The following is a 288,358-nucleotide window of genomic DNA, read 5'->3' on the forward strand; positions in this document are numbered from 1 at the left end:
CCCAAGCCAACTCTCTCCACACATCAGCTCCTATAATGAGGCAACCTCTCAAGTCAGGCAGCAGCCTGTTGGCACTTCCACCTGGTATTTTTAATCATCTGAAAGATGAATGACATGTGATAGGGTGGTGAAGAAGGCATTAAGTATATTGGCTTTCATAAATCAGAGTATAGAATACTGGAGTTGGGATGCTATGTTGAATTGTATAAGGCATTAGTGAGGCCAAATTTGGAATATTGTGTTGCCAAATTACAGGAAGGATATAAACAGTAGAGAGAGAGAGTGCAGAGGAGGTTTACAAGAATGTTGCTGGGGTTTCAGGGTTTGAATTACAGGGAAAGGTTGAGCAGGCTGGGACTTTATTGCCTGGAGAGTAGAAGGTTGAGGGGTGATTTGATAGAGATATTCAAAATTATAAGGGGGTCAGAAAGAGTCAATGTGGACAGGCTTTTTCCACTGAGAGTGGGGGAGATTCAAACAAGAGGGCATGGATTGAGAGTAAAAGGGCAAAAATTTAAGGGAAACATAAGGGGGAATTTCTTCATGCAGAGGGCATTGGGGGTATGGAATGAACTTCTGGCAGTGGTGGTAGAAATTAGATCGATTTTAATATTCAAGGAAGGTTGGATAGGTATATGAATGGAAGAGGTGTGGAGGGTTATGGGCCAAATGCAGGTCAGTGGGACTAGGTGGGAGAATATGTTCAGCATGGACTAGTAGGGCCAAACTGGCCTGTTTCTGTGCTGTAAATGGTTATATGGTTATAGGTGCCTGCCATCCTGTGCATTCTCGGGAAACTCCTCGTTAATGGCTGTGACGGTGGGCTGAAAATCTATTAACCTTCTATATGTTTGGGATCAGCTATCTCAACGTAAATTTTTGGTGGACACAGGATTGCAGGTTAGTGTTTTTCCACCAACCGGTTTCAATACATATTCTCCTACCCCTAATCTCCAACTCACAGCAGTAAATAGTTCCAACATACCCACATAAGGCACCAAAAAAATGAATGTTCAGTTTGAGGAGAACATTTACACATGGCCTTTTATTATAGCGGCAGTGTCACAACTGCTATTCGGGGCCAATCTTCTTTGAGCTCATTTGTTCATGATGGATTTCAAAGGGCGTTGGCTGGAGGATAATATCACTTTTCAAACTATTCGCCTGGCAGAATCGTGCGCTATGCCTTCAAGCCCTGCGTAAGACTGTTGATAAGTCTTTCAGACTTGTAGAAGAGTTTCTCGAAAATACAACTCTGCAGTTTTCAACCCCCACCGCGAAACATGGAGTGACTCACCATATTTCTACCAAGGGTCGTTCCAGTCATCACTTGCCTTCGGAGAAAGTGCAATTAGCTAAACAAGAAGTCCACTAAATGGAAGAGCTGGGAATAATTTGCAGGTCTGACAGCCCATGGGCATCTTCATTACATTTAGTCAAAAATGTACAGGAGGGTGGAGACCTTGTGGTGATTATAGATGCCTCATCAACGCCACTATACCGGATTGCGACCCTATTCTCCATACTGAAGACTTTTCAATGAATCTGCATGGGGTAAAAATCTTTTCAAATGTGGACTTGGTGCGTAGATATCACCAGGTGCTAGTGGAACCAGGCAACAACCCAAAAATGGCAATAATTATCCATTTTGGATTGTTTGAATTTTTATGGATGACTTTTGGGTTAAAAAATGCAGCTCAGACCTTTCAGCAAGTTGTGGACGCAGTAGGGTGTAGCATGGCCAACATCTTCATTTATTTAGACGACATATTGGTCGCCAGCAAAACTAAAGAAGAACACATGGAACATCTGCGTACACTCTAGACGTCTGCGAGAATTTGGACCGACCATCAATCCAGATAAATATGTTTTTGAACAACAGTCTATAGAGAGAGTCTGGGGCCTACAATCACTAACAAGCTGCCTTCCAAGATCAACGCCAATTCTGAATATTCCAGACCAACCACTATCAAAGATCTGCAAGAGTTCTTGGGCATGGTTAATTTTTATGGTTGATTCCTTCCAGCAGCAGCTCATGCTATGAAGACTTTTTTCAATCTGCTGTCTGGTAATGCGAAATCTATTCAGTGGACAGATTAAAGTTGAAATACTTTCATAAAGACAAAGGAACTATTAGCTCAAGCAACCATGCTCAGTTATCCAGTCCTAAAAGCAGTCACCGTCCTTTCATCAGACGCGTCTGATGTGGCCATAGGCAGCACTCTGCAACTGTTTGTTGATGAACAATGGAAGCCATTGGCATTCTTTAGCCTCCACCTCCGTGAGGCTGAGAAAAAAAAGCACCTTTGAAAAAGAGCTCCTAGCCATATATTTCTCCATCTGTCACTTCCGCTACTTCACCATTTTCACAGACCATAACCCTTAACCTTTGCGTTTTCGAAGGAGTTGAAGCCCTGGTCAGCGGCAGTTGTTATTCATTTTGGAATTCTCTTCCAGAATAATGCACATTTTTGGAAAAGACAATGTTGTGGCTGATGCAGTTTCTTGTTCAGTTGCACTCGAGGTATCAGCTATGGACCACGGTATTAACTACACGGATCTCGCCGCTGCCCAAGCACAAAACAGTGAGATGTATTGCACCTCAATAACCAACCTACAATGGAAGGATATGAAATCGATGCTGAGGACAAGCTGCTCTTTTGTGTTGTGTCAACAGAACATCCACGGCCAATGGTTCCAGCTTCGTGGAGACGTTGCAGTTTTGATTCTGTCCATGGTCTTTCTCATCCATTCATATGTCACGCAAATGGCCAGATCTTGAGTAGCTTGTCAGAGAGTCAAAATCCATCGGCATACGAAAGCACCACTACAATCTTTCCCACCGGTAACTTGCCGCTTCGACCATGTCCATGTGGACATTGTGGGACCAATTCCAGTTTCTTGAGGCTTCTTCTATCTCTTCACAATGATCAATAGGTTTATGAGATGACCTGAGGCAGTCCCCATGGTGGATGCTTCTACTGACTCGTGCAAGAGCATTCCTTAATTTCTGGGTGATTCGCTTCAGCCTACCAATGCACATCATTTCTGACAGAGGACCTCAATTTATATCTTCGTTACGGATGGCTTTATCTCAGCTGCTCGGCTCTAGGGTTCATCATACATGCGCCTATCACCCGCAGTCCAACGGGATGGTTGAACGATTCCATCGTCACCTTAAATCAGCCTTAATGGCCCGTTTGGATGGTCCCAACTGGGCAGATGAATTACCATGGGTGTTGCTCGACATTAGAACAACTCCAAAAAAGGATCTTCATACTTCGTCTGTGGAGCTTGGCACCTTTGGTGGACCCAGGGGAATTTGTTTCACATGGAACCAGTAAGATGAAGTTCCCAAAAAGCTGCTGAGCAGACTAAAGGATACTGTAGGCAAATTATCCCCTGTAGCACCATCACCACATGGCAAACGTTTCTTTTGTACCATACGAATTGAAGGACTGTGTATACGTGTTCGTATGTAGAGGAACACATGGATAGCCCTCGCAGGTACAATATGAGGGATCTTAGAGGGTGATAAGATGAACGAGGTCAGCCTGCATCTTGGACATTGCCAGGCAGCCTCTATCATTCACAATTGACAGGCTCAAATCTGCCCACGTTGACAAAACTGCCCTTATTCATCAGCCAGTTGTACGATGCAGGTGTTGACCTCCCCAAAAACTACAAGGTGATAGTGCCAGTTCTTGGGGGGGTAGTGGTGCAATAGATGGGTTACAACTCCCAGAAGTCTAGCAAACCGGCACGGGACATCATGATGTAGTGCACGTGGTTCATTGTTTTAAAAGAATACATGCATGACTCGTGTAAATTAATTCTGATTTACCTGCAACTATTATTTTGCATTTACCTGCCACCACTGCATTTTCAGTGGCTACACAAGTCTATAAAACTCTGGTTAGGCCACACTTATAATATTGTGTTCAGTTTCAGGAAGAACATGAAAGCACTAGAGCGGGTTCAGAGATTTACCAGGAAGTTCTTGGTTGGTTCTCGATCCTCCAACATATTCCGTATGGAATTTAAACTGGAGATGAGGGAGGGTGTGCTGGATTGGAGAACTTGTCTTGTAAGGTAAGGTTGATAGAGCTAAGACTTTTATTGTTGAAGCAGAGAAGGGTGAGAGGTGACTACAATGTGACTACAATATAATGAGGCATATGAGGTGGACATCCAGCACCTTTTTCCTGGGTCAAGACTAGCAAATACCAGAAGGTGAGGGGAGGAAAGTTTGGAAGATGTCAGGGGTAGGTTTCTGATGAGAGATTAGTGGGCTCCTGGAATGCATTTCTAGGGAGGGTGGTTCTGATACAATAGGGACATTTAAAAGACTCATAAACAACCACATAGATACAAGAAACATAGAGGGTTATAGGTATGAGGTAGGGAAGGTTTAGTTTGCTGAGTATGTTTATATAAGTTGGCACAAAATTATGAACTGAAGGACCTGTACTGTGCTGTAAAGTTCTATATTCCATGTTCTAATTTGTGAGTATTGGTGACAGCACCAGTTCCACAATTGTCCTCAACATCAGACCAGTACAAGGCTGTGTATTCATGAACTTGGGGGATTAAAATCCTAAAGCCTTTCAGAAAAACAACTTCCAAGGAGACAGAAATTGTCAATATTCTATGTGTCATTTGTAAACCTTTCCTGTCTGCTCTGGCCCACAGTAACAAAATAATACCTGAATATTCCACACCAGGGTCAGTTCATTGCCAGCCACTAGTACTTGTCCTAGTTAGCTGAGGCATCAAAATGATTCAATCCCTTGATTTGAACATTTATACCTTCTTCAGATAATGACTCAAATTTGTTATAATAAAGAAGAAAATCTAAGTTCTGGTATTGACTTTACTCACAAGTCTAATGTGAAAGAGCACCTTCAAAGATAATCTTGGGGAACCAAGAACAGCAAGGTTGTCCATAATTATATCATCAAAAATACCCCTATTTTCCATGATGAGGTTTTTCACCCAGAATTTGAATTTACAAAGTATTGACGATGTCCTCAAAATGTACCTAATTAGATCATGTTTGAAAGATGCATGATATCACAGGAACAATCTAAGAAATAGCATAGGCATAGAGGAGTTAGATCTGCTGCCAGAATCCCGAAGAGATCTGAGGCCAAGATCCAAAGATTAAGATTGCTGCAATTTTTATGTGTTATGGCAGAAGCAGGTTATAGATTTTTTTTGTGGTAACCTGAGTTGACTGAATGTTTTTGTTTTGTATTTAGTCTGTAGAATGTACAGTATCTTTCAATTGACATCTGCAGATAGAAAGGTTTTGAAATTTGTTGGGATTAATGAAACAACTTTCACTTCTTACTTCCTCTTGAAATAACATTTGTTTAACTGTGTTTAAATTGTATGTTTTGATATTTATGGAAACTACTTCTGATCTGTTTTAATAATTATGTAAAATAATGATTTAATTGCCTTTTTTATTGAAGAAAAGTTAAATAAATCAAATCACTTCCATGAGCATCAATGCAGGTGATTAGTTACGAATTTTAAAAATGGTCTCAGCACCAGACATATTTCCCCTCCACTTTTAAAACAATGGATGAAATAAAGAATGGTGCAAGAAAAACGACAAATTAATCCTAAAAGCAGATTGGATGACTGCTTCACCTGACACATACGCTCTGTGTATGAGGCTAAACTAGAACTTCCTGTAGCTAATCATTTCAACTGCCCCAACCGTTCCTACAGTAACATGTATGTCCCCAGCCTCCTCCATTTTCAAGGTGAGACCGATGTAAACTTGAGGAAAAACACAATATTCCTCCTGGACAACCTTAACCCTAGGAGCATAAACATTGATTTTTCTAATTTTAGGAAACCCCCCCACTCCTGTTTGATTCCATTGTATTTTTTTTGCTCTCAAATTAATGCCACTGTTTGTTCATTTATGAAAGGAATTGTCTTAACACAGATAAAGTTTGAAAATAAAATTAAAATGGAGACTATGCTTATGAAATAAATTTAAAGACATTTTCTGTTATCAGAACTATGTTTTCCTTTTATGTTTGAGAATATTTGTTTGCTGTACAGAAATTGTAACAATGTTATTATCAGAGTTGGAAATATTATAATAGAATTATGACTTTCATTCAGATGCTACCTAACTCTTTGTTTGTTAAAAGCCTTTAATTGTGCTGTTCTGTAATCAGCAATAATATGTCTGCTGATACTTTATGCACGGGACTTCTGGTTGACTCTGGTTCGACCCCAATCTTAGCAGATTTTCCTGAGTCAAGGCTCTTTCCAGGGTGAAATGATATTTATCTGCCTTTGTGGGATCCCTCCAAAGAAAGTGAGGAAATTCTAGCAAAACTATAGGGTAACAAAATGGAAGAACAGGAGTTTACGATAAGGTTGCTTCCATCTGACTCAAGGCCTTTTCTCTACAAACCAAATCCTATGACTGACTATCCTAGGCATGACCTGGCAAGGAGCAGTAAATGAGTGTAAGGAGGGGAATCATCGGGTACCCTGACCTGAGTCTTATCCATTCCAATACAGAAGGGGGAAGGAAAGGTTAAACATTAACAGATCAGATCCTTTAGAAGAGCTGATGGGAAAACATAGCAACAGTGAACTTAATTTTGTCAATTTCTTTTCTAATTTTCTACAACCTTCTGCATCTCACAACTATTTCACTCAATTCTAGGCAGGATCATAAACAAAAATCTTAGTATCATGCCCAAACCCCAGATTTAGTTCAAAGCTGAAGCCTTGAAGTAATAGAGCTCACATTAAAAGACACAAACATCAATTTGACAAATAATCTGCTTATATCATTGTACAATATAGAATTTTTTTAAATTTTGATAATCTGCTCAAATTCTTATTTTAGACATCAACAGTTTCAGTTGATGTGGCAGATGTAATATTTTATGTAATCTGCTGGATGCCTGCACTAATGAAGGATTCCAGAATACAGAATTGCTTATTGCAATTACTACAGTTGCAAAAAATAACATGATCTACCTAATAAAATGTAATATAAAGTATATTGATGCCAAAGTTATGTATGATGGAATTTAAAATGATGTAGTGCCCAATTTTAAGACTTCTATAGAATCTTTGAGCTCCACAACATGGAAACAGTTCCTTCAGCTCAACTCATCCACACAGACCAAGTTGACAATTAGAGCTATTCAGATTTGCCTACACTTGGCCAATATTCTTCTAATCCTTTCCTATTTGCATACCTCTCCAAATGCACAGTTAGCATGGTCATTACAGTACCAGCGACCCAGGTTCAAATCCAGTGCTGTCTGTAAGGAGTTTGTACATTCTCTGTGTCCCCGTGTGGGTTTCCCTGGATGCTCCAGTTTCCTCCTACCTTCCAAAGTATATGGGGTAATTGGTTAATTTGCGTGTAATTGCGTGGCATGGGTTTACATGGCCGGAATTGGCTTCTACTGTGCAGTAAATTGAAATATTGTAATTGTACCCATATCTACTACTTACTCTGGTAATTTGTTCCATATGCACACCACTATCTGTGTGAAAAAGTTTCTCCTCTTCTCCCATTCACCTTAAACCTACGCACCCTGCAATGATAGAGTGCTAGTGATACTGCCCTTTGCACTTATTACAGACTTTTCCATAGGCAGGGTGTTGCTTTGGTGCATTTTGAGTGCCACATCATTTGCAATTGTATGTCTCTCCATTTTTTTGTTGTTTTCTATATCTCATTTTTTGTTTATGTGTGTGGCTACAGCTATGCCTTCATTTTCACTGGCTTTTACACTCTCACTGAACTTTTTCACGTACTGCAGAGCTATTTTACTAGTGTGACATATCTTCACATCTCCAGCTAAGGTAAACTCTGTTCCTTACAGCAACATCTCTCTCACTTTCTCATCAATAATGCCAAACACAATTTGATTACAGATCATGCAGTGATCCAAAATTACACATTCTTGCTTTTAATTTCAGGTGCATGTTTACATTTGTGCTGAACTTTAAATTGAAATGAATACTGTATTAGTGTGTGTTGCTGTTAGATTAAACATCTCAAGGAAAGGGTATGTACCAGGCAATGGAGACCCATGCCCTCCTGGAATCTTTTTCAACAGCAATCATTATGATGATCCTAAAAAAAGACAAAGATCCGCTTACACCATTTTCTTATAGGCCCACCTCACTGCTAAACACAGACTATAGGAAACTTGTCAAAGCCCTGGCAAATAGATTGGTGAAGCAATTTGCTGAAACTAATTGTTGGGCGCTGCCAGTTGCCGCAATAATCACAGAGACAAAGACTGAGGAGAACCATTTAACCACTTACAGCACAGAACAGGCCAGTTCGGCCCTACTAGTCCATGCCGTAACAAATTCCCACCCACCTAGTCCCACTGACCAGCACCCGGTCCATACCCCTCCAGTCCTCTCCTCTCCATGTAACTATCCAGTCTATCCTTAAATGTAACCAATGATCCCGCCTCAACTACATCTGCCGGAAGCTCATTCCACATCCCCACCACCCTTTGCGTAAAGAAATTTCTCCTCATGTTCCCTTTATAATTTTCCTCCTTCAATCTTAAACCATGCCCTCTAGTTTGAATCTCCACCTTTCTTACTTGAAAAAGCCTATCCACATTTACTCTGTCTGTCCCTTTTAAAATCTTAAACACCTCTATCAAGTACCCCCTCAATCTTCTATGCTCCAGAGAAAAAAGCCCTAGTCTGCACAACCTTTCCCTGTAACTCAAACCTTGAAATCCTGTCAACATTCTCGTGAACCTTCTCTGCACTCTCTCTATTTTGTTTATATCTTTCCTATAATTTGGTGACCAAAACTGTACACAGTACTCCAAATTTAGCCTCACCAATGCCTTGTACAATTTCATCATAACCTCCCTACTCTTGAATTCAATACTCCGATTTATGAAGGCCAACATTCCAAATGCCTTCTTCACCACACCATCTACTTGAGTATCAGCCTTGAGGGTACTATTTACCATCACTCCTAAATCCATTTGTTGCTCTGCACATCTCAATAGCCTACCATTTAATGCATATGACATAATGCATAATGCATATGAACGATGGGCTTTATTACACAAGAGACTGCTGGCCCAGGTCAAGGCTAGGGAAAATGAGGAGAGAAAGAGGGGACTCGACCTTTATGGCCTGGGTCACATGGGAGGAGTCCAGGGAGGAGTCTAGGAGAGGATGTCATCAGGAGGGCGGGCCAGCCTGTACATACAAGTACACGATCCTTTATCTGGACATCTAAAATCCAGAAAGCTCCAAAATCTGGCAAGTGGGGACTGGCGGTTGGGGGAGGCAGCCGAGAGAGACTGCTGGGCGGCCGAGGGTCTGGTGGTCAGGGGAGACTGGCGGGTGGTCAGGGGAGGCAGCTGGGGGACCGGCGGTTGGGGGAGGTGGCCGGGTGACCGGCAGTCGGGGAAGGTGGCTGGGCGGCCGAAGGACTGGCGGCCGGGGGAGACTACTGGGTGGCCGAGGGACTGGTGGTTGGGGGTGGTGGCCAAGAGTCTGGAGGTCGGGGGAGGTGGCTGGGCGACTGGAAGGGGGTGGGGATGGATACGGTAGCACAATTCGGGTGGGCTTTCCGAAATCCGGTAAAATCCGAAGTTCAGAACACACTGTTCCCCAAGGGTTCCGGATAAAGCATCATGTACCTGTAAAACCTTATCATTACATTCACCTCCTCTTTTTAAAGAGAATCCACTGGGAACAATCAGAGAGAAAAAAACGGACGGAAAGGCGGACGCTCCCTCCGACTAGAAGTTTAGTCGCACGGGCGACTTCCTCCTTCTGCTGGACCGCCAAGGGGATGGCGTGTCCGTGCGTTGCTCCTCCGGAGAGAAGGCCATCACGGGAGAGTCCAAGGCAGGAACTGTCTAGGTCAGGGTGCTGGCGGTATTCTTCTGGGGGGATGGGAGGTCCGCTGCCTTGCGGGGGGTAGGTTCCTGGACATTCAGTAGTGAGGCAGGCGGCTCGGACTCCAGGGTTGTGCTCCTGTGCAGTACGATCAGATCTGCAGTTTGGTTAGTGGCTGGCAGGGCCATTTCAGGGTCTCCAGCCCTCGCCAGGTCTCGGATCAGAACAGTATCCTAATGGCCATCAGGGTACCTCACAAATGCATATTGGGGGTTGGCTTGAATGAGGTGCAATGCTTCCACCAGTGGGTCTGCCTTATGGCCCCTGATGTGCTTCTGTAGCAGGACCGGCCCTGGGGTTGCTAACCAGGGAGGAATGGATGAACCGTTCGCCAATCTCCTAGGGAAAGCAAAGAGGTGTTTATGTGGGGTGGTGTTAGTAGCTGTGCATAGCAATGGCTGGATGGCATGGAGGGCCTCGGGAAAAGCATCCTGCCAGTGGACACTGGTGACACTGGCATGTTCTTAGACATGAGGTCCAGGAGCACCGCCTTCCAGATGGTGGCATTCTCCTTTCCTACCTGGCCATTACCCCTAGGGTTATAGCTGGTGGTCCTGCTGGTGGCTATGCCTCTGGCTAGGAAGTACTGTCACAGCTCCTCACTCATGAACGAGGACCCCCGGTCGCTATGAATATAGTCAGGGTACCCAAACAAGGTGAAGATGCTGCGCAGCGCCTTAATAACCATCGTCTAGGTCATATCCGGGCAGGGATTAGCAAAGGGGAATCTGAAGAATTCATCCACCACCGTCAGGAAGTAGATATTCCTATTGGAGGTTGGGAGGGGGCCCTTGAAATCGACACTGAGTCATTCGAAGGGGTGTATGGCCTTAATGAGGTGTGCCTTTTCTGGCTGGTAGAACTGTGGCTTACATTCGGTGCAGATCTGGCAGCATCTGGTCGTGGACTGGACATCCTCAACGGAGTATGGGAGGTTCCAAATCTTAATGAAATGGTACAGCCTCATGACTCCGGGGTGGCACAGATTGTCGTGCAGGGCCTGGAGACAGTCGAGATGTGTGGTGGCGCACGTCCCTCGGGATAAGGCATTTGGGGGATTGTTGAGTTTGCTCGGCTGATACAAGATATTGTAATTAAAAGTGGATAACTCGATCCTCCACCTAAGAATCTTGTCAATTTTGATTTTACCCTGCTATTTTGTATTGAACATGAAGGCCACTGCCCTCTGGTCAGTCAGCAGGGTATACCTTTTACCGGCCAGGTAATGCCACCAGTGCTGCACCACCTCAACGATTGATTGTCCGTCCTTCTCAACTGAGGAGTGCCATACTTCAGGACCATGCAGGGTGCAGGAGAAAAACACTACCGGCCTGCCTATCTGGTTAAGTGTGGCGACCAGTGTGAAGTCGGAGGCATCGCTCTCCACCTGGAAGGGGATGGATTCATCCACGGCATGCATCGTGGCCTTTGCGATGTCTCCTTGGATCTGGTGAAACACAGCCTGGACTTCCGCCGATAATGATAATGTTGTGGACTTAATCAGGGGGTGGGCTTTATCGGCATAATTGGGCACCCATTGTGCGTAGTAGAAAAACTGCCCCAGGCACCTCTTCAGTGCCTTTAGGGTGTTTGGGACTGAGAGCTTCATGAGTGGTCGCATGCGGTCAGGGTCCGGGCAATGACACCATGTGCCACGATGCATCCGAGAAGGGCCAGGCGATCTGTATTAAACACGCACTTGTCCTTATTGTACGTCAAGTTGAGGGACTTCACCATACGTAAGAACTTGGCGAGGTTAGCGTCGTGGTCCTGCTGGTCGTATGATCAGTCAAATAAGATGCTTCAGATACAATCTTTTCTGCAGGACAAGTTAGGTCCACTATGGCCCTCCCAGCATGCAATGACATAGAGGCCCTGATTCAAAGAGGCAACACACAGAAGTTCAATTCAGCAATGTATTTCTTGTTCCAAGCGGGAGGACCTAAACCAGGCCTTCATAAATCAAGGCAGTGGAATATCGATTGATGAGCGGTGCTGGTTTGACCTGTGTTGGACCAGTATGTCTACAATCATTAATACAGGCTGATACAATATAACTTCCTGCACCAGCTATACCTGACAGATCTAAACCAGAGTTATCAGACCAATGCTTTAGATGTGGCATTGAGACAGGAACCTTTGTGCATGCAACCTGGATATGTACCAAGGTGAGACCCTTTTTGGTGGAACTAGGCCCAACCCTGGAAAAGTTCATAGGTAAAGAATTGCCATAGGACCCAGAGTTATTTCTGTTGGGAAACATAATGGACATAAGACTCATGATGAACCTGTCCAAATTTCAAATCCAATTCGTAATGATTGCATTGGCAGTGCCCAGGAAGTGCACAGGGGTTTTCTGGAAGTCTGAATCCTGCTTGAGAATTGCGCACTGAAACACAGAACAAAGCTGTGTTCCCCTGGAGAAAATTACTTACAACTTAATAAAAAAGAATAATACTTTTATGAACAATTGGCAGCCATACCTAAATTCCATAGGAGCACAATTATAGTGTAGACCATCATGTCTCACTGCCCTAGCTTCCCCATCTGTCTCTCAATTGGTGGGGGGAGCAGGGGGGACCATCCCATCCCAACCAGGATAAGTCAAGGGAAGAAAACAGCCTGAGTCCTGCCCGCTGTGACATGACAAACCCATAATCCCTTGATATATGTTTTATACCTGAATTTGTGTGTAATTGTGGTTGGTTGAGTATTAAATTTTAAATGTGGGAGGTATGGTGGGGGGGGGTGGGGAGGGAAGGAGATGGAAAAAGATTTAATGCTACAGGAAATTTTGTATATAATTGACAATTGTAAATTGCAATTGATATGAATATTGTTAATATTAACATTGACAATTGATAACTGAGTTTAAGTTTGGAAAATCATAAATAAAATATTTAAAAAAAAGTAAGGGGATGTAGTGATAGAGAGATAGTGAAACTCCTGCCCACTAAAGGGAGTCAAAGACTAGTTTGTTGCAGCTCAGTTGGATTCAGATAGATGCTTCCACACGATCATGAGTTCTATAACTAATATAATTGTTTTAAAAAAACCCAGGTTTCTGTATTACAATAAAATAAACATCACACCCTCTAACTTTAGATTCTCCTGCACTGGGGGAAAAACTGTGATTATTCACCTTCTCTGTAACCCTCACGATTATATATAGCTCTATAAGGCCACACTATCTGCCCTCCTCAGCTTCCTTTGCTCCAGGTAAAAATAGTCCTGGTCTATCTAGTCTCCTTATAACTCAAGCCCTTCAGACCTGGTAACATCCACAAGAATATTTTCTGCACCCTTTCCAGCTTAACGAGATCCAGAACTGTACACAATACTCTAAACTTGGTCTTACCAATGTTGTGCTAACTGTAACAGGACGTTGTAACAATTCCACCTGCACTGCACAATGAGGGCTATGCTCCAACCAACACACATTTTTTGGTCCCCAAATTGCTCTATACTTTGCAATTTAATTTTAAACAAATGTATAATCAAAGAATTGTACAAATATAGCAACCATGACTGATTCTAGAATAGCCAACTAATTCTACTTGCAATCACGTCTTCTAATTTTGCTTTCTCTTGATAGTGGCACACATAAATCCTTGGGACATAGTAATTAAAATTCTTACTTTTATCCAGTAGGCTCAGAAAGTTAATAAGCCCTGCAGTTTGCATTCTGAATCATCTAGGTCCATCTGGATACCTCATGGATTACAGAATTCAGAAAAACCCAGCGATCTGAGATTTTAAAAAAATGATTAAAAAAGATGTAATTTGACTTTGAATTGCACTTTGACTCACCACATGTTTAGAGTTTAAATTGGTTACACAGATAAATTCTAGATCAGTCATTCCATAAGTAGATGGTGGAAAGATCCAGGGATGTGGTGAGGAAAAAGGGGACAGTCAGGGGGCAGTGAGGTAAAAGGGGGTGGTCAAAATGCTTGTTTGTATCTTGGTGACATTGTCTGTACAGGAGACGCACCACAGATCAGACAGTAGATGCTGTGGGGACTGGCGATCATCATATTTTCACATCTAGGTTTGAAAGCATTGCAAGTTATCTTCAGCCAAGGATGGTGACTGGCTGGGATGGGACCACTCAGGATGGCAACCAACCACCAGAGTCTGTGATTGCCTGGTATGGTGACTGCCCTCCCAGGATTGGACTGCTGGGGATAGGGACTGACTACATTATATCAATACCCGCACTGTTCAATGCTGTATTTATGTCTAACTGTAACTTCTAATGTTAAGTAGTTCTTAACTATTTGTTTTTTTTAGTTTCACGTTCATACTTGTGTTATTGTGTCATGTACCTTCCTAGTAATTGCATTGTTATTATATTTCCTTGTTTTCCTGCCGCATTTTGTTGTGATTGGCATGATTTAAGTTATATTTTTTTGTTGCAGAATAAAATATGGCCACAGCACAGTAAACAAAAAAAGGATTGTAGGTAATATCATGTGAAAACTATGAACTCAATGTCGTTACAAGTGAGATGTAATTTTACCCTTTCATATTGCAAAATAAATTGGTTTACTGTAAGTTCTATTTGTGAAATACATACACTTGTTTATAGTGTTAGATTAGTTTTACATTTGCAGTTGACCTAATACCAAGAGGAAGGACATACTAGCTATAGAGGGTGTGGAGCGCAGATTTACAAGGTTAGTTCCAGGGATGGCGGGGTTGACGTATGCTGAAAGGCTAGAGAAACTGGACTTGTATCCGATGGAGTTTAGAAGGATGAGGGGGGACATGATTGAGGTATACAAAATTATCAGGGGGATAGACAGGGTGAAGTCGGATTACTTGTTCCCAATGATGGGGGAGACGAGGACTAGAGGGCATAGTTTAAGAATAGAGGGTAGGCCCTTTAGGACGGAGATGAGAAAACATTTTTTTACCCAGAGAAGTGTGAATCTGTGGAATGCTCTGCCACAGAGGGTGGTAGAGGCAGATTCGCTGATTATTTTCAAAAGAGAGTTAGATAAGACTCTAGTGGGCAAAGGAGATAAGGCTGGAAAGGGGTACTGATGGTAGTGATCAGCCATGATCTGTAAAATGGCGGTGCTGGCTCGACAGGCCGAAGGGCCTACTCCAGCTCCTATTGTCTATTGTCTATGTGTGTGGGGCCGGGGGTGGGGGGGGTAGGCACACTAGGGATGAGGCCTGAGAGCCAATGGGACAGCAGCCCAAAAAGGTTTGGGAACCACTGCTCTAGATTATTTGAGTCATAATCCAATATTCATCAGTGTCTGCAGACTACAGATGATGAAGCAATATCATTTTCTACCAGAAATACTGAGATTTCAGATGGCATTACCATGAAGGTCCATAATCTAAGATATTTAAAATGCTACCGATGTATTGAATGTAAGTCTCTATGGATTATGTACACAGGATGTCATGATCGATAGATTAGGTTTCAGAACTGTTGGCTGAATCTGTGCATTGCAAACAATAAAATTTGATTGGACTTTTGTTTGATAATCAGATTTACTTCTGCTGTGACAACCCTATTTAGCCAAATTCAGCAAAGGTCACTGCCCACTTTTTGGGAAGATCAGACAACAAGTTACATTATAGTCAGTTTTTTTCCCCCCCAAGGATGCAAGATTCACATGAGTAGAAACAATATTGGAGAAACTCAGTAGTTCAAACAGTGTACCTTATGCAGTAAAGATAAAGATACATAATCAATGTTTCGGGCTTGAGGCCCTTCATCAAGGTACAATGTAGGCACATGCCCAAAGAAAATGGTGGGGGGGAGGGCAGGGGAGGAACACGGGAGGAGCACAACCCCACAGGCAGGAAATAATGTACATAGATAAGGGAGGGAGGGAACATCACAAACAGGGGAGTGGCTCTATGAATGGCCTCCACCCTCCTGTGGCTTTAGGGCCCACATGGAGTGGGGAGGCCCAGGGGCTGTCAGAGCAGCATGTAATGCCCAGCTTCTCCATTTTACAGGACTCCTTTGCAAGGCTGAGCTTTCCTGGTGGGAGGCAGCACTCTCTGTAATGAAGGGGCAGACCTGTAGTAAGAATATGGTGTCTTACCCCAAGCTTGGCCTTGGATAAAATAAACAATGGCATCATAATGGTGGGAAATTCAGATAAGATATGCACAAACTCATTGTCAGCCGGAATCACCGAATATAGGTGGTAGGTGGTGGGTTCATTCCCCTTTAGTTCGAGGGTCTGGAATGTTGTGGTGTGCACTAATCTGTGGCCTTTAATGACCACTAGCAGGGAGTTGGCTCGAAGAAAATCAGCGCCCAGGAGTGGCTGTCAAACTCCTGCTAGGGTGAAGGTCCATCTAAAATGGTTGTTCCCAAAGCAGTGTGGGATGGTGCAAGTGCCATAAGCAAGTACATCCAAATTGTTGGCAGCCTTTAGTTACTGGGCTGTTTTGCCATTATGGATGTCAGTTTTGGTCAGGGGCGGCATGCTTATCTGCACCCTTGTCCACTAAAAAATGGCGGCTGGATTGGAAGTCTTGAACATGGAGGCTGTTAAGATGGCCAGCCTTCGCAGCCATTAATGACAGCCAGCTTTGGCACTTTCCAGGAACGTGCAGGGGGAGAAACATCAATGGGCCTCTACCTCCCACTGCTGATGATAATGACTGAATCGCTCACTAGGGGGTGTCTGTTGTTCTTGTGGCTGGTTGGTCTGCTGGTCAGCGGTTGAATCATTGCTGCTGTAGCCTGCCCACATGCTCCAGTGCTGGGGCGGCGTCATGTTTGATGGGTGTGGACGGTCTCATGGAGTGCAAAAGTGGTTTCCCTCTCGGTCATCAGGGAGTCTGCCTTCTCTGCTACCTTTTGTGGATTGCTGAAGTCATCTTCCTGGACCATCTTCTGGATGTTTTATGGCAGTCTTTCCAAGAACAGTTCCTTTAAGAGCAAACAGGGGGCATAGCCATCATGTAGGGAAAGCATAACACTCATTAGGTCAGATGGAGCCCTATCCCCTAACCCGTCAACATGCAGCAGATGGGCTGCATGCTTGCACTCAGGCAGCCTGAAAGTGCTGGTCAACAGCTTTCAGAAGGCTTTGTACTTGCCCTTCTGTGGTGGATTTTTCAAGAAATCTGTAATCTTGGTAGTTGTGGCTTGTTTGAGGATGCCCACCATGTGGTAGTAACAGGTGTAATTGGAGATGATTTTCCTCAGGGTGAACTGTGCCTCGATTTGTTGAAATTGTACTTTGGGCTGCGCTGCCCAGAGGTTCATCAGCTTCAAAGACACAAAGTCAATGGGTCTGTCTCCATTGCTGGGTCCAGAATGCTATCTGGACCATTGGGGTCATCACTGTAGCTAGCTGGTACCAGATATAACTCTACAGAGACAATAGCACAGGAGAAATTATAGCTGCGCGTTTGTTCTTCATTTTGTGAGGCTCCGTGGGGGAGCTGCGAAGGGCTGCCACACGACTACTAATTTGGAGAGTGCCAAGATGGACAATTAGGTGTTGCTCCTCCAATTTACAGGTGGTTTGTGTGGCAGCTAGGCTGCACAGTAGCTTGTGAGATGACTAAAGTATCTTATAGATAATTATCTATTTTGAATGACCCAAGAAATGTGAAAGAGTACAATTATTTTGAATCCCCCTGCAGAGGTATGTGACATTAAATTATACAGGTTTGATCTATGTGATCAGTGTGGTTAGAGAAAAGATAGCAGATTCTGGAATCTAGAGTAAAAAAAACAAACTGCTGGTGGAACTCAATCAAATCAGGCAGCAGCCATGGAAGGAATGGAGAGTGAAACCTTTCAGTTGAGAAAGGCAAGCAGTATTAAGGAGAGGGGAAGGAGTCAGTGGATCATAGTTGAAGGGTGAAGGATGACAGACAAATGAACTCAGGTGGGGTGGAGTTGGGGAACAATGATAGGAGGAAGAAGACAACAGAAGATAAAAGGGGGAATGGCAGAAGGGGTGGTGTGTGATGTGGTTATTCTTGTAGCTGTGGAGTAGGGCAGCTTGTTTAAAATCCAGCCTTGACTCTTCCTGCTTTAAAAAAATTATTAAATATGGATGAAGTGATACATTCCTATCAACAATATGTTCTGCTATTTTACATGCATATAGCAGTGAGAATCAATTTTAAAGTGAATAGCAGGTGGGCCTAAACTTCAGATCGTACCTATGGTGGATTGGAATCAATATCATTTCACTGGTGTCAGCATTGGTAATATACAGTAAGAAGCATATAGGTCTGATATCTTGTAAAGTCATTTTATATCCTTACATTCAGCAAATTATTCACTTTTACCCCAGTTGAATGCTTTTTGCAATGTGACCAAATGTCTGTGAAATGCACGTCCTTCTGAGTTTTCCATATGCTCACTTGATTTCCATTCACTTGTCTGATTTCAAGTTGTGATTAAACAAAATTTATTCTGACTAAACATTTGTAAGACGTAATTACTGCTCACGAAAAGTCAAAACAGCCTAGCTCTTAGATTCACATATTAAACTTAACAGTGCATGACTTTAATATCCTGTTTAATTTTCAACAGAATTTCAACCCCTACATCTTGTGCATTGTAAATTTCCAATTTTGAATAATGTTGTCTCCATCTTTCCCTCGTTATCTCTCCTATGAATACAGATAAGCTTGGACTTTGTGGAAAAGTACTAAATTCAGGCAAGGCAAGGTATGACATTATTAAATAGGAGTTAATTGGGAGCAGCTGTTATTGAGTAAGTCCTCAACTAATGTGTGGGGGTTGTTTAAGGATCAGTTGATCAGAGTCCATGCCAGCAATGTTTGCAGAGAAGAGAAAGAACTTTCTGCTGAGGCTGAGTTTAAGGGAGATAGATATGCAGGGCAAGATTTTTTTAATGCAGAGAATGGCAGGAGGCTTTCAGTTAGACATATGAATATGTAAGCAGCAGAGATTTTGTTTAATTTGCAAGTATGTTCACTGCAGACCTGGTGGGCTGAAGGACCTGTTCCTGTATTCTACAACTCTATGTTCCATGGACACTAGTTTTATCTATGCTTTTAGCAGTCAAATATTTAATATTGTATTCTACATTTTGGGGTAATGATGTTCAGTTTGTACCAGTTATCTCCCTGTGATATTGACTCAGCTGTTTGTTTTCTTTTTTTCTCTAGAGGTAGAGGATATATCCCAAGGATGCTGGATAGTTGGAGTCTTGATATTTTCCCTTTGGTAAACTCGTTAATTCTGTTTGTAGCCCCTGCTTGATGTCCAAGATACTTTGCCTTCTTCCAAATTAAGCATTCTTAATATTTCATATGTAAAAATACAACATAATTAGAAGCAATTGTAATACCCACAGCCAACTGTGGCATGAAAGTTTTGCCCACGAGGGCACTAGTTTTGCTGTTGCAAGATGTTTTGGTTTTTTTTTGCATGTTTGAGATAATCCCCCTGTTTCAGATTGCAATATTTCATTGAAATACAGATGACCCAGGCATTTGTTTTTTGATGTTGTTGAATGGTGACTACATTGCAATAGAAAAGACATTACCTTCCTTCCATTCAGTAGGTAAGTATTGAATTCCACGTCTGTAGAGGCGGCAAGTAGTGTTTGAAGTGGAAATGGATGGATTCTTTGGATTGTTGAATGATCTTTCCTGTTTGGACTTGATTCTCCACATTTGCTGGTGGAGAGACTCCAACAACTCACTGCTTTCTCAAGTGCTTTACTTGGGCCAGGGATACCCATGGCAGGCTTCAGATGTTACTTTTTCAGAAAGTGCTCTGAATTAGTCCTTGAAAAATGTTCTCTGTCCTCTGAGCAATTGCTGCCTAACATTTTCAAACAGGGTGTCTATTTCAGAAATTCGTTGTAATCTGTCCGCTGGAACTGATTTGGTGTGATCCTGCCAATGCTGGATTGTAAAAGGATGCTAACACCAAATATCTAAGGAGGATTTGTAATTCATGCCAAAGGGGAACAATCTTATTGATGGAGTTATGGTACAGCTCAATATGGCAATTGGGACATCACAGCCAATTTCCAGTTTGGTCCAATTTCTGTTCTGTGTTCATCAGGGTTCTGGTGATTGAAGGCTTCACCCAAGTTGACTGGCATGAGCATAGCTTGAAGTCTGTTTATGTTTCTTGGATATGTTAAGCCTTGTTCTGAAGGTTGAACCAGTGGCATATACTTTTATAAACCTCTTCTCAACCATTCAAATTATTCTTCTTGTGCCACACTTTCTGAACAGGTTAAAATTGTGATAATTCAATCCTGTAATTCCAGAACAGTTCTATAACCTAGGAAATTTTAACAGTTTCAGTTTTTTTTTTACACAGATATCCATTTTGATGAGTTTGAAATTTAACTTTGAGTCACTGTATTGTCCTTTGAACTCCTTTAATGTTTTAACAATTGCAGCATGTCTGTCACTTTGATATACTGCTGTGTCACTGAGACTTTGTGAATGCAACATAGAAATAAAATAGTCAACCTGTTTATTCGATTACTCACAAAATAAACTAAACATTTGAACTTTACATCTAGTTAGCTTGTGAGTAAATATTCTATTTTATGATTTGTTTACATAGGTTTCAGAATTAATGAAAAATTGCATGAAATAATATACTTTGTGGCCTTATCATAATAGTCTGAAGTTTCTTGTCAATATACAAATTATTAGAACCATATTCTCTCTGGTTTAACTATTCCTGCCAATGAAGACAAAATGTTATTTCCGGATATTTTAAATGACTTTTTTTGTCTCCCACTGGCAGTTCGGATATTCTGAAGATGCAAAATGAAGAACAATTACAGTTTGCGGTATTCATTTTATCTGAGAGAATCTTTAAGAAAAAAGCAGAGATAATCTCATCATTTTAGTTTCATCACAAGGCAAAAACATTACCATAAACTGTAAAAATATTAAATATCTTGGATTACCATTCAAAAATTAATAAAAATAAATCAGCATAGCTATGTTTTTTAATCCTGATTTTTTTGGTACATATTCTGCTCGTATTATTTCTTGTATAAAATGCTAAACATGCCCAGTACCTGGCTATTTAAACTGTTATATTTACTCACATCTACAAGTAGAGAATGAAGGTCACAGTGAGCTACTTCCTACTGAGCCATAATCTCATAATGCCTGTAATCTTTGTATGAAACAGTGATAAAGATGGAAGCTGGGAAGAGACGGAGATGCAAGTAGCTGGAAATCTGGATCTTCAGCTGTAATGAATTTATAAGGTGCTAATTTATCAAGGCCCAATTGCAAAAATCCTTTGTTAGTAAGAAAAATTGTGGGTGATTTGGAATAGCCTTTTTGTGTGGTCAGCAAGGGATCATTTTGTGAGGGCAGCAGCAGAGCTGATAAATTTAACAGCACTGAGGTCACAGATCCTGACTGGAAATAAGATGACCCAGTGTCATTTATTGTTGCCTGCTCCTGAATAATAGGATAGATTTCTCCCAGGACCATCTTGCATATTTTCACTTGCAAAAGGCATTTTAAATCCCAATAAATACAAATAAAGGCCAAATTACTTTCTAAATATGGTTGCTAGACTGCAGATAAATTGAGTTCTAATAAGCTAAGTTTCTTTTGTTTCTCTATAATGATCATATTTCCACTAAGCCCAGTTGCACTGCAATATAATTATTTGTAGTCGACAATGGAAATACAGTGACTGGTAAAAGGAATTATAAACTCTAATTAAAGCCAAATGGAAAAACAAACTAAAAGCAAGGCTATTCAAAATGTGACTATTGATTTTTTTTTTAATCTTCCTCTGTGTTGGCTGTTTCCAGGGGAAACGAAAAGCAGTTCCTTTGGATTTTTACACACATATATAACCAAGTGATCTGAAGGTTTTGTCAATACATAAAGTATCAATTATGCAGCTTCTTGTGAAAAAGTACCGTATTTTCTTGTGCAATAAAGTTTTTTGACCAATTTTTCGGGTTAAATTTGGGTGTCGACTTTTACATATGTCATTCCTTTTGAGGGACTAAAATTCGCACAAAAATCTAAAAGTACTGTATATACTTGTGTAATAATTGATTTTTGGGGACCAATTTTTCAGGTCCAATGGGGGGTAGGTGGGTGGTGGGGGAGGCAATACTACTTGACTGTGGTAAGTATTTGGGTTGCTCAAGATGTCAGGACCTCAGATAGCTGGGATTGGGTGGTAAGTCCAGGTGCTCGAATGGGAGGGTGTGGCCAGGGATAGAGGAGATTCTGGGGTGTTGGGAGTTCTTGTGTTTGGGCAGTTGGGGTGAGGGTCAGGGCATTGGGAGCTCTGGTGGGCAGGTAGTTGGTCAGGGTGAGGATCCACAATCTGGGCATTAGGAGCTCGAGTGGTGATTGGTCAGGGTGTTGGGAGATCAGATGGGTGGGCGGTCAGGGCCAAAAATAGGGGAGTCCACTCATATGGAAAATGTGGGTTTTTTGAAAAGGGGTCAACTATTATATAAGTATATATGGTACATTAATTTGATTGATATTTGAGAATATTCTGACACCTATTAACAGCAACTGAAAAATGCATACTTCCTGGGATTAATTCAATCATCATTGATTCCAATTGTAGTAATATTAAGCTATCTCATCTTCAGTTAGCTTTGAAATGAGAAGGAGACAGGAAGGTTAACTGTAATGATAGCCTGAAATATACATTTTGTGTGGAGGTAACAATTGTTAATTTCTTGTGCAAGTATATCTTAAACCTCAAAGTATTAATTAAAGTAATTATACTAAGCAATTATTATACTTGTATTCCAAAAGGATACACAGGCATTGGGGGTGGTGCAAAGGGTGTTCACCAAGTTGATTGCTGAGATGAGGAGGTTAGGCGCTGAGGAGAGATTGAATTGTCTTTGATGATACTCACTGGAATTCAGAAGAATGAGAGAAATTCTTGTAGAAACATAAACATCATGAATGTAATAAATATGATGGAGGAAGGAAAGTTGTTTCTACAGGTTGATGAGACATAACTTCAGGATTTGGGGGGTGGTGGGTGTAGATGAAGAGGATTGCTTTTTACAGAAAGAAGTGAAACTATAGAATTATATGAGCAAGGAAGCAGTAGAGGCTGCCTCAGTAATATATTAAATGGACCCAAATGGATGTCTAGCAGAGTTTTACAAAACATTTTCCAAACAACTTACCCCACATCAAAGCTTGGTATGGAATAACACTTTTTGAGAAGGAAAATTGCCATTTTAGTGAGGCAGCTATTTCTGTGACTTTTTTTAAAAAAAAAAAGCAAGGATCCAGCAGAATGTGCCTCCTACAGACCAATCTCTTAATGTAGACATTAAGATATTATCAAAAGTTTTAACATATCGGTTAAAGAATATTTTACCAGGAATAATTAATTTGGACCAGACATTTTTCATTTAAAAAGTAATTCCTGCTATAATGCTCTTAGATTATTGAACATTATATATTCACCCTTTACTCCTAATTCTGAATGCATTTTATCTTTAGATGCTGAAAAGGAATGGGAATACTTATTCACCACCTTAGTAGCTATTGATTTGTGAGCAAATCAAGATTTTATGTGTTTGTTTAGAGGACCTATTGAACCTAGGCTATCCCTGTATGCAAATGACCTACTTTTTATTTCTACCCCCCCCCCAAAATATTTATATCTAACATTGTTGTTACTTGTGTGTTTTAGCATGTTCATGGATTATAAACTTAACCTACTACCATTGAAGGGCCCACTGGTTTTCTATTTTAATTATCCATTCAAAATAGTGAATGAACAATTTAAATATTTAGGTATTATGATAACCAAGAACATTTTATATATATAATCTTCTCAAAGAAAACCCATTTAGTTTTTTGTATAGTAGGGGAATTGAGGGTTAAGGGGAAAAGGCAGGAGTTGCGTCCATAGCCAGATCATGCATGATCTTATTGAATGATGGAGCAGGTTTTATGGGCCAGATGGCTTTATCCAGATCCTATTTCTTGCATTATTCTATGAAATAGAATGATATTTTACTTGAACAAGAGAAATTGTGATTTTTAATTTTATTAAAACAATATATCTATTATACAAAATGAGGTTTAATAATCAGCAGTTTAAAGATTTAAAAAGTCAAGTAATTCCTCATTTGTAAAGTTAGATTAGTTGCTTTAATTCAGACTCCAATATTACATTAATGTCATATGATTTTAAAAATCTTGTTTCAATTAATTCTGTACCAGGCTTATTTCTGAATTAATTGATTTTTAAAAAAAATTCTTACAACAGTCCAGATCTGATATTTAGCATGCCATATTATAAATGTAAAAGTGAATGTCAGTGTATATAATTGCAGCATCTTTTAGGACTGTTTTCTTGGTTCTCCTATTTCATTTATTCAGTACAACACTGCTTTTCAGTAACTTGTTTAAACACATTGAGTTCATAGAACCATACAACCAAAGAACATTACATCACAGAAACAGGCCCTTTGGCCCTTCTAAACTGTGCTGAACTATTTTTCAACCTAGACCCACTATCCTGTACCCCATCCATAGCCCACCATACCCCTCCCATTCTTGTACCCATGCAAATGATTCTTTAATGTTAAAAATGAGCCTGCATTCACCACTAGAGCTGGCAGCATGGTCCACACTCCTACCACTCTTTGTGTGAAGAAGCTTCCCCCTCATGTTCCCCCTAACCATTTTCCCCTTTCATCCTTTACACATGTCCTCTGCTTTGTATCTCACCTAAAGGACCTGTCTGTAATCCTCATAATTTTAAATACCTCTTTCAGATCTCCTCATTCTTCTACACTCTAGGGAATAAAGTCCTAACCTGTTGAACTTTTCCTTTAACTCTATTCCTGAAATCTGGGCACCATTCTAGTAAATCTTCTCTTCACTCTTGCTATCTTATTGATATCTTTCCTGCAGTTAGGTGACCAAAACTACACACAATACTCCAAATTTGGCCTCACCAATGTCTTGTACAACTTTACCACAACATCCCAACTCCTATACTCAGTATTTAGATTTATGAAGGTGTAATGGGGTTTCTACGGGTTATAGCTTGAGGTAGAAAGAAGACTCGCACACCAAGGGAGTGTAATCAACACTGACTTTATTGGGCTGCAGCTCTGCCTTTCATAGGCAGTCAACCATGTCACCACCGGGTCATGGGTTGAGTGAGGCTAGCTGCTGATTGGTTGTCCTGGATGTGCGGGCCTGGATTGGACCCCCTGCGATCCGCTGGCTGTGTTTGGCCGATTCGACCACTATCTCTGCAGCCTGTGGATATGGGCTTCTCATCCCGCACGCTGTCTGCCTGGTTGTCGTGTTTGATGACTGTTTGCTCCATGGGCCGCTATAAAGGCCAGTATGCCAAAAGCTCTCTTTACATCCCTATCTACATGAGGTGCCACTTTCTGGGAAATATTTATCTGTTATTCCAAGATCCCTCTAATCTACTGCACTACTCACTGCCCTACTATTTACCATGTTTGTCCTTCCAATATGCAACTCCTCACACTTTTCAGCATTAAATTCTCTGACATTTTTCAGCCCAATTTTTTTCCAGCTGGTCCAGATCCCTCTGCAAGCTTTGAAAACCTCCCACTGTCCACAACACCTCCTTTTGTTGTGTCATTTGCAAACTTGCTGATCCAATTTACCATATTATCATCCAGATCTTTGTAGATGACAAACAACAATGGTCCCAGCACCGATCCCTGAGGCAGATCACTAGTCATAGGCCTCCAGCCTGAGAAGGAATCATCCACTAACACTCTCTGGCTTCTCCCATGTAGCCAATGTTGAATCCAGTTTAATACCTCCCCTTGAACACAGAGCATCTGAACCTTCCTGACTAATTTCCCATGTTGGGCCTTACTAAAGTCCATGCAGACAACATCCACAGCCTTTCCTTGATCAACTTTCCTGAGTAACCATTAAGATTGGTTAAACACTACCATCCATACACAAATCCATGTTAACTTCTCTGATCAGTCTTTGGCTAACCAAATACTTGTAGAACACCTTCCAATAATTTATTACAACTGAAGTCAGGCTAACTGGCTGAAGATTTCCAGAGTTCCTTTTAAACAATTGAACATCATGAGCTACCTGCCAATCCTCTGGCACCGCACTGGTAGCTAAGGACATTTTAAATATTTCTGCCAGAGCCCCTGCAGTTTCTACACTAGCCTCCTGCAAAGACCAAGTAAATATTTTGTCAGACCCTAGGGATTCATCCACCTTTATTTGCTTTAAGACAGCAAACACCTACTCCTCTTAAATCTGTATCAGTTCCATGACCTCACTGCTTGTTTTCCTAAATTGACTCCAGTTTCCAGGGTAAATACTGTTGCAAAAAAAAAATTAAGATCTTCCCCCATCTCTTTTGAGTCCATACATAGTTGACCACTCTGATCTTCAAGGGGGTCATTTCTTCCCTTACTTTCCTTTTTCTCTTAATATACCTGTAGAAACCCTTGGGATTTTCCTTCACATTGTCTGCCAAAGCAATGTTATCTTGGTCTTTCTGATTTTGCTTTTTTATTGCATTTTTTATACTCCATTTTGCCTATACCTGTATAGTCTGACAGAGAGCACTCAAGACCAGAGAGAGTGCAACACACTTTTATTCAATAAGAATGGCACACATCGTCTATGGACTGAACTGGGGTTTTGGTGGGGGTCCAAGGTTTATATTGAGATATGCAGGGGGTGGAGTCAGGGAAGAGCCAGTCCTTAGATCATTGCACCAGTAGTGAATTCCCAGTTCACTACATTCACCCCTTCCTTTTGAATGAAGGCTTTGTCATGGAATTATTCAGTTGATGTGGTATGTCCTGGCCAAAACACAATCACTGCCAAGACTCTAGAGATATAATCATTCCCCTCGCTGGAGTCGTTTCCCCTGTTTGGATCCTCGTGCAGGCAAGGTGGCCGCCCTCCTTGTTTTTCCACCAATGTGCATGGCATGGAATTTGAACACCAGCAAGATGGCGGAGCTCCCTCCTTGTCAGATGAAAATGGTGTCAGTTTTGAAGCATGGCAGGATGGCTGCCAAGTTTTTCTGCAAGGACAGTGGAAGGAAAGAAGTGCAAAATTTGAAGACTGAAGAAATCTATGCCACATATCCATTCAGTTCAAGATTTGTGGAATCTTGATATTCTTTAATAATCTTATAAACAGGATAAACTTGATATTCCTAATGAAGTGTTTTCAGCCTGAAATATCAATTTTTCACAGATGCTGCTTGATCAGTTGAGTTCACCCAAAACTTTATTTTTTATATTTATTTCTTTATTTCTAGCAATTAAAAATAAAACTTCTTTGATGTCTTCTTTATATTTAATATTTTTAAAATCACAACAAATTAATTAATAAATGTTAACATGCCCTTTTGCAATGTCCCTTGCAAAATTTGCCACATTCCATGCAAGTACATCCATGAATTATGCTCGTATTGTATGACTGGATGCAGACAAGTATAAACTATTGCAGAAAATTGCAAAGGCCTGAAATCAGTAGAAGGCAAGTATAAAACCCAAAGCCAAATAGGATTTGCTCTACAATCTTTTTCGAATAAATGGTGTCAGAAAAATGTAAATCCAAGCAACAGAAGTGGCTCTGTTTTAAAAACCTTTATTTAAAGGAAACAGTAGGATTGCAGAACTGGGAAAAAAATTCAGCAAATTTGGGTATTAAATGGCAAGGGTATACCAGAATCATAACCAATAATAACTCCAGTCATTTAAACCCCTGTGTTTCTAGGCTTATCTGACAATATAACAGCTGGGAGGAGAAGAACAGCATGCTAATTATTCTCTGGTAAAGTTCTTGTTATACTCTTTATCCACCCTTTTCACACTGGCTAACCAGTAAATTGGTCATTCAGTGAACTGGTTAAGGAAGCCATTTTTGTTGTTCACACTGAACCACTGTTAACAGGTTTTCTGCATCCTTTCGCATCCATCACAAAGCATCTCTGGGGCTAAGGCAGTCTATCTTCCACCTGTGATGTCTGAGTGATGCATCGAGTGATGGTGGACCTGGCCTAAATCCTGATCAATGCATTATGATCTTGTATTTAAACAAAATTAATCAAGCCTAATTGTAACATAATTAAGCATTTTGTATAGCCCCTATTGTTGTGCCTACATATATAAACCTTTATGAATTTATAAAGGACTGTGGGAAAGTGGTAGTGGCAATAACACACAATTTATTAAGACTGTGGTGGGGGGGGGGGGGGGAAGTGATGGTAGACCTCCCAGAATTCCGTGCAGCAGAGAAAGGGCTGTATGCACGGAGCACTCATTGAGGGGTTTCTCTGCTGCGTGGAATTCTGGGAGGGTAAGTCTGCCATCGCTCTCTTTCTCTCCTGCTGCCCCCTTCCCACGATCCTTTAGACATTTATAAAGGTTTATATAGGTTGGCAAAATTTATATCTTTTTAATCTTTTGTTTCCTTCATGTTCCTGCATGCGCAAAAACACCATCAATGTATCACTACTTTTCCCCTCGATGGTCCATGCCCCTTTCATGCCAGGCTAATCGGCATGCAGGCATCACATGACCCCAGGGATGATACAACCTACCTAGGCAGTACATCCCCAGCATGATTTGATGCCGGCATGCCAATTGAGGAGCTTTCACACTGGACCCTCAATTACTAGGACAGGGTGCCAGTGTGAAAGGGGCTAGCAGTAACTACAAAGCAAACAAGGATCCCCAACCATCCTATTTACATGTAAACAAAACTGAAGGGGCTACTTTTTCTGCTTTGAAAATCACATGCTTGCAGCACAATATAACATTTGATGCATCATTTCTGCACTGTCAGTGAATTGCCTTCATCCTCCATCTCACTTAATTACTTTCAGTCAGACATCTGCCGAAAAGATGTCTACAGTTTCTTTCTACAGCTGAATCCTTCATATATTTGATTAACTCTTTCATTATCTCTACTTGTGATTATGGGGATATGGACATTGAAACTATTTAAAATAACATAATTTAGTACTGTAATGTAATCTGATGCTGAATTAATAATGGCCATGGAAGCTTTGGATCTTATCTCAGTGTCACTTTGAACTGAGAATGAGTTAGTATTCTATCTATTTCCACATACACAATGAATTACTGATCTGCAGCATCATTAATCAAGAAATAGTTTGTCACTGAATTATACAGATATTTTTCACTGACAATTATTCCTGAAGTAAATTATACTTTGTTTTAGTAATTTCATTATTAGGGAGCCAGCAATATTATGTTTATGAACTGAAAATGGTTTTATTTGAAACAAACCACAATCCTTTATATTGTTTTGTCCAATCCTTGAAGTTTGCCCGTCTCTGTGCCAATTTGAGAGCAGGGAGACAACCAGGGATTTCGACTATAAAACAAATAAAACTACAGATGCTGGAATCTGAATTTTAAAAAAATTGCTGGAAGAACTCAGCCAGTCAATCAAAAGTGAAACCAGTCAATATTTCAGGTCAGGGACCCTTCCTCAAAACTGATCTAAAGAGAGGTCATTGACCTGAAACATTGACTGTTTTTTCCACTCTCTAGATGATGATTGACTGGTTGAGTTCTTCCAGTTCTTTGTTGGGGGTGGGGGATGAGGACAAATTTGAGGTTGGAAAGTTTATTTTTCAAATATTGCCAAATTATGAGTGGGTTTGTCAATTTCCCATCTGTAGCCAGTAGATTAGGAGATTGGTTGACTGTTGAGTAGTATGTCTTTAGAAATGAGCTACGGTTGGGGGAAGAAAAGGTGAGAAGGATTAAAGGCCTCAAAGGGAAAATTAAACATTGAGAAATATGTGGTGATGAGATTAGATAAACTGTGGAGGAGAGTGGAAGAATCATGGGGGATGAGATGAGTATTAAGTTGCATTCAGAAGCACATGAAGAAGAATGGAAGAGCCAGTAAGAAAAATATAAAAGTATGACAGATTCGAATGGTGGGAGAAGATCAGGGTAGTCAGTGAGGCAATTTGAGAAGAGCTGGGAGAAATTAGATTGATCAGTGGCTCTGCGGACTTGGTGATGAGGAAGATGCTAAATTTGTCACAACATTCACAGATTGAAGGACAAGAAATAGAACAGATCAATACATGGGAAAGGCTGGAATTTGGTTAATTGGAGCACGTGCAATAAATTTTAATTTCATAGTTCATTGAGCCAAAGTTTCCATATGGTAGTACTAAATCTATATTAGATATTTACATCCTCTTTTGTGTTACAATTTATATAATCTTGAGCTACAAAGAAATTACAACATAAAAATATTAGTCATCCCCAGTAGAACCATAGAACATTACAGCACAGAAAACAGGCCATTTGGCCATTCTAGTTTGTGCTGAAATATCATTCCACTAGTCCTATTGACCTCCACCCATTTCATGACCCTCCAGATCTTTCCCATCCATTTATCTATCCAATTATTCTTACAACTTAAGAGTGAGCCCATCACTCTGAGTGAAGTTCCCCCTAAACCTTTCCCCTTTCACCTAAAGCCATGTCCTCTTGTATTTATCTCTCCTAATCTAAGTGAAAAGAACCTACTCACATTTACTGTCTATACCCCTCATAATTTTGTATGCTTCTATCAAATCTCCCATCATTCTTCTACGCTCTAAGGAATAAAGCCCTAATCTGTTTAATTTTTCCATGTAAATTAACTCTTGAAGACCTGGCAACATCCTAATAAATCTTCTTTGCACTCTTTCAATCTTACTGATATCCCTCCTGTTGTTAAGTGATCAGAACTACACCTAATACTCCAAATTTGGCCTCACCAATGTCTTTTACAACCTCACCATAACATCCCAACTCCTATACTCAATACTTTGTTTTAAGAAGGCCAGATGCCAAAAGTGTTCAGCCTAGTTGGTCCAGATCCCTCTGCAAGCTTTGAAAGCCTTCCTTGCTGTCCACACATCTCGATCTTTACGTCATCAGCAAATTGCTGATCCAATTTATTACATTATCATCCAGATACAGACAACAAACAACAATGGTCCCAACACCAATCTCTGAAGCACACCACTAATCATAGGCCTCCAGTTTGAAAAGCAATCATTCACTACCACTCTCTATCTTCTCCCATTCAGCCAGTTTTGAATCTACTTTGCAACTTCTCCATGGATACCTAGTGTTTGAACCTTCTGAACTAACCTCTCATGTGGGACCTTGTCAAAGGCCTTACTAAAATCCATGCAGACAACATCCACATCCTTTCCTTCATCTATTTTCTTGGTAACTTCCTCAAAAAACTCTAAAATTCATTAAACATGACCTTAATCAGTCCTTGGCTGTCCAAATACTTCGAAATCTGATCTCTCAGAACACCCTCCAATAATTTACCTACTACTGACATCAGACTCACTGGCCTGTCATTTTCTGATTTATTTTTGGAGCCTTTTTTAAACAATAGAACAACATGAGCTACCCTCCAATCCTCTGGCACATCAACCGTGGCTATGGACATTTTAAATATTTCTGCCAGAGCCCCTGCAATTTCTACACTAGTCTCCCTCAAGGTCCGAGGGAGTATCATGTCAGGCCCGGGGGATTTAACTACTTTTATTTCACTGTAAGGCAGCAAGCACCTCCTCTTCTCTAATCTCTATATGTTACATGATGCTACTGCTTGTTTCCTTTCCTTCCTTATATATTATGCCAATTACCTGAGTAAATATTGATGCAAAAATACTGTTTAAGATCTCCCCCATCTTGTTAGGCTCCACACATAGACAACCGCTCTGATCATCTCGGCGACCAATTTTGTCGCTTACTATCCTTTCACTCTTAACGTACTTGAAGAAACCCTTCGGGTTTACCTTCACATTATCTGCTAAAGTAACATCATGCCTTCTTTTTGTCTTCCTGATTTCCTTCTTAAGTATTTTCTTACATTTTCTATACTCTCTAATACCTTATTTGCTCCTTGCTGCCTATACCTGCTAAGCATCTCTCTTCTTAATCAGATCACCAATATCCTTTGAAAACCATGGTTCCCTATGCCTGTTAACTTTGCTTTTAATCCTGACAGGAAAATACAAACTCTGTACCCTCAAAATTTCACTTTTGAAGGCCTTCCACTTACTGAACACATCTTTGCCAGAAAACAACTTATTCCAATCCACTCTTCCTAGATCCTTTCTCATTTCCACAAAATTGGCCTTTCTCCAATTTAGAATCTCAACTTGAGGACCAGACCTATCCTTATCCACAATCAACTTAAAGCTAATGATATTATGGTAACAAGACCCAAAATGCTACCTGACCTGTCTAGTTCCCCAACAGGAGATCTTTCTCATTGGTACCTCTATATATGTTGATTAAAAAAAATTTCCTCTACACATTCGACAAACTCCAAGCCATCCAGACCTTTTATAGTATGGGAGTCCCAGTCAATATGTGGAAAGTTTAAAATCTCCTATTATCACAACTATCTGTTTCTTTCAGGATTCTGCTATCTCTCTACAGATTTGCACATCCAATTCTCTCCATTAGGCAGTCTATAATATAACACAAATAGTACATATACACTCCCCCCCCCATTATCTTCACCCACTAACCTGAGATCTTTACAAACATTGACAAAGTCTCTGATTCAATCACTAATTCTACTGTTTTATTTTTCCAATTAACTTTTGCAGTTGGCTTTTTCAAAAATCTTGAACAGTTCAAACTTGATATATGCACCTCATTATACTTTGATTTCCAATATATTTCATGAATAACATCATTCTCCAAAATGGAAATTATCTGTGGGTCACAAAATCAAATTAATAATTGATTTTCTGGGCAGAGTTGCTGCAAATTGATTATAAGATAGGTAACTGTGAACACATGAGAATTGGTTTGTAAGAGATCCCTATCCCTGTGAGTTCATGACTGTAGATTTGTCACAACTGAGAATTGATCTGTGTAAACCACAGTCTATGTTAATGGAGTGGTACCCCAGAAAGAGTTCATTTCTGTGCAACTGTGTCCTAGAAAGAAGCAATGCCTGTGCGACTGTGTCCCACAGAGCGTCAACGCCTTTGCGACTGTGTCCCACAGAGCGTCAACGCCTTTGCGACTGTGTCCCACAGAGCGTCAACGCCTTTGCGACTGTGTCCCACAGAGCGTCAACGCCTTTGCGACTGTGTCCCACAGAGCGTCAACGCCTTTGCGACTGTGTCCCACAGAGCGTCAACGCCTTTGCGACTGTGTCCCACAGAGCGTCAACGCCTTTGCGACTGTGTCCCACAGAGCGTCAACGCCTTTGCGACTGTGTCCCACAGAGCGTCAACGCCTTTGCGACTGTGTCCCACAGAGCGTCAACGCCTTTGCGACTGTGTCCCACAGAGCGTCAACGCCTTTGCGACTGTGTCCCACAGAGCGTCAACGCCTTTGCAACTTCTTCCATCACATGTTCAGAACAGTGTTCAATCTTGGAGGCACTGAACTCCTCTGTTATGAAATGGTTCGAGCTTTTGGTGATGGAACATATCACAGCACATCATCCAGAGACACTGCACCCATTTCAATTTGCCTACAGATGGAACCATTCTACTGATGATGCTATAGCCTTGTCCTTCCATTCCATTCTGTCCCACCTTGAGAATGACACCTCATACGCTGTTCATCAACTTCAGCTAGATGTTTAGTATGGTCATTCCCCATAGGCTGGTGAACTGTCCTCACTGGATTCTGGACTTCATAATGGAAAGACCTCCGTCTATCCGGGTTGGTAGCGTAACATTGAGCACCATCACGCTGACAACTGGAGCACTGTGCTTGGCCTGCTACTGTTCATTCTACTGACCCATGACTACAATACCAAATCCAGCTCCAACAGAGTCATCAAGTTTGCAGATGACACAACAGTAGTTGACCTCATCAGTTAAATGCAAATTAAACAGAGAGCAATATTTGAAAATCCTGTGGTCACATTGCACAATCTCAGAATGAAATATTCTCATTATAAAAAAAAAAGTTGTGTATCTCTACAAGACAGTTAATATTGAATAATGTTTATTGAATCAATACACATGACTAACAATCCAATGTGATATTTATTATTAGGAGTCATTCAGGCTGTGTAGCAGAATAATTTGGTTTATAAAATCTTAAGTTAATGGCAAGATGAATATAAATGACAACTAAACCAGGATAAGTGAACATTTGTAGCCTCTTCTAAAGAAACATGGAACAACATTAACAACTCTTTTAATTTGCATAGCATCAGGAACATACTCAACAAAAAAGAAGCTTCAGATTTAGCATTTCATTGGGTCGTGAAACGTGTGATTGAAACCACCTGCATAATATGTTCAATAAATATTGATGGTTCCCTCAGTTATTTATGAGAAAGAAAGGAATGAAAAATGAAGTGACAGATTACACAAGAAAGACTGCCTGTCCACTCTGCAGGTGAAAGGCTCTATTCACCCAGTCTAATAACCTGTAAAGCACATTAAGTAACATTTTTCATATTCCTGGTCAAGAACAATGTCAGAAATATGCAGACATGATAGAGAAAGAGAGGTGAAACAAAGATTTAAAAATGACAAATATCATGGCTTGTGTGTTCCTTGGCACAATGCACTAAAAACAGTGATATTGAACAATACTGTGGCCCCTTCTGGATGTCTTGGCACCCATCAGTAAATCCAATTGAAAGGATTTTCATTTGCACCAGAAACATTCTTCGGATTTCAGACTTTTCCAAGTGATGCACCAACACCAGAAATTCATCTCCAGTATGATTTTCAATGTAGTGGTCTGAGAAAATATTGCTGCTATTTATTCACAGAATATACATCTTTTGCTTGCTTTTCCTTCCTTGAAAATATTTATCCGAAGGGCCAACACACAAACTACTTTCTCTATCCTCAAACGCGTTCACACAAAGCTACATTTACTCTCACCTTTCTAATCTCATCCCAAGCAGCTGCTCCTGGATCTTTGCCATAAAAAAACACTGTTCAGTTTTTGGAGGTTACAAAATCAAGGAGTGAAGATTTTGTGCCTGATTCTGTGTATTGTAGAAATATTAGACAATGTCCTTTTAAAACCTGGTTCTGTTGCAACAGTTGGACTGTCTTCTGGCAGCCACAAGATCTAGAGATAGCACTGAGATGAAATTAACACAAAGTGACTACACAAAACTATATCCGACTGTTGTTCTGGGAACAACAGCTGTTTATGTATAGGCAGCATTGAGGAGATATACAATGGTGCTTTAACATCATGGGGCCTATCTTTTTAAGTTGTATATGTTCAGCATAATAATACGGAAATGTGGAGTTTTTGAGCATATAAGGGATTCAGCAGGTTCAGAATTTAGTTTTATAACCTGAGTGGACTTGACTTTCAAACCAAGAAAATCAATTGTATTGTTTATTGTTGCATGCTAAAAGCTTTGTTTTGCATGCTATCAAATCAGCTCATACAACTGGTACTACAATAGTAACAAATAAATATAGTGTAGCGATTAGAGTTAGAGTGTCAAATAGTGCAGGGTAGAGAGAAAAGTAGTTATAAATGGTGCAAGTACACCTTGAAGGTTCTGTCTCTGATTGACCACAAAAGGACTACCATCAACTCGGGCCTCACCCACATATCCTCCATTACACACATTAGCCCAGGCTCCTCTGCACAACATTTCCCTTGTCCTCGCCTACCACCCCACCAGCCTCTACATCCAACATATCATCCTCTGTAATTTCTACCACCTACAGCATGACCCCAACCACTGAAACCTCTTTGCCTCTCCTCCCCTCTTCACCTTCCACAGGAACTGGTCCCTCCATGATTTTTTTGTGTACTCATCCATTCCGACTAATCGCCCCTTGGTACCTACCCTCATGACTGCAGGAAATACTATACTTTTACCCACACTTCCTCCTTTACCACCATTAGGGGCCCCAAACAGCCTTTCCAAATGAAGCAACACTTCACTTGTGTATCTGCAGGTGTCATCTACTGCATCCGATGCTCTTGTGGCCTCATCAACATCGGAGAGTCTGGATGCAGATTGGGAGATTGCTTTGTTTAGCAACTTCACTCTTATAATGATAGAGTGCTACCACCAGGAGGAGTTGGAGACAGAGTATGTAGCATCTGGGAAATGTTGCATCTTGGGAATGCTGTTGCATTCACATGAGGTCTGGTCTGTGTGTGTTCTGTCCTTAGTGCTGTTTGCTTTGTTAATAAATCTATTTGTTTTAAAAAGAACCCAAGTTTCTTTATTGTAATAAAAGAAACATCACATAGTACCAAGAGTAGAAGAAACAGCCAAGTTCGGCTGAGCACAGGATTGAAAGGTAAAGAGGAAACACACAGTGTGCATAATGAGAACAGTTGATATCAGCAGTGAAAATATGGAGAGTTTAAAACTTCCTAAGGCTGGATGATATTTAAACAAAGCTTGATGCTGTTTAAACAAAGCTTTATGCTGTACCTGCAAGCCATTGGAATCAACAGCAAACTGGATACATGGAAGATTGCACTGCTACTTACCATGGTGGGACCTCAAGCTCTAGAGGGTTTCAACGCATTTATTTTTGTCGAGGCAGAAGACCAGGGCAAATTTGACAAAGTTATTGAGATGTTTGATGAACACTGTTCACCAAGGAAAAATGAAACTTTTGAGAGGTATGTGTTTTGCTCGCACATGCAGATGCAGGGAAAGAGCTTTGATACTTTTTTAACAGACTTAAAATTAAAAGCAAGAACACGCAAGATTACTGTAAGATTCAATGATCTGTGATAAAATTGTATTTGGAATTAATGATAAAAAAGTGAGAGGGTTGCTGCAAGAGACAGAGCTTACCTTAGCTGGAGCTGTGAAGATATGCCACACCGATGAATTAGCTCTGCAGCATGCAAAGAAATTCAGTGATAGTGTAAAAGTCAGTAAAAATGAAGGCATAGTTGTAGTCATAGTATCTGGATACACACACAAACAAAATATGAGACATAGGAAACAAAAAGAAATGGAGAAACATTCAATTGTAAACGATGCGGCACAAAATATGCGCCAAACCAACGCCCAGCTTATAGAAATGTATATAACAAGTGCAAAGGGAAGAATCACTATACAAGCCATGTTTTTCCAAAGGGAAACTAAATATAAGTAAAAGTGTACACACTATAGAAGATACTATACACACTATAGAAGAAACTGCTCTCTGATATATTTCTTGTGGGCATGGTGGTGCAGGAAGTGAATAGTGTTGAGCAGGATAAATCAACTGTGTCATTGCATACAAATGGAACAAATATTCCTTTCAAGTTAAACACAGGGGCAAAGGTCATCAGGTCAATGATGATAAAGCCGTACATCCATGCAAATCCTGCACTGCTCAAAGCATACAATGGAGAGAGCATTGACATGAAAGGTACATGTAAACTCAAGATGAAAGTTAAAGATAAAGAGCATCACTTCAGGTTCACAGTAGTCACAGATAGACATTATTTACTGGTTGGTAACAAAGCATGTGAAAACTTAAACCTTGTCAAGAGGGTGTATCACATTAACAGTAACGATGTACAGAACAGCATAGAGGAAATACTGGATCAATTTCCCGACATCTTCAAGGGATTCAGAGTTTTACTATTCATGTATAAGAAGCAAATTAAAGAGGATGCACAGCCAGTAGTGCATGCTCTGAGGCGGGTTCCAGCACCATGAAAAGACAAGCTCAAGCAGGAACTTGACCGAGTGATGACACTGGGGTCATAAAGAAAGAGGAGGAGCCCACAGAAAGGGTGAACTCAATGGTGTGTGTCAAAAACAAGAACGGTGACATGAGTGTGTGCATGAACCCAAAAGACTTGAACGCCAATATAAACAAGCAATATTATCAGATTCCAACCAGGGATGAAATTACAAGTGAGATGCCTGGTGCAAAGCTTTTCACTAAATTATATGCATCCCAGGGCTTCTGCATGATAATAGCATAAAATACTGCACATTTAATACATTGTTTGGCCAAAGGTCCTGTCTGAGGATGCCTTTTGGAATTTCCTCAGCTCTGGAAATGTTCCACAGGACAATGGAGCACATAATAGAAAGCATGGATGTACATGTACATGGATGAAATGATCCTATGGGTATCCACACAGGAATAACACAAAATGCTCCAAGTGCTACCACGCATCCAGAAGTTAAATAGAGAAAAATGGTGTGAAGGAAATCACCTTTTAGAGTGATAAACTGTCAGAGGCAGGTGTAGAGCCAGATAATAGCAAGGTGAAAGCAATTTTAGAGATGCCCAGACCTACTGACAAAAAAGGCATATTAAGAGTGCTGGGAATGATCAATGTCATTGGTAAATTCATACCAAACCTGTCTTCCAAAACAATGTACCAAAGGAAGTTGTTACAGGACAAATGTGAATTCAAGTGGATAGACAACCATGAGGAAGAATGGGGACAATTGAAGATTATTCTAACTACAGAAACAGTACTTTTGACATTTTTTGACGCATCCAGAAAGACAAAAATATCCATGGACATTTCAAAAGATGGAATAGGTGCCGTACTACTTCAGGCAATAGGAGAAGATTGGAGGCCAGTAGCATATGCATCAAGGATGATGACAATATCTTAATGTCGATATGGACAAATCGAGAAAGAGTGTCAAGGTCTGGTTTTTGGACTTGAGAAATTCCACAGTTATGTGTATGGTCTACCAACATTTATGACAGAGACAGACCACAAGCCATTAATAGCAATAATAAAAAAAAAATCTCAGTGAAATGTTGCCGAGAATCAAAAGACTGATGATGAAGCTACAACATTATGACTTTGAATTGGTGTATGCACCAGGAAAACTTATTGTGTTAGCTGATGCGTTATCCAGGGCAACAAAGCAGCGTGAAACACACAATGAGAGTTCCACAGAGACAGATGTGAATCTCCACGTGAATCTGATCACTGAATCTCTTTCCATATCTGACATGAAATCCAAGCAGATCACAGCTGAAACAAAATAGGACACAGTTCTACAGAAGGTCAACGAGAATCTGAATGAAGAATGGCCGAAAGGTGAAAGTCAGCCATACGAAAATATCAGAGCAGCTCTGAGTGTTGTCAATGGGTTTCTACTCAAACAAAGCAGAATTGTCATACCTCAATCACTGAGACAAAAGATGCTGAAAAGAGTGCATGAGGGGTATCTTGGAATTGAAAAATGCAAGATTAGGGCCAGAAATGCTGTTTATTGGCCAGGGCTAAATGCTGTCATTGACAGGATGGTTTCCAGCTGTGAGACCTCTTTGAAACATCATGCAAAGCATACAAAGGAACCCATGATAGTAACTGATGAACCAACAGAACCATGGCAGAAAATTGGGTCTGATCTGTTCCACATGGATGGAAAGAATTACTTGCTGGTTATTAATTATCTATCGAACTATCCGGAGATTGCGCTGCTTCCTAGCACGTCTGCTGCTTGTGTGATCCAATATATGAAATCGATCTTTGCTAGACACAGAATTCCTCATATTGTGTACAGTGACAATGGACCATGCTACAGTTGTAGAGAATTCCAGAACTTTGCAGAAGTGTATGATATCCAATTTGTGACTTCAAGTCCTCTGCATCCACAGTCAAATGGCAAAGCAGAGAAAGGAGTTCACATAGTTAAACAGTTGCTCAAGAAAGCATTATACAGTGGCTCAGATCTGTACCAGCTCTATTGAGTTACAGATCTTCGCCACTTGAACATGGCATGTCACCCGCTGAGTTTCTGATGGGATGGAGACTATGCATTATGCTTCCCTAGTTTGCAGGACTTGCTGAATTTCTCCAGCACTTTTGTGCATTAATTTTATTTTGTAATGAGCAGCCATTACTTACTTCCATGAAATTGCATGGACTTTTAACTTTCAGCCCTTTCTTCATTTCAATTACCTATGCTGCCAAGATATAGGATTACCAGTTGTACTGGTGCAAAGAATGATCTGATGGAGGAACTTGGTGGGGATAGGGAGAGGGGGGGGGGGTGAAAGAGGCAACAATATTGGTTGAGTTACCTATTCTTTTTTTAAAAAGTTGACCTCAAAACGTATGATGACCCACTAAACTTGATATAGTTTTCTCTGCTGCCTTAAACCTTCCAGATTTACAGACAAAACTGAATTGAAACCTTTTTGCAATTGGCCTATATGGTCACCTCATGTTATTAGTGCACAGAAAGAAATCCCAATCAGAAAATTATTTCTTAAAGAATTGGTTGAGAAAAGTGAAGATTAGTGTTAATGACAGCAATCCTGGGATGCTGTCGTTACCTCTGTGAACAACCTTAAAGCAGCGGTCTTCCAGTTGGATAAGAACAGTACAATTTCCCTTATTCCTAGCAATTACAACTTTTTTTTTCTTTAATTAACAGTTCTACAGATAGTGCTCATGCCATGATTATTTTTAAACAGGTATTTGAATCTTGTGCCAAATCCTTCTGTTTTTATTGTACACCCTTCATATTTCCTGAAGCCTGAGGTATAATTTGTTTTATTTTTGCTCCCAGATTGTTGATTGAAAGAACTAAGGTTTTTACTTCTGTGACAGAGTATATGGAAATGTTTTTGGGAGATAAATTGGGAAAGGTTTGTTAGAATAGGTCACATGCAAACACTTTAAAACAGATCTTACTGAAATACTGGAGACATAGTGGCTTCTCATACCTTTTTATAAGAGCTTTGAACAGTGCTCAAGAGACATCACTAATGGATTCTTGTTTACCAAAAGGAACAAATGAAAGAGCTAGTGGTGCCACTATTGTCTGCAGGAGAACTTGTTGTTGTAAGAGGGTCATGTGGCTTTGCAAGCAGAGAGAGTCAAACAGGCTTTCTCTCAGAGTGTGTGCGAGAGAGAGACACACACACACACACACACACACACACACACAGAGATTACTTGACAATGTTTCAGCCAGCAAGAGCAGCTGGAAATTGAACAGGACAAGCTGGCAAGAAGCCCCAGTTTGGAAGATTGCCTAGTCACAGCCTTTGTGGTTCATGCAAGAGGATAGGACTGGCTGTCTAATGTTTCACTTGGAATAAGAGAAACAGAAAGGAACTGTGGTGATATGAAAGAAAGAGGTTATCATCTGGAGAACCCTGATGGGTCAAGTTTTGTCAGCAAGACACTGATGGAAGTTCATCAGTTGTGGATGTCCTGGAACGATAAATCTCTCTCTGAAAACCAACAAGAACCTTCTGGGCGGTAACTATTTACCTTTCGACCCTGGTGAACTTTATAATGTTAAATTCTGTACACATTATAAGAATTGTCTGCAACCAGTGAACTTGGAGGTATTAGAAGTGAGATTGGACTGTGAACCAAAGAACTTTTCTGAACTTACACACACATTACATATACGTGTGCTTAGAATTAGAAGGGGGTTAAATTAGGTTAAGTAAGTTAGTGATAAGTTAAAGTTTTATTCTATTTTCATGTTTCTTTGGCTTGGCTTCGCGGAGGAAGATTTATGGAGGGGGTAAATGTCCACGTCAGCTGCAGGCTCGTTTGTGGCTGACAAGTCCGATGAGGGACAGGCAGACATGGTTGCAGCGGTTGCAGGGGAAAATTGGTTGGTTGGGGTTGGGTGTTTGGTTTTTCCTCCTTTGTCTTTTGTCAGTGAGGTGGGCTCTGCAGTCTTCTTCAAAGGAGGTTGCTGCCCGCCGAACTGTGAGGCGCCAAGATGTACGGTTAGAGGCGATATCAGCCCACTGGCGGTGGTCAATGTGGCAGGCACCAAGAGATTTCTTTAGGCAGTCCTTGTACCTCTTCTTTGGTGAACCTCTGTCACGGTGGCCAGTGGAGAGCTCGCCATATAACACAATCTTGGGAAGGCGATGGTCCTCCATTCTGGAGACGTGACCCACCCAGCGCAGCTGGATCTTCAGCAGCGTGGACTCGATGCTGTCGGCCTCTGCCATCTCAAGTACTTCGATGTTAGGGATGAAGGCGCTCCAATGAATGTTGAGGATGGAGCAGAGACAACGCTGGTGGAAGTGTTCTAGGAGCCGTAGGTGATGCCGGTAGAGGACCCATGATTCGGAGCCGAACAGGAGTGTAGGTGTGACAATGGCTCTGTATACACTTATCTTTGTGAGGTTTTTCAGTTGGTTGTTTTTCCAGACTCTTTTGTGTAGTCTTCAAAAGGCGCTATTTGCCTTGGCGAGTCTGTTGTCTATCTCGTTGTCGATCCTTGCATCTGATGAAATGGTGCAGCCGAGATAGGTAAACTGGTTGACCGTTTTGAGTTTTGTGTGCCCTATGGAGATGTGGGGGGGGGGGGGGGGCTGGTAGTCATGGTGGGGAGCTGGCTGATGGAGGACCTCCGTTTTCTTCAGGCTGACTTCCAGGCTAAACATTTTGGCAGTTTCCACAAAACAGGATGTCAAGCGCTGAAGAGCAGGAAAGGGCTTTGGCAAATACTAGAGCGCATCGGATGCCCCCAAAGTTCCTCAACATGGTTATCCAACTGCACGAAAACCAACAAGGTCGGGTCAGATACAGCAATGAGCTCTCTGAACCCTTCTCCCTTAACAATGGCGTGAAGCAAGGCTGCGTTCTCGCACCAACCCTCTTTTCAATCTTCTTCAGCATGATGCTGAACCAAGCCATGAAAGACCTCAACAATGAAGACGCTGTTTACATCTGGTACCGCACGGATGGCAGTCTCTTCAATCTGAGGCGCCTGCAAGCTCACACCAAGACACAAGAGAAACTTGTCCGTGAACTACTCTTTGCAGACGATGCCGCTTTAGTTTTCATGTTTAAAGATAATTAAAAGCAACTTTTGTTTAAGTAACCATTTGTCTTTGTGAATATCTATTGCTGCTGGGTTTTGGGGTCCTCTGGGCTCATAACACTTTATTGTTGTAGACCAGTCACTTGGCACAGCTGCAATTGCATTGCAGTCACTGTACTCACGATAGGGGTCTGCCCATGCGCGAGCTCCGGATTGGCAGGTGGAAGTTCAACAGAGTGAAGGTGTGGTATGTCCAACATGTATAGAGCTCCCACTTACCTGTCAATAGTAGTAAACAGTTATTGTTATAACCTCTTCACTTGTGTTGTGCGGTTACTACCACATTGACAAATGTGGTTTCAGAAGTGGGATGGTGAGCATCCCAAGCTTGAGGCTTCCCGATCAACTTGCAAGTGAGGAATCAGCACCATATTACAGCAGTCACCATGGCGGATGAATTCAGATGACCTGACCCACTCATCTTTGAGGGTAACGTTTCCAAGAACTGGCATATCATTGAACAAAAGTATTGCAGTGACTGCTACACAGAATGAAACACATCACTTCCACATTGGAGGTTTCAACAAACTGTTTATTCAAATTTGGTGGGTCTGGAAGCCATAGAGAGGGAGAAATCATTTGTTTATGCAAGTGAAGTGCGTGAAGGGGAGCTGATTCTCAGTCTGGCAGAATCAAGAAAGGACCCTGAGTGCTTGAAAAAGAAATTTAGAGAAATGTGCAATCCACAGATGAATATTACAATGGAAAGGCACACATTTAATACAAGAGATCGAAAACCTGGTGAATCAATCAATTCATATGTCAGCGATTTAAAGATAAGAGCAAAGACCTATAACTTTGAAATAGTCTGCGAGGAACTAATCAGAGACAGGTTGTTCTGTGGCATTTATGACAGCATGAGGAAGGTGCTTCTGTGCAACAGTAACTTAATGCTAGCGAAGGCCATATCTACTTGTCTGATTTATGAAATGACTGAGGAGAACAGCAATAATTTAGCCACTCCACAGCAGCCTACCATGAGCATGATGCAGTCCAGGTGGGATCTGCAAAGAAACAATGGCTGGAGACCAAAAGGAAGAGCCAGCCAGATCAAACTACATCATTGTTCATTTCAAAGGGAAACAACCGTGGAGAAGATCATGATTTATCTTTTGCCCGCTCTAATATTTTTTCTCTTGTTGTGTGTCTTAGTCATTTTATTATTATGGAATGTGGTTTTTGGTTTGAATAAGGCTTTGGTGCTGATGTTCTATGTGCTCTTTCAATTTCTATTTTATCTTGTAGTTCTTCTGCTTCCAAGACTTGTGAGATCCTTCTTTTATGAACCCCTTTAAATCTGATCCTTCTATGCCTTCTTGTGCGGCTACTATTTTTATATTGTTTCATTTGTTATAATTCTCTAAGACATCAATTTTTTGAATTAACTGATCTTATATCTCTTTAATTTCTTTGTCTCTATCTTTCAGCTTTTGTTTAGTTCATTTATTTCTAATTCTACAGCTTTTTGACTTTCTTCCACTTCATCTGTTCTTTTTCCTATATCTGCTATGGCCAGCTCTTGTTTTTGCATTCTATCTTCTGCTTTTTCCATTTTTATTGTGTTAAATTCTGTTGTTAAAATGTCCTTTAATATCTTCATTTGCTCATTAAATTATTCTCTATCTATTAACTGTTTATCTTTTTTACTTTCCTCTTTTCTGTGTCTTTATCTTCTTCTTTTTCTTCTCTCCCTATCTCCTTCTCTTGTCTTCTGTTCACCTCTTCTTGCCGCGATGTCATCTGCCCGCTTCTTTCTGTCAGTTCAATTTTGTCCCATTGCTGGGCTCCCCTAGTCGTGCATGTGCGGTTGTGCATTTTTTCGTGGCTCAGTGAGTCATTTTTGTAGTTCGTTCCAAGGAGGGCCGTTGTCCAGCTGGGCTTCCAACGGCTTCGGGGATCGAGCGTTCTTTTTTAAGGTAAGGCCTACCTCTTTTTTTTGCTGTTTTCCTGTTTTCTTCTCTATATGTCTCTCTGGTCTTTTTTTTTTGGTGCTATCTCTTTATTTTTCAAGCCTTCTATGTTTTTTTTCTGTCCAGCTTTGTTTCTTCTTTTTTTCTTTTCTCTGTGGAGGGCTATTCTTCTCTGGCCACTACTCCATCGGCGTGACATCACACAGCCCTGAAGAGACCACATCATCCGGTGCACACAGTGGAAGAGGTTGATGCACAAATGGCTGGCTCAACTATATTCTCAGTCCTAGGAGTCCAAGAAATCCTTTTGGCAGATCGTGTTTGACAACAAATCATCATTACTGACCACATTCAGCACTTGTTTTGGTTTGGTATAGATTTCTGTGGATGCCATTTGGAATTAATTCGGCCAGTGAAGTGTTCCAAAAATTCATGGAACAGATTTTTACCAGGTACCCCTGTGCCTATTCCAAGTTTAATGACTACATCTATGGTAAGCCAATGACAATAGATTGAAGAACCCTATACACATAGCACCAGCGAGGTTACAGAGGATGATGCTCAGGCTTCAGAAGTACAATATCACTCTGGTATACAAGTGTGGAAAGGAGATGCACCTAGCTGACATGTTGCCTCATGCCTCCAGAGACAACAGGTTGAGGAGGAGGACAATTTTAATGTAATGACAGTTACTCACATATCCTCATCTCGCCTGAAAGACCTAAGGAGACACATGGCAGAGGACATTACTTTCAAGACCCTTGGCACTTTCATCAAGGCTGGTTGGCTGAATAAGCAGCGTAGTCTGCCACAAGCAGTGTACCCCTACTTCCTGTTCCATGATGAGCAGCTCATTGAGGAAGGGATCGTAATGAAAGGCCAGAGAGCTGCGATTCCCAACTCATTGCAGAAGACTTATGTCAACATCTAGGTGTAGAGGCAACAAAATGGAAGGCGAGGGACATAGATTTTTTTGGCCTGGGATGACTGAGAACATCGACCAAGAGGTTCAATCTTGCTCAGTGTGCAACTGCACTAAGCAGAAGGAACTATTACAGCTTCCTCTGGTTCCAGACTCATCTTGGTCAACTCTGGCAACTGACATTTTCGAGTGGCAATGTCAGCAATACCTAATGTTGGTTGATTCATATTTGGGGTGGTTCACAAGAGACCTATTACATGATACTGTTTTCAAATGGATGCAAACTCCACAGGGCTCTGACTGGACTGGTGTGGTAGAAGAAAGCTGACAGGAACCAAGGTCATACCTGGTCTGATCGGAATGGAAAGTGTACATGAGAAACCAACAACACATCCTTCCTGTAATGGAGCTGGTCCCAGTTCAACGCGGACTTGATGAGTCTGTGTACCAGAACGTGGGACTTGAGTCTAAAGACAGTGGTACTCCCTCAGTAGCCACACCTGAGATAACAGACAGTACACAATCTGAGGTTGAGGTACCACAGGCCTCTACCTCCACAGAGGGCTATTACAGGATATGCTCCGGGCACATCTGTAAACCGAACCCCAGTACAAAGACTGTTCCACATTGGTTGTGTTCTTTGTGTAATGTTAACTTGTGAACTGTGTTACATTGGGGGTTACTAAAGAAAGGGGATGTAGACCAGTCACACGGCACCCGCTGCAATCGTGTTCCAGCCTCCGAACTCGTGGCAGCGGTCTGCATATGTGCGAGCACAGGATTGGCTGGCGGGAGTTCAATGGAGTCCAGGCATGGTATGGCCATACTTACCTGTAAATAGTAGTAAAAAGTTATTCTTTTAACCTCTCCTCTCAAGTCGTGTCGTTACTACCACATCGACAAACAATTGTGAAGAAATTGGATCAGTAAAAATCCAGTTGCATTTATTTTTTAGGCATTAATAGCAGAGGAACCACAATTTTAACATGTGCTGCAACGTGTTCACAACATTTTGGCAAAATCCCAATACGCGTGGTTCATCATAACACTGATGTAATTTCCAGGTTGTCTTTTGTCTATGTACAGTACTGACATTATCAATGTAGATAGAAGAATTTATTTGCTTTAAGATCAAAAGTTCAGATTTTTAATATAGTTTAACAAAGCATATTATACTGAGAATAGTGAATAGTTAAAAGGGACATTTCTAGTATACAAAATTTATATTTAATAAATCAGAACTTTTATGTTTTATATTACTAAAATGTTAATTACCTGCAGCATGGTGTATGAGCATGGTTTCCACTTATTCCTAGTTCAGTCACAGCAACAAGCAATCCTTTGGCTCTTTTCCTTGCCCAGCTCACCCAATGGTGACAAACAGCCCTACCTTCATTCGCACACTCCATAGCACTCAACTTCCTCATCAGGATCACGACATTCAATTGTCGCAGTAGTATGCTCCTCTTGGGTGAGTGTTGCACTTTATTTTTGCCTCATTATCAAGGCCTTTGATCTTCTCTTTTCATTTGTAACACTTGGCTTCTATCTCCCAATGGTGGCACAAAGACCTTGTCTTTTCAAATGTAGAATTGTCAGTATATCTCTGTTAGATACATATTTACCTTCTGAGCTCCATTCTAGAGTCTTGATCACAATTCAGGCTAATACTCCAGTTTAAGAATGACAATTGTGTGATTGGTTATGGTAATGTTCTGATGTTAAACCAAAACTTCAGCTATTGTCTCAAGTGGATGCAAAAGTCCCGTGGCATTTTTTTGAAACAGAATACGGAAATTATTTCTGATGAGTGGCCAATATTAATTCCTCAAAAAACAGAATACTATCTCACACTACTGTTAGTGAGAGTATGCTGTGTGTTAAATTTGCTGTGGCATTTCCAGCATTACAGGAATGACTATGCTTCAGAAAAACCCCTTTGTCTCTAATGTGTGCCAGGTTAACTTTGGGTGTGAAAAGCTTTTCCACATGAAAATCTTTCTCTAATTTTAATCTTCTAATTGATTTCTCTCTCAGAAGGACAATAGTAATTCTATAAATAGATTATAGTTCATATTTGTTGATTTGTATCCTGCATAGAGTGCAATCAGCTAGAAAGAGTACAATACTGGATCCACTGTTAGGGAATGAGACAGCAGGTGAAAGAAGTATGTGTAGGGGAACATTTTGGGTCCAGTGATCATAATACCATTAGTTTCATGTTAATTATGGACAAGTTTAGGTCTGGGCCTTGGGTTGAGATTCTAAATTGGAGAAAGGCCAATTTTGAGGAAATGAGGAAGGATCTAGAATGTGTGGATTGGGACAAATTGTTTCTGGGGAAGGATGTGTGAAGTCAGTGGAGGACTGTCAAAGGTTAAATTTTGAGAGTACGGAGTTTGTATATTCTTGTTAGGATCAAAGGCAAGGTTAGAAGTCATAAGGAACCTTGGTTTTTGAGGGATAGTGGGGATCTGGTTTGCAAGAAGAGAGAGGTGTATAACAGGTATATGCTACATGGAGCAAATGAGTTATTTGAGGAGTATAAAAATGCAAGAAAAGCCTGAAGAAAGAAATCAGGGGGCGAAAAGCAGATCAGAGTGGTCAGCTTTATATGGAGCCAAAAAAGATGGAAGAGGTCTTAAATGTTTATTTTCATCAGTATTTACTCAGGAAAAGGACACAGAGGTATGGGAAGTAAGGAAAATGAACAGTGAGGTGCTAGAACCTATACAGATTAAAAAGGAGGTAGTGGTTGCTGTCTTAAAGCAAATAAGGGTGGATAAATCCCCAGGGCTTGACACAATATTCCCTCAGACCTTATGGGAGGCTAGTGTAGAAATTGTAAGGGCTCTGACATAAATATTTAAAATGTCCTTACCAGGGGTGTAGTGCCAGAGGATTGGACGGTAGCTCACATTCTATTGTTTAAAAAAGGCTCCAAAAGTAATCCTTAAAATTATAAGCTGGTGTACCTGATGTCAGTAGTAGGTAAACTATTGGAAGGTGTTCTCAGAGATTGCATATACAATTATTTGGATAGCCATGGACTGATTAGGGATAGTCAACATGGCTTTGTACATGGTAGGTCGTGTTTAACCAATCTTGTAGAGTTTTTAAAGGAGGTTACCAGGAAAGATGAAGGAAATTGTGAATATTGTCTACATGGAATTTAGTAAGACCTTCGACACTACATGGGAGGTTAGTCATGAAGGTTCAGATGCTAGGTATTCATGGTGAAGTAGTAAACTGGATTTGACAATGGCTGGACGGGAGAAGCCAGAGAGTAGTGGTGGTTGACTGCTTCTCAGACTGGAGGCCTGTGACATGTGGTGTGCCTCAGGGATCAGGGCTGTGACCATCTATTTCAAAGATCTGGTTGATAAAGTGGTAAATTGGATCAGCAGGTTTGCAGAAGACACTAAATTTGGAGGTGTTGTGGACAGTGAAGGATGTTTTCAAAGTTGGAGAGGGATCTGGACCAGCTGGAAAAAATGGGCTGAAAAATGACAGATGGAATTTAATGCAGACAAGTTTAAGGTTTTGCATTTTGGAAGGACAAATCAATAAAGGATGTACCTGTTGAATTGTAGGGCATTGAGGAGTGCAGCAGAACAGAGGGACTTGGGAATTACCTGAAAGTGGCATCGCAGGTGGATAGTGTCATAAAGAGAGATTTTAGCATATTGGCCTTCATAAATCAAGGTATTGAGTATTGGAGCTGGAATGTTATGGTAAAGTTGTACAAGACTTTGGTCAGGCTAAATCTGAAGTATTGTGTGCAGTTTTGGTTACCTAACCACAGAAAAGATATCAATAAGATAGAAAGAGTGTAGAGAAAATGTACTAGGATGTTGCCTGGACTTTAGGAACTGAGTTACAGGGAAATCTTAAACGGGTGAGGCCTTTATTCCCTGGGGTGTAGAAGAAAGAGGGGAGATTAGATAGAAGTATTTAGAATTATGAGGGGAATAGACAGAGTAAATGTAGATAGGCTTTTTCCACTGAGGTAGGTGAAATGGGTTAACCGAGACACATGGGTTAAAAGTGAAAGGGAAACGTTTAGGGGGAACATGAGTGGGAACTTCTTCACCCAGAGAACGGTGAGAGTATGGAACAAGCTGCCAGATGAAGTTATGAACATGGGCTCAATTCTAACATTTAAGAGGAATTTGGACAGGTACATGGATAGGAGAGGTATGGAGGGTGATGGATTGCGAGCAAGTCAGTGGGACTAAGAAAAAAAAATGGTTCGGCATTAGAAAGGGAAAAGTGGCCTGTTATTTTTGCTGTGATGTTCTATAGGTATCTATATTTTTTTAAGAGTCACTGTTGACTGTCTACTTTCTATTTTATTCTATCCAGCTGTATAACCATATAACCACTTACAGCACAGAACAGGCCAGTTCGGCCCTACTAGTCCATGCCGTAACAAATCCCCACCCTCCTAGTCCCACTGACCAGCACCCATATATTTGTGACATCCTGAGGGATAAGCATTCCATAAAGGTAAATGCCTCAAGGCTCTTCATGAGGTCTTGTGTAGCGAAGTATTCTATACTGAGCTACTATAGATGTCAGTGTACACGCTGTGGAGTCTAATGCAAGACTGACACCTCCAGGTGTCAATTTCCCTCATTTTCCACAGCACGTCCACCATTTTGGGAACTGGTTCCCTTGCTGGTAAGTAGGTCGCCACATGACCCCCCACCCCCACTTTCCCAGAAACAGAAATCCTGCTGCGGACCCCCAAAGTCTGTATATTATTTTTTGGGCAGCCTTCCTCTCCACTGAGGGGCCTGAACCACAACTAATTTATCCAGATCTAAATGGCCAGGTTTGAGGTGGTCAAATGCAAAAGCTTCCTCTTTACCTCTGATGTCTAAAATGTACATCGAACTGAAGCGGGATCCTATGCGTGTCAAATGTCTGGATAGTACTGCAGTTTGCAGCTTTCAGTGATGGCCCAGGTTTTCTGTTACGTGTGTCATGCCCCTAAGGGGGAAGCACGCTGATCTCAGCCCCTGTATCCACCAAGAAATACTGGCCAGAATGTTTATCCTAGACATAGAATTTCAGCACATGCCATGACTCTTCGAGGGACACTGAAATCCTCTTCGGCCAGCAGCATGTGGATATCTTGGCAACTGCTCCAAGAAAGCCTGCTCAAACGTGAAGAAGGGCCTTGTGTCTGAAAATTAGTTATAAAAGTTTGTTTTCCTATTATCTTTTGCCATCTTAACTACAAGAAGAAATTTTAATGGAAAGAATGTAACTTGAAAAGGGGATGCAAACCAGATTAAATTGTGGGAGGAGATCGAAGAGATTCATAGAGAAAATTGTAAGATAATTGATGCCTTCTGTGATAGTACAGATCTATCACCAATGTACATAGTGTATATAGTTACTGTATCTAGACTGTGCTTACAGCGATTGGCTGAGAGCTAAGCCACACCTATTGTTTGGGCCTTAAAGGGTTGTGTCCCTAGCCAGGTCGGATCATTCCGGACTGGTCGGCCACCTGTGAAGAGCTCCGGTCTTTTGCTAATAAAAGCCTTGGTTTGGATCAACAAGTCTTTGGTTCTTTCGACGAGCTCTACACCTTCAAAGAAATAAAAGGATTTGTTAGAATCGACCAAGAGAATTTGTCCCCTCTCATGAGAAGTTCAGTTGACTATAAAGCACATATCTTGAAATGAGAAGTAATCTGACTCCTACTTCTGGAGACTGGAAAGGCTGTGTTTGTTTACTGTTGAGCAGAGGAGGCTGAGATGGGACCTGAATGAATATACAGAATGATGATAGACATAGATTGGATACATGATAGAAAACAGTTCTACAGTGCATAAATATCAGAAAACCAAAAGACATAATTTAATGAAAAAGTCAGGAGGTTCAGAGAGAATCTGTCCAAGGGGGTGGTGGAGGCAGGTACTCTCAACCCTTGAAGGTATTTGAAAGAGCACTTGAATTGACAAGGAATAGACACTAAAAGCCAAGTGCTCGTAAATGGGACTAGTTGGAGATGAGTACTTGAAGGTGTGCTGAAGAGCCTGTTTCTGTTTTGTATTATTTGGTCTCCATGTCTCTTAGTTATGAAAATGTGAGTAAATAGGTTGAGAAGTAAGCCACTGCTCCTCATACCTGTTCTGCTACTCAATATGATCAAGATCGATCTGCCCCAGGCTGAATATATTCCTCTATTCCAGTTCTCCATAGACCTCAATACCCTGAAATTTCATAACATGTATCTACTTCCTCTTTAAATGCTCCCATTGATCAAGCATATACATTCCTCTGGTATGGAGTATTCCAAAGATTCAGCATTCTCTGCAAGTAGTCTGCATGCTTCTGTAGTGTTACTTCCACCACTGTTGTGATTGAAGTTGGGTGGGATGGGATCATTTGTTTACCACAAATGTAAAAAGACCATCTGCATAAATACTGCAGCTACAACCACAGGTTAGATAATGAATGTTGTTTAATGAATGACAAATCTCATTGATTCCCAAAATTTTCCCACAAAGTGCTTGGGGTGTGTGATGAAATTCACCAGTCACCTGCATGAATACAGATTAGCAACATTCAGACCTCCTCATCAATCAGCCTGCTTGATTGGTGCCCCCATCCATTATTCACATTCTCTACTACAATTGTAATATTATTGTGGTGTGCAGCAACTAGTACCACTGTGACCACTGGAATCGCAGTGGACACGACAAAATAACCACACAAGCATTTCTAGAGTGAATCAAACGAATTTACTCTTCGCCCACATAACATTTTAAAAGCTAGAATCGTATGCTTGAAATGCACTGATGTCATCACGCACTGACGTCACATGGCGGTTTGATGCTTCCTGGAATTTGTAGTGCCACCATAGCACTGCTACACAGCACCCCCCCCCACCCCACAAGAACTGGCAGAAAGGTTTGTCTGTCCTTTAGATTGTCTTCCTTTGCAGTGGGGAATACTTGTTCACATGAGCTGGTTTATGCCTGTCAATAGTGAAAGATTGTGGCTTCCCTCCAATGTCCAAAATACAGGTTGACCGAGTTTGAGTATCCTATAATGTACTTCATAGGGTGCCCCTAAAGGTTGACTAAGTGTTCTACTTCAGACACAATTTTTGAGGTCTTCAGGTACAACAGTGTGCTCCATATGACGATGGTGGTAAAGGGGTAAAGTTTCCTATAGTCTCTCTTAGCCTGCTCAGTAGTTCCTTAGAATCATCGCTGAAGTTGGAATGGTAGGAGACAAACTCCCCTGGAACCACCAATGACACACAGTACACGAGATCCGCAGATGAAGCTTGCAAGTCCTCCTTTGGAGTTGTTCTAATGCCCAGTTATACCCAGGCAGCTCATCAGCCCAGTCCAGGTGCTCTAACCGAGCCAGCAAGGCAGACTTGAGATGTTGATGAAATCTTTCTACCATTCCATTGGCCTGGGGATGATAGGCATTCGTATGAAGAATTGTACCAAGCAAGCGAGACAAGGCCGTCAACATCAAGGTAGTAAATTGTGGTCCTCTATCCAAAGTAACATATATTGGTAAACCAAAACAAGACATACTGAGGAACTCCTGAGCACAAGTGTCTATAGTAGCATCTACCATAGGCAAGGCCTTGGGCCACCATGTTAACCTGTCTATTACTGTAAAAAGATAACAGTATCCTCTTGAAACAGGAAGCCGTCCAATGATGTCCATGTGGACTTGTGCAAAACACTAAGTAATAGCCAGGAAGGACTGCAGTGGTGCCTTAGTATGTCGCTGAACTTTTGCTTTTTGGCAGGCAATGCAGGACTTCACTATTTGTGTCATGTCTTTTTTAAGATCATGTCACACGAACCTGTCCAAAACCATATGAACAGTCGATTTAATCAATGGATGTGAGAGACTATGCACAGAGTTAAATACTCGATGTTTCTATGATGCCAGAACTATTGGGCTTCGGTGTCCCGTTGATATATCACAGAGGAGTAGTTTGCCATTAACTCCAAAATGGACATCTTTCAATTGCAGGTTCGTGATTGCATTCTGATAAGCATTTGTCTCATGGTCATGTTCTTGGGCTGCGGCCAAAGCTGTATAGTCAATACCTTGATCTACAGACAAAACCTTGAGTGGAGAAGAGTGGGAAAGTGCATCAGCTACTATATTTTCTTTTCCGGAAATATGTAGTATTTTTGAGAAGATTCTGAAATGAATGATAATTGCCATTGTTGTCGAGCTGAACAGGGCCCTGCGACCTTTGAAAATGCAAATGTTAAGGGCTTGTGGTCAGTATACATAGTAAAATATCTGTGCTCCAAAAAATAAATGGCCAAAAGCTCCTTATCAAAAGCACTGTATTTCTTCTCTGCTTCTTGAAGATGGCGGCTGAAGAATGGTAATGGTTTCCATTGCCTGTTGACATATTGATGAAGTGCACCGCCTTCAGCCATACTGCAAGCATCTGTAGAAAGGGTGGTGGCTGCAATTAAAACTGGGCAGCTGAGCACAGTGGCATGAGCCAGCAAATCTTTCATCTTCAAGAAGCCATTGTTTCTCTCTTCAGTCCAATGGATGGTTCTGGCATTTAGGGCCAGTAAATTGAAAAGAAGTTTCATGATATGAACTGCCCCCGGAGGAAACCGACAGTAAAAAATTTACCATACCCAAGAGTTTCTGCTGGCTTTTAACCATAGCCGGTCTTGAGTACTTGGTAATGGCCTCAACTTTGGATGGCAGCAGAGTCATGCCCTCTTGAGTAATTCTATGCCCCAAGAATCAATAATTTCTTGTCCAAAAACCTACTTATCCAGATTGATGGTTAGTCCAAAGTTTGAAAACAAACAAAAAGTGTACAAAGATGTTCCAAATGTTCTTCCTTAGTCCCACTGGCCACTAAAATTTCATCTAGGTAAATGAAGACATTGTTCATACCATGTCCTAAGACATCCATCACCCTTTGGAATGATTGAGTGGCATTCTTTATCTGAATGGCATTCATAAAAATTCCAATAACCCAAACAGGGTAATTATTGCTGTTTTTGGAAAGTCTTCTGGTTCTACTGGTACTTGGTGATAGCCACACACCGCCTATTTTGGAGAAGATCTTCGCTCCATGCAAATTAGCTAAGAAATCCTGAATATGAGGTATCAGATAACGATCCAGGATGGTGACGTCATTAAGCTGCCTGCAATCTCCACAAGGTCGCAAACCTCCATTGTGTTTCTGGGCCATATGTAATGGGGATGCCCGAGGGCTGCTGGACCTAAGAATTATGCCTAGTTGCTCCATCTTGGAAAGCTCTTCCTTAACTAAGCGTAGCTTCTCTGGAAGCACGGCACTCTTTAGCATGGATAGGAAGGCCCTTATTACATATGTGATGAGTAACACCGTGCTTTGCAGTGGAGGCAGAAAATTGTACAGTAGCAGCAATCTCAGGGAAATTTTCCAACAGCTTGGAGAATTTGTCTACTGGTTTACCTAAAGTTTGAAGGCACAGAGCAGGGGTATTGGCATCTGCCAGAGAAATAGTCTGTAAAGTAGTTCCATCTATCAGCCGACACCATTTTAAGTTGACGAGGAATGAATGAGCCTGAAGAAAATCTGCACCAAGCAAAGGTTGGGATACTGCTGCTATAATAAATGGCCAAGTGTAGAGATAATTCTCGAACTTGACATTCATCTTCCTGGTGCCAAAGGTTGGAATGTTGGAACTGTTAATTGCTCATAGTTGCAAGTCCGGGGTATGATGGCATGTGTCAAAACCGATGAGTGGAAATACACTAACTTCTGAACCCGTGCCCACCAGAAATTTTCACTGGGCCAACTGGTCCCAAACATACAGTAGCATGCAGGTTTCTTGTCAACCACCACAGCCCTTACTGGGGGTTGGCCTGGGTATTTCCCACAAATGGCAGGGTGGAAGGCACTTGTGGGTATTTATTCCCTAACACCTGGGGTAATAACACCAAGACGAGGCATCCACAGGCTGCTTGCTTGTCTGGGCATTGCCTGCCTATAGGGAGTGTGACATGGGGTCAATATTGGAGGGGTTGGTTGTGCAGATTTGTCTTTCCTTGCTGTGCTTTTTAGCCAGCCATAGAATGTCTGTCTCTGCCATTACAACCCTTGGGTCTTTAAATGAACACTTGGATAACAAGAGCCTAATATAATTTGGCATTCGCTCCAAAAAGAGCTGCTTGAATAATATATTGGGCCTTTCGCCAGCTGCTAGGAACAGCATTTCATCCATTAGTTCTGAAGGGGCGCGGTCACCCAACCCATCAAAATGTAGTAGTTTGGCTGTCCTTTCCCTATGGGATATACCATATACATGTAATAAAATTGCTTTTAAAGCATCATATTTGCTGGTATGAGGTGGATCAATAGGAAATTGCTGACCATCTTAGCGATGGCCTGGTCCAGGGCACTGACAAGATGGTAATAACGAGTGGTGTCGAATTTGACTTTGCTTAGGTGAAATTGTGCTTCAGCCTGTTGGAACCACAGTTCAGGCTCAGCTGTCCAGAAAGGTTGTAGCTTCACAGCAATGGCTACAGAGTCTATGTTTGTCCAAAAATTTGTTTTTGGATTCATCGCAGTGGACAATGATGAAATAACCATACAAGCCATTTCTAGAGTGAATCAAACGGATTTACTCTTCATCATCCGTGCAACCTTTTAAAAGCCAGAATTGCACGCTTGACATGTGCTGACGTCATGACGCACTGGTATCACATTGCCGGTTCAATGCATCCTGAAAGTTGTAATGCTGCCATAGTGCTGCTACACCACCATATCTGTAATCTCTGCCACATAGAAGACAAGGATAGCAGAAACATGGCATGCACATCTGAAAGATCTCCTACAAGACAAGCACCATTTTTCATTTGAGATTTCACAGGTTTGTTTCATTGTTGCTGAATTTAAAAAAAAATCTAGAATTTCCTATTGAATCTCACCATGGACAAACCTTCTGCCTGTTATTATGACTTTTGTACTCTGACAATAATTTTGAACTTTGAACGTCAACTTCCTCAGAGATCTATAAGGTTAGTGCAACATGATTTCAACACCATCAACCAGGGTTTGAATCCGACACTGCCTGTAAGGAGTTTGTACATTCTCCCTGTGGCTGTGTGGGTTTCCTCCGGGTGCTCTGGTTTCCTCCAACTCTTGAACATATTGGGTATTGGGGTATTTGCACAGCATGGGGTTGTGGGCCAGAAGGGCCTGTTACTGTATGTCTAAATTCAAATTCAAATTGACAATAAAAATCTTTGCCAGTGATGTCAATATTGCATCGTAGGATGGAAAAGAAATGCGAATTATACCATTCCATGCATTTCAGGAAGCATTCCTTGAAAAATGAGAACCTGTTTGGGCTCGCTCAATTGCAATTTTCAAAACAGATATTGATGGATAGGAAAGGATATTAAAGAATCTGGAATCAAGATAAGAAAATTGGACCAAGAATACAAACCTGCCATTGTTTATGTGAGTGAAGGAACATGCAAATGTACAAAGCAGGAACAGTAGCTGGCTACTTGGTCCTCTATCCTCTTGCTCATTTCCAAATGATGATTAATTTGATTGGGTGCTCAACTGCACATTCTTGCCATCCCTGGTTAACATTCCACCCCATTTTATCAGGAAGTCTGATATGAATAAAATGTAAGTGATTCATTAGGTTTTGAGTCAAAAGGTCAGTGTTGATCCTTTGAGGGTATAACTGCATCATGCTGAACTGGTTCTACACTTCCACCATCTGGAATCAATTGGAATTGCTTGTTTGAATGCCAGCAAAAATGTGAAATATAATATTCATTAAATGATTGTGATTTCTTTCTAATTGATATCAACTTTCAAATCTTTGAAAAAGTTTAACCTATTTCATTGAATTCCTGGAAAATTATGGTAACTATCTGTCCTAGACAACAAAGCTATTACTACAATAAGATTGTGTTTTCTTTAAATTTCGGAGAAAGGGTGAATTTTAAGCTCCATATGATACATTGTCCTAGCTCAGAAAATTAGAAATTATAAACAGTTTCTGTGCCCAATTTGTGATCATACAACTTCATCTTCCAACTGCACCAAACAGATGTCTTCAATTTTGACACTAAAAATGTGTGAGACTGGACCAATGAAATTGTAGCTATGTTATGAGAACTAAGTTGACAGCTGTCAACACAAAACCCCAAGTATCTATTAGCATCAATCATTTGACCATTATTTTTGAAGCAACAGCAAATCTGTAACCCTATTGGCTAATCTCAATATTTCAGATATCGTCTTGTTTGGTGTTATTAGGATCTTGTTGACTGTAAATGCCTTTCACTGATGTGTTGAGGATTGGGAATTACCAACCTGTTTCTGATCTGCACTACACAAAAGTGCCGGAGAAACCCTGCAGGTCAAGTAGCATACATGGAAGGCAGGTTCAGGCCTGAAACATCAACTGATTTTGCTACCCATGCATGCTGCTGACCTGATGAGTTTCTCCAGTACTTGCTGGTATTTTCATGATTTTCTCAGAGAACTACCTTGACCATCTAACGTCTTTGTATGTGACAACCTACAAACGTTGATTTAAACTGAAAACACTATCAATTTCTTTTTGCTTTTAATCCTTTCAACTTTTGTCACAATAATCTCTTGGTTAAATGAAGTTGACTTTCTTCTTCCCCATGCTTTTTGAAGATTTAGCTGCTAGGCTTATGGAGTCAGAAATATTCTTCTAAGATCAACTTTCAAAATTTTGTCTTCTAATGAATTCAAGGCTTTTGCACATGTCCACTTGAAATTAGATCAAGACAACCAACAATGATCACTTCAAATGGAGCACTTTGAGCTGGAAATGAAAAATACTTTAACTTTGGTTGCCTCAGTAATAAGAGATACCAGGTAGTGTAGATCATTATTGGTACTCATGGTCCTCCACTTGGGGTAAAATGACAAATATTCCCATCTCTGATTACCCTCTAATAGTTGGAAAAGCATATTTATAAATATCAGATTAAGGGCACAGAATGTTAATTGCTGAAGATGCATGCTTTTCAAAGGATTAACAGCTAGGGACCAAGTGAATATAACTACAATTGAACCATCTGCTATCTTTAGAAAGGAAGAGGAAAGAAATAATAGAATGTACAAAGCTGGTTATTGTTGATAATTTTATTGAAGATTTGTAGGTCCAAAAAGTTAAGACATGTTTGATGCTCACCTCTCTTCTCATACAGCTGCACATATATATTATTTTATATGTTCAAAGGAAAAATCTCTGGTATATTAATAAATTTAATAAAATAGCAAATTGTGTTCTGGGAGTTTTAAATCTTGGGAAAGGAGAACAGGGATGGGGGCCAGGAATGAAAGGGGGAAGAGTGACAATACTCGTCAGGGAAAATATCACAGCTGTGCTCAGGCAGGACAGACCAGAGGGATCGTCTATTGAGGCTATATGGGTGGAGCTGAGGAACGGGAAAGGTATGACCACCTTCATGGGGTTGCATTGAGAATTAGAGGAGCAAATCTGCAGAGAGATAATAGACAGCTGCAGGAAACATAAGGTTGTGATAGTAGGGCATTTTAATTTTCTACATATGTACTGGAACTCCAAAACTGTAAAAGGGTTAGTTTGCTTGAAATTTGTCAAATGTGTTCAGGAAAGTTTCCTAAATCAATATAGAGGTACCAACTAGAGAGAATGCAATACTGGATCTTAGGTAACGAGACAGGACAGGTGATAGAAATATGTGTAGGGGAACATTTTGGGTGCAGTGATCATAATACTATTAGTTTCAAGTTAATTGTGGAGAAGGATAGGAGTGGGCCTTGGGTTGGAGAAAGGCTCATTTCAAAGAAATGAGAAAAGATATAGAATACGAGGATTGGGATAAGTTGTTTTCGGGGAAGAATGTGTGAGGTAAGTGGAGGACCTTCAAAGGTGTAATTCTGAGAGTACAGAATTTGTATGTTCTTGTTAGGATCAAAGGCAAGATTAGAAGGCATAGGGAACCTTGGTTTTCGAGGGATATTGGGTATCTGGTTTGGAAGGAGAGATATATAGCAACTATAGGCCACATGGAGCAAATAGGAATAGGAATTTGAAGAGTATATAAATGCATGAGAAACCTCAACAAAGAAATCGGGAAGGCAAAAAAAAGCCATAAGGTTGCTTTGGCAGAAAATGTGAAGTAAAATCCTAAGGGTTTCTACAGGTATATTAAAAGCAAAAGGATAGCAAGGGACAAAATTGGTCCCCTTGAAGATCAGAGGCGGAGATTTTAAATGTTTTTCTTTTCATCAGTATTTACTCAGGAAACAGGCACAAAGTCATGGAAAGTAAGGAAAACAAGCCATGAGATTATGGAATCTATACAGATTAAAGAGGAGTGCTTGCTATCTTGAAGCAAATAAGGGTGCATAAATCCCCATGGCCTGAAAAGATACTCCCTCGGACCTTGATGGAGGCTGGTGTAAAAATTACAGGGGCTCTGGCAGAAATATTTAAAATGTCCTTAGCCATGGGTGTAATGCCTGTTCTTTAAAAAAAGGCCCCAAAAGTAACACTAGAGATTATAGGCCAGAGAGCCTGATGCCATTAGTGATAAATTATTGCAAGGTTATAGCGTTGCATTTACATAGGGTGGATCACCTACACATCCACCCCAAGTAACACGGGGGTTAAAGGGAAAGGGCAAGGGTGTTTGAGTCACGGGTTTTGGTTTTGAGTAAAGGAGTTCGCACTGAGACATTGCTCGACTCGGCTTGTTGCTTTCACACTTCTCGCTCAACACAGCCAACCTCCATTGCTTGTTGTGGCACACTGTCATATTGGTGAACCTGATGGTTAAAAAAAAAATATGAACAATGCAGTTTCCCTGAAGCTACCAGTATTCTGGACCACTCAGTCACTAAGTATGGTTTCAGCAGTCAAAGGCCCAGTTCCAGGTCCAGACATTTTTGCAGATGAAACCAAGTATTACTACGTTGTGGCGGTGCTCAACTAAGAAATAACAGACCAAATAGTTGATTTTCTACAGCAGCCTCCAGAAAGTAACAAGTATGAAGCACTCAAGGCCCTGTTGTTAGAGATATTCGGCCTATCATGCCATGAACAGATCGCATATTTACTCCATATGGACGGTATGGGTGACCAGGCGCCCTCAGCATTGATGAGTGATATGCTGGCGCTGGCAGGCGGCCATTGCCCATGCTTGCTTTTTGAACATATATTTCTAGAGCAGATGCCCGAAGATATCCACCTTCTTTTATCAAATAAGGACCTCACAGATCCATAAAGGGCAACCACATATACAGACGTTCTTTGGCACACAAAACAATATGGCATAGCCACTGCTGAAGTTAGTACTGTATTGCATACAAGGACATGACTTCAATGCACCCCAGTGACAAGACTGGCAGTGCCAATGACCAGTGTTAGCAACAATTCCGGTTGGTGTTTCTACCACCGAAGGTGGGGATCCGTGGCCTGCAGATGCTGACCACCATGCTCGTTTCTGAGAAACGAGCCAGTTATGGTGGCTGGCCACCAGGATAGCCTCTTGTATGTCTGGGACAGACACTTTGGTCACAGTGGGGCATGGTTTGGATTTTTTATTCATCTATTTAGATGATATCCTGGTAGCTAGCCTCTCCCACTAGGAATGCCTGGCACACCTGAGAATTCTCTGCCACCATATCGATGATTTTGGACCCACAATCAACCTGGAAAAGTGTTAATTTGGGTGGTGAACTATCAATTTTTGAGGACATCCTATCAACTGCCACGGTGCCATACCATTACTATGTAAGGTGGAAGCCATCTGACAATTCGCTTGGCCTGACATAGTTAAAGGACTGCAGGTATTTGTTGGTATGATTATTTTCTACCACCGATTTATTCCATCTGTGGCCTGGATCATGCAACCTCTTTTTTCCCTGATGTCCACCAAATCCAAAGAGGTTGAGTGGTCAGCTGAGAAGAGGAAGGCTTTCAATGAAACCAAAAATGCCGTGGCCAAAGCTAAGCTCCTCATCCACCTATGAGAAGATGTCCTTATGGCCCCTACAGTTGATACCTCTGAAGTGGCTGCATTCTGGAGCAGTTGGTTGATGGCCAATGGAGGCCATAACCTTTTTCAGCCCGTACCTGTGACCACCGGAGATGAAATATAGTGTGTTTGACAGGGATTTGCTGTCACTGTACCTGGAAATCTGGCATTTTTAGTATTTTCTTGAGGGTAGGGAGTTTACAATCTTCATAGATCACAAACCCCTAACCTTCACATTTGTTAAAATGTCAGACCCATGGTCTGCTAGCCAGAAACGTCACCTGTCATACAATTCTGAATCCTATCAAGCACATCTCACAGAAAAGCAACGTGGCTGCCGACGCACTTTCACAAACTGCAACCCAGAGAGTGTGCGCCTTGTCACTGGGAGAGAACTTTAGCAAAGGCATGACAGGACAAGGAGATACCTATGTACAACACTGCGGACACTGGACTCCACTTAGAGGATGTGTCCATCGGACCAAGGGGTGTTAAAGTCCTGTGTGACATTACAATGGGACAACCCTCTCCCATTGTTCCTGAATCCAGGAGATGCAAATTATTTGACACTTTGAACGGGTTAACCCACCCTTCAATCTGAGCAACTGTCAAAGTACATTCCAGTCACTTTGTGTGACACAGACTCCAGAAACAGTAGAGGCACTGGGCCAGAACATGCACACACTGCCTAACATCCAAGATACAATGGCATGTAAAGGCCCCACTACAGCCTTTTCAGCCAAGATATAGGAGGTTTGAGCATGTGCATGCAGACATCATTGGCCCACTGCCAGTGACCAGAGGATCAAGGTATCTGTTTACGAAAGTGAACAGATTTACCAGGTGGTCTGAGGCAGTTCCCATAGCAGACATGATGGCAGACAACTGTGCCAGAATGCTCATTGCAACCTGGGTTGCATGATTCAGACTCCCTGCCCACATTACTTCGGACAGAGGAGTTCAATTCACATCAACCATATGTTGATAGGAACTCAGCTCCACTTTGATGACATACCACCCACAGTCAAACAGCCTGGTGGAACAGGCACCTAAAATCAGCCCTGATGGCATGCCTCTGAAGACCAGACTGGGTGGATGAACTCCCCTGGGTCCTTCTGGGCATCTGCTCAGTACCCAAAGAGGATTTGGTGGCACATTTAGTGGTCTATGGCACTATGCTTATGGTACTGGGAGAATTAATTTCAGCATCACGCAAGCAAGAGGATGCATCAACGGAGATCCTTGCAAAAGTTATGGAGAGGCTAGGGAATTTAGCCCCAATATCCACATCGCACTATGGAATAGTGTGATCGTATGTACCTGATGACGTGCAACAGGGTGGTTTAACGTTTGTCTGTAGAGGACCACACAGAAAACCCCTACAATGGCTATTTGAAGGGCCTTATAAAATAATTTGGCACAATGGGGTGACCTGTGTCTTACACATTGGGGGCGGGAAGAAACTTTCATGGTGAACCGGCTCAAGCCAGCACACCTTGATATTAACAGTCAATTATGATTCCGACCCCTCGCAGACAAGGCAGACCTTGTAAAAAGGGCAATCAAGTGACCACTACCACCACTGATGCCAGTTCTGTGGGGGGTGGGGGGAGGTGCTGTAGGTTGCACCTACATAGTGTGGCTCATCTACGCAGCAACTGAACTGGAGCCAGCACTCATGGACTGGAAAGCAACTGATGGCATCTAGCAGGATTTTATATGCAGGCAAGCCTCACACAGGTAGCCCGCGTTACTTCCGCCCCAAGGGACACGGGAGTTGAAGAGAATGTGTGTGGGTGTTTGAATCATGGGTTTTTGTTTTGAGTAAAAGAGTTAGCACTGAGATGTCGCTGGACTCGGCTAATTTCTTTCACACTTCTCGCTCAATACAGCCAACCTCCATTGCTCATGGTGGCACACCAGCATAGGTGTTTTAAGAGATTGGATATACAATTATTTGGATAGCCATGGTCTAATTAGAGATAGTCAACATGCCTTTGTGCATGCTAGGTTGTGTTTAACCAATCTTATAAAGTTTTTCAAAGAGGCTACCAGGGAAGTTGCTGAAGGAAAAGCCGTGGATTTTGTCTGCATGGACTTTTATAAAACCTTTGACAAGCTCCAACTTGGGAGGTTCATCAGGAAGGTTCAGATGCTAGGTATTCATGGTGAAATAGTGAACAGGATTAAACAATGGCTGGAAGGGAGAAACCAGAGAGTAGTGATGGATGATTGATTCTCAGACTGGAGGCCTGTGACAAGTGGTGTGCTTCAGGGATTGGAGCTGGGACCATTATCATCTATATCAATGACCTGGATGATAATATGGTGAACTGGATCAGCATTTTGCAGATGACACTCAGATTGGAGGTGTTGTGGACAGCAAAGAAGGATTTCAATGCTTGCAGATGGATCTGGACCAGCTGTAAAAATGGGCTGAAAAATGTCAGATGGAATTTAATATACATAAGTGCGAGGTGTTACATTTTGGAAGGACAAACTAAGAAAGGATGTACACCGTGAATGGTAGGGCACTGAGGAATGCAGCAGATCAGAGGGACCTGGGAATACAGATACATAAATCCCTGAAAGTGACATCACAGGTGGATGGTGTGGTAAAGAAAACTTTTGGCACATTGGCCTTCATATTCAAGGTATTGAGTATTGGAGCTGGGATGTTATGGTAAAGTTGTATAAAACATTGGTGAGGCCAAATTTGGAGTATTGTGTGCAGTCTTGGTAACCTAACTACAGGAAAGATATCAATAAGATATAAAGAGTGCAGAGAGGGTGGCACAGTTGGCATGTGCAGCATGATTGGCATGGTGGTTAGCACAACGTCTTTACAATGCCAATGATCGGGACTGGGGTTTGTGACAGAGTATTTAGAGGTGGCTTGGGAGGAATTGCTAGAGCATCTTAAACATACATATTTCAAATCACAGAATTTCTTCAGGACTTTTACAGGGTGCTTTTTGCAGAAAGAGCAACCAAGTTGCAGGATACAGCTGGCCTGGGAGAGCATTTGATCTTTGCAGGCAGACTCATAACAGTTTTGCTCTTAGAGAGGGAGGGAGTGAAACAGAGAAGAGAGACACAGAAATCAGTCCAGAAGGACAAAGATGGCAAACATTTGGAAGGCTGTCTGGACAAAGGAGAATACTGTCTGTCTGAAAGGGGACCTGAAAGAAAGAGGATCATCTGGAGAATCCTGAAGGGGGCAAGTTTCGTCAGCAAGACTGATTGAGAAGGAATCAGTTCCGGATGTCCTGGAAAAGGAATCTCTCTCTGAAAATCCTCCTTAGTGGTAACCATTTGCCTGTTAAGCACCAAAGACTGGTGAACTTTGTTAATGCTAACTTCTGTGCACAGTACAAGAATTGCGTGCAACCAGTGAGATTGGACTGTGATCCAAGGAACTTTTCTTAAATATACATTACACACACCTATGTTTAGTATTAGAGGAGGGATTAAATAGGTTAGGTAGGTTAAGTAAGTAGGTTAAGTAATAAGTTAAAGTTTAATTCTGTTTTCATGTTCAAATATAATTAAAAACTACTTTTGTTTAAGTAACCTTGTGTTGTGGTGCATATCTATTGCTGCTGGATTTTGGGGTCCTCTAGACTCCGTAACAGGTTTGAATCCCGCGCTGTAAGGAGTTTGTATGTTCTCCCTGTGTCTGCATGGGGTTTCCCAGGGGGCTCTGGTTTCCTCCCACCATTCAAAAACGTAAAGGGGGTGCAGGTTAATTGGTTATAAAATGGGCAGTAAGGATTCATGGGCTGAAATGGTCTGTTACAGTGCTATATGTCAAAATTAAAAGAAAATAAATTTAAATTTAAATTTACTAGGAGGTTGCCCTGACTTCAAGAACTGAGTGACAGGGAAAGCTTAAACAGATTAGGACTTTATTCCCTGGAGCGTAGAAGAATGAGGGGGAATATGATAGAGATATTTAAAATTATGAGGGGGATAGACAGAATAAATTTAGATAGGCTTTTTCCACTGAGGGTAGGTGAGATACAAACCAGAGGACATGGGTTAAGAGTGAAAGGAAAAAGGTTTAGAGAGAACGTGAGGGAGAACGTCTTCACACAAAGACCTTGACCTTGACTACTGATTATGAACGTTGCCCAATTACCCTGTGACTGCATGGGTTTCCTCTGGAATTTTCAATTTCCTACCACAGCGGCACGGTTGGTGTAGCAGTTAGTGCAAAACCTTTACAGTTCCAGTGATTGGGATTGTACCAGGGTTCAAATCCTGCGCTCTCTGTAAGGAGTTTGTATGTTCTCCCCAATTATGTGTGTGTTTTTTATGGGGTCTCTGGTTTCCTCCCACCATTCAAAATGTACTGGGGGTGTAGGTTAATGGAGGTGTCACTGACAAAAGGCAAAGGAGGAAAAACCCAACACCCAACCCCAACCAACCAATTTTCCCTTGCAACCGCTGCAATCGTGTCTGCCTGTCCCGCATCGGACTGGTCAGCCACAAACGAGCCTGCAGCTGACGTGGACTTTTTACCCCCTCCATAAATCTTCGTCCGCGAAGCCAAGCCAAAGAATATTTAATGGGGTATGAATTTGGTGGCACAGACTCATGGGCCAAAATGGCGAGCTCTCCACTGGCCACCGTGACAGAGGTGCACCAAAGAAAAGGTACAAGGACTGCCTAAAGAAATCTCTTGGTGCCTGCCACATTGACCACCGCCAGTGGGCTGATAACGCCTCAAACCGTGCATCTTGGCGCCTCACAGTTTGGCGGGCAGCAACCTCCTTTGAAGAAGACCGCAGAGCCCACCTCACTGACAAAAGGCAAAGGAGGAAAAACCCAACACCCAACCCCAACCAACCAATTTTCCCCTGCAGCCGCTGCAACCGTGTCTGCCTGTCCCGCATCGGACTTGTCAGCCACAAACGAGCCTGCAGCTGACGTGGACTTTTACCCCCTCCATAAATCTTCGTCCGCGAAGCCAAGCCAAAGATGTCTAAATTAAATTTAAAAAAAGCAAAGAATTGAGTCAGTAGCCTAATTGACCTCTGTGAATTGTTCCTAATAAGTTGATGAGTGGTAAAATCTGGGGAAGGGGATTGATGAGAAAGTGGGGAGAACAGAAATAGGGTCAATGTTGGATTAGTGTAAAATGGGTGACTGGTGCTCATTGCGAACTCAATAGGCCAAAGGGTCTGCTTTGTGCTGCATCACTCCATGGCCCTAATAACAGTAACATTTAAGTTGATTGAGTAGAGCCAATGAACTTGAATCTTTATTTTCCATTAAGTGCATTTTTGAAGATTTAGCTGTTTGGCCTCACTGAAAAACAATAAAGAATTACTCATGTTTGAAATGTTTAAAACTTGTATTTTAAAGATTATTCACAATGCTTCAGCTTCAAGACTTAAAAGGAATAAGCAGCCTACCACAATTCATTGAAACTAAAATGGAATATTACAAACTGTACAAAACTTTGTTAGACTGCAATTGAACTCTGTTCACAGATGATGTAGTATCCTTGACGGTCCTGACCCACCTACAGAATGATGCCTCATACATAAGGCTGTTTTTCATTAACTTCAGCTTGGTGTTCAACAGATCATACCTCAGGCTGGTGGATAAACTGTCCTTGCTGAGGCTCAACACCCTTCTCTGCCACTGGATTCTCGACTTGATTAAAAGTCTTTTCTGGTTGGCAGCAAAACCTTAAGCCCTATTATGATGAACACTGGTACACCTCAGGTCTTGCTCAGCCTGCTACTGTCATGCTGTTGACTTACATTTATGCTGCCAGTTTCAGTTGCAATTGAATCAACAAATTTGTGGATAATAAAACAGTTGTTGTCCACATCAATAACAATGATGAGTCGCTGTGGTGTGCTGTTAGACAGAAGCAAACACACAAAACCAAAGAGGCTGTACAACAGGCTTTAATCGACAAAGACATCCACAGAGCAGGGCCGGCTGTACTGCTGTAAACTGGGAGTGAGTCTTCCGAGGGCCGGCTCAGGCTTATATCCCGGAGGGTGATTGACATCCAGCCGGGTAGGGCTTGATCCATTCAGGTCGGCTGATTGACAGCTGGCCAGGTGTTGTCCTGTCCCCCATACTCTCCTGGAGGTATAGAGGTTTCCCCCTGAAGAAGGCTGGTGGTATACCACCACATTCACCTTCTTTAAAATTTTCCCGGGGTGGGGGGTGCAGTAACAAAAGAAAAATCACACACAATATACAGTATTTACAGGTTGAGATGATCCGGCGGCCGTTGGAGTCTCTGCGACCGTCGCAGGACTGGCTCCTGGTCACTGGTTGGAGGGGGTGTGGGGGGGGGGCTGGCGGCGGGGGTTGGAGTGACTGGCATGGTGCAGCATGGGGGGTGGCTGGAGGGGCCGAAGTGAAGGTGTGTGTGTCGTATCAGATGAGTGGCAGGGGCAGTTTCATCCCCCATGGCTGAAGTGGGCCTCTGGTGCCCCAAAGCTGCCCGGGGTCGGGAATGTGTGCCAGGTCGGCGTCATCCTGGGTTGGAGGATGCTGTGCTATGGTAGATGCTCCTGCTGGTGCCAGGTCCCTGGTTGAGAAGGTGTCCTCCCTGCCACTGCCGAACTAATGTAGCTATGGTTCACGTGTAGGAGGAAAACCTGCTCGACCAGGTGGTTCGGCCTTGTGTGCCCATACGTGTTTATGCAGGAGCACCGGTCCTGGGGATGCGAGCCATGCTGGGAGGGACATTCCAGTTGCCAATTTCCTAGGGAATGAAAACAGGTGTTCATGAGGGATCTCATTGGTAGCCATGCATAGGAGTGACCTAATGGCATGAAGTGCCTCGGGCAGGGCATCCTGCCAGTATTCTACAGACCACCCTTTTGACTTGAAGGCCAGGAGATTTGCCTCCCAGATCACCCCGTTTTCGCGTTCCACTTGCCCATTGCCTCTCGGGTTGTAACTAGTTGTGCGACTAGTCGCGATGCCCCTTGCAGTCAGGTACTGACACAGTTCCTCACTCATAAAACTAGACCCCAGATTGCTGTGAATAAATGTGGGATAGCCAAACATGGCCCTGATGATGGTGGCTGTGGAGGTGTCCGGGCAAAGGATAGTGAAGGGGAAGCAGGAGTACTCATCCACTACTGTGAGGAAGTAGACGTTTCGGTTCATGGAAGGCAGGGGCCCCTTGAAATCCATGCCGAGGCGCTCGAAGGGCCAAGTGGCCTTTATGACATGAGCCTGGGGTGGGTGAAAGAAACGAAGTTAACACTCAGCACAGACCCGGCATACCACAGTCATACGTGATGGTGTACGGGAGGTTCCAGGACTTGATAAAATGGTACAACTGGGTGACGCCCGGGTGGCAGATGGATTCGTGCAGTGCCTGCAGTTTGTTGTCGTGGAGAGATGCGCAGGTCCGGGAGAGGGCATCAGGGAAGTTGTTAAACTTCCCCGGACGATACTGGATGTCGTAGCTGTAGGTTGCCAGCTCGACTCTCCAGCGCAAGATTTTGTCATTCTTGATCTTGCTCTTGTGAGCGGTGTTGAACATGAACACCACGGCCCGCTGGTCGGTGAGGAGGGTGAATCTCTTGCCAACCAAGTAGTGGCACCAGTGGTGGACCGCTTCCACCATCGCCTGGGCCTCCTTTTCAATAGCAGAATGCCCTAGCTTGGAGCCATGGAGGGTTCTGGAGAAGAAGGCGATGGGGCGCCCCCCTTGCTTGAGAGAGTAGCGGCGAGGGCTACATCGGAGGCATCGCTCTCCACCTGGAAAGGGGAGTCCTCATCCACAGCCTGCATTGTGGCATCTGCGATGTCTGGAGGAATTTCTCCAGGTTGGCATTGTGGTCCTGCTGGTCGTGGCTGCAGGTGGTGATGCTATCCAGGTATGGGAACGTCGCCTTCAGCTTGTGCCTGTCTACCCATCCGATCCATCTCCCGTTGGAAGACGGAAACCCTGTTCGTGACCCCAAAGGAAACTCAGCAGAACTGGTACAGATGCCCATCCGCCTCAAAGGGTTTGTCCCGTGGGTGGATGGGGATTTGGTGATAGGCTGATTTCAGGACAATCATGGAGAAAACCCAATAGCGGGCTATCTCATTGACCATGTCAGCTATCCTCGGCAGGGGGTAGGCGTCTAGTTGGGTGTACTGGTTTATGGTATGGCTGTAATCCATGACCATCCTAGGTTTACTTTTCCCTTTGACCACCAGGACTTGGGCTTTCAAAATTGCTGGGCTCTATGACACCTTCTGCCAGAAGCCACCGCACCTTTGCCTTGATAAAATCTCTGTCTGCATGCAATAGCACCTACTTCTGGCACAAATTGGCTTGCAGTCTGGTGTGAGGTGTGAGAAGAGTGCGGGGGTGGGTGGGGGGGTGATGCGCAGTGTGGAGAGACTGCAGGTTGGCCAGGACTGGTAAGTTGGTGTTCTGTGTAGTGTGAGTGGAGGTTGGGGCCCCCCGAAGGCAAAGGTGACGCTCTGCACGTGGCGCTGGAAATCTAGGCCCAGGAGGACTGGGGCACAGAGTTTGGGCATGACCAGGAGCTTGAACCCCGTGTATGTCTCTCCCCCCAGTTATATCGGCTGAGCAGCGCCCGAGGGTACCAACAGTCCGGTCCTTGGTGGCGAGAGAGATAGAGAAAGTGGTGGGGTGGATTTTCAGCTTAAGGGAGTGGGCCACGCTTGGGTGAATGAAACTTTCAGTGCTGCCACTGTCGAACAGGCACTTTATTACATGCCCGTTGATTTGCACGTCCATCGTGTAGTGCCCGAGGTTATGGGGAATGTTCCTGGTCGGAGTGGTGGCTGCTAGGACCGTCTCGGAGTCCAAGTCATCGTTCTCTGGCTGTGGAGGGGAGTTGTGGTCATGGGTGTCCTCTGCAGGCATCGTGCGAGGTGAGTATCAACCGGTAGTGCCCTCTGTAGTCGTGGAGTGTGGTGGACGGCTATTAATGGCATCTGGAGGCGTGGGGAGCATCGATAGGGCAGCCTGCTCATCCCCCATGTTGACCACGTCATCGTCGGAGGGCCCCGGTGTCTGCCTCTGCCCAGCCCAAGATGGCGGCGCCACGTGGGAGGCTGAGGCATGGCTGGCCTCCTTCCCCAGCTGTGTTCATTGCACCGGGGAAGTGATGTCATCGCAGTCGGTGGAAGTGATTTCACTCCGTAGGCCGGAAGTGATGTCATGCTGTAAGCCAGAGGTGACATCACTATAGTCTTCGGCTGGCAGCGCTGGCGAGGGCATGAGCTGGTCCAGATGCATTGGACACATGCGGCGATCGTTGCCTGCGGGGCCGGAAGTTGTGCCGCTGGGGTCAGGGATGCCAGAAGTGGTAGCGGGGGCAATGGTGTTGCCTGGCACGCGCATGTGGTGGGGTCCGCGGGGGAGGTGGGGAGGTGGTAGAGGGCCGCTGAGCTGCCGGCTGGCTTTGAGAGGCACACTTTAACAAAGTGGCCTTTCTTGCCGCATCGGGGGCAGTATAGCAATATTAGACAGGCAATTTGTAGTGAGCTACGGTCTACAGTCTGACCCAAACCAGGACCCACAGTACTTGCAGGGGCGCTGGGCTCCCGCTGCAGCAATGTTTTCTTCCTCAGCTTGGCCTACGGCCACAGCAGAGTATGAGGCAACCACTAGGAGGCCTGGGGGAGCCTGGAGTCTAAGACTTCTGTGTGCAGGGCTGCAGTTTCCAGGGTTTGGACTACTTCCATTGTCTTGGCCAGGGGGTAGATATTTTCTTCCATCAGCTTCTGCCGGATGGCTCTCGAGCGTAGACCTCGGATGAAGGCATCCCAGATCAGTCTATCAACCTCCTCTTCATTTACCCCGAGTTCAGCCAGACACGGTCGGGCCAACTCACGCAGGTGTCCCAGGTAATAATCAGCCATCTCCCCGGGTTGCTGGGCTCAGGTATTTAGGAGGTACCTTGCGAAGAACTCATTCGTGGTGAGGGTTTGTACAAGGTCTTGAGAGTGTCCATTGCCTCTTCGTATTTGGAGCAGGTTTGGTTGCCTGGAAGGCACAAGGATCCAGCTTGGATGGAGTAAAATGACCTTCATTTGATCAGAGTCCAGAATGTCGTCTGTGTGCGCCTCGATGATTGCTTCAACCATGTGCCTCCAGATCTTGAAGCATGTTTGGGCTTCCGGGTTGTGTGGGTCAATTTTGAGGCACCCACGACTCAGGAGTTTTTCCATAGCAGCCTTGGAAAAATGGTTTTGTCAATTAAGTTGAGGTGCACTGTTAAACAGAAGCAAACACACAAAACCGAAGAGACCATACAACAGACTTTAATCGACAAAGACATCCACAGAGCAGGGCCGGCTGTATTGCTGTAAACTGGGAGTGAGTCTTCCAAGGGCCGTCTCAGGCTTATATCCCGGAGGGTGATTGACACCTGACTGGGTGGGGCTTGATCCATTCAGGTTGGCTGATTGACAGCCGGCCAGGTGTTGTCCTGTCCCCCATACTGTCCTGCAGGTACAGAGGTTGCCTCCTGCAGTAGGTTGGTGGCGTACCACAGTTGCATTACAGAGAAGAGGTAAAATGGTGAGAGAACAACAACCTGAATCTCAATGTGGTCAAGAAAAGATGATTGTGGGCTTCAGGAGGATGAAAGCCGATGAATTTCCATTACACATCAATGGTTCCATTATGGAGAGCACAAATTTCCTTGGTGTGCACATAAGGGATGACATATCCTGGACTCATGACACCTCATAACAGCAACGCTCACACTTGCTCAGGAGGCTGAGGAAAACAAGGCTACCAGTCCTTATCTTGACAACTTTTAAAGGAGCACAATGAGTGTTCTGTCTGGTTGCATCATTATGTAGCAAAAGTCTGTACAGAAGGTCATTTAAACAATCAAGACAGCATTTACTGGGAGCATCATCTAAATAAGTCTCAAGGAATTATAGAAGACCCTTTCCATCTAGTGAATAGTATCTTTAAACCACTATAATCTGGAAGAAGGTATAGAAGCATCAAAATCAGGACTGCTAGGCTGGGGAAAGCTTCTTCCCGCAGGCTGTGAGAATGATAAATGTTATCATGTAACAGTAATCATCCCAAATATTTTTAGATTTACTTTGATTACTCATGTAATCATTATGTACTGTGTATTGTGTGCTTTTGTATGTGCACCATGGTGAAGAAGAATGATTTATATCTCACATATTTTAATGCTTTTGACTTGTATCTCAATGCTAATGCTTTTAACAAAAAATGGCTGACAAACTTTTAGTGTGACATAAAATGGCTGAAAAACAGTTAGACAGCTGCAAAAAATGACTTTGCAAGCCTGCTTTGAGAATAGACACCAATTGTGCGATCTTGACAATGAAAAGCAAGATAAGTCAGTGTGGTGCTTGTGGTGCATCAAGCAGACACAAAACATTGGAAAGACTGTACTATAGGCTTTAATCCACTTAAACTCAGTACACCAGATGTAGTATCTCAATGGTTCCACGTGTGTGACTGGCCCAGGAGGGGCTGGCACAAGTTTATATACAGGTCGGTGATTGACAACTGGCCAGGTGGAGTCAGCCTCCCAGCTTGTCTACCTGCAGGTACAGAGGTCGTCCCCTGCAGTAGGCTGGTGGTCACACGGCCCAGTTCTGTGGTTATATCACCACAGTTAGCATAACATCATACTATTTTGTCTTATGAAAGGTAAACACCAAAAACCAGGTACCAGGGCTGGGAAAACATTTTTTCATATATAGAATTATGTAATATTGAGGGTCATTCTGCCCCTTTCTCATTTGAAATTGTATAAATATAGAAACAACCATCTATATCTTTGAAGTGAGAGCTGAGATTTCAACATGTCTGACTGAGACATCTACTGACTAGTCATCTTCACTTCCCGTATACAAATTGAACATTTATAAGAAAACCTGCATACTTTGAAGAAATATTTTTGCTGTGTATTCTTTTGCAGTCTGATTTCATTTCAGAGGTGCAGGCTGACTTCCACATTGGCGGAGTCAGCAAGGATCTTGCAGAAATGACCGACATGGATGGAATAAATGGCAATAGTGATACTGGGATGTTGGATGGAGTTGACAGTACACCTCTGGGACCCTTGAGCCCGGACTTCATCACCCACACCCAGAAACACTGTGATCCCTCTTCCAAGGTTGATCTGATTCCATGCCAAGATCCACAAAAGAACCAAGAGAAATAAAGCATACAGGTCAGTGGAGAAATAAGGTTTAAGGTTACGTGACTGCAGTGATTAGGTTATATTGTTGCCTGAGGTTAAATTTAATTTTAATATTTGGCCATAGAGGCTCGGTAAAAAGGCAGGAGATAAGATATGGGATGGCAAATCCCTGTACCCTGGTTCAGAAAATGTGTAATACTAAATGTGTAAAGATTTTTGATTGCTGTCGGTAGCGTTAACAAGGAGGTTGGGTATTGAGACCTGGCCAAAAGGGGGAACATTGTCATTACAAGATGTTGAAAAAGCTGAAAAATCCTGATGGGACAGAAATGTATGGGGATAGCATTATGTACACGAGAAGGTGCACTAAAAGACTGGGAGATTTTGCAGGCAGAATGTGAATGGTATAATAATCAAAAGAAAAAGAAAATGAGAGATGAAACATAGCTAAGCAGCAAATGTTTAATAAACAGATAATGAAAGAAAAAATCCTCGGGTCCGTAATCAGGCATGTCAACACTATTTTTGCAAAACGATGAGATTGAGGAGTTAGATGGTTCATTTTGGGCTTTCCCACCCCGTCTCTGCCCCAGGTCCAAGTGGCTGTCTTGCCTCAAGCCTTGCAGTAGCCACAGAACCAGTCCAGATTCATCCAATAACTGAGCATATTACATACATTAGACTCCCACCAAAAACCTGAATACGATGTATCAATAGCTGAAGCGGTAAATAAAACACAGAAACAAAGAAACTAAAGAAGACGAAATGAAGCAAAAACAATACCCTATCCATCTGGTTCCAAATCCCCCCGGACACCAGCAAAATCAAGAACATACATTACCAGTATCTACCCCATGGAAACTGCAAGAAATATTGTTAATTGCTCATCATGCTCCTGTTTAGAAGATTGAGAGGGGATCTCATAGAGACATATAAAATTTTGGCAGGACTGGACAGAGTGGATGCAGATGGGATGTTTCCAATGATGGGAAAATCCAGAACCTGGGGCCATGGTTTGAGGATAATAGGACCAAGATGAGGAGGAATTTCTTTACCCAGAGGGTGGTGAATCTGTGGAATTCATTGCCACAGAGGGCAGTGGAGGCAGGTTCATTAAATATATTTAAGAGGGAATTAGATATATTTCTTCAGTATAAGGGTATTAAAGGTTACGGAGAGAAGGCGGGGACGGGGTACTGAACTTTAAGATCACCCATGATCTCGTTGAATGGCGGAGCAGGCTCGAAGGGTCGAATGACCTACTGCTCCTATCTTCTATGTTTCTATGTTTCTATGATAGAAATAGAGACCTAATAGGTTTTGTTAACTACATGAGATCAACTCAAAACATGTACGGAGCCCAATCCCAGGATTTATTCTCTTTATGCCATGTCATATTAAATCCAGAAGAAAATGTAAAGTGGAAGGTGGCTATATGGGCTCCAGCTAATCCTATAGTCTTTTGAGGAGCTTACACAGTACAGGCTGCAACCAGCTGAACAGATAAAAACAATGCTCAAAGCACTACCAGACAGTTTAAAATGACCAATAGATATGAGCAAGGTCCTCGAGTGTAAGCCACTCCCCAATGAGTCAGCACAAGAATTTTGGGAACGATTTACAGTAGCATATCAGACATATGCTAGAGACCAGATATTCAATAATGGTCAGCCCTCACCCCAGTTCAATGCAATTCTTATGCAAAGTCCACCTGGCAATACAGCCTATTGATTAAAACTAATTTAAATTGGGCAGACAAAACAAAAGATCAAGCTAGAAGAGCTATGATGGCTTTCTGGTCTGGCAATAAAGATGAAACCGAGACCACAAAAATCCCGAGTGAAATATAAGTTTCCTTCAAGAATGCAAAGGAATGATGATAAGGTAGACAATTGGCAATACCCACATGAATGAATACAGGTTCCAGCTCAGCGTGCTTACCTACCTCAGAAAAGAAATCAGGGACCACCCAGTCCAGATAATATCCAGCCACCATCTCACCGTAATGTTTGCTTTAAATGTGGTAGAGAAGGACATTGGCATGTTGATTGCCCCTCTAACAGACAAGATGATCACTATCAGGCACTTTTTTCTCTAAATAATCCTTTCTGTTCCTGACTGGAAAAAGAAAGAGATCTTTACTGTTTATCCTCTCATCTCATAAGGAAGTAGTGATGAACCAATAGTTATAGTGAAGGTGCAGGGTGTCTGTCTTCCATTTTGATTGATACAGGGGCAACTCTATCTACCCTTGATCAGGAATTCGTGGAGGAATATGGATTCCCTATTTCCAATCGCACTTAATCAATAGGCTGTATTGCCAGGTGGACTTTGCATAAGAATTGCATTGAACTGGGGTGAGGGCTGACCATTATTGAATATCTGGTCTCTAGCATGTGTCTTGAAGGAAATCCAGATCATTATTTAACTATGGAGCCACTACAGGTGACTTACGATTGTATTACATGTGTCTAACATTTACCATTACAAAATGTCTAGGATGCAATTTAGCTGGGTGAGATATTCTCACAGGATTAGGGATTCAAATTACGTGCAGTGAAAGAGGCTTGTACATTAAAATGCCAACAATGCAAGCAAGACAATTAACTATTATGAGCCCCCTCCTGTAGCACGACCAAGAGCATTCAACACCAGAGAGTGTACAACACACTTTTATTTAGTAAGAATGGCACACGTGGTCTATGGACTGAACTGGGGTTTTGGAGGGGGTCCAGGGTTTATATCTGGATATGCTGGGGCAGAGTCAGGGGAGGAACCAGTCCTTAAAGCATTGCACCAGTAGTGAATTCTCAGTTCACTACATTCACTCCTTCCTTTTGAATGAAGCCTACGGGTGAAAACAGAGAACATCGGATAGTCAAAAAATATTTACAATATTTACAAGTTCAACCTGTCAGGAGGTCTGGAAATGCAGGCAGAGCGCCACAGTGTCGGCTGGCCCTGGGCTTCCTGACCCTCCTGTGGTTCCGGGGCCTCAGGGCACGGATAATCTGGCTCTGGTTGAGGGGTGGCTGGAGCCACTTCCTGCAACAGCGCACCTGAGCCCCTTGGCGTTTCTCCAGAAACCCTGAGTAGGTCAGAGTCCTGGCCCCTTTGAGATGGTGGATTCTCAGTTCTGGCAGGTGCCAGGTCCCTGATCTAGACAGTGACCTCCCTGCCATCCGGGTATGGCATGTAGGCATAAATTGGGTTGGCATGGAGTAGATGCACCTTCTCGACCAAGGGGTTGGATTTGCTCTTCCTCATGTAGCAACGGGTTTTTCAACGTCGCTGCTTTCACCGAATGGCCTTGCAGGAAAGCCATGGCATGCAATCCTGGCACCGAGAGGCCGTGGGTTTGGATTTTGGGCTAGGCTCAGTCGGCCCTTCAGGAGTCATGCACACGTTGGACCTCTCAGCATTCCTCCTTGCCCTGCAGAGTTTCACCAGTGCGGAGTAGATGGATTCGTTAGCTGGACATCGAGCTCTTGAGTGCTGTTGCTGACCACAGAAACATCCCTTAGCACCCGAGGCCACTGCCGTCAGAGCCAATGCAGCGTGTGGTGTTGCTCCTGGACCTGGGTCCTCATGAAGGGTGCTGCCACCTTCCAAATTGTCAGCCCCCATTTGGACCATCTACAGAGACTTGGCTAGTAGTACATTGTCAGGCAGCGCCACGCTGGCTTTCTCCAGTAACCACAGCCGAATCTATTTGGACCACACCCACCAACAAGAGAGTCCCGGATCTGCTCATCCTCCCGTTCACGGGCCGTGCCATCCTCATACCTGCAGTTCCTTGCGAGTGCTCGTAACATGAGGACATAGTCCTCAATGGACTCACCAGGCCGCTACTTCCGTTGTGAGAGCTGATGCCTCACTAGGATGACATTTTGGGGCCTCATGTAGTGGACCTTCAGCTTCTCAACAGCCGCTACGCAAGTTGTACAGTCTCTAATGATCGGAAATCCTTTAGGTCTGACGCAAGAAAGGAGGACCGACCTCTTGAGCTCATCCATTGAGTAGACCTCTTGCATGGCCGATAGGTACAATTGGAAGCACTCCAGCCAGTACGTAAACTCTTCAGGGGCTTCCGGGGAAAGAGGGTTGATGAGGAGCATCGTGGGCTTCAACAGCGCTTCCATCCCGTTCTTTATTGAATAAAATTGTTGTGCGACAGAGAGCACTCAAGACCAGAGAGAGTACAGCACTCTTTTATTCAATAAGAATGGCACACGTGGTCTGTGGACTGAACTAGGGTTTTGGTGGGGGTCCAGGGTTTATATTGGGATATGCAGGGGGCAGAGTCAGGGGAGGAGCCAGTACTTAGACCATTACACCAGTAGTGAATTCCCAGTTCACTACATCCCGCCAGTGGTGGTCAATTGATTTGCCTCCTAACCCAATATTTTCTGCACTCCCTAACCCATATGTTACAGTTTGTTATGATCCCACTGGAACTAATCATGAACTTCAACAACTCTATCAATCAAAGTTCTTCTAGTTGGGGAAGTTAATGGACCACCAGGAATGGCAATTATAGCAAAAATGTCTTCAAAAATATGGTGGCAGATGGGTTTGGTACTTCCTCACGTGACTCTTATGGTTAATCAGGATCATAGAGCGAAGGAACTTGGAGTGCTAATGCAGACTATGGTTAATCTTGCAGATCTAAATACCACAAGAAGACAAGAATTCTCACAGGGAGCATTGATGTACTGGTCAACATCTCAAGAAGTCTACGGCAGCCGACAACATCATCGTCTATCAAGAACAGATGTTTTGGGGGAGGTATGGTCTGCATCACCTTATGAGGTATTTCAATCTGAAATATATTCCCCCATTTGTTATGGGCCCAGAGGACCCCAAAATTCAGCAGCAATAGAAATTCACCAAGACAAATGGCTACTTAAACAGAAGTTATTTTTAATTTTCTTTAAACGTAAAAACAGAATCAAACTTTAAATTACTACTATTAACTTAACCCCCTTCTAATTCTAGGCGCACATGTATGTAATGTGTATATGTTCAGAAAAGTTCTTTGATTCACAGTCCAATCATACTTCTCACTCCTCCAAGTTCACCGGTATCAGGCAATTCTTATACTCTGCACAGAATTTAACATTTATGAATTTTCACCAAGCTTTGGAGTTTTAAGGTAATTGTTTACTGCTGAGGATGGTCCTTGTTGGTTTCAGAGAGAGATTCGTTGTTTGTTAGACACACACACAAACTAATTTACTTCCATCATTCACTTCAGTGCCTTTCCAAAGAAACTTGCCCCATCAGGGTTTTCCAAATGATAACTGCTTCTTCCAGGTCACCACAGAGTTCCTCTTGTTTCCCTTATTTCTGGAGAAACACTCTAGCCAGCCATTTCCTTTTGTAAGGACCACAAGGGTTTTCACCAGGATGAACTCAGAACTCACAACCCATCTTCAAAATGGGGTTTCAACAGCTTGCCAGCTTGACATGTTCCAGTCTCAAAAGCCACTGCAAAACTGAATTCTCTCTCCAAAGAATCACACGTTTTTCTCTCTCTCTCTGCTTGCAAAATTACATGACCTTCTTCTAGGGCTCCAGACCCAGTCTCTGAAAGATCTTATCAGCCTCTGAGCATGGACTGTTTCACTTGTGCTTGCTTTTGAAGTTCCTTAGCAAAGTATTTCCAAAATAGTTTTTATTGTCTTTGCAAAGGCTCTTGGTGCCTCAATGTCTCACTTTCAGCAAAGCTGTTGCATTTTAAATGAGATCTGTTTTGTGAAGTGTTTGTGTTTTAAGAACCCCCCACAATCTCTCTCTTTAAAAAATATATAACATAAAGTATAATATATCCCATCACAAATTGCTTACAATGCAACCACATTTTAACTTTAGCAAAACAAGATTTAAAGGACAACCCAATTGATAAAGCTACAATGTGGTTTGTTAACGGAATAGCTTTTGTTGATGAGACAGGACATTTCCATTCAGGTTATGCTATTGTTCAAGACACAACTGATATCATAGAGGCCTCAGCTTTCCACCATCCTCTCTCAGCACAGCAATCTGAATTGTTTGCCCTAACACGAGCCTGCATTAAGGGAACAGGGATGACACTTAACATTTATACATACTCTCGGTACACTTTTAGTGTAGTATATGGTTTTGGAGCCCTTTGTCAACATTGGGTTTTTTAACATCTTCAGGGACACTTATTAAGAATGCAACTTTTCTGGCTAACTTGCTAACATCCCTTTTCCTACCCACACACCTTGTTGTTATTATTAAATGTGATGCCCACACCAAAGCCCAGGACTCTATTTCCCTTGGGAATGCTCATGCAGATTCAACTGCAAAAGCTGCTGCTATAAACGATCCCTTCATCGTTTATCCAGAAAGCTACATGATGCTAAATAGAATGGTCTTGCCTGATATGGAAAATGTATTAAAGCTTCAGGAGGATGCCCCTGATAAATTTAAAAGACTATGGAAACAGCAGGGATGCCTAAAGGACCAGGAAATGTTCCCCCGCTGGACAAATTTGTGTACCATATGTATTTTTACCTATATTACTTAATTATAATCATACTATAAAGGAAGGAATGATGAAAGTGGCATTACAGACATGGTGGCACCATAATTTAATTGCTGCAGCAAAAAAAGAGGGCATCTGAATGTATCATCTGTCAGAAAAATAATCCTGGTAAGTCTGTTGCATGTATGCTAGGAAGGACTCAATGACCTTCTGGCCTATTTGAAATGTATACGGATTTCATTGAATTGCCTAGAGTACAAGGCTATAAGTATTGCCTGGTGATACTGGACAGAGTTGATCAGTTGATGGACAGAGGCTATACCCACTCACAATGCCACAGCTGAAACAGCAGTTAGAATTATTTTGTGAGAAATAATACCAAGGTTAGGATTGTCTACCATTATTAGCTCTGATAATAGCCAACATTTTCTTTTTCTTTTCTTTGGCTTGGCTTCGCGGACGAAGATTTATGGAGGGGGTAAATGTCCACGTCAGCTGCAGGCTCGTTTGTGGCTGACAAGTCCGATGCGGGACAGGCAGACACGGTTGCAGCGGTTGCAGGGGAAAATTGGTTGGTTGGGGTTGGGTCAACATTTTACTGCTAAGATAAATGAAGTGTTATGTAAACATTTCAGAATTAAACAGCAGTTTCACTGCTCCCACCATCCACAAGCAGCAGGAATGGTGGAAAGAGCAAATGGTACATTAAAAAATAAACTTGCTAAATTAGTAGAGGAGATCAGATTAAATTGTCTAAAAATCCTGGCTTTAGCTCTTTTCAAAATGAGAAATACTCCTCATAATGGCTTAACACCAACTGAAGTTTTATTTGGAAAGCCAATACGTACTCCTTGGACAGCTGCCAAGGATGTAGAAGCTTCTTTGGATCTGCATGCTTTGAGTGAAAGAATGATTAATTATGTCCAGCAAATAACTGAAATTTTTGAGACTTTACATCGACAGGTGCGAAATAATCAGAGGAAAGATGATCAGCAAGGAGACTATATTCTGATCTGGAACTGGGAATGGAAGAATTTGGCACCCAAGTGGAGAGTTTCGTTCCAGGTTCTACTTACCACGCCGACAGCAGTGCAAGTTGAAAGACAACCATGTTGGATTCACCACACTCATTGCAAATGAATTGTCCTTAAAACTGGAAAGTATGCCATACCAAATGACAATAGCCCCAATCAGACTTTTGCATGGCAAACATGGACATTTATTTCACATAAAACAATTTTATAAGTTAATCATAAATGATAAAGAGGAGGATGATTTGTATCTCACTTATATTTTAATGCTTTTGACTTATATCTCAATGCTAATGCTTTTGCTTTTAATACAAGATGGCTGACAAACTTTTAATGTTACATAAAATGACTGAAAAACAGTTAAACAGATGAAGAAAATGACCTTGCAAGCCTGCTTTGAGAATAGGCACCGATTGTGCAGACTCTGTAAGGACAGATAGGATAAGTTAGCATAAGTTAGCATAACATCATGCTATTTTGTCTTATGAAAGATAAACACTAAAAAGCCAGGTCCCAGGGCTGTGAAACCATTTTTCATATATAGAATCTTGTAATATTAAGAGTGAGGGTCATTCTGTGCCTTACTCATTTGAAATTGTATAAATATAGAAGCAACCATCTGTATCTTTGAAGTGAGAGCTGAGACTTCAAGGAGATGTCTGATTGAGACATCTACTGACTAGTCATCCACATTTCCTGTATACGAATTGAACATTTATAAAAAAACCTGCATGATTTGAAGAGATATTTTTGCTGTGTATTCTTTTGCAGTCTGATTTCATTTTAGAGGTCTGGGCTGACTTCCACAATGGTCTGTTTTATCTGGTTTTATTTGATAATAAACTAAAGTCCATTTCTGGTTACCTGTTGCAGGAAGGATACAGATAATTTGAAAAGGGAACAGAAGAAATTTACAGGGATTCGAGGTTTTAACTGGATTCATGGCTATAAACGATGGGGAAAGGTTAGATAAACTTAGAATTTTTTCTCTGGAGCATCAAAGGCTGAAGAGAGACCAGAGAGAAGTTTATAAAATTTTGAGAGGCTTTGATAGCTTAGACAACCAGAATAGTTTTCCCAGGGTAAAAATGTCACATACTGGAGGATGTGCACTTAAAGTGAAGAAAGTAAATTTTAAAGAAGATATGTGGGACAAATGTTTTACACAAAGTAGTAGTTGCCAAAACAAGGTTCCTAGAACAGTGGTGGGATCAGATATGATAACATTTAAGAGGCTTCCAGATAGACACATGAATTTGCAGGGAATAGAGAGATGTGCATTATTTGCAAGCAGCATCATGTTCAGGAGAGATACATAGGGTAAAGGCACTGTTTATGTGCTTTACTGCTCTTTCAACTGAAAAACACCTTCTTCCTAATGCAGTTTATGCTGAGAGAAAGTACTGATAATATCCAAAAGTGGCAAAACTCATAAACATTGCCAAATGTTTTAATTTCATCCTTTTGTGAGAGTATACATTATTTTTATATTGTCCCTGTACATTTGTCAATTGATACATCAAACAATAACATTAAAGGCTAATAACATGAGTGTGAGCCTCTGCTCTTTTCACACAGTAAACCTTACAGTGTACTCCATACATGAACCTTCATCACCTTCAGTGCTGCAATGCTATAAATGTACTTTAACACAAGCGCCTCCTCCCTGTGTATTATCATGTAATTACATTATGCTGACATTTATTCACATATGTCCAAAGTCTTGTCTCATTAGGCAATTTCTTGTTGTATTGGCCTCAATAAAGGTAATATGCCATTCTAAATATAAGGGTCACAAACAGATTTATAAAATGCATGCAGGTCAAGTTCCCTGCAATAAAGAGCTTAGTTATTTTGACATTTATCAAAATATTCACATGTTGAAAGCTAGATTCCAATGCACCATGTTTTGAAAATGAGTTATTTTGGCAAGATTACTTGTTTAAGTAAATCACAATAAATTCTTGAAATATCTGAATGGGTGCCAAGTGAAAGTTTTGATTTCTGAACTACTAGTTGGTGGAGCTCACCCTGTCCTGAGCAGTTGGTAACTTTTTTAATTGAATGAACATCTGTATTTTTTAAAAACTTGTATGATTTATTTAAGAAGAAAGTGGGTGAAATTAAAAGTTTAATGGACTGTTGCTCTAGTTTTGTAAATGAGATGAAGGGCATTGGATTACTTGCTTTTCAAAAGCCAATGTTAAAATTCTATATAATACAAGTAGAGTTAACTATGGATCGAATATCACGCCAGGTGTTCCAAAGCAGTTCTTAAAGTTATACTGTCTATAAACTATGCAAGTACTTTAATAAGAAAGAAATAAACCCAGGCAGTCAATTGGACCATTTATAATAAGTTACATCTCTGTTGCTGCTAGTGGATTACCTTCTATATTTTGAGCACCACATTTGCCCGCACAATGGGGTTGTCTCTTTGTTGCACATTCATTTTATGTTCTACTTTCTCCTATTGTCCCAACTCATTGCCAAGAGGCCATTGAACTGCTATTTTCTATGGCTATTCCCAGACTCACCAGAACCTTCACCAGCACGATGGGTGTGACCAGTGAATCCCAATGTATGAGTAGATCTCCTCGCTACCTTTCCAAATACACAATCCCTCAATCTCAATGATTTGATTCAATTTGCTCTTATGATTGCCATGCATATACATTTTCCTCAACTACAATAGGCAATTGGATTAATCTGCATCTACCAGGACTCTAACAGTTTACTCACACCAAAATTGTATGTTAAACTTGCAGTGTGAGGGTACAACAATGTATTATGGTCTAATGGGTGATGCAAGCCAGATATACATACATAATACACCTTTGAGGCTTTGGGTGTCCACTACATTTGTAGCTTCATTAGGAGCAGAAGACAGAATATCATTCAACAAGAATAACCTGGGTGAAGATACAGGCTGCAGAATTGCAGTTTTACCTGTGGCTGTTTTAGCCTTCAGCAGCAGGCAATAACTCTTTTTCATCAGTACAATTTGGAAAACCTCCTACAACTCTTGTAGAGATTCATTGATGATAAATTGTTCATGTGCACCACCTAGTGTTTTTATATGAAAAGCTGATGGTTTATGCTCAGTTCTGGCTATCATTGTTGATCTGATAGCATTAATTCTTAACTTGTAAATGACAAATTTGCTAAACAATACACCTAACAATACATTGCACTCATTATTTGATAATTAAGTTTGTGATTTAAGAAATGGGACTCATTACAAGCATCACATGTTACCAACATTATTTTTGGCTACACCATTTCTAGAGAAGTTGCCAGTTCTGCCTATTGAAGCCAAGAAAGTAGAATGAAATCAATGGAAAATGTAGTTGATTCTTCTAACAGATGATTTAATTTACCAGATTTCTATAGGGATATGAGATGATGGAATGATAAAAACTTTGTTTCTGTTTAACAGCAATTGTGAACAAAAAATAAAGAAGGTTAAGGGCAGCAGATGAATGGGGACACCACTTTGCAAGTTGCTTTCCATCATGACTTCAAATTTATTAAGTAAAAACACAATGCTGGAGAAACTCAGCAGGTTAGTGTCCTTCATATAGCAAAGATATAGATAAATAACCAATGTTTTGGGCTTGATCTTCACTGGATCTTTAAATCGAAGAGCTCCCATCCCAAAAACATCATGGGAGTGCTTTCACCAAAGGATTGCAGCAGATGAAGAAAGTACCTCATCACTACCTTCCCAGGGACTATTCAGAACAATCAATGAATGATTCCTATTAGATTAAAGAATAACATAAAAATACGATGGTGTAGTTGATGAAATATAAAACTGCTGACATGCAATCAAATCTGTATTGGGGATTATACTTTCTTACCTGCTAACAACAATCTATATGCCATTGCTGTAAGGAGGGACATTGAAGTTCATTGCAGATCACAATTAAGATTTGGAGTTTATAGAATAGCATTACTACACAAAATTAAGGAAATAATTTGATAATTCAGGCTCCTGTATTTAACTGACCTTTCTAATCCATATATGTTACACAAACTGAATGATGCCTTATCAATTCCTATTCTCCTTTGAGGTGAAGTGTCTGATAATTGTGGCATGAAACCTTAACCCCTCTGTATGTTGATAAAGGCTGTAAAAAATGAGGGGATAATTGGTGAAAATTGGATTCTGAGCTGAGGAATCCAATCAGTGGCCTTTTTTACATAAGAAATGTATCTTGCCATTCTAGTACCATCTGTTGTGAGAGGAGTTGGAATGGGATGGAAGAAACAAGATTCAAGATTCTTTTAAATTTTATTTTAAAATTTAGACATACAGCACGGCAACCGGCCATTTTGGCCCATGAGCCCTTGCTGCTCAATTACACTCAATTAACTTACAACCCCTAGTATGTTTTGAATGGTGGGAGCAAACTGGAGCCCCCGGAAAAAAACCCATGCAGACACAGGGAGAATGTATAAACCCTGTGCAGACAGTGTGGAATTCGAACCCCAGTCCCGATTGCTGGCACCGTAACAGCATTGTGCTAACTGCTACACTAACTGTACAGCACTTTTATTGTCATGTAATAAAACAGAAAATGTAATGTTATGCAAAAATTCCTTTAGTCCACTATAAGACAGACAAAGATTTGCTATCAACAAAAATTTCTTGGCATTGTAACTTTTGGAAGATATTGGAAATGTGAGTTTTCGAATGTCCAAATATCAAATTCAGATTGTGAAGGTTGCCTTGGCGGTATCCAGGAAGTGTATAATGGTTAGTGGAAGTCTGACTCCCAATTAAATACCACACGATGGAATTGCATTCCCTTGGAGAAATTCACTTACAATCTAAAGGGCGAACATGACAGATTCATTAAAGTGTGGCAGCCGTATCTGAAATACATGGGCATGTAGATTGACTAGCTCCCTCTCCCTGTGAAATATGGATATAATAAAAACCTTTCATAATAGGGTAAAGATCGGAGTTAAGGAAATGGAACATTGCACAGGCGATGTGCATGTTTTCTTTTTAGCCCATTTTATAGTTTGTTTTCTTTTAGTTTTGTTTTGTTTTTTAGTTTTTTTTATTTCTTACTTGGGTTATTTAGTTAATTAGGTTGTTTCTTTTTTTTAGGTCTTCAGTGGGGGCTCTGAACCCCATTTGTATATGTATAATCGATATGGCTATGTGTTTGGGGGCAAGAGGTGGATTGTTGACATTACCTTATGAGTCTGTAAAAAATAAAAATATTTTTTAAATGCTTGGTGTCCCTTAAACAGAGAAAGAAGCAAAAGAGTTCTCCCAGAGTCATTGAGTGTCCATGGATTGACCTCCAGCACTCCCGCAACCACACAGCCTTCAGTCCAAACCTTCAGCAACCCAAATACCAGATCAGGAAGCCCTTAATGTTTCAACATCCTCTTGCATCTCTGTTCTGATACCTGGTTCTCGCTTCAGCCAATCTCCAGCAATATGCACTGATGCATGTCCCTTGCTGCAGTTGCCTGCAGCTCACAAGGGTTCCTTACCTTGAGTCCGCACCAGAGCCACCATTACAGCAGGTCCAGCAGCACCACCATTATTCTAACAGTTGCATTTGCTGGGATTGTGGATTCAGAGAAGCACTCCCTCTAAAAAAAAAATTCTGCCACATTCAATCTGCAGCAGACTCTGCAGTCATAAAAATCATAGATTTATCAAAACATACAGCATGGACAGAGGCCTTATGGGCCACTGAGTCTATACTGAACATTTGTTCTACTCTGGTCTTGTTTTATTCCTTCCACATTTCTATTAACCTTTCCCAAATTCTACTATTCACCTAGCTTCTTGGACAAATTTGGGAGGAAACCAGAGAAATTGAAAGAAAGCTACATGATGACAGGTAGAACACGCAAACTCCCCACAGACAGTACTGGAGATTGGGAACTGTGAGCTCCAGAATTCTATTTGGATTCTACTAGGAATCCTATTAGATTCCTCTACCAAAGTATCTTCTGACAGTAACATATTCAAGCAACCTAATTCCAAAAAAACATGCTCCTGACAAATTTTGCTATGAGATAAATAAAAATCAGATGCAATGCATTCTAATGGTTACACCTTTTTCCACAGAAAAAGTAGCTATCAATGGAGTGGAATGTAGATGTTGAGATTCGAGCACATGCTATAAACATTACAGAAGGGCATGTCTGATCAGGAAGAAGCTGGTCACAAATATCTTAGAAAATGTGAGTCCTTGTCTGTTTGTAATGCTGCAGGAAAAAAATAGGTTTGTGTCTGTCATTATTGTGTCATGAAATGCCTTAACTATTGACAATCTTATTTCACCTCTCTTGGACTTGGCCACAGATAGATGAATTTGTCCAGCCACAGTTCTGCTGGAATTCTCCCTCACTGAGCTACAATCCTGATTGGCTAACAATTGATTTCCAAATCAGTTCATTGCAAAGGTGTAAACTCCAGTAAGAACAGACTCTTTGTCACTTGGAGCAATGAGAAAGCAAAAAAACACGGTGGGGTTCAGGCTGTTGGTAGGAATTGGATTTGGAGATGAAAAATCTAAAAGGTAACAGGGTGGGGAATTATGGAAGATCAAGAGTTGATCAAGATGGAGGAAAGGAAATACAGAGCAACTAAAGAATTTCACTTTCTGCCTTGGAGTGGGAAATAAAAATAAACAAATTTTGAGTGTAAAATATCTGCTTTATTTGATTGAGTGCCAACATCTGCTCTCCAAAGGCAATTCCCTGCAGCTTTGGCCATGGTGAACATTTTAATTTGGGGATCAATGGGAAAAAATTTTTCATGCAGTGTGGTTAGAATGTAGAAAACATTGCCTAACTGAATGACGGAAGCAGGTACTCAAACAACATTTAAGAAAAATTTAGATGAAATATTTGGCACATGAATTGCCAATGAATAGGAAGCTGGCAAATGGAAGTTTTATAGATATGTACTTGATGGTCAGCATATTCGCATCAAAGGGCCTGTTTCCATGCTGTGTGACTCTATATCTAAAATACTTCCTTGAAAATTTGCCACAAAGTGCATTAAAATGGATGCTCTCAGAGGGCTCTTGGACATTATAAATATTTTCCTTGGGGGGAAAAAGGCATTCAACTTGAAAAACTATATTTCAAAGTGAGGTATGCTTATCTTTTTTGATTCTAAATGGGACTAAAAAGTTGATATCTAATTCTTCTTTGCCACCTATTATTTCCAAATAAGTTGGCTCCACCAGAAAATATTTGTTGAAGTAATTTGGCACAAAATCAAATATTGGATTATAGGGTGGCTATTCCAAAGGTGGACATGATCATAGGTTACCATTCACATACATAGAGTGTGTTTGGATTTGTTATGTGTGTATCTATATATATATATTAGCAGAAATGAGTAAAATGGGATCCACACAACTCTTCAATAGAGTAAAGGAAATTAAATTTGCCACAAACCTCAAGTGACAGGTGCTCAAAAGCTTGGCCAAAAAAAATGGAGCTTCTCGGAATAGAAAAATACAGTAAGGCAGAGGCATTCAGAGAGGGCATTCCAGAGCTTTGAGTAGATGAAGCAGCAGACTTGAAAATGTGCTAGACTCCAGAATTGTAGATTTCAGAATATTGTAGAGATAAAGGAATTTACAGACATAAGGTACAGCAAGTATGAAAGATTTGAACATAACATGTGATGCCCATTTGGAATCAAGTTTGCAACTGCTAAACACAAATTTTTAACAACAATATAAAATTGCATAACACTAATAAATCTTGAAAATATCAAAGCCACATCCTCCTTTGGATTAATACAAATTGTTAGTGAGAAGTCAGAGGATTTTGAATGATTTCTTTGCCTCGGTATTCACTAGGGAAAAAAAAATATTGAGCCAGTTGAGGTAAAGAAAAATAGTGGGGAGGTAATGAAGCATATAAGGATAACCGAGGAGGTAGTGATGGCTGTGTTGAAAAAGATAAAGTTGGATAAATCTCTGGGACCGGACAAAATATTCCCAAAGACACTCAGGGAGGTTAGTGGACAGATAGTGGGGCCATTAACAGAGATATTTAGGATGTCACTGGCCACGGGGGTAGTGCCAAAGGATTGGAGGGTGGCACATGTGGTTCCGCTGTTTAAGAAAGGGTCTAAATGTAAACCTGGGATTTATAGGCCCGTGAGTCTGATGTCTGTGGTGGGCAAGTTGATGGAAAATGTTCTGAGAGATGGTATTTACAATTATTTGGAGGTACAGGGATTGCTAGTGAGTAATCAGCATGATTTTGTCAGGGGTAGATCATGCTTGACAAACCTGATTGAGTTTTTCGAGGGGGTTACAAAAAAGGTTGATGAAGGGAAAGCTGTGGATGTTGTCTATTTAGACTTTAGTAAAGCTTTTGACAAAGTTCCCCACAGGAGGTTAGGAAAAAAGGTGGAGGAATTAGGTATAAATGAGGAGGTAGTGAAATGGATTCAGCAATGGTTGGATGGGAGATGTCAGAGAGTAGTGGTAGAAAATTGTTTGTCCAATTGGAGGGCAGTGACTAGTGGAGTTCCTCAGGGATCGGTCCTGGGTCCACTATTGTTTGTATATATGTTAACGATCTGGAAGTAGGAGTGGAGAATTGGATAAGCAAGTTTGCGGATGATACAAAGATTGGTGGTGTTGTGGACAGTGAGGAAGATTACCATAGATTAAAAGGTGATTTAGGAAGGCTGGAGGTGTGGGCTGAGAAATGGCTGATGGAATTTATACAGATAAGCGTGAGGTGTTACATTTTGGAAAGGCAAATCTAAATAGGTCATATGCATTAAATGGTAGGCTATTGAGATGTGTAGAGCAACAAAGGGATTTAGGAGTGATGGTAAATAGTACCCTCAAGGCTGATACTCAGGTAGATAATGTGGTGAAGAAGGCATTTGGAATGTTGGCCTTCATAAATCGGAGTATTGAATTCAAGAGTAGGGAGGTTATGATGAAATTGTACAAGGCATTGGTGAGGCCAAATTTGGAGTACTGTGTACAGTTTTGGTCACCAAATTATAGGAAAGATATAAACAAAATAGAGAGAGTGCAGAGAAGGTTCACAAGAATGTTGACAGGATTTCAAGGTTTGAGTTACAGGGAAAGGTTGTGCAGACTGGGGCTTTTTTCTCTGGAGTGTAGAAGATTGAGAGGGGACTTGATAGAGGTGTTTAAGATTTTAAAAGGGACAGACAGAGTAAACGTGGATAGGCTTTTTCAATTAAGAGTGGGGAAGATTCAAACTAGAGGGCATGGTTTAAGATTGAAGGGGGAAAATTATAAGGGGAACATGAGGGGAAATTTCGTTACTCAAAGGGTGGTGGGGATGTGGAATGAGCTTCCGACAGATGTGGTCGAGGCGGGATCATTGGTTACATTTAAGGAAAGACTAGATAGTTACATGGATAGGAGAGGACTGGAGGCCTATGGACCGGGCGCTGGTCAGTGGGACTAGGAGGGTGGGGATTTGTTATGGCATGGACTAGTAGGGCCGAACTGGCCTGTTCTGTGCTGTAAGTGGTTATATGGTTAAAGTAGTGAGAACATCATCTGGGTGGCATGGTTAGTGCAGTGGCTAGTACAAAGCTATTACAGTGCTGGTGACCAGGGATGAATCTGGAACTGTCTGAAAGGAGTTTGTATGTTTTCCAATGCTGTGCATGGGTTTCTTCTTGATATTCCAGTTTCCTTCCACATTCCAAACATGATGGGTAACTATGCTAATTGGTTATATGGGTGTATTTGGGCCATGTTGGCCGGAAGGGCCTGTCACCATGCTATTATTTCTATATTAAATCATTTTATTATTTCTTTTTTTCTCATCTTGCCATTTAACCTCAGAAACAAATTATTTTCCTACTGTTAAGAGGAGGTACTGATGTTTAATCAACCAATTGAAGAATGATGATGGGAGTTTAGCAAGTATTCAACATTCAGGAATATCCTGCCAAAGATCCTAGTTAGGAACTAGTAAAATCTCACCAACTTTGTGAGCTGGCTGAGGCTCATCACAGTAGCGAGATAGAGTATGTGGATCCTGGATGATTGCTAATGCTCTCCGACAGTGGTGGGGAGAGTTTTGCCTGTGATGTACTGGGCTATGAACACTACCTTTTTCTGGGCTTTCCACTCAGGTATTCGTACTCGCATACTAGGCTGTTATGCAGGCATTCAGCACATTTTCTGCTTCACATCTGTAGAAGTTTGTAAAGGTTTGTAATGACATACTGAACCTGCATAAACTCTTGAGGAAGATGAGCTTTCTTCATAATGACCTTCATGTGTTGGGTTCAGGAAAGATCCTCTGACACAGTGACTCCAAGAAACTTAAATTTGCTCACTCTTTCCACCTTTGACTCCCCCAATGATCACTCTGGTTTTCCCTTCCTAAAGTCTACGTTCAGCTCCTTGGTTTTGGTGACATTGAGTGAGAGGTTTTTGTTGAAGTAATGTAAGGGATGAAAAGAGATACTGCCCAAATTATTCAATTTTCTCAACTTCATATATCAACTCCTGGCTAAAAATGTTTCTAGAAATGATTGAGCTATTCATGAATTGTAGTCTAAGATGTATTTTGTGTTGCTCCATCAAGGTTATGTGTTGCAGATATTATATTATATTTCTGTACAGAAATAATGTTTGGTGATGGAAATCATAACTAGTGCATTTCTTTTCTTTTCTTTCTTTCTTTGGCTTGGCTTCATGGACGAAGATTTATGGAGGGGTATGTCCACGTCTGCTGCAGGCTCATTGGTGACTGACAAGTCCGATGCGGGACAGGCAGGCACGGTTGCAGCGGTTTCAAGGGAAAATTGGTTGGTTGGGGTTGGGTGTTGAGTTTTTCCTCCTTTGTTTTTTGTCAGTGAAGTGGGCTCTGCGGTCTTCTTCAAAGGAGGTTGCTGCCCGCCAAACTGTGAGGCGCCAAGATGCACGGTTGGAGGTGATATCAGCCCACTGGCAGTGGTCAATGTGGCAGGCACCAAGAGATTTCTTTAAGCAGTCCTTGTACCTCTTCTTTGGTGTACCTCGGTCTCGGTGGCCAGTGGAGAGCTCGCCATATAACACGATCTTGGGAAGGCGATGGTCTTCCATTCTGGAGACGTGACCCACCCAGCGCAGTTGGGTCTTCAGCAGCGTGGATTCGATGCTTGCAGACTCTGCCAGCTCGAGTACTTCAAATGTTGGTGATGAAGTCATTCCAATGAATGTTGAAGATGGAGCAGAGACAGCGCTGATGGAAGCGTTCTAGGAGCCGTAGGTGATGCCGGTAGAGGACCCATGATTCGGAGCCAAACAGGAGCGTGGGTATGACAACGGCTCTGTACACGCTGATCTTTGTGTGTTTCTTCAGGTGATTGTTTTTCCAGCCTCTTTTGTGTAGTCTTCCAAAGGCGCTATTTGCCTTGGCGAGTCAGTTGTCTATCTCTTTGTCGATCCTTGCATCAGATGAAATGGTGCAGCCGAGGTAGGTAAACTGGTTGACTGCTTTGAGTTCTGTGTGCGTCTCGGATGCCCCCCCAAGTTCTTCAACATGGTTATCCAACTGCACGAAAACCAGCAAGGTTGGGTCAGATACAGCAATGAGCTCTCTGAACCCTTCTCCATTGACAACGGCGTGAAGCAAGGCTGCGTCCTCGCACCAACCCTCTTTACTATCTTCTTCAGCATGATGCTGAAACAAGCCACGAAAGACCTCAACAATGAAGACACTGTTTACATCCGGTACCGCACGGATGGCAGTCTCTTCAATCTGAGGCGCCTGCAAGCTCACACCAAGACACAGGAGCAACTTGTCCGTGAACTACTCTTTGCAGACGATGTGCTTTAGTTGCCCATTCAGAGCCAGCTCTCCAGCACTTGGCGTCCTGTTTTGCGGAAACTGCCAAAATGTTTGGCCTGGAAGTCAGCCTGAAGAAAACTGAGGTCCTCCATCAGCCAGCTCCCCACCATGACTACTAGCCCCCTCATATCTCCATCGGGCACACAGAACTCAAAACTAGTGCATAAAAGCTAATTAAACATAGTAATAAGCAAGTGGAACCAATTTATGAATGTGGGAATGAAGACAGGAGAAGTCAGATTTCCTCACCTTGCCAACAGAGACTTTGCCATGTGGTCAGGAGCTCCGGGTACATGCCATTATATCCATTGGCTGATATTCTTTTACTCTAAGAAATGACTATCACAGCAAATTGGACCCATTGTAATCAGACAAATTGCGCCAGGATGGTGAAGAGGGCTTGATAACAAGCTTGTGGTTTAGAATATCTATACTAGGTTTTCAGTTGGCTTTCACTCTTTAAAACTTGGGTGATCAGTTCCCACTAGTTAAGTTCATAGAGATGTCTAGCAGAGAGGCTGATGCACAGTGAAAGAAAATAGCTGGACCCAATAATTTCAGAGGTACTTAATCATTATGTCTTTAGTGTTAATTCACAATGTTCCATGCTGTGATTGTTTTGCAGCTCCAATGAAAAAGTACTTTAACAGCAATATCTCTGAGCATAACTGTAACAGGTACTAAATCTCTATTGACAGGAGATGTTTTCCCATTGAAATTAAAAACAGCAATATTGATACTTTTCAATGCATTTTGAAATAGAATGTTGAAACTCAGGAACATGTATTTCATATATAAGTAAATGATCAGGATTGATACTGTGATGAAAAATGGATGCATTCAGTATATGGAATGAACAGGTAATAAACAAGAATAAAAAAACCACACTGGTCACTACTTTTTTGGTTAAAACTGAGAGTGCCACATTTTTTTGAAGATTTGAAAACAATGAAATGTGGAGGAATTTCACACATGAATATAAACTGATAATGGCTCTGGATTTGTCTGCAGAGGTATACTGCTCTCCATCATGTTTGGGACACAGACACTTTTTCCTTGATTTGCCCCTTTGCTCCACAGTTTTAAATTTGTAATCAAGTATAATTAAAGTGCACATTCCAGATTTTATTCAAGGTTATTTGTATATATTTTGCTTTGACCATGTAGAAATTAAATATCTTTTTTTACAGAGTCACTCATTTCAGCGCACCATAATGTTTGGGACATTTGGCTTCAAATGTACATTTGTGAGTCCTCAAGTATGTTTAATTGCTTCATTGGTGCAGGTATATGAAAGCTAAACTGCTTCTAACCTTTTGATCACATTTGAAGTCTATAGTTGCCACTTTTCAACATGAGGACCAGTGTTATGCCAATGAAGGTTAAAGAAGCCATTATGAGGCAGAAAAACATGAATAAAATAATAAGAGACTTCACACCAACTTGAGGACTACTAAAATCAACAGTTTGAAACATCATTAAGAAGAAAGAGAGTACTGCTGAGCTTAGTAATTGCAAAGTGACTGGTATTCCAAGGAAGACCTCCTCTGCTGATAACAGCAGAATTCTCATCATAAGGAAGAAAAATCCCCAAACCTTTGTTTGACAGATTAGAAACACTCTTCAGGAGGCAGGTATGGATATGTCTACTGTCTGCAGAAGACTTCATGAATGGAAAGACTGAGGCTACACTGCAAGATGCAAACCATGACAAAGTTGGTATGTTTGGATCTTGGGCAGTTCCTTGCCAGCACTCTAATACAGGTCTATCTTGGTTACATCTGTCCAAAAGACTTTCCAGAATTTTGCAGGTTTTTTTAGGGTGGCACGGTTAGCATAGTGGTTAGCGCAACACCTTTACAGCCCCAGCAATCGGGGCCGGTGTTCGAATCCCGCGCTGACTGTAAGGAGTTTGTATGTGTGTTCCCATGTCTACGTGGGTTTCCTCTGGTGGCTCCAATTTCCTTCCACTGTTTGAAACATACCAGGAAGCTAATTGGGTGTATATTGGGCGCCTTGGACCTGTGGGCTGAAATGGCTTGTAACAGTGCTTTTTGTCTAAATTTAAAAAATTTAAAAACCTCTTGGCAAACTGTAATCTGGCCATTCTTTCTGTGTCTAGCTTGTGGTTTGCATCTTGCAATGCCGCCTCTGTACAGCACAACTCAGATTACCCGAAATGTTCGAGACCTGGCCTATTTCGGATAAATGTTTTTGTTTGGATAACTGATCATTTTTTTAAAATAGCCCAGTAGCAACAACAAATCACTTGTAACAGTGTTTAAATAACATTAAACATCAAAGTTAGGGTTTTTAAGCATTAAAATGTAAGCATTTTTTGGTGAGCATTAATTCTCACCAGAAAAATGCAGGCCACTGCCGATTATGGACACCTCCCCACTGAAGTCCTTCTTTTGCTGGGAGCCCAAGAGTCCTGCTCCTGCTGTGGAGCTTAAGATCCACTGCTGCCACCACTGGGAGCCTGAGGTCTGCTGCAGCCGCCACAGTGAGGGCAAGGTCTGCTGCTACCGCCGCCAGGTTCCTGAAGTCCCCAGTCAGTTTGGCTCCAAAAAATTTTGGATAAATGAGGAATTCTGATTTGTTTCGGATATCCTCATTTATCCATAATTTTAAAAAAAAATTAGGTTAACTGAAGATTTCAGAAAATACAATTTTGGAAATTCGGAGGTGTACTGTATTTCTTTTCATGAAGTCTTTTGCAGACAGTAGTCATTGATATATCCGCAACTGTCTCCTGAAGAGTGTTTCTGATTGTTTGGTCATATGTTTGGGGATTTTTCTTCATTATGATGAGAATTCTTCTGTCATCAGCAATGACGGTCTTCTTTAGAATACCAGTCCCTTTGTGATTACTAAGCTCAGCAGTATGCTCTTCCTTCTTAATGATGTTCCAAACTGTTGATTTAGGTAACTGTTGATTTTGGGCAATATTTCTTATTGTTTTATTCTTGTTTTTCTGCCTTAGAAAAACAAGGCAGGTGTAAGAGAGCTAGGCTTACTTTGACAAATCAAGGTAAAAAAAAAACATTCTAATAGCTTCTTTGACTTTCAATGGCACAACTCTGGTCCTCATGTTGAAAAATGGAACTACAGATTTCAAAGGAGATCGAAAGCTTCAAAGTAACCCTAGCTCTCTTACACCTGCACCAATGAAGCAATTTAACATACCTGGGTACTCACAAACACCTGCGAAGCCAAATGTCCCAAACATTATAGTGCCCTGAACTGAGGGGGCTATGTATAAAAAGTGCTATAAAGATCAAAACAAATTGTATATAAATAACCTTGAATAAAATCTGGTATGTGCATTTGGACAAATCAAGGTAAAAAAAACATTATTGAGGGCATTTTATGTAAAAAAGATTCCTGGAAGGATTTCTTGCCCATAAGTTTAAATGAAAAAATAGAAATATGTCCTTTCCTCTGCATCTTTCACAGTATTTAACCCCATTTCCTCATTACTCTCTGAATATCTGTTACTTTCTGTTCCATTCTCTATCTAGATTATCTAAATGATCTATACCTTTATTTTACATAATCTAGGGTTTTTTTTTACTGTCCCCTTTTCAAACTATAAAAAGTAAGATCTGTATCTAAGTACAGGGAGTGACTTTGCATTGAATATGAAAACATTCACAACAATGCAGCCCCTAGCACAGCAGGGTATGAAAACTTCAAATTTCTAAGTTTAACTGCAATCCTTCAGGCGTCAAAAGGTATTGCCAATTTTACACATTAAGGACAAAAAGAACAAAACCTTCTCCCGACATCACAACTGTTGTTACTCTGTTAAGATGCCATGCTACTGTCTTAATCTTGAGAGGAAGACAATGCACATAATCTATAAATATTAGTTTTGCTATTGGAGTCAAGTGGCAATTTTCTTCCTTTTAAAGGGTATGCTTTAAAGTTAATATGCTTTACATTTTTTTTTTTTAAACAATGTCATATCCACACGTCTTGATCTTGAACAAGTAGGCTTGGACGGTGACTGATTATGGAAAGAAAGATTCTCGATAGTCTTCATGACTTGGTGTTGAGTCCAATTGAGATTCACACAGATGTAAACTTATCGATTCAAATAACCATTACATGAGATAACATATTAACTGATTTGTGTAACATACCAACATTTAGCTGGAAACATACAGTTCTGTCAACATGTCAGGCAATATTAGTGAGTACAGCAATAGTTTTAATGCTTCAGGCTGAGTCACTTCATCAGGATGGTGTGTTTGACCTGAGATATTAATTCTATTTTTCTCTCCATTAGTTTTGTTTTTACCTCAAATTTCTATGATATGCACATTTTTATATATTAGCAATGATTTAGTTTGTATGATGATCTAGATAAATATATGAAAAGATTTTCTAATATTTAATAGGGAAAGAGCACAGTAACTGCTCCTTTCGATAGAATGTAGTTTATAGGTGGAGTTTTTTTTATTGAAATTGATTTCCTAAATACTTTTATCACAATTGAGTTAACTTAAGTGTGTCAGAAACACTGGAAGACCTAAATTTAAAACATTAAACTGTATCACCTTCTTGGATATAGTGCATAAAATCTATATTATTTATATAATGCCTTTGAACCTAAAACAGTGTATAAATGGACCTTGTTTCTTAATTATTAAAACCTTTGCTTTAAAATTAGCTCAATATATAGAAAACTTGAGAGTAAATTATTTACACTTGTTCACAAAGAATATTTCTAAAGAATATCTCAATGTGGCTCTGTGCTTTTAAAGCTTGAATTTGTATCCTCATTTTGGTGAAAGGCGTTAAAAAACCAACATGCACAGATGAGGATACTGAATTTTTTGCTTTCATGAGTCTTCTTTGCAAATAATGTTGCTGTTCATGCAAAAAAGATACTAAGTATGCACTCATAAAAACATCTTCAGATAACAGGGCACTGGCAAAACAAAAGATATCCAAGATGCAAGCCTTTGAGGGTATTGAATTTCCAGCTTTTCAAAGAGGAGTCTATTTTCTGTTCCTGCTTTGGCTCTGGTCCAATTAAATTATACAAGCTGGAATTAGTCCAACAATTCCCAACAACAAGCCTAGAACCTAAGATCACAGCTGTGGTGTAAAGTATATCTTAAATTTGGCAGCTTTGCAAAGCTTTTCAAAATCAGATGTGTGAAAATAATTATTTAACATTCTCATTTTCAAAGAAAATTATTTATTAATGATGAACTAATACAAGGGAGAACATTATTTTGAAGGAATGATTTAACTACTCTGTGGAATTATCATATTTTTAGACTCCTCAATGGTTCTAAAAAGCTTATCCAGTAAATAGCTGGACAATATACTCCAAGGAGGTCACAGGTTCAATTCCTGGTGTATGCTAAATTGTCTGATGTCAGTCAGTCAGCTAAATGTTATAATTTTGCTTTGTGCCCTTGGGTTATAGAGGAGAAAAGCAGCCACTGACATGATATGTCTACACTGCAATCTGATTAGAAGCATGCATATAACAATATCAAAAAACGGACAGATTGACTGTTTTAAAATGGCCATTAACCTTCCGTCACTTACCATTATGACCTCCAAAGGATAGTCACCACTTCAGTTTACTGAAGAGTAAAATGGACAGAAAAGATTTTTAATAGTTTGTTGGGGTCTGCCTCAAAGGTGTATATTCTGGAATATTTTTCATTAAATTTTGGCACATATGTATATATGAAAATATTCCATCTGTAGCTCCTTTACACAATTAGTAAAACAGATTAAAGTGTTAATACTATAATTAGAATAAAATACTGTCTTTTCTTACATTTTTAACCAAAGTTTTCTAAAGAAAGACAAAACTAACAGTCAACGGTAATCAGTAGAGACTACCTACCTTCAAGAATTAATTTTTATAATTTCCCTTTTCGGAACATTTTCAAATGGATAATAAATGGCCAATGACCTTGAATGAGAAAGTTAAGTTAAATAGAATTTAATATTACTACCTTAAAAAAACCCAATTCTTCATAACCTAGATTACTTGAGTAAGAACACAACAGGTGAAATGGCAGGTATTAGACAAAGTGGTGTATGATCTTTGTCCAGCTCTTTCATGTGTATCTACTCACTCCATTCAATTCTGTGTGCTTTTTTGAAATGGTCATGGGGTCTACTTGAAGACAAGCCAGAATTTTTCCAGAGGTGCAAACTGGCTGAGTCAAGAGAAGAGCAAAAAAATGGGTTCAGCCAGTATGGAGAAAGCATCAGATTTTCCAGCGCTGCCGTGGAAATCCTGCTATAGGTGGTGAATAGAGGGAGTTTTTATTTTTCCAAGGAAAGAGAAGATTCTTCTGATTATATAGCTCTAGAAGAGGTCTCATTACAATCCCATCATTGTGAGATTAACCTTCACAATATTATAACAAAACTGAAAAATAGTTTATAATTTTACCAGAGATATCAAGATTTTTTTTTTTCTTTTGCGTTTCGGTAGCATGTTTTTGAAATTCTTTTTCAGTAGCAGTTATCTTTTTCTCTAAGTCTTCAATCTCTTTAATTCAAGATATTCTTTTTAATCTTTTCCAACACCTCTAATCTAATGCACACAGATCCTCTTGGCTTTCTTCAATCTCCTGCCAGTATTGCTTCTCATTCCAATCCAACTCCTCCTTAACAGATTCACATACTCATATATCTCAGCTATTCTATCATGATGGAGACATCCTGTCAATACTTCAAAACTGCTACTAAAGCCCAATCTCGTGTAAAAACAGGTGCTCACATATGATATGCTCAACCTTCTCTGTGTGTGTGTAGCTTATGTGCTGCCTTGTTTGAAAAGCAGAATGGTAACCATCACTCGCAAGGACAGAAGTATCTTCATAACAGTTGGCAACACTGGATGAGACTGAGTAAATTAGTGAAATATATAACAATTCAATCACACAACTGGATATCTGCATATAATATACTATACACTGCTCAAATTTTGAACTGAAGTCACAAACCATGTCTGTACAGTGCAATTCTTGTCACCATGTGATGTAACCTTCCAGTAATTTCATTGTTTGATCACTGATTGATCAAATGCTATCATAAAAGATTAGCGAAGGATAAAAGATGCCTTTTCCACTCAAAGTGCTGTGTCTGTTCATACAATAAGCCTTGCTGATTATCTGCTGGCAGGCACTCTTAACTCAATCGAAGTAGCCACAATTTTTACTCACTTGAAAATAATGACTTGCACATTGGGTGCACACTGTTGCACAGAAGGTTGTAAGGGTACCTCTTGGCTCCAGTGATTGAAGTTCAACCTTCATCTTCATTGCTGTTTGTGTGAAGTTTGCACATTCTCCCTCTCATTGTAGGTAACAAGTTGTGCAGATTTCCAGTTTCAACTCACATTCCAATGATCTATTGATTGGTGAGTTAAATGGTGGCTGGAAATTAGGGCCAAGAGAGTCAGGGTAGAGTCAATGGATATGTGAGAGAAAATAGGTTGACATGAAATAAATGAGGGAAAAAGATTGATGTAATTACTGTGAGAATGGGTATAGATTCAACTGGCTCTAATGGCCTCTGTGTTGTGATAAAAGATGAAAACTTGAATAGCAATGTTCACATTATTCCATACATTTACAGTCAAAGAAATAGCATTGTAATACAGGGAACACAGAAGGCAAGGTCCTATAAAAGTAAAGTAATAAATAATCAATAATCCATTTTTACTTGTGTTGATTGAATGATTAATAATGGCCATAACTGGTGGGATAAGATCCTAGATAAATATCATATTATACTTTCATATTTGGGGATGCTGGTTGGGGAATAGATGTTACATTGACACTAGGGTAGATTTCTTTTGCTTTCTTTTGAAATACCATCCATATTACTTCAATTTTACACTCTCAGGACTTCATAGTCTGCATTTGTTGCTTGGCTTTTGCAGGAAACCAGTGATGAGAATGCTATTCAATGAGATGAATTCCCTAAGACGAGAATTATGATCATCAGCTCAGTTAGAAAAACAGAAAGGTTGTGCATTATTAAAATGTTGTTGCTACAGAAACTTGGGTGTCATTGAAAGCAAACATGCTTTTGTAGAAAATAGTTAGGAAGGAAAATTAAGTGCTAGTTGAAGGATGTGAATACAGACACAAACCTTTTTATTGCTGTTTTCCAGCAAGTTGTACTTCAATTAAAAAGAGAAACCATAATTGGAGTTTTGTAAGCAGCTTTGTTCTTGTAACTGATGAAAATATATACTTGTCATGGAGGTAATGCCGTGAAGGTTTACTAATTTGATTCGTGTCATGGTGGGACTGTTCTATCAAAAGAAATTAAATCAACGATGCTTGTATAGACTCAGGTTAGAAGAATAAGAGGGATCTAAATGAAACTTATGAAGCATTATTCTTATAAAATAAATTCTGTTCTTTGGGTGGGGTGGGTAGAACAAAAGGTCACAGTTTCAAGTTACAGGACACAAGGGATTTGGAATGAAATGAGGAGAAACCTGTTCAGAGGATGATAAATCAGTAGATATTGTGATGACTGTAAAGGCTAAGACATCAAATTTATTTATTTAAGAAAGAAGTAGATTTAAAGAACATCAATGTGCATAGGGACAGCATGGGAATATAGCTCAGTGTAGAGAAAGAAGGTCAGCCACAACTGACTCCTGCATCTGCCTTCCAATATTTCTCATCTTTTATGCTCATAAATGATAGCATGCTCCAGAAAGAATTAATCCTGATGGTGAATTTTCACTAAAGTCACCCATTTGTGGATATTTGCAGAGTATATTTAAATTTAATTGCTTATTTCAGGTTTAATGATGCTAACAAAACATTCTAAAAGCTTTAGGATGTATTAAAAATGACCACAGTACAATAACATATTATGACACTTAACCTTATTTTCAAGTCACGAACAATTATTTACACTCATAAAAATCATGGGGAGTGGACTGATAACCATGATAAAAATACTAATTTCCTGTGATTAATTCACTTTATCTGTCATACTCAAAATAAATCAGGAAATATTTCAAATTGTGGCTGATTGTGCTCTTCCATTATTTTATGAAAGTAGGTTTTCACAAGTTGGACCAAAACATTCAAAAATACCTCTTCATTAGGGATAAATGATTCCCAAAATGTCCATTGTACCAAGAGGCTGATTGAACTCCTTGTATTTGAGCGCTCTTCAGCCAACTGAATTTGAATTTTATATTCCAATATCTACATTTCAAATGAATTTGTCTGTTATGAAGTTGTCATGTTGAATTGCACCCTTTCTCTTGTGGGGACTCTGCAATGTGATGAAGCGAAAAGACATAATTACAAAGATTTATGTTGTTTATAAAGATGATCAATAAAAATATAGTCAGAATATGACAGTTTAGATCAGACAATCTTAACATTAGCTCTATGGCCACCCTGGGGGCCACAGCATATTTAAGGGGGGCACAGGCTGAAATGATAACATATTAATATTTTTCTTGTAGTCAATAGGACAAAAGTATGGAAGAAACCAACTAAACTTGACTGCTTCACAGGGAAGGGGGCCCATAATATTTGAACAGAGGTTTAATGGGCTAAACCCAAAAAAAGTTTGGCAAAATAGTTGGTTTAGATTGTGAGGTTAAGTAATTTCTACATTCCTTTAAAATTATTCTTGACCTCAAATCCTGCTTCATCTGAAATTTGTATTTGGTCTCAACTGCCAGTGAGCACCATGGAAGGTCACACTTTAAAATAATTACATTAAAAATGGAATTGAATTATGATGAATGTATAGTCCAATTATCCTCCATTTATACACACTGTTTTCATGTAGAATTATATTTATTCTACGCTGTGTATCAATTCTGACTGAGTAATAATGCTCATAACAAACCTTGCACAATTTGTGTAAAGCAGAAATCCAAAATTCCAGACTGCTCGGGGGATTGGGTAGGTCCTGATTTTCGAATTATCCAGATTTGTGGACGGTCTTTTAAAATTCAAATTTAAGGAGGAATAAAGAAAAGTTGAACAGGTAAATTTTGATAGTTTATTCATTAACAAATATAGCATGCTTTATTAATACATTAAAACAACAATTTTTAAAGAAAAATAAAGTGGTCACCTACTGTTGCTGTGCAACTGTGGTGCTTACACATGTACGCACACAAATGCCTGCTAAATTTTAAAAGTTTGAAAGTTTCAGAAAAGTCCTGATTCTTGGGTTTTCCAGATTTCTGGCATCTGGATTTTTGGACTTCTACTGTATCTCAGTCAGTCTGATGTTTATTAGGCAAAAATCTGAGCGCATGCCATAATTAATGTTAGTCATTGTTTTATTCAAAGTAAAGAACTGTCACATTGTTGTATCATTTCTAGATCTGTCTCTTTTTTTGGATTTGATTTAATTCAGAACATGGCTTCATTTTAAATGAGCAGTATTTTGGAGTTCTTTCCTACCATTCCACATTTTCCAGCTAATATTCTTCCTGCGCTACTGATATTCTTTTGTCTAGTAGCATTGTTCCTTTGCTGAAGAAAGGAAATAAGGACAATTAATGATATTGTAGGCCAGTACTCACATCAGTGGGAGGGAAACTGTTGGAAAGGATACTAAGGGATAGAATTTACGCGCATTTGGAAAGTCACCATGGCTTTATGAGGTGCAGGACATGTCCAACCAATAGAATTTTTTCAGGAAGTGTTTGATGAGGGCAAATCAGAGGATGTTGTGAAAATGGACTTATATAAGGCATTTGACAAATTCCCTCATGGAATGTAAGGTATCCAACATTGAATTGATAGTTAGAATTCTGAGTTAGGACGCACATAGAAGACAGAGGTGGAAGAGTGCTATTCTGGCTAGAGGCCCATGACCATTGATGCACCATAGGATTGGTGTTGGCACACCTGTTCTTTATGATATACATAAATGATTTGGATGAAAGGTTGGAGAGTACATTTGCATGATTGGTGGAGTTTTGGACACTATCAAAGAATATAACAGGATGTGGATCAATTACAAATATGCACAGAAATGGCAGATGCAGTTTTATCAAGACTAATGAGAGTTATTGTATTTTGAGAGGGGAATGCATATATTAAATGGCAGGACTTAAAAACTTTGATGGGCAGAGGGATCTGGGGTTCGAGATCCACAGCTCTTTGAAAGTGGACAGCATGTAAAAGAAAGCTTACTGTATGCTTGCCTTATTTGGTTAGAGCATTGAGTATAAAATTAAGGAAGTCCTGTTGTAGCCTTATAAAATGTTGGTTTGGCCGCATTTGGAATGCTGTGTATAATTTTCATTGTCCCATTACAGAAAGTTTTTTGCCTTGTTTAGAGGATATGATTTGTGGATTAGAGGTTGGACCAAATTGGGTTGTTTTCTTTAAAGCATAAAGGAGGCTCAGGGGGGAGACCTGGTAGCTAATAGAATCATGAGCAGCAGTGTAACTCACTAGAGGACATAGATTTAAGGTAAGACAGAGATGCAGAGCATTATTTCTTACAGATTTGATAGGTGCCTGGAATAGGCTGTCAGGAGCAGTGGTGAAAGCAGATACAATAGTAAAGTTTAAGAGGCTTTCTGATACAAGTGAATATGAGTGAATATAGGGATAGCTGTTGAGTAGAAACAACAGAGTTTTTGATTGATTTGTTCAGCTCAGACGTGTGCCGAAGGACCTGTATTTTCCCATGTTCTATTTTCAAATCTTTATTATCTCCAGGCCTGATTTTTTTCCAAGGTTTTAACCCCTCCCCCTATCTATACCATCTATTTAATTCTACAAATTGCAATTCCATGGACATGACTAATATATCATTGCCTAAGTTCCATTTCCTTTCTCCTCATTTATCTATGAATTTTAAGATCCTTATCCTGGTCCTCAAATGTCATAATATTAATTTGATGACAGCCTTTATCCTAAAGCACAATCCCTTGCTCTTTTAACAATGGTATATTGTATTCCTTACTTTCTGCCTTTTTTGTACTTTCAAACCTTGCGCCTCTTGATAATAATCTATATTCTATTTCTTCAACCTCAATGTTTCAAAAACTGAATGGACTTTTAAATTTTTTTCTATCCCCAGTTTCTGTTTTTGTTTCATTTCAGGTCTGTGAAGAATTTTAAAGTGGGTAATGAAGATGCAAATTGTCTCAAAATGAACTAATTTTATTGATGCTAACTTACAAGATAATTAAAAAAAATAATCAATCTATTAATTTTGTATTAAGCTATAAAACTGAATAGTGCTGCTGGATCTCTGGAAAGATTGCCATTTTCATTTGGTCCACCTGAGGACAGTGTCGCTGTACATTCTTGCTTCTGTACAAACTAACAGTGTTTTTGAGGCAGTTCAAATAAACTTTATACCTGCTGCACTATAAAATACTGGCAAATAATGGAAGTTAACAGACCAAAACAGTTCAAAATATCCCATATCCTAAAAAAATTCTCCACATATATGGAATGTCAAGGGCTGAGAGTTGCAAAATAATAGACAACTATCAATCAACGAATTACAATATAGGGGCAGTGTGATAGTGTCATCTAATTTTACTCTTTGTCCTTTCCCTATTTTTAAGGTATTTGCTCCATGATGTGGGTTTATTTATAAATGATTGATGAGGGAATCTAATTAAAATCCTCACGCAGCAACAGGCAGGATTGTGCTGCTCATCAGTCAGTGTTTCAACAGAGAAAAGAAGTAAGCTGCAGTGCTTGGATCAGTTTGTTCTTGATATCTGAATTAGTCCAGTGCAATATGGACGTCAGGGAGCAGATGGAGTTCACTGCACTCTGCAGGCAGAACAAAGTACAAATGTCTTGATTATCACCCTAGTTATCATCATTATGCTTGGGTTCGGTGTCCTATGTAGTATAACCCCATCCATATGAATAGGATCATCAATCTTAATTGAAAAGGTAGTCTTAAAGAGCTAATTGTAGTGACCAGTTCACATGTGCCTTGATCTAAGACCTTCCTAGCCCTTGTAACCTATTCAGCTTGTACTACCAAATAAATGTTTGTTTCACTGCTGCACAGAATCTTCAGTATATCAGGAATTGAAATTGACTTAAATATGGTTCAATTAAAGCCTCAAACTTACTTGAAAACAGAATAAATTACTGTTAATTAATTCATAAGGAAAATAAATATAAATGTATAGGCTGGGTCTATTTTCCCAGATGCAAAGGAGGCTGCGAGCATGAGGGTATATAAAATTATGAGGGGTGAATGGTCAGTCTTTTTCACTAAGATAGGGGGTGTCTAAAAGTAGAGGACGTAGGTTAAAGATGAGAGTGGAAAGATTCAGAAAGGGCCTGAGGGGCAACTTTTTCTCCAAGAAGGTGATGTATAGTTTCCAGAAGCTATAATGTCTGGTACAATTATGACATCAAAAAGACAGGGATATGGATAGGAAATGTTTAGAGGGATTTGGGTCTAATGCAGTCAAATGGGACAAGGTCAAATAAGCAACATGGTTAGCATAATCCTATACTAGAACTGCTGCCTCGCAGCTCCAGTGATCAGATTCAGTCCTGGCTCCAGGTGTTGCCTTCATGGAGTTTGCTCATTCTCTCCTTGAATGTGAATGAGGGAAGCAAAGATATAAGATGAGTGCAAATAGGTGCTTGTTGGTTTGCTCAGTCACATAGGGTTGAAGGACTTTCATTTGTGTTTTATGAATCTACAATCAAATAATCTAGATTCTAGATGAACATGTTATGACAATGAAGGTCAGTTACCCTACCCCCCATTCAAATCTGCATTTGGAGAAATTTACAGAAAACAATTAATGTTGCAACTTTCATGTGTTGGGGAAATGAGAGTTCTTTAGTACTCTGCTATCACAGAGAGAACTTACAAACTATACTAGTGCATAATATTAGGATTGAACGATCATGCTAAAACCATAGAATATTACAGCATGGGAAACAGGCCCTTTGGCTCTTCTAGTCTGTGCTGAACTATTTTTCTGCCTAGTCCCACTGACCTGCACCCAGTCCATAGCCTTCCATACCTCTATCATCCTGTCCATATTCTTAAATGTTAAATATTAAAATTGAGCTTACATTCACCACTTCAGCTGGCAAGTCGTTCCACACTGTCACCACTCTGTGTGTAAAGAAGTTCCCCCAATATTCTCCCTAAAATTTTCCCCTTTCATCCTTAACCCATGTCCCCTGGTTTGTATCTCACCTACCCTCAGTGGAAAAAACTTACCTACATTTACTCTGTCTACACCCCTCATAATTTTAACTACCTCTGTCAAATCTCCCTTCATTCTTCTACACTCCAGGGAATAAAGTCCTAACCTGTTTAACCTTTCCCTGTAAGTCAAATTATTTTTGTTCATTTTTCTTTATTTCATGTTACAAATTAACAGTAATTTGTTTTCTACTAATTTATCAGTTTTACATTAAAAATAAATGTAATTTGTCAATTTCTATTTGCTTGAAGCATTTCTGATTATAAATGACAATTAAAAGCAGTGAAACAGGCATTTGTGGCACAAAATATCTTAGGATTCAAGGATATTATTGCTTTAGCTACAGCTGGCACCAGATACGAAGTGTATCCTTCTGTCCAATCCATTACATTATATAACATCATGAATTTATCCATGGGTCTGTATCAGGTGGGTCTGGTCTGACTGGACTGTTGCAATGCAATGCATATGTATAGGAGTATAGATAGTTCTCAGTGTGAGTTCGCTCAGTATTTTTCATTAATTGGTAAAATTTACTTGGGTTTTTAATGTAAATTTTTTTCTTCTTCAATTTGAAACAAAATTAAATCCTTTGGAAATGTTTTTGCTGATCTGATTATTAGAGGCATTAAAAAAATGAACAAGAGTACTTTGACCATACTTCACAGGCAGCCACAGTGGAGAAGCTTTGTATTTGAATGGACTTTGGGGTGCTCTTGGAGTGCTAAAATATTAACTGCAATTGTGAATGAGCACAATCCAACTCATTATAGGAGAAGTTTGAAATGTTTTTTATCCTAAAATTGTATGATCTTAGAAAACACAAAACTTATTTCTCCATTATATATCATTTATTACTTCTCAAATATGATAGAAAATATTTCTTTCTTTAGTCTCAGGTGACATTTTCAAGTTTTAAAGTTTTTTCATCCTTGTTTTTCCAAAGTGGTGGAAAGTGAAGTATGCAAAGAATATAGCAGTATTACACCTAACATATAAACTGAAGAGAAAATGTGAAGACCAATCAGAAAAAGCTAACCTGACCAAAATGACTGACACCATACATAATATGTACAGTATATAATATGTAGAGTATATAATTTTGCAACAGCTGAAATTGGAAAATTGGTTTGTCCTATATAGAATGAATCAAAAGACAGAAGAACAAGGACCTATGATAAATCATATATTCTGATTCTTGTCACATAGAAAAGTTAAATGCCAGCAAATAGATTTTTAAAATAAAACATGGAGCTTCAAAAACTGGAAACTTGTGTTTTCATGCAATATCTGCAAAACAATGTGCAAGGTATTAAAAGAATATAGCAATTGCACAATTACGGTGATGAGACATAGGAAAATCTTTTACATTTGGGCAACTGGGACACCAGAGATGTTCCCCTCAGGTCATGGATCCTTTGCAGCTAATGGCAGTCCAAAAGCAAACTAATCAGACATGCCAAGGCCTCTCACTTGGATGACCTCATATAAACCAGTCTTCCTAGCATCCAGTCTGAACATGTTCACTCCAGAATAACACATGTCTGAACATAAGCATTTCTCCAACAGAAAAGCTACTTGAAACAAGAATAATAATATGAATCTGTACATTTTAAATCAGAAAAGCTAGTGTAATGATGTAGTAGCTTTTATAGATTTAAATTACAAAAATGCACTTTTGATTTTCATACTCATCGTTCTTTATAAAAGCTTTATCTGGAAAAATAATTAACAAGGGTGCAGAGTAGTCTGGCTATCTAATAAATAACCTGTTCAATTCCTTTTAATTAACTTTGAATCTGTTGTAAATATTGGCTGCCCCATCCACAACTGCATGTATCATGCCTGTACGAAAGTTGATTATTACCTCCTTAATGTCAGGAGCATATTGATTACATTTCTTTATATATTTATTCTATTTTGCAGCTTGATAAATGAACATTATTTTATTTTCCCATCATTTTAAAGGCGAGATCATCTAAAACAACAAATATGTTTACTTGCTTCTGCCCTCAAACAGTAATGCAGCAATGAACTCAATAAACTTTCAATGACACCCTAATTCTGTAATAATCGTATTGACCATGAAATTCACTCTTGTCTGCAGTCTGGCAGCACAAACTTTGACTATCAAAAAAAGATTATTCAAGACTTCAGATCTGGAAAGCAACTTAATTTTCCAGACACCAATGATCCCTGTCCTAAATATGCTTTTGAAATCTGGATTGCCTTCAGCAGGTAGATTAAGGCTTGGGAAGCTATCATTAAAGCTTCACTGATATTTTGCAAATCCACTAAAATGATGAGCAGTAACAATTCTCAGCATCGAGGCTGTAGTTTACACTCAGACAGCAGACAATGTGGTTCATGACTCCCACATCAGGCTCACAAAACCGAGACTCAGTCCTAAACTCTGCATTGGAAAAGGTAAAGAGGAAAAGATAGGAAGATGTTCTTAAACTCTTCTTAAACATATGGTATATTGCCACAACTACTGAGAATCCCTGGCTCATGAGTGCTCAAAATAATGACACTCAGTACCTCCAGCATTTGCACATAAGCCTAGTGTAAATGGTGGTGGGAAAAGTGCATCAACTGTCAAATTAGTCTTCTGTCCATTTTGTTAGGTACTTTCAACCCCATCTGTAGTCTCACCTCAGAATCTGAACAACTAGAATAGAAGCAAGTCACTTTTGATGCTGAGAAACTACTTAGGAAGAGAATTTATGATGTAGTTAGCTATTTTCTAGCAATACTCCATGGAATCCCATTCGTTACACCAACAGCTCTGTACAAATTTAAACCATTTGTAGAACAAGGCCAGCAGTGTTTTATTAAAAACATCGATGATCCCACAGAGGTCTGTGTCTAAGATGGTCAGGTGCCCATGCTTAGCAGCCCTGACAGTGGGAGTTGTGGGTTCTAGGAGAGTAGCAGATTGGCGCAAGACTCCCAGAGCAGGAGATCACCACCCTGCCAAGAAGGTAAAATATGGAAGAAGACCCTATAGGGTAGGAAGATCAGTGTAGAGCTCAGCTGTCAATGAACTTGATCCAGGCTGGAGACCAGCTCATAAGAATCAGGCATCGGGGCCAGGATTCATGAGGGTGCCAATGGCAAACAGGGCAACTGAAGGGCCTCTAGTATTAACAATTTCAGTTTGGAACCAGGGGCCAAGGAAGGTGACTTGGATTCCTGGAGCTTTGGTTCACCTCTGGAACAGACAGGAGGCCATGCGAGTATGGAGGTCATAGGAGCGCAGGAGGTAGTGGCATTGGAAGAAGTGGTTGGATCCACAGACACTATTTCTAAGTGTCTTCTCTTTATCTTTTTGGTAGAGGTGTCAGACTAGTGGGGTCCCTTGTGTGCTTTTACGGGCAACAAAAATAAAGACATTGTGCATTAGATATATGACAATAAACCTTATTATTGTCACCAGTCAACTTTTTTTTTCAATATTAGGTAACAAACAGTCGAAGGGCCCAGGCCTGATACAGCAGTTTCCCCTTTACTTCCAATGGATGCTGAATGTCCTACTGAATTTCTCCTGCACCTTTGTGTCATTACATGTAACCACAACTCTGCATGAAAAAACTTGCCACCTTTAAATTTCCCCTTCTCACCTGAAATATTTGTCCTCTGTGGCATGATCAATGACCACTCGCAGACATGAAGCAAGAATCAAAGGCTTTATTGATCAGAAAACCCAGACATGCCTCTACATGCTGCTGGCTCACGTCCAAGGCAGGTATGAGGGAGGAAACTAGGGCTCTCAGCCTTTATTAGGGGATCTTATGGGGAGGGGCTACAGGTATAGAAGTTGGGCCAGCCAGCCTAGCCCAGTCAAAACATGCCCTGACATACCTGCAGTACCGTGTTCCACCACATTCACCCCTTTTTTTGGAATGAAGTCTGGCAGGGTGATGCGGAGCAATGTCCATCTGCACGTGTCTTGTAGTCCATACAGTTCAATGGTTCAGCTACTCTAGTGGTTTTATTTGGTGCCGAGATCTCTAAAATTCTGCTGGCTGTATTGTTGGTTCTAGCGGAATGGTGGCTTGTTCGCTCAGCTGGGTGTTTGAGGGCTGAACAGTCTCTTTGTCTACCGGGTCTGTAGGGGGTGGGAATTTGTTTGTAACAGTGTGGGGAGGGGGGCTGTGTTGGAGGTGCGATCACTACTTCGTCAGTCAGGTTGATCCCTGGGGATGACTGGTCGCTGCCCGTGGGTATCGGGAGCATCTTCTGTGTCGGGACCCCTGCTCATGACATTATATTGTTCCATCTGTCCAGGTACCTTACCAGTGCATACTGGGGCTTTGCATGCAGAAGGTTGTAGTGAACTGGGATTCACTAGAAGTGAGATGTAGTAACGACTAGTCCTGCCTCCCGGCTCCTCCCCGGGGGCTTGTATATAACCCTGGTTTCCCGCCTAAACCCAGAACCCCTCTGAAGCTTGTTCATGAACCTTACCTGTGTTGTAAGCTAATAAAAGTGTTAGTTCTCCCTCCAGTCGAGTGTGAGCTTTTATCTACACAATTTTATTAGCTTACAAACAAAGATGGAGGCATTGCTCAAGCCCAGTATGCTGTTAATAGACCCCCAATCCCCTGACGGTGAGGAGTTCACATATTAGCTCAACTGCTTCCAGGCCTACCTGAACGTGACCAGGGATGTCTTCCAGACAGACGAGCTCTGGAGGTCTGTGCTCATCTCAAGGGTAGGGACAAAGGGGTATGCAGTCAGCTGAGACCCAACATACGAGGCCGCCATTGAGGCGCTGAAGGTCCATTACATGAAGGCCCTGAACGAGGTTGAAGCGAGGCACCGACTCACCCTACACCACCAAAGACCCGGAGAGTTGATTGATGACTTTCTGCTGGATCTGTGGATGCTGGCTAAGAAGTGCAGGTATGAGGCCACTTTGGGCCACATCCAGGAAGATGAACAGATCCGGGACACTCAAGTCACAGGGGTCTGCTCAAGGTATGTGAGGCAGTGACTGCTTGAATTGGGAAGAAAGGACCTCACTAGTCATGTCAAGCTGGCCAAATCATTGGAACAGGCCAGTCTTGAGAACGACGACCTTGAGGCCAGAGGACTCGCGCTCTCAGGAGAGAACCTCTAAGGACCGGTGGCCCCTACTCTAATGGCTGTCACTTTCTGAGTCCAGGAGTGCTTTTTCTGTGGCAAGGGACAGCACCCCCATTTTTGCTGCCCGGCCAAGTACTCAGCGTGCTCCAGCTGTGGGTAGAAGAGGCATTGGGTGAGGGTGAAGGGAGGTCTGGGGAAGTCCATTGTCTGTGCTACTCCTGGATCCGATTCCAACCCCAAGCATTCTGTGCTGGACTCACCTGAGATCACCTGCTGTGTAGCCCGTCGCCTACAGAAATGGCATGAAAAGACTTGGTGGTCATCTTGCAATGGCCCATTTTTTAATTTAGTCATCAAGGAGGAAGGAGGATGCCCATCTTGCCTCACCACGAGGTTTGCACCAGCTTACCTGCACAGGTCGACTCATGTCAGAGGGGGCCACTCGAGGGAAGAACACAGTGTCTTCGGCAACCTGGCATCACTGGTCCTCAACCAGAATAGACTTCACCAGCTCAGCGACCTTATTCCTGGTTCTCCTCTTGTGTCAATGTTACACATGAGGGGGCTTGCAAGTTCTGCAGGACAGTCATGCATCATTTGGTTCTATGGTAAATATGCAAAATTTCTGGAGAAACTTCTACAGCTTCCATAACAGGCAAAGAAATTTAACCAATGATTGGGGCCTGAGCCCTTCAAAGTATGAGCAAAAGCAAGCAGGAGCCATTAGAACCTGGGGTTCTCTGGTTATGTTTTATGCTTCTGCTGAGATGTGTTCTGGCTTATTTTTAATTATTGCCCTTAATTTTAATTGTCTACTTGTGAAAATAATGTTGACGGTGAAGTTAAATGGACATTTGACCAAGTGCCTGATTGACACAGGCTCCACGGAAAGTTTCATAGACTCATGGACCTTGCAAAAATATAACTTAAAAATGTACCCTTCTAATTACATAATCTTCTTAGCGTCCCAGTCCCTTTCAGTGCATGCACAGAAACATTGTACAATTCATCTGTCATTTGAATTTTGTAAATTTCACATGCACATTTTAGATGAATAGTATGCTTAAGTAATGTTGGGTCTGGACTTCCTGTGTCACCTTAAAAGCGTGAACTTGGAGTTTTCTGTTCCCCTTCCCCCAGTAACGGTTTGGAACGGAGAGCCCTAAAAGCCAGGACCTACTTGCAGCATCTCCATCCCGAACATTGACCCCCTTCCCCTATTCTCAAACCTGTCTGCTGACTGTAAGCCCATTGCCATCAAGAGCTGGAGGTGCAGCGCAGCAGACAGTGAGTTTATAAAGACGGAGACCCAGCGCCTGCTGGAGGAGGGGATCATCAAACCTACCACCAGCCCATGGAGAGCACAAGTGGTGGTAGGAAAAGGGGAAAACAAGTCCAGGTTAGTGATTGATTATTGCCAAACAATTAACAGATACACACTCCTGGACGCATACCACCTCCCTTGTATTTTGGATGAGGTGAAAGATATCGCGCAGCAAAGGAGGACAAAGGGATTAATCAAGAGAGCAAAAATAAATTACGAAAGTAAGCTTGCAGCAAATATAAAAACCAACTGCAAAGGCTTTTATACATATGTCAAGAGGAAAAGATTGGTGAAATCCAGAGTAGGTCCTTTGCAGTCGGAATCAGGGGAATATATAATGGGGAATAAGGAAATGGCAGACCAATTAAATTCTTACTTTAGTTCTGTTTTTACAAGAGAGGATACAAATAACCTCCCAAGGATGTTGGGAAACATAGAGACTAATGCAAGGGAGGAACTGAAAGAAATCAGTATCTCTAAGGACATGGTCTTGGGGAAATTGATGGGATTGAAGGCAGATAAATCTCAAAGGCCTGATAATCTACATCCTCGGGTACTCAAGGAAGTGGCCATTCAGATAGCAGATGCTTTAAGAATTATTTTCCAGAACTCGATAGACTCAGGATCAGTACCCATGGATTGGAGGGTAGCTAATGTTACCCCACTATTTAAAAAGGAGGATAGAGAAAAAGCAGGGAATTATCGGCCGGTGAGCCTTACATCAGTAGTGGGCAAAATGATGGAATCCATTATTAAGGATGTAATAGCGGAGCATATGACTAGCAGAGAAGGGATCGGACGGAGTCAACATGGATTTACAAAAGGTAAATCGTGCTTGACAAATCTTTTGGAATTCTTTGAGATGGTGACAGGTAAAATAGATGGGAGAGAGCCAGTGGATGTGGTGTACCTGGACTTCCAAAAGGGCTTCGATAAGGTCCCGCATAAATGACTGGCTTCCAAAATCAAGCCTCATGGGATTGGGGGCAAAGTATTGATGCGGATTGAGAACTGGCTGGCAGGTAGAAGACAGAGAGTTGGGATAAATGGCTCGTTTTCTGAGTGGCAGGCGGTGACCAGTGGGGTACCACAGGGATCTGTACTGGGATCCCAGCTGTTCACAATTTACATTAATGATCTGGATGAGGGGATTGGATGTAATATCTCCAAATTTGCAGATGACACTAAGCTAGGAGGGGTTGTGTGCACGGAAGAGGGGATCAGGAAGCTCCAGTGTGATTTGGATAAATTGAGGGACTGGGCAGATACATGGCAAATGCACTACAGTGTGGATAAATGTGAGGTTATCCACTTTGGTAATACAAATCGGAGGGCAGATTACTATTTGAATGGCAATAGATTAAGAGATGGGGAAGTGCAGAGAGACCTAGGGGTACTTGTACATCAGTCTCTGAAGGCGAGCATGCAGGTACAGCAGGCGGTTAAAAAGGCAAATGGTATGTTGGCCTTCATATCAAGAGGGTTTGAGTATATGAACAAGGATACTGCAGCTGTACAGGGCCTTGGTGAGACCACACCTGGAGTATTGTGTGCAGTTTTGGTCACCTTATCTAAGGAAGGATGTTCTTGCAATGGAGGGAGTGCAGAGGCGATTCACCAGGCTGATACCTGGAATGGCAGGAATGACTTATGAGGAAAGATTGCGCAAATTGGGATTGTACTCCCTGGAGTTTAGAAGATTGAGAGGGGATCTCATAGAGACATATAAAATTCTGGCAGGACTGGACAGAATGGATGCAGATGGGATGTTTCCAATGATGGGAAAATCCAGAACCTGGGGCCATGGTTTGAGGATAATAGGCAAACCATTTAGGACCTAGATGAGGAGGAATTTCTTTACCCAGAGGGTGGTGAATCTGTGGAATTCATTGCCACAGAGGGCAGTAGAGGCAGGTTCATTAAATATATTTAAGAGGGAATTAGATATATTTCTTCAGTATAAGGGTATTAAAGGTTTCGGAGAGAAGGCGGGGACGGGGTACTGAACTTTAAGATCAGCCATGATCTTGTTGAATGGCGGAGCAGGCTCGAAGGGTCGAATGACCTACTCCTGCTCCTATCTTCTATGTTTCTATGTGTCAGGTCTATTCGACCATTGACCTGAAAGCTGCCTATCACCAGCTTCCAATTTGTTCTGAGGTCCGCCCATACACAGCAAATGAGGCTAATGGTCGACTCTATCAGTTCCGGATGGTCCTTTTCGGTATTACCAATGGGGTCTCTATTTTCCAGCGGCAGATGGACAGGATGGTGGATGAGTACGGGTTGAAAGCTACCTTCCCCTACCTCGACAATGTCACCATCTGTGGCCACACTGTGGCAGACCATGATGCCAATCTCCAGAGCTTTCTCCATGTGGCGAGAGCCCGGAATCTCACCTACAATTCAAAGAAGCACTACATGGCTGGTAGAAGATTTACACTCCTCAGGGACCAGCGCTGTCGCATTCATGTTCAGCAACACCAAGAGGGGAAAAATCAGGAATGACAAAATTGCTAGGTGGAGGATCGAACTCTCTACCTAGTTTTAACATCGCCTATCAGCCAGGGGCCCTTAACAACCCTCCAAATGCCTTGTCCAGGGGATGCTGTACTTCTGCACACACAGGTGAACTGCGAACCATGGACAATGAGCTCTGCCATCCAGGGGTCACCCGCATGGCTCATTTTGTCAAGTCCCGCAATTTGCCTTACTCAATAGAACACATCAGGGAAATGATTAGGTCATGCCAGGTCTGCGTTGAGTGCAAGTTGCACTTTTTTCACCCCACGAAAATGCACATGATTAAATCATTCTGGCCCTTCAAACAGCTCAGCGTCGATTTTAAGGGACATCTCCCCTCCATGAATGGAAACATCTACTTTCTCTCGGTCATCAATGAGTATTCATGCTTCCCATTTGCCATCCCATGCCCAGACATGTCTGCCTCATCAATTTTGAAGGTCCTAGACTCTATTTTCACCCTGTTCGGGTATCCCGGCTATATTCATAGCGACTGGGCCTCAACCTTCATGAGCAACAAGCTGCATCAGTACCTACTGGTGCAGAGTATCACATCCAGAAGGACTACCAGTTACAACCCCCGGGGAATGGGCAGGTCGAAAAAGAGAACGCCACGATCTGGAAGACTGTCAAACTTGCCCTGAAGCAAAAAGGCCTTCCAGACACGTGCTGGCAGGATGTCCTCCCCATTGTGCTCCACTCAATTCAGTCTCCACTCTGCACTCCAACTAGTGCTACTCCTCATGAGTCCATGTTTACATCTGACAGAAGGTTGGCATCAGGGACTACACTCCCAGCCGAGCTCACTAGTCCTGGTCCGGTCCTTCTCAAGAAGTACGTGAAGAGAAGCAAGATCGACCCCCTGGTGGAAAAGGTTAAATTGCTCCATATGATTCCCACGTATGCCTACGTGGAGTACCCGGAAGGCAAGGAGGACACCATCTCCATCAGGGACTTGGCACCCATCAGAACAGTGAGTCTGTTGACTCAGGTGCCCCACAAGCTACTGAGCTTTTTTTCCCCACCCCAGGGGATCCCGTTCTGGAGGTGAGTGAACACTATCATCAACCTGGACCCCCATCCCACTACCCTTCCATCATAGGTGGACCAGGAGACTCAAGGAGCCCAAAGCCCTCAGTGCTCGGCACTCCACCAGGATCTCCAGACCTCTTGACCACCTGAATGTTTCAATAGTATTGTAAATATTTCTCTTCTGTGTCTATTACCGGCTTCAGTTCCTTGTTCTCTTCTTTCACAGACGCTTAATTCTGAAGGAAGGGGTAAATGCATTGAACTGGAATTCACCAAAAGTGTGTGTACTAATGACTGGTCCTACCTCTTGACTCCTCCCCTGGGGGCCCGTATATAACCCTGGTTTCCTGCCTAAACCCAGAACCCCTCTGAAGCCTGTTAATGAAACCTACCTGTGTTGTAAGCTAATAAAAGCGTCAGTTCTCCCTCTAGTTGAGTGTGAGCTTTTATCTATGATACAGAGATGCACTTCTTCGACCAGTGGGTCTGCCTTGTGTGTTCTAACCTGCTTCTGAGAAGCACTGACACTGGGGTCGTCAATCAGACCAGCAGCGTGATTCCCAACACTGACGTGCTAGGGAAGAACCATTTTTCATGGGATGTTACATTAGATGTTGTACAAAGTAGGGTCCTCGTGGCATGCAGCGCTTCTGGAAGGAACTCGCCACTGGGATACGGGCATCCCTTTCGACCTGTGGGCCAAAAGGACTGCTCTCCACCTGCCCATTCCCATGGGGGTTGTAGTGGTGGTTCTGCTCGTAGCTATGCCCCTGGAAAGGAAGTATTGCTGCAACTCCTCACTCATGAAGGCAGAATCCCATTTGCTATGAGGTCGGGTCAGATACAGCAATGAGCTCTCTGAACCCTTCTCCATTAACAATGGCGTGAAGCAAGGCTGTGTTCTCGCACCAACCCTCTTTTCAATCTTCTTCAGCATGATGCTGAACCAAGCCATGAAAGACCCCAACAATGAAGACGCTGTTTACATCCGTCACCGCACGGATAGCAGTCTCTTCAATCTGAGGTGCCTGCAAGCTCACACCAAGACACAAGAGAAACTTGTCCGTGAACTACTCTTTGCAGACGATGCCGCTTTAGTTGCCCATTCAGAGCCAGCTCTTCAGCGCTTGACGTCCTACTTTGCGGAAACTGCCAAAGTGTTTGGCCTGGAAGCCAGCCTGAAGAAAACTGAGGTCCTCCATCAGCCAGCTCCCCACCATGACTACCAGCCCCCCCCCCACATCTCCATCGGGCACACAAAACTCAAAACGGTCAACCAGTTTACCTATCTCGGCTGCACCATTTCATCAGATGCAAGGATCGACAATGAGATAGACAACAGACTCGCCAAGGCAAATAGCGCCTTTGGAAGACTGCACAAAAGAGTCTGGAAAAACAACCAACTGAAAAACCTCACAAAGATAAGCGTATACAGAGCCGTTGTCATACCCACACTCCTGTTCGGCTCCGAATCATGGGTCCTCTACCGGCATCACCTACGGCTCCTAGAACGCTTCCACCAGCGTTGTCTCCGCACCATCCTCAACATCCATTGGAGCGCTTTCATCCCTAACGTCGAAGTACTCGAGATGGCAGAGGTCGACAGCATCGAGTCCACGCTGCTGAAGATCCAGCTGCGCTGGGTGGGTCACGTCTCCAGAATGGAGGACCATCGCCTTCCCAAGATCGTGTTATATGGCGAGCTCTCCACTGGCCACCGTGACAGAGGTGCACCAAAGAAAAGGTACAAGGACTGCCTAAAGAAATCTCTTGGTGCCTGCCACATTGACCACCGCCAGTGGGCTGATATCGCCTCAAACCGTGCATCTTGGCGCCTCACAGTTTGGCGGGCAGCAACCTCCTTTGAAGAAGACCGCAGAGCCCATCTCACTGACAAAAGGCAAAGGAGGAAAAACCCAACACCCAACCCCAACCAACCATTTTTCCCCTGCAGCCGCTGCAACCGTGTCTGCCTGTCCCGCATCGGACTTGTCAGCCACAAACGAGCCTGCAGCTGACGTGGACTTTTACCCCCTCCATAAATCTTCGTCCGCGAAACCAAGCCAAAGAAGAATTGGGGTACCTGAACAGAGTGAATACTGTGCAGAGTACTTTAATGACCGTGGATGTGGTCGTGTCAGGGCAGAGGATAGCGAACAAGAAACGTGAATACTCATCCACAATGCTCAGGAAGTAGATGTTCCGATTCGTTGATGGGAGCGGCCCCTTGAAGTCTATGCTGAGATGTTCGAAGGGATGAGTTAGGCTCTCTCTGGTCTGTAAAATTGTGGTTGCATTCTGCACAGACTGCACAATTGCGAGTCAGCTCCCTGACTTCCTCCACAGAGTAGGGGAGATTATAGGCCCTCACAAAATGATAAAACTTTGTGACCCCCAGGGTGACAGAGGCTATCATGGAGGGCATGGAGGCAATCAACGCACCCTGGCGCAGGTTCCCCTAAACAAGGCATTGGGTGGCTCATTGAGCTTTCACGGCCGGTACAAGATCTCATAGTTGTAGGAGGACAGCTCAATTCTCCACCTCATGATCTTGTCATTTTTGATTTTACCCCACTGTTTATTGTTAAACATAAAAGCGATGGTCTATCAGCAGGGTGAATAGTCTGCCGGCCCAGTAGTGCCTCCAATGGTGCAAGGCCTCCACTATAGTTTGCGCCTCCTTCTCAATGGTGGAGTGCCTGCATTTGGGCCTTGGAGAGTGCAGGAAAAAATGCCACTGGCCTGTCTGCTTGGTTCAGCGTGGTGGCCAGAACAAAGTCAGAGGCATCACTTTCCACTTGGAATGGGATGGATTCATCAATGGCATGCATCCCTGTCTTGGCAATCTCATCCTTGATGTCCCCAAAAGCCTTATGGGCCTCTGCCGATGGTGGAAAGATAGTGGTTTTCACTAGCAGTTGGGCCTTGTCTGCATATTTGGGGATTCATTGGGCATAGTACGAGAAGGACCCCAAGCACCTTTTTAAAGCCTTGGGGTTCTATGGCAGAGGTAATTCCAGAAGGAGCCACATGTGCTCACGGTCAGGGGTGATGATGCCATTCTCCACCATGTACCCCAGGATTGCCAGCCACTTGGTTCTAAACACACACTTTTTCTTATTATATGTGAGATTGAGGGCCTTTGTGGTGGTTCTTGTTGTGTTCCTTCTGTTCATGGCCACAGATGGTGACATTGTCATCCACCATGTGATCCATTCCCCTTTGGAACACCAACATCCCATTCATGAGGTTAAATGGGACCCGTAGGAAATGGTAGAGTTGGCCATTGACCTAAAACGCAGTGTACGGCTGGTCTTTTGGGTGAATCAGGATTTGGTGATACACCAATTTTAAGTCTATGGTAGAGAAGACCCTATACTTGGCGATCTCGTTCACCAAATTAGCTATGCGGGGCTATGTAGGCATCCAGTAAGGTGAACTGGTTGATGGTCTGACTGCAGTCTATCACCATCCAGTACTTCTCCCCACTCTTCACTACCACTACTTGTGCCCTCCAGGGACTGTTACTCAGTTCTATTATGCCCTCCCACAGCAGCCACTCCACCTGCATCTTAATGAATTCCCTGTCCTCGGGGCTGTATCACCTGCTCTTAGTGGCCACAGGTTTGTGGTCTGGAGTGCGTTTTTGGAACAGCAGAGGTGAAGGGACCCGGAGGTTGGCCAGTCTGCAGGTTGGGAGCCCATCCCAGCATTCGGGTGAGTGATTGGGCCTCTTTGGGGGAAGGGGAGGGGCCTCCCTGAATTGGTTATTACTGAGTGAGGGGGGATGGAGCCCATCAAATTGCATTAGCACACCCTTAAGCTGGCACTGGAAATCCAGCCCATTATGATGGGTGTGCAGAGGTGGGGCATCACCAGTAGTCTGAAGTTCTTATATTTGGTGTACCCACAGTTAGGGTCATGGTTCATCTCCCACAGATTTCTGCAGAGATTGGGAAGCTAGTGCCACTTTGCACTTGGCTTGGGACACGGTCAGGGAATAACATTCGGCAGTCCCTGGGTGTATGAAACTCTCGGTGCTTCCCGTGTTGAACAGGCAGCCAGTGGTGTGACCATTTACCTCAATGTCCACCATCAATTGTCCCAGATGGTGTGATCTACTCTGGTCCAGTATGATGAAAGCCTGGAAGTTCGGTTCTTAGCAACCAGAAATGATGATGGAAGTGGGTCGGCCAAAGAAGGCGATGTGAGTTGTGGTTCGCATGCAACTCTGCTAGAGAGGGGCTTATATCAACATACCCTGGCATAGTGTCCTTCTCTCTAGCAGTTCGAGCAGGTTGTGCTACGGGCTGGGTAGTACTTTCATGGGTGTTGGCTTTGGCTACAGTAGTTGCACCTCGTGTGCTCGCCAGTGGCAGTGACATTCAGGGGCCCCAAATCCCAAGATGGCGCCACCTGTTCTTGCCACCTGGTGGCTGTGTGACCTGCTGCGTAGGCCTCCACGTTCTTTTGAACAGTCTCCATTGCTTTGGCCATCTGCACCACTTCCTGTAGGGACCGATTGCTTTTCCCAGGAGTTGTTCTCGTATTTGATTGGAGCGGGATCCAGCGACTAACCCGTTATGGATAAGCTCCTCCTGGTTGTTCGCGTGCATACATCATGTTCCTTGGGGCTCCGTCTTGCTGCCAGAGTAGAGCCTCTTTGTATCCAGTGGCATCACAAATTGATTGGTACGCTTGGTGACTCACAGCTGTGAAGAGCAGGTTGTACCGATCATCATTGGCTGTGATTTCATGACGTCTCAGATAGGCCTTCAAACAGTGTAGACACATATCAAACTTTACGGAGGCCTCTGGATCCTTTGGATCAATCTCCAGCTTCTCCAGTCGGATTGGCTTGTTTCTGGGACTTTAAAATTTCTGATCAATGAATTGTGGCACAATCAATGACCATTCAGAGACATGCAAGAGTCAAAGGCTTTATTGATCAGAAAGCCCAGACATGCCTCTACGTGCTGCTGGCTTACGTCCAAGGCAGGTGTGAGGGAGGAGACTAGGGCTCTCGGCCTTTATTAGGGGATCTTATGGGGAGGGTCTACAGGTACAGAAGGCGGGCCACCCTGTCCAGCCCAGTGAGGACATGCCTGCAGTACCGTGTCCCACCACATCCTCTAGATTTCTTTTAAAGCTTGAATGCATGTGTTGTTCTGTTAATGCCTCTACTTGAGAGTTGTGAAATTTTGATGCTGCATTGCAGGATTAGCTGATAAAGAAATTCCATACGTGATGAATGATGGTAGTTTTAACAAGCAGGAAGACAATATTAGAAGTTGTAAATAAAATTACACATGCTGGAAATCTGAAATGAAATCTCTGAGTGGGAGATACAGACATATGAGACATATTGTGGAAAAAAAAACAAAATGCTGGAGAAGTGTCCTTTAGGTGAAGATACTTAACTGACATTTCGGGCTTGAGTCCTTCATCAAAGTATGAGAAATGCCAGTTGGTGTCGTGTCCGAATAAAAGAGTGGTGGGGGGGGGGGAGGGGGCAGTGGCAAAAGCAGAGATAATGATGAAGAAAGGAAGGAAGGGACAGCAACAATGAGGGAGAAGAACTGGAAAGACAGGAAAAGGGAGAGGGGGAAAAACAAGCAGGTTTAATGGTAAACAGTAAAGTCAATGTTAATACCATCTGGCTGGAGAGTGCCCAGATGGAGAATAAGGTTGTTGCTCCTCCAATCTGTGGTTGGTTAGGGTGGGATAGTGCACAAGGCCATGGACAGACGTGTGTGCGGGAGTGTGACTTGGAATTGAAGTGGTTGGCCACTGGGAGGTTGCTATTGGAGTGGAGGTGCTGATCGAAGCGATTTTCTAGTCGGTGACCGGTCCTTCTGATGTGGAGGAACCATTAATGGTGAGATGAAGGCAGATGGAATCAAATAGGGGAGAACATGTTGGCGGACTGTCTGGGTAGTAGGTTGGTGGAAAATGGGTGCTGGGGCTAATGTGTAGGAATGGGAAGAGGAGTTGAAATAACATTTTTTCCCAACCTTGTATAGTGGCAGGGGTTTTGAATTAACTTTTCTTTTTCTTGTAATTTGTATTTCAATATAATTGTATTGTTTAATTTTTCTATTATTGCAAAAATATCTTTAAAAAATTACATGCAAAAGGGAGCTCGAGATGCCCATTGTGAACAAAGAATAGGTGCTCTGCAAATGAATGTCTGGCCTGTGCTTAGTCATGCAAATATAGAAACAGGTAAACTGGGAACTCCAAATAGAGCAGATGAGGTTGCATGTAAATCTTTGCTTCACCTGAAAGGACTGCTTAGGACCCTGGATGATAGTGTGGTGGTGTAAGGGTGGTGCAAGAAAAAAAATTCCACCTCCTTTGTTGCAGATCAGGGTTAGGGAAGGGTGGGAGGATGAGGAAGGATGAGTAGATCAGGGAATCACTCAGTGAGTGGTCCCTCCAGACCATGGAAAGGGGTGGAGAGGGGAAAATATGACCTGTGGTGCGATCCTGTTGTAGTTGATGCAAATGATAAACAACCACCCTACTAGCCTCTGTATCCACCCCAATGCCTTTTGTTGCTCCTAGTGGTGTGCATTAAACTTCCACTTCTCATATGCACACTAACCTGCCAGTTCTTGGCCTTTTCCACTGCCAGGGTAAGGTCCAATGCAAATTTAAGAAATAACACCTAATATTTTGCCTGTATAGTTTACAGCTAATTTCATGAGCCTTAATCTCTTGCATCACCCTCTGATCCACCTGTAATTTTCCTGTCTTTACTCTTGATGCACCAATTGAATAAAGACTGAAGTAATCAAAACTAAAGGCTTTTATTTGCAAGAGATGGACAACATCCCTGTGTTGGATGCTCACACTGACCCAGACTTAAACTGGAAGCAGGCATGACAGCCTTTATGGGAAAGAAAGGGAAGGAGTCACTAGCCGGCCAGTGTCAACCAGGAAAGGTTATGTAATTTACATAAAATTAATATGTACAATAGTGGTTTCACCACAACTTCCTTTCCCAATTCCACCCTCATAAAATGCTTTATCACCTTTTATCATTCCCCCACCCAATGATTTCCATCCACCTTGACCTGGTCCATCCACCACGTTCCAACATTACACCTCCCTCTCACCTTCCTGATTTATCAAAAGTTCCCATTTATCATCTTTCTCGCTGTCCCCCGCCCTTTTTTTTCTCTTTGTCTACTTTCCCCCTAATTCACGTTCCTGTCTTCCCACTCCTACTGGATCCCGTCGTCTTACCCTTCTCACGCTCTTCTCGACTTGGCGATCTTCCTTCTCCCCTGCCAGTGCTGATACGCGCTCTCGACCCGTGACGTCGACAAATTCTTCCCCACGCCCGCAGACGCTGTTCGTCCCGCTGAGTTCCTCCAGCAGTTCATTTAACTGTGGATAAAAATAAAACTGTCAGCTGTTCTTGAACATTGACCTCTTCTCTGATTCCCACTGTGGTTCCGTCCCATTGCAACGTGAGGTCTTGAGCAATTTTGCTTTTTTTTATTTCCAACTGCAACGTTGGACAAAGTGAGCCTCCAAGTCCCAGGGTACATTGCGCAGGGCATGCGCACCCATCCCCCCTTTCCCCCTCCCTCCCGGGCTGCCTTCGTGGAAAGCCCAGGCACAGTGCTCGCGCCGCAGCATCTCGCGACCAGTCAGTTAGTGGTGGCGCGGCTGCGGAGCGCGCTGCACAACTATGCCCCACACTGACCGGCTGAAGGATTAATTTGTGAGGTGTTTTTTTTTTAAAAAAACGAATTCTATTATACGGTTATTCCAAAAAAAAAATTAAAAATGACTAAAACTGCGGAAGGGTCGCGGGAAGACCTGTCTAAAATTGCGGACGAGGATCTGATGAAGTGGAGTAAGGAGGAGCTGGTGAGGAGACTTCGGAGATCGGATGCCGAGAAGATGACGGTCATGATCGATCACAGCAACCTGATCAAAGAAGTGAATCGGCGGTTGCAGGTGCACTTGACCGAGATCCGGGGGCTCAAAGACGTCAACCAGAAGCTGCAGGAGGACAACCAGGAGCTCAGGGACCTGTGCTGCTTCTTGGACGATGACAGGCAGAAAGGCAAGAAGGTGTCGCGGGAGTGGCAGCGGCTGGGCAGGTACACTGCGGGGGTGATGCGCAAAGAAGTTGCCTTGTACTTGCAGAAAATGAAGGAGCTGGAGGCCAAGCAGGACGAGGTGGTGAGGGAGAACTTGGAGCTGAAGGAGATGTGCCTCATGCTGGACGAGGAGAGGTGTGTGGGCAGCCGCTGCTCCATAGACAGTCAGTCCAGCCTGCTGCACCTGAGCGCCACAAGTGGTTCCAGGGACGTGGGCGACGGGAGCAGCACCTCCAGCTCGGGCAGCACCGACAGCCCCGAGCACCACAGCCAGCTGGCGGGAGGCAGCCCCGAGCATCTCCACAGGCACCGGGCGCCCGGCGGAAGTAGCCCGGAGCACCTGCAGAAGCACCGAGGAAGCAGCCCCGAGCACCAGAAACACAGCCTGAACACCGGCAGCCCTGAGCTCCTGCCCAAGCACCTGAGCGGCAGTGCCGAGCACCTCCCTAAGCACATGATCAGCTCGAGTCCTGAGCACCCAAAGCACATGATGATTGGCACCTCGACTCCGGAGCATTTGCAGCAGCAGCACCGGGGTGGCAGCCCTGAGCGCCCTAAGCCGCACCATGGAGGCAATTCCGAGCACTTTAAACACCTGGGCAACAGCAGCAGGGAAGGGACTCTGCGAAGAACGTCGACAGGAGCCACAGCAGACGAGTTTACGCCTCATCACAGAAGTGTATACAATGGGATGAATGGTGGGTTGGTAGACCTACTGAAACCACAGGTGTTTTTGCAGAGACTGCAAGCTCATAGCCACAAAATCTGATACACTTGGGGGTTTAGCGCATTGATTTCAGTGGATTAAAAGAATGAGTTGTTAGGCCACATGCGCCAGTAACGCATGTGTTTAATAACGGTGGAAGCTTTCTCATGCATGTTCATTTGCTTGAGATCAAACCTGTCTTTTGTAGTATTCCCATAAATTGTTCATTTAAAAATGAGCAGATAGCACCACAATGATTGATAAAATCAATGCGTTCCCATTTTTCTATTAAACATCCCAATTCCTATTAAAACCAAAATACAAACTAGTTTCAGGCAGAATCAATATGCGTAAGAGTAGCACTTTTGGTTGGTGATAAATCATGAGATTTTTTTTCAATTTCAGACGCATTTTTGTTTTGATGCACACTTAATAAATGACAGCCATTTATTTTTCCAACTAAATAAGTAATTTCAATTGCATGGCAAATCGATGCCCTTCATATGTGTAAATATGTGCACAGTACATTAGACTGACAATGCATGCATTGTGTGAATCTATTCATGTACCAATTTTGCTGCTAAAACTGGATTTAATTTTTTTCCATATCAACATTAAATAACTGCATTTTTAGTAAAGATAGCTAAGTGTGGTCCTAACTGGGTTTTTGGATCTTTGGTGCTGTGTGCATAATTTTAAAAATACAGTGTTTTTCCAAAAGTAAAAGTCATTTATTAGATTACTTGCAGTTAGTTAAAATGCAGATTATTTAGGAAAAGCTGAATGTATTCCTTGTTCTGATTTGTGTTTTTTTTTTTGGCATAAAATTACCGTATATAAAACAAACCAATATCACTATTGTCGTAAATAGCTGATTTAATTTTGCAGTCTTGTTCAAATGTACAAATTGTAATATAAAATCCTTTTTAGGTGTAAGTACATTTCATAGACTTTCACTCAAACTGGCTTTTGTAGTTAACTGGAATTAAAAGGGGGAAAATTGCATAAAGTTCCAGAGGCATCTAACTTCTCCAGTCAGGTAAATGAAATGTAATAAATGTTTTTGTATGACAGTAGGCTCCAAAACAAACTCTTTCAGGGTCAATGTTGTACTGTTTGTTTGAAAAGGTAATACCAGGCTTTATTGCTATGTCTTCCAATTTGTTAATTTGTGGAACATAATTCTTATAATCTGTAATTTTCCTGAATGTTTAATTTTGTTAGTTATTGATGTGATTTGAAGAAAGTCATGAAGGGGAACTGCGACATTTAAAACCAGGGTGCAACAGAAATATCATTATAAAGCAGAGAAAATTGGGGTCAAATATGTTGTGGCTATTTACTGTTAGGTCTACTGAAAATATTGATCCAATCTTGGCTTCAATTGAAATTCAGGTTGCTTGTACAAGTTGAGGCATAGGTTATTAATTTGGTTCCAAACTCTAAAACTTGATGCCTAAAGCTGAACCTTTATTGCTTTTGAATTTCACCACAGGTTTGAGGTACAGTGATCTTGTCCATTTCTAAATGGTTGAGATGTACCCTTCCACTCCATCACAGTTAAATTCTGCTTTGATTGACTGCAGGGTTTGAGATGACTGACCCATAGATATTGGGAACTTCACAAGAACAGCAAATGTCCATAACAATACAATCAAATCATGGCTATGTATTGTTAACTCATGTCCAATTATAGTTTATTGGTGGCCTGAAAGTCCTTTACATTGGTGGTGATGATGTTGTTTTCAGATGGATGAAATAATATGCCAAAAATGCATAAACTAAGTTTTGTCTAATGTTTCATGGATATTTGTTATGAATATTTTGGTTTCTTTTAAGAGATACTATTTAAAAACCAACCCAATTCCTGATAGTCAAACAAAACTTCCAAAGAAAATGCCTATTTTGATTGATTCCAGAGTATAAGAATGCCCCGTATAAAATTAAGATGAGGTAGAAATTGGATGACTGTATGATGTCAGAATTAAGGCATATTGTTGTGAACATTATTGTTGAATTCCTCAACTGTAATATATTGGTGACTAATTTTGATGCTAACTTGGTGTGATATAGTAAAACATTGTAAATTTCTATATAGCCTTATTTAACATGGAACCATTATAATACCTGCTTAAGTTATGGAAGTGGAATGTCCAGAATAAATCAAATTATAGCTAATAACTAAAATATTGTGATATAATATGCAATCCAAAATAGTATCTGCTTTGTTGTAGCTACATCTGTTTTTCCCAAAACGTAGGTGAATAACTTGAGAGTGACTCAGCTGATTTGGGGATGGGAATTTAGGGGCATAATTGACTATTGTAAATGCCACGTGATAACTGGTATGAACGACAGTACTTCTACTGACAAGACACAAATGAAAGAGGAATTGTAACATGGGCCAAGATTTGGAAACTCCAAGTCAATTAGATAAAGAGCCAACTGTCACCACGATAGACTTCAGGTTTGAAAAGTTCAAAATGGAGTATTTAGTGCCAGAGGTTTTTTTTCTTTCTAGATCCACTCTTTGCTATTAGCTTATATTTTTATCTTTTCTGGTGGTATATTCCAAATAATTTTAAAACACTCCAGAAAATTATAACTTGCCATTGTTTCTGTGAAAATATTTGCATTTATTTAAAGCAGTTGATATTTTTTGACACGTTCTGAAGTGTTTTACACTCAGGAAGGTAAATTTTCCACATTTTACTCTCTGTTATAATGTTAGAAACATGAAAGATAACTTGAGCAGGTGTTAATCAGATAGTTTGTTTTTGTGATTTTAGATAAGGAATAAATGTTGGCTAGAATGACTGGGGGTTTGCCTCTTCAGGTAGAGACCAAAGTTTAATATTTTATTTGAAGGACAGCAACTGAAAGGAGAAGCAGTGTGTGTTTAAAAATGTAAAAATTCTATTTATAATTAGATAAAAGTTTAGAAATGTATTTTAAATCACCTTAAGACTATAATTAATATCAAGGTGAGAGCTCCAATATGCCTGCTTATGCTACATGCCCTTAAAATTCATTGTGGGAATAAAGTTTGTAATTCTGTTGGGAGAGAATAAATATCGTTGTTGTTTAAAAAGAAAATCACAAATGTGGATTAATTTCATGGTATTAAATCAAATCAAATAGAATTTTGCATCTAAATTTGAAAATTTCAACTGGTATGAGAATCACAAATATGTTTTTTTTAAAATCACCAGAAATGTTGCGGGGGTAAAGCACAGAATTTTGTGGTTTTTTTTAAAAAATATATTTTTCACAGTATGAACCATATGAACCATATTAACCAAAATACACACAAACATTTCCCTCATGAATATACACAGTGTCATTTTCTTCCCTTTTCCCTCCTCCCTTCCCTCCCTCTTTCCCACCTCCCTCCTTACCCACTAAACGTTCAACATACACAATACAATAAACCCATTAAACAATGTCATCACACAATGAAAATAATGAAGAAAATTGTGTCATCTACTTTTACACACTGGGTCATTTTGTCATTTTAGGGGGTGGAGGTCCACAGTAGGCCCTCTCTGTTGTGGTCCATGTACGGTTCCCAAATTTGTTTGAATACTGTGACATTATTTTTTAAATTATATGTTATTTTTTCCAATGGAATACATTTATTAATTTCTATGTACCATTGCTCTACTCTCAGGCTCTCTTCTGATTTCCAGGTTGACATTATACATTTTTTTGCTACAGCTAAGGCTATCATAATAAATCTTTTTTGTGCTTCATCCAAATTGAGGCCTAGTTCTTTACTTCTTATATTACTAAGAAGAAAGATCTCTGGATTTTTTGGTATGTTGCTTTTTGTGAATTTATTTAATACCTGATTTAGATCTTCCCAAAACTTTTCCATTTTCTCACATGCCCAAATTGCATGTACTGTTGTTCACGTTTCCTCTTTACAGCGAAAACATGTATCTGATACTGTTGGGTCCCATTTATTTAACTTTTGGGGCGTGGTATATAACCTGTGTAACCAATTATGTTGTATCATGCGTAACCTCATGTTTATTGTGTTTCTCATAGTTCCGGAGCATAGCTTTTCCCATTTTTCGTTTTTTATCTTTATGTTTAGATCTTGTTCCCACTTTTGTTTGGGTTTACAGCTTATTTCATCATTCTCTTTCTCTTGCAGCTTGACATACATGTTTGTTATAAATCTTTTAATTATCATTGTGTGTGTAATCACATATTCAAAGCTGCTTCCTTCTGGTAACCTCAGCCTGCTTCCCAATTTGTCCTTCAAGTAGGTTTTCAGTTGGTGGTATGCAAACATTGTACCATGAGTTATACCATATTTGTACTTCATTCGTTCAAAAGATAATAAGTTATTTCCCAAAAAAACGATTTTCTATTCTTTTGATCCCTTTTCTCTCCTATTCTCGAAAGGAAAGGTTATCTATTGTGAAAGGGATTAGTTGATTTTGCGTCAATAACAATTTTGGTAGTTGGTAATTTGTTTTTTTTCCTTTCTATGTGAATCTTCTTCCAAATGTTGAGCAGTTGGTGCAGTACTGGTAAACTTCTATGTTGCACCAGCTTTTCATCCCACTTATAAAATATATGTTCTGGTACCTTCTCCCCTATTTTATCTAGCTCTAACCTGGTCCAATCTGGTTTTTCCCTTGTTTGATAAAAATCTGATAGATATCTTAATTGTGCTGCTCTATAATAATTCTTAAAGTTTGGTAGCTGCAAACCCCCTTGTTTGTACCATTCTGTTAATTTATCAAGCGCTATCCTCATTTTCCCCCTTTCCATAAGAATTTCCTTATTATTTTCTTTAGCTCATTGAAAAATTTTTCTGTTAAGGGAATTGGTAACGATTGAAATAGGTATTGTATCCTTGGGAAGATATTCATTTTAATACAATTTACCCTTCCTATCAGTATTAGTGGTAAATCTTTCCAATATTGTAAGTCATGTAATTTCTTCATTAATGGCTGATAATTTAATTTGTATAGATGGCCTAGATTATTATCTAGTCTAATACCTAGGTATCGGATTGCTTGTGTTTGCCATTTAAATGGTGATTCTTTCTTAAACTTTGTGAAATCCGCATTATTCATTGGCATTGCTTCACTTTTATTTGCGTTGATCTTGTACCCCGATACTTCTCCTTATTCCTTCAATTTCTTATGTAATTCTTTTATTGATAATTCTGGTTCTGTTAAGTATACTATGGTGTCATCTGCAAATAGACTGATTTTATATTCCTTCTCTTTTATTTTTCTCCCTTTTATTTTATTTTCTGTTCTTATCAGTTTTGCCAAGGGTTCTATAGCTAAAGCAAACAGTGAGCGAGATAGTGGACATCCCTGCCTAGTTGACCTGCTTAATTTAAATTGGTTCGATAAATATCCATTTACTGTCACCTTCGCCAATGTTCCCTTATATAATGCTTTAATCCAATTAATATATTTTTCTGGTAGGTTGAACCTCTGTAATACTTTGAATAAATAATTCCATTCTACTCTGTCAAAGGCTTTCTTTGTGTCTAAAGCAACCGCCACTGTTGGCGTTTTATTTCCTTGTATTGCATGAATTAAGTTAATGAACTTACAGATATTGTCTGTTCATCTTTTCTTAATAAATCCAGTTGATACACAGTCAGCCAATCTGTTTGCTAATAGTTTTGCTATTATAATCTGAGTTAAGTAGAGATATTGGTCTATACGATGCTGGTGTTAGTGGATCTTTCCCCGTCTTTGGTATTTCTGTAATTATTTCTGTTTTACTTGAATATGGCATGTTTTGTGTTTCTTCAATCTGGTTCATTACTTCCAGGAGAGGAGGAATTAATAAGTCTTTAAATGTTTTATAGAATTCTATTGGGAGTCTGTCATCTCCCGGCATTTTATTGTTCGGTAGCTTTTTTATTATATTCTGTATTTCCTCTATTTCAATTGGTTTTATCAATTTGTTTTTCTCCTCTTCTTGCAATTTTGGTAGTTCAATTTTAGCTAGAAACTCATCTATTTTGTCTTCTTTCCCTTCATTCTCAGTTCGGTATAATTGCTCGTAGAATTCCTTGAAGTTTTCATTGATCTCTGTTGGGTTGTATGTAATTCGTTTGTCCTTTTTCCTTGATGCCAATGCCGTTCTTTGAGCTTGTTCTGTTTTAAGCTGCCAAGCAAGTATTTTGTGCGTTTTTTTTCTCCTAGCTCATAATACTTCTGCTTTGTCTTCATTATGTTCTTCTCCACCTTATATGTTTGTAGTGTTTCGTATTTTATTTTTTTGTCCGCCAATTCTCTTTTTGTTGTATCTTCTCTTGTTGCTAGTTCTTTTTCTGTACTTACTATTTCCCTTTCCAGCTGTTCTATTTCCTGATTGTAGTCCTTCTTCATCTTAGTTACATAACTTATTATTTGCCCTCTGATGAAAGCTTACATTGCATCCCATAATATAAATTTATCTTTCAATGATTCCGTATTTATTTCAAAGTATATTTAATGAATCAATTAATTCTCTAAAATCCTGTCTTTTAAGTAGCATGGAGTTTAACCTCCATCTATATGTTCTTAGTGGGATGTCCTCCAGCTCTATTGCTAATAATGGGTGAGTGATCCGATAACAATCTAGCTTTATATTCTGTTTTCCTAACTCTCTCTTGGATATGGGCTGACAATAGGAACAGGTCAATCCTTGAGTATGTTTTATGTCTACTCGAATAATATGAGTATTCCTTCTCCTCCATATATCCAAAAGTTGCATTTCCTGCATTGATTTAACCATAAATTTGGCTACTTTGTTCTTTCTGCTAGTCTTTTGTCCAGTTTTATCCATCTTTGAATCCAAATTAAGGTTAAAGTCCCCTCCTATCAATATATTCCCCTGCGTATCTACAATCTTCAAAAAGATATATTGCATAAACTTTTGATCTTCTTCATTAGGTGGATATATATTGACCAAATTCCCGAGTTCTGCATATATCTGACACTTTATCATTACATATCTCCCTGCTAGATCTATTTTTTCCTCCTCTATTTTGATTGGTACATTTTTATTGATTAATATAGCTACACCTCTTGCTTTTGAGTTATATGATGCTGCCATTATGTGCTCTACCATGTCTCTCCTTAACTTATTGTGTTCCACTTCAGATAGATGCGTTTCCTGCACGAATACTCTATCTATTTTTTCTTTTTTCAGTAAATTTAATAGCCTCTTCCTTTTGATTTGGTTATGTATTCCATTAATATTTATAGTCATATAGTTCAAAATGGCCATTTCATACTTTGTTTACATCTCATTTCTGCTTTATCACCACCATCTTTCCCCTTTTCCCCCATTTCCATTTCTCAGTTTTCTTTTTTTGAATGCACTGTATGACAACACTTCTAAAACATAAAATATTTCAACCGTTCCAACATCTAAAATTCCCTTAACCCCAAGTGTTCCCCCCCCTCTCTGAGTCGCCCCTTGTCCCTTGCTGGGCAACCACAACTCCCCTCTCCATTCAGACTGCGAACCCGTTCACAAGTGTCAACTGATTTCGCAGTGACTGTTATTCTCTCCCACCCAACCCCCTCCAGAAAAGATTTTTAACTTCCCATTACAACAAAGCTCCCCCTCATTTCTTCTCTTTTTCTTTTTCTGTTTTATTTATTTATTATCAATTAATTAATTTATTTTTAACCCCTCTTTTTTCCCCCTTCTCCCTTACTTCCCTCCTTTAGTTCTTACTTGTACATTATTTTTACTTATATATAGTTTGTCGTCGTTCTTTGTTCTTGTTACATCTCTTCATCTCTCTTTCTGTCTTGCAGGCATTCTGCAAATTTTCGTGCTTTCTTTGGATCTGAGAACAGTCTGTTTTGCTGCCCCAGGATAACTATTTTAAGCACCGCTGGATATCTTAACATAAGTTTATAGCCTTCCTTCCATAGGATCGATTTTGCTGCGTTAAACTCCTTCCTCTCCTTTAGGAGCTCAAGACTTAAGTTTGGGTCAAAAAAAATTTTTTTGACCTTTGTATTCCAGTGTTTTTTTGTCTTCTCTCATTTTATTCATTGCCTTCTCCAATATATTTTCTCTTATCGTATATCTCAGGAATTTTACTAAAACGGATCTTGGTTTTTGTTGTGTCTGTGGTTTCGGGGCTAATGTTCTATGTACTCTTTCTATTTCCATTCCTTCCTGCATTTCTGGCATTCCCAGAACCTTTGGGATCCATTCTTTTATAAATTCTTTCATATCTTTGCCTTCGTCATCTTCCTTAAGGCCTGTTATCTTTATATTGTTTCGCCTACTATCGTTTTCCATTATATCCATCTTCTGAGCTAACAGCTCCTGTGTTTCTTTAACTTTTTATCACTTTCTTCCAATATTCTTTTTAAGTTGTTCACTTCCATATCTACCAACGTTACAAGTTCTTCCACATGTTCTAATCTTTTCCCTACATCTGTTATGACCAACTCTATTCTACTCACTTTTTCTTCAGTACTTTTCATTTTTCTTTTCATTTCACTAAATTCTTGTGTCAGCCATTCTCTTAATGGTTTCATATGTTGTTGAATTTTTAAAAAAAATCTATGTACTGTCCATTCATTTTTACCTCTTATTCCTCTGTGTTCTCCTTCTTCTTCTGTGTCTGCTCTTGGGTTTGTGTCTTCTACTTGTCTTCCTTGTATCTGTCTCTTCTGACTTTCTTGTTGAGCTGCTTGTCTCAGTTTGTTGGGTATTTTTTTTTCCATGGGGTCTTGATGTTGGTCCTCTTCTTCTGGGTTGGTTATCTGTTGTGTTTCTAGTTTCCTTTTTTCATTCTCACCCCTCCCTTTCCTGTGGTTTTCTTTATCTTCCAGCTGGGAGCCCTGCTGTCGGGTCTCTCTCAACTGTTCGTGCTGTGAAGTTTCACTCCACAGCTGGTCCCCCCTCCCGTCGGTGTCGTCTTTGTTGTGCGCATCGCGCATGCGCGATTCCTTGTGCATGCGCAGTTGCGCTCCCCTGTTTGGCTCCATGAGCCATTTTTGCAGTTCTGCAGTTAGTGGGTCGTGACCCTGTGGGGTCTCCACTAACTTTGGGGAGTGGGCTCCTCTTTCCACAGCGGGTCCCTGCTTTTTCTTGCAGGTAAGGCCTTCACCTTTCTCTTCCGGCGTCTTTCTTTCTTTTCTTCCCGTTGTTTTTGGCTTTTCTTTCTTAGGTGCCATTTTCTCCACACCTTTATTTTTTATTTGTTGTGATTTGTGTGTCTGGGGCTTTGTTTTTTCTTCACATTTTTCCTTCTTTTCTGGAGAGGGCAGGTATTCTCCTACCGGCCGCTTCTCCATCACATGACTCCTCCCAATCCCATGGTTGAAGTAAAAACACACAATGCCGGAGAGACTCAACAGGTCAACAGTGCCCTTTATGTAGCAAAGGCTGAGATACATAACTAGTGCTTCCGGTTTGAGCCCTTCATCAAAGTATGAGAAAATGCTGGTGAGCGTCAGAATGAAAGAATCAGAGGGGGAAAGGGGAGTGGGGGGAGTGGCAGGGCAGGAGATGAAAGATGAAGAAGGGAGGGAGGGGACATCTACACTGAGGGTGAGGTGGAAAGGTAGGAAATAGGGAGGGAGAAGAAAAGTCAAACAGGTTTAATGGAAAGCAGTGATGTCAATGTTCATGCCATCTGACTGGAGGGTGCCCAGATGAAAAATAAGGTGTTGTTCTTCCAATCTGCAGGTGGTCAGTGTGGGACAGTACATAAGGTCATGGACAGATGTGAGCGCGGGAGTGTGACCTAGAATTGAAGTGGCCACTGGGAGGTCGCTATGGTTGCAGGTGGAGAGGAGATGCTGAGCGATGTGATCTCCCAGTCTGCGACTAGTCTCTCTGATGTAGAGAATGCCACAAAGGGTGCAATAAATAAGTCCTCTGGATGTACAGGTGAAGTGTTGCTTCACATGGAAGGGCTGTTTGGGGCCCCAGACCGTGGTGAAGGAGGAGGTGTGAACGCAAGTGTTGCACCTCCTGCGAGCACGGGAAATGCCAGAGATGTGATCGGTGGAGAGGGATGAGTGCATAAGGGAATCGTGGAGAGAACTGTCCCTGCAGAAGGCCAAGAGAGGAGAAACAGGAAAGATGTGTCTAGTGGTAGGATCCTGAAGTGAGTGCTGGAAATTTCAGCAGATGATGTATTGGATATGGAGGCTGGTGGATGGTAGGTGAGGATTAGGGGCATTCTATTTGGTTGTGTCTGAGGGCAGAGGGGGCCAGGGCAGATGAACAGGAAATGGAGGAGATGCTGGGTAGGGCTGAGTTGATAGTGGTGGAGGGGAAGCCATGTTTGTGGAAGAAGGCAGGCATTTCAGAAGCTCTGGACCAGTTATCTAAAACTGATTTTCACATCAACAATAAATTTAATTTTGCTGCTTTTTATTTTTCAAAATTGGCCAATCAACATGTGAACATTCAAGTACCAGATGCGTTGGGTACTTAGTATAAAGAGGATTAATTACATATTTGACCACCTGATGGATATAACCTTTTACAAGATTTTTGAAGCAATACAGGGCAAAAAATATGTATCCAGAAGTGCTTGTTTCACCTGCTGCATTGTTTAGGTTATTGTGACCAGTTTTTTTTTAAACCACAGACCATAGATAAACTTTATATCATTAATTTTTAAAATATTTTCCTTGAGGATCTTGTGTTAACTTGTGAGTAGTCTTAATTTCCAAAATGAGGTCAATATTTTCTTCATTTAAGTGAAATTTTCAGTTCATTTTTGCTTGATGAAAGGTGATAATGATTGAGCAATTTTTTTTTGCAAGACAATTGTGTGAACCCAGAAGAACTGCAGATAAAGTAAATCATAAGTGTAAGAGGAGCTACTAATAGAAATTCCAGCACATTATTAATTTGTTCCATTTCAGAAATATTTATTGATGATTTTTGTCTGTATTTTTGATCAGTGGTTGTCTAAATATCTCATTGTTCGTTAAAACAGAATCTCCAAAAATATATTTGTCCAGTGTGATATACAAGTAAATATCTGATAATCAGCTTGGTGGTGTGATGACTAGAGTTATTCTGATTGTCCAATTCTCTGTATTATCCTGAACTCAGTATTTTACTTTATTCTTTGCTTTTTCAAGACTTGTGTATTTCAAGCCTTTGGTGTACTGTATGGCACAATGGTCTTGTCCATGCTTTTAAAAGAGAAAAATATTGTTAAGGAGTAATTTTTTGTTAATTGCCCTAGTTTTCTGTCCTCCAAGAAAGCACATTGATTATTGGGATATTTTTGTTACCAATAACAGCACACTGCATGTATGAGCCTGGCAATGATTATTGACAAATGGTGCCATCTTCAATAAGTCTGCTTATGATTTAACATGAAGGCTATGCATCACACATGAAGAATCATTACACAGTAATAGGAAGTTTGAACTTTTGGTTAATTTTATTGCTTTATGTTACTGAGGGGTGCTGAATTGAATTGTGGTGCTACCTTTGACTGGAAATAAGATAATTTGACAAATAATGTGGATTACACCTTGTATCTTAGTCTTTATGCTTAATGCCACAGTTGACAGTGAATTAAACATTAAATATCAAAGGTGTGTCAGAAGATGTATTTCTATCTTTTTAAAACTGAACTTTTATAATAGTTATTAGTTGCATTCCAAAACTGCAGAGGTGTGCTTCTTCAAATGCTTTACTTTTGTGGTTACCTTGTTTTTGAGCAACTGAACTGGATTTTTTGGTGAAGTACACTGTATTTTAGTTTTACCTTTCTCCTGCCACATTAGTTTTGGAAGATGGTGCCTTCTGGTTGTGGCATGATTTTTGGAGGCACTAATTTTCCTTCAGTAGTTTAACCAAGTTAGTTTTTTTCATCATGTCCGAATCTTTGTCAGTTAACAGTGGACACATTAGTCAAATGAATTCTAATTTCATCTGACATCCACACAGATGTACTTAAACCAGTTGCCACTGGATTGTGCTTGTGGTCATAGATCCTCATTGATTTTTCCTTCTGAGCTTAATTTCTATCACCCTTCAGATGGTCTCATTAAAATCACCTGAATGGTTTAACTTTGCATTAATTTAGCAGATGAATAGAGGAGCTACTTATTTTTTGTTTTAGTACTGTGCTGGAAACTCTTAAAAGATTGTGATCATAATCAAAAGAAGTTTTTTTTTCTCTCTGGAAATCTATACAAATCCTGGTGAAAGTGTCTATCTTTGAACTTTACATAAAATAGTACCATTCATGAGGTAGGAATACAATGTAATTTAAAAGGAAAGAAAGCCTGAAGCTGGCATTTAGAAATCATAGGGGGAGAAACTGGAGGGTGAAATGGTTTGGATTTGCATAATCTAAGGGAGAAGAGCATGGAGCATGTATATTACAAATCTAAAATAGGAAAATGATTTGGAGTCGTATTTTCTATGGTAGTCGTACTGATAAATGCAATGTCACCAAAGTGGCAAAAGTTTAATGTGTGATATGAAACATTTGATAGTTTTATAGGGTTATTTTGTAGTTTTGATCAAGAAGGGAGATGAGGATAATCCAGGGAGCTATTGGCTGTAGAACCTCATCATTGTTAAGGAAGCCTCTGTATATGTCAGTGTGTAAGAGTGGTGTAAAAGATGCTCCACCCCCCCAGAATTTCCACTTAAAATGTAGGTTTTGAACTACTCTTGCTGTATGAGACTACCCCAAATCTGACACTTACTGCTGAGAGCTTATTGCCCCAATACTCCTTCATCAACCATCCCACTGTCACAATATTTTAAAAGCAAATTATCCAGTAAAAATTTAAATTTTATTAGCACCTTTTAAAATAAACCACTGTGGGGCATGGCAAGATGGCGTAGAGTCTAGACGTGTAATCTCGACCTCTCTGGCTAGACTTTTAAGTACCCGCTTTTTAACCCTTTGTTTTCAAGTTTAAACATTTTAAATTTTAGCTTAAAGTATTGAGGAACTATTATGGCCATTAATGGTAAAAAGATTAAACCTCAAGTGCAGAAGAAGTTACATTTTCAAAGTGCCGAAGATTTGGGGCCTAAACGACTTGTTACAGCTTCAGGTTTAATTTCTTCAGTGTCTAAACCACAAAGACTGCCTGTGGGAGCTGAAAAAAAAATGTCTACTACTCACCAAGTGAAGAATGGCGCTGGAATTACCCATTCTCTGGAAGAAGGTGCGTGTTCCCAAGAAGTGGATCCCAATCTGGAAGCCTTTCGATTTTAACGAAGGGAGCACGCAGGAAGACAACTCCATTGTTTGAAATGCATCAGGAAGCATTGCAACCTGAAGATATCGATTTTGCGAAAAAAAAACAACGAGCTACGGAGGGAGAACAGTGGCGACCCCCTGAGGAAGTCGGGGTGCCGTCACTGGGAGTCCAGACCCGCAGTAAAACTTTTAAAATGCCTTTTGTTAAGTTGCAGCAGGAGCTGCAGTTACCTGGTTCTGCCACTATGTCAGAGAAAGCAGGGCTGAGCTTTTCTGAGTTACAATGTAAGCAACTAAATGCAGTCATTCAGCCTTTAATGAATGAGATGGCTCAAATGATAAGTTCAGAATTGAATACAGTTAAAGCACGTGTGGATGCATCTTATGAAGAATTTAAAAAATTTCAGTCTGCTTTTTTGGACTGTAAACAGCAAGTGGTTTCTAATACCGAAAAAGTGTTGAAGGTTGAAAAATCAGTCGCGAGAAGGAGTTAGAGAGGAAAATAGACTACTTGGAAAATCAAAGTAGAAGGAATAATGTGAAAATCGTTGGTTTGCCAGAAGGTATAGAAGGACAATATCCTCTTCGTTTTTTTAAAGACTGGATTCCACAAGTATTACGGCAAGAATTTTTCTCTGGAGGCTTGGTACTGGAAAGAGCTCATAGAGCTTTAAGAAGAACACCTTTACCTGGTCAGCCACCGAGACCGATAATAATTTGATGTTTGAATTATCTGGACAGAGAAGCAATACTTCGACTACCAGTACAAAATGTGAGACAATGACAAACTCTGTTATTGATTCAGAATAGCAGAGTTTTTTAAATCCAAATTTGAGTCAAGAGGTCATTCAACGTCGACATCGATTTAATCCAGTTAAATAAGCTTTGTGGCGTAAAGATTATAAGTCTACTTTTCGCTACCCGGCAGTGTTGAAGGTGTTTTATGGAGACCATCAATTTCGGTTTTTTGAGAATGATCGTGTAGCAATGATTTTTGCTGATTCATTGCCAGACATAAGAGGACAAAGACGTAGTTCACCACTGTCTCCTAAAGAAAAATCTGCTTGTTCTGGAAACGGAAGAAATGGCAGAAATGGGAAAAACGGGAATGGAAAGAGTCCAACTTTTTCTGAAATGGGATCTCCGAGATTGGAATCTCTTAGATGAATAGAAGAATTTTCTTATTCTTATTCTACTTTTTTTTTGTTATTATGATATTTTGATGTTATTCATTGTTTTTCTGGGGAAGAAGAGATTTGCTCTAAGTTCTTTACTCGTCATCAGCCACTGGTGGGTGACCCACACCCAATTTTTGTTTAGGGATTACTACCTTTTGGTAGTTTGTTATTTGGGGGGGGGGATTTTTTAAATTTTTTAAAAAATTTTCATTTTAGTTAGCTTTTAATTTCTGATTTTTTTTTCTTCTACTGGAGGGCCTATATACGTGGATTTGAGTTTTCATATAAAGATATTATTGGTATTTAGTAATAATAGTAGATATGTCAAAGTTGAGGTTTGCTACTTTTAATGTTCGAGGTTTAAACAGTCTGATCAAGCATAAGTGAGTCTTGACGTATATTAAGAAAATGAAAATTGATGAATTGATGTTGCTTTTTTACAAGAAAAACATTTGAATCTGAAGGAAAGTATGAAATTAAAGAGGGACTGGGTTGGGCATGCATATTCTTCTTCATTTAATTCTAGGTCTAAAGGCGTAGCAATTTTGATACATAAAAATTTATCTTTTGAATTACAATCAATGGAGGAAAAGGCAGGATGTATTCTTAAATTGAATTGTAAGATTTTTAGTGAATTTTGGAATTTACTTAATATTTATGTTCTAAATGTAGATGATGAAATATTTATTTCAGATGCATTTTTATATTTGGGTCAGGCTAATGATAATATTTTAGTTGGTGGTGATTTTAATTGTGTTTTGGAACCTTTATTAGATAAATCTGCAAAGAAAGTTAAGAAATCTAAGATGGCAGTTCAGGTTCAAGCATTGATGAAAGATCTTCATTTAGTAGATATTTGGAGATGTCTTAATTCGACAGAGAAAGATTTCTCCTTTTATTAATTTAGACATGAATCGTTTTCAAGTATTGACTTTTTTTTAGTATCGGAACATTTACAAGGGAAGATCCAACAAGCGGAATATAAAAGTAGGGTGATTTCAGATCATTCTTTGTTATATTTTACATATTCAACTTCTGATAAAATTCAAGTGGCCTATTGTTGGAGATTTGTTAAAAAATACAGAATTTATTGATTTTTTGAAAAAAAACAAATTAATTTTTTTTGGAAAGAAAATTCTAATTCTGTTCAAAGTAAGTTTGTATTATGGGATGCTATGAAAGCTTATTTGAGAGGACAAATAATTAGTTATATTTCTAAAATAAAAAATAATCGATTAAATCAGAGTCTTGAATTAGAGAAACAGATCGATGAGTTAGAAAAGGAATTTCAGAAAGGTGCTACAGAAGATCAGAAAATAGAATTATCTAGGCTGAAATTGAAATATAATACCTTGCAATCTTATCAATTTGAATGTGTGATTAATAGGACTAAACAACGGTATTACGAATGGGGAGAGAAGTCACACAAAGTATTGGCGTGGCAATTAAAGAAAGAACAGATATCGAGGACTATTAATGCTGTTAGACGGAATTCTCTTATTACTTATAAACCTCGTGAGATTAATGATGAATTTTGTTCATTTTATAAAAAGTTATATACATCTGGAGAAAAACAAGAAATTGGATCGATTGATTTTTTACTATCACAGTTGAATTTATCAATATTAGAGGATGTAGATATACAGGAGTTAGAGGAACCATTTACTGATTCGGAAATTAAAATGGTTATGATGGAAATGCCGAACGGTGAATTGCCTGGTGATGATGGATTTTCGGTTAAATTTTATAAAATTTTTTATGATGATTTCTCTACAGTGTTGGGGTGTATTACGTCAAGTTGGAGAACATTATGAATTACCTGAGTCTTGTTCTAGAGCTTTAATTACAGTAATCCCAAAGAAAGATAGAGATCCTTTGAAAGTATCTTCATATAGATCATTGTTAAATGTAGATAATAAAATAATAGCTAAAATATTAGCGATTAGATTGGCTAACTTTTTACCTAAGTTGATTCATATGGATCAAACAGGTTTTATAAAGAATAGATATGCTTCAGATAATATTCTGCGCATGATTAGTTTGATTAATAGATTTTGACAATCTTCAGATCACCCGATGGTGATATCTTTAGATGCAGAAAAAGCATTTGATAGAGTTGAGTAGAATTTTTTGTTTAAAGATCTGGAGAAATTTAAGTTTGGTCCTTTTTTTATTGGTTAGATTAAGGCTTTATGTAGTAAACTGGTAGCTAGAGTATTGACAACTGGCTTGATTTCGGAACCTTTTAAATTGACTCGATCAACTCGTCAAGGTTGTCCTTTATCACCAGCTTTGTTTGCGTTAGTGATTGAACCTTTAGCGCAGCTGATAAGACAAAATACACAGATACAAGGTATGAAAGTTTTAGATGAGGAGTATAAAATTAATGTATTTGCTGATGATGTATCGGTGTATTTAATAAACCCAGCTCAGTCACTTTTGCACTTGAAGGAGTGTTTAATACAATATGGATGTCTTTCTGGATATAAAGTTAATTGGGAAAAAAGTGAAATATTACCAGTAAATGAAGGATATTATTCAGTTTATAAGAATATTATTAATTTGAAATGGACTGATCGAATTAAATATTTGGGTATAATTCTGAATGTTGATTATCATTCTTTATATAATTGAATTATATTCTGTTAATAAAAAAAATTAAAACTGATTTGATTAAATGGAAAGATTTACCTATTAATTTATTGGGTAGGATAAATACAATTAAGATTAATATTTTTCCGCGTATGCAATATTTATTTCAATCTATTCCGTATTTACTTGATAATTTTTTTTTCGAGATTTGAATAAAATGGTTAGGGAATTTTTATGGAGAGGTAAATTTTCAAGAGTAGCTTTAAATAAATTAACTTGAAAATATGAGTTAGGGGATTACGTTTACCACATTTTCAAAATTATTATGAAGCAGCCCAACTTAAATTTATTAGTTCATTGATGGATTTGGAACGGCCTCCTAGTTGGGCCAAAATTGAGATGGCAAATATTTCTGAATTTGAAATACATCCATTTTTGTTTAGATGGAATATAAATTTGTTACAACAATATAATTTGCCTATACTAAAACATTTAATGAAGCTATAGATTAAGAAAAATAAAATGATAGGCTCTAGGGGTGAATTATCGGCTTTGACTCCATTGTATAATAATCAACTTATTTCTTTTTAAATACATAATTGAAGATTATTGCATTGGAGATTTAAAGGTGTGAAAAATTTGGGACATTGTTTTAAAGAGGGTAAATTTTTATCTTTTAATCAGATGAGAGACAGTTTTGGTATTGAATTCTTTGTTTCTCTATTACCAAATTTGATCTTTGGTAAAACGTACATTTGGTAGAGATATAATTTTACCTGAAATGACTAAATTTGAGATTTTTCTTATGAAGGTACCAGAGAAGGGTTATATTTCATCTATGTATCAAATATTACAGGATGGTATGGATAAAAAGGATTGGGATAGGTCTAAAAGTAAATGGGAAGCGGATAATGGTTTTATTTTTTCTGAGGATGATTGGTTAGATATTTGTTATGATAGTGTAACTAGATTGATAAATTCACGTTATGCAATGATTAACTATAATTTTTTTACATCAATTATACTTAACACCTGAAAAATTATAAAAGTATGGTTTTCATGAATCAGATTTGTGTTTTAGATGTGGTAATTCTGTTGGAACTTTTTTCATGCTGTTTGGTCATGTATACATATACAATCTTTTTGGAAGAAAATTCAATTGTTTTTAGAATACCTGTATAAGATTAAAATGCTTCTCGATCCGACAGTGTTTTGTTGGGTAGTTTGCAACCTTTGAAAGGTTTGGGATTTGATAAGTTTCAACTTGCTTTTGTATGTTTAGCTTTATCTGTAGCAAAAAAATATATTGCTAGTACGTGGAAAGATACAAATATGATTGATATTAATAGATGGCATAATGAGATGAAATATTGTTTAACATAACATAACAATTACAGCACGGAAACAGGCCATTAGGCCCTTCTAGTCCGCACCGAACCAAACACCCCTTTCTAGTCCCACCTCCCTGCACAATGCCCATAACCCTCCATCTTCTTCTCATCCATATACCCGTCCAACCTTTTCTTAAATAATACAATTGACTCCGCCGCCACTATTTCTCCCGGAAGATCATTCCACACGGCTACCACTCTCTGAGTAAAGAAGTTCCCCCTCATGTTACCTCTAAACCTCTGCCCCTTAATTCTTAACTCATGTCCTCTTGTTTTAATCTTTCCTCCTCTTAACGGAAATAGTCTATCTACATCCACTCTGTCTATCCCTTTCATAATCTTAAATACTTCTATCAAATCCCCTCTCAACCTTCTATGCTCCAAAGAATAAAGACCTAATCTGTCCAATCTCTCCCTATACTCTAGATGCTTAAACCCAGGTAACATTCTGATAAACCTTCTCTGCACTCTCTCCACTCTGTTTATATCCTTCCTATAATTAGGCGACCAGAACTGCACACAGAACTCCAAATTAGGCCGCACCAACGTCTTATACAATCTCAACATCACCTCCCAACTCCTATATTCCATGCAATGATTGATAAAGGCCAGCATACTAAAAGCCTTCTTCACCACCCTATTCACGTGAGTTTCTACCTTCAGGGAACGATGTACCGTTACTCCTAAATCTTTCTGCTCTTCTGTATTCCTCAATGCTCTCCCATTTACCACGTATGTCCTATTCTCATTCTTCTTACCAAAATGAAGCACCTCACACTTATCAGCATTAACTTCCATCTGCCATTTTTCAGCCCACTTTTCTAAGCAGCCCAAATCCCTCTGCAATCCTTGAAAACCTTCTTCATTATCCACTATTCCACCTATCTTAGTATCGTCTGCATATTTACTAATCCAATTCACCACCCCATCATCTAGATCATTAATGTATATAACGAACAACAATGGGCCCAATACAGATCCTTGAGGCACACCACTGGTCACCGGCCTCCAACCTGACAGACAATTATCCACTACCTCTCTCTGGCCTCTCCCTTTCAGCCAATGTTCAATCCATTTGACTATCTTAAAATTTATACCTAAAGACTGCACCTTCCTAACTAACCTTCCATGTGGTACCTTATCGAAGGCCTTACTGAAGTCCATATAGACAACATCCACTGCGCTACCCTCATCCACATTCCTAGTCACCTCTTCAAAAAATTCAATCAGATTGGTCAAACATGACCTTCCTCCCACAAATCCATGTTGAGTGCTCCTGATCAGACCCTGTCTATCCAGATGTTTATAAGTACTATCTCTAAGAATTTTCTCCATTAATTTACCTACCACAGACGTCAAACTTACAGGCCGATAGTTGCCAGGCTTCCTCCTTGAACCCTTTTTAAATAACGGAACCACATGCGCAATGCGCCAATCCTCCGGCACTATCCCCATATCTAATGACATTTGGAAAATAATGGAAAAAATTACATATGTTTTGTGTGATAATTATAGTTTTTTTATTAGTAAGTGGTTGTTATATTCAGAATATTTACATTTCAATTTAAATTTATTAAATCTTAATATGTATGCCTAATTTTTTTTAAATATTTTTTCTTTTTTTCTTTCTTTATGGCTCTCCTTAGGAGAGTTGGGTAAAGGGGGGGGGGGGTTTCTTTTTTTTTCTCTCTATATATATAAAAAAATAACATTTATGTTTAGGGTTAATTGTTGTATATGTTATATACTATTTGTTTTTTGAACGAATAAATAAAGTTTAAAAAAAAAACACTGTCATGTTCTTTAACAGGTAGTTTTGAAACCTCTACAGAGCCGATAGCAGTCGGTCTGGGTGGATAGACTCTGTAGTGAGTGTTGAGTCCGCTGTTTCTCAGCTATTGCAAATGATGACTGATATATGCTTTGTTTTCTGTACTAATATTTTAAAGTATATTAGACAAGTTTATAATACATTTTTATTGTTTTAATGTAACATTACTATTAATCCAGCTTTCTAAACATATATTTTAGTCAAGAAATATTTAGTGTTAGGACCGTAGGAGTTTGGCAAGTTCTCCAACACCATGGGGGACATTCTAAACTTCAGGATATTGAGATTCAAATTTTATACATGGCATATAAGATTATCCCTCATTTTGGGGTGACATTTTTAAGGTTCAAATACTGTCTTGTACACTGACGTATTCAAGAGGTTTGAGCAATAATGAGAATCAGGACAAACTTGGAAGCTGGCGGTAGACCTGATTGAAGTTTCTAAAATTATGAGAAGCATTGATAAGGTAGATGGTTAGACTATTTTTCCCCACATATGAAAAGTCAGACATTTAAAAACAGTTTAAAGGAGATGTGGCTGACAAGTTTTTCCATAGAGAGTGGTAGCTGCCTGGAACAGGTTACCAGGAGTCAGGGTTGAAGTGGATATGATAGCAACATTTAAGAGCCTTCTAGATAGACGTACAAATATAAAGGTGTTGTGAATGTCTGTCAAGCTGCCTGTCTCCCCCCCTCTGGCGAGCCTTGTTGTTCTAACATTGGCTGTGCATTATCTCTACTGTTAAGGACGCTCCCCTTTGATATAACTGTACATGCACCTATTGTCTTTCATTATTGTACCATGAGTTTCTGCTAATAAAAGCCATGATTATTTTTTGACCTCTTTGTCTATTTCAACATCTGGCACTTCAATTTTATTAGCAGAAATGGATGTAGCCCTCAAGCCAGAGCGGCTGATCATTGACCAGTCTGCCCTGAGGGCCAGAGAAATTTTCAACCACTGGATTGCTTGTTTTGATTACTATATGGCTCAAAACAACGTGGTCGATGAGACGATACAGTGGGGCCACCTGAACTCTCTGCTAGGTGAGGTCCCTTTCGCCGTAACGCAAGGAGTTACCACTCTGGCTATATCCCGGAAATGTCTGACTGCTTACTATGCAGCGCCACGGAATGTGGTGCTTGCTTGACACCAGTTGTTGACTCGATGCCAAAAACACAGGGAAAGTGATGCTGCCCATGCACTGGCTCTCGACTCACTGGCAAATGAATGTGATGTCAGGGCAGTCAATGTGCAACAACACTGCAATGCCTTGAAGCTGGATGCTTTAGTCAACGGGATTGACTCCAGTTACATCCGACAGAGGCTGCTGGAGACGGAGCCCTTAACCTACGACCGGGCAGTCACTCTAGCCAAAACACTGAGAAGTGCCATGCATTCCAGTGAAATGCTAGAAACCGAAAAGGAGTGCTGGAACCCCGAGGGAAAGAAAAAGGCGAACTCCTGAAAAATGCTACTTCTGTGATAATAGCTGGCACTCCAGACAGAAGTGCCAGGCTCGATTTGCTACCTGCAGCTATTGTGGGAAACTCGGCCACTTTGCTAAATCGTTTAAGGTGAGAAATACTCTCACTGATAAGAAGAGATACACCAAGAAAATGCATCCTGGAGCTGCAGGAATGGAAGACAATTGTGAAAAGGGGGAATCTTCAGACGAGCAGGCTGAATCGACTTCAAGTGACAGCGAGGTGAGATCCCCTGTGATAGCTCAATTGACTCCAAAGCTTGGGGGATGTTACAGACTGGAACGGTCGACTCTGAAGGGGGAGGTAAATGGTGAGACTCTTGATTGTCTAATAGACTCAGGAAGTGCTGACAGCTACATCCACGAGAGAGTTGACAGAGCCTCAAATTTGCGGAGATATCCAGTGAACCGAAAGATATCGATGGCTTGTAGTGAATTTACAAAAACTGTATGGGACAAGTGTAAAGTTACTTTAAATTTGCAGGGACATTGCCTGGCTGATGTGTGGCTCTTTATTATGCCGGGGCTCTGTGCCCCTGTGGTACTGGGGTTAGATATTCAATCTCAGATGAACAGTGTAGTGTTAAATTTTGGTGGGCTGCCTGACACTTACCATCCCCTGTGCTAGTTACTGTGGTCTGTCCACATTAAAGATCAAAGCTCCCTCCCTTTTCAGAGATTTATACCCCGAGTGTCAGCCGATTGCCACAAAGACCCATTCTTACAGCAAAGAGGATTGTGAGTTTATCAAAGCTGAGACCCAGAGATTTCTTAATTGAACCCAGTAAGGGTCCATGGCGAGCCTAGGTGGTAGTTGTGAAAAATCACACTAAGAAACGACTGGCTATTGACTACAGCCAGACAATCAACAATTACACCACCCTGGATGCCTACCCCCTCCCACGCATCAATGAAATGGATAATCAGATAGCGCAATTCAAAATGTACTCCATTATCAACCTCAAAACAACTTACCACCAAATCCCCATTTTAAAAAAAAGGAATGACCCTATACCACCTTTGAGGCTGATGGAGGGGGGGGGGGGGCGGGTTATACCAGTTTAAAAGGGTACATTTTGGAGTCACTAATGGTGTGTCAGTGTTTCAGAGGGAAATGGATAAGATTGTTAGGACGAATGAGTTACAGGGTACGTTTCCCTATCTGAATAATGTCACTATCTGTGGGAAAACACAGGCTGAGCACAACAACAACTTAAAAACTTTTTTAGGAACAGCTAAATTTTTTTTTAACAACCTTACATTTAACGAGGGCAAATGTGTGTTCAATGCAGCAGAGCTACCCATACTGGGTTACATTGTCCGCAAGGGCGCAATCCGCCCCGACCTGGAAAGAATGGCCCCCCCTTAAGTTATCACCCCCAAACTCAGCAAAAGCCCTTAAAAGGTGTATGGGATTCTTTTCCTACTACTGCAAATGGGTTTGGGACTATGCCATGAAGGCACGCCCTCTGTTTGACACTAAATCTTTTCCTCTCCAATGGCGTTGAAGGCTTTCGAGAGAATTAAAGCTAATATTGCCAAAGCTGCACTCTCGTCCATTGACGAGGATGTCCCATTCCAAGTGGAAACTGATGCCTCAGATTCTGCCTTGGCAGGAACCCTTAATCAAAAGGGCAGACCTGTGGCATTCTTCTCCCGCACGTTACGCAGACCTGAACTTAAACATCCTGCCATAGAAAAAGAAGCCCAGGCTATTATTGAAGCTATTCGCTACTGGAGATATTTTCTAGCCGGCAGAAAATTTACTCTTGTCACTGATCAGAAATCTGTAGCCCTCATGTTCAGTACTAAACACAAAAGTAAAATCAAGAACGCTGGCGAATGGAACTCTCAACTTATAATTATGAGATCCAGTACAGACCGGGCAGGTTAAATAATCCCTCTGATGCATTGTCACGATCTGCTGCTGGTGCTCAGCTGGAGGGGCTAAAAGAGATCCATAGCAGACTGTGCCACCCAGGAGTCACGAGATTCTTCCAATTCATAAGGGCTAACAACCTTCCTTACTCTCTGGAAGAAGTCAGGAAACTGACTAAAAGCTGTCCTGTTTGCACAGAATGCAAAACGCAATACTTCAAAGCTCCAGAGGCCACTCTCATCAAGGCAACCCGACCTTTTGTGAGGATTAGCTTAGATTTTAAAGGGCCGTTACCTTCCAACAACAAAAATGTATATTTCCTTACTGTAATTGACAAATATTCCAGGTTTCCCTTTGCGATACCCTACCCTGATGTCTCGTCAGTGTCTGTCATTAAATTACTTGACAGAATTTTCAGCATTTTTGGTTTTCCCAATTACATTCATACCAATAGAGGGGTTCATGAGCACTGAACTGTGGCGAGCCCTGCTACGAAAAGGAATTGCCACCAGCCATACCACGAGCTACAACCCGCAGGGCAATGGGGAGGTTGAAAGGGCTAATGCTACAGTCTGGAAGACCGTTAATCTTGCTTTAACAACACATGGTTACCCTGTAACCTGGTGGCAGGAGGTGCTGCCTGTGGCACTACATTCTATTCGCTCTTTATTGTGTACTGTAACAAATCAAACACCTCATGAATGTATGTTTGCCTTTCCTAGAAAATCAGGAACTGTGATGGACTGGCCAGCCTGTTTACCTGAGCCTGGAACCATGCTGCTGAAGAGCCATGCTTGGGCGCGTAAAACACCCCCTAGTCCAACCAGTTCAGCTACTGCATACTAACCCCAACTACGCTCATGTTAGATTCCCAGACGGGAGTACTGACACTGTACCCCTAAGAGATCTCACCTTGCCTGGTTCACCCCTTCCTCGCACCCCTACTCAGAGTGAGCCTGAGAGGTTGGACTCACACCCCCCAGCCTGTGACCCCTAGTCAGCTTTCAGTTGGCCATGCTGGGGCTCCACTGCCTCACGCTGGCGATTCTGGAGCAGGTCCAGAAGTCATTCCTTCCCACACTACTGACCCAGGACCTGTATCAGTTCCCAAGTTTGCAAAGGAGCCACCTGTTTTGAGACGAAGCACCAGAATTCGTAAACAACCTGATAGGCTGACATATTCATAAAACATCTCATTATATTTCAATTGCTTGCTAGATACTGGCGTATTTTGGCTGTTAGAGTATCTCAAGGCCAAACATGTTATCCATGTATCGCTTGCTTCAGTCTTTCCTAGCAGCTGTCCTTTTGATTTTAACCCTTCTTCTGCCGGGGGGAGACTGTGGTGAATGTCTGCCAACCTGCCTGTCTCCCCCCCTCTGGCGAGCCTTGTTGTTCTAACATTGGCTGTGCATTATCTCTACTGTTAAGGACACTCCCCTTTGATATAACTGTATATGCATCTATTGTCTTTCATTATTATACCATGAGTTTCTGCTAATAAAAGCCATAATTATTGTTTGACCACGTTGTCTTTGTCTACTTCATCAACTGGAACTTCAAAAAAGAATGGAGGGATATAAATTGTATGCAGGCAGCAGAGTTTGAGTTTAATTTGGGCATCATTTGGTGCAGACTCATGGGCTGACAGGCCTATTCTTGTATTGTAGTGTTCTATGTTTTGTGTCTATATTTTTGCCAATGTGGAACATTTGGGGGGAATCTCTTCAGGTTTTGTAACAAAAAAGTCTTGAATGAATCTGGGATTTTTGGAATATTCATCACTTGTATTAAAGCAAGTATTTCTATAAATTTTATGTTAATGTAAAAATTAGAACTGAGAAACTTGAAAGGGTTTGAGGGGAAGAGAAAAATGTACCTCAAAGAAAATAAAGTGCTTTACTGTTGCATCAAAGTAGGTGATGATAATGCTATAACACAAACATGATGTTTAAAATAATTGCATCCTAAACTTAAAAATCATGTCAGATAACACTCCAAACTGCATAAGATGTAAAGCATTTTTCAGCCTATAAATTAGCAAATAATTTTATTGAATACATATATAACTCAAATTCATCAGAATTAACCACTTTTGATTGAGAAACAAATTATAAAACCATGTAAAATAAAAGCTGTACGAAGGCTGAGTTGAAGTACATTGCAGTAATATGAAAACTGATTGTGGCAATCTTTTAAATTCTACAAGCTAGACCAAAATAACATCATAAATTTTCCAATTTGTAAATTTTGATGAAATAATTTGTTAAGCATTCAGTCTCTGTTCGATATCAACCACTTTGGAGACCCCTACATTTAAAAGAACAGATTTAACAAAACCCTACAGGCTTTGAAGTGTCTGTGAACTGACTGCAGGTTGAAGACGGCATGTTTCTAAATTGAATACATTCTTGAAGAGAGAGGAAACCCAGGTGCAGAGGCCATGTGACCAGCAGATTCAAGACTGAATACACAATTTTTAAGGAGATAGCACAGGAGCAAACAGCTCTTGGAATAAACAGTGTTGGATTAGCCTCATGTGGTTATAGGCAATCTGATTTTCTTGTGTGTCAGGTGACTGAGAATACCACTATGTAATCGAAAAATGAAAGTCTCTTTGTTCGGCTGACTCGTGGAAACGGTTCTGAAAGCAGAAGAAATACTGTGCTTGGATAGTGACAAGTGTGAGGGTCACATAAGTTTGGCTGACCCATAAAAAGGGTTTTGGAAGCTTTGTGAGCATCACTTGCTTTGTGTTCCCTATTCCAAAGAGCGGAGTTTTGGTTGTCACTAGTCTAAAAAGGATATTTTGCTGGAAGCGTCTCAACAAGGATTTCATGAATTAACATCTGTCACCCCTGGTCTCTCTCACTCACTTCATGAACTGCTAATCCCATCTAAGGTCTGCTTTTCGCATCAATTTCAAGCCTACATGTCAACCTGAATTTCTGAAACTTAACTGCCTTTCGAGAATGGTGGCTTGAGGTATTACACACACATACACACCACACACACATGCTCATAGTTGGGGGTTAAGTTAGATAAGTATAAATACATTCGATAAGGTGTTATTGTTGTTAATTAATAATTAAAATATTATTATAAATATAACACCATCTGAGCTAATTTCTATTACTGCTGTCTGGTATATAACAGTTTATAAATGAAATGCAGTGATTCTGAATCAGACTGGCAAATAAAAAGGGCAAAGTTATTTGTGACACAAGTTCACGACAATAAATTCTGATTCAATAAAGTAATGTGGTGACAATGACTGAAACGTGGCTTAAATGCTGTATGTCTAAATTTAAAAAAAAAAGGGGGGACAGGACTGGGTACTTAATATTCCTGAATGCCAAAAGTAAATCACAAAATTCTATAAGACACCATGGTTGAAGTAAAAACACAAAATGCTGGAGAAGCTCAGGAGGTCAAACAGAGTCTTTTATATAGCAAAGGCAAAGATACATAACTGACATTTCAGGCTTGAGCCCTTCATCAAAGTATGAGAATATACCAGCAAGTGTCCAAATAAAAAGGAGGGGGAAGGTGGGGTGGCAAAAGCAGTAGATGATAGGTGGAGAAAGGAGGGAGGGGACAGCACCAATGGGGTGGGGGGGGGGGGCTACTGGGAAGTTACTGAAGTTGCAAACAGAGCAGAAGTGCTGAGCTACTCTACCTCCCAGTCTGCGACCGGTCTCCCAGTGGCCAACCATTTCATTGATTTTATTGCTTTCCATTAAACCTGCTTGCCTTTTCTTTCCCCTCCCCCTTTCCCTGTCTTTCCAGTTATTTCACCCAGCCAGCCCTGCCATTCCCCCCTCATTGTTGCTGTCCCCTCCCTCCTTCACTATCATCTCCTGCTTTTGCCATCACCTCCCCTCCTTACCCTCTCCTTCCTGAATGGAATGTATTCAGAAAATAGGAAAGACAGATCAGATTGCTTTTCTGATTAATCAAGATATAATGGAGTTAAAAGGAGTGCATGTTCTTGAGAGGCTAGACATAAAAGCCATTATGCGACTGGCACCATCTGTAAGCTACAAACTAGTGAAAAGGAGTATGAGCCGTCTGGAGGGAAATTGGTGCAGGAAATAGGAAAGAAATACTCAGGTCCATTACCTGAGCATTGATAAGAATGGTTGATAATGATGGTTACATTTTTGATTTACAATTTTAGAGTGAAATGTATATGATATGATTTAATTTATGTTACTAATCAGAAGACTATGTATAAAGCTTTTTCTATTAAATTCAATAAAAATATTTTTAAAATAATGTTATGACATAGAAGATTAATTTTTGAAATATGTTCCTTGATCGGTCTGCTTTTCACCCCTGCGAGGAAGGAGTTTTTGCTGTGTTTGAGGAATGAGGGGGACCAAGCAAATTAAGATTGAGGGAGAATAGGACAGTAATAGGTAACATAATATAAATGGAACTCTAATATCTTCTGCAAGCATGTTAATTTAATGGATGATGAGAGTGGGATCAAATTAGGCCCAGGAAAATCATGATGTACATGCAGAGGGCATAGCTGGAACAGTGAGAGTTTACATAGTTTTTAATCATTGAAGAGAAGGCTACCAGAATTTCAATAGAAGTGATGGTAGTGAAGATAATAAATTGGAAGGGAGTAGGGTGGTGTCAAAAATCAATAAGGAAAATAATAAAAATATGCTGTTCCAAAAGAAAACAAGTTACCTGGGCTGAGTGAGGTGCATCCTGGATTATTGTGCAGAGAGGGAGTGAAAATCATGGAAAGACATAACCTTGCAATTCTCCCTTAATACAGGAGAGATGCCAGACATGTTTCTAAATCTAAGTTTTGTTCCCAAAGGGACACAAAGGCCAGGCAGAACCCCAACAAAGTAGCTGTCTTAATCATATTGATGTAGAAGTGCTTTTTAATAAAAAAAATAAGTTGACTGCTTTGCAAATACTGATTGTTGGTAATTATACTTTCTAGATGAACTAGCAAAACAACTATTGGACATGTTAGACAATAACAGGCGAGCCTTTGTTACATGCATATCTGATTTTTTTCTATCACTCAATTTCAACAAAAATCATATGAGGTGTTGAGTGGATGGCCAGTTAATTTTAATCTGGCTTGCATTTCTTTCCAAGTTAATAGAGCTAGTTACATTTAAGTTCAAATTTACTTCTTATCTGGTCGTACAACCAGTCAAAACAGTGTTCTCCAGACCACATGCAGAATAGTGCAAACACATGTACAGACCTAACACACATACAGACAAATGATGCATATAAACAATACATATATTAAAATAAATATAATGTTAATAGTTGAGTAAGAGGGTTTGTATGAACAGTTATCAGTTGTTCGGCAGTCTCACTGCGTGAAGGAAGAAGTTGCTTCTTAGCCTGGTAGTTCTGGCTCTCATACTCATATCACTTTCCTGATGAGAGTAGCTAAAAGATGCTGTGCACAGGGTAGCTAGGGTACTCATTGATTTTGCATGCCCTCTTTGGACAAGATGTAAAGGTTAAAACTTTGGTTTTTTAACTCTTAGTTATTTTTTTCTGTCTCTTGGAGACTATTGTTTGTAGTGTTACCATAGTGACTATGATATAATATGTCAAAATATCTGCCCTGATTAATGGCTTGCTCCTTATTCGACAACTTGTGAAGGAAGCGTGAGCACGTGATATTTTTCTTTGAATTTTTCTGTGTATCTTTTTAAACTTTGAGTAACTTTATATACATTTTATATCTCTATCATTATACAGTAAATGCTTTGTTATTCATCATTATAAAAGTTTTAATGTAAAGCTATGCAAAATGTTTATCTACTTTATCAATGAATAAAAGCTGCATAAAGTAACAGCCACAGAGTTTGATTTATTGAATTAAAGAGATAAAAATTCAGAATATCGTACCCCATGCTTTTGGAACATGATACTTTGAAATTAGGATATATTAGAATAAGGAAAGTGTCATCTATATTTTGATACAAAAAAAAATAATTCTGAACTTTGTTCAGAAGAAAGGCTTGTAAAAATTGTCTAAAAGAATTATCAACTTAATTTAAAGAAAGTGGCATCTATACTGTAATAACAGAATATTTCAGAAGACCATGAGAACCTGTCTGTGAATTGCACAGTTTGAAATTGAGCCAAAAGCTGGCCAGACACCTGTGACCTTGAAAAGATAAGCCAAAACTTTGGCAGCAGAATTGGCAGGAAGCCCAGAAGATTTTATTATAAATAATCAGATAACTAAGCATGTGTGCAGGCCTGCTGCAATCTCTTAAAGGGTCCAAAATACAAAATTTGTTTGCAATTCCAAGGAACCAGGAGAAGCCAGGTTGTAGTGTGAAGAACCCAAGGTAAATAAGAAGTAGTCTCATCAGGCAAAAGACCTTGAGCATACAGCTCCTCTCAAAGAACTGTTTGATCATGAGTTGAGCCAGCAAGATGGACCGAAAATGCTTGGCAGGAGGTTGGAGCCAGTAGCCAAAGACAAAATAGCTTCAATGAGCAAGCAAGAAGAGGAATCTGTCAAGAAACTGCAGGCCTAATTAGCTGGGACTGGAACAGATGAATGTATGTGGCAAAGTTCCACTGGTGCTGTACCAAGAGAAATACAGAAGATAGAGACTCAATCAGCGGTATCATAAAGTTGAGATATGATTCCTGATGATAGCATTTCCAAGGTTATGAGTGCAGGAATGTCTTCAAAGGCATCTAGAGCAAGTACAGCTTCACATGCTTCAAGCATATCAGCTATGCATGCTAAGGCGCAAACACACTTGGCTACTGTCTGCACAAGAACAATGCTGGGAGAAAAGATATGCTTTAGAGTATAAGGAGGTTCAAATGAAGTATCAGCAACTGAGGCAAGAAGCCAATATCAAGAAACACCAAGAAGAACAAAATAGATTATTGAATAGAGCAAAGAAAAGACTAGAGTTTGAGAAACAACGTGCTATGAATATGACCCAAAGTGAAAGCATTAGCTCAGGCTTCTGCAAGATTTGCCACTCAAAGTGACATACCCAAAGGGCTAGCACCTCATCTTCCAGCAGATCAATGGGTAAAACAGCCACAAAAAGTAAATATACTCAAGCAAGGAGCCACAGGTGTCACTGCGAGTGCTCAAATGACAATGACCAATCCTATGGAAAGAACTAGCAACATCTAATCTCCCCAGAGCGCACAATATAAGGATCTTCCTGAAAGTAGGGTATTTCAAAAAAGTTCAACCATGTGAGTTGATCATACTCAACCATTGATGTCTCTTCATGTTTCTGGAGAACCAGCTACAAGTCAAGGATCACCACCATTGCCATCACTTACAACCCAAGGATTCTCATCAATACTATCACTTACAACTCAACGTCCTGCACATATAGCACTAGTTTAAGATCCGTTTTCTCCATTCACCTGAAGACAACCAGTCACAAGCCATGGGGGACAAGACAATATAATATCACTCATAGCAAAACAAAATGAATTCTCTGTTATATTGACACAGCAACAAGGTTCATATGGTTACCAAAAAAGGAAATTCCAATTTTTCATGGCGATCCATTACATTATCTGACATTCATGAACTCTTTTGAACATCACATTGAAAGTAATACTAAAAATGCTAAAGATCTTCTTTATTACTTGGAACAGTATACTGGAGGACAGGTGAAGGAGTTAGTCGAAAGTTGCCAATATATGAATCCAGAACAAGGTTTTTAAAAAGGCAAAAGAATTATTGCTTCATCATTATCGCAATGAACATAAAATCACAAGTGCCCACATAGACAAGATACTTCCTTGGTCAGCAATAATATCAGAGGCTTTACAAACATATGTTCTTTCTGAGAGGATGTAGTAACGCAGTGGGAAGTAGTGCATATTTGAAGAGCTGAATTTGATTGCTAATTTGTTGATTATTATAAACAGATTGCCTTATAAATTGAAGGATTTATGGAGAACCAGTTACAGAGCTTAAAATGTTTCCCAGAAGGGACACCACTTTTGAGGACATTGTACAATTTTTGGAATGGCATGGGCATGTTAACATTGTACCAGTATTTGGAAATATTAAGGCTACTTCAATAGCTCCTAAAATTGTAAAGAAGTCTAAGTCATTGTCTCAACAGAAACCAAAGAGAAGTACCTTTTTACTCTGTGTCAGATACAAGCACAGGAAAAAACAAGGAAACAAAGGAAAAGGAAAACTGTTTGTATTGAAAAGATAAGCATGCTTTAGAAAGATGTTCATGATTGGAGAAAAAGTCGCATGATGAGAAATTAACCATTTTAAAGGAGAATTGAATATGTTTTGGCTGCTTGTGTAAAGGACACATCAGTAAAACTTGTAATAAGCAACTCAGTTGTGATATATTCAGCATCCCAGGTTACCGCATACTCAACGAAGTAAAGTTGAGAAAGAAGTTAAACAATCTGAATCTAAGACTAAAGACACAGTCAGAAAGGATGCTTCAGCTTTGATTCAGACAAACTGTCTTACTGGGGCCGGTGACAAAGCCATCTCAATAGTTCCTGTGAAGGTTAAAGTAAAAAAGGGGAGCTTCGTACTGAAGACCTACACACTTCTTGATCCAGAATGTACCTCATCATTTTGTACTGTTGAATTAATGAATAAACAATCTTCATGGGAAAAGATCACAGATCTTATTGAAGACAATGAATGATGAAAAGAACAGATTTAGAGATTGCTGGATTAAACAGCAATGAATTTTGTGATCTTCCAAGTGTATATACTCAGAACACTATGCCTGTGAATAAGGAGAATATTCCACATCAGGATGATATCAAACAGTTGGCTCATCTAAAAGATGTTTGCTTACCTAAGATTGATGCCAAGATCGAGATGTTAATTGGATTATATGTTTCAAAAGCTCTTGAATATCTAGAAGTAATAAGGAGTAAAAATGAAGGTCCTTATGCTGTGAGAACGTTGCTTCGATGGACAACTAATGGACCATTAGGAGGAAAAATGAATAATGATCAGGAGATGTTGAATGTGAATGTCAACAGAATTTCAGTTGTGAAACTTAATGATCTATGGGAACAACAGTTTAAAATTGATTTCCCTGACGGTCTCAAAGATATTCAAGAACCTTCAAAGGAGATGAGCAATTTCTGGATTGAGTTTCAAATTCTGTTAAAAATATTGATGGTCATTACTGTAAAGTATTACCTTTGAAGAATTTTTTGCTGAATATGAAGAGAAAATTCAAGAGAAAATTCCTTTGTATGCCTGATAATAAAATAATTGCAGAACAGTGTATGCTGAATTTGAAGAGAAAATTCAAGAGAAATTCTTCTTTTCATTTGGAATATACAAATGTCATGTTGGACATGATAGCCAAAGGTTATGTCGAAAAGGTATCAGAAGATATCTTGGAATGCAAAGATGGTAAAAAAATAGTATTTACCTTATCATGGAGTTATACATCGACAAAAGATGAAACTACACATAATATTTAATTGTGGAGCATCATTTCAAGGAGTTTCATTGAATTTTCAACTTCTACAAGGTGCAGACTTGACCAATACTTTAATAGGTGTTCTGATAATATTTTGTAAAGAGCCTATGTTGTAATTGCTGCAGATATTGAAGCGATGTTTCATCAAGCAAAAGTTCCATCAAAAGATCGTGATTTTTAAAAATTATTGTTATGGAGGCCGAATGGAGATTACAGTAAAAACATGATTGAATACAGAATGACAGTTCATCTATTTGGAGCAATTTGTCACTGAGTTTGGCTCTCATAAAATGTGCTGAAAATAATGAAGAGCAAGTTAGTTCTCAACATCAGAAAATATTTATATGTTGATGTTTGTCTTACTTCTTTGGTTTCAGAAAAAGAAGCAATAGATCTTTATTATAAGTTAAAAGAGACCCATAATAAAGGAGGTTTCTTCCTTATGAAATGGATTAGCATCAGTCAAGATGTGTTGCTGTTATTCCTGAGGCAGAAAGAGCAAAGGAAATAAAACATCTTGATTTGGATTGTGGCATTCTACCTGTCAAAAGAATTCTAGGGGTAAATGGTGTGTTCAATCTGATGTTTTCAAATTCAAAATTGTTTTGAAAGAACAGGCTTTAACAAGAAGAGGTATTCTTTTGATCGTTTAAGTTCAATATATGATCCTTTGGGGATATTGGCACCAGTAGTATTAATAGCCAAGAAAATTCTGCAAGAATTGTGTAGAAGAAAATTTGTATGGGATGAAACTATACCAGAATCCATTGCATAAGATTGGATAAATTGGATTGAGAATCTTAAAATGTTAGAAAATGTTGAAGTCAACAGATGTTTGAAACCAGCAGACTTTGGATTTGCCACATTTGCTTAGTTACACCACTTTGGTGAAGCAAGCGAAGGTGGTTTTGGTACTGTCAATTATTGTACTGCAAAATAACCAAGAGTGAGTACATTGTGGATTTGTAATGGAAAAAGCTAGAGAACCTGCATTAAAGCCAGACATCATACCTCAAATCGAATAGACTGCCACTACTATGGTGAGCAAAATGGATACTATGTTAAGAAGAGAATTACAGATGGAATAAGCAGACTCTATATTTTAGACTGATAGTACATCATTGCTTTAATATACTAATAATAAAACTGTAAGGTTAGGAATCTTTGTGACTAACAGAGTTAATGAAATAAAAAAAGGTTTTGCATGCTAATGAATGGAGTTATGTTAAAACAGTGGATAATCCAGCTGATATGGCTTCACAAGGATGAAAAGCTCAATCTTTTCTGAAAAGAACCGACACATGGATGTCTGGTCCTCAATTTCTTTTGCAATCTCAAGAAGATTGGCCTCAAAATCCAAAAGAGTTGAAAGAAATTTCAATACAGGATCCTGAAATCCAAAACACTAACGTAAATAGTATTCAAATACCTAATGAAAATGATCTGATCACTCAATTAATTTGCTATCACTCTTCATGGTTTCATTTGAAAAAGGCTGTAGCATGGATTCTTAGGTTAAAAATTATGCTTTTAAATCATATCAAGAAAGAGAATCTGAAGACTTGAAAGAGCTGTTACCCTAACAGTTGATTCGTTGGCGAATGCTGAATTGGAGATAATTTACTTTTGTCAGAAAAAAAGGGTTTGATAGCGAGATATCAAAATTGAAGAGGGATCTGAATGTTACAAAAACAAGTCGTGTTTGCTATTCTTGTAAATGATGTATTGAGAGTAGGAGGAAGATTGGACATATGCATGAGAGAACAGGTCATGGTGGTTGTAATCATGTATTATCACTTACTATCAGAACTGCACCAGAAACATTGATCAAAAGAATTATATCAAAATGTGTTAAATGTTGATGTACAAATGCTAAACCTGGACAATAACAAGTGGCAGATTTGCTACAGGACAGAATTTCACCTGATGAACTCACATTTGCAGATTTATTTTGGAAAAGATGGATTAAAGAATATCTTTCATCATTACAAGAATGACAAAAATGGTCTAAAGCTAAACACAATTTTATATGCAGAGATATTATAATTATGGACAATTCTTCACCAAGAAATTCTTGGTTTCTGGAGAAAATTGTGGATACATTTTCAGACAGGAAAAGTCTAGTTTGGCAAGTGTGGATTAAAACCATGACTGGTTACTTAAATAGACCTATTACTAAAATCTGTATTTTACAGGAAGCTGAAAGTTTTGATTTCTAATCTTATATTTACTATATTTACTTTGTGTATCTGTAATAGAAATTACATATTAGACATTAATGTCTATTATAATAATTAGGGGCTGGAATGTAAAGGTTAAAACCTTGTGTTTTAAAAGTTTTAGTTAATTTTGTGCTGCCTGTCTCTTTAAGAAACTCTTTTTTGTAGTGTTATCATAGTGACTATGATGTAATATGTTGTAATGTACACCCAGACTAATGGCTTGCTCATTATTCAACAACATGTGAAGGAAGTATGAGCACATGATATTTTCTTTGAATTTTTCTATATATCTCTCAAGTTTGAGTATCTTTATATACATTTTATATCTATCATTATACAGTAAATGCTTTTTTATTCATCATTATGAAAGACTAAATGCAAAACTATGCAAAATGTTTATCCGTTTTATCAATTAATTAAAGCCACATAAAAGAACAGTCACAGAGTTTGATTTATTGGATTAAAGAGATCGAAATTTGGAATATTGTAGCTCATGCTTTTGGAAAATGATACTTTGAAATTAGGATATGTTAGAGTAAGGAAAGTGTTATCCATACAAGGATCCTAATAAATTCCATCCATGGTGGGGGGAAAACTTCAGTTATCCACTTTGCTGCTCTTATTGTCTTGTGGATAGACCTCTGATCTGAATCTCTACCGCAACCGTGTCACACTGTGATACAGCTGGCGAAGTTGCTTTTGGTAGAGCTCCTGTAGAAATTTGATAGAATAGTGGCCAAAAGCCTTGCCCACTTCATCCTTCTTAGGAACTGCAGTCATTGTTGTGCCTTTCTGAAAAATGAGTTGTTATGTTTCCAGGTTAGGTCACTTCTTAAGTGGACTCCAAAAAACTTGGTGGTCTCCACACTTTTCACTACCAAGCTATTAATATGTCGTGGAGGGTGATCATCGCTGGTCTTCCTAAAGTCCACAATCATATCCTTTGGCTTGTGCACATTGAGACTCAGGTTGTTATTCTTGGACCATTTCACAAAATTTTCCACCTCATTGTTGTTGCTGATGAGGCCAACTATTGTCATGTCATCTGCAAACTTGATGACTCTGTTGGAGCTGGATCTGGCATTGCAGTTGTGGGGTCAGTAGTGTGAACAGGAGCGGGCTGAGCTCATAGTCCAGCATGATAAAGCTCAATGTTCTGCTGCCATCCTGGTAAAAACTGACCTTTCTGATAAGAAGTCCAGAATCCAGTTGCAGAGATCGGTGTTGAGTCCCAGCAAGAACAGCTTCTTCATCAGCCTCTGGGGTATGATTGTATTCAACACCAAGCTGGTCAATGATCAGCAGCCTGGCAATTGAGGTATTGTTCTCCAGGTAGGTCAGGACAGAGTAGAAGGACAAGGATACAGCATCATCAGTGGAATGGTTCTGTCTGTAGGTGAGTTGAAATGGATACAGTGTCTCAGAGGTGCACTTTGATATGTTCCATCACCAGAGGCTTGAAGCAATTTACAATGGTGGAGGTCAGCACCACTGCATGGTAGTCATTGAGGCTTGTTACTATCGCCTCGTTGGAACTAGGATGATGGTGGCTTCCTTGAAACCCATGGAGACGATGGATTGCTGTAATGATATGTTGAACATCTCCATAAGGACCTCCTGTCAGTTGTTCTGCAAAGTCCTTCAGTGCCTGACTGTGTATATTGTCTGGTCCCGCTGCCCTGTGTGGTTTCACCCTGAATTGTATTCTCTCACCTCAGCCACAGCTATGCAAGGGGGTTGTTCTTCAAGATTTACCTTGAGGATTGCAAGGAGAGTTCAGCCCTGACTGAATTTAATGCCAATGTGTCTCCTGTCCTGAAGGTGACATCTCAAGCTCTAAGAAGTGCACGGACCTCTGTGACCAACCATGATTTCTGGCTGGCCCTAGTTGCGTAGCATTTGTGCTCCATGACATCCTCGATGCACTTGGTAATGTAGCCAGTCACTGAGCTAATTGTGCAATTTAAAAAAGAAAGCATTAATTTGTTTCCAGTATCAGAAAATCATGTACTTCATATCAACAGCTAGTTAAGAGTCCATTATGTTATGATCCTTTGTCGGACACAAAGTGAAGGTAATTTCAAATACCTTGAAGGCATAGCTGATATTTCATGTTCTGTTTATCTTTATTTATCTGAAGTGATCAAATTATTTATTGCTCTATTTATATTTTTCTAAATTAGCTAAACTAAATAATTTTGAAAACTTTTAATAGCTGCAGTAGCAGAATTACTTTTGCTCCGATACCAGCAGCATGCATAGCAAATGAAATGAGATTGAAAATCTTGGAAAAGCTACAATACTAGCTATTCATTAAAATATGTCTATTAGAAATGTTTGAAAACATTAATCATATAGCTACAATAAATTACTAAGGCTAAATGACTTTGTGATCTTGCCATTAAAACTCCTGCTTATCGTAAGTTTTATTCTCAATTTATTAGTGAGCTTAATATTTTTTCAAGCTATGGTTAAAACAGAAATTTAAATAATTGAACAGGAATAGCAGTTATTATGAATTAGCATTCCATATAATGGATTAGCTAGTGATGCTATCTTTTCTAAAGACTTTGAAAAGACTCTGAACAAGGTACTTGGTAATTATAATATCGATGAATAAACCTCAGTGATGAATCAGCATCCAAAGGCAGAAATTAGTTTTCTGTAAGCATGATATTGGTTTCCAAAATAGGTTTTCAAAACATAATCTTTGAGCTGTCATTCTGAGCTCAATAAAACCTGAATTTGAGAGCATTTGGAGGCATTATCCCATTTTGAATGATGTTCATTTGTGCAGCTAATTCCAGTTTCTATATCCCATGTGTCAATGTATATTTTACTGTGTCAATAATGATGTTTAATTGAATTTATGGGGTATATTTGCAATGGAATTGGAATGGGGCTCTTCAAAATATTTTTTGGGTAGCTCTTTGAAATAATTTTCATGATGGTTAGAATGAAAATTGTTTTCATGCACAAACAAATTTATTACTGTTTTAACAATCTGCTCTTTACTTAAAGGGGATTAAATTGCCCTGTTTACCTTTGATGAATTGGTGAATTTTTGTTGATGCAGAGGCATAAATAATCTGAGAATACCACAGACTTGAGATGGTTAGGCTTATATAGAATGTAAAGTTGGATGGTAACAGGTGTCCTGGAAGCCAGGAGAAAGTAAAACTGGAACCTTGAGCAAACAGAGCAGCTGTAGGAACAAGGAGGGGTCTTGCAACATCCAAGCGTAGAAATGTTTTGGCCTAGGTCCCTTTATTGAGACTGAAGCTGCGGAGGGGCTAAGAGGTTAAGGTATTGGATAGAAGGTGGAATAGATGGAGAGACAACTGAGAGGGTGAAAATAGGAAAAAAAAATGAACAGGAGTAGGTAATGAAGAGATGGAAATGTTCATTTATTCACAATCTCTCCTCCCTTTCCATCTTTCTGGTCTTTCCACTTCTTCCACCTTCCTTCCAATTACTCTTCACCATTCCCCTCCTCCCTTCCATGATATCACCTCTGACAACTTTAGTCTCAGTGAAGGTTCCTGATCTGAAACATAGACTATTTCTAACCATGCATGATGCATGTCCCACTGAGTTCCTTCAACCTCTCATAGTTCGCTCAAAATGATTCCAGGTTTAGGCAAAAGCAATATAATCTTCAGTTTCTTCAAAAACGAGAACAGTTTATTTTCAATAATTATTTTTCAACCTCATGCTGCAAGGGTTGAAGTCCCTGAAATCCTGCTTCCAAAGGACATTCATTTTTCTGGTACCCAAGAAAAGCAAGGTAATGTGCCTCAATGACTACTGGCCAGTGGCACTGATATTTACCATGATCAAGTATTTTGAGAGGTTGGTTATAAAAATATCAACTCCTATCTCAGAAATGGCCTGGATCCACTAAATTCATCTAGCATCACGACAGGTCAATGGCAGAAGCCATCTCTGCTTTAGATCACCTGGATCACCAGAACAGACTTCTGTTCATTGTCTACAAATCGGCATTCAACATTATTATCATAGCAAACCATATGACAAATTAAAGGTTCCCAAATAGTATGAATTGACAGCATCTCCTTTGCACTGAACATCAGATCAGGAGATCCCAAAGCTGTGCTTTGCCCCTTGCTCTATTGCCTATACACTCATGACTGCGAAGCCAAGTTAGGCTCCAACTCAATCTACAAATTCACTGATGAAACCACCATTGTTGGCCAATTAACTGGAAACGCTGTGTCAAAATACCAAATAGAGTTCGAGAATCTCATTGTGTAGTGCCAGAATAACAATCTTGGTCTCAACACCACCAAGGACTGCACACCTATTCACATTCATGGGAAGGAGGTGAAGATGATTAGACCTTTAAGTTTCTGGGCATCATATTTCAGAAGAGCCAGCACTTTGATATGTCTTCTTCATAATTGCCTCAATGACTACTTTCTAATGAGTATGAGGAGATTTGACATTTTATCAAATACTCTCAAACGTCCACACATGCACTATAGAAAGTACACTGATTGGTTGCATCACAGCTTGGTTTGGTATTTCGAATGTCCAGGAGCACAGAATATTCCAAAAAGTAGCAAATATAGCCAAGTTCATCACAGGCATTGAATACATGTAAGTGAGGTGCTGTCCCAAGAAGGCAGTCGCAATCCTGCTACTGCAGCTGTTAAAAGTTTTCAAAATTATTTAGTTTAGCTAATTTTGAAAAATATAATTGAGCAATAAACAATTTGATCACCAGATAAATAAAGATACAACAGAACATGAAATATCACACTGGTTGCTACTTTTGGGAAGAAGGTACAAAAGCCTCTTGGTTCAAAAACAGTTTCTTTCTGACAATTATCAGGCTCTTCAATGTTCCTCTTTAAATTTAGATATAGAGAATGGTAACAGGGCCTTTCAGCCCATAAGCCAGTGCTGCCCAATTACACCTGATTGACCTACAAACCCCAGATCATTTCAAATGGTGGAAGGAAACCGGAGCTCCTGGGGAAATCCCATGCAGACAAGGGGAGAACATACAAATTTCTTAAATGCAGCGCAGGATTTGAACCTGATCCTGATCGCTGGCACTGTCGCAATGTTGTACTAATCGCTACGCTAACCATGCCACCCAAACGTTTAGATTAGTCATGAAGTGCTTCAACACACAAAAGAACTGTCTGCACTATTGAAAACTTACTTTTTATACCAAGATAACTCTGAATATTTTTTATCTAGCTCATAGTTATTTGCCCTTTTTAATTCAATTGTATACAGTATTGCGGTGTTTATTTTACAAAGTAATGACTCAGCTGCAGCAAGTAAGAATTTCGGTGCAGATGCATATCTTTCAATTTATATGGTGATAAACTACTTAACATTATCATCATCTTTTCACTTTCTGGTTTCAAGGAAATTAATTATTGAGGATTATTTTAAATTTTTTAAAATTAAAAAATTTAATTTTTATGTTAATATTAGTATTTTCTTTTTCCATTACTTTACATCTTTATTTAAAATTCCAGTTGTTTTTCTTGATATTTTTCTTGTGGACAGCTTCAATTCCATTTGTGGCCAGTTGTTTGAGGGTAAATGTTATTTCTTAAGATTTATTTATTACTTTATTCATTTTTCGGTATTTGGGCATTGTTGGCAAGCCTAGCATTGATTACTCATCTCTGCCCTTGAGAGGGTGATACTGAATTACCACTCTGAATCACTACAATCTTGATGGTGTTGTTGGAAATGAAGTTTCAGGATTTAGATCCAGTGATAAAAGAATGTCTGCTGTATTTCTAAATCAGGAGATGTGCATCTTGGCTGAGAACAAGTGTATGTGAAGAACAGAAGGATGAAGAGAATGAAAGTGGGGCCACTAAAGGATAAAGGAGGCAACATGTGCCTGGAGGCAGAGGAGGTTGGGGAGGTCCTAAATTAATATTTTGCTTCAGTATTCACAAGAGAAAAGGACCATGATCAGTGTGAGGTCGAAATAGAACTGGCCTGTGTTCTGGACAATGTGGAAATTAAGCAACAGGAAGTGTTGGATCTTCTAAAAAATATCAAGATTGATAAGCCCCCAGGGATGGGTAGGATATTCCCAAGTTGCTGTGTGAAGTGAGAGAAGAGATAGCTGAGGCAGTCGCTATTTTTGAATCCTCTTTGAAGGCAGGGGAGATGCCGGACGATTGGAGAATAACAAATGTAGTCCCCTTGTTGAAAAAAGGTAACAGAGAATCCTGGGAATTATAGACTGATGATTCTTGCATTGGTGGGGTGCAAACTATTGGCTAGGATTCTTAAGGATAGGATCTATGAGCACTTGGAGGAATACATTCTACTCAAGGATAGTCAGCATGGCTTTGTGAAGGGAAAGTCATTCCTCATGAGCCTAATTGAAATTTTTGAAGAGGTAACAAAAGAAATTGATAAGGGTAGGGTGGGAGATGTGGTCTACGTGGATTTTAACAAGGCATTTGACATGGTCCCCCACGAGAGACTCATCCAGAAAGTCATGAGACATGGAATCAGTGGAATCTTGGCTGTGTGGTTTAAAAATGTGGCTTGGAGATAAAAAAAAACCAGAGGAGTAGTGGAAGAAAAGTATTCTGCCTTCTGCCTAAAGGTCGGTGACTAGTGGTGTGCTGCAAGGGTCTGTTCTGGGACCCTGTTCTTAGTGATTTTTATAAATGATCTGGATGAAAAGGTCAGTAAGTTTGTGGATGAGACAAAGGATGGAGGAGTTGTGGATAGAGCTGAAGGTTGTTAAAGATTACAAGAGAATATAGAAAGGACGCAGAGTTGGGCAGAAAAGTGGTAGATGAATTTCAATCTAGATAAGTGTGAGGTGATGTATTTTCAAAGGACAAACCAGAAGGCTGAGTACAGGGTTAATGGTTGGTTACTTAAGAGTGTGGATGAATAGAGGGACTTTAGGGTTCAAATCCATACATCTCTCAAGGTCGCTGCACAGGTTGATAGGATAGTTAAGAAGGCCTATGGGATGGTGGACTTCATCAATAGGTGGATTGAATTCAGGAGTAGAGAGGTTATGTTGCAACTCTACAAATTTCTGATGTCCACATAGAGAGTATTGTGTTCATTTCTGATCACCTTATTAAAGGAAGGATGTGGAAGCTATGGAGAGAGTGCAGAGGAGATTTGCCAGGATGTTGTCTGGATTGGTAAACAAGTTTTATAAGGCAAGGTTTGGTAGAGCTGGGATTTTTCTCTTTGGAGCATAGAAGGATGAGGGGAGCCTTAATAGAAGTATATAAGATTATGAGAGGCATAGATAGGGTGGACAGCTAGTGCTTATTTTCCAGAGGAGATATGTACAAAGTGAAGAGAAGGAAGTTTAGGGGTGACATCAAGGGTAAGGTTTTTATGCAGAGAATTGTGGATGCCTGAAATGCCTTGCCAGGGATGGTGGTGGAAGCTGAAACTTTAGGGGCATTTGAGAAACTCCATGACAGGCACATTGATGAAAGAAAAATAAAGCGTTAATGGGTAGGGTGGGTTTAGAACTTTTTTAAGGAATATATGGGTTAGCACAACATTGAGGGCTGAAGGGCCTGTACTGTGCTGTTGTGTTCTATGTTCTATAGCCCTTTTGGCTGATTGTTGGGTTTGATTTTGTTGCTGAAATCTGGTTTGCTATATTTTTTTTATTAGAGTTGCAGTTTCCTTTAGTAGCATTGCAGTTACACAGACTATCCTTGAGCTGCTTCTCTACTATACCACACTAATCACTACACTGATGGTTGAGTTCAGATTGTTGGAGTTGAAAAACTGCAGTGCATTTTGTTGACAGTGTATGCTGCACTCCTTATGTGCTGGTGAGAAGGGATGAATATTTAGGCTGATGGATAATGTGCCATTGAAATTGGTTATTTTCCTGGATGGTATTAATTATTTTGAGCTGAATTCATCCAGGAAGGTGGAAAGTTTTCTGTCATTCTAACTTGAGATAGTAGATGGTGAACTGCTCAGGATATTAGCAAATTTGACTTTCAGAATAACCGGTCTTTGACCTGTTGGATGGTAATTATGGGGTACATGCAAAAGTTTTTAAACTCTCTCTTATTGGAGAAGATAAATAAAATACTCAAGTCCTGTTTTATCCTTTAAATTTACCTCTGCTAACATTTCGATAACCCAGATATACTGTAGAGGTATGCTAAAATGGTGTAACTGGAACAATCTCTGCAACCTTGATCCCCTCCACAAAATTCCTGGCCGTTGATGCTTCCCTTTTAAATTCCAGAGCAAAGCCAGAGAAGTCCCTGATAGCAACAGTCAGTCGGATAAGCACAGTGCTGCTATTTTGTACTGCTGTCAAACCCATCTTGGAAAAGGAGAACTATCTGTAGCAGCTGGGTCTTGGATGCAGTGGAAATCTGATGGGAAATGAAACAGCAAATGCTGAAAATAAATAACAGGGCATGTACCATCACGGGATAGAGAAGTGGAGTTGGTTTCGCAGATAATGCGATAATGAAAAATCAATTATGTGAAACATTACTAATGGGTCAGATTGTATTCAGTTGAGTTTGAGGTCTCACTCTGGCAGCTTTATTATGAGGTGTAATATTTTGTGAACTCTGATCAGGCCTGTGGTAGCAGATTCCAAGGCCCAGTCCCTAGAGTATAATCTGTTAACAAACCAAATCTAAAATTATCAGTTATCTGAATATTTGAGACATTTAAAACATTTGAGATATGGTTTAAATCTAAAAACTATAAATAATACATTTATTTCATATATTTATAGATATAAATTCATTGTTTATTATCAGTTTATTTAAAAAACAGACCCCTTCACTTTCTTCCCTGTCTAGGTCAACAACAGCTTTCAAATGGCAAGTCACTTCAGCTATCAGAGACATGATTGTTATAAAAATGAGAGGCCAGGCCTAAAGTACTGATTTTCACGCATATAATGCGTGTATTATCTGCACATTTTACAAACCAGGTACCCCCCCCCCCCCCGCACATTATATGCACATACACGCAATACGAGAATATTTTTACATGTTGAAAGAATGTGCACAATTAATAGTGGGTGTGGGAAGTTGAACCGACAATTTATAGCAAGCGTGGGAATATAATAGTGGCATTGAAAGAACACACACAATTAATAATGGCCATGAGAAAGATGCGCCGACAATTTATAGCAAGTATGGAAATATTATAGCGATTATGAGAATATAATCGTGGCAATGAAAGAATGGGCACAATTTGGATTTTGGGAATATCTCTTTGTGCTGAATGCCAAGTATTCCTATAAACAGTACATTCTGGCTAGGGCACTGCACCTTAACATGTTAATTGCCTAGACCTGTCCCTGAGGGAGGAGATAAACATATCAAGTGCCTTTGATTTGAGACATTAGAATTAAAATCCTGCTTAATTCTTAAGTATGTCTTCAATGTATTTAACTGATTCCTCTCCAAAGCTTGTTAATGTGTTGCAACAGGATATCATCTAGTTTATCGGTGATTGACACCTCAGGGGTAAATTGATTGGGTGTTAATCACAGGAGATTAACAGTGGTGGCAGATACTGGTATGTCCTTTGCCTCGTGTCCTATTTAAATGCAAATTTATTTTTCCAGTCAGAATTTAGAATACTATATGTGAGTGCATGTTATATGAAAATATTTTTACACAATTTATGATTTTCTGCCTGTTATATATGTGTGTGCGATATAGGAGTGAAAATATGCTACATCTGGTGGAACAGGAATAGAGAGTTGCTACCATCTGATTTCCAGTGGATTCCTGTCTTCTGAGCTGCAAAGCCTGGGGTAGAAATTATTAATGCACTGGCCTATAAAGAGGAAATAGCCGCCAATTTCTTGTATATAAATGAAGGTTTCAACTCTTTCTCCATAGATGTTGTATGACCGACTGAGTAATTCCAATGTTTTTCATTGCATTAATTGTGTCTCCTGACTTTGACCTGATCACTGCTCATGAATTGTTCTGGTTCATGGGATGGTCAGTGCAGTGAAATATCTGACCTCATTGAACATAATCTGACTGAGCATTAATGTTTCAGATCATTATCCAAGGGTCATTGACATGAGATAGTCACTCTAGTTCTCTCTGCAGAAATACAACAAGACCTGTTGCATATTTCCTGCATTTTTGATTTTGAATTTTTTTGAAGTTGGGCATAGACTGAAACAACATGCACTAGTACAGTCATCCCTCCAGTCACTAAAACTAATGTTGTTTTCTACTCAACCAATTTTTAATTCAATATGCCTTTTTTCCTTGGAACCCCTGGGATTTTTCTTCCCTGATGATCCCTTCATGTGTTTTTTCTTCAGTCTTGCAAAATTTGAAGTACACTGCTTCAAATATGCCACTGTAATTATCCTTTTCATTACATAACTTTAACAAATCCACGTGGATTATCCCTGATTAATCTGTGCTACATGAAATGTTGATTGCTGCTATTCAAAATGTTTTCAGTAATTTGCCTACCACCAACTTGGGGTGATTAACTCACAGTTTTTCTGTACATTCCTTTCTCCTTTTTTAACATAGTACCACATTAGTGATTTTTTTCCCCAGACATTCAATGTGATGTACATGGTGATTAGGGTGAAACCAGATCTTCCTCAAATTCACTACCCGTTAACATGTTTCATGGATAAAAGATAGCTCCTTGTTATTATTTTCCTCACAAACCAATCAATGCTGATGGTGTTCCAAGGCTAACGGAGCAAATGTGTCAAACCAACTCCAGCCAAGATAAAATTGTAGAGTAAATACTTATGTGAATATTTATAGTGGAGTTAAAAGTATGTTTTATACATGTGGATGATGTTCTCCCAATTCTAAGTTTAGAATCTCCCTTGTCAGGAACCCAGTGTGAAAAAAAAACAATCTGAAGAATATTTTTGATATTTGGGTAGCACAGTTAGCATAGCGCAGTTAATGCAATGCTATTGCAGTGCCAGTGACTGGGTCTTGGGTTCGAATCCTGTGCTAATTGTATGTTCTCCCCTTTCCTGAGTGGGTTTCCTCTGGATGCTTTGGTTTCCTCCCACAGTTTGAAATGTACCAGGGTGTAGGTCATTCGGGTGTAATTCGGCAGCATGGGCTCATGGGCCCATCTAAATCAGTGGATTTCAAACTTCCCCCAAACTCACATTCTACCTTAAGCAATCCCTATGTCACAAGTACTCTGTGATTTGTTACAAGCCCAAAGGACCCCGAAACCCAGCAGCAATAGGTATTCACCATGACAAATGGTTACTTAAACAAAAGTTGTTTTTAATTATCAAACTTTAACTTATCACTATTAACTTAACTAACCTAACATATCTCCCTTCTAATTCTAAGCACAATTGTATGTAATGTGTGTGTAAATTTAAGAAAAGTTCTTTGGTTCACAGTTCAATCTCACTTCTCATTCTTCCAAGTTCTCTGGTTGCAGGCAAATCTTATACTGTACACAGAATTTAACATATATAAAGTTCACCAGGGTTTGGTGCTTGAAAGGTAAATGTTTACCGCTCAAGAAGGTTCTTGTAGGTTTGCAGAGAGAGATTTTTTGTTCCAGGATTTCCACAACTGAGGTACCACCATTAGTCACCTCAATGCCTTGCTGATGAAACTTGCCCCATCAGGGTTCTCCAGATGAAAACCTCTTTCTTTCAGGCTACCACCGAGTTCCTTTCTGTTCCCCTTATTCCAAGAGAAACACCAGCCATCTACCACTCTGGAGCTTCTGTTTCAGTTCCAACAAACTTCTCCTGGCTTATTACAGTTTTCTGTGTCACACACAGTCAAAGACTCCCTTGTGTCTCTCTCTCTATCTGAGATTCAAACTTGCCACCAGCATGTCTTCTTTCTCACTTGCAAAAACCTCTCTTTCTCACTTGCAAAAACCTCTCCTTCTCCAGCAAACGATAGAAGTTATTCTGCTCCCATCGATTGTTTTAGCTAAACAATAACCTCTCAATGACCTCTGAATGAGCACTTTGCAGAGAGGTCAAAAGCCTTGCAAAAAGGTCCAATACAGACATCCTGGCTCTGGTTGTTCTTCCAAGACAATAGTCCATTCATTTCATGACATAATTTCAATTAGTACCTACTTGTGAAATGTGCATAGCATTCTCCATAGCTTCTGTAAAGTCACTGAATATGAATTTTTCAGTATTTTAAATAAGATCAGTTTTAAAATATGTGCATGTAACCTACTCTAATTTTACCAATTTATCTCCCAAAAACATTCCGAAATATTCCATCACAGATTAGAAAGGGATTGCTGATTCTGATCCTAAAGCTAAAGTAATAACTAATGGTAACATTTAATCAGCACCTTCACTGTCCCGATCTAGTAGATAAGGTTGTCCATTATCTCCAGCTCATTTCCCTCCTAGCTATTGAACCTTTAGCAGAATCCATCCATCTAGGTCCAGACATAAAGGGTTTCAGGATCAATCAGGAAGAACATAAAATCAGTTTATTTGCTGATGATGTTCTGATATAATGTGAGTGAAAAGAAAAAGGTTTGAAAACCACTGTTTTAATCGTACCTAATTGACTGATTATGTACACAGTTTCATAATTCCAAAGGAAATGGGCCAATGACAATTTTTCTCAAGCAAAATATTTCAATAACAACTGGATCTAGAGCAGTAATTCTCAACCTTTCCTTCTAACTCACATACCACCTTAAGCAATCCCTTACCAATCCAGAGCACTTGTGGCTTAGACATTGCTTAAGGTGGAATTTGAGTTTAAAGGGAAAGTTTGAAAACTATTGGTTTAGACCCTGGATTCTTTTCCCAATGTCCTTTTTTTTAAAGCTTTTATTCACACTACCTCTGTGAGAAGCTAATGCTTCAGAATATTACTTTATTCAACTAATCAAGCTTCCATTTAATAAGAGTGCCTCCAATTAATTGAATTGGTCTATGTCACATTTGTGGCCCGAAATGTGAAGTTAATAAAACATTAAACACAAGTTTATCAGGTAAATTTCTGAGTGTCTTTATTCTCCCGTTTCCCTTGTTCTCTTGCTTGTGTTCTTATCTCTCTCTCTCATACCACGTGACTTCCGGTATATCTCATACATATTCATTATCATGACATCCCTCCTTTAATCAGAAATAAACTTTACCTTCAATTACCAATATCCCTCGGAAACATACAAACATCGTAACTAATGGTAATACTATAACTCAACTACATAAAATTTACTTCCTACAGCATTCATACATGCACTTTATGATATAAGATTAAATACTGTCCCAAAGTTCTTATTAAAACTATGGCACAAAGTCTTCGTATCGTTTGGACACTTTCCGGTTTCGTTTCGGCCTGCCTGCGATATTGTCGTCACTTCTCAGTTGTTCACTCTCAGCGTCGGCAATACTGTTTGCCACGGCTTCGCGTGTTTCTGGCGCTCTAGTCACTTCATCAGGAGTGCTGGTAACTGCCTCTGGAACATCATCAGGTCTCTCAGTTTCAACATCTCGTATTAGCCTTACAACCTCTTCGCTCGATGTATCTCTGGACTGGTACCTTTTTACACTTGATACATTTCTCTTATACAGGACTCCAGTCGGAGACTTGACTGTCACCATACTGCCACTTCTGGATACGACAGTATAGGGTTGATGGTAATAAGGTGTGTCTAGCTTACCACCAGTTTCATGCCTCACTAGAACATTATCTCCTGGCATGATGTCTGAGTACTTGGCTCCACGTTTCGAATCTGTGTACAGCTTTGCTGCACCTTTCTTTTCAGCATCGTGGTCCCTCATCTCCTGGTCGTCTCGGATTTCCTTTATTTCTGGCATTTTTGTGCGGATTTTTCTCCCAAAAAATGCTTCTGCAGGACTTTTTCCAGTGGTTGCCTGAGGCATTGCTCGATAGACAGCCACATAAGATAGCAATGCTTCTCGCCAATTTTGTCCTTCAGCGTGTGCAATCCTCAATCATTTTTCAATGGACTGATTTTGTCTCTCTACTTCTCCATTGGCTTGCGGCCATTTCGGAGTTAATTTATGATGGTGGATACCTGTGGTCCTCATGTATTCTGCAAATGTCTCTGAAATGAATTGTGGACCATTGTCAGAGTATAATGTAACAGGTAATCCATATCTTGCGAATATCTCTGCTAACGCTTGTATTGTTTTTTCAGTGGTTGTGGACTTCAACACCACGTACTCATAGTATCTGCTGTAGTAATCTATCACTACCATAATTGATTCACCCGTCGGTAAAGGTCCAAGAAAATCAACAGCTACGTCGATCCATGGTCCTGTCGGAAGTTGCGTACTCCGGATCGGTTCTGGTGGATTACTCCTACTTGTGATTTGACATCCGTGACAAGTTTTAACAAATTTTTCTGCATCTTTATCACAACCTGGCCACCATACCTTGGTCCTGAGGTTTTGCTTGGTACCAACAATACCTAGGTGTTCTTCATGTGCTAAGGATACGATCTTCGGTCTCAATCTTTGCGGAATCACCAATCTGCAACCTCTCAATACACACTGTCCGATGCAACAAAGTTCGTCTCTAATGGAAATGTAAGCCTTGTGAGTACACTTGTCCCATTGTCCACTCTGTATGCATTCTCTTACTTCCATGAGTTCTGGATCACGTTCGGATTCTCTCTCAACTTTCTTCGTAGTCACAGCTTTCGGTGTCGACTGAATAGCTACGAAGCGTACAAAGCTCTCTGTTTCTGTTCCCAATTCTGACTTGGAAGGTGGACCTCCATCCTTCACCAATCTGGACAGCGGATCAGCAATGTTTGCTTTCCCTGCAATGTGGATTACTTTATATTTGTAGGGTTGTAGTCTGAGTACCCATCTCTCTATTCTGGCACATGGTTTGGATCTAGGTGCATAGATCACCTCTAATGGCTTATGATCTGTGATGAGTTCAATTTCAATGCCGTATAAATATGCATGGAACCTCTCACAGGCCCATACAAGTCCGAGTGCTTCTTTCTCTGTCTGAGAGTATCTTCTTTCCACATCTGATAACGATCTGCTGGCATAGGCAATGATTCTTGGTCCTCCATCATGCATCTGGACCAACACGGCTCCTAAACCAACCGGGCTGGCATCCGCTATGACTTTGGTTGATGCCGCTGGATCGTAATATCCAAGAGTTTTTGCATCTGTCAGGCTTTGCTTCAGTGCTGTGAACGCTTTCTTCTGCTCAGATCCAAAATGAAATGGTACACCTTTCCTGGTTAGTTTCCTTAGTGGTTCTGCCACTGTAGTGAAATTAGGAATGAACTTTGCACAAAAATTGACCAATCCCAGGAAACTCCTCACCTCTGTTGCGTTCTGAGGTGCACGTGCCTCTGCAATAGCTTTCACCTTGGCCTCTGCAGGGTTTAGTTCTTTCTGTGTAAGTCTGTGTCCCATGAAGTCCATTTCTGACACACCGAACTGGCACTTGTTTCCATTCACAGTAAGGCCTGCCTCCTTTAGTCTAGATAGTACACGCCTCAACCGTTTGTCATGCTCTTCCTTCGTTGGTGCATAGACTATGATGTCGTCAGAAATGTTGGCAACTCCAGGAATGCCTTGAATCACTTGATGGATTTCATACTGGTAGATCTCCGAAGCTGCATTAATTCCAAATGATAGTCTCTTGTAACGATACAATCCACAGTGAGTCACCAATGTAGTTACATCTCGGGAACCTGGATCCAGCTCTAATTGATGATAGCCCCATTTCAGATCAATTTTTGAGAATACCTTGCTGGTAGTTAGTTCTTGAAGTATTTCCTCCACTGTTGGTATAGGGTGTCGTTCTCTAATTATAGCTTCATTGGCCATTCTCATGTCAACACATAGTCTTATGTCACCCTTTGGTTTGGGCACAATCACTACAGGACTGACCCATTGTGTTAAATGTTCCATCGGTTCAATAATGTCTTGTTCGATCAATTCTTTAGTTTTGGCTTCGACTTTCCCACGAAGTCCAAACGGAGTTCGGCGCATTGGTTGTGCCTTGGGTTTGACCGTTTCATCTACCGCTAGCTTCAATTGTCGACCTTTCAGCTTTCCTACTCCTTGGAAGACTGCGGGGAATTCTTGCTTCATATCCTCGTATGACTGAATTGAATTGACACAAGCTCCAATATGAAGTATTGCCAGGTCTTGCGCTGTGCTTCTACTCAGCAATGGTTCTCCCCTCTCTTCTATGACCATAAACTCTGCTTCGGTGTACTTATCTCCAGCTTCAACAGTTGCAGTAAAACATCCAATGGTCTGCAATGGCTTGGTTGCTGTGTATGGATACAGTTTCTTGGAATACTTCTTTGAGGTACAGATGATCTTTTTCCTTTTCAACTTCTCCCATAAATGTCGATCAATCACATTACTGTCGCTGCCTGAGTGTACAATGACCTGCACTGTCACTCCACCAATGATCACTGGGACCTTCTCATGACATACTTCATTCAACGTAAATTGGTAACAACTCTGTTCCTCCTGGGTATCATCATCGTCACCGTCTATCTGGTGAATGGTATCTTTCTTTCCAGGATACTTTCCCCCAGGCTTTGCCTTTGGAAGTTGTACTCTTCCTCTTCTGGTCTGCATTGGACTTGCTTTTGCACTTCTTTGCAAAGTGGTCCTTACCTCCACACTTTCTGCAAACTTTGCCTTTGGCCGGACAATATGGGTTTTTTCCAAAGTGACCTCGGTTTCCACATCGATAACACTCCACGTCCTGTGTCGACGTATATCTTGGCTGATTATGGCGATGTGAGAGCCTCTTAATTTGCTGGCTTGAGTTGTCTTTCAGGGTCATGGTATGAAATTGCCCTTCAACAGCCTCTAATGCAGCAGCAATGGTTAAAGCATCGGTGAGTTCCAACTCACTCCCTCTTTCCAGTAGACGTCTTCTGAGTTTATCTGATCTGCAGTGCTGTACGACTTGATCCAGTAATTGGTTGTCCATATCAGCTGGCATGTAATTGCATCCAACAGCTAGCTGGCGTAGTCTCGTCACGTACTGAGCAATTGTCTGGCCATCTTCTTGTCTCGTTCTCCGAAACAAATGGCGTTGAAATGTAGCATTCGGTGTCACTACATAGTGTGCATTTAATGCATCTACCGCTTTCTGGTACTCATCCTTTCTTCCAGTATTCAAAAGTGTCTTAAATCTTTCCTTAACTGAGGGTCCTGCAGTGAAAAGAAGTAACGCCCTTCTCTGCACTGTTTGTTCAACTGTACCGGTATCTAGAAATAGGCCACGACTGTCGGCGTAGGATTCAAATTCTTCCAGCCATGCCTTCCACTTCACACTTACAGTGCTTGCATCACCAGTCGGGTCAAAATGAGCAATTCCACTATGTGTTAGAAAGTCACCGTCTGCACCAGCCATGAGGAAATATTTCAGCCCCAAATGTATTGAGTCACAGAGAAAATTCTTATCACCTTGAAGTTGTCTGTAAACCTCTGTAATCTTGTTTAGTCTTTAATTTTCTTCATGCTTCTTTCATCCTCGTCGTCAATGTCACATTTGTGGCCCGAAATGTGAAGTTAATAAAACATTAAACACAAGTTTATCAGGTAAATTTCTGAGTGTCTTTATTCTCCCGTTTCCTTTGTTCTCTTGCTTGTGTTCTTATCTCTCTCTCTCATACCACGTGACTTCCGGTATATCTCATACATATTCATTATCATGACAGTCTATACTTTCTTACACAGCAAGCAGGGAATATTTTGGACACACTATTACTGTTGGATTATAAATTCTTTATCCAATACAAACTCAGTTAATTTCAAGGCCAAGAATTTCTGCCTTGTGTCCCTTTGATGATTTGAATGCATATTAACATTTGCTTTCAAACTCATTTCCATGGAAGCTGATTTTAAAATTATCTGTTAATTAGAGTGACAGTATGGAATATAATTTTTTAAAATACTATTGTACAACATAAAAATGTCCCCTTTGACTCACCATGCCCATCTCTATAAATCATTTGCCTGTATTAAGTCAATTGAGTTCTAAGCGTTTGATTTTCATCTACCTGTCCTGTTGCCTCATAGAAGTTGTGTTTGTATCTGCCTCCTCTCCTCTACTCTAACAGTACTTTTCAGATGCCAACCATTCTTTGTGAGGGGCGGCATGGGGGGGGGGGGAGTGGGGAGCTGCTTTCCCCTATGTTTTCCTTTGAACCACCTCCCTCTCACCTTTAAAGCTATGTCCTCTTGTTTCTTGTTTCAGACAGCCACACTGGAGGAAAAAAATCTTGCCTCTCATAATTCTTTATACCTCTATCAAATCACTTCTCAGCCTCCTTCACTTCAGAGAAACAAATACAGAGCATCCAGTCTCTCATAACTAAAGCCCTTCAATCTAAGCAACATCCTGGTGGATCTCCTCTCCAATGCAATAAACTATCACTTTAATTATATAAAGATGGCAAAAGAGCAAATTTTTCACCTGATCACACCTGAGAAACTTAAATTTATATATATTAATATTATGTTTAGGAAAAAAAAATCATTTACCTAGTTTTAGTAGTAAATGGAAGTCAGTTTCTTGGTCCATTTTTGTATTATTTAAAATGTCACAAAATTATAAGTCACTCAGCTTTTGTGTCTAAAAGATGTTTGTTTAATTTTAACAACTGCCTTAAAAACCTTCAAAGAAGAACAATTATAGCAGTTTATTTTTGATATCATTGTTAGTTTTGTGGGTGAAAGTCAATCCAGGTAAATGTGAAGTAGCATAAACAATGTGTATTATCATTTCATACTGAACATATTTTGGTCTGATTTGTCTTATCCAGGGAAATTTCTCATATTTGATCTGAAACAAGAACAATTCAACAGAAATTCTGAGCTAAGGAGGCAGCTACAGTGCCCTCCATAATGTTTGGGATAAAGACGCCTTTTTTTTCCCTTAATTGCCCCATGTGTTCCACTGTTTAAAGTTTATAATCAAAGAATTCACATGTGATTAAAGTGCATATTCCAGTTGATATTCAATGTTATTTGTCTACGTTTTGGTTTGGCCATGCATAAATTATAGCATGGCACCATAGTGTTTGGGATATTTGGCTTCACAGGTGTTTATGATTACTCAGGTATGTTTAATTGCTAGGCAAGCTAGGCTTGCTTCTTAGCTGTGATCACCTTTGGAGTCTGGAGTTGCCATTTTTCAACATGAGGACCAGATTGTGCCAATGGAAGTTAAAGAAGCTAATATGAAGCTGAAAAACAAGAATAAAATAGTAAGAGACACCGCCCAAACCTTAGAATTACCAAAATCAACTATTTTGAACATTATTTAGAACAAAGAGCGTTCTAAATAATTGAAAAGGAACTATTCCAAGGAAGACCTCCAGAGCAGATGACAGAATAATTCTCACCATAATGAAGAAAAATCCCCAAACTTATTTCTGACAGATCATGAACACTCTTCTGGAGGTAGATGTAGATATGTCAATGACTACTCTCTGCAGAAGACTTCATGAAAAGAAATACAGGGGCTGCACTGCAAGAGGCAAACAGAAAGGATGGCCAGATTACAGTTTGTCAAGAAGTATTTAAAACTGCCTGCAGAATTCTAGTAAAAGTCTTATGGAAGATGAGACCGAGATTAACCTGCATCAGAGTGATGGCAAGAGAAAAGTGTGGAGACATAAAGGAACTGCCCAAAATCCAAAGCATACCACCTTTGGCATGGTTCACATCTCAGTGTAGCCTTTGTATTTCTGTTCATGGAGTCTTCAAGCAGATAGTAGTCATTGACATATCCACACCTGCCTCCAGTATAGCTCTTTTATCCCTGCACCAATGAAACAATTAAAAATACCTGAGTACTCACAAACACATGTGAAGCGAAATGTTATGGTGCCCTGAAATTAGGGGATTATGTACAAAAATGAGCAAATTTAAATCCTTGGGAAACACTAGCTTAGAGGATCTTTCCTGGACCCAACAGACTAATGGCATCATGGAGAAAGCATGTCAGTGCCTCTACTTCCTCAGGAGTGTGCAGAGGTTTGGTATGACTTTGGAAATCCTAGCAAATTTCTACAGTTATGTGGTGGAAAGTGTGCTGACCGACTGTATCATGGTCTGATATGGGGACACTAATACTCCTGAGTATAAAGCCCTGTAAAAACCAATGGACACAGCCCAGAACTTCACAGGTAAAGCCCTCCCCACTATTGAGAACATCTACAGGGAATGCTGCTGTCGGAGAGCAGCAGCAAACATCAAGGATCCACACTACCGGGAGGAGTCACGTGATGGAGTAGTGGCCGGTAGGGGAACTCCAGCCCTCTCCAGAAAAGTTAAAAAAAGATAGAGAAAAAGCAAAGGCACAAACTTAAAAACCAAAACAAAGTGAAAGTAAAAGTGTGAAGAAAATGGCAGCGAAGAAAGAAAAACCAAAAACAACGGTAAGAAGAAGGAAAGATGTCGGAAGAAGAAGGTGAAGGCCTTACCTGTCCGAAGAGGCCCATCGCGGAGAGAGAGGCCCGCTCCCTCAGGTCAGTGGAGGTCCTGGGCTCGGGACTACAAAAATGGCTCACAGAGCCGAGTAAAATTTCGCAACCGCGCATGCGCATGAAAAAAAACACACTGACGGGAGGGGGGAACAGCTGCGGAGTCGATCTCCACAGCTGAGAGAGACACCTGCAGCATAGCAGCAGGTGCAGAACACAGAGAATAATGACAACAAGAAAGAAGAGGGTAAAAAGAAAACAAGGAAACAACAGATGATCAACCCAGAGGAAGAAGAAGAACAGAAAGAAGTGGAAGAAGAAGAGAAAAGCAAGACAATGGATGTATCTTTTTTTAAAGAATATATGGAATCAGTGAAAGAATGGCAATTACAAGAATTTGATGAGATAAAAAGAAGAATTAAGAATGCAGAAGAAAGAATGAATAAAATGGAAGTGGCCATATCAGAATTGGCAAAAAGAGTGGAAAATATGGAAAAACGAGAAACATTTGTAGATATGGAAGTAAAAGACTTAAAAGAGAAATTAGAAGAATCTAATAAAAAAGCTAAAGAAGCACAGGAGCTGTTAGCTCAGAAGATAGATATAATAGAAAACTATAATAGAAGAAATAATATAAAGATAGTGGGCCTTAAGGAAGATGAAGAAGGCAAGAATATGAGAGAATTTATAAAAGATTGGATCCCCAGGGTCCTGTGAAGACCAGAATTACAGGAAGAAATGGAAATAGAGAGGGCACATAGAACTTTAGCCCCGAAACCACAACCGCAGCAAAAACCAAGATCCATTTTAGTAAAATTCTTAAGATATACAACAAGAGAAAATATATTGGAGAAAGCAATGAAGAAAGTAAGAGAGGACAAAAAGCCACTGGAATATAAAGGTCAAAAATTTTTTTTCTATCCAGACATAAGTTTTGAACTCCTGAAGAAGAGGAAGGAGTTCAATACAGCGAAAACGATCTTATGGAAAAAAGGATATAAATTTATGTAAAGGTACCCAGTGGTATTTAAAATAATTATTCCAGGGCAACAAAACAGACTATTCTCGGATCCAGAGGAAGCAAGGAAATTTGCAGAACAACTACAAAACAAGCAGAGAGATGAAGACATGTAATAAGAGTAAAAATGACCACGATCTATATGTATGTGTGTAAAGGGGTATATGTGTGTATATATATATAGTGTGCATACATGAATGTATCCGTATTTAGAGGAAAATATATAGAGTATAGACTAGAATTAATAAGGGAGGGAAATGGAATAGAGGGAATAAGGAGGGAATTAAAAGAGTGACCTTTGTTACATATGAAAATTGAAATCTTTTCTGGGGGGGCTGGGTGGGGAGGAGTTACAGTCACTGCAAAATCAGCTGACGTCTGCGAGTGAATTCGCAAATCCAAATGGAGAGGGGAAATGTGGTTGTCCGACAAGGGATAAAGGACAACTCAGGAGGGGGAGGGGAGAATGGGGTTAAAGAAGTTTTAAATAGGAGAATAGGGAAAATGTTTGATGTTTTAGAAATGTTGACTTATAAAGTGTTCAAAACAAGAAAGCAGAAATGGATGAGAAGGAAAGGTAATGATGGAGAAACGGAAAGGGAAGATAAACAATGTATAAAATGGCTACGCTGAACTATATGACTTTAAATATTAATGGAATACATAACCAAATTAAAAGGAAGAAACTGCTAAATTTACTGAAAAAAGAAAAAATTGATATAGCATTTGTGCAAGAAACACATTTAACTGAATTGGAGCACAAGAAATTAAAGAGAGATTGGGTAGGACACATAACAGCCGCGTCGTATAATTCAAAAGCAAGAGGAGTAGCTATATTAATTAGTAAAAATGTGCCAATTAAAATAGAAGAGGAAATAATAGATCCAGCAGGGAGATATGTAATGATAAAATGTCAGATATATTCGGAGTTTTGGAATCTACTCAATGTATATTCACCTAACGAAGAAGATCAAAAGTTTATGCAAGATATTTTTTTGAAGATAGCAGATACGCAAGGGAACATATTAATTGGAGGGGATTTCAACCTGAATTTGGATTCAAATATGGACAAAACTGGGAAAAAAATTAACAGAAAGAACAAAGTAACCAAATTTATAATTAAATCGATGGAAGAAATGCAACTTTTGGATATATGGAGGAAACAACACCCAAAGGAAAAGGAATATTCATATTACTCGGCTAGACATAAAACATACTCAAGAATAGACCTATTTTTGTTATCAGCTCGTATGCAAGATAGAGTAAGAAAAACAGAATATAAAGCTAGAATATTATCGGACCATTCACCCTTAATATTGACAATAAAGTTAGAGGACATCCCTCCAAGAATGTATAGATGGAGATTAAACTCCATGTTACTCAAAAGGCAGGATTTTAGAGAATTAATTGAAAGACAAATTCAAATGTATTTTGAAATAAACACGGAATCAGTTAAAGATAAGTTTATACTATGGGATGCAATGAAAACGTTCATTAGAGGGCAAATAATAAGTTATGTAACCAAGATGAAGAAGGACTATAATCAGGAAACAGAGCAGTTAGAAAGGGAAATAGTAAATATAGAAAAAGAATTAGCAATGAAGGAAGATACAACTAAAAGAAGAGAATTGGCAGATAAAAAAATAAAATATGAAGCACTACAAACATATAAGGTGGAGAAGAATATAATGAAGACAAAACAGAAATATTATGAACTAGGGGAAAAAACGCACAAAATTCTAGCATGGCAGCTTAAGACAGAACAAGCTAAGAAAATGGTATTGGCATCAAGGAAAAAAGACAAACAAATCACATATAATCCAAAGGAGATCAAGGAAAACTTTAGAGAATTCTATGAACAATTATACCAAACTGAAAACAAAGGGAAAGAAGGGAAAATAGATGAATTTCTAACTAAAATTGAATTAACAAAACTATAAATAGAGGAACAAAATAAATTAACAGAACCATTTGGAATAGTAGAAATACAAGAGATAATAAAAAAATTACCAAATAATAAAACACCAGGAGAGGATGGATTCCCAATAGAATTCTATAAAACATTTAAAGATTTATTAATTCCTCCCCTCCTGGAAGTAATCAACCAGATTGATAAAACACAAAGCTTACCAGATTCATGTAAAACAGCAATAATTACAGTAATACTAAAGCAAGGGAAAGATCCACTCGCACCAGTGTCATATAGACCAATATCTTTACTTAACACAGATTATAAGATAATAGCTAAACTATTAGCAAACAGATTAGCAGAGTATGTACCGAAAATGGTAAATCTAGACCAAACTGGATTTATTAAAAAAAGATGCACAACAGACAATATTTGTAAATTTATTAACTTAATTCATGCAGTAGAAGGGAGTAAAGCGCCAACAGTAGCAGTTGCTTTAGACGCAGAGAAGGCCTTTGACAGAGTAGAATGGAATTATTTATTCAAAGTATTGCAAAAATTCAGTTTACCATAGAAGTATATTAATTGGATTAAAGCATTATATAAGGGGCCATTGGCGAAAGTGACAGTAAATGGATATATATCAAAGCAATTTAACTTAAGCAGGTAAACACAGCAGGGATGCCCACTTTCACCTTTATTGTTCGCGTTAGCTATAGAACCACTAGCAGAATTGATAAGAACAGAAAATAATATAAAAGAGATAAAAATAAAAGACAAGGAATATAAAATCAGTTTATTTGCGGATGATGTTATAGTATACTTAACAGAACCAGAACTATCAATAAAAGAATTATATAAGAAATTGAAGGAATATGGAGAAGTGTCGGGTTACAAGATTAACGTAAATAAAAGTGAAGCAATGCCTATGAATAATGCGGATTTCTCAAAATTTAAGAAGGAATCACCATTCAGATGGCAAATGCAAACAATAAGATACCTAGGTGTACAAATAAATAAAAATCTCGGCCAACTATATAAACTCAATTATTGTCCACTAATGAAAAAATTACAGGACGATTTAGAGCATTGGAAAGATTTACCACTAACACTAATAGGAAGGATAAACTGTATTAAAATGAACATTTTTCCAAGGATATTATACCTATTTCAGGCATTGCCAATACACCTGACAGAGAAATTCTTCAAGGAGTTAAAGAAAATAATAAGGAAATTTTTATGGAAAATGGGGAAACCGAGTATAGCACTAGATAAATTAACAGAATGGTATAAACAAGGAGGCTTACAACTGCCAAACTTTAAAAATTATTATAGAGCCGCACAACTAAGATACCTATCAGATTTTTATCAAACAAGGGAAAAGCCAGATTGGACTAGATTAGAATTAGATAAAATAGGGGAAAAGATACCTGAACACATATTATATAAATGGGATGAAAAAGTGGTACAACATAGAAGTTCTCCAGTATTACATCATCTACTCAATATTTGGAAGAAGATTCATGTAGAAAGAAATAAAACAAATTATCAATTACCAAAACTAATATTGATGCAAAATAAGTTACTCCCTTTTACAATAGATAACCTTTCCTTTAGAGAATGGGAGAAAAAAGGGATCAAAAGAATAGAAAATTGTTTTTCAGGAAATAGATTATTATCCTTTGAACAAATGAAAGATAAATACAATATAACTCAAGATACAGTGCTGGCATATTACCAATTGAGATCCTACTTGAAGGACAAATTAGGAAGCAGTCTGAGTTTACCAGAGGGAAGTAACTTTGAATATGTGATTACAGATACAATGATAATCAAAAGATTTATAACAAATATGTATATTAAACTGCAAGAAAAGGAGAATGAGGAAACAAATGGTAAAACTAAACAAAAATGGGAACAAGATTTAAATATAAAGATAAAAAAGGAAACATGGGAGAAGTTATGTTCTGGAACGATGAGAAATACAATAAATACGAGGTTACGTATGATACAATATAACTGGATACACAGGCTATACATTACACCTCAAAAGTTAAATAAATGGGACCCAACAGTATCTGATAGATGTTTTCGATGTAAAAAAGAAATGGGAACAACAATTCATGCAATCTGGACATGTGAGAAAGTAGAAAAATTTTGGGAAGATCTAAACCAAATATTAAATAAAATTACAGAAAACAATATAGCAAAGAATCCAGAGATCTTCCTCCTAAGTAACATAAAAAAACAAAGAATTTGGAATTGATTTGGATGATGCACAAAAAAGATTTGTTAAGATAGCTCTAGCCGTAGCAAAAAAAATGTATTATGTCAACCTGGAAATCGGAAGATAATTTGAAAATACAACAATGGTATATAGAAATGAATAAATGTATTCCATTAGAAAAAATAACATATAGTTTAAGAAATAATATTGAAATATTTGAACAAATATGGGAGCCTTACATGAAACATAATAGTGAAAACCTACCGGGGACATTCACTACCTAAATTAACGAAAGGAGAAGGAAATGAAAAGAATTGACTCAGTGGAATTTCTGGTGTATTTTTATTGAATGACAACATTGTTTGACTAGTTTAATGTATCCTAGATTTTGTACTTTAAATGGACGGGAGGGGGGAGGTAGGGAGGGTGGGATGGGAGGAGGGAGGTGGGGAGAAAATGGCACTGTATATATTTGAAAAGGAAAAAGTATGTATCATGGTTAATGTGGTTTATGGTGTGAAAAATAAAAAATTTAAAAAATAAAAAAGGATCCACAGTACCTAGCACATGCTCTGTTCTAGCTGTTACCATCAGGAATGAGGTATTGGTGCCACAAGACTCGCACCACCAGGTTCAGAACAGTTGCTACCCCTCTACCATCAGATTCCTCAATAACAAATTCAATCAGGGATTCATTTAAGGTCCCTTACTTTTTCTCTTTGATTTTTTTCCCCTCTCTGCATTACACAGTTTGATTTCATTTCTTAATTTCTTTACATGTGTTCGTTGAGTACAGTTTTTTTTCCACTACCATTAAGTGGCAATTCTACCTCGCCTGCAGGAAAGAGAAAATCAGGGTTGTATGTGATGTCATATTCTGACAATAAATCTGAAATATGATCTGTATCATTGAGTGATTATTTCATCAATATCATAAAACTAAAGAGTTATCAAATGTAAGCCCATAAATTAATGTGATAGCCTGAAAATTCAAAATCCATGGGCATGAGCAAGAACACAGTTTAATATGGATTCAATTAATGAATAAGAGCTACTCAGGGAAATGTTGTCATAGATTAAATTGACATTCATAATTGTAACACAATCAGCCTTGTCTATTTGCATGATACCTGTGGTAGAGTAATATAGACCTCACACAAATCTTTCAAAGACAACTGCTTGAATTCTACTGATCTAAAAGCATATTACTTAATAGGGTGGCATGGTTGGTGTAGTGGTTAGTGCAATGCCTTTACAACACCAGTGATTGGGACTGGAATTTGAATCCTGCATTGTTTTTAAGGAGTTTGTACGTTTGTGGGTTTTCCTCAGGGGCTCCGGTTTCCTCCCACTGTTTAAAAAGTGTACAGGGGGGTGTAGGTTAATGGGGTGTAAATTGGGTGGCACAGACTCGTGGGCCAAAATGGCCTGTTACCGAAAGTTATATCTAAAGCCTTGCACTTGCCATGATTTCACATGGAAACATTATGAAGATTTATATTTGTGTAATGCTCATAACTGTACCAATGAGCACTGATGCCATGCCCTGCATGTAATATGTAAAGCTATATTGTTATAAGTTTTGAAAAATACCAATTCAAAACATCAGCTTATTAGTTCTAAATGAACATCCTGAATAGGGTGTTATCAATTTGGCAGATTCATTTTTAAGTGCTTTTGAACAAATAGTAACTGTCATATGTTCTTTCTATGGATACCTAATGTAAATGTTTATTTGTAGATTGTGCAAACAAATACAAATTAGATGTTAGAAACACAAGGTTTATGTCCTTTTCATTCAAGGACTTCATGTGAACTTCTCTACAACTTTTTAAATGCTGCAACAGCAGTTAGTCACATGATATAATCCTTGCATGACAAAGCATAACTATTCTTTGCAACACAGTACATACACAAGTCAAGAATGGATTTGTAATGGTTACAAATGATCTATATTGTGGTTGCTGGAAATATGAAATTAAAATTTTAGATCAATAACTTCTTATCAGTTTGATGGTCATTAATCTAAAATATAAATTTAATTTTACCCTCTTCAGATGCTTTCTAACCTGCTGAGAGTTTACACAGATTTCTGTTTGATATTAAAGCTTCTGTATTGTGTGAAAATGGATCACTTGGGACATGAATGCTATTCAATTAGTGTTCTTGAGGCAATTCAGAATACTGAATCAGTGACTGATTTGGGTTTACTCAAGCTATTTGCAATGGTACCTCTCCTTTGTAATGTGTCAGTAAAAACTTAATAAAGGAAAATTAATCATTTCGTAAAATGATTTATATTTTACTTATCCTTGTTTCTGTCCAATCTTCATATCCCTTGATTTACTCAACATATAAAATTCTCCCCTTGGTTAACTTTTGGTCACTTATGAATCATGTCTGTATTCCTCTCCAAATGACTTCCTTCACACTAACTTGAAATGTTTTTTTGATTATCGTAAGTGTTGTTATTTTATCTCTAATACTGGAGCAAAAACTGTTTTCTTCATTTACAAGAGCCAGGATGTTCCGAAGTTGTCATTTTGTGTCAATGTAGTAACAAGCACATCCCCCCCCACATCTCCATCGGGCACACAAAACTCAAAACGGTCAACCAGTTTACCTATCTCGGCTGCACCATTTCATCAGATGCAAGGATCGACAATGAGATAGACAACAGACTCGCCAAGGCAAATAGCGCCTTTGGAAGACTACACAAAAGAGTCTGGAAAAACAACCAACTGAAAAACCTCACAAAGATAAGCGTATACAGAGCCGTTGTCATACCCACACTCCTGTTCGGCTCCGAATCATGGGTCCTCTACCGGCACCACCTACGGCTCCTAGAACGCTTCCACCAGCGTTGTGTCCGCTCCATCCTCAACATCCATTGGAGCGCTTACATCCCTAACGTCGAAGTACTCGAGATGGCAGAGGTCGACAGCATCGAGTCCACGCTGCTGAAGATCGAGCTGCGCTGGATGGGTCACGTCTCCAGAATGGAGGACCATCGCCTTCCCAAGATCGTGTTATATGGCGAGCTCTCCACTGGCCACCGTGACAGAGGTGCACCAAAGAAAAGGTACAAGGATTGCCTAAAGAAATCTCTTGGTGCCTGCCACATTGACCACCGCCAGTGGGCTGATAACGCCTCAAACCGTGCATCTTGGCGCCTCACAGTTTGGCGGGCAGCAACCTCCTTTGAAGAAGACCGCAGAGCCCACCTCACTGACAAAAGGCAAAGGAGGAAAAACCCAACACCCAACCCCAACCAACCAATTTTCCCCTGCAACCGCTGCAATCGTGTCTGCCTGTCCCGCATCGGACTTGTCAGCCACAAACGAGCCTGCAGCTGACGTGGACTTTTTACCCCCTCCATAAATCTTCGTCCGTGAAGCCAAGCCAAAGAAAAAGAAAAGAAAAAGAAGTAACAAGCAAATTACAAGTGTCCTACCACTAAATGGAATGATGGATTCTGGACCAAAGTAATGATGATGAATCACAGTTGCATTCAAAGGCATAAATGTTTTCTAATTCTCGCATGACTTTTTAACATCAAGAACAAGCCTCAGCTAGCAGTACTGTACATCACAGAAACTGGCTGTTTAGCTCATCACATCCAAACCGATCTTTTTGCCATAGAACTAATGGCTTATCTGTTTATCTATATCTGAGGTTCTGATGAATTTATCAACAGGACTTATTTTAAATGATCTCTTAAGTTTTCCCAGGCTGGATGTCCACTGAGCCTGAAAGCAGTTGTAAAGCAGATGAAAATCAAAAGTAAGAATTTCCTGCAACTTTAGCTGTGAAGTAGATGATAGGTAAATGCGAAAATAAATATTTCCAATGCTAATATTTTTAAAAGCTATAGGACTTTTAGTTAGAAGTTGAGGAGATCAGTGAGTTCTTAATTTCTAAATGAAATCAATGCATGTGTGTATTGACTAATCACTCTGTGCCAATCTTTCCAAAATTCTGCTGCTCATTTTTTAGTTTTTGTTTGTCAGAAGTACTGGTATGAGTCTGGTGTTTCAATAGCTTGGCATTTTATGTTTAGATGAAGTAATATCTGAGATTTGTGCTCTTGTTGTATGATTCTCTAAATACTTCTCCTTATTGTTCTACTGAATGAGTTTTTTAATCCACTTTGAACTCATATTTTCTAAGCAGCATCGATTCACTGATATACTCAGTCACTATAATACATAACCTTGCATTTTGCCATTATAGAATACTGCACATTGCATTTGTCTTAATGTCATGAGGCCTCAGAGATATGTTTCCAGGTTGAACATATTACCAGCTAATGGCATTTCCTGAACATCTGGTCATGTATATCCTTTTCATTGATTGAGCAGCGTGCAAGTGGATTAATATTAACTTTAATTCCTTTAATCTTAAAATTTCATTTTAAAATCACTGCTGGCATGTGTGCTATTTAAATATGTTCTTGTTTTGCTTGTCATCAATCACCCTATTAACTTGTGAGGCAGCTTTGAGTGATCTATAGATCCTAAGGTCTCTTTGTTTCTCCACATTGTTAAGAATACTGCCATTAACCATGTATTGTGTTTTCAAGTTCAACCTTCCAAAGTACATCACTTCACACTTATCTGGATTGGTCTTCTGTCACTTCTCTGCCTAACTCAGTATCCTGTTGTAACCTAAGACTTCTGCACTCTCCACAATACCAACAACCTTTGTATAATCTTCAAACTAACTGACCTGCCCCTTCATTTCTTCATCGGTCATTATAAAAATCATGAAGAGCAAGGGTCTCAGAACAGATCCATGGAGAACGCTGCTTGTTACTGACCTCCAGTCAGAATACACCATCTATCACCATGCTCTGCCTTCTGTGGCAAGCTGATTCCACACAGTCAAGATTTCATGGATCCTAGGCCTCTTGACTTTCTGAATTAGCTTATTATGGGGAACCTTATCAAACTTCAGGCTAAAATCCATATATACCACAACCACTATGCTCCCTTCATCAATTTATATTGGCACATCCTCAAAAAACTAATTTAGGCTCATGAGGCATAGCCTGCCCATCACAATGCCATTCAGACTATCCCTGAGAAGACTATGCTTCTCTAAATACTCATAAATCCTGCCCCTAAGAATTGTCATCAATAGTTTACAAACCACTGAACAAAAATTCACTGGTCTATAATTTCCAGGATTCTCCCTATTACCTTTCTTAAATAAGGGGACTATATTTGCCATTCTGCAATCCTCTGGAACTTCTCCTCTGGTGAGGGAAGATGCAAAGATTATCGCTAACATCTCAGCAATCTCTTCCCTTGGTTCTTGTAGTAAGCTGAGATATATTGTGTCCGGTTACAGAGACTTTTCTATATGTGAATGTTTTTAAGAGGATCTAGCATTTCCTTTTTCTTAATCTCAAGCTGCTCCAACACATTAGCCTGTTTTACACTGATCTCACAATCATTGAAGTTCCTCTCCAGGTGAACAATGAAGCAAAGTATTCATTTAGAACTTCCCCAATTCCTCTGCCTCCTGCCACATGTTGTCCCTTTAATCCCAAAGCCATGTATTTTGGGTATATTGAATTGAGGCCCTTTTGTTTTGTCTTGAGATTATGTAAAAGTTGCTTGACAATATTTTGAAGAACAAGATTATTAGTGCCCTGGCACTGTTCAACTAGTACACAAGAATGTTATGTGGCAAATATAAGAATATTTTGATAATAAGTTAATAAAATATATGTTTAAAAAGGGGGGAATTAAGATTAGGTAGTTAGGTCACTTTTCACAAGCAAACATTAAATGACAGAGACAGAGAAACAGAGAGGGAGAAGGAGATAAAAGCTCCAGCAGTCAGTGAAAGGCTGTCAAAGTGAACAGCCTGCTGAATACCCCATTTTAAGATGGGGTTTGAGCTCTGAATTCAGCCTATTTGAAATCTCTGTAGTGGCTGGGTTGTTGTGTTTCTTCTGAAATGGGGAAAAGAATAACTATTTGCAGTAACCTGGAAGAAGGCACATTTCTTTGGAAAGACACTTTAGTTTTTGATTGAACGAAATCAGTTTGGGTGTCTAATGATCAACGAACATCTCTCTGCACCTACCAAATAAGTTCCTGACTGGTAACAACTTAAGTTAAGGCATCAGAGCCTGTTGAATGTAATAACTGTTTAATTCTGTGCACAATACTGAATACTGCCTGATACCAGTGAACTTGGAGAAATGAACAGTAAATGACTGGACAGTGAAAAAGAACCATGCACACACACACACACGCACACACACACACACACACACACACACACACACACACACACACACACACACACACACACACACACACACACACAGACAGAATTTGGAGGGGGTTAAGTTTAGTAACTTAATAGTGATGAGTTAAATATTGATCTTATACTGTATTAAGAAAATAAAACCAATTTTGTTTAAGTTGCCATTGTCTTGGTGAATTTTTGTTGCTGCAGGTTTTTGAGTCCTTGGGGTTCATAACAGTGCTTATATAACAGTGACTGTACTTCCAAATTACTTCATTGGCTATAAAGGCCTTTTAATCATTCTTAGATAATGTGGTGTATTCATGCAAGTTTTTAATTTGACAACCACAATGTCATAGTTGATGGAACTGGACGGTTAAATCTGTTTTCATCCTTGTGAGATAATTTTATAGAAAACTTGATACCCATCATTTATTGATATTCATGAGGCACATTGAAGCAAGTCCCTATGGTGGATCTCAAATCTGTGGAAGTTGATATGTTTGTCATTGTAAATGTGTTTTACGTAAGATAGTCGAACAATGTTAAACGCGTATATCGCATTGGAAACCATTTTTGTCTCCAGGCTTTTGACCTCTGGATCATATAAATGCATTTACTAAGTTTCCCATATAGATAACTCAAGCTTCATAATTATAGAGCTTGTCAAATGCTGCATATCTTCAAATTCAATTAAATTTTGTACAGGAATTACTATTTCTGAAGCGAGTGTTTCAAACACAGCTTAAAAATATTTGTCATGTATTAGGAAATGGTATTTATTTAACTCTATAATCAGCCTTAAACTAATCTAGGTCTTAAATGGACACTTTGATAGCACACAACATTGATCATTGTTCATCTTAGTGATACTAATGCAGAAGATGCATGTTTATGAGCCTGAAAATCCTTAAAAGTTAGAGAAATATTTACATCCGGTACAGCATGGATGGCAGTCTCTTCAATCTGAGGCGCCTGCAAGCTCACACCAAGACACAAGAGCAACTTGTCCGTGAACTACTCTTTGTAGACGATGCCGCTTTAGTTGACCATTCAGAGCCAGCTCTTCAGCGCTTGACGTCCTGTTTTGCGTAAACTGCCAAAATGTTTGGCCTGGAAGTCAGCCTGAAGAAAACTGAAGTCCTCCATCAGCCAGCTCCCCACCATGACTACCAGCCCCCCCACATCTCCATCGGGCACACAAAACTCAAAACGGTCAACCAGTTTACCTATCTCGGCTGCACCATTTCATCGGATGCAAGGATCGACAACGAGATAGACAACAGACTCACCAAGCAAATAGCGCCTTTGGAAGACAACACAAAAGAATCTGGAAAAACAACCAACCGAAAAACCTCACAAAGATTAGCGTATACAGAGCCGTTGTTATACCCACACTCCTGTTCGGCTCCGAATCATGGGTCCTCTACCGGCATCACCTACGGCTCCTAGAACGCTTCCACCAGCGTTGTCTCCGCTCCATCCTCAACATTCATTGGAGCGACTTCATCCCTAACACCGAAGTACTCGAGATGGCAGAGGCCGACAGCATCGAATCCACGCTGCTGAAGATCCAACTGCGCTGGGTAGGTCACGTCTCCAGAATGGAGGACCATCGCCTTCCCAAGATCGTGTTATATGGCGAGCTCTCCACTGGCCACTGTGACAGAGGTGCACCAAAGAAGAGGTACAAGGACTGCCTAAAGAAATCTCTTGGTGAAGAAGATGGCGACAAAAAAAGAAAAATCAAAATCAACGGTAAGAAGAGAGGAAGAGAAGACAACGGAGGAAGAAAGAGAAGGCCTTACCTGTCCGAAGAGGCCCGATGTGGAGAGAGAAGCCTGCTTCCTCAGGTCAGTAGAAATAGGACTACAAAAATGGCTCGCAGAGCCGAGTAAAAGTGCGCAACCGCGCATGCGCGACTCCTCGCGCATGCGCGATGCACATGAAAAAAAAACACACCGACGGGAGGGGGGACCAGCTGGGGAGTCGATCTCCACAGTCGGCAACGACAGCTGCAGAACACCTGCAGCAAGAAGAGACCACAGAAAACAATGAAAACAAGAAAGAAGAGAAGAAAAGGGCAACAAAGGAACAACAGATGGCCAACCCAGAGGAAGAAGAAGAGGAAGAATACAGTGAAATAGATGAAGGGAAAGGCAAGGTAAATGATATACTTGTTAGAGGATACATGGAGTCATTTAAAGAATGGCAAACGCAGGAATTCAATGATTTAAGAAGAAGAATAAACAACACAGAAGAGAAAGTGAATAAAATAGATATGACCTTAACAGAAATGGGAAAGAAAATGGACAAGATGGAAGAGCGGGCAGTAGCAGCAGAAATGGAGGTAGAAGACTTAAAAAAGAAATTGGAGGAATCTAATAAAAAAACTAAAGAGACGCAAGAACTACTAGCTCAAAAAATAGATATAATGGAAAATTATAACAGAAGAAATAACATAAAGATAGTGGGCCTTAAGGAAGATGAAGAAGGCAAGAATATGAGGGAGTTTATAAAAGAGTGGATCCCTAAGACTCTAGGATGTCCAGAACTACAGCAAGAAATGGAAATAGAAAGGGCACATAGAGCATTGGCCTCTAAACCACAACCACAACAAAAACCAAGATCTATTTTAGTAAAATTCCTAAGATATACTACAAGAGAAAAGGTACTGGAGAAGACAATGGAAAAAGTAAGAGAGGGCAACAAACCACTGGAGTATAAAGGGCAAAAAATCTTCATTTATCCAGATATAAGTTTTGAACTCCGAAAGAAGAGAAAAGAGTTCAATACAGCAAAGGCGATTTTATGGAAGAAAGGGTATAAATTTATACTAAAGCATCCAGCGGTATTGAAAATATTTATTCCAGGTCAACAAAACAGACTATTCTCGGGTCCAGAGGAAGCACGAAAATTTGCAGAACAATTACAAAAATAGACTGAGGGATGAAGACGGGTAATGAGAGTAAAAATGATCACGATTGATATGTATGCGGGTAAAGAGGTATAAGAGTGAATAGAGACAATGTGCATACGTGAATGTATCTGTACTTAGAGGAAAATATAGATAGTATAGACAAGAATTAATAAGGGAAGGTAATGGAATAGAGAGAATAAGGAGGGAATTAAAAGAGTGACCTTTGTGACATATGAAAAGTGAAATCTTTTCTGGGGGGGGCTGGGTGGGGGGAAATAGCGGTCACTGCAAAATCAGTTGACGCTTGCGAGTGGATTCGCAAATCCAAATGGAGATGGGAGATGTGGTTGTCTGACAAGGGATAAAGGACAACTCAGGAGGGGAAGGGGAGATTGGGGATAAAGAAGATAGAAATAGGAGAATAAGGAAAATGTTGGATGTTGTAGGAATGTTGTCTTATAAAGAGTTGAAAATAAGAAAACAGAAATGGAAAAGGAGGAAAGGTAATGATGGAAAAACGGAAAGAGAAGATAAACAAAATATAAAATGGCTACGCTGAACTGTATGACTTTAAATATTAATGGAATACATAATCAAATTAAAAGGAAGAAACTACTAAATTTACTGAAAAAGGAAAAAATTGATATAGCATTTGTCGAAGAAACACACTTAACTGAATTGGAGCACAAGAAATTAAAGAGAGATTGGGTAGGACATGTAACAGCAGCATCGTATAATTCAAAAGCAAGAGGAGTGGCTATATTAATTAGTAAAAAGGTGCCATTTAAAATAGAAGAGGAAATAATAGATCCAGCAGGGAGATATGTTATGATAAAATGTCAGATATATTCGGAGTTTTGGAATCTACTTAATATATATTCACCTAACGAAGAAGATCAAAAGTTTATGCAAGATATCTTTTTGAAGGTAGCTAATACGCAAGGGAACATACTAATAGGAGGGGATTTCAACCTGAATTTGGATCCAAATATGGATAAAACGGGGAAAAAAATTAACAGGAAGAACAAAGTAACCAAATTTATAATTAAATCAATGCAAGAAATGCAACTTTTGGATATATGGAGGAAACAAAACCAAAAAGAAAAGGAATACTCATACTACTCGGCTAGACATAAAACATACTCAAGAATAGACCTATTTTTGTTATCAGCCAGTATGCAGGATAGAGTAAGAAAAACAGAATATAAAGCGAGAATGCTATCGGACCATTCACCCTTAATATTGACAGTAAAGCTAGAGGACATCCCTCCAAGAATGTATAGATGGAGATTAAACCCCATGCCACTTAAAAGACAGGATTTTAGGGAATTTATTGAAAAACAATTAAAAATGTATTTTGAAGTAAATACGGAATCAGTGGAAGATAAGTTTACACTATGGGACGCAATGAAAGCATTCATTAGAGGGCAAATAATAAGTTATGTAACCAAGATGAAGAAGGACTATAATCAGGAAACAGAGCAGTTGGAAAGGGAAATAGTAAACATAGAAAAAAAATTAGCAATGAAGGAAGATACAACTAAAAGAAGAGAATTGGCGGATAAAAAAATAAAATATGAAACATTACAAACATATAAGGTAGAGAAGAATATAATGAAGACAAAACAGAAATATTATGAACTAGGTGAAAAAACGCACAAAATCCTAGCATGGCAGCTTAAGACAGAGCAAGCTAAGAAAATGGTATTGGCATCAAGGAAAAAAGACAAACAAATTACATATAATCCAAAAGAAATTAAGGAAAACTTTAGAGAATTCTATGAACAATTATACCGAACTGAAAACGAAGGGAAAGAAGGGAAAATAGATGAATTTTTGACTAAAATTGAATTACCAAAACTACAAATAGAGGAACAAAATAAATTAACAGAACCATTTGGAACAGTAGAAATACAAGAGATAATAAAAAAATTACCAAATAATAAGACACCAGGAGAGGATGGATTTCCAATAGAATTCTACAAAGCATTTAAAGACTTATTAATACCGCCCCTCCTGGATGTAATCAACCAGATTGATGAGACACAAAACTTACCAGATTCATGTAAAACAGCAATAATTACAGTAATACTAAAACAAGGGAAAGATCCACTCTCACCAGCGTCATATAGACCAATATCTTTGCTAAACACAGATTATAAGATAATAGCTAAACTATTAGCAAACAGATTAGCAGAACAGGTACCGAAAATGGTAAATCTAGACCAAACTGGATTTATCAAAAAAAGACGCACAACAGACAATATTTGTAAATTTATTAACTTAATTCATGCAGTAGAAGGGAATAAAGCACCTACAGTAGCAGTTGCTTTAGACGCAGAGAAGGCCTTCGACAGAGTAGAATGGGATTATTTGTTCAAAGTATTGCAAAAATTCAGTTTACCGGAGAAGTATATTAATTGGATTAAAGCATTATATAAGGGACCGTTAGCGAAAGTGACAGTAAATGGACATGTATCAAAGCAATTTAACTTAAGCAGGTCAACGCGGCAGGGATGCCCACTATCACCTTTATTATTTGCGCTAGCTATAGAACCACTAGCAGAATTGATAAGAATAGATAATAATATAAAAGGAATAAAAATAAAAGACAGGGAATATAAAATCAGCCTATTTGCGGATGATGTTATAGTGTACTTAACAGAACCAGAACTATCAATAAAAGAATTATATAAGAAATTGAAGGAATATGGAGAAGTGTCGGGTTACAAGATAAACGTAAATAAAAGTGAATCAATGCCTATGAATAATGCGGATTTCTCAAAATTTAAGAAGGAATCTCCATTCAGATGGCAAATGCAGGCAATAAGATACCTAGGTGTACAAATAAACAAAAATCTAGGCCAATTATATAAACTCAATTACAATCCACTAATGAAAAAATTACAGGACGATTTAGAGCATTGGAAAGATCTACCACTAACACTGATAGGAAGGATAAACTGTATTAAAATGAACATTTTTCCAAGGATACTATACTTATTTCAGGCATTGCCAATACAACTGACAGAAAAATCCTTCAAAGAATTAAAGAAAATAATAAGGAAATTTTTATGGAGAGGGGGGAAACCGAGGATAGCACTAGATAAATTAACAGAATGGTATAAACAAGGAGGCCTACAATTGCCAAACTTCAAAAATTATTATAGAGCCGCACAATTAAGATACCTATCAGATTTTTATCAAACAAGGGAAAAACCAGACTGGACGAGATTAGAATTAGATAAAATAGGGGAAAAGATACCTGAACACATATATAAATGGGACGAAAAATTGGTACAACATAGAACTTCTCCAGTATTACATCATCTCCTCAATATTTGGAAGAAGATTCATGTAGAAAGAAATAAAATAAATTATCAATTACCAAAACTAATATTGACGCAAAATAAGCTACTCCCTTTTACAATAGACAACCTTTCCTTTAGAAAATGGGAAAAAAAAGGGATTAAAAGAATAGAAAATTGTTTTTCAGGAAGTAGATTCTTATCCTTTGAACAAATGAGAGATAAGTACAATATAACTGGAGATACAGCGCTGGCATATTACCAACTGAGATCCTACTTGAAAGATAAATTAGGAAGCAATTTGAGTTTACCAGAGGGAAGTAACCTTGAATATGTGATTACAGATACAATGTTAATCAAAAGATTTATAACAAATATGTATATTAAACTGCAAGAAAAGGAGAATGAGGAAGCAAATGGTAAAACTAAACAAAAATGGGAACAAGATTTAAATATAAAGATAAAAAAGGAAACATGGGAGAAATTATGTTCTGGAACGATGAGAAATACAATAAATACGAGGCTACGTATGATACAATATAATTGGTTACACAGACTATACATTACACCGCAAAAGTTAAATAAATGGGACCCAACAGTATCTGATAGATGTTTTCGATGTAAAAAAGAAATGGGAACAACAATTCATGCAATCTGGACATGTGAGAGAGTAGAAAAATTTTGGGACGATCTCAATCAGATATTAAATAAAATAACAGAAAACAATATACCAAAGAATCCAGAGATATTTCTCCTAAGTAACATAACAAACAAAGAATTTGGAATTGATTTGGAGGATGCACAAAAAAGATTTGTTAAGATAGCCCTAGCCGTAGCAAAAAAATGTATTATGTCAACCTGGAAATTGGAAGATAATTTGAAAATACAACAATGGTATATAGAAATGAATAAATGTATTCCATTAGAAAAAATAACATATAGTTTAAGAAATAATATTGAAATATTCGAACAAGTATGGGAGCCTTACATTAAATACAATAGCGAAAACCTACCGGGGACAAACATTACCTAAGTTGATGGAAGGAGAAGGAAAGGAAAGAATGGACTCAGTAGAATTTCTGGTGTATTTTTATTGAATGACAACATTGTCTGACTGGCTTAATGCAACCTAGATTGTATACCTAAAATGGATGAGAGGTGGGGGGTGGGGGAGTGGCTTGGGAGGAGGGAGGGGGGGAGAAAAAGTCACTGTATATGTGTGAAAAAGAAAAAGTGTATATCATGGCTAATGTGATTTATGGTGTGAAAAATAAAAAAAATTTAAAAAAAAGAAATCTCTTGGTGCCTGCCACATTGACCACCGCCAGTGGGCTGATATCGCTTCAAACCGTGCATCTTGGCGCCTCACAGTTCCGCGGGCAGCAACCTCCTTTGAAGAAGACCACAGAGGCCACCTCACTGACAAAAGACAAAGGAGGAAAAACTCAACACCCAACCCCAACCAACCAATTTTCCCTTGCAACCGCTGCAACTGTGTCTGCCTGTCCCGCATTGGACTTGTCAGCCACAAATGAGCCTGCAGCTGACATGGACATTACCCCTCCATAAATCTTCGTCCACGAAGCCAAGCCAAAGAAAGAAAAGATGTGGGGAGGAAATTTCAGAAGTTAGTGTTTGGGTACTTCAAAGTAGGGTTAGCTGTAGTTGGATTACTAATGCTGAGAATGCACAGAAAACTAAAAGTTTAGGAATGCAGAGACAAAATTGTGACATTGTAGCCAAAGTATTCAGAATCAAGGACTTGATGTTGGCTTATTTTGAATGCTGAACAATTATATCTTGATTGGGTGAGACTGGAGTAGTTATATTGGTGAGAATGATGGAATACATAATTCTCTATTAATTCTTGAGCTGTGAACATCACTGACAAAGCAAGTATTTGTTTTCATTTCTGAGCTTGTGGATTTTGGTTGACTGCCACTTTTGTTAACTAAAATGTATGGGTTCAAACATGGATGGATCTTCTGAGATGTTAAATTATGAATAGTTACAACGCAAATAACCAAAGACGATTTGATAGTTATTAAACCTTTCTCCTTGAAACTATTGTAATAATTTAAAGGATATCTTGGAATAAATACCCTAACCAGCGTGGGTAATTTCAATTCTTAATAATCTTGCATAAATAACTCTGCTGGAAGCTTCAAAGTTCCTTTTTTTCAAAAAAAAAGAAATGTGATATAACATTTTATTTTAATTTAATTTCGATATACAGCATGTTACAAGCTCAAATACATCTATATGTCCAATTAACATCCTAACCTCATACATCTTTTGAAAGTGGGAGGAAATAAAGGATCTGGAGGAAACCAACTCAGTCACAAACTCATTACAGATAGCAGCGGATTCAAACAGGTTGGTGGCATAGGAATATTTTATCACCTCTATATTTTCATATTGCATCACCACTATGCTTTTGCCTCATTGGATGATCACATTCATGTCAAAAACGAATGAAACAGCCATCGGAAGGCCATCAGGACAGATTGAGAACAGGATATCAGGTTATGTTGCCTGAAGTGCAATCTTCACTCATAGGCTGCTGCACTTTGCAGGAACAGAAGTCCTTGTGGATTTTGAGAATCATGCAGTTTCCAAACAATAACTGTGATAATGGGAATAGTGTATGGGCATTTTCAAAGTTTGTTCATTGGATTCTGTGTGAGGATTATACATTTGTACTCCTTCTCAGGTGTTAATGTACAGTATATGTTCCAGTGAAAATAATGCTCAAATGATATTCCATTTATTTGCATATTATTGAAGTGTAATCAAACCAAATAATTTTATAAGCATAGTACCTTCGTCAATTGTAAAGATAAAGTTCTATTATTTTCATTTAATACTACATTTTAGAATGTAACATACATGAAATTCTTTAACTTTATCCACCATAAGGAAGTTTATGAGTCGCCACTTTGTCCAGTGCCCCTCACAGAAATGAGGCCCCAGTAAGGAACAAACTTGCAACCCCTGGTTTACAAGACCAGTGCTCTAACCACTGAGGTATCAGATCCTCTAATTTAAACAAAAAGTTATTGATAACTCAAAGATTGTACTGCAGAAAAATAAAATGTACAACATTTTTTTAGATATCTCCTTGACAATATCATCAGTTGTAGGAATCAAAGCAGACTTTTTCAATATAAATTATAGAAAAGTGTAAAAACATATGAAATTGATATAGGCAACAAGGAACATGAGAGGTACTTCATGAGTATAAGAAATGCAAGAAAAAACTTGACAATGAAATCAGTAAGCTAAAAGAAGGCATGACGATTCTCTTGGAGTCAGTGAAGGAAAATCCCAAGGGCATCTATAGATAAAGAGTAAAATGATAGCAAAAGACAAAATTGATATTGGAACCCAGAGTGGGTATTTCTGCATGGAGTCAAAAGAAGTGGAAATATTAAATAGTTTTTTTGTAAAATGTATTTATTTAAGAGATGGACAAAAAGTCTATAGCAATGAGGCTAAACAGTGAAGGTATGGGATGTAATGATTACAGAGGAGGTGGGGTTTGCAGTCTTGAAGCAAATAAAGGTGGATAAATTGTTAGGGCCTGACAGAATATTTCCTTGTGAGCCTTGTACAGAAGTTGCAGGGACCCAAGCAGAGGTATTTAAAACATGTTTAGCCATGGGTAAGGTGCTAGATGATTAGAGGATAGTAAATGTTGATCCACTGTTTTTTTTAAAAAAGGCTCCAAAAATAATCTGGAAAATGAGAGGCTGCTTTGCTTGACATCAATGGGTAAGTAATTGTAAAATATTTCAAGAGACTGGATTATCTAAGTATTGGATAGGCAGGGACTGATTAGAAATAGTCAGCATGGCTTTGTGCATGATAAGTCATGTCTAATCAATCTTGTACAGAGTTTTTTTGAGAAGGTTACCAAGAAAGTTGATGAATAAAAATTAGTGGATGTTATCTACATGGAATTTAGTAAGGAATTTAACAAGATCCCATGTGGAAGGTTGGTCAGAATGGTTCAGTTGCTCAGTAGACAGGATGAGGTAGTAAACTGGATTAGGCATTGGCTTTGTGGGAGAAGCCAGAAAGTGACAATAGAGGATTTCCTCTTTGACTGGAAGCCTGTGACAAGTGGTGTGCCTCAGGGATCAGTGCTGGGTCCTTTGTTGTTTGTTATCTCTGTCAATTATCTAGTTGAGAATATGGTAAATTGGATCATCAAATTTGGAGATGATACTAAAATTGGAGATGCAGTGGACTGCAAGGAAGGCTTTCAAGCTTGTGGTGGAATCTGGACTAGCTGAAAAAATGGGTTGCAAAATGGCAGATGAAATTTAATGCGGATAAGTGTGAGATGTTGCACTTTGGTAGGACTTGTACAGTAAATGGTTGGACACTGTGGAGTGCGGTAGAACAAAGGGATTTTGGAATACAGAGATATAATTCCTTGAAAGTGGCATCATGAATAGATAGGGTCATAAAGTGAACTTTTAACACATTGATCTTCATAATCAAAGTATTAAGTACAGGATTTGGAATATTATGTTGAAGACGTTGGTGAGGCCAAATTTGGAGTGTTGTGTGCAGATTTGGTTATCTACCTACCAGGAAGATATCAATAACATTGAATGAGTGTAGGGAAGATTTATAAGGATGTTGCTGGATCTTGAGGAACTGAGTTGCAGGGAAAGTTTAAATATGTTAGGTCTCTTCCCTAGAGCATTGGAGAATAAAAGGAGATTTGATGGAGATGTACAATATTAAAGATAAATGCAAATGGGCTTTTCCACTGAGGTAGATGAGACAAAAGAGAGGACATGGGCTCAGGGTGAAAGGTGAAATGTTTAAGAGGAACATTAGAGGGATCTTCATTCAGAGGGCAATGGGAGTGTGGAATGAGGTGCCAACAGAAGTGATGTGGGTTTGATTTTAACATTTAAGAGAAATTTGGGTAGGTACATGGATTGGTGAAATTTGTGGGATATAGACCATGTGTATGATGATGGAATAAGGTGAAAAATAGTTTGGCACAGACTAAATGAGCCAAAAGACCTATTTCTGCACTGTAGTGCTGGTTAGACATGGAAGGGGGGCAACTAAATTTTGGTAAGAGCTTCCACAGACCATCTCTACCAACAGTGTCAAACTCAAGCTATAAGCACCATCAGGAATAACTTCAATGTGGATGACTATCTCACTTCTGCAGCTACAGTAAAAGAAGTAATATTTCTTTAACATGAGTTAATAGCGATTTGTTTGAAAGGAAGCTTTCAACTTACCAAATGGACAAGTAACAGTCACCAGATATTGACAGCCATATCTGAAAGAGAGAGGGCAAAATAAATGAAGAATGTGGACTTAGATCATGATAATCTTCCTGTTGAGAGGGTGTTGGGTGCACAATGGTGTGTTCAGTGTGACATCTTTAAATTCAAAATCATTTTGGAAGGACTGACCTCACAAAAAGGGGGATTCTATCAACATTCAGTTAAATAGATTATCCTCTATGAATATTGGTACTCATTGTCTTGACTGCCAAGAAGATCCTGCAAGATTTATGTAGGAAGAAGATTGGTTGGGATGATGAGATACCTGAATCCATTGTACAAAAATGGATGTATTGGATCTTTGTAAGCTGGAAGACTTCAAGGTTGACAGATGCTTCAAACCCACAATTTTTGGAACTGCAACATTTGCTCAATTGCATCATTTTGTTGATGCATGAGAAGATGGTGGTAGAACTGTTAGTTACCAATTACTGCATGATAACAAGGATTAGGTATATTTTGGATTTGCAATTAGAAAGTCCAGAGTGGCTCCTTTGAAACCAGTCACTATCCCATGAATGGAGTTGATGGCCACTACCATGGTGAGCAGAATGAACACAATGTTGAAAAATGCAGATCAAACTAACAGACTCCATATTTTGGACTGATAGCACTTATGTGCTCAAATACATCAAGAATAAAACCATAAGTTTTCAAACTTTCATAGCAAACAGAATTACTGAAATTCATGAAGTCTCACATCCAATACAGTGGCGATATTTTGACAATCCTGCCGATGTGGCTTCCCAAGGTTTGAATGTCAAATCTTTTCTGAAAAATGAAATGTGAGTGTCAGGACCTTGATTTCTTCTACAACTTCAAAAGGAGTGGCCTCAAAATCCTGATAAATTAAAACAAATTTTACCAGAAGACCCTGAAATTAAAATTAAGACTGCAAATGCTGTTCAGATAATGTCTGAACAAATGGATACAGTTACCCACTTACTCCATTACTTCTCATCCTGGAATAGTTTGAAAGGGGCAACAGTATGGATGCTTAATTTTAAAGATGGTCTTTGAATCATAGCAGAGAGACAGGTAATCTTGAGACTCAAGAAAAAGGACCTCACAATTAAAGAATTGGTTAATGCTGAGATGGAAATAATTTGCTTTTGCCAGAGGAAGAAATTTGCAGATGAAATTTCAGGTCTGAAAAGGGGAATGAATGTCACGGGCTATTCAGTGCCTCGAAATTCCTGCTTGATGGGGAAGATTGTTGATATTATCCAGGACAAAAGAAGACTTGTATGTCAAGTTCGGATTAAGACTAAAACTGGCTTTCTGAACAGACCAATTACCAAAATATGTATTTTACAAGAAGCAGAACTCATTGATAATTGACTTTCACTTTCTTTTGAATATTTAACTGATATATATTACAATGTTTGATTTTTTTTTTCTAATGGTAATTATTTTTTTAAATGTAATAATTAGGGGCTGGTATTTTAAGGGTTAAAATGCAGTTTGCAAGCAGATCCTGCAAGCAGCCATACATGTTGTTTACATTCTTTGAGTATCTTCTCAGCCAAGGTCTCTCTCTGTGTTTAAGTTAACAATCAGTTTTGATTCCCTTTGTTCTGTGAAGATTGAGGGGCTTGAAATGGTCCGAAAGTTTTTATTGACATTTTAAGTATTGTTTTAAGCATCATTTAATTGTTTAATCATAGTTTTAGTACTCTATAATAAAGTTGTAATAGTGTAGTAACTTATATAAGGTTTAATAAACCGTGTAAAAATCAACTCAACTTTGGTATGGATCTTTTTTGAATGAGTCATAAACAACAACAACATTTTATTCTCCAGGCGGGTATAAAGGAAAATAGTCACAACAAACTAAGTGCCTTGCTTGTTGAGTTATACAATAAGTGATTATAACACTGACCTCTGTGAACCATTATTTACTACTTCTTTCTTTTACAAAGATTTTGCTTTTACTTGAACCTGTGGTGGCGCACATTTCTTGGAGCAAACCGGCCCTGCTTGTATCGCCACGCTGGTGGGGCAGCTGCAAGAAGATGGTGCTGTCAGGGCTTACTGATTGTCTTGTGGCTTAGGCCACAGCTCGCGCCCCGGGCAACATGATGATGTCACTGCTGCGCGGGATGGAACTCCCATTGGCCTTAAAGGGGGGTGCATGAAATTCAAATCAACAGTTCAACTGAAACCTCCACTGTGTCCTGTGGTGTGTTTCTGTGTGTGTAGCAGCTGCTACATTAGTGACCTTGCAGAGCCCAGTCGTTATCTGGCCTCCAACCGTGCATTCATTGGTGATCAGTGCTGTCTCCATGAACCCCCCACCCCCGCCATCAACCTCACACATGGTTCGGACAGGTGGAGGCGCAGTTTCTTCTCAGACAGATCACCTCTGATTCCACAATGTTCTACCATGTGGTGAGTGCCCTCGGCATCTTCGGTCTCTCCTGTCAGCAGCACACAGCCAGGCTGATGCACCTCGATGGCTAGGAGACAGTGCTAATGGACAAAATCCTCGCACTGGCAGAAGGCCACAAACCTTGCCTAATGTTCGAGCAAGCCTTCCTGGAACAAATGGCGAAAGACATCCAGCTCCTACTAGTGGACGAGGATTTCTCGGACCTCCTTAATGTCGCAGCCCGCGCCGACGTTCTCTGGAGAACCAAATGGGAAAACAAGCTGCCATGAATCAGGTCACCAGCCCTGGACCTACCCAACCACAGCCTGCTCCCAGGGCGAAAACGGAGGAGCACCAAACCACCTGGTGTTTCTACCACCAATACTGGGGAGCCCAAGCCCACAAGGGCTGCTAGCCCTGCTCATAGCAGGGAAACGACCAGGCTAGCCGCCACTGATGGCTGCGTCAGTTGGCCTCACAAACAACCTCTTGCACATGGTGAACAAGACAAATGGATGACATTTCCTGGTGGACACCGGAGCAAAGTTGAGTGTGCTTCCCCTGATCACCCTCGAATCCCACACGAGAGTACGAGGCCTGATCCTGCTTCGCATTCGAATGGCTCTGAAGGAGGACCTCCAGGCTTCATCTGCAGAACTCATCTGGGGTGCCTCACTGTCTCTACCAGGGGAGTTCTTTGGAGTGTGCACAGAATCCAGAGGTGAGAACCCAACCCTTCTCGTGCACCTCCACAACAGGCTTGCCTCACTGGCACTCCCACTACCAACCCACCATGGCAAACACATGATGAATGACCCTAAAGAGCTGGCCTCAGCGAAATTTGTGTTCTTCTGGCTTGGCCCGCACCCAACCCCCTTGCAGCACCCATACAAGGGCCAATACAAAGTCCTCCACTGATCGGGAAAGACTTTTACCCTGGACATTGGGGGCAGGGAAGATTTATTCATGGTCGACAGACTGAAGCCAGTGCACATGGACTTGGACAGACTAATCTGTGCAGATGGTCTAACCAAAGCAGAGGGGGTCGGCTGCCCAAGCAGTGAGATGCGTAAACCGGTTTGTGAGGGGTGGCTGTGTGGCGGCACACATCTCTTGGAGCGAACTGGCCCTGCTTGTATCGCTGCGCTGGGGGGAAGCTGCAGGAAGATGGCACCTTTGGGGCTTACTGATTGTCTCGTGGCTTAGGCCACAGCTCACGCCCCGAGCAATGTGATGACATCACCGCTGCGCGGGGCAGAACTCCCGTTGGCCTTAAAGGGGCGCATGCAAAATCAAATTAACAGTTCAACTGAAACCTCCACCATGTCCTGTGGTGTGTTTTGGTGTGTGTAGCAGCCACTACAAACCATTTTATTCAATAATTATCTGGATAGAGTGCCATTCACTCAATCTAGGTAATTATATCTACTTCATTTCCATTCCAGGAGTATCTTGCATGTTACTAACAAATTTCTTTTTTTCCCAGTTGTTGTCTCTTGAATTCTGTAAGGTTGATTAAGTAAAACTTGTCCACTAGAAATTTATTTTACCTGACCTTGATTAACATTTTTTCCCGAAGTTCTTAGAAATGACTGCTTCTATTAGAAATGTAGCTTTTGGATACTAATTGAAGGAAGTGGAGAAGAAAATGGAATGGAAAATTATCAAAAAATTAGCCTTGTATTTCTCCTCATTATATTTACTGTATCACAGTTGTGCAATGGCCTCAAGTCCAGGAACAGCAATATCTATATTTAATCTTCCACTATTGAAAACAGTCACATGAATAACAAGTAATTTCTTTGTTTGTCTCGATCATTGGGAGGAGAGGGGGAAACCCCTCCGTTGGAGGGGGTTGGTGGGGGGGAGGGGTGGTGGTGGGCTGTGGGTAATAGAATCATTGCTTCATCCTCCACTGCAGGATTATCATCCTTAAAGGGGAGGGTGAGCAGCCAGGAGTTGTTGTCCATATTAGTACCAATGATAGAGGCAGGAGTGGGGTGGAGGTCCTGCAAAGTAAGTTTATGGAGTTAGGAAAGAGATTGAAAAGCAGGACCACCTTGTGCCATGAGCTACAGAAGGTCAGAACAGGAAGTTAGAACAGACAAATGAGAGGCTGAGGAGATGCTGCAGGGAGCAGGGTTTTAAATTATTGGATTATTGGAACCTTTGTCTGGGTAAGGGGTGATCTGTATAAGTGGGATGGATTGCACCTGAAATAGAAGGGAACTAATATCCTGGCAGGAAGGTTTTCTAATGCTGTTGAAGGTTGGGGTGGTGGGGGGTAATGGGTTAAATTAAATTCGAAGGGGTGTGGGAACCAAAGTGAAGAGAAAGAGGTGGTTGGCACACAAGTAGATACAGATGGTGAGGAAATTGTGTAGAAGGTCAGGTAGTTAGGGCAAAATTGCAGCCATTGAGAAGAGTTGTGATGCAACAGGAACACAGATTCAAAATAGTAATAAATACAAAGCACACTGCATAGTAAATATAGTGGATGACGTAGTACAGCAAAGTTTGGCAAGTATGATGTAGCCATCACAGAGCCATGGCTTAAGGATGGATGTCATTGGGAGTTGAATATCCAGGGATACACTGCATTGAAAGGATGGGCAGGTGAGCAGAGGGGGTGGTGTGGCTCTGTTGGTAAGGAATAACATTAAATCATTAAAAAGACGTTTCATGGGATCTGAAGATATGGAATCATTGTGGGATGAGTTAAGAAATGGCAAGGATAAAAGGACACTGTTGGCAGTTATATACAGACCTCCAAACAGCAACCAGAATGTAGGCATTACATTACAAAAGCAAAAAGAAAAGGCAATCAGAAGAACAGGTTTATTGTAGTCATGGGGGATAGAGAAAACCAGGTTGGGACAGTATCTCAAAAGGAAGAATTTGTAATGCTTATAAGATGGCTTTTAGAGCATCTTGCTGATGAGCCCACTAGGGAATTGGCTATACTGGATTGGGTGTTGCATAATGCACCAGAGGTGATTAGAGAGCTTTGGGTAAAGGAACATTTAGGGTAGTGATCACAATATGATTAAATTCAATTTGAAATTTAACAAGGAGAGAAATATAATCTTCTACCCACTCATATTCAATGGTTACATGATATGTCTTATTAAAGTTTGAAAAAATGTAGATATAATATTAAAGATGCAAAGTCTGAATTTGATAAGATGTGAGGCCTATTCATTTGTTATTATCATAATTTGAGGATTTAAGCGGTGTGGAAGCTCTAGGAATTCCTTGCCTGGTGTCTGGGGGCCGTTATTTGATTCATGTTTACAATCTATACAGATAATCTTGTTTAGAGGGAGGGGGTTATTAGTAGGGAGAAATTATTTTTCCCTTTTTATTATCAAGAAAACAAGTAAAGGAGGGTTTAACTACAGATTATGGATTACAGATTACAGCTCTTCAGCGCTTGACGTCCTGTTTTGTGGAAACTGCCAAAATGTTTGGCCTGGAAGTCAGCCTGAATAAAACTGAGGTCCTCCATCAGCCAGCTCCCCACCATGACTACCAGCCCCCCCACATCTCCATCGGGCACACAAAACTCAAAACGGTCAACCAGTTTACCTATCTCGGCTGCACCATTTCATCGGATGCAAGGATCGACAACGAGATAGACAACAGACTCGCCAAAGCAAATAGCGCCTTTGGAAGACTACACAAAAGAGTCTGGAAAAACAACCAACTGAAAAACCTCATATAGATTAGCGTATACAGAGCCGTTGACATACCCACACTCCTGTTCAGCTCCAAATCATGGGTCCTCTACCGGCATCACCTACGGCTCCTAGAACGCTTCCACCAGCGTTGTCTCCACTCCATCCTCACATTCATTGGAGCGACTTCATACCTAACATCGAAGTACTTGAGATGGCAGAGGCCGACAGCATTGAATCCACGCTGCTGAAGATCCAACTGCGCTGGGTAGGTCACATCTCCAGAAGAGGACCATCACCTTCCCAAGATCTCCACTGGCCACCGTGACAGAGGTGCACCAAAGAAGAGGTACAAGGACTGCCTAAAGAAATCTCTTGGTGCCTGCCACATTGACCACCGCCAGTGGGCTGATATCGTCTCAAACCGTGCATCTTGGTGCCTCACAGTTCGGCGGGCAGCAACCTCCTTTGAAGAAGACCGCAGAGCCCACCTCACTGACAAAAGGCAAAGGAGGAAAAACCCAACACCCAACCCCAACCAACCAATTTTCCCTTGCAACCGCTGCAACCGTGTCTGCCTGTCCCGCATCGGACTTGTCAGCCACAAACGAGCCTGCAGCTGACGTGGACATTACCCCTCCATAAATCTTCATCCGCGAAGCCAAGCCAAAGAAGAAACTGGATCATATCACAGAGCAACATGATCACATCAGAGAAGTATAACATATTTTGCATAACCGTATTTTATGTGTATTATTTGTATAATTTTTGTATTTATGTTATTTTTGGACATAATGAGTTATGATTTAATTGTTTAATTATTATAATTATAGAATTTGATGTCCTGAATGAAGTAAGTTAATTTAATAATTATGGTTATGGTTCTAATATTGATATGTGACATATATATGATTTGATTTATGTTATCATTAATATACCTTATGTAAAGGGTTTTTGTTAAACCAATAAAAAAAAAATTTAAAAGAAAGAGATTTAACAAGTAGAAACTTGACATGTCAGTATTTCAGTGGAGTAAAGGAATTACAGTGACATGAGAGAGGGACTGGCCAAAGTAGATTGGAAGGGAGCATCAGTCGGGAGGACAGCATTTCCTGCAAGAAATGAGGAAGGAGCAGGATAAATAGATGCCAAAAAAGACAATACAATGCCCTGTCTTTATTTGCAATGCAACAGGGACACAGGCAAAAAAAAAGTTTTTTTTAACAAAAGGGCTAAAGGTTTTATATTTAAATGCATGCAGCATAGTTAATACAGTGGATGACCTTGAGGGTTTTTTTGCCTTTATTTTCCCCTGTGCTTCACAGTTTTAAATTTAAAATCAAACAATTCACATGTGATTAAAATGCTCATTCCAGATGATATTCAAGGTTATTTGTATTCATTTTGGTTTGGCTATGTAGAAATTACAGCACTTTTTATACATCGTCCCCCCATTTCAGGGCACCATAATGTTTGGGACATTTGGCTTCACAGGTTAAATATACTCAGGTATATTTAATTGCTTCATTGGTGCAGGTATAAGAGAGCTAGGCTTGCTTCAAAGCTTTTGATCACCTTTGGAGTCTGTAGTTGCCATTTTTCAACATGAGGACTAGAGTGTGGTGGTACACCACCAGCCCACTGCAGGGGGCGACCTCTGTTCCTGCAGAAGGACAGGGCAACAACTGGTCGGCTGTCAATCAGCTGACCTGAATGGACAAGCTCCACCCGGTTGGCTGTAAATCACCCTCCGGGATATAAGCTGGGTCCAGCCCTTTCGGAGTCAGTCTCTGAGCTTGTACCAGTATTCTCACACCAAGTGTGGTGAAGGTTTAAGTGGAATAAAGCCTTTAGAACAGACTTTATGTTTTGTGAGTTTGCTTCTGTTTGATAGCGCACCACAATTTATTCCACTTAAAATTAAAACTGCTATGGAGAAGCTCCTGAGCGCTGGGAGCCTCAAAATTGACCCGCGCCACTCGAAAGCGCAAGCATGCTTCGAGATCTGGTAATACACGGTCAAAGCGATCATCGAGGCTCACACCAACAACATCCTGGACTCCGACTGGAAAAGGCTTGTTTTACTCCGATCGAAGCTGGGATCCCAAGCCTTCCAGCTCTCAAAGACTGCACTGGGTATTCAGAAGTGATGAACACCCTCGAGACCATGTACAAGCCTCCCACGAAGGTGGTCTTTGCAAGGTACCTCCTAAGTATCCATGTCCAGCTGCCCGGGGAGACGGCCAAGTCCTACCTGTGAGCCCTGCGTGAGTTAGCCCGACCTTGTCAGGTTGAACCCAGGGTAAATGAAAGGGAGGTTGAGAGACTGATCAGACATGCCTACGTCCGGGTGCTACATTCGAGGGCTAAGGGGCAGAAGCTGCTAGAGGATAATATCTACTGCCCGGCCAAATCCTGGAGGCAGTAGACCTGCACACTGAAGCCTTCGACTCCAGGCTTCCCCACGCCTCTGCGTGGTCAGCACAGTCAGCTGCTGTGGTCCCACACAAGATTGGAAATGAAAATATCGCTGCTGTGGGCACCCAGTGCCCTTGTAAGTACTGTGGGTCCCGGTGTGGGTCAGATTGTCGATCGTGCCAAAATTGCCCAGCCAGGAACCAGTACTGTTCGAGATGTGGCAAAAAAAAGGCCACTTTGCCTAAATATGCTTCTCAAAGCCTGCCGGCTCCTCAGCGGCCCTCTACGACATGCTCCCACCTTGCGTGATTGCGGGCGATACCATTTCCCTCGCAGCTACTTCTGGCCTCCCCAGTCTCTGCGGCCTAACTTCCGGCCTTGCTCACAATGATCACCACATGCACGCCATACGTCCGGACCAGCCCTTGCTCTCACCAACGCCGCTGCACGATGACTACCGCAACATCACTCCCAGTCCACAGAATGATGTCACTTCCACCGCACGTGATGATGTTACCCTCACCGACGGCTGACGGCCTGACACCACTTCCCCTGCAGCCAGGGAAGAAGGTCAGCTGTACCCCGTGCTCCCTTGTGGCGCCGGCAACTTAGGCCGGTTTAGCGCAGGTGTCACCCGGGCCTTCCCAGGCCTACAGCAAAGACTGTACCGATGACGATGTGGTCAACTTGGGTACAGACCAGGCCGCCCTACCGATGCACCCCATGCATCCGGATGCCGCTAATCACTGCCTACCATACCCCACACCTACGGGGAGCACCACTGGTCAACACTCACCTCTCACGACACCCGCAGAGGATACTGCCGGCTACGACTCGATTCCACCACCGGGGAATGATGCCTCAGACCCCGAGATGGTCCTAGCAGCCACCACCCCATTTGGGGTCATGAATGGGGTCTCCGTCTTCCAGCAGGAGATGGATTGTATGGTAGACCGGCACAAACTAAAGGCAACTTTCCCATACCTGGATAATGTCACCATCTGTGGCCATGACCAGCAGGACCATGATGCCAACCTGGAGAAATTTCTCTGGACGGCCGAGGAGCTGAACCTCATTTACAACAAAGAGAAGTGCGTGTTCACCTCCACCCGCCTCGCCATCCTGGGGTACATCGTGGCACATGGTGTCATCAGCCCAGATCCAGAACAGATGCGCCCATTAATGGAGCTGCCCCTCCCCCCACACTCAAGGCCCTCTGCAGGTGCCTTGGCTTATTCTCCTACTATTCACAGTGGGTTCCCTGCTTCTCGGACAAGGTCCACCCACTGGCCCAAGCCACAGCCTTTCCTCTCCCACCCGAGGCACAGGCAGCTTTCACACCCATTAGGCAGGATATCGCAGACGCCATGATGCATGCAGTGGATGAAGACTCCCCTTTTCAGGTGGAGAGCGATGCCTCCAATATAGCCCTCACCACTACCCTCAACCAAGGGGGGGTGGACTGGTCATCTTCTTCTCCAGGACCCTCCACAGTTCCAAGCTAAGGCACTCTGCCATTGAAAAGGAGGCCCAGGCGATTGTGGAAGCAGTCCACCACTGGCGCCCCTACCTGGCCAGCAGGAGGTTCACCCTCCTCACTGACCAGCGGGCTGTGGCGTTCATGTTCAACACCTCTCACAGAGGCAAGATCATGAACGACAAGAACTTGCACTGGTGAATCAAGCTGGCAAAATTCATCTACGACATCCAATATCGCCCGGGAAAGTTTAATGACTCCCCAGACGCCCTCTCCCAGACCTGCACGCCATTCCATGATGACCAGCTGCACGCAAACCACAACTACCTTATGTTAGATTCAGTAGCGGCAGAGAGGACACCGTCTCAACCAGAGACCTGGCACCAGCAGGAGCACCCACCACAGCACAGCATCCTCCAGTCCTGGACCCCGTCGGCCTGACACACTCCCCTGACCCTGGACAGCTATGTGATACTCAAGACCTCCCTGGGCACCAAGGACTTACTCCACCCGTGGGGGATGAACCTGCCCCCACCCATCCAATGCATCACACGTGCCTCAGCCCCAGCCCCAATCCCCCCAGCCACCCCTCTGCACTGTACCACACCAGCCACTCCAGCCCCTGCCCTCAGCCCCGGCCTACCCTCGCTGACCTGTGGCCACAACCCTGTGACGATTGCAGAGACTCTGCCGGCTGCTGGACCATCTAAACCTGTAATTATGTATATATGTTGGGGCTCTGGTACATCATGGACTGTAAACCTCTCCACCCGGGACAATTTTAAAGAAGTGGGTGAATGTGGTGGTAAACCACCAGCCTACTGCAGGGGGTGACCTTTGTACCTGCAGAAGATCATGGGAGGGCAGGGTAACACCTGGCCTATTGTCAATCAGCTGACCTGAATGGACAAGCTCCACCCGCTTGGCTGTAAATCACCTTCCAGGACATAAGCTGGATCCGGACCTTTTGGAGTCAGTCTCAGAGCTTGTACCAGTATTCTCACACCAAGTGTGGTGAATGTTTAAGTAGAATAAAGCCTGTAGAATAGACTTTATGTTTTGTGAGTTTGCTTCTGTTTGATAGCGCACACAGAGTTGTGCCAATCAAAGTCAAAGAAGCAGTTATGAGGCTGAAAAACAAGAATAAAATAGTAAGAAACATCTCAAACCTCAGGATTACCAAAATCCATTGTTTGGAACATCAGTAAGAAGAAAGAGCACACTGATAAACTCAGTAATCGCAAAGGGACTGATATTCTAAGGAAGATGATGACAGAAGATTTATCATCAGAATGAAGATAAATCCACAAACAGATCAAAAACACTTTTTAGGAGGCAGATGTGGAATTGTCAATGACTACAGTCCGCAGAAGACTTCATGGACAGAAGTACAGAGGCTACACTCCAAGATACAAGCCACTAGTTAGCCAGAGAAAGGATGACCAGATGACAGTTTGCCCATAAGTATTTAAAATAGCCTGCACAATTCCGGAAATAGGTCTTGTGGACAGATCAGATGAAGGCTAACCATAAAAGAACTCCCCAAGATCCCAAGCATACCACCTTTGTCTTGGTTTCCATCTTGCAGTGTAGCCATTATGTATTTTTATTATGTTTTGTTTGATATCCTGTAACTTTTGAATGGGTTGTTCTTCCCATGTAATAATCAGGTTTAAAGGCCTGAGCTTATGTTCTGTGGTCAATACTCTCTTTAACAAAGTTTACGTCAGTTTGAAGAGTTTAAATGCTAAATCTGTGGCGGTGTGAGCAGTGAGAGAGACACAGCCACCACGTTGAGGGTCGTTAACAACTGTTTTATTTGAATTTGGCATGTGCCCCTTTAAGGGCAGTGCTGGCTCAGTCACCCTGTGCATAATGATGTCACAGAAGCTGCCTGGGGTGCGCACCATGTGGGAGATTCGACTGAGGAAGAAGCCCCTGACAGCACCATCTTCCCAGGACTGCCCCGCCACGTGGCATTACAAGCGGGGTTGGTTCGCCCTAGTGAGTGTGCCACCACACAACCCCCCTCAGAACCGGTTATGCATCCCGCCGCTTGGGTGGGCGGCCCTGTCGCTTAGGCTTTGCTGTCTACACTGGCTGAGATAAGTCCAGATGGGTCGCCTTCAGGCGATCCACCGTAAAAAGTTCCTCCCTCCCCACAATGTTTAGGGTGAAGGTACCTCCAGTCCGGTGCAAGACTTTGTATGGCCCTTTGTATGGTTGCTGCAGCATTGCGCCCTGTGGTCCCTTTCGCACGAAAATGAACTGAGCCAAATCGAGCCCATGCCACGTGAATTGCTCTGCGACCATATGTACTGTCATCTTCACCGCTGGTTGAGCGAGGTTGTGGACTAGACTGAGGACCCTCGCTCTCCAGTGTGGCAGGACTACTGGACGTGGCGTACCTGTTGACATATCGCAGAGCAGTGTGTCCGGGCTGCTGGGCAACTGGACATCTTCGAGTTTGAGGCCCGAGATGGTGGTCCACAAGGTCTGCATCTCTGCATTATTCCTCTGGGCCTGGGCCAGTTGAGTATAATCTAGGCTGGGGGTGAGAGTGTTGATGGCAGGTCATGAGAGTGCATCCACCACCATATTGTCCTTACCAGCCCTATGTCAGATGTCAGTCATGAACTCCAAAACGTATGAGAGGTGGCGCTGTTGTCTGGCGGACCATGGATCCTTGGCCATTGCCAGTGAGGGCCTTGTGGTCCGTGAAGACTGCAAATGGCCTACCATCGAGGAAGTAACGAAAGTGGTGGATGGCCAAGTACAGCACCAGGAGGTCCCGGTCGAAGGCGCTATTATTGAGTTCTGGTGGGTGCACCTGCTTGCTGAAAAAGGCCAGTGGGCACCAGTGTCCATCAAGCCACTATTCCAGGACACCCCCCCCCCACCCACTGCTGTAGCTGAGGCATCCACAGAGAGCGCAGTGCGCACCTCCAGCCGTGGGTGCACTAGTAGAATCACGTTGGCTAGGGCATTCTTCGTCGTGATGAAAGCCTTATTCGCCTCTTCCGGCCAGGATAAACTCTTTTCCTTGGTGGCCATCAGCGCGAACAATGGACACATGGTGCGAGCAGCTCTGGGGATGAAACAATTTTAAAAGTTCACCATCCCCATGAACTCCTGAAGGCTTTTTAGGGTGGGGGTTTTAGGGAAACATTGGATGGCCGCAACCTTCTCTGGCACTGGTGCGGCCCCGGCCGCCGAAATGGTGTGCCCCAAGAACTGGAGTGTCTCCTTGCCGAACTGGCATTTGGCCGCATTGACCGTGAGGCTGAAATCCGCCAGGCGAACAAAGAGGGTGTGGATGTGGGCCTTGTGTTTGTCGCGGCTGCAACTGGCAATGAGTATATCATCCAGATAAATGAATATAAAGTCAAGATCCCTCCCCACCACGTCCATGAGGCGCTGGAACATTTGGGCTGCGTTCTTTAGGCTGAAGGGCATACGCAGGAACTTGAAGAAGCCGAAATGGGTGATAATGGCCATCTTACCCACTTCGTCTGGAGGCACTGGGATTTGATAGTATCCCCACATGAGGTCCACCTTGAAGAAGATCCGTGCGCCATGGAGTTTGGCGGAGAAATCGTGTATGTGGGCCACCAGGTACCTGTCTGGCGTTGTTGCATCATTCACCTGCCAGTAGTCCCTGCATGGTTTCCAGCTCCCAGACAATTTCGGGACCATATGGAGCGGTGATGCCCAGGCACTTTCCGAGCGCCGGACGATTTCGAGTTCTTGGAGTCTGGAGAACTCCTCCTTTGCTTGCTGGAGCTTCTCAGGTGGCAGCTGTCTGGGCCTAGCATGCAGTGGGGGTCCTTGAGTGCCGATGTGGTGGAAAACCCCATGCTGGTGCACGGCGGTGTTGAAACGTGGCTTTAGGATGGTGGGAACTCGCAAAGGATGTCAGCGAACTCATCTCTGGTGGTGGCTACGGCGGTGATTTTGGCCTGCAGGCATCTGCTGTGTCTAGTCATGTGGAGTGGTATGTTCAAGCGTTGACCAGCCTTTTGCCCTTCATGTCGACCAGGAGACCATGAGCCCTCAGGAAGTCGGTCCCCAATAACACAGTGCCCACGGAAGCTAGGATGAACCTCCAGTGGAACTTCTCCCTCACGATCTGGATCTGTGCCCTGTGGGTGCTGTAGGTCCTGATGGTGGAGCTGTTGGTCGCCCGCAGGGTTGGACCACGAGATTGACTGCGAGTCTCTAATGTGGTGAGGGGAGGACGTTCAGTTTGGCCCGTGTCCACCAGGAATCGGCGGCCGGTCGACCTGTCCATCACATGAAGGAGGCTGTTCATGCAGCCAGCCATTGCAGCCATTAATGGCGGCTGGCCTGGTCGTTTCCCTGAAATCCATGGGGCTGGCGGTACTTACGGGCTTGTGCTCACCAGCGCTGGAGGTAGAAGCACCAGGATGACTGGCCCTCCTGTGGCTTGATCTAACTAACAGTCTGTTAGTTCCCGGACATGCCAATAAGTTGAGGGCTGCCTCGTTCTCCCTCTTCATGAGCCAGAGGGCATCCGCAAGAGCTGCTGCTCTCCTCGGGTCTGAGAATTCCTCGTCCGTAAGGTGCAGCTGAATGTCCTCTGGCATTTGCTCCAGGAATATTTAGCAGAAGAGAAAACAAGGCTTGTGGTCTTCCGCCAGGGCCAGCATCTCCTCCCTTAGTGCCAAAGGACTACGGTCTCCAAGCCCATCCAGGTGTAGGAGCCTGGAAGCCCCTTGCTGGGGGTTGAGCCCAAAAGTTCCCAGCAGCAGATCTTTAAGGGCGGTATACTTTCCCACAGCCAGTGGGTGGTGGATGATGTCATCCACCCTCACTGCCGTATTTTGGTCCAGAGTGCTCATGATGTGGTAAAACATTGTGGCCTCTGTGGAGATGTTGCAAAGTTGAAACTGTGCTTCCGCCTGCCCAAATCATGTTCTCGGTCGGTGGGTCCAAAAGGGGAGAAGCTTGATGGAGACAGCAATAAGCTTTGCTGAATCCATGGTGTTCAGGAGTCCAGAAATTCATTTGGGCTCGTCAGGGTCACCACTGTGATGGTGTGAGGAGTGAGAGAAACACAGCCACCTCGTTGAGGGTCATTAACGACTGTTTTATTTGAATTTGGTGCATGCCCCTTTAAGGGCAGCACTGGCGCAGTCACCCTGTGCATGATGACATCACAGAAGCTGCCTGGGGTGCGCACCACGCAGGAGATTTGACTGGGGAAGAAACCCCTGACGGCACCATTTTCCCAGGTCTGCCCCACCACGTGGCATTACAAGCAGGGCCAGTTTGCCCTGAGCGAGTGCGCCGCCACAAATCAATCATTTGGCGAGCAAATCTTCTGATCACTGACTGGACACTACTGGAAGAACATTGTGTTTTGAACTTCTCAGGAGCTATAATGCACATTTAAATTTATTGTCACATGTATTAAGATGCTATTATAGAGGTTGTTTTGCGAGCAGATCTGTAGTCATCTCATACAGGTACACAGTCCTTTAGTTGGACATCTAAAATCCAGAAAGCTCCAAAATCCAGCAAGTGGGGAGAAAGGTGGCAGCAAGAGTCAGACGGGCGAGAGACCGGCAACGCGAGTTGCGCGGGCGGGAGACTGGAAACGTGAGTCAGGTGGGTGAGGGGGGAGACCAGCAGTGTAAGTTGGGCTGGTGGGAGACCGGTAGCATGAGTCGGGTGGATGGGAGACCGGCAGCGTGAGTCGGGCAGGTGAGAGACTGGCAGCACGAGTTGGGCAGGCATGGAGGGGGAGACCGGCAGCACGACTGGAAGGTGGTGGGGGTGGATATGGCTGCACAATTTGGGTGGGCTTAAATCTGGTTTTCCGAAATCCAGAAAAATCCAAAATTCGGAACACACTGTCCCCCATGAATTCTGGATAAAGGATTATATACCTGTACTTTGAAGATTTAGACAGTACAAATGTGCAGAGTTACAGAGAGAGGTCAATTAGTATTGAGCAAAGGCAACATAATTTTACTATCTTGGAGTTCAATCATGAGTCTGATAATAGTGGGAAACTGTCCTTGAATCTGGTAATACATGTTCTCATGCATGTGGGTGGTTTGGTTAGTGTAGCCATTAGTAAAAAAGCTATTACAGTACCAATGGCCCAGGTTCAACTCCAGCACTCTTTGTAAGGAGTTTATGTAATCCCTATGGGTTTCCACTGGGTGCTCCGTTTCCAGCCACTCTTCAAAAATAGATTAATTGGTCACATGGGTGTATTTGGAGAGCATTGGCTGTATCTCTAAATTTAAAAAATATTCAATCTTCCTGACAAAAGAGGGGTGAAGAGAGTGTGCCCAGGTTGGGTTGATTTTCTCATATGTTTGTTGCTTTTTCAAAACAAGAGGAGTTTGATGGAGAGCAGGGGCTATGTGTGAAGGTCTGAGCCATGTTCACAATCTTCTGTAATTTCTTAAAGTCTTGGATCGAGCAGTTGTTGTAACCTGAAGTGATGCACCCTGACAAGATGCTTTCAGTGGGGCATCTGTAGAAATTGTTAAGTGATGCAAATGACATGCCAAGTCTCCCAATATCTGAAGAAATAGAAGTGCTGATATGCTTTCTTGGCCATTGCATTAACCTGAGTGGACCAGGACAAGTCACTTAAGATAGTTATCCTTTGGAACTTAAAGCTGTCCACTTTGTCCACCTCAATAGAGTTGAGCTCTGCTCCTCTTCTTAAAACTTAGAACCAGCGCTTTAGTCTTAGAATCAAGCCACGAAAAACCTAGTGTATTGTTAAGTTCAACACATCAAAATCAGAATTTATTGTCATGAACAAGTCATGAAATTCAGTGTTTTGCAGCAGTATCATCATGCAAACATTCATATTATAACCATCTTATCACATTATTATAAATAAAAATAATAGTGCATGAAAAGTAAAGCAGTGTCTTTGGTTCATTGATTATTCAGGAATCTGATGGTTGTGGGGAAGAAGCTGTCCTTGTTCCATTGAATGCTCATCTTTAGGCTCCTGTATCTTTTTCCTGATGGTCGCAGAGTGAAGAGGGCATGGCCTGGGTGGTGGGGGTCTTTGAGGTTAGAGGCTGCTTTTTGAAGATACAGAATCATGTAGATGTTCTCGATGGAATGAAGTCTGGTGCCTGTAATGTTAACAACCCTCTGGAATTTATTCCTGTCCTGAGAGTTTGCACCTCCATACCAGGCAGTGATGCAACCAGCCAGAAAGCTCTCCATGGTACACCTGTAGAAGTTTTCAAGAGTTTTTGGTGACATACTAAATCTCCTCAGAAACCTCACAAAGTATAGCCACTGGCAAACCTTCTTTGTAATTGCATCAACGGGGGCTCCGGGACAGATCCTCTGAGATGTTGACACCCAGGAATTTGAAGTTTTTGACCCCCTCCATTACTGAAGCCACGATGAGGACTAGGTCATGTTCCCCTGACTTCCTTCTGAAGTCCACAATCTCCTTAGTTTTGCTGACATTAAGTGCAAAGTTGTTGTTACACCATTCAATGAGATGATCTCTCTCCCTCCTGTATGCTTTGTCATTACATATGTTTCTGACCATATATGCTACCCCAAGATCTGGTTGTGATAACAGTACATATTCATCCCTGGGTTGCTGGCTGTTAGATAAAATGGTCAATTAGTAATTTTACTTTATTTGGCCTTCTCAAACTGAGGTTGCATACCTTTTCTTTAAGTTTGGTGTATTGATAGCTGTGAATATCAGTTAGAATTGGGCATGATTATTATTTAAAATGTCATTGCATTGCCAAATCTAACATTTTCTGTTTATATTTCAGATTTCCAGCATCTCCATATTTTTTAATTGTTATTTGGAATATTCTATGTATTTTTGATCTCCCAATATTTGTATCTTCCACATTGAGCATGCACAAATCTTGACACTTGACCGCTGAATCACCAAGTTTGTGTCTGCACTTTTAAAATGTTAACTCTGTGAAAAGAGCAACAGAGTTAATATTTCATGTTAAAAGTATTTAATCAATACTCAATATGCTGTCGTGAAAGACATGTATAATTTTAGCAAGACATCCTTATTCCTCTACTCAAAATCTCTTAAATGCTAGTTAACATATTATTTTATTTCTTAGTTGCTTGCTTCACTTGCATATTTGGTTTCATTAATTGCTATATCAGAACTTGTGGGTCCCATATGTACATCAACTTTTCCCAATTTAGCTCCATTTTAGTAATATTCTACCCTTTGTTTATAAAAGTAGAGAATTTAATACTTATCTACATTATATTGTGTCTACCATTCAGTCAATTTGTCTAAATCATCGAGAACTCCCTTGCTACTGTTATTGAAACTCAAAATCCATTCAGTTTAATGTCATCAGCAAACTGAAAAATATTGTGAAGTAAAACCTCTGTTATCCAAAATTGAGCAACTGGCAGCCTCAAGCAACCAGCAAAAAGAAACTGAGGAAAGTAAATAAATGAATAAATAGATAGATAGAATAAGAGTAAAATAATAGGTAAAAATATGTACATTTAAAATTGTAGAAGTAAATGTTCTCCAAGGTAATATAAACTTTTGGTGAAGATGGGAGCAAATTTTCAACAAGTGGAGTGCCTTGCTCGTAACAGCTGTTTGAATGAAGTTGTGTGAAACAGCAAAGGTGTTGCCCAGGATGAAAAGCTGGTTGATGGGGTGTGCCATGTGATGACAGACTTGGAAGTGCTTCTCTCTCTGAAAAAGTTCAAAAAAGAGTTAAAAAAGGTTGAAGTGTTTGGGAAAAAAGGAAAAAGCTGTCGGAAGACCTAGTAAACACTACAAGATGTCACCAAAGAAAGATAAAACTGCTGATACTTCACAAGAAATCGAACAAGAAAAAGAGACAGATAAAGAAGAGACAGATGAAGAAGAATCCTGGAACTGTCCGGAAGGTAGGAGCCCATGGAGACAAGCCTGGAGCTGGGGAGACCTTGGACATCGCTGTGCAAGATCTCACCGACAATGGCTGCCTGCCACGGGAGAAGAAGTGACTCTGCGCATGCGCGACTCTTCGCGCATGTGCAGAGCACAAAAAAAGGAGGCAATTTTGAAAAAAGCCTAAAAGTTTCCTGCTCCAGTGATCAGGATGTAGAACAAGAATTATACCTAGAAAAAAGAGTTTCAGCTAAACAATCATAAAAAAATGAAAGAGGCTTGTATATCTACAACTGAAATGAAGAAATATATGGATACTTTTCTACAATCTTTGGTGCAATTGACAATGGAAGTTAAAAAGCGTAATGAAAGTATAGATGAAAATAACATCTTTACGAAGAAGGTAGAAAAAGTGAAGTTGCAAGTGGATTAAAAAATTGAAGTTGTGGAAGAAAAAAGGGAATGAATTTGAAATTCAAAATGTTAACGGCTGCAACAAAAGACCAACTAACTAAAAAAATTGACATTTTAGTAAATTTCAGTAGAAGAAATAATATAAAAATTGTTAGGCTTAAATAAGGCGAAGAAGGTCAAGACATGAAGAGGTTTTTTCAATGTTGGATTCTGCAATCTTTGGGGGTAACCGAATTTCAAGGAGACATTGAAAATGAAAGAACTCATAGAACATTACGACCAAAACCGCGACCAGATCAAAAGCCATGTCTGATACTGGTCAAGTTACTTTGTTATGAAGTGAAAGAAATAAACTCTGGGAATTGGCAGCGAAGCAAACGAAAGAAAGACAATCACCATTAATTTATAATGGAAATAAGATTTTCCCTGATATAAGTTTTGATTTGTTGAAAAAAAACAATTCAATGCCATTAAAAATGTGTTATGGAAGAAGGATTATGCTTTTTTTTAAGGTATCCAGCAGTATTGAACATTTTTATTCCCGAAGAGAAAAATAGATTTTTTATAAAATCCAATGAGGCAAATGTATTTGTAGATTCATTGCCTGAGAAAGAGAGACAAGAGGGAGTGATGTTTGAAGTGAGAGATGATGCAGAAGGATTATAGCTGATGATATAGAAAAGGAAAGAATTAATGCTTAAAAAAAGTTTATTGAGAGAGAATTTTAGGGAGGAAAGTTCTTAACCTGAAAGATCTATAAATAAGTAAAAATTTGTAATTGACAGAGATTGTGTAGACCTAATGCAACATGAGACAGTACAATATTTCGAGAGAGTAAGTTGGGAGTTTAGGCCTAACTTCTACAGAGTTATGAGTGCTGGTGTGGTTTCGACCACAACTACAATAGATCAGGTTTTTAAGGATATATTATTAATAATGTACATATTTGATGGGGGGGGGTGTATTCTATCCTTTTCTGTTTTTCCTTTATTCCTTTTTAATACACCTAAATATAATAAATATTATGAAATATAATATTAGTGTTTTAAATGTGAGGATAGGAGTGGAAGGATGGATGGTTAGTACATTTACAAAAATAACTGATGGCTGAAAAATTGAATTTTATTAGTATTAACATCAATGGGATACAAAATCAAATAAAGCAGAAGGAATTATTAGCATATATGAAAAAGACTAAAAAATATATTGCTTTTTTACAAGAAACACATTTGACAGAAAAAGAACGTGAAAAATTAAAAAGAGATTGGGTCGGAACTGTAATAGCATCATCATTTAATTCAAAAGCCAGAGGTACAGCAATATTGATGAATATAAATTTGCCAGTGAAAATACTAGATATAATTATAGATGTAACAGGAAGATATATTTTGGTTAATTGCCAGATTTATTTGGAACAATGGATCTTAATGAATGTATATGCACCTAATGTCAGTGATGGTAAATTTATACAAGATATTTTCATGCAACTATCAAATTCTAAGGGAACAATTATATTAGGGGAAGTTTTTAATTTTAATTTTGACCCCAAATTAGATAGATCAGGAGATAAAATGTTGAAAAATAAAGTAGCTAAATAGCAATAGATTTAATGAAAGATATGGGTTTAATAGATATTTGGAGAAGAATTCACCCAAGTGAAAGAGATTATTCTTTTTACTCTTTTTGATATAAACATAGTCACGAGTAGATATGTTTTTTAATTTCTACACAATTTCAGTATAAAGTACAAAAGTTTGAGTACCAAGTGCGAGTTCTATCGGATCATTCACCTTTAATTTTGTCAATTTTGTTGGAAGAAGAACGAAAGATAAGTTATAGATGGAGGTTAGGGTTTGGTTTCAACACCATAAAGGATATCACAATGTGAATAATGAATGTAATGTACTGAACATAAATTACTGCTTCACCTAATAATAATGTTGAGGTACCTGGATGGTAGGAAAGAACAAGTGTTGTATCACCTGTGATTGCAAGGGAAAGTGTTGTAGGAAGGAGAATAGTGGGTGGGAACATAAGAATGAACCATGAAGGAACAGTCCCTGGACAAGGGAGGAGAGGATCTCATAATAGAATCTATTTGAAAGTGATAGAAATTGTGGAGAATGATGATCTCTTGAATTTGGAGCTTGGTGGGGTGGAAGGGAGATGAGGAGTGGAGGAACTCTTGTTCTACACCAGAGGAGAGGGGAATCAGGTTCTTTAGGTTTATTTGGTCCTGTTTGGTCCTAGCATTACAAAGGATTCCACATCTTTGCTAAGCCTTCCTTTGTTTTCAAGAGACTCATTAGCCATTCATGTATGTTACGAACTAAGTGAGTAGCAATGGTAATAACCAAAACAATGTTTTTTTTAAACTGTAGTGGCCTATCTGACAACATTACCTTACGCAAGTGGCAATAAGTGACACTGGAGACAGTAGAGTCAGGAATCAGTACCTTTATTGTGCTTAACCACAGCTTTTATAATTCCCTCTGTGCATTTCACGCTGAGCCTTCTGGGATGCGGTAGTGATGTCACTTTCCAGCTTCGGGTGTTGGGTGCCATAAAAAGTGTGGGCTCTTATTCGCGCGCTTTTCCTAATTGCTGGTGCCTGGCTTGTAGCTGGAGGACTGGGACATCTTTGGAGGCTATGCGCTCTGTTAATGCACTTGCTAAACTGCTGTAGCTGCGCGAGATTCTGTTGTACGCATGGGGCTCCTGCTACACCAGCCCATCCAGAATCATGGCTGCCAGATGTAGGTTCCTGCTGGTAGTTCAGCCTGGGGCATCCTCTAGGATGTTTCAGTGGTGATGAGATCAGTCTTGAAAGGTCAGTGTGTGCCGGTTTCAGTCATTCAATTGTGAACATACACTCTTGGCCTTTACATTCAATGTAAATACTACACCTTTTCTCGCCTGATTACCCTAAAGGGCCCCTCATATGGGCATTGAAATACTGAGCCTTTCTGACCTTTCCTAACCATTACGAATTCCGCAGTCAGTAGGTCGTGTGGCACCTGATGTTTAAAGTTCCCTTGAAAAACCGTGGGGTAGGGTTGTTTTGCCCTATTGCTATCTCTCACAAGACGTAAAATATTCAAGTCCGCTCGCTGTCTGATTTATGTCACTACCGAAATGTATGTCACCTGGAATGGATAGTGGAGTTCCATAGATCATCTCAGCAGTCAAAACTGGCAATCCTTCCTTTGGTGCTATACATATTCCCAATTGAACCCATGGTAATTCGTCCATCCAGTTCGGCCCCTGCAGTCTTGCCTAAGTGGCGACTTTAAATGCTTATGGAACCGTTCCACAAGTCCATTTGACTGAGGATGATAGGCGGTGTGTGGTGTAATTTTCTTCCACAGAAGTTTGAAATCTGTGTCCACAGGTGGGAAGTAAACTGAGTACCTCTATCTGAAGTGATGTGACTAGGGACACCAAATCGTGCAACCCAATAAAAAATAAAGGTCCGAGCACATGTCTCCATGTCTGCTGCCTGCATAGGGATTGCTTCTGGCTAACGAATAAAACGGTCAACAACACCCCCTCACAGTCCGGCAAAGGTCCAACTATATCCACATGGACGTGCTGAAATTTTGCATTCACCGTGGAGAATCTTTCAGGCAGTACATGCGTGTGTCTGTGAATTTTAGCCTTTTGGCACTGAAGGCACGTTTTGGCACATAGGGTGACATCTCTCTTTAGACCGTACCACACATAACAATTTGAGATTAGTTTAATGGAAGATCTAATGGAAGGATGTGAAAGATTATGTATATCATCGAAGATCTTCCTGCACCAGCTAACCGGTAGAATGGGTCTAGGGTGTCCTGTGGAAATGTCGCAAAGGAGTGTGGGACCGCTTGCCTCAGTAGTGATTTCCTCAACCTGGATACTTGTAACAGTGGTTTTGTAGGTTTGTACCTCCTTATCCTGCAGCTGGTCCGGAGGAGTCACGTGATGGAGTAGTGGCTGGTAGGAGAATACCAGCCCTCTCCAGAAAAGAAGAAAAAAAATGAAGAAAAAGCAAAGCCCCAGACACATAAATCACAAAAAAATAAAAAATAAAGGTGTGGAGAAAATGGCACCTAAGAAAGAAAAACTAAAAACAACGGGAAGAAGAAGGAAAGACACTGGAAGAGAAAGGTGTAGGCTTTACCTGCACGAAAAAGCAGGGACCCGCTATGGAAAGAGGAGCCCACTCCTTGAGGTTAGTGGAGACCCCGCAGGGTCATGACCCACTGACCGCGGGACTGCAAAAATGGTTCACTGAGCCAAATAGAGGTGCGTGATGCGCACGACAAGGAGAACACTAATGGGAGAGGGAACCAGCTGTGGAGTTTCACTCCACAGCACAAACAGCTGAGTGATGCCCGACAGCAGGGCTCCCAGATGGAAGATAAAGAAAGCAACGGGAAAGGGAAGGGTGAGAAAGAAAAAAGGAAGCAAGAGGCGCAACAGATAACCAGCCCAGAAGAAGAGGACCAACATCAAGAAACCATGGGAAAAAATACCCAACAAACTGAGGCAAGCAGCTCAACAACAGATACAAGGAAGAGAAATAGAAGATACAAACCCAAGAGCAGACACAGAAGAAGAAGAACACCAAGCTCTGCACAGAGGAATAGGAGGTAAAATGAATGGACAGTACATAGATAATTTTTTTTGTCAAGAACAAATGAAAGCATTAAAAGAATGGTTGACACTAGAATTTAGTGAAATTAAAAGTACAGAAGAAAAAGTGAGTAGAATAGAGCTAGTCATAACAGATGTAATGAAAGGATTAGAAAATGTGGAAGAACGTGTAATGGTGGTAGAAATGGAAGTGAACAACTTAAAAAGAAAATTGGAAGAAATTGACAAAAAAGTTAAAGAAACACAGGAGTTGTTAGCTCAGAAGATGGATATTATGGAAAACTATAGTAGGCGAAACAATAGTGGTCCTTAAGGAAGATGAAGAAGGCAAAGATATGAAAGAATTTATAAAAGAATGGATCCCAAAACTCCTGGGAATGCCAGAAATGCATGAAGGAATGAAAATAGAAAGGGCACACAGAACATTAGCCCCGAAACCACAGCCACAACAAAAACCAAGATCCGTTTTAGTAAAATTTCTGAGATACATGACAGGAGAAAATATAATGGAGAAGGCAATGAATAAAATGAGAGAAGACAAAAAAATCACTGAAATAGAAAGGTCAAAAAATTTTTCTACCCAGAGATAAGTTTTGAACTCCTAAAGAAGAGGAAGGAGTTTAACGCAGCAAAATCGACCCTATGGAAAAAAGGTTATAAATTTATGGTAAGATATCCAGCGGAGCTTAAAATAGTTATCCCGGGGTAGCAAAACAGACTGTTCTGGATCCAGAGAAACCACGAGAATTTGCAGAATGCCTGCGAGACGGAAAGAAAGATGAAGAGATGTAACAAGAACAAAGAACAACGACAAACGACATATAAAGATGTAAAAATAATGTATAAATAAGAACTAGAGGAGGGAAGAAAAGGGAAGTAAGGGAGGAGGGGGTGAAAATAAGAGGAGGGGTTAAAAAAATAAAGAAAAAGGAAAAGAGAAGAAAAGAGGGGGAGCTTTGTTGTAATGTGAAGATAAAATTATTTTCTGGAGGGGGTTGGGTGGGAGAGAATAATAGTCACTGCAAAATCAGTTGACACTTGCGAACGGGTTCACAGTCCGAATGGAGAGGGGAGTTGTGGTTGCCTGGCAAGGGACAAGGGGCGACTCGGGGGGGGGGCCCTTGGGGTTAAGGGAATTTTAGATGTGGGAATGGTTGAGATATTTTATGTTTTAGAACTGTTGTCATACAGTGTGTTCAAAAAAGGAAAATTGAAAAATGAAAATGGGGAAAAGGGGAAAGGTGGTGGTGAGGAAGCGGAAATGAGATGTAAACAGAGTATGAGATGGCCATGTTGAATTATATGACTATAAATATTAATGGAATACATAATCAAATCAAAAGGAAAAGGCTATTAAATTTACTGAAAAAAGAAAAAATAGATATAGCATTCGTGCAGGAAATGCATCTATCTGAAGTGGAACACAATAAATTAAGGAGAGACATGGTAGGGCACATAATGGCAGCATCATATAACTCAAAAGCCAGAGGTGTAACTATATTAATTAATAAAAATGTACCAATCAAAATAGAGGAGGAAAAAATAGATCCAGCAGGGAGATACGTAATGATAAAGTGTCAGATATATGCAGAACTCGGGAATTTGGTCAATATATATGCACCTAATGAAGAAGATCAAAAGTTTATGCAAGATATTTTTTTGAAGATTGTAGATATGCAGGGGAATATATTGATAGGAGGGGACTTTAACCTTAATTTGGATTCAAAGATGGATAAAACTGGACAAGAAAGAACAAAGTTGCCAAATTTATGGTTAAATCAATGCAGGAAATGCAACTTTTGGATATATGGAGGAGATAATACCCAAAGAAGAAGGAATACACATATTATTCGAGTAGACATAAAACATACTCAACATTGACCTGTTCCTGTTGTCAGCCCATATTCAAGGGAGAGTTAGGAAAACAGAATATAAAGCTAGATTGTTATCTGATCACTCACCCCTGTTATTAGCAATAGAACTGGAGGACATCTCACCAAGAACATATGGATGAAGATTAAACTCCATGCGACTTAAAAGACAGGATTTCAGAGAATTTATTGAGTGCCAAATTAAAATGTACTTTGAAATAAATACGGAATCAGTGAAAGACAAATTTATATTATGGGATGCAATGAAAGCCTTCATCAGAGGGCAGATAATAAGTTATGTTACTAAGATGAAAAAGGACTACAATCAGGAAATAGAACAGCTGGAAAGGGAAATAGTAAGTACAGAAAAAGAACTAGCAACAAGAGAAGATACAACAAAAAGAAGATAATTGGTGGACAAAAAAATAAAATATAATACACTACAAATGTATAAGGTGGAGAAGAACATAATGAAAATAAAGCAGAAGTATTACAAGCTAGGAGAAAAAATGTACAAAATACTACGCTGGCAGCTTAAAACAGAACAAGCTAAAAGAACAGTATTGGCATCAAGGAAAAAGGACAAACAAATTACATATAACCCAACAGAGATCAATGAAAACTTCAAGGAATTCTACGAGCAATTATACCGAACTGAGAATGAAGGGAAAGAAGACAAAATAGATGAGTTTCTAGCTAAAATTGAACTACCAAGATTGCAAGAAGAGGAGCAAAACAAATTGATAAAACCATTTGAAATAGAGGAAATACAAGATATATCAAAAAAGCTACCGAACAATAAAATGCCTGGGGAGGATGGACTACCAATAGAATTCTATAAAACATTTAAAGAGTTACTAATTCCTCCTCTCTTGGAAGTAATGAACCAGATAGAAGAAACACAAATCTTGCCAGATTCATGTAAAACAGCAATAATTATAGTAATACCAAAGCCGGGGAAAGATCCACTAACACCAGCATCGTATAGACCAATATCTCTACTTAACTCAGATTATAAGATAATAATAAAATGATTAGCAAACAGATTGGCCGACTGTGGACCAAAAATAGTAAAACTAGATCAAACTGGATTTATTAAGAAAAAATGAACAACAGACAATGTTTGTAAGTTCATTAACTTAATCCATGCAGTACAAGGGAATAAGACGCCAACAGTTGCTGTTGCTTTAGACGCAGAGAAAGCCTTTGACAGTGTAGAATGGAATTATTTATTCAAAGTATTACAGAGATTCAACCTACCAGAGAAATATATTAATTGGATTAAAGCATTATATAAGGGACCAATGGCGAAGGTGACAGTAAATGGATATGTGTTGAACCAATTTAAATTAAGCAGGTCAACTAGGCAGGGATGTCCACTATCTCCCTCACTGTTCATTTTAGCAATAGAACCATTGGCAGAACTGATAAGAACAGAAAATAAAAGATATAAAAATAAAAGAGAAGGAATATAAAATCAGTCTATTTGCAGATGACATCATAGTATACTTAACAGAACCAGAATTATCAATAAAAGAATTACATAAGAAATTGAAGGAATATGGAGAAGTATTGGGGTACAAGATCAATGCAAATAAAAGTGAAGCGATGCCAATGAATAATGCGGATTTCACAATGTTTAAAAAAGAATAAGCATTTAAATGGCAAACACAAGCAATCCGATACCTAGGTATTAGACTAGATAATAATCTAGGCCATCTATATAAATTAAATTATCAGTAATTAATGAAGAAATTACAAGATGACTTAGATCATTGGAAAGATTTACCACTATCACTGATAGGAAGGGTAAATTGCATTAAAATGAATATCTTCCCAAGGATTCAATACCTATTTCAATCGTTACCAATTCCCTTAACAGAGAAATTTTTCAATGAGCTAAAGAAAATAATAAGGAAATTCTTATGGAAAAGGTGTAACCGAGGATAGTGCTTGATAAATTAACAGAATGGTACAAACAAGGGGGCTTGCAGCTACCAAACTTTAAGAATTATTATAGAGCAGCACAATTAAGATATCTATCAGATTTTTATCAAACAAGGAAAAAACCAGATTGGACCAGGATAGAGCTAGATAAAATAGGGGAGAAGGTACCAGAACATATACTTTCTAAGTGGTCTGAAAAGCTGGTGCAATATAGATGATGATCACCAGTATTGCACCATCTACTTAACATTTGGAAGATTCACGTAGAAAGGAAAAAAACATATTACCATCTACCAAAATTATTATTGACGCAAAATCAATTAATCCCTTTCACAATAGATAACCTTTCCTTTAGAGACTGGGAGAGAAAAGGAATTAAAAGAATAGAAAATTGTTTTTGGGAAATAATCTATTATCATTTGAACAAATTAAGTACAAATATGGAATAACACATGGTACAATGTTTGCATACCACCAACTGAAAACCTACTTAAAGGACAAATTGGGAAGCAGATTGAGATTACCAGAAGGAAGCAGCTTTCAATATGTGATTACAGACACAATGATAATTAAAAGATTTATAACAAACGTGTACATCAAGCTCCAAGAGAAAGAAAATTATGAAATAAGCTATAAACCCAAACAAAAGTTGGAAAAAGATCTAAACATAAAAATAAAAAATGAAATATGGGAAAAGCTATGCTCTGGAACTATGAGAAATATAATAAACATGAGGTTACGCATGATACAATATAATTGGTTACACAGGCTATATATCACACCCCAAAAGTTAAAAAAAAATGGGATCCAACTTTATCAGATAGATGTTTTCGCTGTAAGAAGGAAACGAGAACAACTGTACATGCAATTTGGGCATGTGAGAAAGTGAAAAAGTTTTGGGAAGATCTAAATCGGGTATTAAATAAACTCACAAAAAGCAACATACCAAAAAATCCAGAGATCTTTCTGCTAAGTAATATAAGAAGTAAAAAATTAGGCCTCAAACTGAATGAAGCGCAAAAAAAAATTATTATGATAGCCTTAGTTGTCGCAAAAAAATGTATAATGTCAACTTGGAAATCTGAAGAGAGCCTGAGAGTACAGCAATGGTAAATGGAAATGAATAAATGTATTCCATTGGAAAAAATAACATATAATTTAAAAAATAAAGTCACATTATTTGAACAAATTTGGGAACTGTAGATGGAACACAACAGAGAGGGCCTACCGCGGACCTCCACACCCTAAAATGATAGAATAAGAAGATGAAATGAACTGACCCAGTGTGTAAAAGTAGATGACACAATTCTCTTGTTTATTTTCATTGTGTGATGACATTGTTTTATGAGTTTATTGTATATGTTGAATATTTAATGGGTTTGGAGTGGGTGGGAAGGAGGGAGGGAAGGGAGGGGGGAAAAGGGGAGAAAATAACACTGTGTATATTCAAGAGGGAAATGTTTGTGTGTATTTTGATTAATATGGTTCATAGTGTGAAAAATCTTTTAAAAATTTAAAAAATCCTGCTGCTGGTCTTCCGCCAACTGTACCATGTCAATTCCATCCTGGACTGTAGAGACATTTGGTCTCGATAGGGCATCTGCCACCGGAATGGAAAAACCGGCAACATTCCAGATGTCAATCGTGTACTCAGAGATGAATGACAATTGGCGTTGCTGCCTCGCGGACCACAGGTCAAATATCATACTCATGGCCTACGCGAGGGGATTATGATCAGTAAAGGCATGTATCTAAAATGGCGCACCGCCAAATATGACAGAAATTCTCGGTCGAATGTGCTATATCTCATCTCTGTAGGTCGAAGATGTCTGTTATAAAGCGCAAGTGGCACCCATTGTCTTTTTACATGTTATTGCAACACTGCACCAATTGCATGGTCGGATGCGTCTGTAGTTAGCGAGAGGGGCGCTTCATGATCTGGGTGGGCAAGACTTGCCGCAGATGCCAAAGAATCCTTGATTCTTTTGAAAGCCATGTCCGCTTCCTCATCCCAATGCAATATTTATGATCTTTTTCTATTTAATAGGTCAAACAGTGGGCGCATCACAGCTGCCGCTCCTCTAATTAAACGATGGTAAAAGGTAACCATTCCTATGAATCATTGCAAATCCTTCCGAGTAAAAGGCCAGCGAAACTTGCATATGGCAATCACTTTGTCTGCCAATGGTATAGTTCCAGTACGAGAAATTCTGTGGCCGAGAAAATCAATTGCAGCATTTTGCGGGGTTGACTGAAAGGCAAAAATCCTGTAATCTACCGAACAGGAGACGGAGGTGTCATTTATGCGATTCCTCATCGAGACTCGCTAAGAGGATGTCATTCAAATATATTAAGGTTCCTTCTAAGTCCCTAGTGACAACGTCCATCAATCTTTGAAACGTCTGGGCTGCATTCTTCAGACCAAATGGCATTCTGATAAATTCAAAGAGACCAAAGGGGTTATAATAGCTGTCTTTGGAACATCCTCAGAGTGAACTGGAATCTGAAAGTATCCCTTTACTAAATCTACTTTGGAAAATATAGTAGCATTAGCCAACCGTGCTGAGAAATCCTGAATATGAGGTTTTGGATAGCAGTCAGGGATAGTTATAGCGTTCAACCTCCTGTGGTCCTCACGTGGCCGCCAACCACCACAGCTTTTAGGCACCATGTGAAAGGGTGAAGCCCATGGACTTTTGGACCTGCATACCACCCCTAATTCTTCCATTACTGTGAATTCTGCTCTTGCATTTGTAAGCTTGTCTTTTGGAAGTCTACGAGCCCTAGTATAAACAGGTGGATCAGTTGTATCAATATAACTGCATCCTGTTAGCCTGTGGAAGGCCATAAAGTCAGTCGGCTTCTCTTGCTACCAAATGTGGCTCTGCAAAACTCATGTGCACCACTCCCGCCGCCACATGCACTGGTAATTTCGATAAAAACAGTGCCTCAAAAAGAAAGCAATCTGTATGGCCTGCGGCTAGTGATACTAGCTCTTGCATTAACTGGGATGGACTACAGTCCCCCAGTTCTTGCATATTTGAAATCTTTATAGCTCGTTCATGACCAGAAAGCTCAAATGTTTTCAGCAAAAAAATTTTGGAATTTAGTGTACTTCTGGTTCACCGGCGGGCTATTGATGAATGAACTCACCATTGCTGCGGTCGTAATGTCTAATGCACTCACAACGTGCCAATAACTTGTGTCCTCAGATGTAACGTTCCAAAGCACAAATTGCGCTTTGTCCAACTGCAGCCAGCTATGTGGCTGATCTAACCAGAATGGAGGCAGGCGAACTGCTACTGCATTAATCACCACTGGTGCTGCAGCCAGCAAGGCTGTGTCGACCTCCACCTTCAAAGTTGTCGACTGCTTGTCCATGTCAGACATGTGGGACTCTGTGTAGCTGAGTCTATTTGATGGCACTACCTTATGCAAGTGGCAATAAATGACACTGGAGACAGTAGAGTCAGGAATCAGTACCTTTATTGTGCTTAACCACAGCTTTTATAATTCCCTCTGTGCATTTCATGCTGAGCCTTCTGGGATGCGGTAGTGACGTCACTTTCTAGCCTCGGGTGTTGGGTGCCATAAAAAGCGTGGGCTCTTATTCGCGTGCTTCTCCTAATTGCCAGTGCCTGCTTATGGCTGGAGGACTGGGACATCGTTGGAGGCTCTGCGCTCTGGTAATGCGCTTGCTAAACTGCTGTGACTGCACGCGATTCTGTTGTATGCGTGGGGCTCCCGCTGCAAAACAATAATTTTTTATAAATTTAAATAACATAACAATTCTTACTTAACTCCAAACTTAACTAACTTAACCCCATCATGCACAAATGTAAACGTGTGTGTGTTAAAACAGTTTAAGATTGACTCTGAAGAGATGATTTTAAAGTTCAGTCTCAGAAAGTTTTTGTGTTGAAACACAGTCTTTGCTGCTGTTCAAAAGCAATTATGGAGCAAGTATGAGGATCAAATTTCTTTAAATTGTTGCTCAAAAGCAATATTGAAATATGTTGAAACATCAAGTCCTCAGACCTCTTTAAAACTCATAAATTTCTTTTGTAAAGTTGTTTTCAGAGCAATGTTTCCTCATACGAATGACTTTCTCTCGCATGGAGATTTTGGAATCTGTGTTCCATGTGATAAATCTGCCCTTTATCCAAAGAGACAATGAAGTTGCTATTTTCTTCCCTGATGATTTCATAAATACAGACAAGGGTTAAATGAAGTCTCCAATGAGAAAAGGACACATTTGAACTGCCCTCTTTATCTTAAAGAGACAGTCAGAAGTGGGTCTTACTCATTCTAAAACCACTTATTTTTTGTTCTCCTTTGACCAGGAGAAACACGTAACAGCACCTTTTCCGGTTACTGTATCTTCAATCCTGTCTTCCATAGGATGGTTAACTTCCTTCTGCCTAGAATTCTCTGGTTCCAGTCATATCTTTCTCTGAAAATTCTGATCACATGTCATGTGACATACTTTCTGTTTCATTTTTCCAAAAGCATGAATAATGCCACATGCCTTTTTGAAGTACTTCCAATATTAATTCACATCAATTATGAACTGCCGATTTAGTAAAATGGGATTATCACTGTTAGGGATAGCATAGACAGAAGGGACTGAATGGTCACAGTTAACATTTAACATTTCCCTCCAGCACAGCCCAAGTCACATCCCAGCGGTAATTCAATACATGGGAAAAACTGAGGGAAGGTTTGTCTCAGTCTGTTCCAGAATTTAATACATTTGTAAAGATGTGATTTTACAAGGGAGAACCATTCTGACTGCTGAAGAGAACACAGCTTTTTGAAGCAGTTCTTGTGGCCAGCCATTTTTGTGGAATCAGAGCAAAGCCTGCTTTGTGAATGATTGGGCCTTTTTGGTGGATTGATGTGCCAGGAGGGTTTTTTGCAAAGCAGAGTGCTTCATTTTGATTGTGACTAACACTGAAGGCCACTGGAGAGACCACTTCATTTTGACTGTGACTAACAGTTAAGTTACATGAACAGATTTTGGCAGTTTCCGCAAAGCAGGACGTCAAGCGCTGAAGAGCTGGCTCTGAATGGGCAACTAAAGCGGCATCATCTGCAAAGAGTAGTTCACGGACAAGTTTCTCTTGTGTCTTGGTGTGAGCTTGCAGGCGCCTCAGATTGAAGAGACTGCCATCCGTGCGGTACCGGATGTAAACAGCGTCTTCATTGTTGGGGTCTTTCATGGCTTGGTTCAGCATCATGCTGAAGAAGATTGAAAAGAGGGTTGGTGCGAGAACACAGCCTTGCTTCACGCCATTGTTAATGGAGAAGGGTTCAGAGAGCTCATTGCTGTATCTGACCCGACCTTGTTGGTTTTCGTGCAGTTGGATAATCAAAATGTTTGGCCTGGAAGTCAGCCTGAAGAAAACTGAGGTCCTCCATCAGCCAGCTCCCCACCATGACTACCAGTCCCCCCACATCTCCATCGGGCACACAAAACTCAAAACGGTCAACCAGTTTACCTATCTCGGCTGCACCATTTCATCAGATGCAAGGATCGACAATGAGATAGACAACAGACTCGCCAAGGCAAATAGCGCCTTTGGAAGACTACACAAAAGAGTCTGGAAAAACAACCAACTGAAAAACCTCACAAAGATAAGCGTATACAGAGCCGTTGTCATACCCACACTCCTGTTCGGCTCCGAATCATGGGTCCTCTACCGGCACCACCTACGGCTCCTAGAACGCTTCCACCAGCGTTGTCTCCGCTCCATCCTCAACATCCATTGGAGCGCTCACACCCCTAACGTCGAGGTACTCGAGATGGCAGAGGTCGACAGCATCGAGTCCACGCTGCTGAAGATCCAGCTGCGCTGGATGGGTCACGTCTCCAGAATGGAGGACCATCGCCTTCCCAAGATCGTATTATATGGCGAGCTCTCCACTGGCCACCGTGACAGAGGTGCACCAAAGAAAAGGTACAAGGACTGCCTAAAGAAATCTCTTGGTGCCTGCCACATTGACCACCGCCAGTGGGCTGATAACGCCTCAAACCGTGCATCTTGGCGCCTCACAGTTTGGCGGGCAGCAGCCTCCTTTGAAGAAGACCGCAGAGCCCACCTCACTGACAAAAGGCAAAGGAGGAAAAACCCAACACCCAACCCCAACCAACCAATTTTCCCTTGCAACCGCTGCAATCGTGTCTGCCTGTCCCGCATCGGACTGGTCAGCCACAAACGAGCCTGCAGCTGACGTGGACTTTTTACCCCCTCCATAAATCTTCGTCCGCGAAGCCAAGCCAAAGAAAAGAAGAAAGACATGAACAGATAGAGTCTTGGAAGCTTCATGGAGGTTGCCCAGTTCAAATCTTGCCGACAAAAGAACCAGGAGTGTTCTGACTACAGCTTGTGTGGATGAACATTTCCTCAATGCAAGAAGAATTTGTGAATTAGTAGCAACAACCACTCCAGTCTTCCCATTAGTTCAACATTAATTATGGGCATCAAACTTCAAAGACCTATGCTTCAAGAGTGAATCTGAAAGAATGAACCTTGAACTAACCTAGATTTTGGGGTGGACTGTAATAGTTTGGCTATAACACACACACACACAGTACATAGCTGGGGATATATTTGGTGTTAAGCATAGTTTAAAAATTAAGACTATCAGAGTTACAAATTTAAAAAAGTGTTTTAAAATGACACATTTTCTGGTTCATTGCCTATTGATGCTTGTTATGCACAGTTGAAAACAAAATTGGAGGCTCGTCTGGGCTTTTTAACCATATTTGGAGCTAATTGAAGCTTAACTAAATTGGGAAGCTTATATTGTATGCTACAGAAGGCAGTACAGAATTTAGAGCTTTGTTATCAATAAAACTTTGATTGGGTTCTTAAATTCCTTTTTGCAAGCTAATTTAAAGGCTTGGATGTGTGTGTAAAATCAGCAATGGATATTGAACAATTTTTGGAGACATCATCCCCTGCAGTTGCAGAAAGCAAAAAAGGTGAATATTGCTCAACAGTTGGGACTTGCTTAAGGACAATTATCCTTGAGAAAGGAGTAGATAAAGGAAATTATAGAAGGAAATAAGTAGAAAAGGGAAAGTTTGAAGAGGTGAAGTTAGAGAAATTTCCTGAGAATAAATCTATTAAGCAGCAGCTGGTGTTGGAAAGGATTAAGTTAAAAAAAATTGGGGCAGAAGAAAATAGAATGCAAATAGAGTTAGAATAAAAAGAAAGGCAAAGACAGTTTGAGTTAAAAATGGAATTATAGGATGCAGAGGGGCAAAGGCAACATGAGGCAGAGGAAAGAAGAATGCAAATGGGGTTAGAGGAAAAAGAGAGAAAGAGGTTCAAGGCAGAGCAGAGACAAAGCAGAGTTCTATCTTCTAGTCCAATTGAAAAGTTTATAGCCAGTAGAAAGGTGAGGTTAGTTCCTCCATTTGATGAAAGTGATATTGATAAATACTTCCAACATTTTGAAAAGGTAGCTGAAAGATTAAAATGGCCACTCATATTACAAAGTGTAATTAAAGGGAAAGCACAGCAGGCTGACTTGGACCTTACTACAGAACAAGCAGGTAATTATGAGATAGTAAAGAAAGCCACACTTAAAGCTTATGAATTGGTTCCTGAAGCTTACATACAAAAATTCAGGACTTTGAGGAGAAAATGAATCAATCTTATATGGATTTTTGCTGTGTGCTTTGTCTGATGATGCGCATCAAAAAAAATGATTACAGCTGATTAAGAGAACAGATGTTAGTTGAAGAAATCAAAAGATGTGTTCCTAATGATACAAAATCATACTTAGGTGAAAGAGAAGAAGGAACTTGGGAAAATCTGCTAAGTTAGCCAATGAATGTGCTCTGAAGCACAAGGTTAAGTTTAAACCCAATAAAACCTTTTGAAAGGTTAATGTGGTTCATCTCAGTAAACTTAAAAATAAGAAATAATGTTCAGGTCCCATTTGTCATTATTGTATAAAACCTGGTCATGTGATGGCAAATTGTTATAAATTGAAGAAAAACAAAAAGGTAGCATCCGATGCCTGTATTCATGAGGATGAGAGACCTGGAAACAAAGAAATTTTCAGATCTGCATTCAACATGAGGGATGAGTTTAAATATTCTGTGTCAAAGTGTTTGGTTTTGGTAAAGGAAGAGGCACCACAAGTGCCAGTGAGCATACTTTGAGATATTGGGGCCGCCCAGTCACTTGTGTTGAACAGTGTTTTGGAGTTTGGTGTTGAGACTGCTATGGGTGAAATAAATTTAATCTGAGGTTTGGGAGGTGAAAAGGAGCCAGTATCTTTCCAAAGGATATTGTTGAAGTGAGAAATAATTAATGGGATTGTTACTATCCAGATTTGAGAGAGTTTACCAATAAATGTAGTTTCATTGATTTGGGGGAATGACTTGACAGAAGGTCAAGTGTGTCCTGTGGTGTAATTGACAGAGAAGACAGTTATTGATGAGATAAAGACAGATTTTGAAATCTATCTGGCTTGTGCAGTGACTCGGGCAAGGGAAAAGAAACTTGAAAAGGAAGTTAAATTTATTGATAAAGAAGAGAGTTTTTGGATTGTGTAGATTTGTCAGAAATTTTTCCTGTAGACTGGTATACTGATGTTGAACCTGAAAGTAAGGATTTTTCTTTATCATGGAAGAAATTGATAGGAAAACAGAGAACAGATATTGATCTTGCTGAGGTGAGGAATAAGGTTTTTATATGAGGAGCAAATTGAGAAAGTGCCAGTTGGATATTATCTTTAGAAAGTGTGCTTATGACAAAATGGAAACCAAGGAATCTACCTACAAATAAAGAATGGGCAGTTATTCATCAGGATGTAGTTCCTAAAGCATACAGCAATGAAATTTTAAACTTGCCCAATAGCATACCCTTGGGTGGCCATTTTGGAGTAAAGAAGACTGTAAATAAAATAACAAAACAAAAACACTTTTGTTGGCCTAGTTTAAGGAGGGATGTTATGATTTTTTGCAGGATGTGTCACATTTGTCATGTTGTGAGTAAACCTATTCAGGGGCCACCAAAGACACCATTATAACCTATACCTGTTTGTGGAGAACCTTTTTCTAGAGTTATTGTAGATTGCGTTGGTCCACTGCTGAAGAAAAAAAAGCTGATAATCAGTACTTGTTAATTGTTAAGTATGCAGCTTCCAGAAGCTATTATACTTAAGAACATAAAAGCTAAATCCATAACTAAATCTTTAGTTAAATTCTTTACATTGGTGGGATTGCCTAAATAAATTCAATTGGATCAAGGAAGTACTTTTATGTCAGGTCTTTTCCAACAAATTATTTATAAATTGTGAGTTAAACAAATTACATCATCTGCATATCATCCTGAAATTCAAGGAGGCTTGGAGAGATTTCATTTGACACTCAAGTGCATGATGAGGACCTATTGTTGTGATAATGAGAAGGATTGGGATGAGGGTGTCCATTTACTTTTTTATTGCAATAAGATAGTATGTATAGGAACATTAGGCTTTAGTCCTTTTGAGCTGGTATTTGGATATCAAGACCTTTAATGTTGTTGAAAGAACAATGGGTTAATGAGGATTTGCAATTAGATTTATGGGATTATATTTGTAAATTCAATGACTGCTGAAAGTCTGGGAATTGGCTCAAGAGAATTTGAAGGTGGCTCAAGGAAAGATGAAAACCTGGTATGATAGGAAAGCTAGAGTGAGGAATTTTAAGAAAGGAGATAAAGTGTTAATTCTTTCCAAACAAACTCTAATCCATTTAGGGCTGGATTTTCAGGACAGTATGAAATAGAATCAAAGATGAAGTAAATTATGTGATTAAAAAACACCTGATCAAAGACTCAAAATGAAAAATTGAGACTTAAGTACGTTGAAGCCATATTTTGAGAATGTAGGTGTAAGAAAGGAACAACCTTTCCCAGAGGCATTGTTTGTTGACAAGATTGAGGAATCTATGGATCATGAGACAGTACAAGCTGATTCTTGTGAGGGTCACTTTAAACAAAACATTGTTCCAGTTTGGCTGTCTAATTCAACCATTTTGCAATCTGGATAAGTTAGATTATCTCCAGCTGAAGGAAAAGGAGAAATTGAAACATCTAGTTTTAAAATTTAAAAATTTGTTTCCAGATGTGTCTTAAAGAACTTTGGTGATTTGTCATGATGTGGATGTAGGAGAAGCGAGTCCCATAAAACAACACCCCTATCGAATAAACATCAAAAAAAGTAAAATAATGGATTAGGAGGTGGAATACATCTTGAAAAATTATATTATTAGATCTTCAAACTCAAATTGGAGTTCTCCTTGTGTTCTAGTACCTAAAACAGATGAAACTGATCGATTCTATACTAATTACAGAAAGATTAATGCAGTAACCAAAGCAGTTGCTTATCCCATTCCCAGAAATGATGATTGTATTGATAAATTTGGAAAAACTAAATGTCTTACTAAGCTGGATCTGCTGAAAGAGGAAGGGATTTTTTCACATTCGTGACACTATCAGGCTTGTACGAATATAATGTACTATCTTTTGGCATGAAAAATGCCCAGCGATGCTCCAAAGGATGAAAACTTCTGTGATCCAAGGTTTAAAACGTACAGATGCTTCTATTGATGACTGGGTCACAAAAAGTGATACATGGGAAGAACATCTGATGGAATAGGAGAAATTGTTTGCAAGATTATCTGAATCAAACTTAGCTGTAAATTTAGCTAAAAGTGAATTTGGACATGCTACTGTGACATACTTAGGACATGTAGTTGGTCAGGGCAAAGTTGCACCTATTCAAGCAAAAATGCAGGTGATTTCTGAATTCCCTATTCCCAATAGCAATAAAGCAGTTAGAAGGTTTTTAGGAATGACAGGATATTATAAGAAGTTTTGCAAGAATTTTGCAGAAATTGCTCTTCCTTTAACCAATATTCTGAAAAAGAGGGAGAAGTATGTGTGGACAAAATCTTGTCAGAGAGCTTTAGAAAATTTAAAGGATATATTGTGCTATAACTCTGTTTTAAAATCTCCTGATTTGGAAAAATCATTTTCTTTGGCCGTGGATACGAGTGAAGAGGCTGCATGAGCAGTGTTATTCCAAAAGGATGATTGTGATGGTATTGATCATCCAGTGGCTTACTTTTCCAAGAAAATCAATGAATATATTAAAAAAAAATTCTACCATAGAGAAAGAACTATTGTCCCTTGTTCTGGCTTTGCAGCATTTCCATGTTTATATCTGCACAGTTCGGGGACCAATTATTGTGTAATACTGATCATAATCCCATTATGTTCTTAAGTAAGATGAAAAACAAAAATTGAAGATTATTAAACTGGAGTTTAATTCTGCAAGAATATAATTTAAGGATAATTTAAATTAAAGGCAATGATAATGTAAATGTTGATTGCCTTTCCAGATGTTAAGTTTGCATTGTTTCACAGCAAAAATAAATTTATTGGTTGTAAACACTTCTAAAAGAATGTTATTTGCCTGTATTATATTATATAACAATACTGAAGGTATTATTTAATGTTGTTGATTACAGTTAAAAATTTTGCTCTTACAACTCAAAGTTTTCTTTGTTGGGGGAGGTATTATCAATTCCTATTTTAGTAAAATGGGATTATTACTGTAATATAGACAGGAGGGACTGAATGGTCACAGTTAATATTTAATATTTAACATTTCACACAAGCACAAAACAAGTCACATCCCAGCGATAATTCAATACAAGAACTGAGGGAAGTCTGTTCCAGAATTCAATACATTTGCATAGGCATTGTGATTTTCCAAGAGAGAACCATTCTGACTACCGAAGAGAACACAGCTTTTCGAACCAGCTCTTGTGGCCAGCCATTTTTGTGGAATTCAGAACAAAGCCTGCTCTGAATGACTGGGCCTTTTTAGTGAATTGAAATGCCAGGAGGGTCTTTTGGGAAGCAAAATGCTTCATTTTGATTATGACTAACAATGAAGTTCACTTGGAGAGACTGCTTCATTTTGAGTATGACTAACAGTGAGGTTACTTGGAGACACAGGTGCCAGGGTCTTGAAGCTTCATGGAGGCTGTCCAGTTCGAGTCTTGCCCTCAAATGGATCAGGAGTGTTGTGACCACAGCTTGTGTGGATGGACATTTCTTCTAAGGCAATGAAAGAAGAACTTATGAGTCTGTAGCAGCCACTACTCCATTCTTCCCATCAGTTTAACATTAATTTAGGGCATCAAATATCAAAGGCCTATGCTTCAACACTAAATCTGAAAAACTGAACTTCACACACACACACACACAAACACACACACACACACACACACACACAAACACACACACACACACACACACACACACACACACACACACACACACGTTTATGAACCCATGGACTCTGGCCTGTCAGCATTGAATTAAAAGTCCTGCTTGTTTGAACAGCTGCAAGAAGAATGCTGTGTGTACACACAAATGCCTTTAAGCCAACACTCATTGTTCTTGAGTTTCAATTAAGAAACTACTTCAGCTTTACAGCTCTGTTTTCTCCAGATGCTTCGACTCCAAAAATGGCCTCTCTCTCTGAGTGCTCTTGTATATCTCTGTGTGACCCTGAATCCAACCCATAAACTAACTTTACTAAGAAATATATATTTTACATCTAAACTTTGAAGATTAATAGTAACACAAATCCATTACAGTCCAGAACAATTCACTGTTTAACAGATAAAATTCCAATCTTCTAGAGGAAAGTTGGGTCCATGAGTTATGTAGCTGAGAAAGGTTTGTGAAGTACTCAAACAAAGCCCTGGGATCTTGTCTGATGTGGAAAATTAAAACTCTCAATTGTATAATTTGACTGGAGCATATACTGATTGTTTTGCAAAACTGACAATTGGGAAAAACAAAAATAGTCCTCTCAGAGAAAGATGCTTTTTTAAACCTTTTAGCTACATGCAGCCATTGGTAGCTGTTGCAACAGGGAATCATTGATTGTTTTTCATCTTAACACAAGAGGGTGAAAGCTAAAGTATAGGAAATAATAAGAAATGGTTAAGGACTCGAAATAAGACTTTTCAGTGATACCTGTATGAAAAATCTCATCATCAGAGAAAATGTGATAGAGATGGTGAACTGGGAGAATGATATGGAGTTTCTGAAGGAGGCAGGGCGGGATGAAGAGCAGAAAATAGTTGTGTAAATCAGTAGCTTATAATTAATGCTTGCAGCTAGCCTGTTGTCTAACATAGAGAGAGAGATGCAGAAAAAGATTCAAGTAATAGTACAAATCATGTAATATTTCACAAAATTGCCTTCTTCCTGCTGTAAAGCAGATAAAGAGTCATCATTATTGTCTCCCAGCGCCTTTTACAGTGCTGTATGAGAATCTGTTGTGTTGGGAAGAGTATAAGGTTTGTTGAGACGAGTCTGGACTCGATTGTTACAATCACACGTAATTTTAATGAACACATGGGAGACAGAGGAGAGAACGTTAAACGGTATTCGATTACTATTTCACTTAAGCAACGATATAGAAATTCCAACCAATAGTGAACCTATACTTGACATGCTCACACACTTGTGTGCATGCACTACAAACAGGGACTCTTACACATACCGGTTCCTTGACTCATGGGGGTGCAGCTTTCTGCAAGCATTGATCTATTGCAATACTATGACTCAGCTTCAATTTATGTCCACAGCTATGGCACAGTAGCGACCTGGCTTTGAGCAATGTTCGAGACTTGGACTATGAGGCATTGAGAGAGAATATGCTGTGCATTTGAGTTAACCTGTTCTTATAGCCAGTAATGACCAGAGGTGATTTAAATTTGCCAATGGCATGTGTGCATTAATGGGTGACCAGAGTCCAACCTTGATTGACAGGAAAGTGACTCTGAATAAGTTTCAGAAGGGGAGGGCATAGACCACCCACAATACACACATTTCAGACAGACATGGAATCCACGTTTCCTCCACACACAATAGAATTCCTTCAGAATCACTGATGGATTTGTCACCAGTGCTCCTGCAGCCACACAGACTCCTGTTCGATCCATCATCAACCCGAGCTCCAGATCCAAACCTTCAGCACCTGAAACTCTTCAGGAGCCTTTCTTGCCCTCATCACCTTCTCGAATCCTGGCTTTGATACCTAGTTCCCATGAACCAGTCTTCAGCAAACCGCAGCCTGCGCGGGTCTCCCAACTGTGTTGCCTGCAGTTTGTATGGGTCCTTCAGCTGCTAGCCCCTTGATAGTTCACTGCTATGGTCACCTTCCCTGTAGGTTTGTCTCTCTGAAAGGAAGAAGAATCAGAGTGAATGTGAGGGAAGGTTGGAAATGAGCAGTGAAAATAATTAAACTGTTGAGTTCTGCAGGTACTGTTCTAGATTTGCATTATTTTACTGATGTGAGAATAATACTTTCACCTTACATTGCTCATGGCCCAATTGTCCAGCGATATTAGAACAGACAGTAATTCCGGACATCAAAATCTGGGACTGTGTTTAGTAATTGTAAATTTCAGATCTTACATGATTTTACATTAGCCCTTTTCACACTGGCACCTTGTTCCAGTAATTGATGGCCAAATTTACTAGTTAAGGGTCCAGTGTGAAAGCTACTTAATCAGCTCACAGGTGTCAAATCACGCTGGGGATGATACAACCCATGTAGGTAGTATCATTCCGGCATCTGATGACACCTGTGTGCCGATTAGCCCAGTGTGAAAGGGACATAGGGTATACTGGGATAAAGTAGTGACATGTTGATTACATTTTTGCATGAGTGCAGTTACATGAAGGAAATAAAAGATTAAAAAGAAGGTATAGACATTGCTGACCTACATAAAACGTTATAAATTTCTAAAGGACCATGGGAAAGTCGCACAAGGAGAGATCAATGGTGGATCTTCCGTCCCGAATTCCATGTGACAGAGAAACCCCTCCATGAGTGCTCCATACATACAGCCCTTTCTCTGCCACATGGAATTCTGGAAGGGCAGGTCCGCCATCGCTCGCTCCACAATCTTTATAATTTGTATACTATTGCCGCTATTTTTGCTAGGACTTTCCCACAGTGTTTATAAATTGTGCAGGTATGTGTTTTATACAACTGTCCTACAGTGCTTTATAAACTTATAGAGGTTGGCACATCAATGGGATTGAAAGGCTCAAACTGTGCTGTATGTAATACTTAATTATGTTATAATTAGGCATGATTAATTTTGTTTAAATACAAGATCATAATACATTGATTAGGATTTAGGGTACGTCCAGCATCGTTCGATGTGCCACTCAGATGTCACAGGTGGAGGATAGATTCCCCTATCTCCAGGGATGCCTTGTGATGAGTGTGAAAGGACAGAGAGAACCAGTTAACATCAGTCCAGTGTTAAAGGCAAAAACAGCTTCCTTAACCAGTTCACTGAACAGCCAATCTACTGGTTAACCAATGTGAAAAGGGATATTGTTTTGGGAAGTTTAGTTCTGCAGAGTTTCAGGGAAATACCATGTGGATGCCTTTCATGGTTATGTCATTCTTTTGTGTGGTTGGTAGATGTATTTGCGTATTCAACACAAAGCAGTTGATAATAGGGTGTGAAACCACTGCTTGAAGTGTCATTGTTCTCCCAAATCTTAATTTGTTTCACGATATATCAAAAGGCAACCAGAATTTCCTTGTTTTTAAAGTTTATTTGTCACTTAGAAAATCATAAGAATATACTTCTATTTGCCAAATGGCACACTCAGATGTTAAGCTTGACCAGGATTTAATTTTTATTATTATTTGACTATCTAAGCAAATATTATGGACTTCATTAACTGCACCAAGTATTAAATGTATACCTTTGAAGCCATTGGAACCATTTGGAATTATTTTACTTGAATAAGACTTATTTAGCAAAGTCCCATTTCAATATCAAAAGATTGCCAAAGGGTTATGGTCCCATTCTCGTGAAATCAATCTGACAATTAACATTGTGTCATTTTGTCAAATACCACTGATGCATTTAGACAAAATGCTAGTGACAAAAAATATGGAATTTTCTTCTAACTAAACGTGAAAGGCAATAAATTGTAAACAACTCCGTTGGGAGGATTTTCCCACAGAGTGTGTAAATAGATATAGATCTGTTGGTGACCTTCTCAGTTTCTTGCTTATCATTAATTCTTTATAATCTCAAAACAAACTAATATTTTGTGGTGTTCAGGTATATTCACCAGTAAATGGCCAAAGGAACATTATAATTCCTCATAATTTTTGTTAATTACCTACCTATTGCATTGGTGTTAGATTTGAATAGACATGAAAGTAAATCAATAGAAACCAATATAAAAAATCTCTAATCTGTGTTGGCAAATTTACTGAATGTTTTTGCTAGAAATTAGAAATTGCGTGGCTCAGTATAACAACACAATCTATAAATTTCCTAATGATGTCACAGAAGTTGATTGTATAAAAAGGGGTGATTGGTTAGTATACAGGAAAATTTCTAACAACAATCTTGCACTCAATGTTGCCAAAACCAAGGAGCTAATTGTGGACTTTAGGAGGGAAAGCCAGAGGTGTATGATCTAGTGGTCATTGGAGGAATCAGAGGTGGAGAGGAGGAGAAAATTTATATTCCTGGGGAGTCACTACCTTGGAGAACCTCTCCTGGACCCAACAACATGAATGCCATCTTGAAGAGAGCACGTCAGCTCCCCTACTTCCTCAGGAATTTTTGGAGGTTTGGTATGACATCAGAAACCATAGGAAACTTCTACAGATGTGCAGTGGAAAGTGTGCTGACCAGCTGCATCATGGCTGGTATGGGGTGGAAAGCCTTGCAAAAGGGAGTGGACACAGCCAGTACATCACAGACTGAACTCTCCCCACTATTGAGGAAATCTACATGGAATGCTGCTGTTGGAGAGCAGTAGCAATCATCATCTATCCACACCACCCAGGATATGCTTCGTTCTCACTGCTGCCATAAGGAAAGAGGAAAAGGTGCCACAAGACTCATACCACCAGTTTCAGAAACAGTTGCTACCCCTCCACCATCAGACTCCTAAACAATAGGGTAGAAGAGCATCTAGATTTTGGGTTTTTTTCAAACTTTATTTTATATTTTGGAAAGTACATATAACAATCTAATACAGATACAAAATACAGAATAAACTATTGATGACATCAAAGATGCAGCTTTGCATCCCCTGACTGCCCCGTGCTCGGCCACACTCCTCAACGTGCTCAAAGCAGTGGTATCACGCACATCGCGCTGATCGCAGAACGATGCCAGGGACGTCGCGGCGGCGCCATCTTGCGCTGATCCACGCAAAGAAGACACCGCCAGTTCATTCAATCTTACTGAAGAAGGTCGTTGAATCTTCAGGTCCATCTGTAATTGAGGTCCAAATTTTTCAGATTCTTCCAATACTTTTAAATGTAATTTTTTTGATTATTGAACTTTTCCTTTTTTTCACCACCTTTCTTCTCATATCACAAACAATATTTTCATAAAGTTTTCAAGTATTTTCCAAGTCTTTAAATTCGGGTTTTAAACTTTCCAGTTGAGGAGAGATGAGTTCCCACGTCTTCAGCCTAAGCCATCTTGCCATGCTCCCCCAAGAGCATCTAGATTTGATGGGAGAGAGGAACCAGAATGATAAAGTTAATGAAGGGGGGAGGGGATGGTAAAAGTAGATGCTAATCAAAGGTGTGTATAGGTATGGGGGGCATTTGCTCAAGTGTATATATTTCAATGCAAGGAGCATTGTAAAAAAAATGTGGATGAGCTTAGAGCATAGATTGACACGTGGAGATATGATATTGTAGCCATCAGTGAAACTTGGTTGCAGGAGGGGTATGATTGGCAGCTAAATATTCCATGATTCCATTGTTTTAGGCATGATGGAACAGAGGGGATAAAAGGTGAGGACTCGCATTGCTTATTAGAGAAAACAATTCAGCAGTGCTATGGCAGGATTGATTGGAGGGCTCATCCAGTAAGGCTATTTGGGTGGAATTGAGTAATGGAAAAGGTATGAAAATACTAATGGGAGTGTATCATAGATCACCTAATGGGCTGAGGAAATTAGAGGAGCAAATTTGTAAGGAGAGAGCATTTATGTGCAATAAACATAAGGTGATGATTAATGGAGATTTTAACTTTCCACACATTGACCGGGGCGCCCATACTATAAAAGCACTGGATGGGTTGGAATTTCTCAAATGTGTTCAGGTAAGTTTTATAAATCAATACATAGAAGAGCTGATTAGAGAGGGGGCAGTATTGGATCTCCTATTAGAGAATGAGGTAGGTGACAGAGGTTTTTGTTGGGGAACACTTTGGGTCTAATGATCATAATACTCTTAGTTTTAGGTTAATAATGAAGAAGGATAGGGCTATGCTTAAGTTTGAGATTCTTAATTGGAATAAAGCAAATTTCAAGGAGATGTGAAAGGATTTAGAGGATGTGGATTGGGATAATTTATTTTCAGGGAAGGATGTAACAGATAAATGGAAGATATTCAAAGGGGAAATTTTGAGAGTACAGAGTTGGTATGTCCCTGTGAGGATTAAAGGAAAGATTAGAAAATATAGGGAGCCTTGGTTTTCAAAGGTTATTGGGAATTTGGATTGGAGGAAGAGGGATGTGTACAACAGCTATAGATAGCAGGGAAAAGATGAGATGCTTGAGGAATATCAGGAGTGTAAAAAAATCTTAAGAAAGAAATTATAAAGGCTAAAAGGAGATATGAGGCTGCTTTGCTGGGCAAGGTAAAAATAAATCCCAAGAGTTTCTACAGGTAAATTAAAAGTAAAAGAATAGTGAGGGATAAAATTGGGCCCTTTAAAGATCAGAGGGGTAGGATATGTGAGAAGTCAGAAGAGATGGGGAAATTTTAAATGTTTGTTTTTCATCAGTATTCACTAAGGAAAGGAATATTGAGCCAGTTGAAGTAAGGAAATCTGGTAGTGTGGTCATGGATAATATACAGATTAATGAGGAAATAGTATTAGCTATTTAAAAAAAAATAAAGGTAGATGAATCTCCAGGTCCTGACAATATATTCCCTAGGACCCTGAGGGAGGTTAGTATACAAATAGTGGGGGCTCTGACAGAAATATTTAAAATGTTACTGCCCAGATGGGGGAGGAGCTGTAAGATTGGAGGGTAGCTCATGTTGTTCCACTGTTTAAAAAAGGCTTCAAAAATAAATATGGTAATTATAGACCTGTGAGTCTGATTTCGGTTGAGAGTAAATTACTGGAGTGTTGATAGAGATGGTATATACAATTATTTAGAAAGGCAGGAATTGATTAGGAGTAGTCAACACTGTTTTGTATGTGGTAGATCATATTTAACAAATCTTATAGAGTTTTTTCAAGCAGGTTACGAAGAAGGTTGACGAAGAGAAGGATGTTGTCTATATGGACTTTAGTCAGGCCTTGACAAGATTCCACATAAGAAGTTAGTTTGGAAGGTTCAAGCATTAGGTATTAATGTTGAAGTAGTGAAATGGATTCAACACTGGTTGGATGGGAGATGTCAGAGCGTAGTGGTAAAAAATTATTTATCAAATTGGAGGCTGGTGACTAGTGGAGTGCCTCATGGATTGGTACTGGGTCCATTGTTGTTTGTCATATGTATTAATGATCTAGGTGATAGGGTGGTATATTGGATTAATAAGTATGCAGATGATACAAAGAAGGTTGTGAATGCTTGCAGTGGGATATAGGACACTTAGAAGATTGGGCTGAAAGATGGCAGATGGAGTTTAATACTGATAAATGTGAGGTGCTACATTTTGATAGGACTAATCAGCAAACGTCATATGTGTTAAATGGTGATCAATTGAGGAGTGCAGTAGAACAAAGAAATTTAGGAATTTTGGGACATAATTCCCTGAAGGTGGAATCACACGTAGATAGGGTGGTGAAGAAAGCATTTGATATATTAGCCTTCATAAATCAGAGAATTGAATACATGAGTTGAGATGTCATGTTCAAGTTGTATAAGGCATTGGTGAGGCCAAATTTGGAATATTGTGTGCAGTTTTGGTCACCAAATTGTAGGAAGGATATAAACAGAATCGTGAGAGTGCAGAGGAGATTTATGAGCATTTTGCTTGGGTTTCAGGGTTTGAGTTACAGGGAAAGGTTGAGCAGTCTGGGACTTCATTCCTTGAAGATTGAGAGGTGATTTGATAGAGGTATTTAAAATTATGAGGGGGACAGATAGAGTCAACGTGAACAGGCTTTTTCCTTTGAGAGTGAGGGAGATTCAAATAAGAGGACCTGGATTGAGATTGAAGGAGGAATTTCTTCACTCAGAGGGTAGTGGGAATGTGGAATGAGCTTTTGGCTGAAGTGGAAGATGAAAGTTCAATTTTAATATTTAAGAAAAAGTTGGATAGGTATATGGACAGGAGAGATGTGGAGGGTTATGGGCCAGCTGCAGGTCAATGGAACTAGTTGGAAGTAGGTGTTCAGCATGGATTAGAAAGGCTGAACTGGCTTGTTTCTGTAGTGTAATTGTTATATGGTTAATAAACTCAATCAGAGACTTATTTAAGGACTCTTACTTTGCACATTATTTATTACTGAATTTTTTTTCCAGTTTTGCACTGTCAGTTTGTTTATATTTCTTTCTTTGTTTACATTTTGCTCTTGTTTATATCTATCTTTTCTTGAATACATTTTTTGTACGCCTGATAAGTAGATATCTATCTGGTCCTGTGACACAATGGGTTAATTAAATATATGCTTATAAAAGGGATTAGAATTGGGTTAGCCGTTAGGTTGCATGCATTTCACAGAAAAATGCCTTGCAAAGTTCTGAGGGCAGGTGCAGACAGAAGGTTCTGGGCTTTAGCATCATTTGCAAGCACACCCCAGAAACTGAAATATTTGCAGAGAGTTGGAGCCATGTGTTTTTTTGTAAAGCTTGGAAATTGCAAAATTTGCAAACTGGAAGCCAAAACTAACAGTGCCTGGAACATCAGGAGGGGAGGGACAGGAAAGAAGAGATTAGGAGTCAACAGGAGGCAGTCTGAGAAAAGGCTGAACAGAAGAGTGTCATGATAATGAATATGTATGAGATGTACCGGAAGTCACGTGGTATGAGAGAGAGATAAGAACACAAACAAGAGAACAAAGGAAACTGGAGAATGAAGCCACTGAGAAGTTTACCTGATAAAACTTGTGTTTAATGTTTTATTAACTTCACATTTCGGGCCACAAATGTGACATTGGCGACGAGGATGAAAGAAGCTTGAAGAAAATTAAAGACTAAACAAGATTACAGAGGATTACAGACAACTTCAAGGTGATAAGAATTTTCTCTTTGGCTCAGTACTTTTGGGGCTGGGGCAGACGGTGACTTTCTAACACATAGTGGAATTGCTCATTTTGACCCAACGGGTGATGCAAGTACTGTAAGTGTGAAGTGGAAGGCATGGCTGGAAGAATTTGAATCCTATGCCGACAGTCGTGGCCTATTTCTAGATACCAGTACAGTTGAACAAAAAGCGCAGAGAAGGGCGTTACTTCTTTTCACTGCGGGACCTGCAGTTCGGGAAACATTTAAGACACTTTTGAATACTGGAAGAAAGGATGAGTACCGGAAAGTGGTAGATGCATTAAATGCACACTATGTAGTGACACCGAATGCAACATTTCAACGCCATTTGTTTCGGAGAACGAGACAAGAAGATGGCCAGACAATTGCTCAGTACGTGATGAGATTACGCCAGCAAGCTGTTGGATGTAATTACATGCCATCTGATTTGGACAACCAATTATTGGATCAAGTCGTACAGCACTGCAGATCAGATAAACTCAGAAGACGTCTACTGGAAAGAGGTAGTGAGTTGGAACTCACTGATGCTTTAACCATTGCTGCTGCATTAGAAGCTGTTGAAGGGCAATTTCATACCATGACCCTGAAAGACAACTCAAGCCAGCAAATTAAGAGGCTCTCACATCGCCATAACCAGCCAAGATATGCGTCGACACAGGACGTGGAGTGTTATCGATGTGGAAACCGAGGTCACTTTGGAAAAGACCCATATTGCCCGGCCAAAGGCAAAGTTTGCAGAAAGTGTGGAGGTAAGGACCACTTTGCAAAGAAGTGCAAAAGCAAGTCCAATGCAGACCAGAAGAGGAAGAGTACAACTTCCGAAGGCAAAGCCTGGGGGAAAGGAAAGTATCCTGGAAAGAAAGATACCATTCGCCAGATAGACGGTGATGATGATGATACCCAGGAGGAACAGAGTTGTTACCAATTTACGTTGAATGAAGTACATCATGAGAAGGTCCCAGTGATCATTGGTGGAGTGACAGTTCAGGTCATTGTAGACTCAGGCAGTGACAGTAATGTGATTGATCGACATTTATGGGAGAAGTTGAAAAGGAAAAAGATCATCTGTACCTCAAAGAAGTGTTCCAAGAAACTGTATCCATACACAGCAACCAAGCCATTGCAGACCATTGGATGTTTTACTGCAACTGTTGAAGCTGGAGATAAGTACACCGAAGCAGAGTTTATGGTCATAGAAGAGAGGGGAGAACCATTGCTGAGTAGAAGCACGGCGCAAGACCTGGCAATACTTCATATTGGAGCTTGTGTCAATTCAATTCAGTCATACGAGGATATGAAGCAAGAATTCCCCGCAGTCTTCCAAGGAGTAGGAAAGCTGAAAGGTCGACAATTGAAGCTAGCGGTAGATGAAACAGTCAAACCCAAGGCACAACCAATGCGCCGAACTCCGTTTGGACTTCGTGGGAAAGTCGAAGCCAAAATTAAAGAATTGATCAAACAAGACATTATTGAACCGGTGGAACATTCGACGCAATGGGTCAGTCCCGTAGTGATTGTGCCCAAACCGAAGGGTGACATAAGACTATGTGTTGACATGAGAATGGCCAATGAAGCTATAATTAGAGAACGACACCCTATACCAACAGTGGAGGAAATACTTCAAGAACTAACTACCAGCAAGGTATTCTCAAAAATTGATCTGAAATGGGGCTATCATCAATTAGAGCTGGATTCAGGTTCCCGAGATGTAACAACATTTGTGACTCACTGTGGATTGTATCGTTACAAGAGACTATCATTTGGAATTAATGCAGCTTCGAGATCTACCAGTATGAAATCCATCGAGTGATTCAAGGCATTCCTGGAGTTGCCAACATTTCTGACGACATCATAGTCCATGCACCAACGAAGGAAGAGCATGACAAATGGTTGTGGCGTGTACTATCTAGGCTACAGGAGGCAGGCCTTACCGTGAATGGAAACAAGTGCCAGTTCGGTGTGTCAGAAATGGACTTCATGGGACACAGACTTACACGGGAAGGACTAAACCCTGCAGAGGCCAAGGTGAAAGCTATTGAAGAGGCACGTGCACCTCAGAACGCAACAGAGATGAGGAGTTTCCTGGCATTGGTCAATTTTTGTGCAAAGTTCATTCCTAATTTCGCTACAGTGGCAGAACCACTAAGGAAACTAACCAGGAAAGGTGTACCATTTCATTTTGGATCTGAGCAGAAGAAAGCGTTCACAGCGCTGAAGCAAAGTCTGACAGATGCAAAAACTCTTGGATATTATGATCCGGCGGCATCAACCAAAGTCATAGCAGATGCCAGCCCAGTTGGTTTAGGAGCCGTGTTGGTCCAGATGCATGATGGAGGACCAAGAATCATTGCCTCTGCCAGCAGATCGTTATCAGATGTGGAAAGAAAATACTCTCAGACAGAGAAAGAAGCACTCGGACTTGTATGGGCCTGTGAGAAGTTCCGTGCATATTTATACGGCATTGAATTTGAACTCATCACAGATCATAAGCCATTAGAGGTGATCTATGCACCTAGATCCAAACCATGTGCCAGAATAGAGAGATGGGTACTCAGACTACAACCCTACAAATATAAAGTAATCCACATTGCAGGGAACGCAAATATTGCTGATCCGCTGTCCAGTTTGGTGAAGGATGGAGGTCCACAATCCAAGTCAGAATTGGGAACAGAAATAGAGAGCTTTGTACGCTTCGTAGCTATTCAGTCCATACCGAAGCTGTGACTACGAAGGAAGTCAAGAGAGAATTAGAACGTGATCCAGAACTCATGGAAGTAAGAGAATGCATAAAGAGTGGACAATGGGACAAGTATACTCACAAGGCTTACATTCCCATTAGAGATGAACTTTGTTGCATCGGACAGTGTGTATTAAGAGGTTACAGATTGGTGATACCGCAAAGATTGAGACCGAAGATCGTATCCTTAGCGCATGAAGGACACCTCGGTATTGTTGGTACCAAGCAAAACCTCAGGACCAAGGTATGGTGGCCAGATTGTGATAAAGACGCAGAGAAATTTGTTAAAACTTGTCACGGATGTCATATCACAAATAAGAGTAATCCGCCAGAACCGATCCGGAGTACGCAACTCCCGACAGGACCATGGATCGACGTAGCTGTTGATTTTCTTGGACCTTTACTGACGGGTGAATCAATTATGGTAGTGATAGATTAGTACAGCAGATACTATGAGTACGTGGTGTTGAAGTCCACAACCACTGAAAAAACAATACAAGCGTTAGCAGAGATATTCACAAGATATGGATTACCTGTTACATTATACTCTGACAATGGTCCACAATTCATTTCAGAGACATTTGCGGAATACTTGAGGACCACAGGTATCCACCATCATAAAGTAACTCCGAAATGGCCGCAAGCCAACAGAGAAGTAGAGAGACAAAATCAGTCCATTGAAAAATGATTGAGGATTGCACACGCAGAAGGACAAAATTGGCGAGAAGCATTGCTATCTTATGTGGCTGTCTATCGAGCAACGCCTCATGCAACCACTGGAAAAAAGTCCTGCAGAAGCATTTTTTGGGAGAAAAATCCGCACCAAAATGCCAGAAATAAAGGAAATCCGAGACGACCAGGAGATGAGGGACCACGATGCTGAAAAGAAAGGTGCAGCAAAGCTGTACACAGATTCGAAACGTGGAGCCAAGTACTCAGACATCATGCCAGGAGATAATGTTCTAGTGAAGCATGAAACTGGTGGTAAGCTAGACACACCTTATTACCATCAACCCTATACTGTCGTATCCAGAAGTGGCAGTATGATGACAGTCAAGTCTCCGACTGGAGTCCTGTATAAGAGAAATGTATCAAGTGTAAAAAGGTACCAGTCCAGAGATACATCGAGCGAAGAGGTTGAAAGGCCAATACGAGATGCTGAAACTGAGAGACCTGATGATGTTCCAGAGGCAGTTACCAGCAATCCTGATGAAGTGACTAGAGTGCCAGAAACACCCAAAGCCGTGACGAGCAGTATGTCCGACGCTGAGAGTGAACAACCGAGAAGTGACGACAATATCGTAGGCAGGCCGAAACGAAACCGGAAAGTGCCCAAACGATACGAAGACTTTGTGCCATAGTTTTAATAAGAACTTTGGGACAGTATTTTAATCTTATATCATAAAGTGCATGTATGAGTGCTGTAGGAAGTAAACTTTATGTAGTTGAGTTATAGTATTACCATTAGTTACGATGTTTGTAAGTTTCCGAGGGATATTGGTAAGTGAAGGTAAAGTTTATTTCTGATTAAAGGAGGGATGTCATGATAATGAATATGTATGAGATGTACCGGAAGTCATGTGGTATGAGAGAGAGATAAGAACACAAGCAAGAGAACAAAGGAAACTGGAGAATAAAGCCACTGAGAAGTTTACCTGATAAAATTTGTGTTTAATGTTTTATTAACTTCGCATTTCGGGCCACAAATGTGACAAAGAGGAGCCAGCTGAAAAGGCTTCCTTTTGCAACACTGGGCACAGTTCGAATATGGTAGCCTAAGTGTACTCTGTGGAAATCAGGAGTGGTGGCTAGTCTTCCTGGTGTGACAAAGAGGAGAAGAACTCTGTGAGAAGAAGCTGGAAAGAAGACAAATTTCTTCTGGAAGACACTTCTGTTTGGTGTCTAACAAGCAACAAGCATTTCTCTGTAACCTTCCACAACTTTCTTGCACTGAAGTTTGCTTGAATGTAATGACTATTTGATTCTGTATACAGGATGAAGATTACTGGAAAATATAGCCTTGGAAATGTGGACAGTGGAAGATTGGCCAGTACAAAGGACTTTCTTGAAAACACATTACACACATTTGTGCTTAGATTAGGTTAGGTGGAGGGATTGTGTAAATAACAATGTTGATAAGTTATCATGTTGATCTTGTTGTTCTATACTCAGAGAATTAAACTAATTTTGTTTAAGGAACCATTGCTTTGGAGTATTTCTATTGCTGCTGGTGTATGGGGTTCACTGAACTCGTAACAGCCTGCAGGAAATAGAATCTCAGGGTTGTATGTGATGTCATGTATGTACTCTGACAATAACCCTGAACTTTGAAAGTTGCAAACTGCATTGTAAATCAACACGTAATGTGTAAAAATGAAGGTAGAAGACGTGAAATTTAAGATGGTCTGTAATATAAAATGTGAAATAATGGTGATGATATCAGAACATACCATTATAATAGAGAGAATCTGACAGTAAAGTCTGGAGTACATAGGTGTAGTTAAACTGTAAAATTTAGTTGGCTTTGGATGTGCTACGGGCGATCCCCTGGCTGAGCTAACAGTAGCATTAGCATTTCTTCTTCTGACGCTCCTTCTGGTTGATTCCAGAGATGAATGGGGAGGTCTATGAATTGCGTTGGAAAGACTCATTAGAATTTAAAAGAATGAGAGGGGATCTTACAGAAACATTTAAAATTCTGAGAGGGGCAGATAAGATGGACATTGGAAGATTGTTTCCGCTGCCTGGTGAGACTGGATTCAAGGGAGTACGTTTAGGATGCAGAAAGGAAGTAACTGCTTTTCTCAGAGAGTGATGCATCTGGAATTCTCTGTCCAGGAACAGAGTGGAAGTTACCTCATTGAATACAGATAGATTTTGGAATAGTATAAGAATTAAGGGTTATGGGGAAAAGGCAGGTAGGTGAAGCTGTGTCCATGCCAACATTAGACATGATCTTATTAAATGGTGGAGCAGTTCAATAGCTTAATGGCCTACTACTGCTCCAATTTCTTGTTCTTATGATCCTTCCTCTTTAGAGGGAGTGCTGTTTTATAGCCTACTCCATGATGATCTAAAAAAATTCAATGAATTGATGACAAGAAAATATAATGAGATATCCCTACTGTTGAAAGACACCTGAGAAGATTATGCTTTAAAACAGGAAAGTCTGCAGATGCTGTGATTGTAGTGCAATGCCCAAAAGTGCTGGAGAAACTTAGCAGGTCACACAGCATCTATAGGAAGTAAAGGGAAATCAACATTTTGGGCATTAGCCCTTCATCAAGCTCCGAACAAAAAAATAGACAGGTACCTGAATAAAATGATGGGGGGAGGAGAGGAAAGGAGAGAGGAAGGAGCAGGCAAAGAAGTACAGGCTAACAGGTAAGAGGTGGATATAGGTGGGAGGGTAGAAGAGTAAACATGGAAAAGTGAGAGGGTAGCTCTCTGAATGGAGAGGAAAGGGAGGGGATTGGGGAGCCGGAGGAAAGGAGGCAGAGGGATAAGAAAAGAGAGAGGGTCTCCAGGGAGGGATTGAATGGAAATTTGAGAGGTCTATGTAAATGTAATCTGGTTGGAGAGTGCTAGATGGAATATTAGGTGTTGTTTCTCCAATTTGTGGGTTGCCTATAGATGCTGCATGACCTGCTGATATTCTTCAGCACTTTAGAGAATTGCAGTATTATGCTTTTGATTAGGATCATCGTCAGAACAAATCTAATCTTGGGGCATTAGGATAACCAGGTTTAGGGTGAGGGGGGATTGGCACCACCTGATGTTCAAAAACTTGCTCATTGGTAGGGTAGGGTAGTGGTGATGTCTACCCACTTTCCATGAACCTCCTCCTTGTGCCACCACCATCACACTTCCTCCTCCTTCAGACATAACAGACAGACATGCTAGTGACCCTAGTGCTGCAGGTGGGGGAGAAGTCACAATACTTCATTTGTGGAGGGAAAATTTCCCCAAATGAAACCCCCCCCCCCCCCCCACATTGGTGTCAGTCCTGAATGTCTAGTATAAAAATGTTTCTAATGGGGTATTTTGTTTTATGAATTTTGCAATCTCTGGTCTTCCAAGAGATTCCTTTTCTGCTTGTTTTGGACAGCTTCCAATGTGATATCCTTCCCAAAATAAGGATTCCTGATGATTGTTTCACAATCTTATCCCACTTCTGAGCTCAAACTGACTGATGTTCTATTTTTATGTATAACCCCAAATTTAGCTATCCAAAATCTTGTGAATAATTAATTCTCTTTTTTAGATATACCCCAACATAAACTTGCTTCACTTGTCCTGTGTCATTTCTGAAGCCAGGTCCAGCAATACTGGCTTCCGATGGCCAAAGATGCAACTTACCAATAATGTCTCTTGAACACAATTCAGAAACTCCTCCTTCTTTATGTTTGAACATTGAGTCTCCTATCATTGCTCTATCACTTTTAACTCTAATTTCTCTGTAATACTTCACCTCAATATCTTTCCCACTTGTATGGGTTACAAAATAGTCAAAATGATATAAAATTGGACCACTTTTTAAAAATCAATCTAGTAGTAGAAATTCATGACCAATTTGATCAAGATTGTATAATTTGACATAAAATACAGGCAGAAATTGTTGTAGTATTTCTGAATTGTTCTTATTTTTTGCATTTTCATTCATGTTACCCTACCCTATTCAAGGTGAACCCACACAAGGCAATGCGAACAGACAACATACCCAGTCGGGTACTGAAGAACTGTACAGACCAATGGATGGACGTCCTTACAGACATATTCAATACGTCATGGCAGCAGTCCATCATCCCCAAGAGTTTCAGCACAGCCACCATCATCCCGGTACCAAAGAGAGTGAAAGTAGCAGTGGCAATGACCTCCATCATTATGAAATTCTTTGAGCATCTGGTGATGTAACACATCAAAGTGCACCTACCAGAGACAATGGTCCCATTTCAATTTGCCTATAAATGGAACTGTTCCGATGATGATGCTATAGCCTTATCCCACCACTCTGTCCTGATTGACCTGGAGAATGACACTTCATGTTCTAGGACACTATACATTGACATCAGCTTGGTGTTTAATATGATCATAATCCAGGGCTGGTGGAGAAGCTGTCCTCTCTTGGACTCAACACCCCTTTCTGTAATAGATTCTGGACTTCCCACAATAAGTTGCACTACAGAGAAGAGGTGGAAAATTTCAGGATATGGTGTGAGAATAACAACATCGGTCTCAAAGTGGACAAGACAAAGGAGATGAGTGTAGATTTCAGGAGGACCAGGGCTGACCACCCTCCACTGCACATTAATAGTTAAGTATTGAAGAGTGATGAGAGCATCAAGTTCCTCAGAGTTCACTTAAGGAGTAGATTCAAAACATCATCTCACTTGTCAGGAAGGTGCAAGAATAACTGCACTTCCAGAAGAGACTGGCCTCCATTCTGTCAACTTTCTACAGGAGCTCTGTTGAGAGCATCTTGGCTGACTACGTTAAAATACGGTACATTTGCTGAACAGCATCAAATCAGAGTTCAATTCACAGGACCATAAGAGTGGTAGAGAGGATCACTGGGGTCTCCCTATAGATGGAATTTACCAGGATCATTGTCTAATGAGGGCTCACAAAATCATTGAGGACCCCTACCATTCAACACACAGCATCCTTAAGCTACTCCAACTGAAAAAGAGACATAGGAGTATCAGAGCCAAAACCACCAGGCTGAGAAACAGCCTCTTCCCACCTGAAGTGAGACACTGAATGAGTGATGTACTGCTCATACAAATCCTCTGACTCAACTATTTATTAATAATATTTATTTATTTTAACATTTTTATGGAAATGCTGTGCATATGTACTGTTTGTTTGTATGTGTGTTATATATGCATGTGTGTTTGCAATGTATTGCACCCAGGACTGGAAAATGCTGTTTTGTTGGGTAGTACTTGTACAATTGGATGATAAATGAACTTGAACTTGTGGATGGCAATTATCATATTGTGTATTTCAAGCACAATAAGTTAATTGCTATATTAGGTACTGAATTTGATTCTGAATTTGAAAATAGAATTGCACATCCGTAGCACTCAAATTATTTATGCTATATGTAAAAGTTTCTGAATTTCTGGTTCATCAAAAAGCAGAAATTGCTAGAGCTACTCAGCAGGTCAGGATGCATTGTGAGAAGAGAAACTGAACAAGTGAGAGAAAAACTTGTTGACCTGAAGCGAAGGTGTGGGAAGGAAATATCCCACAATGGATAAAACCAAGGTGACCTTGGGGAACTTATCCCCAATCCACCCTGCAGTTTATGGTCTATGGCTGATTCAATCTCACAGGTTCTACACAAAACCCTGGAACGCGTGAACAGCAAAGACGCATACATCAGGATACTCTTTATCAACTACAGTTCAGTATTCAACACCTTCATCCCCTCAAAACTGATCAGCAAATTCCAAGACCTGGGCCTCAATAACACACTGTGTAATTGGATCCTGAATTTCCTCACCTCAAAACCACAATCAGAGAGGATTAGTGTTGTAATGTGAGCTGTTTTTAAAGTGAGGCTGGGAGGGGTTTTACTTCCGGTCTGGCTTCTTTACTTCCTGTGTGCCTTGTAGATTGCTTGGAGGCCATGCTGTGTGCAGAGGAGAAACCACAGAGGAAGACGACAAGCCTCTCTGTGTGTATATGTGGTTTTGTTGCTCCAGATGAAGTTTTTTTTTCAAACTTGAAGTTGTCATCAGTACCAGAGCACCACAGGGCTGTGTTCTTAGTGCCTCTGCTCTACTAACTTTACACCCATGACTGTGTGACTCAGTACAACAATTACACAATTTACAAATTTACTGATGATACCACAGTCATGAATTTTATAAAAGGGGGCGATGAGCCAGGATACAGGTGGGAAATTGAAAACTTGGCTTAATCAGGGATCCACACCATCCAGGACATAGTCTGTTCTCACTGCTGTCATTGAGAAAGAGGTATAGGTGCCACAGTTGGTTCAGAGTGAAATGGGAAACATTTGGTGGAAACATGAGGGGGAAGTTCTTCAAGCAAAGAGTGGTGGGAGTGTCGAATGAACTTCCAGCTGAAGTGGTGAATGTGGGCTCAATTTTAACATTTAAGAAGAATTTAGACAGGGACATGGATGGAAGAAGGCTATGGACTGGGAGCAAGTCAGTGGGACTAGGCATAAAAAATGGTTTGGCACAGACTAGAAGGGCTGAAGAGGCCGGTTTCTGAGCTATAATGTTCTATGGTTCTAAGACTTGTACCACCAGGTTGAGGAACAGTTGCTACCCTTCCACCATCAGACTCTGAAACAGCAAACTCCTTATCAGAGATTCATTTAAGGAAACTTACTCTGCACGTTATTTATTATTGAATATTTATTTTCTGTATTTCAATTTGCACTTCCTTCCTGTTTACATTTCTCTCTTCTGCCTATATATCTCTTTTTGAGTACAGTATTTTGCACTACTGATAGTAGAAATTCTGCTTGGCTCACAGGATAAAGAATCTCCAGGAGGGTCTTCAAATAAAAAGTTAATTCTGTTTGTGTGGTGCGTTGTCAGTCAGAAGCAAACACACAAAACCTAAAGACCGTACAATAGGCTTTATTCGATGTAAACTTCCACAGAGTGACTTTGAAGGCCTGGCTCAGGTTTATATCCTGGAAGGTGATTGACACCTGAATGGGTGGGGCTTGATTCATTGAGGTTGGCTGATTGACAGCCGGCCAGATGTTATCTTGTCCCTATGCTCTTCTGCAGGTACAGAGGTTTCCCCCTGCAGTAGGCCAGTGGTGTACCACCACATTCACTCCCTTCTTTAAAATTGACCTGGGATGGGGGGGGGGGGGGTGAGTTGCAGTGAAAGTCCAGAAACATATACACAGTGTTTACAGATTAAGAAGGTCCGGCGGCCATTGGAGTCTCTGGTCACTGGTCAGTGAGGGTGTGGGCGGGCTGGGGACAGGGGCCGGAGCGGCTTGCATGATGCAGCATGAAGAAGTGGCTGGGAGGGGCCTGGGTTAAGTCATGTGTATCGCATTGGATGAGCAGGGGGCTGGGTTTGTCCCCCACGGTTGTAGCAAGTCCTTGGTGCCCAAGGAGGTCCATAGCTGTCCGGGGTCGGGGGTGTGTCAGGCCGGTGGGGTCCTGGGCTGGATGACGTTTGGGCATGACCAGGAGCCTGAACCCAGTGTATGTCTCTCCCCCGACAGTCAGATCGTCCAAGCAGTGCCCAAGGGTATTGATAGTCCAGTCCTTGGCAGTGAAGGTGATAGAGAAGGTGGTGGGGTGGATTTTTAACTTTACTGAATGGGCCACACTCGGGTGAATGAAACTCCTGGTGCTGCCACAGTCGATTAGGCACTTTGTTACCTGTCCATTGATTTTTACGTCCATCATGGAGCACCCAAGGTCGTGGGGAATGTCCCTGGTCAGTGTGGTGACATGCTAGGACCATCTCTGGGTCCGAATCTTTGTTCCCTGATGGTGAAGGTGAGTTGTGGTCATTGGTGTCCACTGCAGACATCGTGAGAGGTGAGTATCGACTGGTGGTGCTCTCCATAGTTGTGGGGTGCGGTGTGCAGTGGTTGGTGGCGTCTGGAGGCATGGGGTGCATCAGTAAGGTGGCCTGGTCCTCGCCTGTGTTGACCACGTTGTCATCGCTGGAGGCCTGGAAAGGCCTCGATGTCGGCGGCATCCATGCCTGTCTGGGCCAAGATAGCAGCATCGCATGGGAGGGTGAGGCATGGCTGGTCTCTTCCCTGGCTACGCTCGGTGCACCGGGGGAAGTGGCGTCACACTGCAGGCTGTCGGGGAGGGCGATGTCATCACAGTTGGCGGAAGTGATGTCATTCCGTTGACCGGAAGTGATGTAGTTGTAGTCTTCGACGGGTGCCGCTGGCGAGAGCAAGGGCTGGTCCGGGCGCATGGCACGCACATGGTGATCATTGCCGGCAAGGCGTAAGTTGGGTCGCTGGGGAGGCCGGAAGTGGCTGCGGAGGTAATGGAGTTGCCTGGCAATTGCACATGGTGGGGGCTGTGAGGGAGGGGGTGGGGGAAGATTGTAGAGGGCCACTGAGCTGCCGGCTGGCTCTGAGAGGCATACCATGGTGAAGTGGCCTTTCTTGCCGCATCTCGAGCAATACTGGTTTTTGGACAGGCAGTTTTGGCGCGATCGATGATCGGACCCACACTGGGACCCACTGTACTTATAGGGGCACAAGATGCCAGCAGCAGTGAAGTTTTCTTCCCCTGCTTGATCCAGGGCCATAGCAGCTGAATGTGCTGACCATGCGGAGGCCTGAGGAAGCCTGCTGCCTCCAGGGTTCGGACTACCTCCACTGTTTTGGCCAGTGAATAGATACTATATAGTTCCTTCCACCAGAAGCCGTAGCACCTTGGCCTTGATAAAGGTCCTGTCAGCTGCACAATAATGCCTGCTCTTGGCAGCTATAGGCTTACAGTCTGTCATCAGGTAGATGAAGAGGGATGGAGGGGCACCCATAGGGTGAAGAGCCTGGGTGGACTGGGGCAGTTGCTGGACTTTCTGCTGTGGATGGTGAGTGGAAGGAGTGGACCACCGAAGGTAAGGGTGAGGCTGTGGAGGTGACACTGGAAGTCAAGTCCCAGGATAACTGGGGCATAGAGCTTGATATGCTTCCCCACAACTGTCAAGTTCACTGAGCAGCACCCTAGTGCTGTGATGGAGTGGTCTTGGGCCGCGAAAGCGATAGTGAAGTTTGCTGGGCATACTTTGAGTTTCAACGTTTGAACCACATTTGGGTGCACAAAAGTCTCAGTACTACAGCTATCAGACAGGTATTTCATTACCTTACTGTTGACAGCGATGTCCATCATTGAGTGCCCAAGTTCGGAATGTTCTCCATTAGCATTGTGGACATTAGGACTGCCTTGGGGTCTGAGTCGCTGCTCCCCAATGGCTGTGGCATGTAGTGGCCAATGGGTGCCTTTAGGACTGTGGTGAGTGTGTGGTTTTGGACATGCATGTGTTGTCCATGTTGTCTGGTTGGCAAGTCGGGTGAGTTGGGGTGATTGTGGGTCAGCTGGCCCATGGTGGCAGCGCCCAGAAGATGCACATGGCATTGGAGTGGTCGGGCAATTCAACCGGAAGTGACATTGTCAGTGCAGGCGGAAGTGACTTCACCAGTGCGGGTGGAAGTTGGACGATGAAAGAGGATGGTGCCCGTGGTGCGCACATAGCAGCGGTATGGTTGGACGGCCGGGCTGGAAGTGTCGTCATCGGTATGGGCGCAAGTGGCAGGTGGAATAATGGCACTGTCCGCATCCACACGTGGGGGCACCCAGAGAGTTGGAAGTGGCTCCCGATTTGATGCGGAGGGCCACAGTGCTCCCATTGAGTTTGGAGAGGCACACTTTAGTGAAGTGGCCTTTCTTGCTGCATTGGGACCAATGAGAGTTCCTCGCAGGGCAGTTCTTTCACGAGCACCTGTCCAACCCACACCGGGACCTGCAGTACTTATAGCCGCAGACTGCATCGGTGGCAGTGATCATCTTTTCCGCAAGGGCCCCCTCAGTGACTGCTGTTGTCGGTGTTGGCCAGGCCAGGGTTTGGGGAAGGCGAGCATCAAAGGTCTTTACATGATGAGCTGCAGCTTCTAGGGAGCAGACCACCTCCATGATCATGGTTAGGGAGGCATTATTCTCCTCCAACAGTCTCTATCAAGTTGCCGTTGACTGCAACCTTCACACACAGGCTTCTCAGACGAGTTGCTCCACCTCCCCAGCTGTCACCCCAGTTTCAATCGTGCATGGGTGTGCTAGTTCTCACAGTGCCCCCGGTAAGCATCTGCTGTCTTACCTGGCTGCTGTACCCTGATGCTGAGCGGTACCGGGCATAAAGTATGTTCGTCGGGGGCCAGTACATGCCTTCCAGGACAACCATCGCTGGTTCAAAACTTGTGCTGTCTTGGATAGGCTGGAAAGTGTGCGGGCCCATCTTGGTGCATAGTACCATGAGTTTCTTCTGGTTAGTGTTGATGACCTTAGCCTGTGTGTGCATAATCACCTCAATCGCATGCTTCCAGATCTCGAAGTATGCTGAGCGTCTGGGTGTTGAGGGTCAATATCCAGCCTCTTGATAGTGAGGAATTTCTCCTTGGTCCTTTTAATTTTAAGCTAATTAAATTGTAAGCGCTGCTGTGGGAATAATTCTGATACAAAGTCCAGAGACTGTACAACAGGCTTTAATTAGCTTAAACTTGTACACACCAGTCTTAGTATCTTTGCTGGCTCCTGGTGTCTGACTATTCCTGAAGGGACTGGCTCAAGTCTTTATATGGACTGGTGATTGACAGCCAGCAGCTGGGCCCAGCCTTCCAGGTTGCCTATCTGCAAGTAGGAATGCAACCAGTGTGGTGGTTGTATCACCACAGATATATCAGTAATATATCTTTACCTCAAATGGACACTGCGAGACCATTTGAGGTCCCCCAGCATTTCTGTGAGCTAGCAGCTTGGAACTTCAGTTCTCTGGCTCAGTGGTTGGATATACCAAGCACAGTCTCACCGACACACAATAAAAATAGGTAGGAGCAATCTATTCAAATCTTGCTGGATATGTGTTATAGAAAAGAGCCCAGAACATGTACCGTTTTAAATGTATTTCTGAAGGCTTTCTGCAGAAATGTTTAAGAGTACATTCTAGCATGATGACTGATACACACATCTTTTGCGTGCACAAACACATGAATGCAACCTATAAGTAACTATAGTACAATATACGTAAGAGTAGTGTTATTATTTAGTTTATAAAACTACATCAGAACTGATAATCAGCTTGCCTTTTCCCCCTCCCCTCCCCTCCCATCAACTAGTCATTCCAGTTCCTACTTCCTTTCTTTCTCCACCTAGGCTGGACTCCTCCTCCCCTTCTGGCAGTCCTCCCCCCATCTTCCACCTATCATCTCCCACCCTCACCACCCCCTCCCTCCTTTTGTTTGGACATCTCTCATGTTCTCCCAAACCTTGATGAAGGGCTCAAGGCCAAAATGTTGGTGATGTATCTTTACTTTTGCTACATAAAGGCACTGTTTGACCTGGTGAATTTCTCTAAAATTTGTGTGTTTTTTCACTTAACCATGGTGTCAACAGAATCCAGTGTTTTACCCCTGTAGCCAAGTTTATATCAATGCTTAAGTGCTGCTCTCTGATACAAGTGCAAGCATAAAAACCCAGTTAAAAATATTTGAGATAAACTTGATAGAGAGAAATATATTTGGTATAATTCCTTTTTATTTTTAACACGATCCTCACAATTTTAGGAGAGCCGGAGTAACCACAGACATCCCAAAGACATTTTAGTTGCATCATCTTAGTTATTTACAGTGTGTATTCAAGACATAACTCGATGAAATGGACATAATGCACGCAGAATGGAAAATGATAAGCACTAACTTTTTTTTTGTTGAAACTGTCATCCGTTTACAGTTTAGATGTAATAGTAATGACCATTGCCTGGAAACAAAGTTAAAGCGTCTATTATGCCTGGTAACATGTGTGTATTAGGAGAGAATTTGATGAAATTGTTTCTAGACTCCTTGGTATAATTTAACTCATGAAACTGTTGGTGAATAACCCCCCCCCCCAGCCCCACCCCTCTTCCATTGCTGAAAAAGTTCACATAAGTTCACATTTAGAATTGAGATGAATGTGAGAAGGAGGGATACAACGCACATAGACAGGAGTAGGCAGAAGGTTTGGAGATTTACTGAAAGATGATGGCCCTTTGAAAGTGGGAGAAATGGAAAGACAAGGTGCTCAAGGATATCACAGGGGTAGGGAGGAGGCGAAGGAGGAAAGTATGAATGAAGTCCAGGGTAAGATGGAACTGGCGGATCCAGATGGGGATGGCAGTTACATGAATTTGGAAAATCCAATACTTATGCTGTTGTATTTCAAATTACCAGGCATAGTAGTACATGCTGTTCCTCATGTTTTAATTTGTAGGATTGGGATCTTTTTTCCAAAGTGAGCAAATGGGACAAGTGAATATCAGTTGGTGAGTATGAATGCTGGCTGTTGTGGGAAGAGTGATATGAACTGAACGGATCATCATGTACGTCATATTCATTTGCCCACTTTTGCGGACAGACTGCAGGCAGTCTGCAAAAAATGTCTAGGGCTGGTGCAGGAAAAAATTCAGAATGGGAATGAGACTGCATTGTGGGAAATTTTCATAAATTTCCCATTTTGCAGCAGCTGTGTAAAAACCATATCTTAAGTTAGGTCATTTAGAACTCTGCTTGTGTATTAATTTATAATCTAATCAATCCTCTGTTCATTGATCTGGCATCTGGGAGTCAATTTTAGAACTCATCCTTATTTTGCTGTTTGGCCTTTCGCTTCTACATCCTAGTGATCATCAATTTTGGATAACTGCATTTTACATTTTTATTCACTTTATCAATGATAGCTGGGCTTTCATATGGTGACGATCTAAGGCCTTCAATCCCCATCCCACAAAATTGTTTTGCCTTTCTTCCTTTAATTCCCTGCTTAAAATTTCCTTTTTGATCAAGCTTTTGACCATATACTCCATTGTCTACAAGTTGCTTATTTCTGATGGAGTTAGTGATCTGAGACACTTGATCTCATTTCGTGTACTTGTGAATGCTGCCTGGCCTGCTGAGTTCCCAGCCTGTGTTCTGATTTTATTTTGGTTGTTTTCTAATCTCTCTCGGGAAACACCTGCTGCATTTTATATTAGCAGTACTGTTAATGACAGAATTTCAAATGAAATCATCAAATATGCATGACCTTCAGTAGAAAAGAGTACAAAACAAGTTTGCAGCTTTTGTTCTGTTATTGGGATAGGATGTAGCACCAGTACTGTGGTTATGTTGTGCTGGTGATTGAACTTTGTTCTGAATGGTGTTGAGCTCCTTGTGTACAGTTGGGGCTACACAGATCCAAGTAGGTAGGGCTATTTGATCCATCTCCAGCCATATGCCACATAGATGCTGGGAAGACACCTTACACTCTCATTTTGGGAACATTCCTATTATCTTAAATTAAGGTTAAAGTCCCCTCCTATCAATATATTCCCCTGCGTATCTACAATCTTCAAAAAAAATATCTTGCATAAACTTTTGATCCTCTTCATTAGGTGCATATTTATTGACCAAATTCCAGAGCTCTGAATATATCTGACACTTTATCATTACATATCTCCCTGCTGGATCTATTATTTCCTCCTCTATTTTGATTGGTATATTTTTATTGATTAATATAGCGAAACCTCTGGCTTTTGAATTATATGATGCTGCCGTTACGTGCTCTACCATGTCTCTCCTTAATTTATTATGTTCCACTTCAGTTAGATGCATTTCCTGCACAAATGCTATATCTATTTTTTTCTTTTTTCAGTAAATTTAATAGCCTCTTCTTTTTGATTTGGTTATGTATCCATTAATATTCCATTAATATTAATAATATAGTTCAACATGGCCATCTCATACTCTGTTTACTTCTCATTTCCGTTTCCTCACCACCCTTTTCCCCATTTTCATTTCCCAGTTTTCCTTTTTTGAAGACAATGTATGACAACACTTCTAAAACATAAAATACTTCAACCACTCCCACATCTAAAATTCCCTTAGCCCCAAGGGTCCCCCCCCCCTCTCTGAGTCGCCCCTTGTCCATTGCCGGGCAACCACAACTCCCCTCTCCATTCGGACTGCGAACCCGTTCACAAGTGTCAACTGATTTCACAGTGACTGTTATTCTCTCCCACCCAACCCCCTCCAGAAAAGATTTTTATCTTCACATTAAAACAAAGCTCCCCCTCTTTTCTTCTCTTTTTCTTTTTTTCACCCTCTTCTTTTTTCCCCCTCTCCCTTGCTTCCCTTTTCTTCCCTCCTTTAGTTCTTAGTTATACATTATTTTTACATCTTTTTATTCTTTTAACTTCATTCTTGTTACATGTCTTTATCTCTCTTTCTGTCCTGCAGGCATTCTGCAAATTCTCGTGCTTTCTCTGGATCCGAGAACAATCTGTTTTGCTCCCCCAGGATAACTATTTTAAGCACCACTGGATATCTTAATATAAATTTATAGCCTTTTTTCCATAGGATCGATTTTGTTATGTTAAACTCCTTCCACTTCTTTAGGAGTTCAAAACTTATGTCTGGTTAGAAAAAATTTTTTTGACCTTTGTACTCCAGTGGTTTTTTGTCTTCTCTAATTTTATTCATCACCTTCTCCAATGTATTTTCTCTTGTCGTGTATCTCAGAAATTTTACTAAAACTGATCTTGGTTTTGGTTGTGACTGTGGTTTCGGGGCTAGTGTTCTGTGTGCCCTTTCTATTTCCATTCCTTCCTGCATTTCTGGCATTCCCAGGACTTTTGAGATCCATTCTTTTATAAATTCTTTCATATCTTTGCCTTCTTCATCTTCCTTTAGGCCCACTATCATTACATTGTTTCGCCTACTATAGTTTTCCATTATATCCATCTTCTGCGCTAACAGCTCCTGTGTCTCTTTAACTTTTTTATCACTTTCTTCGAATTTTCTTTTTAAGTCGTTCACTTCCATATCTACTGCCATTACACATTCTTCCACATTTTCTAATCTTTTCCCTACATTTGTTATGACCAACTCTATTCTACTCACTTTTTCTTCTGTACTTTTCATTTTTCTTTTCATTTCACTAAATTCTAGTGTCAACCATTCTTTTAATGCTTTATTTGTTCTTGAATTTTTTTTATGTACTGTCCATTCATTTTACCTTCTATTCCTCTGTGCAGAGCTTGGTGTTCTTATTCTTCTTCTATGTCTGCTCTTGGGTTTGTGTCTTCTACTTGTCTTCCTTGTATCTGTCTCTTCTGACTTTCTTGTTGAGCTGCTTGCCTCAGTTTGTTGGGTATTTTTTTTCCATGGCTTCTTGATGTTGGTCCTCTTCTTCTGGGCTGGTTATCTGTTGTGTCTCTTGCTTCCTTTTTTCTTTCTCACCCCTCCCTTTCCCGTTGCTTTCTTTATCTTCCGTCTGGGAGTCCTGCTGTCGGGCATCTCTCAGCTGTTTGTGCTGTGGAAGTTCACTCCACAGTTGGTGCCCCCTCCCGTCGGTGTTCTCCTTTTCCTTGTTGTGCGCAGTTAAGCACCTCTGTTTGGCTCAGTGAGCCATTTTTTCAGTCCTGCGAGTTGGGAGGTCGCGACCCTGCAGGGTCTTCACTAACCTTAGGGAGCAGGCTCCTCTGTCCATGGTGGGTCCCTGCTTCTTCGTGCAGTTAAGACCTTCTCCTTTCTCTTCCAGCGTCTTTCTTCTTTTCCCCCATTGTTTTTGGTTTTTCTTTCTTAGGTGCCATTTTCTTTTTTTTCTCCACACCTTTATCTTTTATTTGTTGTGTTTTGCGTTTCTTGAGCTTTGCGTTTCCTTCACTTTTTTCTGAAGAGGGCTGGTATTCTCCTACCGGCCACTACTTCATCACGTGACTCCTCCCATCCCAACTTCATTCTTAACATCCTTCAGTTCATCACATACACATAGAATGCTTTGGGTTACTCCTTAATTCCACATTCCAAGGCCTTCTCATGCCCCTTTCGAGGTTTCCCAAGTCCTTTAAGCTCCTTCCTGGCTAGCATGTAATTCCCATCAGCCCTTCCTGTTTCCTGCTTCCTATGTGCTTATTTCTTCCTCTTTACTAGTTGCCTGACCTGTTTCATCAGCCATGCTTCCTTTTTCCAACCATCTCTCCCTTGTCCCAGTGGGACAAACCTATCATGAACCTTGCACAAGGGGTTCCTAAACTTCCTCCACATTATTTCTGTGCTTTCATGTTTAAACATATATTTCCAATTTATTCTTGCTAGTTCCTGCTTCATCCTTTCATAGTTAGCTCTTCCCCAGTTTGACTGTTTTTATCCTTTTCCATAGCTATGTTGAAGTTAAGGGAGTTGTGGTCACTATCATCAAAATGCTCCCCCACTGAGCGGTCCACCACCTGACCAGGTTTATTCCCCAGAACCAGTTCCAGTATGGCTTCTCTTGTCATTGGCAAGTCCACATAGTGAGTCACGGATTCTTCTTGTACACACCTGACAAATTCAGCCCAATCTTTCCCTCTTGCAGTCAGTAGGTGCCAGTCAATATTAAGGAATTGAAATCACCCATAACTACAATTCTGTATTTCCTACACCATTCAAAAATTTGCCTGCTTATCTCCTCCTTGACGTCCTGAGGACTATTTGAGGACCTATAGACTATTCCAAGCACAGTGATGGCTCCCTTCCTATTTCTGATTTCTACCCACACCAACTTGATGGACACTCCATTCTGCTGTGTCCTCCCTTTCTATAGCTGTGATATTGTCCATGATCAGTAATGCTGGACCACCACCACCACCCACTTTTATACCTCCCATCCTATTATTTTTAAACACCTAACCCCAGGTACTTACATCAGTTAATCTTGCCCTTCCTGCAGCCAAGTTTCAGTCATGACCACACCATCATAGTTCCATGTACTGATCCATGATCTAAGTTCACCCCCTTTATTCTTAATATTCCTAGCATTGATATATACCCATTTCAAACTCTCTAACTGTTTTGTTCCCTGCCTGTCCTTCCTCACCAACTCAGAAAACATAGCTTCATGTTTTTGTCCTTCTACTCTAATCTTTGTTCTCACATTCTGATTCCCACCCCCCTGCCAAACTAGTTTAAACCCTCCTTGGGAAACCTCGAAAGGGGAAAATCTGAACCCCTGTTCCTGGCACCAACTCTTCAGCCACACATTCATCTGCCACAGATTCCTGTTCCTACCTTTTCTGGTGCATGACACAAGCAGCAATCCTAAGATTACCACCTTTGAGGTCTTGTTTATTAACTTCTTTCGTAACTCTTGATATTCCCTCTTCAGGACCTCATCCCTATTCCTATGTCATTGATCACCACATGGACTACAACATCCGGCTGCTTGGCCTTCCCCTTCAGAATGCTATTAACTCAATTAGACTCTGGCACCTCAGTATCAACATACCATCCAGGAGCCTCGATCTCATTCATCAAAGCTCCTATCTGCTCTCCTATCCAATGAGTCTCCATTTACCCTAGGTCTCCTCTTCTCCACCCTTCTCTTCTGACCTGGGGGGCAGCCTCTGTGCTGGAGACATAACCACCTTGACTTGTTCCTGGTAGATAATTCCCCGCCCCCCAACAGTATCTAAAACAGTATACTTGTTGAGGGGAATGGCCACTGGGGTGTTCTGCTCTTTCTGCCTCTTCCCCTTCCTTCTCCTGACAGTCAACCAGTTACTTGACTTCTAACTTTTAGGGGTGACTGCTTCCCTGAAACTGCTGTCTATCACTATCTCTGCCTTCCTTAAGATCCCAGTTAATCTAGCTCCAGATCCAGTTCCCTAACACGGTTTGTCAGGAGTTGCAGCTGGATGTACCTTTTGCAGGTGTAGTCATCAGGAACAAACATGCTGCCCCTGACTTCCCACATCCTACAATCAGAGCATTGGACTGCCCTAATTAATTCCTCCATTACCTACTCCTAAGTTAATTAAATTAATTAAAGAAACTTACCAGCCTTACCTCACTGGGAGCAGGTGCTTGCTTAGCCTCTGTTCGCTGAAGCCTATCGAGTTAAAGGAAAGCTCCACCCCTACCCTGAGCCACTCACACACTGACCACTCCTCTTTAGCTTTCTTCTCTTTTAATTGTCCCTGCCAATTATCTCAATTAATCACTCCCACATATCAACACTCTGTTTAACCCTTCAGTTGCCCTTCTATCTCTTTTGAAAACAGCCTCACTTCCACTCACCTCACTCTCTCTCCTGATTCCTTCACTCATCCTCTTGCTTCAACGGTCTCACAATTCAAATATCACTAGGTCCTGCTCCTAAATCTTTTAAAAATGACTTCAACTCACCTCTCTCTCTCCCGAGTCTTTCAATCTTTCTCTCACTTCATCGCTTCCGTGATCCAAATGGCACTGTCTCGCTCCTAACTTTTTAAAAAAAGGTCTCACTTCCACTCACCTCTCTCTCTCCCGAGTCTTTCACTCCTCCTCTTGTTTCAAAGCACCTGTGATCCAAACTAAAAATATTTGTTATAAATGAGTACAGGAGAAGTTGCTGAACTTAAAGGCTGAAAAATCTACATCACAGAATTTTGAGAGAGATGGTTTAGAGTAAATGTTTATCCAATATCAGTAGTAAGGAAATATTTTTATCCTTTGTTTAAAGGATGTTATAACAGAGTGTTGAGAAGAATGATAGATTGGAGGAATTTATGAGAAGAAAATTGTGTGTTGACTTCTCTTTTAGTTTTGTTGAGGATGTGGCCAGTAGAACTGCTGGGGGGGTGACCACCAATAATTAAATGTATTTTGACTCCTTGAAGGCTTTTAATAGGGACCTGTTCAGGATGTTAGGATAATGGGTTAGAGCACTTTTAATTGGGATTGATGTATGGAAATGATTTGATTATTGGATAGTACACAAAGAGTGGGATCAGCAGATCTTTCTCAGGTTGTCAGACTGTGTTTAAAAGGGTACTGCAGCAATCAATGCTTATGCTACAGCAGCACATGATCTATCACAACAATTTGGCTGAGGAGATGAAATATCATATTTCCTGATTTGCTGATGATGAGGTCAGATTTTGTGTGCGGGCAAGATGAAAAGAAGCTTCACAGGGACGTGAACAAGCTGAGTGGGCACAAAAATGGCAAATAGAATTTTATATGGAAAAATATGAAGGTACCTTCTTAGCACAGACTGAAAAATTATTTATTAAATGGTGAGAGATTGAGCAGTGTTCATGTTCAAAAGAAGCTCATTGTACTTGAACAGAAGTCACTGAAGGCCAACATGTGGGTGCAACAAACAATTATGAGTGCAAATGTTACATTAACCTTATTAGAGGTTGACTTAATGAGTAGTTTTATCTTATTGCAAAATGTAAGGCCTTGGTGAGAATATATTGTGGAGAACTTGGTCTCCTTACTTGTGAAAGGATACATTTGCCATAGAGCATATCCAGGAATGATGTGTTTGTTACTTGAGGAAAGATATAATAGCTTTGGACCATACTCTTTTGAGTGTGGAAAGATGATAGGAATTCTCATTGAAACTTATAGATCCTACCCTCAGTGTACTGTGTTGTTCCCTCTTTGGAGGGCCATTGGGGAGGTTTTCTCTGCTCGGAGTTCAAATCTTTCCCATAAGGCAAAAATAAAACAACCTTCTTTGAACAGATGAGAAAAATATAAACTAAATGACCTGGGATGTCTAAAGCATATAGAAGCACACATTTAAATAATGCTATGCTGGAACTCAGCCCATTTTCTTGTAACAGTGTCAGAATGGTATTTCTTAATTACCATTATAGATGCCAGCATTGTGAATTCTGGGTTTCTAATACAATAAAAACTCATGATTTTAGATGCCTACAAGGAGAATGGATTTCAGATTCAGATTTAGATTTATTGTCAGAGAACATACATAACATCTTTTTCCTACGGGCCAGGTAGAATGACCACTTATTGGTAGTGCAAAAAAAACAACTGTACACAATGTGCACATGTTAACAAATAAACACATGTGAACAACTGACTGCAATACAGAGAGGAGGAAAAAAAGTGTGAGTACACTAAATAAAGTAATAAACAACAAAGTAAGAGTCCTTAAGTGACTCCCTGATTGAGTTTGTTGTTGAGGAGTGTGATGGTGGAGGGCTAGCAGTTGTTCCTGAGTCTTGTGGCACCTATACCTCTTTCTTGATGGCAGCAATGAGAACAGAGTGAGTGGTGGGTGGTGTGGATCCTTGATGATTGTTGCTGCTCTCCAATGGCAGTGTTCCCTGTAGATGCTCTCACTGGAGAGAAGGGGTTTGCCTGTGATGTCCTGGGCTGTGTCCACTACCTTTTGCAGGGCTTTACTGACAGGGGTATTGGTGTCCCCATGCCAGACCATGATGTAACTGGTCAGCACACTTTCCACCACATATCTAGAAATTTGCTAGAGTTTCTGATGTCATACCAAACCTTTGCAAGCTCCTGATGAAGTAGAGGCACTGGCATGCTTTCTTCATAATGCCAATCGTGTGTTGCATCCAGGAAAGATCCTCCAAGGTAGTGACTTCCAAGAACTTACATTTGTTCACTCTCTCCACCTCTGATCTCCCAATGATCACTGAAATGTACACATCTGGGGTTTTCCTTCCTGAAGTCAACAATCAGCTCCTTGGTTTTGATGACAATGAGTGCAAGGTTGTTATTGGTGCACCATTTGACCAAGTTTTCAATCTCCCTTCTGTATACTGACTCATCGCCTCTTTTTATACAACCTTCTACCAAGATATCATCAGCAAATTTGTAGATAGTGTTGTTATCATACAGGTGTAAAATGAGTAGAGGAGGGGGCTAAGAATGCAGCCCTGCGGTGCTCTGGTACTGATGGAGATCGTCGAGGAGATGTTCTTATCAATCCTCACTGATTGTGGTCTAGAGGTGAGTAAATCAAGGATCCAATTGCACAGTGGGGTGTTGAGTCCCAAGTCTTGGAGATCAGTTTTGAGGGGAAAATGGTGTTAAATACTGAACTATCCAAATGTATGTAATTTTTGTTGTCCAGATGTTTTAGGAGTTTGTGTAGAGCTAGTGAAATGGCATCTTCCGTATACCTGTTGCTACGATAGGTGAATTGGAATGGATCCATGTTGCCACTCAGACAGGAGCTGATATTTTTCAGTATTAGCCTTTCAAAACATTTAATCTCTGTTGTTGTGAGTGCCACTGGTCGATAGTCATTGAGGCAGGTTACGATTGATCCCTGTTTGAAGCATGTTGGTACTATACCCTCCCAGAGTGAGATGCTGAAGATATCCGAGAATACATTGTTAAGTTGGTCAGCACAGAGTATTAATACTTAGATCTATCTCCACTATAAGAGGAGCTCTTAAAACATTGGTTGCCTGTAGGAGTCATTGCTTTAAGTGATAGCCCTAAATTGTTTTACCTTCTGTGGGTGGCAGATAGACTTGGGAGGGAGAACCATTCTTCTTTGGATGTGAAAGTTAACTCACCCCATTCTCTATCCAGTCCAAAAACTCTTTGGGCACCTTAACATTTTACCCTTTCCTCAGTAGAAATTGGGTATTCAACTCGACGCCTGTGAAATACATACGCTTGTTTATAGCGTTAGATTAGTTGTTGCTTTAAATTTGCAGTAGACCTAATATCAAGAAAAATGTGTGTTTGTTGTATGTGTGTGGGAGTTGGGAGGGGGGTGCTATGGATGTGGCCTGGGAGCCATGGGGGCAGCAGCTCAATAAAGTTTGGAAACCACTGATCTTGAATCACACTCACTATTGAGTTTTAAAATGCAATTTGGAACAAAAAATTATATCAATGAATTTGATGTATCTTTACGGTTAAAAAATCTCACTTAAGATTTTAATAAGTAGTTTGTATCATACCTTTTTCATTATGTCCTAGAATAGATAAAATTAATGCTGTGACTTTAATTATGATATGTAATTATTTGAATTATTTTCTGCATTCCTGAAACAGGCAAGAATTGAACATTCTAAAACTAGTATGTACACACAGGTACCAATAAGAACTGAGTGTAAAATATGGTATGAATTTATGTTTTTCCAGCAGACATTGCAATTTGTGGAGTTGCTATTTTCATTTAGAGGATAATATTGAAAGCTCTCTGTTAGTCATTTGCAACAATCCAAAAGAACATACAGCCACTACATTAGACTTAGAATATTTGTTATTATCACAGCAAGCTGGAGGGACTCAGTGGGTCAGTCACCATTCATGGATAGAAATGGTAATTCAAAACCAAAGTAGGAAGGAGTGATATTAAGTACATCAAGGATGGGAACAAGGAAGGGGGAAGAAACTGGGGAGAAGCTAAAAGATGATAAGGCATTGTACAGAAGGGAGGAGTGATGGAGAGACAGGTAGAGTTAGACAGAAAAGTAAGAACATGAGTGGTGAGGAATAGATGGAAACAGTGGAACTAGATAGAGGTGCGGTTTAACCTTAAGAACAAAGTTCATGCTGTTGGGTTCACAGCAGTGCAGGAAGAATAAGATGTTCAACTCCCAGTTGCCTAACATTTTAATTCCTCTCAACCATTCCCACTCAGTCAAGTCTTTTTAAGTTCCTCTATGACCCAACTTTACACATTTTCCATGCTTTTAGCATGCTGACTGTATTACATTAAATACAAGTTTATAAATATAATGTTGTGAAATTTCTAAACTATTTTCATTGGCAATAATTCTGACATATTCATTGAATTTTTTTGCTGTTTTTGTAAGTAATCTATAGAATATTATAAAAAAACAGATATAACCTAAAATATGCAGTTTATTATGAAGTGTCATTACATTCTGCTGATGACATCTGTGCAATAGAATCAGGCCTTGAATTTTTTGGGTTACTTTGTTTCTGAATCAAGATCTTCATCTGCCATAGTAGTGATAGTTATAAAACAGATGATCAGAAATGGAGTGGAAGCAAGTTATCCTGAATTCTGAGTGACTATCGACAGTACCCTCCATATTGTTTGGGACATAGACATTTTTTTCATTTATTTTTTCCTATGCTTCACAGTTTTAAATTTGTAATCAACCATTTATATGTGATTAAAGAGCATGTTCCAGATGTTATTGAAAGGTGTTTATGTACATTTTGATTTGACCATGTAGAAATTACAGCATTTTTATACATAGTCTCCTCATTTCTGAGCACCATAAAATCAAGGACATAGCAATTGTATGTATATTAAAGTAGTCATGCACACAGAGTATGTATGTGTGTGTTTATCTATCTATCTATCTATAGAAAGCATGCTCAGTTGGATTTAAATCAGGTGACTAACTTGGCTATTCAAGAATTTCCATTTTTTTTAGCTTTGAAAAACTTGTTCATTGCTTTAGCAGTATGTTTGGGAAAGGACCTATTGACTTGCTATTGGAAATAAGCACCATCCAATGTGCTTGGAGGCATTTGCTCAAACTTGAGCAGATGATATGTTTCTATACATCCCAGAATTAATTTTGTTTCTACCATCAGTAGTTACATCATCAGTGAAGATAAATTCACCAGTACCTGTGGCAGCCATATATGATCAGGCCGTAACATCCCTACCACTATGTTTCACAGAGGAGATGGTATGGTTTGGATCTTGGGAAGTTCTTTTACACCTCCACGCTTTGCTCTTGCCATCACTTTGAAACAGGCTAACCTTGATCTCATCTGTCTTTTTCCAGAATTCTGCAGGCTCTTTTAAATACTTCTTGGCCAACTGTAATCTTGCCATCCTGTTCTGTGTCTAACTCTTGTCAAAGTCCAAGAAGTTAATTAAAAATGTTTCTAATGCATAGAGATCTTTATATAAAAAAACTATTAAATTAAAGCACATTTATCCCTCGTAAATCTTTCTTCTCTCATCTTAAAATATGTCCTCTAGTTCCAGAGCCATCTACTATGGGGGAAAAAGACTGAGCATCCACCTTATCCATGCCCCTCATGATTTTTATACACCTTCAGCTTTCTATGCTCTAGTGAACAAAGAGCCTGCCCATCTGCCTTCTCTTTATGTCCAAAATCCTCCGATCCTGGTGAATCTGTTTTACACCCTTTTGAACTAAATTATACCCTTCCTATACCTAGATTTCAGATTTATTGTCAGAGTACATATATGACATCACATACAACCCTGAGATTTCTTTTTCCTGCGAGCTTAGCAGAATTATTACTAATTGGTAGTGAAAAGAATAAACTGTACAAAGCATAAATATGTTAACAAATAAAAGAACTGTGAACAGATAACAAATGTAAAAGGTGACCTGAACTGTGCAGAAGGAAAGATAAACATGCAATGTAAATGTACATTTCACAAGCCATCAATCAGCCTCAGTTGTGACATGAACTCCATCAGGCTGTGGCTTGCTTCAAAGGGTACACTCTGCCTTTGAAAGTGAAAAAGGAAAGATGACAAAGAAAGCTCTAAGAAATTGGCTATGTGTTTGCTGGATTGGTTTGTGGCTCAAGATTAGGACTCTGTCTCCAGATATATGTGTATACATGTGCCGAAGCCTATCTTCAAATCAAAGGATTGATGCTTCGGATTTAGTTTGGGATTCACTTTCTATTTTTCTAATTGGGTGAAGGCAGGCACAGGTAACCAAAAGGAAAATATTGCTTCAGCCCTTTCGGATGCTACCATGTTCACTGTTTAGATGAATGTAATTATTTTCTTGTAAAACCTTGATTTAAAAAAGATAAATTCATTGTAACTCAGAAGTTTTTCCACTGAAGAGAATAATTCAATGTGATAGCTAACAATTGAGTTTGTTAGCTGCTGTTAACTATTTCTTGATTTCCATTTGTTATTTGGGTTTTCAGCCCTGCAGAAAATTGGTAAATGGTAAAATCTCTTTAAATTACTTCTTTTTCATTAAAAAATAGAAAATGTATTGCAGCCATTTTGCAAATTATTATGGCAGAATATAGTATTTTAATTCTATATTTTAAGATCATTTTGCTTTATTGTGTGTGACATTTGTGATTCATTGTACTTTTTGCAAGCAAATTAATCTAAAATTTTACTCCAAAATTAATGCAATAGATGAAGGAAGTGGTGAAGAAATTAATCAAAAAGTAAAATTGCTGCTTTTGAGCTGATTAATATAAGACAATATAAATCATAACCCAACTGTACACAGAGGCACTGAGTATACTGATGAGCAGTGGTTAATAATCTATCACTTTGTAAAGTTTTAGCCATATCCTGTTGCAGATACAAATGTGAAATGGTCATGCAGTGCACCTTATTCCCCATTTAAAGAAGTGACTGATCTCTGTGTCCTTCTGAAAAAGCAGTATCCTTACTGCTTTTCAAAACTGTAATACATTTTGAGAAGTATGATCTTATTTGATATATGTGATCACCAAAAGTTAATTCTTCAATCCTATTACCAAGAGCATCATTTAATTTTCAGTTTCCCCTTAATGAATCTGGAGTGACTGTCTCCTTTCCAAATTCTAGAGTTGGAATATTTTGATGAATTTCAAAAAGCTTTTGGAGAGTTAATCCCATATTCAACTAAATTAATTTCCTGCTTCAAGCAAATGACTGTGAATAGTCAAACCAGGCAGCACTGACTGTTATTTCAATACTGTTGATGCATGAAAATTTGGTCCCTGATATTACATCTGAATGATCCTATGTTTTAAAATCTGTACACAGATGCCATGCAATTAAATTTTTCTCCATGAGAATATGAATGACCTAGTCTCTGGATTCTTCCTACCATTTTTGTACCAAATTATAAAATGTTCAGCCAGTTCTCCTCTAATATTCCAATGTAGTGTGGCCAAATTTTAAGGAATTCTTTCAGTCCCCAAACTCCCAATTAAGTTCCAGGCAAACACAAGGGAGACTGCAGATGCGAGAATCCCATTTAACAAATTGTGTTTGGATGTCTGGAATGTTACTGCACAGAAGAGGGATATTTGCCCAGTTCAGTCTGTACTGGCTCTGATTTACTCTGAAGATTCTAAAATACATTTCATTAAATTGTGACTCATTGAATATTCATAACCAGGAACCAGAATTTTTAGATTTCACTGACACAAATGACCATGAGCAACAGAGTGGTGCAACTGGTAGGATACTGCATCACTGTGCCAGGGACCTGAGTTAAACCCTGACCTTAAAGTAAAATGGGTAGTTTATGGTTAGCATTGAATAGGTGGGCTGAAGAGCCTGTTTTCATCCTATATGTCTAAATGACATCATGATTCTATGACTTTTATCCATCTATCCAGGAAATATTTTGTCTTTATAGAGAAATATAAAATTAGAAGAAACATAGATAGGATAGATAGTCAGAATTTTTTTTTCCCCCCATGGTAGCAGTATCAAAAACTGGAAGTTTTGTTTTGTTTTCCATCATTTATTACTATTAGTTAGACACTGATTATCTATACATAAGAAGACCAGTTACAGAGTAAAATTCCTCTTAAAGTAAAATCCCTGTTATCTGGAATTCAAAACAAAGAGGAAAATAAATAAATAAACATTTAAATAAAAATTTAAAATCATGAAAGTAAATGTACTCTGAAATAACACGCAAGCATTTGGTGAAGATAGGAGCAAATATTAAACCAGCTGAGTGCCTTGGTTGTGCTTTGCTCATAGCAGCTGTTTGAATAATGTTTGAATAAAATTGTGTTTGAATAAAATGGCTTTGCCCAGGATGAAGAGCAGGTTGATGCTGCTTGCTGTTGGGGTAACTCTCTTAAAGTGTCTCCTTATCCCTGTTTAGTAAGAGTCTTTATAGTTTTTAGTATATGTGATAGTACAGATTCTATCACCAATGTGTATATGTACAGATGGTAGTGTCGGATGACTGTGATTGGCTGAGAGCGTAGCCACACCTACTGCCAGGTCTTAAAGGATTGCTCCTAGCCAGACCAGGTCATTCTGGACTGGTCGACCTACATGTGATATGCTCCAGTCTTTTAGTTAATAAAAGGCTTGGTTTGGATCAATAAGTCTTTGGTTCTTTTGACGTGCTCTACAGTATATTATTAAGCATATTAACAAGGTTTTATCTGTAAACTTGGGGAGAGGGGTTTAATTATGATATTGGCACTATTAGCGCCAGTGACCAGGGTTCAAATTTAAATTTAAGTTACCCCTAAACCTTTTAAAGATGGCCCAGCATCTCTATCGCCGTGTCCCCTTGGCAACGGGCTGTGGGCATGAAATTGCTGGGCGGTAAACCATATGCCACTTGGCTGATGCTGCTGCTAGTTCTTTGGGTGCTATGAGGATGCCCAGCAGCACCTGGGGAGCTCATCTACCCAACCAGGTCCCTGGAGTCGTGCCATAAGGGCCGATTCTAGGTGTCTGTGGAACTGCTCCACCAGGCAGTACGACTGGGGGTGGATTCAGTTGTTTGGTATAGCTGGGAACCTAAGAGCTGTGCCGTCGCAGACCACAGGATAGAGGTGATCTGTGCACCCCTGTCTGAAATGATGTGTGCAAGGAGGCCAAACGGCACCACCCAGGTTGTAATCAGGGTCCTGGCATATGTCTCTGTTGTTATGTCACTGATGGGAACAACTTCCAGCCATCTTGTAAATCTGTTCATCATCGTAAATAGGTACCTTGCTCCTCTTGAAACAGGTAGTGGGCCAATGATGTACATGTGCACATGCTTGAACTCTTGTGCATTGGCTGGAAAGGTTGCAGTGGTGTCTTCACGTGCCTCTGGACCTTGGAGGTTTGGCAGTGTATGCATGTCCTGTCCCAGTGCCCGACCTGATTACTGAGGCCATGACACATGAAACACTTCACAATTAGCTGGGTGGTTGCCCGGATGGGTGGGCCAAACTGTGTATGGTGTCAAAAACTCAGTGCCTCCAGGCATTTGAATCGATAGGCCATGGTTGCCCTGTGGAGGTGTCGCAGACGAGTTTGCTACTGCTGGTCCCAATGGGTACGTCCTCGAGGTGGTGGCTAGTAAGTGTGGTTCTGTATGCCAGTATTTTGCTGTCCTCTTTCTGTCCTTCTGCTAGTGCTGTGTAATCCACTCCTGGGGTCAGGGCTTGCACCAACTGCATGGATGTTCTTTACAGCGTATCCCCCACCACATTGTTCTTCCCCAAAACTTGTTTGATTGTGATGATGAATTTGGACACATAGGACAGGCGGCGCTCCTGACCAAGGGTCGGACACTTTGATGAACGCAAAGGTGAGAGGCTTGTGATCTGTGAAGATAGTGAACTCGCTCTCTTCTAGGAAATACAGGATGTGCTGAACTGCTAGGTATAGGGCTAGTAGCTCCCTGTCAAATGCACAGTACGACTTCTGGGGGCCACAGGTGTTGGCTGAAGAAGGCGAATGACTTCCATTGTCCTTCTACTAATTGCTCAAGTTCCCTGCTATCTGCCGTTTCGGAGGTGTCCACTGTGAGGGTTGTGGGAACGTCCATTCAGGAGTGGACTAGAAGCATGGCTTTGGCTAGTGCATTCTTGGCCATTGGCTGTCATTGCCTCTTCCATCCAGGCAACTTCTTTGGTTTTGTTGGGTGTCAACCTGAAAAGTGAGCGCATAATTCGGGCCACTGAGGGAATGAACCTGTGGTAGCTGTTTATCATCCTGACAAATTCTTGCAGACCTTTGACTGTTTTGGGTCTGATGTATTGGCGAATGCCTTCAATTTCCTCAGCAGTGGGACAGCTCCATGCCAGATGATCTGGTATCTCAAGAAGTTGATGGTGGAGAGGCTGAACTGGCACTTGGTAAAGTTGACCACTGGTCTGTAGTCATTGAGTTGGCAGCAGAGGGTGCACATATGGGTCAGATGCACCTGGCAGGAGTGGCTGGCTAACAGGATATCATCCAGGTAGATAAAAAGAAAGTCCAAGTCATGCCCCACCGCATCCATGAGACGCCGGAAAGTCTGCACCACATTTTTAAGGCCTAAAGGAATTTGAACAGGTGGAATGAGGTTATGATGGCTGTCTTTGGGACATCTCAGAATGGACTAGGACCTGGTGATATCTGTGCACCAGGTCTATCTTGGAAAAAATACGTGCCCCATGCAGGTTGGCTGTGAAGTCTTAGATGTGTGGGGCTGGAATCTATTGGAGATGGTTGCATTATTCAACTTCCTGTTGTCACAACACAGCCTCTACTGTCCCACAGACATGGGCACCATGTCACACAACCCTATCTCTTCCATCTTGTTAAAATCCTCTCTCGCAAGCTGAAGCTTGTCTGGTGGACACTGGCAGGCCCAGGTGTGCAGGGGGTGTCCTTGTGTGGGAATGTGGTGTGTCATGCTGTGTTTGGGGGCTGTTGTGGAAAACTGCAGTGTGATGATTGACAGGAACTCTGACAACATCCTGCAAACTCGTTGACTGAGCCAGTGATGCAATCAAGGTGTAGAGCAAGTAATTTGGCCTCCCCGAGGTGGAAGGTTTGAAAAGTTGAGTTGCTCATGTTGTACATTCTGTTGGAGTTGTTTGTGTCAAGCCGAAATGCCGTGGACATTCAGGATCACCAATGTGGTTGGTAAGCTGCTAAACTGAAAGAAACATGCTGAGACTGCAGAGCTCCAGAGTAACTACTTTACTGGTTTTAAATTGTGTGTTTAAAAGGCCCGCCCGGCCTCAGAGTCCTCGCTGGGGCGAAAGTGGTGCAGCTTTGCCCTGCTCTGAGCATCTGGCCTACATGTGGTCTGCTGCTGGCTGTGGACTTAACTATGGCTGCTGGTGCCGGTTCACTCAGATAGAGATTCATCTGTGAAAGTATACTTTCAGAGTGTTTTTTCTTATAAATCCTGACTAAATAAAGTGACATACATTGTGCTGCAACTGGTTAATCTTTTATTATAAAATCTCAAGTTATAAGCAAGATTCTGTCCAATGCAATTGATTATTTGCTGGCCATGAGCCACTAATAATGAAAAAAATCATTCATGTGGGTCCTTGGTCAACATCCAAATAAGCTTGAACATTTCATTTCAAGTAATTTTACAACAATAAATATTACATCAGTTAACGAGTGCATATTGTTCCTCATAATATGTTATTTCACAGAATACAGTCATACTCCTGGTATCCGGCACCTACAGTGAATTTTCCAGTTGCTTGACTCAATTTAAAAATGCCTAACTAATACACCAGCATTAAGAATAGCAGTTTAAAATACAAAAGATTGTGCAAAATATAAAGTAATTTGAAAAAAAAATCAGCATTGTAGTCCTTAATTATGCAAAGTTCACTTTAATCAGGTAATTCCCATAACTTACAAAATTTAATTTTTTAAAGGTACTTAATGAAGGTGTCAGGAGGTTCCTATCGAATAGTAAGGATACTACAATCTCCATGTATAATTACAACTTAGAGGATCTAAAATGATCAGATCATTCACCTTTAATTCTGTCTATTTCCTTGGAAGAAGCACAAAAGGTAAGTTATAGATGGAGGTTAAATACAATTTTGTTGAAGAAAGGAGAATTTTGTGATTTTATGAGGCAACAGATAAATTATTTTCTAGATACTAATAAGGATTCAGTTGCGAGTAAGTTTGTATTACGGGATTCAATGAAAGCATATATGAGAGGTCAAATAATGTTATACTTGAATAAAGAAAGAATATATGAAAGAAGTAAAAGAGTTGAAGAAAGTAAGACTTAATGCTGTGCAGACTTATAGAGTGGAGAGAGATGTAATGAGAACATGACAAAAATATTGAGTTGGGTGAAAGGCCCTGTCACATTTGTGGCCCGAAATGTGAAGTTAATAAAACATTAAACACAAGTTTATCAGGTAAACTTCTTAGTGTCTTTTTATTCTCCGATTTCCTTTGTTCTCCTGCTTGTGTTCTTATCTCCCTCATACCACGTGACTTCCGGTACATCTCATACATATTCATTATCATGACATCCCTCCTTTAATCAGAAATAAACTTTACCTTCACTTTCCAATATCCCTCGGAAACATACAAACATCGTAACTAATGGTAATACTATAACTCAACTACATAAAATTTACTTCCTACAGCACTCATACATGCACTTTATGATATAAGATTAAATACTGTCCCAAAGTTCTTATTAAAACTATGGCACAAAGTCTTCGTATCGTTTGGGCACTTTCCG

General features: G+C 40.5%; 1 protein-coding gene and 1 long non-coding RNA gene across 5 annotated transcripts; one reads left to right on the forward strand and one right to left on the reverse strand.

The window, feature by feature from the left end:
- Positions 1-81,590: 81,590 nt before the first annotated feature.
- Positions 81,591-204,893, reverse strand: LOC138760647 (uncharacterized). 2 transcript variants are annotated; one of them, XR_011355771.1, is made up of 7 exons: positions 204,823-204,893; positions 124,616-124,759; positions 103,634-103,705; positions 102,296-102,479; positions 99,061-99,129; positions 98,754-98,791; positions 81,591-81,759 (listed from the first exon to the last, which is right to left on the reverse strand). It is a non-coding gene; the product is annotated as an uncharacterized lncRNA (long non-coding RNA). The 2 variants fall into 2 exon arrangements; XR_011355770.1 differs by lacking the exon at positions 102,296-102,479.
- On the forward strand, positions 125,001-180,392 carry ccdc85a (coiled-coil domain containing 85A). Of its 3 annotated transcripts, XM_069931497.1 has the most exons (3): positions 125,001-126,182; positions 171,154-171,248; positions 180,239-180,392. In XM_069931497.1, exons 1-2 carry the CDS (start codon positions 125,165-125,167, stop codon positions 171,231-171,233), a joined length of 1,098 nt encoding a protein of 365 aa, XP_069787598.1. In that variant the 5' UTR covers positions 125,001-125,164; the 3' UTR covers positions 171,234-171,248; positions 180,239-180,392. The 3 variants fall into 3 exon arrangements, 2 of the variants coding, with proteins under 2 accessions (XP_069787598.1, XP_069787599.1); XM_069931498.1 differs by lacking the exons at positions 171,154-171,248; positions 180,239-180,392 and adding an exon at positions 146,363-146,434; XR_011355769.1 differs by lacking the exons at positions 125,001-126,182; positions 180,239-180,392 and adding an exon at positions 162,551-162,845 and having other exon boundaries at positions 171,154-171,227.
- Positions 204,894-288,358: the final 83,465 nt, after the last annotated feature.

The sequence above is a fragment of the Narcine bancroftii genome, chromosome 4 (genome assembly GCF_036971445.1).
Source record: "Narcine bancroftii isolate sNarBan1 chromosome 4, sNarBan1.hap1, whole genome shotgun sequence".
Lineage (NCBI taxonomy): Eukaryota > Metazoa > Chordata > Chondrichthyes > Torpediniformes > Narcinidae > Narcine > Narcine bancroftii.

Bases quoted from the DNA above. Each gene is read 5' to 3' on its own strand.
- ccdc85a (XM_069931497.1), top strand. From the start codon at position 125,165: ATGACTAAAACTGCGGAAGGGTCGCGGGAAGACCTGTCTAAAATTGCG. The intron at 126,183-171,153 runs GTGGGTTGGTAG...TGTGCGATATAG, and splicing joins TGTATACAATGGGATGAATG to GAGTGAAAATATGCTACATC.